General features: G+C 34.1%; 12 protein-coding genes and 1 long non-coding RNA gene across 14 annotated transcripts in view; 5 read left to right on the plus strand and 8 right to left on the minus strand.

Annotated features, from left to right (window-relative positions):
* The first annotated feature begins 5,097 nt into the window (after positions 1-5,097).
* Positions 5,098-103,890, plus strand: LOC129004174 (ras-specific guanine nucleotide-releasing factor 2-like). The gene is made up of 29 exons (XM_054432631.1): positions 5,098-5,162; positions 14,786-14,973; positions 22,721-22,852; positions 69,625-69,731; positions 70,623-70,770; positions 73,761-74,017; positions 75,405-75,634; positions 77,285-77,478; positions 78,402-78,527; positions 79,642-79,744; positions 81,589-81,712; positions 82,830-82,936; positions 85,853-86,034; positions 87,955-88,104; positions 89,381-89,583; positions 90,344-90,438; positions 90,627-90,728; positions 91,088-91,258; positions 91,802-92,069; positions 92,288-92,447; positions 93,081-93,232; positions 96,416-96,436; positions 99,308-99,527; positions 99,713-99,892; positions 100,203-100,300; positions 100,512-100,596; positions 101,189-101,386; positions 101,854-102,051; positions 103,268-103,890. The coding sequence occupies exons 2-29, from the start codon at positions 14,815-14,817 to the stop codon at positions 103,478-103,480; spliced, it is 4,383 nt and encodes a 1,460-aa protein (XP_054288606.1). The 5' UTR covers positions 5,098-5,162; positions 14,786-14,814; the 3' UTR covers positions 103,481-103,890.
* A 6,506-nt stretch (positions 103,891-110,396) lies between these two features.
* On the minus strand, positions 110,397-126,150 carry LOC129002486 (CREB-H transcription factor homolog let-607-like). The gene is made up of 7 exons (XM_054430330.1): positions 125,660-126,150; positions 120,592-120,754; positions 119,567-119,776; positions 118,487-118,816; positions 114,085-114,256; positions 113,303-113,571; positions 110,397-112,890 (listed from the first exon to the last, which is right to left on the minus strand). The coding sequence occupies exons 1-7, from the start codon at positions 125,783-125,785 to the stop codon at positions 112,553-112,555; spliced, it is 1,608 nt and encodes a 535-aa protein (XP_054286305.1). The 5' UTR covers positions 125,786-126,150; the 3' UTR covers positions 110,397-112,552.
* Positions 126,151-127,174: 1,024 nt separating this feature from the next.
* Positions 127,175-138,650, plus strand: LOC129002485 (acetylcholine receptor subunit beta-like 2). Its single transcript, XM_054430328.1, has 12 exons — positions 127,175-127,347; positions 129,298-129,446; positions 130,449-130,493; positions 131,016-131,125; positions 131,851-132,031; positions 133,603-133,759; positions 134,140-134,267; positions 134,743-134,918; positions 135,407-135,562; positions 135,900-136,027; positions 136,371-136,483; positions 137,402-138,650. The coding sequence occupies exons 1-12, from the start codon at positions 127,281-127,283 to the stop codon at positions 137,624-137,626; spliced, it is 1,635 nt and encodes a 544-aa protein (XP_054286303.1). The 5' UTR covers positions 127,175-127,280; the 3' UTR covers positions 137,627-138,650.
* Positions 138,651-143,527: 4,877 nt separating this feature from the next.
* Positions 143,528-158,425, plus strand: LOC129002642 (MAU2 chromatid cohesion factor homolog). The gene is made up of 11 exons (XM_054430601.1): positions 143,528-143,752; positions 147,785-147,964; positions 148,681-148,803; positions 149,530-149,658; positions 149,888-149,996; positions 151,355-151,519; positions 152,404-152,651; positions 153,899-154,104; positions 154,688-154,890; positions 155,856-156,061; positions 157,140-158,425. Exons 1-10 carry the CDS (start codon positions 143,528-143,530, stop codon positions 156,050-156,052), a joined length of 1,785 nt encoding a protein of 594 aa, XP_054286576.1. The 3' UTR covers positions 156,053-156,061; positions 157,140-158,425.
* Positions 158,426-167,064: 8,639 nt separating this feature from the next.
* LOC129002497 (uncharacterized) lies at positions 167,065-187,732 on the plus strand. The gene is made up of 4 exons (XM_054430342.1): positions 167,065-167,353; positions 177,158-177,254; positions 180,327-180,500; positions 181,222-187,732. The coding sequence occupies exons 1-4, from the start codon at positions 167,342-167,344 to the stop codon at positions 182,280-182,282; spliced, it is 1,344 nt and encodes a 447-aa protein (XP_054286317.1). The 5' UTR covers positions 167,065-167,341; the 3' UTR covers positions 182,283-187,732.
* Positions 187,733-191,169: 3,437 nt separating this feature from the next.
* On the minus strand, positions 191,170-197,540 carry LOC129003493 (gastrula zinc finger protein XlCGF26.1-like). The gene is made up of 9 exons (XM_054431789.1): positions 197,525-197,540; positions 197,321-197,440; positions 196,974-197,091; positions 196,411-196,522; positions 195,720-195,830; positions 194,916-195,118; positions 193,950-194,157; positions 192,698-192,842; positions 191,170-191,873 (listed from the first exon to the last, which is right to left on the minus strand). The coding sequence occupies exons 1-9, from the start codon at positions 197,538-197,540 to the stop codon at positions 191,578-191,580; spliced, it is 1,329 nt and encodes a 442-aa protein (XP_054287764.1). The 3' UTR covers positions 191,170-191,577.
* Positions 197,541-197,739: 199 nt separating this feature from the next.
* LOC129002725 (uncharacterized) lies at positions 197,740-199,279 on the minus strand. Its single transcript, XR_008491596.1, has 2 exons — positions 199,169-199,279; positions 197,740-197,899 (listed from the first exon to the last, which is right to left on the minus strand). It is a non-coding gene; the product is annotated as an uncharacterized LOC129002725 (long non-coding RNA).
* Positions 199,280-201,368: 2,089 nt separating this feature from the next.
* Positions 201,369-214,713, plus strand: LOC129004060 (ras-related protein Ral-a). The gene is made up of 6 exons (XM_054432438.1): positions 201,369-201,440; positions 203,212-203,324; positions 208,233-208,354; positions 210,934-211,020; positions 211,379-211,553; positions 212,459-214,713. The coding sequence occupies exons 2-6, from the start codon at positions 203,220-203,222 to the stop codon at positions 212,573-212,575; spliced, it is 606 nt and encodes a 201-aa protein (XP_054288413.1). The 5' UTR covers positions 201,369-201,440; positions 203,212-203,219; the 3' UTR covers positions 212,576-214,713.
* A 455-nt stretch (positions 214,714-215,168) lies between these two features.
* LOC129001924 (uncharacterized) lies at positions 215,169-218,260 on the minus strand. The gene is made up of 2 exons (XM_054429359.1): positions 218,146-218,260; positions 215,169-215,484 (listed from the first exon to the last, which is right to left on the minus strand). Exons 1-2 carry the CDS (start codon positions 218,197-218,199, stop codon positions 215,224-215,226), a joined length of 315 nt encoding a protein of 104 aa, XP_054285334.1. The 5' UTR covers positions 218,200-218,260; the 3' UTR covers positions 215,169-215,223.
* Positions 218,261-220,077: 1,817 nt separating this feature from the next.
* On the minus strand, positions 220,078-245,900 carry LOC129004022 (uncharacterized). The gene is made up of 7 exons (XM_054432394.1): positions 245,805-245,900; positions 237,439-237,519; positions 236,516-236,694; positions 225,079-225,117; positions 223,203-223,393; positions 222,302-222,476; positions 220,078-221,586 (listed from the first exon to the last, which is right to left on the minus strand). The coding sequence occupies exons 2-7, from the start codon at positions 237,508-237,510 to the stop codon at positions 221,436-221,438; spliced, it is 807 nt and encodes a 268-aa protein (XP_054288369.1). The 5' UTR covers positions 237,511-237,519; positions 245,805-245,900; the 3' UTR covers positions 220,078-221,435.
* Positions 245,901-249,742: 3,842 nt separating this feature from the next.
* On the minus strand, positions 249,743-279,298 carry LOC129003839 (elongation of very long chain fatty acids protein AAEL008004-like). The gene is made up of 8 exons (XM_054432163.1): positions 279,209-279,298; positions 266,380-266,470; positions 263,089-263,279; positions 261,847-261,933; positions 255,200-255,256; positions 252,441-252,546; positions 251,835-251,971; positions 249,743-251,078 (listed from the first exon to the last, which is right to left on the minus strand). Exons 2-8 carry the CDS (start codon positions 266,447-266,449, stop codon positions 250,896-250,898), a joined length of 831 nt encoding a protein of 276 aa, XP_054288138.1. The 5' UTR covers positions 266,450-266,470; positions 279,209-279,298; the 3' UTR covers positions 249,743-250,895.
* A 3,929-nt stretch (positions 279,299-283,227) lies between these two features.
* On the minus strand, positions 283,228-287,125 carry LOC129004446 (uncharacterized). 2 transcript variants are annotated; one of them, XM_054433039.1, is made up of 4 exons: positions 287,020-287,125; positions 285,324-285,574; positions 284,762-284,888; positions 283,228-283,467 (listed from the first exon to the last, which is right to left on the minus strand). In XM_054433039.1, exons 2-4 carry the CDS (start codon positions 285,554-285,556, stop codon positions 283,450-283,452), a joined length of 378 nt encoding a protein of 125 aa, XP_054289014.1. In that variant the 5' UTR covers positions 285,557-285,574; positions 287,020-287,125; the 3' UTR covers positions 283,228-283,449. The 2 variants fall into 2 exon arrangements, with proteins under 2 accessions (XP_054289014.1, XP_054289015.1); XM_054433040.1 differs by lacking the exon at positions 284,762-284,888.
* Positions 287,126-287,668: 543 nt separating this feature from the next.
* LOC129003494 (uncharacterized protein C1orf112-like) overlaps positions 287,669-288,358 on the minus strand; it is a 15,599-nt gene continuing 14,909 nt past the window's right edge. The window contains exon 12 of the mRNA XM_054431790.1: positions 287,669-288,338. Coding sequence (XP_054287765.1) covers positions 287,757-288,338 — 582 coding nt within the window. The 3' untranslated portion in view covers positions 287,669-287,756. The remainder of the gene's footprint in view (positions 288,339-288,358) is intronic.

A 288,358-nucleotide genomic window follows, 5' to 3' on the forward strand; every position in this document is an offset into this window, starting at 1 on the left:
GTTTGTTTTTATACTGAGATTCTAGTTTAATTTACAATTAAATGTTTGCATCGGTTATTTCAGTTGTTGGAATTTATTTGATAGCTTTAAGTTATATTATGTGTTATTTTTTGGCTTCTTTAAGGCTAAACAATGAAAACTTTTATTTTTGTGTTTAGTTTCTTGTCATTAAATATTTTCATACAGAAATATAAACATGTCTGCGGTTTGAGTCTGATCATTATCATAAAAGTAAAAGAAATCAGTTTATTTTAGCTGCAATCTTAAATTAAGGGTGTAGTAGAAGATTGATATGCCACTCAAAAAATGTTTCTCTATAATTAAGATAAGCACTAAGAGTCTGTTATAAAAATATATAGGGCTTTGTATCTATGGACTAAGTTCAATAATACTCTTATGGATGTTCAGCAAGCTCTTAGATGTTTCCCTAGCTCTTAGCTGATAATTGATTAGGTAAGAATATAAAATTTGCATATATTTGTTTACACAGATTATGTCTCACCGATTAAAATACAGATGTACTAGTTTAACTAAAAACATTTATGTAGGCCTAATGTACAAAATTTAACAAAAAGGTCAATACACAATCTTATACCTGTGGTACTTGAAATACCTGTTCAATAAATACATGATATAAAATAGTTGTTAATAAGAACAAAAGATCCGGATCACAATTTTCCACATATCCAACTGACAAACTTTTAACCTCAACGAGGGTGTTTATGTGATTATTATTCAGAACTAAAGAGCTACAATAACTCCATATTAACTGGCCAAACATTTTATCAGCCCACCCTAACAAGAATAGTATATTTCATTACAAGTACAAGGGATATTTTCTAATGCAAATTTAAGTTTTGTGTGTGAGGCAATACCGGAATAAATCACTTTTGGTTCAAGACAATACTTATCACAACACAAAAACACATACAGAATAACAGAACTCAGTAAAAGTAAAACTATTTTATTTCTCTGGTGGAAGGTTTTCTGTCATGTCTGAATCTTTTCATAGAATTATAAGGGATGTTAGATATATTGGAGGCATTTTAAGCACACACTATGCTAAAAATACTGCAAAAATTTGCTTATGCCTGTTTAGTTTACATTTAGATGAATGAACAGTAAAACCGGCTGATTTATAATAGTAGATGGTAAAGAAACATTAATGTTTTTAGTAAATGGCAAACTGATTGAGAGCAAGAGAAAGTTAATTTGAACTTGGAAAGCAATTTGCTTTCTTTGACAACAGCTGTTTTCGAAAAAATAGTTTTTCCTGTACGAAGTGATGAAAATATTATTACCTCTTAATCGGCTATTTTAAAACAAAGTACTGCATTAACATTTAAAGTTTGTTAAATTGTAACGTTAAGACGGAAAAAAAACATTGTTTATCAGTTATTCAAATTCAAGTCACAATATATACCATTATGTTAACCAAACTTTTAATTTATCAAACATGTGAAGTTTTAATGTTAAAATCATTATCGGGCCTCAGTCTAGTTCCTGAGGTGGCCGGTTGACAAGAAACCTACTAAATTAAAATGTTTATAAATTCAGTTTTGTTTTTCAATTTAATATTGAATTTATTCTTTGATTCCAACATTGAAATAGTTTCAATTCTAGTAATTGTAGAGATAATTTGTGTGTTGATAAAATCATTGGAAATACAGTAAAATTACAACCAATTGTGATCTTAAACTAAAAATTAATTGTTTTGGATTTATTTATTGCTTGTTCATCCTAACTAATTTGATTGTATTTTGGATGTATCATAATTAGCTGATCTGAAAATTGAAAGTCAAGTTTTGTTGTGGCGGTTAATTATAAAAGGTTTAAGAATCATCTGCGTAGTTCATGTTCATGTAAATAATTGTACAAATACTCAGGTTTCCAATAAAGCTTTCATACTAATTGGTTGGGAAGTCAACATTCCAAAAATCTCCAGTGGTTAATTTCACTAGATGTTTATTTGGGCAATTCATTTACATTATAGCCGTAGTACATATATTTATCATTGTACATATCTCAAATAAACTATTGTTTATCTAGAAAGTGAACTGTTCTTTTATATCCTCGTCTTGAAATTCTTTATGTTTTAGAGAAATATTTTTGTTTTTAAGCAGTATTTAATATACAGAGTTTTAACTTTGCTAATATCTTTTAGACAAAACATTTTTATTTCTATCATTGGTATGGATAAAAGAAGATTTTTAAACCAGAAATGTCTCTATACCAACAGGTTAAAATCTTGTTTGTACCAGATATAAAATCAATAATGTTCAATCAAGATGAGGCAAATATAAAATATTTGACGGAATAATTTATATTTGGTGATACATAGTGTAAAATATAAAATATTTGACAGAATAATGTTCAGTATCTCAATATTAAAAAGTACAGTTGATACAAAAATCCATCTAAATTCTTTAGTCAGAATGGAATTCAGACCTTATGAAGCAGGCATTTGAGGTACAATTTCCTTATACTTGTATATTGTGCAACTGTCAAACATAATAGTAGTTGTCGGGACCATAATTTCCTTTCCAAAGGGAATCAGGAAAGGTCATGAAAAAGTTTTCCAGGAAATAAAGTTATCTGCAAATCCAAATGATGTTTAACAAAATACATTACATTTTCAAGTCAGTCATCTTCATTCAACATTCAAACTAAATTGGATATTCCAATTAAACTTTTTGAAAAACTTGGTTTAGATTTGTTATGTTTGTTGAAGTGCAATAATTTATTGGTAAATGATGGTTTCACACGGTCCAAGCTAATACAGGGTGAGGCAGTGAAACGGCAAGGCGTATGAAACTCGCACTGACGTCACTATGCACACACCTTCTTTCATACGCCTTGGTGAAACGGTACGTCCTTATCAGCTGGTATGGAATCGTGCAGTTTCACTGCCCCACCCTGTATAGTTTGTGGGAATGAATATTAGAACATAAGCTGGGAATCAAACCCGTCCCTCCTGCACCAAAGTCTGATACGCTAGTAGGCTAGCAACACACCTCTTCTCATATTCTCATATTTTTTCTCAGGATAGAACCGGTGACCTTTTGATTACTAGGTGAGCACTATAACCACTCAGCTACAAAGCTTGTTCTACTACGGTGGAGCTCTGGCTTGATTAAAAAAAAAAACATTTATTTATTAGTTAATCTTGTACGACTATATTTATTTCAAATTCCAATATCTACAAGGATCTGTAAAAGATTGTTCAAAAACACTTTTTCTATTTGATTATACTGTGCAATTACAATTGTAGATTGAAACATCTAAAAGTTGTGTCTAAAAAGCATAGATATTTTTTATTTTTAGGGTAGTGTAGAACAAATGCTTCTTTCTTCTTTGAATTTATTTAAACTAGGCCTAATCTATGACTTGTAGTTTTATTAATCAATATTTATTTTAGGGTAAGTTAAAAATACATTTTATTCAGGAACATGTTTTGGTTTTATCTTTTAGCTGACCTACCACTTTTCATTTTCTACCCACTCGTCAGTAAAGTATCTGTCATATCACAAAGTATTAAAATAGCAATAACAGTATTGATACTCTAAAAGTAGCCAGCGTAAAAATAGGTTGCCGTAACAATAAACCAAGCATCAAAAGGTTACAAGTTCTTTGTCATACAGCCTATCCACTCTTCAAGCGGTGGGTGGATAATTGTATGCTGGATAAGGGGGGGGGGTATGCAGTTCATAAAAGTTTAAGTATTATCGATTCTGTTTTAATTTACATTGTATATCTGTAAAGATGTAAAGACTGCAGGAGAAAATATTCTTGCTAGAGAAACGTCCAGAATTGATTCAGGAAAAATATTCCCAAAATAAAAATACCCAGAACTACTATAGGAAATATACGCATACTAGAAAATGACCAGAATGGACAGAGGAGAAAATATTACTGCTAGACAAACGTCCAGATGATACAGAAAATATTCACACTAGGCAATCTTATAGAACTGGTATAGAAAATATACCCATACGGCAAACGTCCAGAACTGTTACAGAACATTCCCCTAGGCCAAAAAACGTCCAAATGCTGGAGGAAAATTACATCTTATCAGGATAAACACGTTTAAAATTGATGAAGATGGTTCAGTATTAGCAAATTGTTACTATGGGGAAATGTCGAAATCCACTACCAAAAACTGATTCCGGTAACACCATCAGTCCCGCAACACAATTGATTTACGCAGGTCGTGCAAAGGCAACACTAGAATTATTGTTTTCGTTATAAATATTCCAATGAGACATAGGTAGGCTATGTCGCTATGTCCAGAGGACTACAACAGGAAATTCACATTTCTACAACGAATTCGACTAGAAGTGTTACAATACGGGAATATAAGCCAAATACTACAGAACTACTTCACGGGATAGCCAAACCAGTTAAGTGATCACATAATGTGATCGCTGTATAGAACAGCTTCAGGAGGATAAAATTTAAACTAAAAATATTAACAGCACTAGAAGAAAGAATAATGAATAATTTGACGAAGCTTATGTCCAGAACAGCTTCCGTTAAAGCATAGACCTGCCGGACCTGCGAGACATTACACCCAATAAGAAATATCCCTATAAAAAAGAATTTGGAATAGTTTCTAGTTTTTGTGATCAATATCCCATCCCTCTAAGATTATTTGAAGTTCAGGACTCCTTCTGATGATGAATTTCATGAAAAAATATGTGAATAACCGTCTTCAACAAAAAATATCAATAACCCAGCTAGAAATGCCCGTAACCAAAATCCCTCACATAGATGTTTAGGTCTATAACCGACCAACTACGATACAGTACGGTAGTCGATGAGACTTACCGATTCAATATTAAACTCAGTTCATGATTGTAGCTGATCTTTCAGAACTACAAAATTCTATTAACATTTTACGCTCCAAATTTGAAAACCAAGAAATATGTGGCGCTTCAAACGAAGCGTATCAAAACGACATTTTAGACAGAAACGTACTTGTTGCTCGGGATGATTTATTAAGCGTATTATTGAGTGGCGTAGGTGCGACGGCGCGCTGTCGACCAATCGGAGAGCAGGGCAGTTCTGACGTCACGGCCGCCACTACCTGTTGTGCGCCTTCGGAGGTCGGAGCTGCAACATGTGATACGGCCAACGCCGACCACGGTCGCTGCGTCCCCCTGGTCAGTAACTTGCACTTTTGTAATCAAAATAATGACACTAAAGTATTAAGGTTAATTATAACACTAGAGCCTCAAATTTGATAACTGATTGTTAATAATAGTGGAACTTCTTTCGAGAGAGTTTTTGTAGGTGTCAGTTCCTGACCCTGGTTAAATATTAATCTCACTTGCAAACTAATTTACGTACCAGAAGTAGGCATAATCATATATGTTAAATTGCGAGTGGCGAGTCTTAGGGTTGATAAAATGTTTATAATTATTTGGGTATTTGTATCTTTTGATCTTTGTAGTCTTGTGAACAATGGTTGCAAATAAATCTAGAAGTGATCATAATTTTGCTATCTAGTGTTTTAAAGGGAATAAAATGTTTGTGTTCTTGTGTTTATAGAGGCTCTGGAGGTTTTGTATTGGTAGGTGTCATTTTGTGAAACTAATCGCAAATAAGGCTTGCAAATGAATTTGAATCTAGAAGTAGTAGTAGTTTGATAAAGTCTCAAGGTAAGATATTTAGACTTACGTGAGTTCTTTTAGCACTTTTTGACCTTTTAGTAGTGTTAATTTCACCAGGCGAACCCTGGTCAGCACTTTACAAATTGATTTGTATCTATAAGTGATCGCAGTTGGTGCATTAGGGCTTGCTTGAGCTTTTGGTTTTGCTATGAGGGAGTCAAGGGCTTCAAGTTACACTATGAGGTCAGGAACCTTCTGGTTTATTTGTCTCTGCTTGTTCTGAATTAATTCAATAAGTAAACAGTAAACACCTATTGGGGTCTTATATGGTTTTTTCATCAAAAATTTTTTTAATAAAGATGAATTAACAGAGTTTGTATCCAATCACCTTTGTCAGGCTATCGATCTAGTAAAAGAAAAAAAGTCATCTCTTGGTTTTGTTAAAAAATGTTTGGGAAAGCTTGAAAGGAATTAAATTGTTTGCATATTAATATTAAAAATGTTTATGACTTTTTCTTTGAAAGTTTTTTGTGATTATTGTATCTGCCATTTCTCGACCATTTTAAATACCTTAATTGACCTCCGAAGGTAGTTTGAATTTTTAAATAACCCATTTAGGTAGGTGCCTTCATTCAACTTGAGTTCCCAAATACGATTTTAATATTGACACTTTAAATTATTTCTTAAACACGCTAAAAACAAGAAGTTCAATGCTTAAGCCGAATCAATTTAAAACCCCCAACAGGTTTTACCGTACCTTAAGGAATGTATGGTAAGTATATAAACAAGTAAAGTTTAAAAAAAGTATTACAGAAGTATTGCTCAAATATTGGGAAAGGGCGCAGGATTTGTGACTTAAGGGCTTGGGTTGGATCCCATAAATCGACAATTTTGTCGTTAACTCAATGATAATGTCATAACCCTGTGGTTCAGAACCCACGTTGAGGATCCATCTGTTAGGTGTTAAACCAGATCAGTCTTTAAGTCATGGAGAAAGCTGTCTGTATTTTGAAGATCTCTGATCACATTTCACATTTTCATTTTTTTCCTACTAGTTTTAATTTTAGTGACACTATAACGCATACTTATTCACTTTTGTGAATCATTAATTCAAGTGTAAGAGTACAACAGGGCAGGATTCAATGACGAATGAAACTGTGATAAATGGTACAAGGTACAATCTTTCATTGTAGTCTCGTTTTCCAAATGGATGTTTCTCAGGACGTTTTCGAGGATTTAAGAGATTTAAAATGGATACTTCAGCATTTGCTGGCGTAAATATGGGTGTCAGCTTGGTCAATTTGGTTAACTTTTGTTACATTTTTAACTGTAAATAAATGTTAAGTTTGTATGCTATTAGAGGGAATATTTCAACTCCTAGTCTTTTTACTATCTAACGTCGACCTAATTGTGAAATAGCATCATTAATATTGATATAGCCTATAAGCAATCTGGGTTTAGAGACGATATTTTTTCATGTACTGTACTAGAAATTAAACCAAACAGCTGTTTTTTATAATAGGATGTTTAATAAATCCTTGTAAAAATAAACAGCTGATAATAGTAAATAGAAAATCTTCACAGGTTATTTCAAACCATTCTATACTCTCCTTGTATTATTCAGCTTAAATACACTATTTCCAAGTAATAACACCACATGACGGGATTATATGTCACTAAAACACATCAAGGTAATGTTAGTTTTCCAGCACAATGTGTTGAAAGTTGAAACATAATCAGTTCAACCAAAACAAGCTAATCTATAAACTAATGTTTACAAAACATTGCTAAATCAACAATGGAATTTAATCCTAAAGTGCAGGCAGTATAATGCATTTGCTGTACCTCATTAGTACCTAATGTTATTAAATAGTAGAGAACCCATTCTTCGTAGGTATGACATTGTAATTTTTTTTATCTTTAACCATAGATAATTATATTAAAATACACATAAGCAAACCTCCAGACTTTCAAAACAATTTTAAATTTCAAATCCTTCATGAAATGAAACAATTGTATAAATCTATACAGTTTTGTCAAGTAACTATCATATGAAGATCGATTTTTGTATTTCGATCTATAGCATAACAATCTTTTTATCCTCTATAAGGATCAATAACTTTTAAAACGAAATATTGTGTTTATCGTTTGTAAATATCTGTAACCAATGAGCTTAGCATAAAAAATACCTTTAAGTAAGTTTATTTTTTAATTTGAACAAAAAATCGTTGGGCCCCCTACCCAATCCCAATTTGTCATACCGAGCTGAGAGATGAACATTAATTTAATCGTTGGTTTTCCCGTTTGATCCAAACTTTAGAGAAAACCTGGAAAATTTTCTATTGTAATCTGGTATCAAGTAGCTGTAAAATGAAACACGTCTGTTAATCAGTTTCAAATTAACGTATGTTTATTTCTGCTTTGGTGAACATTACTCTTATACCCCGTTACACCCCACTCTAAATTATATTCTACTCAGAGCACGATCTCGAGGTCCGTCATTATTTTAACAAAACAATCAGGTTACCATATTGGAAAATTTCCCTTTGTATCACATTTTGCACGACCCCCCCCCCTCCAAATCAACGATTATGCACCCCCCCCCCCCACAAAGTAGATCCATTTGACTACTAAAACTGAGCCTTTGATTTGTACAACATCTAATATAGTTATCATAATTTTACTCAGTAGAAAAATTACATGAATTCTCAATAAGAATCTTAAAATATCCTTCTCATTCGCGTTTACATGAATCCCCATATGGTCATGAGAAAGGATGGTTCAAAAATTTGATTACCCACCAGAACACCCAATTATACATAAATAATTTCAATTTTTTTCATTACAAGTAAACCTTTAATCTGTAGACTAATAAAGTTATCGACGTTTTATACAGTAGAAAAATGACACGTATTCTCCAAAGTCCCAAGTTAGTTTCGGGAGACACTTGAGAGTTTTCCTTTTTTAGAGGAACCCAACTTGATGTTACTCAACTCCAGTGTCTTATGTCGAAAGTTGATAAAAAGTGACAACTTTTAGGAGCCATCTACACCCGGTCTTACCTCACTTTGACATCGAGACAAGTTTGACGCAAACTGTAAGACAAACCTGACATCAATTTTCTAGAATTAATAAAACTTAACCGGATTAAAAGTTGTTGGAAGTTTTCCGCAAATAATTTTCTTTATAGGCTAACTTGTTTTAAAATTAATTAGCTCTACTTTTTCCAACCTGTGTTATAATTTTTTGTCATTGGTAAATTTTTAAATAATCAAACTGATTGTGTTCTTAAATTAATCTTGATACTTTCGAAAAACATTTTTTTTTATTTATGCTACATCAAGATTTATCTACAGCCGCCGGATTACTGTTAAATTCAGAAAAAAATTGCCAAATCCTTTTTCCATCCATACATTGTATTTAACTAGTATTGTCACCACAACAATGATTCCTATATTATATTTAGAAATAAGCAAATTGCAGCCAAAAGGCAGATTCAAGAAATATTCAAACGGCTGCCATTTTTGACTCGGTTTTCCGTTTAAATTCGGGTTTGTGGCAATGTGTTATATTACTCTGACGTTATACTAACTAGAACCTTTACCAAACTCGACCTATGCTGCTATTCAAGAATTTTGTCTGACTCCTCGTGGTGTTTAAAGTGATAAACAGTGACAATAGCTTAAACGAGTAGCCATTTATGGTTATTGATATACCAAGTCTCAGTACTTTATCTATAATGGCATAACAATATTTTACACTGTTCCTGAACTTTTCAATCACGCTGTATACAGTAATCTACAAGATCTAAAGAAGAATAACAAATTAGTAAATTAATTTAGTATGAATCACGAATATTATAACAGCAAAAGTATGGATCACAAACATAAACAAATGATGTCACTGGCCATCATATTAAAGTAAGCATGTTTGTATATCAAATTTAAATGAAACTGGTCAAACCATATGTTAATGTTATCAGTATATTATTTGGTCCAGTAACGCCATTTATGTTTATGATCTATATGGTAAAAATTTCTATATGGTAGAAATGTATCACAACGTTTAGGCCTATCAATCTTAGTTTCAAAAGCTTAACTTTTAAAATACTTCGATCAATTCCATTGCTTAGGAAACATCTTGTTATCTTACTAATCTATAAACAAATCTAAAAACATTAACAATTAATAAACTAAAGCTGTTAGGCAAAGACAAGTTAATTTTACTTTATGATTATGACAGGTTCTATACAAAAATCTGGATCGACGTTACAAAAATAAAATATGAAAACAAAATTGTTCTAATGAATTGGTAAAACCAAAATATTCGCACAAATGCACCCAATCAGCATCAAGTAATCCTGTGATGGAAACCTGAGCTTTTAATAACGCAATTCAGCGCTTCACGGAGCTGGTAAACATATTACATTAATTAAATTATATATATATATATATATATATATATATTTTAACACTTTTAAACCATTTCACTTTTTTGTGTTGAAGAGTTTGCGTTCAAATACTTTTGGAAGCTTCTTCATGAAGTCATCAGAGATTTAGTGCTTACAATCGATGGAAACATATCCATTTAATTGAACTAAAAAGATAAGAATATATTGTGTTTTTAAATATTTTGTCAATCAGTTATCCATTCTGATTTCAACTACAACTAATTCTGAAGGTTGTATGGATTTGAATATTTAAACACGTTCACTTACCTTCAAAGCGAAAATTAATATTAGTTTTAGATAGAACAAAATATAGTTGTTGACTGTATAACTGGACAAGAATTTTACTTCGATCGGGCTCCAGATTTTATTTATTTATTCAAACGGTAAACCAAATTTTTACAACACCATTTTCATAAATACACACAGTGTTAACAAGCTACATGCAAGTTAGAATTTGAAAAAATAAAATACCACGGTAAAAAAACTTTTCTGCTATGTTAAGAGTAAATATACACTAACATTGATTATTGATTTGTATTATATTGAAACAAGACGTACAATATTCGAAGTGATTGGTATCAGACTTGCCTTCTAAACCTAAGCTTGCCGGTTCGTCCCTGACAAAAGGCAATAGCTTTTCGATGGTTAAAAACTGGACCATCTGCCAGATTATTAGGCTTTTAAAAATAGTCTAAGCAGAAGAACCAGCTGATTTTAGTAACTAAGCTACTACCCTTCTCATTCGATAGTTATCCTTATTCATCTTTGCTTAATAAATACACATCCTGGTACGCCAGTGTCAGTAACATAATCCACCACCCTTACGGATGAGGAAAATTACACGGTGAGACAAAAGTGGAAACACTGCAGCCCCGGCCCAAGCCCCGGCCTACCAAAACAGCTGTTGCACTAATAATGTAGCGTATGTGATCGTTTATGTTAACACGTTATTGCAGTTACTATGACAACAGGCCAGTGCGACGTTTTCACACACCAACACCGCGGCCCTGTATTAAAAGTGATGCCATAACCCAGAGCACGTGAGAGCTTATACAAAGAAACAGATGAACTTGACTGACAATTTGGGATCGCACGCGATATAGCATTGCCGACGCTCCTCTAGGAATATCACCTCTAGGAAAATTCCCAAACAGCTTAACAAGTGTATTGTATATCTTATACACTAAAAAACTTATGACAGCTAGCCTGACCATACCACTGGGCAGAGTTACACACGGTTGGTACCAAATGAAAGATATTTTGTTATTTTGTATATCAATAGTGTCATTATATTACCAATCGATATTAGAATATAACTTAGTATATTTCCACCTCAAAAAGTGGAAGATGAGTGTGGAATTGAGTGCACCTTGTGTGGCTCCGTTACTGAATAAGATCAGCTGTTAGGTTTGATCAAGCACAGCTCACAGCTGTTTTGAGTTTCAATTTGAAGAAAATTTCTGACTTTCCTCAGGGTCAAGCTAATGAGATGTGTTTTGTTAGAAGAACACTTTAACCAATCAGCTATATTTGAAGTTGCATATAATCTATAAGCTTGACTTATGAATGAACTACAAACGTCTGTCTATCACATCGAATATACTGTATTGATACTTCTACTTACTCAAAAGGCAGTAATATCAATAAAAGGAATTAAATTGAAATTGATTTCAATTAGACGCTTTATTCAACGACTAGCTGTACCCGCGGGCTTTGCCCCGTTTAACTTCACAAGTGAGCTCGTTCGCATGGCTCAATTACGTCATTACTTCTATACCTAAAAGACGTTTTGAAAAAGCTTAAGCCCAACAAATCTACCAATTCTAGAGATATTTAGGTTGTTCAATTCAAAACAGCAAAGGAAGAACTGAATAAAATCTTTCGACAGATTATTATTTTTTGAAGAGGTGCAATGATGTGAAGAGGTATAATAACTCGTTTTAGAAAACATTGTTTCAATATAAATTCATGTAGACGAGGAAACTAGAATTTAATTTCAACATTAATTTATGTTCACTACTTGAAAGAAGCATAATATCTACAGTTTTATGTTCATTTTTTCCCCAAACATATAACATGTCAAAATAACACGTTTATTTCTAGATGAAGACAAAATAAATTATCAACATTAAATAAGTTAAAAATTAAAATTTTTTATGTTTTACCTCAACTTCCTAAAATAGGAATCTGAAATTATTTTAAAAGGAAAATTGGAACTCTACTTGAGACTTGTATTGTTCAAGTTTGTTTTATATAAGTGTTTTCTATTTCTATGAGATGAAGGGATGAAGACTGCATAAAATATCCAACAAGGAAACTACGTATGTAGTTCGTTTTAAAATAGAAATACTTGAAGCTATTGCTACGAATGACTAAAACAGATGATATTATCGTGCTTTTGCTATTCAACTATTGTAAAATGAGTTCCCCTTTCCAAAAAGTCTGTATGTAACTTATTGATAAACAATCATTGATTTGCATGTGTTTTACCCAACACTAAAAAGTTCAGTTGATTAAAACAATTCTCTAAGGTTATAATTTTAAATGGGGATGCATGATAATCATCGTACATAGGTTTTCACACAAATATGTTCGTTCTCTCTCTATACATAGTATTTGGAGAAAGTACTGTTTTCGTAAAAATTTCTAGTCGGAGTTTTAAGTTTAATACCTCTTTGGCCCCCAGAACTCTGTTTTAGAAGTGATGGTTTCGGGGTGTGTGTGTGTGAGTGTATATGTGTGTGCAGGTGTGCACATCGATGTATAATGGATGTGTAAGAGCTACATGTTACAACTGTGGTCCGTCTTTGGTGAAATTTGGTATGTTATCACTATATCACCAGGCATTTATTTTCCATTTTCTTCGAAATTCTCATTATTAATAGTGATTTCCCATACAATGAGTACAACCCCCAATATTTTATAAATTAAATATGGTCCAAAAGCTAAAATGCATGTTTTAGTTTTCTGATACCTTTTATTTGATAAATATTTATCAAATATTTTTATTTGATGAAAATTGCAATTTTAAATGTGTCGTTTGCTGAAATCTCTGCATTTTCACACAATTCAGTATGTTTTCCCTTTAAATACGGCCTTAATACCTAAGGTCTAGTTTTTATAAAAATCTAGCTACATTAACAATATGAATAAAGACATGTTGCAGGTCTACAACTATTAAAATAGTACCTTTTACAACAAACAAAAGCATTATTGGACGTAACAAAGAGAGAAATTCTCAAATAACGATTCCGACCGCTGAAGTTTCACTGTTTTGTTTTTGATATTTTCAACTTTTGGCGTCTAACAACTCTTGACAACTTTATTGGTTCATTCTTCTCTTTATTGTTTGAGGTATTTTATATCAGCAGTTTCCCGAAACGCAGAGCTTTCGTCAATGTTTATGCATTGTTAATGCATTGGGAATGTTTCTACACAACATAGCTCGTATAATACTATTTCTTCTAATACAGAATGAGCAGAGAGTTGGAGTGAGATTAAGTTTGTAGCTGTGTTACTAGTTGGGAAGAGGGGATCTGGACTCTCTCGATCAATCTAAACAATTCTGATTTCTCAGGATCGAACCAGTCACCTTTTGGTTGCTAGGCTACCACTATGACTTATCAACTACCCAAACAGTTGTATTAATGAACAAAGACCCTTCCTCTTATGTTAACTATATTCATTGACTTTTGAGTACTGAAGTAGACATCACATGGACGGGCGACACTAATTTTGTATAAAAAAAGAACATTGTGAGTGAGCGAGTCACAGATTGTGCTAGTGTCTATAACTCTGTTGTCTACCTTAATTACTTTTGTTACTGTGATAGTGGATGATAGTTGTTAGTAGGTGACATATAAGATGCTGTAGCTTACAATAAGTTATCCTATAAGTTTTTCTTAGTTAAAAAGACCAAATATTTAACATAAATCAGTAATTTACATCAACGCAATCTGTTGGTGACTCACTTCAACTATGTCTATTTTGACAACAACTTCAAAATGGGAATGAAATCATCACAAATTAAAGCAGACTGCTACTTCATAATATAATTAACCAGTTCTTGAAAAGGGGTTTCTACAGGATGATATGTCTTAACTATCAAATATCTGATCCTGAAACATCCTGGACACCCCACAATAGGTAAAAGAGCCAAAATTATATCAACAAAATGCAAGATTACAATACTGCAAAACGTCAAGCTTAAAACAAGAAAAAAGGACAAGGTTTCTAACCAATATAAACAATTTCCTGAAACTCTCGATGCAGATAAATAAACGAAAGAGAGAAAAAAAACAGCACTAGGTTTAAATTTTTTTAAATCTACTTACATAGGCTTATTCTAAATAGAAAAAAATGTTTTTACCTTGTACAAAGGAGCTCCTCAACCCCTTTCCGCAATTTTGGGACTGACATGTTCCGAGCTACAAAAGGTTGTTTATTAAAACACTTGTAACTAAGACCATCATTTGACATCTGAACCTTACTTAACCTAAGATTTTGTCATTTCAGATCATTTTCCTACTTATATTGTAGAAATGGATGTCACCTCTTAGCTCGAGGGAGTCCCCACTTGATTTTAAGCGAAGACTGAAAAATATAAAGGTTACAAACCGTCACTATGTTTTCAGCTACTATTGTCCTACAATAATCCGAGTAATGAGCACCGTTTTTCTCAAACTTATGTCAAATATACTAATATTACAATGACTGTTCGCAGGTCAGCCGAAGACTGGCCGACGCAGCGCCATGTTGAGCCCCAAGATGCAGCGGACGGTCCGCGTCAACGACATACAGCTGATCATGTTGTCGGAGCGCGCCAGCTACGACCATTCTGTCAAGGGTTATCTACACAAGAAGACAGCTGACAGCACCAAGTGGCAACTCCGCTACTTCGTCCTCTATCAGGTTGGTATACATCCCATTAACTTGTCGAAGTTAGGTAAGAGTGAAAATGTTTAGATGAACCATCGATAGAGTGCGCTGATTGTTGTTGAATGTTACTGACTGCACAAAGTGGCAACTGTGCTATTTCGTCCTCTATCAGGTTAGTACATAGACCATTAACATATTGAAGTATGATAAGAATGTAAATGTTGAGATGTACCATCGACAGAGTGCGCTGATAGTACAACACGACTGACTGCACAAAGTGGCAACTGTGCTATTTCGTCCTCTATGAGGTTGGTAGACCTGATTAACATGTTAAGCCGGGTAAGAATGACAATGAAAGTTAAGATTCATGATGATGGAAGTTAAGATCATCGATAAAGTGTGCTGATAGTTGTTGAATGTGGTAAGAAGATGGCTGACTGCACGAAGTGGCAACAGTGCTATTTCGTCCACCATGAGGTTGGTAGACCTGATTAACATGTTTAAGCCGGATAAGAATGAAAATGAAAGTTAAGACTCATGATGATGGAAGTTAAGATCATCTACAAAGTGTGCTGACAGTTGTTGAATGTGGTAAGAAGATGGCTGACTGCACGAAGTGGCAACAGTGCTATTTCGTCCTACACCAGGTCAGAAGGGTTAGTTTAACAAAGAACGTATTTTAATTGAGCATTCAACAAGAGTGTGCAGATTTAGACAGCCGAAGGCACCAAAATAATAATAATAATAATAATAATAATGATAATGAAGGTACTTTTATTGATAACTGTCTCCTAACAGAGGTAGGAAAATAAATCTTATGGTATACATCTACAGTTACAATCTTTGTTAATTAGTTGTTTTCATTATAAAATCTGCCTTTATAAAATCTGTTCTGTGATCTCTGAAGCCTATAAACTTGCTCAATTCACACACGGGTTCCCTCGTTTTTCAATACTATCAAGAGAGAATAAAATATAACGTAGCGTCATCTATGAACACATGAAAGACGGTCTTTCTTAAAATCTGAATACTTAAAGCTAGGTATATGAATACAATTTCGTAAAACACTTCAGATTGATTTATTGTTGACTACCTGAAGCTTTAAAGCTAAACTAAAACGCAAAGAGTAAAGAATTAGTTTTTTGAAAGTCGGCATCACTTTTAATAAGTATTAAAGTAATATCAATTCAATTCACCGATTGGATTTGATTTAAAATTGTCTATTGAAATCCCTTATAAAGGGGAACATTCAGAAATATCGGTAGCTCGGTACAGTCAGGTCCGCTGCAAAGAGACTGATTAACATCTCGGTTCTATTGTGTGGATAACAATAGGGACAGTCTGTGCACAAACACTCTAGACTCGTCGATTGCAAACTTTGCAAATAAGAATTAATAGTGTTGAAATGAGTGGACTTTTAAAGCGGTTTGATAAGTTTAGGTGGGGATTGTTTAGTCAACAATTTTTCATATACTGTAAAAACACGTCTCTAGGGCATTGGGATGCCAATACTTGAAGTATAGTACTGTATAAACCAACAGCGAGATTCACTAATACATATGAAAGTGGTAGACCACTTACAACTTTAAAAAGTATAGGGCTGGAAGAAATTTCTTTAAGATCTAAAGATGTAAAATATATTCCAGGATCTTTTATTAGATGTTCCTAATAAGTTTAAGCTATGTTTAAAGGGACGACAAATCACCATAATCACAAGAAGGTCTACTAAAAATAAAATGGCTCATTTAAATAGTTGATAACTGCGACTGAAGAATATATTAATTTGAATATATGTTTTTGGCCTCTGGGGACCTCAAAACGAAAAAGTAAATCGGTTCCGGGTCTTACCATAAGACGGTAATAACTTCTTCCCTATATGGGAAATTTGCTAAAAAACGGGGAATTGTTTTATTTTTCTTTAAAATAAAATAGATTATCGATGAAACCTCAGGTATTCAGTAATTATATTTGGGATTGGTGAAGAATGTTTAAACTGTATGGACATCACAACGTCTGAATCCTCCATGTGACATTCATACTGCAGACATCATTAACATCAACATTTAATTGCGATAATGTGCATTAGATGTCACAAATCAGCTGTTATGACAAATCAGCTGTCCACAATCAGTGAAGTGATTAAAAATAGTAAATTCTTATTAGTATTTTCTAACTAGTTTTAGCTTATTCTCAAAACGAGGTGAATAAGAATTTGCTAAGACTAGTTAGAATATACTTGGATCATTTGGCAATTCCTAGTATATTCTAACAGGTTAGAACAAACTAGGCCTAGAAAATACTAAGATGACGCAAACTTTCAAGTGTAAGATGAGGAAAACGGAACGATAAACAAAAATGAAACAGAAGAAACCAAAGATCTCTCACTTCCGGAACTTCAACGTTTGGTACTGCTACAGCAGATCAAACTGATTAAAATTCAAATTTAAAAGGAAACGTTACAGTTGGAACTTGGAACTACTTAAACACCCGAAGAACTCTATTGGAAGTGACATGATTATGGGCGACAATGGCACTGACGGCTTCTTTGGAAATAAATACATTGTTTTATAAACATTGTTAAAGTCTCCCAACTTCTATTTCCTACCCAATATCCAAGATTTGTAATAAATAAAAAAAAATATTAAAAAAAAACATAAAAAACTTAAATTTTTGTTCAAGAAGCAAGCACTGTATGGGGGACTTTACAAGTGCACATGCTTCTACTCCAGTAAATGTACACGCCTGACAGAGTACGTTTTTCTATTCCGTACATGCATAAACATAGCCACGATGACTGATAACCCTTTTTTGGCCTCCGTCACCAGAATGCTAGCCTGCCTACCCCTAGCTTAAAAATCTTTAAGAATATACTAGCCCTGGCTAGTAAAAACTACCGTTTATTCACCTACAAAGGTTAGAATATTCTAGTCATTTGATGATCTTAGAATTTACTAGGGGTAGTATATTCTGACTGCTTTTATTCACCTAAAACTTAGAATATACTTGAAATCAGCTTAGTTTAAGCAAATACTAGTTTTTATTCACACCACCCAATGTTATGTGAATCGATATTTGAAAAATATCCATATCACATGAACTAATGAACTTTGTGGAAGTGGAAAGTGATATTGACATTTGACATCGCATGATATCACATTGTAAGTTTGATGGCATGCGACGATGTTAAAAGGTTTTAAGTAATTAACAATATTTAATTGTTCTCTGTGACCTCGCTTTGCCCTGATGACTCAATGGTACTTATGTTACATTTTAATTCATGGTTAAATATTAATCATATCCAACTGTATAGTAAAATCGAAGCACTCTGACCGTTACTATTGTAAAGAATTTTTAGTTAAAATTCCATATCGACGACTATTATTGGTGTTAAAACCATAACTGTATTATACTTCATTGAATAGTGCTAAAACACAAAATATCACTTTTGGCACGTCAAAATTTGTATTTTTAAGTAATGTCTTTTTCCGTATAAGAATACTACATCTATAATGTAATTCACAACAATCATTGGAAGACCTACATATCAAAATGCACCTTATGATTCAATAATGGAAGAGATAATATAATACATTCTAGTACAAGAAAGAGGTCTTCACAGAAGAGCTATTTTTCTTCACTTATTGTTTTTTGCTCTTCCAATATATTGAGTTTTTATTTAGGTCACTATCTTAAAATTCAAATTAGCACATGAATAAACTTACTTTTATCATTTTGAAACACATTTAATTTGCAGGGAACTAATTGAGATATACTCTGATATATTTTTGATAGTGTAATAATTTAAAAAGGTTTTTTATATTAAAGTTGCATAGCGTGCAATTATGTAATATGTAAACAACGAACCTTAGGCGTTGGATATTCTATAACTCTTACAAGAAGGAATCGAGTAAAAACATCTCGGGTTAAAATTTTACATCAAAATTATTTACCAATAATAATTTTTTTATGACTACTTCCTTTATAGTAAATTACAGAAGAGATTTAATATTTCATAGTTTTGTTTGGTGAAATTTTTGGATTTATGAGGAGACAATTATTCTAATAGTTATTTTTTTTTTCAGAAAGTATCTTGTAAAAATATATTTTAATGGCTTCTAAGTACAACTTAATGTCCATTTCAGGCCTTTAACTTCCCCGACTATACATAGTGAAAGTATCGTTTTCGTCAACATTTTCGAGTTTCAAGTATTGGGTTGAATTATTCATCTTACGGTCCCTGAAACCCAAAAACTGATTTCGAAGTTATGTGTGAAGTGTGTGTGTCCTTTTAGTATGTTTTAATAATGTTTATTTATTGTAAATCTATATGTTATGGCCTTAAACTCTAAACAAAATTATAAAACTTCAAATTTTGTAAGAAAGGTTCAAAAGTCATTGCATTTTTTGTGATTTCCCCATAAAAATCAAGTTACTCCCACCACTTACCCATTATAAGGGTTGTTGACAAGCAAATTGGAGAAAGTATGTGTCAATTTGTTTATGATGTGATCACGACCGAACCTAGTTATTACTTACTTATGTACACAATTAAAATTGCGTATGAACCATCCTTTCAAATCGGTATTTTTCTAAAATTACAATTTATTTCCGCCGAAGTAAAAGATTTTCTTCAGAATCTCGTTCAATGTGAATTTTCCGAGCCAACTACCTTGAGGAGCAGCGGGCCGGAAACGTAGTTGACAAATACCTGCTTTTGTACAACCCTCTTTCTCGCACTGCTCCCCCGATGTAATAATATTTTCTATAAAATCCCTTTCATGTCCAAGTCAGCGTTTGACCAGACTAGGTGTTGACAATTGTTGGTGTTAAATCTACAGAAGTATAAAGAAAACTGCAAAAATAATATGTAGCAATAATATAATAATAATATTTATGGCTTTATGTATGTTTCTAAAAACACAAATTTTGAATAGTAGCCTACATCTTACAAGACTAAAGTTAGAATATTTTATTCACTGCTAAGAATAGAAACAAAAATTAATTAACTACTTTATGGATAAGGATAATAAAAACTTAGTACACGTGGAAGTTCTAGATGATTACAAAACAACGCAAAATTGATATTTTCGGCTTCCTGTGATTTAAAATATAAAATATTAGTTATAACTGAGTTAATTTGTTGGATATGCTTTTTTGGTAAATAAATTTAGAAGGATTGTGTTCATAAAAGTAATTGAACAATGTGTTTGATCTATTAAAATAGATAATTTGAATAAAAATAAATAAAAAAAACTACCAAATGTAAAGAAGTAAAGTAAAGAAAGAATTTAAGTAAAGTAAAGAAGCTTACCATTAGTTTGGAGTAGTGGAGAGAATAATTGTAACGAATAAGAATACCCATAGGGCTTCGCCCACTTGCGTTTCAGTTATTTCTAAGATTCGTTTAAAATTTGTATTTTAATTTAACAGCTGGTCTAAGTCGAATGTTTAGCCACAGACAGATTGTGAAAAAAATATCAAAGATGTTATGTAAATGGATTTTAAATAGGATATAAAACCTTTTTGAGTATTGTAACCTGATTGACGTAGGTCACTCTTTATAGTAGAGATATAAAGTCAATAAATCTAATTTAATATAAATTATTAGTTATTTTCACACAATAAGTATTGCCTTAATCTAACATTACCTTATTACCTTAATTAACTTAATTGTTAATGCATTGAAGGGTTTTGCATTGGGTTCGTTTTACCTCGCAGTTTAGCACTCTATTAGAATGCTCAATTTGCACATGTTCCTCTTCGTTTATAAGTCTCAATATAGGTTTGCTCATTTTCCAATATCAAACACTGACAAATCTGTGAAGTACCTCCACAAATCCACTTCATCTTTCTAAATCATTACTGTACGTTATGGAATGATTCTCATTTCATTTCTGTCAACTTCAGGCGGTTTTTTACAAAACATTTTCCTCTTGTTGCGTCAACAAGTAAACTTTTCCGCAAAGCCGACACAAATCTCATTTAAGCAATGTCTTATGCGGTGGCAAGTTTTTGCGCAAACAGCGAATGTTTTTAAAAACATGCCAATCTTCATTAAAGCAGCTTAAGACTTTAAATGTATTGCGTTATGAATGCTGAAACCTTTGCTGATATATAAATGACAATCATACACAAAGATTGAATAAACGATATACAGTAAATGAATTGAGTGCATAATTGTTTTACCAAACCGAAATAATATTAATTTGATTTAACCCTGAGAAAAATGTTGAGTAAAGATATACCGGTAAGCTTTTATTTGAATTTTTGGTATTCCTTCTTCTTCTCTTTCTACACATAGGTAGTATTTTTTAACATTTAGTTTAAGCCATCTATCCATCTTCACTTCCTGCAAGAGAATCTACTGTTTTACTACAGCATATTAAAGAAAAATATACAGCATATTTCCATGATTATTATTTCATCTCCTGTTTCTGGACCTCATATTCTTCTAGGATACAGACTGATGAACTCTTACTAGTGTAATGGATGCTTCTGTATCCTGTCCAAATACCCTGAATATTTACTAGAATAAAGATAAAATCAAATCAATTTTGATTTGGTTTAAGGCTATTTAATTATTATTAGTAAACCGCATTATGCATCAATGAAATAATTTCCACAACTTAACGATCAGCGTCAACAAAGTAATATTGTTAGTAAATCAGCTGATCGCGCAATGCAGATATAATGGAAATTACAATTTACACGTTAGAACTTGTAGCCTAGCGTGTAGTTTATTACGAAACAGATCCCTGCATTCCATGAAAATCTAATTAGTTTCAAACTATAAATTAAAACTATTATTTACCTTAGTATTATTTTGAATTTAAGATCTCGGTAGAATTAATCGATTTATTAGAATAAGAGCGAGAAGGAAACAATAAGAGAAAAATTTCTCTTTCGTGAAGCCGTATTTTATTGCGATATTTTTTTTTACCATCTCTTCCATTGTTGAATCATGAAGTGTGTTTTGGTATGTAGGTCTTCCAATGATTGTGGGAATGTATTTTCGAAGCTGTATTCTAATAAGGAAAATGGTACAGATTTTACACATACAAAATATGATACACCTTAAGAGAAAATGTATTTTAGCTCAATTTGTAAATGAATTGTTATAAAAGTATTCTTTTACCCAAATATTTGTTAACAACCCCGACCACAAATTTTACATTTTAAAAGAGTTCAATACTAGTCTCCGATGCATACCAAATACTGATACCCTTTTATCTTACAAAGATTATGCTTGTTTAAGCCAGTTATCAGGTTAACATAACTCCTAATTCACTAATCCCTAAATAAATTAAATTTGTTCATTATGATTTATACCACAATGATTGATTTACCAACCCCAATCAGGTTACAATCATCACTAAAATAGCTTCGGTCACATAGAAGCCATGGATTTATGAAAAGTCCATTCTCACCAACTTTTCGCCTCTTGTGTACTATCTGTGGTTAAGAATTTAAAATAAGTATCAGGGGGTGAAGCCCTAAATTACATCACCATTTTGGTTCAAATTCGTCACTAGATCATATGTTTAAGGGGCTGATCAGTAAGGGATGTAACAGAAAAACCCCGTATCGTATTAAGTATATATATGCTACGAAATGCCTACTACATATTCGTTTAAAAATTTGTAAAACGGAACTCCAGTTTCAAATATGTTGCTACTACTAATACAAAGAATTTTGTCATTATTATTCATCGGGTCTTGTCTCAGACCCTGTTCTAAGCAATATTGACGTAAGTAATAAGTAATTCCTCGTCTTGTTTCAGAACATTCTTTTCTACTACGATACAGAGTCCTGCAGTCGTCCTTCCGGAGTTATCCTTCTAGAAGGATGCTACTGCGAAAGACTGATCGCTTCAGGAACTGGCAGTAAGAATAAGGACCTATCTGAGAATAAGGTAAGTGACACTCTTACGCAATTACTAAACTTATTAGTCTTCGAAATGAGGAAGATACATTGATAATCTTTGTGCTATATGGGAAGTCTTGAGGAATGTCTTAAGAGGCATATTCCATGAGCTATCTTCGGGAAAGGTTACTAACGTATGAGTAGACGCCATGAGAGTTGAGGACAAATTTACCTTGAACTTAGAGGTCAATGATCTTTGACCTTGGAGGTCAATTGCCTGTGACCTTGTCATTGGAGGACACTTACATGTGACCTTGACCTTAGAGGTCATTTACCTTTTAACTTGACCTTGGAGGTCAATTACCTTTTACTTGAACTTAGAGGTCAATTACCTTTGATCTTGACCTTGGAAGTCAATTATCTTTGACCTTGACCTTGGAGGGAAAAAAAGCTATACCATGCAGTTCATGGTAGGTGATGTTTGAACTGTCCAGTGCATAGAGTCAATTTGTTTTGAAACTTTGGTTGGTTGATTATTTCGAGAATTGAAGTGATAAATCTATTCTTGACATTATTGCCGAGATTTTAATGTAAATCTGTTATATATTGATAGAACAACATCCAAAGAATTGTGTTTATGAATTAATCAGAGGCTGATAATAGATTTTGTTTATTTAGGATTACGATTAATTGTCAAGGAGTTTCAAACAATACATAAATCATTGATTAGGAAAAGTGTCTCAGAGCTTTTAATATGAATTCGTGTGTCGTATTCCATGGCGTTTATATAATATAGCCCTTGCACCAAACTAAGTAAAAGTCATATTTTTTTTCTAATTTATCGTTACATTCAAATTTATGTAAAACACGAAACAAAATATACTCAAAAAATTACACAATTGCGTTTCTGAATAAGCTTAATTCAATTACTTTAATTAAAAACAATTAACATTATAACAATTCGTTAACCGTTAGTTTCTGTAATATTTTTATAACACACATAGATACATAGATTAACGCAGATTTGCTCATTGTATTCTTTGGTAGAATTTTGGAAGAATCAATAAACCTCCTAAAAAGAGTTTAACAAACACAACCTGAGAGTTGTACTCTCTAAAGAGTTATCAAAGTATTTTAATTATGTTGCGCAAAGTTAATGTATTACTTCGGAGAAAACCAAGACCTCAGTGAATTCAAGGCGAGTGGATAACTTTAAACGAGTTAGAAGTTTTGATTGGTTTTCTCGATATATTGTTTATTTCTGCCGCGATATTCGAGTTATATCGAAAATAAACTGTCGATTCCTCGCGGATTCTCAGTACTCTTCTCTTTGAACCGAATACTCAGTATTCTTCTTTAAGTTAGGATTTAATTCAAAAATAGAGATTTTGTCTATTTTTAAAGTCAGTCAATATCTGAGAAATAAAACATGCTTGACTATATTTGAAACTAGCTGTAATCCGCGGGCTTTGCCCCGTTTAACTTCTTAATTTTCAAGATTATCTCGTTCGCATGGCTCAATCACGTCCTGGTTGAAGTTTGTTCGCTACGCTCACTCACCTTTAGGTTGGAGCTCGTTCGCTACGCTCACTCACCTTTAGGTTGGAGCTCGTTCGCTGCGCTCACTTGCCTTCAGGTTAGCTCGTTCGCTACGCTAACTCGCCTCCAGGTTGAAGTTCGTTCGCTACGCTCACTCACCTTTTGGTTGCAAATTAGCTGTTGTCATAAATGTAAAAGAAATAATAGTGCTGCACCCTGTTGGTAATCCTTGTAACTTTAATGCTATTGAACATCATAGAACGGAACCAACTTGTTTAATTGAAACAGCTGTTAAGATTCAATAATTCCATTTCTCATAAGGATAACATGGGAAACTCCAGAGCCACTGGGGCGGAGCCCGAAAGGATTTTTGAAATAAGAATATGCCTATATGTTAATCGGGAATGTGAGCTATCATCATGCCAAATTTCAGCCCAATCCGACCAGTATTTTTCGAGTTTACTTTTCCCATACACACATACACACATACAGCAACCACCTCTTTTTTATAATAAGATAAGCTTAATTTTATGTGTGTTCCTGTTTGGAACGTAAGTGCGCTTATGTCGAGAATTTGTTATATTATTTTATGGTGAATCTCACAATTTGTTCTTTACTTAATGTCCGAAATAAAAAAGGCAATGCATTGGTATGCAAACAAATACATTATTTTATTACACTAATTATTTAAAAATCTTATCAAGAAATAAAAGGCATCAACACAAAGATCATCAAACATAAACAAACCGAAATTGTCTTGATCTAATCCATGATAATGACAAAACCAAAAGGGAGTACTTTTCAATGTTTTTTCAGTATTGATACATTCATAATATTAAAATAAACCAGACTAGACTATTTAAATCAAATTACTCAATGAAGTTTAATTCACCTGATTTGTATTTGTTATAGAAAACATTGCAACTAAATGAATTGCACTGTTCTGCTTTTGGTTTCAATCACACAAATAATTATTACCAAGCTCAATGTGTTAAGTATTTCAACATCACTGGATCAATTATAAAAATCTATGTTTAAACATTGAGAGAGTTCCTAAACTTTTGTTTATGATATGAAAATATTTTGTAACAAGCATTAGTTATTGATCTTTGAAGCCTAATAGGTTAAAATATGTTTTAAGTCTTTACACATTTTTAATAGAAATCCTCTAGGAAACATAAATGTAAATACATTAAATAAAAAGCATGACTATCTCTAGAACTCAGGTTTGAATTGTATTAATTTTCTATCATGATTACAATGATTATTTTTATACAAGTATCGATTTGAATAATATATAAATTGAGCATATTGAATTTACTGTATATCCCGCAAAATTCATATAAAACGCAAAAACAGGGAAATAGGTATTGTGCTGATTTTTGTGTTGATTTCATTTCCAGGAAGTAATATAGTTCTTCTTTGAAATTTGTTATTGTCAAAGGATTTTAGCTTTTGATTAATTCCATGTATTGTAGCGGTATGTTTCTTTCAACCTATGAATAAGTTAACACGTATCGTATAATAACTATTAATTAAACGTTTGTATTAATGAATGAAAGGCTACAAATAACTGAAAAATGTACAACTGCTTTTATAAACTTAATGGTCTCCTAAAATTCGAATAATATTTTTAAACAGACAGAATGCAGGTTATTTTAGACTTTGCCTAACATTTTATTCAACTTATGGAAAGCAATCTCAGAACAAATATATAATATATTTTGTTGTCAAGTAGTTAATGTTAAATTGTATCTCAAACAACTTAAAGATTGCAAAGGTCAATTCTTTTTAAAGAATAAACTATATGTTTGGTTCTAGTTAAGGGGATTTTGAAAGACTTTTTATTAGATTTGTTTACTAACAAAACACAAATGAACGTAAAATTGAAAAAGGTGATGAAAAGTAATGGTATGTTTCGTTCTACCCATTGTATTTGTGAACATGAAGATTTGTTTCTTGGTGACATTTGGTTAATTAGTTAGACTTTTGCATATATTTTAAATGCAATACACTATATAAAATGCTGCTTCATAAAAAAAACATGAAAATGCGTGACGTAAGAACCTTAATAGTTAATTTTCATGATAATTGTATCTGTTTTCAATAAACTAATAAACAAGAAAATTAGTATATTCCACGTTGTATAAGAAACTAAGTGTTTGAGTACCTGTTAACAGATGTACCTGGTAAGTTTATGATTGCTACATGGTAGATATGACTGTAAAAGTTATGTTGACAACAAGGGTGTTGTTAAGGGTGAGTGGGGGAGAGGGAGGAGGGGCAAACACCATAAAACACCCTCTCTCTCTAGATCAACTGCAACAGTTTCACCCCCGTGGAAAGGTTAACAATTTCCTATATTTTGATACAGGTCATTTTATTTTTGAAATGTTAGTTGCATCTTTGATTATTGATAAAACTAGATATTCCATCTCCAATATCGCCGTTTATTTCTAAACTAATTGATTTAGTTTAAGTTATCTTAGAAGTCTTATAAAAATACGACGATTTCTCGGATTAAGAAGGGAGATTTCTAGAGATTATTACAGCCAAGTTATTCGTTAGGTCTAACTATGTAAAACCTAACGATGCTGTGTTGTCTCTGATGAGTTTATACATTTTTACAACAATATTACTTACTTCACTGGCCTTCTCATTTTTTTAGGATTTTGCAACTAAAAGATTATGAAGTACCAAATTTTATTTTAAGGATTTAATCCGTTTATCAGCGGTGCTGTTATTTTAATTTGTTCAAATGAGGGTGAAAACTGTTATAAAACACTATTGTTGCAAGTTAATTTAAAAGAATAAAATTAAAATAATACTATACTTGAAAAAATTTTCATGATGTAATAAAATGGTCAAACCTATTTACAGATAATCATAAAACAACAGAAAAACATATGTAAAACAAAAACATGTGAATTCTCATAAGGAATTCAAAGAGCACTAAATATAATACACATAGTCTAATAGTTATTACAGTATATGCAACAAAACGATCTGTTTACCCTCACTCGAGCAAATTGGACTATATGAAAAGAAAAGCAATATTTTCCATGATACACGTACGTTTAATAAAATTTCATCATCAGACGAGTTGTGCCTTTTTACGAAAAAAATAAACTTGTATGGAACCTAGTCAAAATTGTATTATTTTATTTCTCTTTATATACTTTGAAACTGAGATAAAAAGCTCATTACAGTACAATACAATCTGCATACTTTGGGTTTGAAAAACAAATAATAAATTTTATCAACCAGCTTTTACTACCACTTCAGGATTAAAGGAAATAACAATGTGTAAGAAGAAGAAAATGTGATTTCCTTAACAAATCATTGATCCAGGTATTTATTAATAACTATATTTTTTCTGTAATTTCAAAACTGAACCAATACAATGTACTAACAAAACCTAATTGCTTTACCAATGCATATGTTTTAACTTATATTTGAGTCCTCATAGCAGCAAATGCTACAAAATATTTTACTCAACTTGTTTCAAATAAACAAATTAATCATATCAGTGGAAGTTATGAACTATAAAACGGTAGGAATTGTTTCACCGCTCGCAGCAGTGGCAGGGGAGGTTTTATGGTGTTTGGTCTCTGACCCCCCCCCTAACACCCCCCCCAACTCCCCCCCCCTTGACATAACCACCCGTGTAGTCGACATAACACGTTTACACATTATGTCAAGCATTAACCTATGTACAGCTGACCTGTGGAGGAATATCTCAACTACAGGACTTGGTACACTGCAGAGTTCAAAGTTCAAATTGTAATTTTGAACACTAGCAAATTTGACGCAGTGACAGTCACTTTTAGGTTTTCTTGATAAAATGAGTTTTATTACTTTTGTACTACCATATGGTAAATTTATAGCATTGTAGGTATTATCATAGATAAAACATAATTCCTTAGTAGATTTCCCATCCTCATGGAACAGCTGAAGCCAATTTTATTGCTAGTTCTGTCCGGTTTTCTGTAGATGTCGTGTTTTGTTTACAATTTGTTTCTATTATTTTAGGGTTAGTTTCTCATTATTTGTGTCTCACTGTTTGGTTATATAGCTAGTGGACAAGTTATTGTTTATAATTAGATAGTTTTATTAGGTTAAACGAGGTTTTAATTTACCACAATACGAAACAAATTGTAAACAAAACACGACCTCTACAGTGCACCGGACGAAACTAACAATAAAATTGGCTTCAGCTGTTCCATAAGGATGATAAATCTACTAGGGAGTATGTTTTATCTGCGGTTTAATTCGCAAGCTTTAATAGAACTTACAAAACGCCAAGTTGATACTTGTTTCACAATAAACTCCCAGTAACACTAAAACTCCTAGATAACTATGCAACAATGCATATCAGCTGATTGACAATGAAATAATGCAGGGATACCAAAATGTGAGCTTAAAATTACGATAAAATGTATTCATTTGCGTATCTTGGTAGCGTATTAGTTCAATCACAGACAAAAAGAATTATGGTGCAATGAATATCCGTTAGAAAATATCGCTGTAAGTTTCTAGAGCTCAAAAGCTTCAAGAGATCTAAATAAAATAAATATTATAGGATAAAAGATATATCTCTTTGAGTGAAAAACGCCAAAACGAAAGCCGAGACTGACACATACTGTATCGAACGTGGAGTCGCGTGTTGGTAGTAGACGTTTAAGATATACTTTTGGATTGGAAGTATTAAATAGTCTATTATATTTCTGATTACTACATGTACAGTGAATTTTCAAAATAATTTAGGGAACATAATATACAGGTAAGTAATCATATAATTTGAAGACAAGCTAAGCGTCGGCTTAGGTTTTATCACATGACGGGATTATTTTAACTCCCAACTCCTCAAAAAATAAATTCTTCATGAACAAATTTCTTACTGTGAATTTTTCAGAAATAATTTCCACTATAGTTAACATAACACTAGATTCAATTTGAGATGAAAGCTTTGTTACTAAGATCAGTTTGCTCAACCGGCAGAACCATCTGTTAAAATCTCAAAGAACAATTTCAGCTGGGACTGGACCATTAAAAAACTAGTGATTGTTCATAATCGAACTAGCAACCCTTCGATCCCAAGGTGTGAACTTTCTCCACCCAGCTACTCAGCTAATTGAACCAATTTAAAACAATCGTTACATAACACAAATTTCAATTCCTAATTTGTATCTAATCATCGATTAAATGCACGAACTTCCTATTCGTTTCCTTGGTTACTATAAAAACCTTTTGTTAAATTTACCATCATATTTTCTAATACATTCTATCTATTGATCAATAAAGCTTGATAAAATGTTGCCAAGGATATGAAACACTTTGGAAAATTATACAACTGTTGACCAACTTAAAACTCCCCCCTTCCCCGAATGATTTTTATTTTTTAGGTTGCACTCAAAAAAACCAGGATGTCATAAGGAAGTTTATAATAAGGTTTGCAGATAATTTAAGATTTCTCCTATCAGAGACTTTTTAAGATGATAGCGGTCACTTAACCTTGCATTTTCCGGTGAAAATAGACATTTGGCCTGGGCCTCCATCAATCAAAGCAAAGGGTGAGCCGGGACATCACAAGAATTAAGCTAGATAAATCTAAAAGCTACGTAGGAATAAATACGTCGATGCAATATACTTCTACTCGTACTACCAAATGAGCTTCCGACCCTTTAAAAAAGTAATTCCCTACCATTTCAGATAGTAATTGTAATTTTCCTCATTTACATGTAACATACTTACCGTGCTCAACACGAGAAATTGCTCAAAGGGAAACTCAGCAAGCTTGTGTGTAATTGAATCCCTTATGTTTAAGCTTCAAGATGTTAAGCGGCTTTCGCTTTTCAATTTAGGACGAAATATCCTGTTAAAGCATGCTTCTCAGGGCGCAATTCGTGTTAAGAATCAAATAACAATAATTTAAATACTAAATCAGTAAAAAATGTATAATGTATCTATGGAAACGGTTCTTTTTCCTTTTAAATAATCTAACCAATTACTTTTTTCAGGAATTACGCAATGATACTACGTTAGTGATACTGGTAGTAGTTAAAAAAATATAATTTGTGGTGTTAGACACAAATATTGTTTCATAAATACATATCAAAGGGTGTTAAAACTATCTTACTTGCCTACATGCAATCATTTTTGTTTATCATTGTATTCCCATTGCTTCGATTTAGTAGGGTGGTTTGGTTTCATAATGAGAGGCTGTTTTAGCGAATTTCCCATATAGGGAATAAGCTATTACCGTAGGTCTCATGGTAAGACCTAGACCCGGGACCGATTTACTTTTTCGTTTTGAGGTCTCCAGAGACCAAAAACACCATCCGTTCAAATTCATATATATATATATATTTATATATATATATATATATTTATATATGTGTCCGTTAGCACGATAACTTGAGCAAAAATGATCCGATTTTGATTAAATTTGGTATAAACGTGTAAACCTACGTTTATTTGAACGAGTTCGCGAACCAGCATAATCGGACCATGGGAACAGTGTTTTATGGGGGGTTTTATGTGGTAAAAATGGGTTTTCCCCATTTTTTACCCTAAAAACAAAAAATTTTGCAATTTCTTTCTCAACCATTTTGTAGAGCTTAAAAAAAGAAATAATTTAGTATATTGAAGCGCTGTTGTATGCCTAACGGTCACGGAGAAAATAAAAAAAGTGTAATTTAAAATTCCCATGTTATTCTTATGGAGAAAATGAAAATGTTGTAGTTTACTTGTTTATGGATATATATTGATAAAATTTGGCAAATTTATTTATTTCATCCTATACTATTGACATATGGTCAAAAAACACTTTTTACCTTCCCCGTAGCAGCACACCTAAGCACTTGTTAATTTTAATGTTATTTAAATTGGGAATAAATATGTCTTATTTATGTAAATATTTTAGTAAAAATGTAATCAGACAAGTTGAAATTCGCTTAGTCTGCAGGTTTGCTGCGGCGGGGGTATTTTTTATTCCAATGAAAAATCATCTAGCTTTATGATGGTTCAAAACTCGATCTTAGTAAATTGAGTTTAAATAAATTATTCTGGGTCAAAACATCAGGCCTCAACAATAAAACAGCTGATTTTCGTAAGACATATAACAATATTTATTCAGGAACAGTTTGGTAAAGGAATATGCTTTGAACTTTCAGAATAATAGTAGCTAAATCCCGCGAATGAAGATTCAAAATGAGTTATATCAAAACAAAACTTTGGACTTCGGGCAAGCCGCGAAGTTTGACAGCCCCCGAGGCGAAGAATCCTACAAGTTTTATTACAAAAGATGTATTTCTTGATTAAAGAAATACAAAATAAATGGCGCCTAGGGACTCGAGTATGAAACTCATTCAAGTTTTCAAGTATATCATTGGTATCTTTAATATAGAGTTGCTTACTTAGTTGTTCCGGTGTTTTATGGAAATGTTTTGTAGCCCAGGTTCATGTTTCAGGAAAATAGTTTGGAATTTATTTGTAATAACGTATCGAAATAATAGTAACGAATAAATTTACATGTTATATAAACTATTCAGCATATTTTAATTCTCATTGAATAAATTTCAAGATATAGAAATGTAACAAGATGATTTTCTACTTAAAAACAATTTTAAGCAAAATGACCTAATTTAAAGTTTAAACAATATTAGATATACCTAAATATTATGGAAGAGTAAATTTAAATTGCATAAATTTGTATTAGCCTTTTTCGTGATTTTATAGCCGTCAATGGACTAATTATCAATTATTAACTACATATTTATAATACTTAAGATGATAAAACTAACTACACGGAAATAAGAGACAATTTTTCCTACAATCAAAAAATATTTACTCACTATTTCAAATTAGATTTAGGCCTAATGTATTTAATAAGTTCTGTCCTTACCAAAAGATAAAACTGCTTACACACTTAAACAAATAAATTAAATTCCAACCAAATGTTAAAACAATTGACACGCCAAACTATATTTTCTCTTCGTTATGAAAATTACTCAAGGAAAAATAAACTCTGCTGCTGAGAATTAAACAATATTGAAGCTGTGAGTGTTGCTCTCTCAGTTGTAAAAGATTCAGACATTTCACTGTGCATTCTCTGTTTTCCTCAGGGAGAAAGGATTCAATCTGAAAAAGGCCACATTCTTCCCTCAGTTATGTCTCAATCTTATCCAATTTCATGGCTGTTTGGGTATAAGATGTCACTTTTATTTTGCTATTGATTTGAGTCCTTTGTTTTCGATGTATTTCTATTGCTTGACTCCAGGTATTGTAGAGAGCAAGAGTAATAATAGTGAAGACCAAAGAGTAAAATGTTGTTGTAAAGTAACCTCAAAACGTTTTATCTCCTAGAGGCCCAGACATACCAGACATGAAACACGTCAAAATATGCTAAAGGTTTTACAATATGACGAGAAGTGTACTTTTCCGGACCTAGAACGCTAGGTTCTTGCCCAAAACCGTTGAAACATTACTTCATGCTAGGCCTGAGGAGTTGTGGCCATTATAAATCCAATGGTGATTGGTGGAGTTTGAACCCAAGACCCTGGGGACCGAAGCCCCGAGCTCTACCACTTGAACCCACTTCCTTTACGAGAGGTGTACTTTCAGTGTATCTTTTAAATGAAGGTACGAGAACATTAAAAAAATCTTTAGAAAAGGGCATTAACAGGAACAATTACACGTTTATTTTCAAGAACGTAATATTGAAAAGTGGAAAATGAAAAGCCAAAGTTAGTTTTTTTTCCAATTTACTTTATTGCAAACATCGCAAACTATACAGCCTATTTCTAAGATTTTTTGCAGCTTTGTGATTACAATAAATATTGTTTTGACACACTTATTGATGGAGGACAAAATTATTGTGCTCTATTTAAAAATAAACTTCCAGCGTCCAGAAATATTATTTACCTTCGGGTTCTCAGAAAAGAAGTAAGACAAACTGCTTAAGAGTTGTAAAAAAATCAAGTTTTTGTCCTCAAAAGAGGTTGTTAAGCCATTTAAGAATATTAAAATATTTAAAACGAGCTATACTTTCCAACGGGTAATATAAAGAGTCTGTCTAGTAGAAGTCTAGGTTCAGTTGTACAAAGTTTAACAAAAACACCTCTAACTTAGTATTTTGTCACCACTATAAATTCGGAGGTTGCTTAGCTTTTCTGTAAATAACTTTTAAATGGTGAGGAAGTCGACCCAGAAAGAATGTGATTTTTCTGAAAGAGAATAAAATTTCCTACAAATTGATACTATTCGATTCTTGAAAATGCTCAAAAAAGGTGGTCAAAAGTAGCCTCGAAATAAAATATTTTAAAACCCCCATTTCAATGTATTACTTAAGGAAAACATTTTGTTTAGTTTTTCACCATAAATCTGACCAAAAACAAACTTTCCTAAATAATTACAAATCTACACAAATTAAGTTTTTCCAACTACCCACTAATTAATAAAATCGGTCCAGTAGAACTCTAGATTTAGTTGTACAAAGATTTTTAAGCTGAATTATATATAGATAGATAGATAGATAGATATTACAAATTCACTTTTCCTTGAAAGTCCTATAGTGTTTGTAAATAAATCACTTCGGTCAACCCCAAAGTACAGTTGTGTGGTAAGTTTATGGTGTGTTAAACTTTACTGCTGTATAAAGATGTCATGTCCGGTGCAGAAGTGGTGGGAAAGTGTCATAAAACAGTCAGTAATCCCACTTAAACCTCGCCAACAGTGTTGCCACACGAACAACATTGTTACTCATGTTGTGAATTTTGAATGGTGACATTGGTAACAATTGAGCGGGAAGAATAGACAAGTGTTTAAACTGTTCCATAACTGTGCGGGGATTGTATACTTTTAGGATTATGAGGAGAGAGTTAATAGTTTTGATGGTTTAACTGGACACGGTTTACCATCGGGGTGAAACTCAGATGTTCCTTACTTAAGAAACAGCTGATTTTAATAAGTAACAATGCTACAGCAATAATATCACTTTATTATATACTCATCTTTGTATTCATGCAGCTTCAAATTTGCTCCTAGATGTCCGGCGTTGTCTTGTAATAATTGTGATATTTAATGCCATTTTGACAAAAACGTATATAAGCTCGAGCTTAAAAAACAAAAGTTACATGTTCTGTATAGTGTTAACTGTATAAGGGGAGAAAGTAAAAATGTTATAGTTGGAGGTTATAAACCTATATTGTATAGGAAGATACCATGGCAATAAAAGTCAATTTCCCATGGGGGAATTCGTTAATAAACTTCTATTTTCGCATTCAACGTGTAATAACTTGAGTGTCAAATAGTTTTGATCGATGAGACAGCAGCCAACATATCTTCGCGTCATCGAGGATGTTATGGATTACACTTGAATAACTCTTGCATGTATTATCGGTATAAAAATAGGAGATTACTCTGCTGAATTGAATGTTAACTTTTAACAGTTGCCAATATAAATTCAATTTAACAATCAAAGTGTCAGATGAAGAGACATTAAAAATGTTTCTACCATGCAGTGAAAGATACTGTGAAATCAAGAGTAGAAAATATAAATAATGGTGATAGTAAAGTGATGAAGTGTTACTAATGATAATACATTTTAACAACACTTTTGGCTGCTACAAATTGGTAAAGTGTTCTAAAATATGAAATTTTACCTTTAATAAAGTCTTGTACATTTTAACAGTGGCTTGAATGCGAGATTACTAAGATTTTGTTACCTTACCAAGAAATGACAGTGTTTTGTAATATAGTGGTGTAAGTGGTGTAATGGTTTATAATACTTTTATGTGAAATGATTGTTTCAATGTTAGTGATAAAAAGCAAGAGATATAAACTTAGTGCGTCTTTGGGGTGAACCAGTAGCCATTTATTACTAGGGAGGTAGTGATGATAAAATTGTTTGGCTACCACCGTAAGTAGCGTTGGATGGACTGGTGTTGCAATTATTTGTATAAAACTGCTATAAAATCTTGTATGACTCCTCGCTGGGATATATTTTTCTAGATAGGACTTACAGAAATTAATTTCCGGACCGGTAACTGTTATTAAAAAGCGAATGGCCATCGGAAATTAGAGAACTACGTAAAATGAAAGTGTATGAACCTAAAGTTTTCATTTTCCAAAATAAACAAAGCTAGGCTACATAAAAATATGTTTATCACGTTTAAAACATTTAACTCACTGGGTTGTTGTGTGTCTCCTTCATATTTTTAAGACACTAAATGTGACATAATGAAAAAATTGGCCTTTACATAGACCTATAACCTATTATGTATCATTTTGAATATTTTATTTTTATTGGTTCTATACATTATTCTGTACACTGTTGGATCATGTGTGGCATTCACCTTTACATTCGTGGTTGCGTGTTTTAATTATGCGCGCGTGCAAATCATGTTAACAGGTCTAGTGTAATCAAGACAACGGTAACCAACCAATTATCTAACAACACTCTTCCTCAATTCTTAATTTTATTTTTTATTTCTTTCAAAAATATTTTGTAATAAAATGTTTCAAGGAAAATATTACTTTATTTTTCAACGACGGATCAGTAAGTTGCAAGTTTCGATGTTAAAGAAATGAAATTGTATGATTGTTTAAAAGTAAATTCAGCTTTCTTTGAGGGTTTAAAAATGATCCTAGCTAAACAGCTGATCTTAACCATTAACGAGGCTTCATAGACCGTCCAACACTTTCTACACTCGCCATGATTTCATATTTGCATCAAATAGTGCATAAGGTCAATCTCTTAATAAGTTTAAGTTAGTTGAATGTTTGGTTAGAAAATAACGATTCCCCAGGAAGTTGTTTTTATACAATTTTCCACTGATGATAGTTATCGTCCTGGATATCGGTACGAGGGTGAAGGGTTCGATTCCCGACAGTATCCACAACTTGTGAGTTTTTACCCTTCTCCGAAAAAAGGGTTTTCCCTTAAACGTCCACGGCGTAGATACAAAATTTAAACTCATTCGTAAAAACACACAGTTTTATTACAGTGCTTTAATATCTTCGGTGAAATATTCTCCAATAAATCTAAATTTGGGACCTCAAAAGAATTCAATACAAACAAATATCAAAGACGTTTCTTTGGATCACGGAGGAACCAGGAAACAAAACGAAAAGAAACATTCCTTCAGGCAAGAGCAAATATGTGTTCTTTGATTTGACAAAAGTATCTTTTAGATGAAAATCAAAGAAACTGGTGTTTGTGATCTAAGTAACCAAAATAATGTTTAAAATTGCATAAGATTTGCGGAGTACGTTTAATATCAACATACACCTAGTGTAGTGGCATTTAGGTTGAATTTGTGTGGATGCTAAAAAAAATTATTCAAAGTGTCGTATGGAACTGGTGTTAAAATCGCTCAGCTTTAATAATTTAGACTAATTTGCTTTTGTGATCTTATATTTCATGCTTATGAAAATGACGATTTTATCATATAAATTAACTAAAAATATCTAAATTTGCTATATACATAATTTTATTCAAAATAGTTATGATATTGAAAAGTAAATTTAACATGTGTATCGTTAATTTGGCAGCTCTGTGACTCTAATTAAACGAAACAATTTTTACATTTTCTAAATCATTGTCCATCATTAAGAGTGCAGTAAAAAATTGCATTCTCAATATATAATCACCACAAATTAAATTACAACTATTTTCCCTCTGGCACAGTTCTAGGGCATAAATAATTTAATTATACATGTAAGTTTGAAATTGTTTTAAAATCCACAAAAATCACCAACATATTATTGTTTCGTGTAACTTTACTTCGTCAAATTACGAACTGTCCCTCATAAAATGTATTTATGAAGAATTAAATCGATAATGATCAAACCATAATTAATTTTTAGTCTGTTTAGCTGTGGTCGAACAAGCAAATACAATCTGGCGTGTATTTAATTAACAATATTACCCTAATGAACCGACCGTTGGTTTTATTCCAACATCAGCTAGATTCAGTTTTCCAACTTGGTTGAAAATTGTTGTTTCTTTAGCAAGCAATTTAAAAACATTTGTTAAGTCGATTTCTATTCAGGTCTACCAAGAAATAATTTTACATGATTATTATATTTGTTGGCATTACCAATTATCTAAACAGCTGTTTTGAGTTTTTTTTCTAGTGCTAGAACCATTGTAAAATCCATGTTTAATTGTAACTAGAGGTCGTCCAGTGATCGAAAACTCGACCAAAAATATGTAATGTACAGACATCTCTGTTTTAACCCCACACTGAAAATAAAACATGTGATTGGATTTGGAATTTCATATTTTTTTCTGTTTATATTTGGCTGTTATTTCGTCATAAGCATGGCAACCCATCAGGACAAGTTAAAATTGTTAAACTTTTAATTCGTTGTTTGTGCTAATTTTTAGCCTATTTTAATTTATAAAAGGATTCTGCATATCTACAGGAAAATAAATTTCTAACAATATGCGTAGATTTTCCCTGCGATGCACATGAGCTGAGAAAAAAGGTTTTAAAAAACATGCTTTCCTATTAATAAATAGACAGTTTGTCCTTTTGGTCTGAGTCTTTAAATGTGAATAAAACAGTTGATTTATTCTTAATTATTTTTTTGCAAGGGGAAAATGTAATGTCGAGTTTTTAGCTTTTCATCTCATATAAAATTAGGTTTAACAAATTCAATTGAATAATTAGTAGGGAATGTGATTAAATATGCATTAACATCAAGAGTTATCCACTTCGAGTAGGAGCAAATTAATTTGAACTTAATTGTATGTATAATACGTATTTTGTTGCCAATTGTAACTTAAATACGTTATAAAATACAGAAATTGTGAGCCGATTGGAAAAGGAAAAAGAAATTGGAAAAGGTTATAGCTTTGCGACCCAACTATGAAATAAAAAAAAATGATATCAAGTTTTAGATTTTTAGCTTACATTTATTTTTATCTCCCAAGGTATTAAATTAGATTATTAAATGATCATAGATTAGTAATTAATCCCCTGGATTGTCTAAACTCCATTCATCGTTGTTTGAATTAAAAAATTGTCTTACACAAGAGATGTACAATTGGATTTAAGCCTACGACATCCGATATAACACGGGTTTTATGAAGTTCATTGATAAGAGAAAAAATCCGAATTTTATAAACATTTTGTTTATAGACAGATAGTCTAAAATACCTCTCACTATTTAGTATTTATCAGTATATCATGGGGCTAACTACGTTCAATTGTAGTATCTTAGTCTGCCTAACCAACAATCGCGGAATATCCAAAGAAATAAATAACTTTTTAATCTGATTCGAATCAATAAACTCCCTATTGAAAAAATTCTACGAAATTAATACGCTATACAAATTTAAATGTTTTTGGAAAAATTAATCTACAGCACAAAACTTTCAAAATGCATATATTACTCTAATGGTAATTTTCTCCAAAGAGCTACTGTATTTGATATTGTAGATATTGTAACGTGTCAACCGTATGGGAGGGACAGTTTCTTTTTAGAATGCATATTTTTTCACTACAAAATACATTTAATATTCTGTAAATAATAATGACGAATATAATGCTAAAAGTATTATGTAAAACACAACCGAAATGGTTATTACAAAAGGCTATTACGTTATAGAAATTATTATTACAATATAATTATTTAAACAATTTAAACAAAATGAATGGTGAAGAATAATTTCACGGTTTTTAAAAATTAAAATATTTTTACTTCGCAGAGCGGTACACCGTTATGTTTTGCAAAAGTTGAGAATATTCGACGTTGCTGCCGCGACACTGTCCCCTTGGGGCCTCGGCGATCCAATTTGGCGGGAAAATGTGTTGCTTTATCTCTAGCACGGTGCTTTGCAATTTTACATTACACGTTTAAATTACCCCGCTTGATATTAGCGCTTTGAGAATACTTTGTTTACATATTATCGTGTTCTAGATGTAATTATAAGGTAAAGATTTGCAGACAGTTACATAGACTAACCAACACAAGTAGACTTCTCATCTCATAGTAAATGTGTATGCTCATTTCGTAAGTTCATGTCCGGGGACACAGATCGCTAGTGTCGACAACATTTTATTTATATTATTTTAGGGTAAATTTCATTGTTTGTGCTTTACTGTTTGGTTGTATGGGGGACGAGTTATTGTTTATGATTAGATCGTTGTATTTGGTTAAACGAGGTTTTAAACGACTGAAATAACAAGAAACAAATTGTAAACAAAACACGACCTCTACAGTCTACAGTGCACCGGACAGAAACAATAAAATTGTCTTCAACTGATCTATAAAGATGATAAATCTACTAAGGGAACATGTTTAATCTATGGTTCTACCTTAAATTTATGAACGAAAGACAAAATATTTCGGTTTATTTAATTTGCCTGATAGCTAATCAATGGTATTACATTTCCCTTATTTGAAGTTGGTCTAGTTCGTTTGAAATTTTGACAAAGCAACGATTTCATGAGATAATTGTATTTAAAAGCTTTACAACGGAAAAAGATAATTGTGAGTGGTTGCCTCTTCGTCGAAAACTCGACCAAAAATATGTATTGTGCTAACTTCTATATTTTCACCCCACGCTGTAAATAAAACATGTGATTTTAATTTCTTCCACTTGTTTTGATTTTCTGTTTATATTTTGTTGTTATTTCGTCACCAGCATGGCAACCCAGACGGCTCATGTTAATTTTTTGAAAGCTTTTAATTCATTTGATGTGCTTATGTTTGAGCCCATTTTAATTTATGAAGGGATTCTGCACATCTACAGGAAAACATCCTTCTGACATTGTGCGTAGGTTTTCCCTGTGATACACACGAGCTGAGAAAAAGGTTCTCAAGAAACATGCTTGCATATTAATATATAGATATTATACGTATTCATTACTGCATTTAAATAATAATCCAATGTCGAATCATGCTTTATAAATATACTAGCTGAGTACCCGTCCTTCGTACGGGGTTGGCAAATAAGTGCAAAATGTTTATTGCAGTGTTATACTCTAACTTAGCTTTTGCAATGGGGTACGACACATTTGAACAAAACTGTTTACTATAATAAAATTTACGCTATACTATAGTATTACACATCTACCCATAATGTTCTACCACTGCACCTAAACAATAGAGAAAAATAAATAATTAAAACTTTGCAAAACATCACAAATTATTCATGCAATTAAAAACATAAACATAACAGTAAACAATCCTACTTTGACAGTTAGTTCTCATTGCCAATCACTGTTTTTTGTTGCTACTTAGTTCAAATAAGCTGTTTTCATAAATGCAAAAAAATAATAGTGCTGCACCCTGTTGGTAAATCTCATAACTTTTTAATACTTTCCATATCATAGAACCAACTTTTTTAGTTGAAACAGCTGACTAAATTCTTTAATTCCCTTTAAATATGAATACTCATAAGGTTAACATGGGGAACTACAGAGCCACTGGGGCGGAGCCCGAAAGGGTTTTTGAGATAAGAATATGCCTATATGTTAATCGGGAATATGAGGTATCATCATGCAAAATTTCAGCCCAATCCGTCCAGTAGTTAATGCGTGATTGAACTTCAAACAAACAAACAAACAAACAAACAAACACACAAACTTTCACATTTATAATATTAGTAAGATTATGATCAAATTGTCACAAATAATTAAAATTTAAACTTTTATAATGGTATTCTTGGTTTTTAAAGTAATGTAGTACAGTCGAGCGCCCGACTAGCCGAACTAGGCAACACAGATGCTGTAGTCATATTGCGTTGTTTAGAATGCAGGCGCTTAAACTGCCAGGTTGATAGGCAACTGTAAGCACGTTCAAGTGAGTTTTGAAAAGGCACGTTATACTCTGGCAATACGGTTCTATTGTCAATTATAGATTAATACTTGAAATTCCAAACTGAAGCTGAAGCAATAGAGATCTTTATTTCGATCCTGAGAAAATTGGTAGATTATTATATTTTAATCTGCCACTAAGTGATCATTGGGGCGAGCTGGTCTAGTAGTTAGAGCGCGGGATTTCGGTCCCTGAGGTTCTGGGCTCAAATACCACCAAATCACCAATGCGTTTTATTGGTTTTATCTAATTAATAATTCTGAAACCCCTAGGTCTAGCCTGAAGTAATGTGAAAAACAATCCCAGCCTCGTGCCTAGCGTCCTAGGACAAAAAAAGAAAACCAAATCTCCTCGATAATTTATTTTTTATCAACACGTTAGCCTATGAAACCATAAATATCAACCATGACTAATAAGCTAGGTTAAGAGAAACAGAAATTGACTAAGCTACACAGGTAACTAAGCTACTGGGACGGTGGCGGCGTCCTGTAATCTAGCTACTAGGAGGTCACAAATTGTGGATATTTATAGTCATGCACTGTGGTTGTGATACTCGCTGGTGTGGATTAACGTCCACACTAGTGAGTTCTACGACTATCCGCAGTACTATCCTGATAATTATACCAATTCGTTAATACCAAGGCAAAAATGTGGTTCCGATTCCACTAGGCCTATAAACTGTAGGCCCCTTAGTTGCCATTAGCTGTATAGGCTATTAATTAACAGCTGTGTCTAAGGAATATGTCGGCCTTAGTAACAAGACTACAAGATCGCACCACTCATCCTACACTCATCTCCATTCATACTTGGCTTAAAATACCTACTTAGTATGGTCGCCATTTCATTGAAAAGTATGAAAAATACTATCATTCATATCTAACTTCAAATACGCACCTGTGTACACCATTTAATGACAATGACGTAATGTAGTTGATCCAAGAAGGAAGATAAACTACTCTCGCAGGTAAAGTGTATAATATTTCACCCATTATCGTCCACCAACACAAGCGCCGTCAGCAAAGGTGAAAGAAGATTATTTAAATTAATTGCTGAAGGTTCGCCTTGTCGTGCGAGTCGTTACGTGGGTGAAATAGAGAAGACAATTACTCTTTTTAGACTCCATCGCCAGGGTGAGAAAAAGTTTTACCTTTTTATATAAATTATCGCAACTTCACAGCGATGCGTTGTTGGAAATTCCAAAGTTCTTTGTATTGTCTATGATGTACTTTTGCATGATTCGATTTTCATTAATATTTTCCTAGAAATATCAATTTGTTTCGTTATTTCAATGTTGGGTTTCATAAATACTGAGGTCTGCTACAGGTAACCTAATAAAGATCATTTTTAGTGAAATGTTAATAGTATGAAACAAATAAATTTGATACATTTCACCAAAATATATCCATTAACAAGTAAATTAAATTTTTTCCTTTTCTCCACAAGAATAATATTGGAATTTTAATGTACTGTTTTTTCATGTAGCCTATGATCGCACAACAATGCTTTAATAAACAAACTTGTTTTGTTTTTCAAGCTCTACACGTTCAAAGAGAATTTAGTATATCCATGACATAAAGATTTTCAAACATTTTTTGAAATTTCTATAACCATATAACACTCCGTAGTTTGTTTCTATATTTTGGTCTTACTGGTTTGTGACCCTATTTTATCCAGAAACATTCGTGTCGAGTTTCATCAAAATCTGAACCAAAATTACTCGAGTTCTCGTGTTACTAGTCACACATTTTATAATTGCGGACTCTGGGGCACCAAAATGAAATGATAAATAGGTCCCAGGTCTAACCCCCCCCCCCCTCCCCGTGCAACATACGGCAATAGCTTATAGGGAATTTCGCTAAGAATTAAATGAGGTTGAGTCATGTAATGAATTAGTGGTCTACGTGTCGAAGATTTTATTGATAATTCGGTTGGAACCCATACGCCGGTGAGTATGAAATAAGCAAATAAACTTACTCTATGGATTTATCAAACTCTAAAACAGTCAAAGGTCTAATATATATTCCCGTTCAGTGTGGAAAGCGTATATCAACCCCTACGTTACACCTGTTTGAAAAAATATTATCGTTTATCACATACAGATTTCACCAATGTATTTATTTATAGCACATGCCAAATCTAACAATTAATTAACTAGTAGTACAGCGGGGAGCGAGCTGGCGTAGTGGTAAGAACGCGGGACTTCAGTCCCTGAGGTCCCGGGTTCGATCCCCACCAAGTCACCAATGGATTTTATCTAAGTGATAATGCCGCAACCCCTAGGTCTAGCCTGAAGTAATGTGAAAAACAATCCCTGGCTCGTGCCTAGCGTCCTAGAACATAAAAAAGTACAGCTAAAAATTATAAAAAGTGAAAAGGTAACAGCTGAAGTATGTTAATGCGAAAAGTTACACATGTAATAAACAGCTCGTGGTTTGAGGGATAGAATAAGTGTGGACAAGTATAAGTACAACAGGTACACACGTTGTGGAAACCCCCTTTATACCCCTCATATCCCTTCTATACCCCTCCCTACCCCTCATACCCCTTCCATACCCTCTCCCCAACCCTCCCGGGTGGTGGTTTGCTGCTTACCCTCACACTCCTGAAATCATCCGAATACCGATTATATTTATCGATCTTTGCTTCACCAATTAATTTTAAAGACTGGTTGTTAATTGGATTGGATATTTTATGCACATTACGTTGGTATCGCATTTGTGTGGAAGTTATTATCTGTTTAAAAATGATCGTAGCTGAATCAAACCAACAATAGAAAGTGTTGATAGAAAATAACCGGTTTCAATCGCGAAAATTCAACTTTGGACCAAGTAAAAGTACATTTTTTTATATAGCATCTTTTGTAACACATCAGTTACTCTGTGCAAGTATCGAGGACTAGAGAAATGGTGTTTAGAATCTCGTTATTTGATAGAAGATTATTTGACTAAGTTCAGTTTTGAATAAAAAGTAAATTTACAAGTCATTGGATGTTATAGTTAGCCTACCATCATAAAAGAGTAAATTCTAGGCCTGGATAGAGTCGAAATTTGTCATTTTTTTTTTTTTATCACGTTATGTTATCGTCATTTTATTTTCATACCTAGAATATTTTTCTATATTTTTATTTCTACACTATAAATGTATTCTAGCAGTCTAAAATGCCTAGTTCTGTCTATATTGAGGTTTTGCAACATTGACCTGTAATCCGTGTAGTAATTTTAGACTAGATAGTTTATAAGTAAAAAAATAAAAATTTTACAGCATTAAACACATCATAGGACCTAAACCTAAATTTGTAATAGTAAATACAGGGTGTTCATTTGAAAACTTTCCATATCTGTTGTGTGCAAAGGTAAGGCTTTTAACTCTTGTTTGTCTCAATTCCAATTGTTGTTGGACATGCCAAATCCAATAAAATTATTTTCAATTTTGAAAAATGCCCCAAAAGGGCCCAATTTGGGGGGTAGGGGTGCTTTTTGAGAAATTTTCAAATGTAAACATGGGTTGTGTGATACATCAATTTAAAGCTCTAATCACCCCGATCATTTTGGTGCAAAAAAAGTTTAATTATCTTTAACCGTATTTACAGGGTGGGTCAAAACGTTTTAAAAAAGGACTTTGAAGTTAAGTACCGTATTACCCTAACTACTGAACGGAACAGCGCCAAATTTCTTTCCAAACTTATTCTTGAGCTACCCTTTAAGATAACTTGTAGTAAGGGCATTTTCCAAGTTATTATCTAATTTAAAAAAAATCTCAAATTTTAAGAATAAAAGAAAGCTGAAAACTAAAAATTCTTAAATAGCAAGGTATAACAAATTTCATACCACGTGAAAGGTCCTTTTTTAACAAACATTTTACGTATTTAAGTTTTCTTTCTATCTCTTACCGTTTAAAAATTGCAGTGGAAAAACATAATTTTCTATGGTAAAATTATAACTAGTTTTCTAATAAAACACAATGCACTTTGTACAACGATGTAGTAGGATTCATAACAAATTGATCGACTACGGTACTTTTACGTGTGTCAGAATTCATCCTGTTCTTTTCTCATTGGTAACTGAGCCAGTTTCAGAAAACTTCCTAACTAAATCATTTACAGCCTTATGACTCAATGTTATACCTGGATATTTATTGTTAAACACTTTGCAGTTATTCTGGAACACTTTTGTTGTGACCAATAAGTAAAAATAAAGTCTATTTTTTTAAGTTTACACCATATTTGATTAGGTACTACAGGAAATGGTACTTTTGAAATTAGTACTACCATTGTCTAGTCAATGGTACTACAGAAAGCGGCCCACGCTTGGGTTTTTCTCATCAGCTATAAAACTTGTTTTTCACAAAGTAAAACGTAATGACTTGTTTGCCTATCTGCCTAAAAATAATTATGAATTGTTTCCTTCAGTTATTGCACCACTTAATGTGTCTAGAGACGAATTTTGGCTGTTTTATTAGAAAACTTGTTACAATTTTACCATAGAAAATTATGTTTTTCTACTGCAATTTTTAAACGGTAAGAGATAGAAAGAAAACTTAAATACGTAAAATGTTTGTTAAAAAAGGACCTTTCACGTGGTATGGAATTTGTCATACCTTGCTGTTTAAGAATTTTTAGTTTTCAGCTTTCTTTTATTCTTAAAATTTGAGATTTTTTTAAAATTAGAAAATAACATGGAAAATGCCCTTACTACAAGTTATCTTAAAGAGTAGCTCAAGAATAAGCTTGGAAAGAAATTTGGCGCTGTTCCGTTCAGTAGTTAGGGTAATACGGTACTTAACTTCAAAGTCCTTTTTTAAAACGTTTTGACCCACCCTGTAAATACGGTTAAAGATAATTAAACTTTTTTTGCACCAAAATGATCGGGGTGATTAGAGCTTTAAATTGATGTATCACACAACCCATGTTTACATTTGAAAATTTCTCAAAAAGCACCCCTACCCCCCAAATTAGGCCCTTTTGGGGCATTTTTCAAAATTGAAAATAATTTTATTGGATTTGGCATGTCCAAATTAGGGGGAAATGAGAACAAACAAGTGTTAAAAGCCTTACCTTTGCACACAACAGATATGGAAAGTTTTCAAATGAACACCCTGTATATACTATGAGAGCCCATTTCAGAGGCAAATAAAATACATGGCATCAGCAAAATGACATACATTCTCCCATTACTTATCAACAATGCTTATAATGGCTAGGTGGTGGGAGTAACTATGATATTTTGTCGAGAAATCACGTAAATTTTATACCTTTTCAACCGCAATTTTTACATTATGTTGTACCATTTTGTGTTAAAAGAACTATAATATAAAATTTTGATCAAACTGTTACGAAGGTTTTTGTGAAAATCTGATATTTCCATTACTTTATGGATTTGATGGTAAAATAACCATTCAAAATCAAAATGTCATGTACCCATACACCGAATTTCACCAAAAACGTATAAAAGTTTGTAGATTTTAGCTCTGTACACATCCACATAGGTAGTCATACAAGCATCACTTCGAAAACTACGTTTAGTGTTCAGCTTTTTTGAGGAACTATACCCAAAACCTACATTTCCACCCAAAACTCAAAACTCGAAAACGGAAACAATACTTTCTCCATACCATGTAGGGGGGGGGGGGGGAGTCAAATGTCATACATTGGATTTAAGAACATTTTATCCTAAGCAAAGCTGTACCATGTACTTTAACTGTACATACCGTTAAAGTACATAACTAAACTACATAAACTGTACATACAGTTAACTGTACATAAAGTGCAATATGTAAAACATGTAGAGAAGCCATGTTTAGTTTTCATTGCTGTCGCAGGGTTGGTTTTGTCATTTGTTAGTTCCTTGCTCGTGTGCGAACTGACATTGTAATCTGCATACAAACTCTCTCTCTATCTCTCTCTCACACACTCTCTCTCCACACCTACCCTCATCATTCCTCACCACCAAATACTAACAGATAATTATACACACACATACGCACGCGTGCGAAACTAATCGTTTTTCAGGACTAACCTATAGTATGGGGCTCAAGTGGCACTGGTAGGCGATATAAATACTGTTACTTTATGATTTAATTTAAATCCATGATTTAATTTCATAATATAAACTAACCGCAAAATGGCGGACATTTAAATCTATCGTCAGGTTGAGATAACCCAAGTAAACTATATGTATTTTCTAAGAATTTTCACCTGGCCACCAAATCGTAATGGGTTGAGATAATTAGCTCTGGTTTTCACTGATAATACATTTTTTACAAATGCCTTTAAAATTATGTATAACTCGATGGGGTTTTGCGTTTGAAAAATATTCAGCTGCCCCCCCTAAATAACCCCTTTTGTGACTATATAAATATCCCCGGCAAAACTTTAATGCTAACCAAAAAGTGCACTTATATACCATAAAGGTGTGCAAACTTCAATTATCCTGACCCATTGCTAGGAAGATGTGTCCATACTTTTGCCAACACAAGACTAAACTTCATACAATCTTATATATTTAAAAAAAAAATTGTTTTTCTTTTCCGAGTTCGTTTGGCTCTTCTACCCAACCGATTTTCATGGTTGAGGTCTCAAACTGAAGGTATGCGCCCACGGATTTGCCATCAAGCATCGGCATATATTTATATATAATCCCACTCGGCATCTACGTAAACGAAATTTGATCCCCATGTATTTCTCATTGGAGTTAAATTTATTTTTCTTTTCCAAGTTCGTTTGGCTCTTCTGCACGACTAATTTACGTAATTGAGGTCTCAAATTGAAGGTATGCACGCACAGATTTGCCATCAAGCATCGGCATATATTTACCTACTGTATTTATCAACCAAAAAACATAATTTGGTTCATTTTCGAATTCTTACATCAATTTAAGTTGTATTTCACCAGTTATATAATTATATAATCCCATATATTTTGGTCTATGAACCTTCAGAGAAATGCCGGCTTTTATTTAAGCTAGCCTATTAGTTTTTTTTCGAATTGGACGAGTTTCAAGCAAACGCAAGATGAACAACAAACATCAAAATTAATTTTTAATAAGGTATTTCCGTATTTCTATGATTAACAATCAAAAGATCCAGTATTGTTTAGGGTTTTTATACATTTTAGACTCAAAATAATCAGTAAATTATAGGCTTTTATTTGAGCTATTGATCGTTTGAATCAGTTAAGCTCAAGATATTGTTTTACTCAATCAAAAATCATGAATTTGAGTATTTCTCGGATATTATATCTATTTTATCGCTGGGGAGCAGCATATACTCTAGTATTTCAATTAAATTACAGCACTTATTTTACGAGTTCTGATCTTGCATTTTACAAAAATAATAGGTAAATTAGTTAAATTATAAAATACAATTTCCCGTCTAACCATGTAATGGTGTGTACAGCGATGGTGTGCTATATAAAACTCTACATCTCGACCCCCGGGAATACAAACAATCCAATTTGGTCCGGTTGTATTCCAGACTTTGTTTCTCTGGAATAAAAATTAAGGATCCGTCTCACGAATACTGATGAAATTCTTTATTTAAAAAAAACTCTTTCCTCGTTTGGAAGGCAAATTATTTGGGAGTATGTTTAGATTAGTCAGAATTTGTGTTGTTTATGTAAAACAAAATATGTACTATTCCATTTTAAAGTTTAAATCGAGAATGTTTTATCTTTAATGTTAAATTTTGTTAATTTCTAATTTTTGAAAGTATAGATATGTGTTTATAATTTTGTTTCACCATGTGATTATATTAGATACCTCTATCGGTTCTAAGATACTTTTTAGAGCGATGTGGGTTTATCTATAGTCAATTGTTCAACCTTATTTTTGATCTTCAATAAATACACAACTCAACAAAAATATACATGCTCATTTAAACATTTTGTTTTCCAAAAGTTCTTAGTGCAACAACAAAAATGATTCAGGGTAAGCTGTATATTTATACTGTTTTCAGAACAGAAAATTATAAAATACAGCCTGACCTCTTGGTATATTAGAGTAAGTGCTGGGAAAAAACTTTCTGTACATGTTATATACAACGCTTATCATTATGATATAATAAAATATGTCCATTTCTGTTAACATTCATATAAAACACGACTGTAGATAGTCAAAGCTGCATAATCAACTCAAAAAATATATAGTATCGCACACAGAGGATAAATGGAAAATTAATTTGGAACAAGAGAAAGTAAATTAAAAGGAAGTGGAAACTAGCCGATCGTGTTTAAAGGCTTGGAATGTAATCACAACGATAAATTAAATTGGTACCGAGGTTTTGCCATGAAACCTATCCTTACAGTTTTTTTTTTTCGATAAGGATAATTTGTTTAAAAAACTTATCAAAAGAAATTCAATTTAAAATGTCTTTAATGAAAAATAGTAATCTTTAAACTAGAATTTTTCCAGAACTCAATATACTTCTTTTTGGTGAAATATATCCTGGCAAAGCCTCAAAGTGAGATCAGGATAGAATATATTACAGAGATATTTCAGCCAGGACCTCTTCTAAGGATATAGATATGATGAGTTGCTTGGCCAGTCGCCAGGAGCGCTAGTGATGCTAGTACCTGCTTAACCATTCATGAGGTTGTCTTGACCTGTGCTCACTACTTGGCCCACCTTACATCCTACTGATAGATAGGGCGATAGAATATCTTCTATATTATTAATACGCTATATGAAACTTTGTGAACAATAAGTCTTTTCTGTTTTTAGATTTAACCCCACATATATAGCAAAATGTTCGTCTAGGTGTGTAGATTTGCAAAATGACCTTACATTTTTGAAAAAGTCCCTTGGGCTCTGCCAGAGTGGCTTTTAAAGTTACCATGTTATCCTTATGAAAAAAATATTTGTTTACTTTATGATCAGCTGAATAATTTAATTGCTTATTTATTTTATGTTTTTGAAATTTTTGAGTGTCCTCCAAAAACTGGGGATTTTTGGGGCAACTAGAAATTTTCAAAATCCTAAAATGAAACTTCCTGCTAATATTGCACAACCACCAAACGGATATCTCTGTATATTTACTTAGAAAAACATTAGATGGGTCTTGACTTTTTATTTACCCTGTAGGATAGCTGAGTACGTAAGAAAACACCCAAACACATAAGTAGGTTCCATAATCGTCTATGTTGTTATCTGTAACAACTATGTTTTAGTCTTTGTTAAAGGCCATGTTGATCGCTGATGTTAAGAACGCCGACGTGATCAAGGTAGCAGTGGTGTATTGTCAGAGTAACAAACTGTATTTGACATCGCATGCCAACCAGCAGTCTTCATTAGCTTACACTTCCCAGTAATTGTTTTGGAAACATTGCATTATGGGATTACTCGCCAAACATTAAACTCTATTGCTAGGGTTGTCAGCTAAATGCTACGTTTTTCCTGCTAAAAGAGTCTGAATATAGTTCATCGATCATTGCACGAGGTGGAAATTGGTGTTTCCCATTTTTTTACCCCAAAATGTTTCAAATTATTTCCAAACTATTATATAGAGCTTAAAGCAAGTAATTTAGTATATTGAAACGTTGTTATGCGCTTAATAGTTAAGGATAAAGTTTAAAAAAGTGTATATTAAATTTGCCCAAATTATTTTATGGAGAATTAGTAAACTGTTGTAGTTTGCTTGTTTGTAAACATATTGTAATGCCATTTGGAAAATGTATTTATTTGAATTTAAACTAATAATTTTATACAAAAAAATTTTTATTGCCTTTCCTGTAGCATCAAACTTAAGTTCTTGTTTAATTTATGTTAAGGAAATAAACATTACATTTTAAAGTAGAAATTTATTTTAGTAAAATTCCAATCAGGCAAATTGGAAATCCACATAGTCTGCAGGATTGCTGCGCCGGGGTTGATACAAGTGTAGATTTTACAATTTACCTTGTTTTATTTATTGAAGGTTTTATTTTATTGTAAATGAACAAAATATATTTTATAATAAATGTGAAATAATAAAATTATTGTATATTTGGTTTACGTGCAAGTAATTGAACCAAAATATTACTTATCAAGGAGATTTGCTTGAATTGTCTGAACTTAAAATTTGTTGGAAGGTATTTTTTAGGGATACTTATGGATCAAAAGTTTAATTTCCGAAATCGGAAAACAATTTTTGAAAAAAAAATCACAATTTAAAACTCTCTCGTCTCGGAAATTGAAAAAATCTTATAATTATTATTCTTTTTACGGAGTAAAGATGGTAAACAAAAATTATTATTAGCGTTTTATTTACATTTGTTTGCGATTTCATTCAACACAAATATTTGTGTTGTTATTCAGTGAAATTATTTATTTATTTTAGTTTCATTAATTGTCTGTTTGTGAGAAATAATTTGTTCTCCTTTCTAAGAGATCATTTATATTTTTTTTTTTTTTAAGTTTGAAAATGCCAATTTTTTGATAGGAGACAGTACAAGAAAACTTAGGTATATCTAGGAGAAAGTATGCTTTAAAATATTGTTTGGAATTGTCTGCACAATATAGACTTCAGCAAAAAAGGGATTAAAACATTAAATAATGAATGATCTTTTATTTAATAAGAGTTTTTAAAATACAAGGAAGTTTTTATATTTCAGTGATATTCTGACTATCAGAAACAAAATATTTTACTTATTTCTTTAAGTATGTCAAGGACCAAGATGTCTTCAAGGGGCAGTAAAATAATAAATAATAAGTTTATTTATAAAACAATAAGGACAAGTAGGAACTAAACTGAAGCCAATTCAATAAGATATAGATATTGCAGTAATTGATCGAGTTTTACTGTTTCTCATTTCAATTATTTTTATTTATTAAAACCAATGCAGTTCTGAAAAATAGCATGTACTGAGAACCACTTCATGAAAAGGCATTTTTATTTATTTATTTATTTCTTATTTTTACTATACAGTACCCTTACATTACAACCAAGGATATTTAACCTATCATCAAAAGACTTATACAAAATCTATATAAAACTTTCTATGTATGTAATCACTAACATTTTCTAGCTAAACAACTAAAATTGGATAATACATCAACTAAACTGTTAAACTAGGTTAATTGGTTAAAAAATAACCTAAACAAATCAATAAACTAAACTTACTACAGAATCAACTAAAGCTAGAGAACGTGTGCTTGTCACTTTGGAAAGGTAAGTACACATTTTCACGTTAATATTGCATGAACCAATCTCGACCACTGCGAGAATTGTAAACATAAGGCAGAACAGCTGTGGCGGTTCGGACACATTTTCTATGAGGATGTTGATGGAAAATCAAAACGTTTAACAAAAATCTACCTTACATCGTTGGGCATACACATTGTGGTTTAAATAAGTATAAATTATTTCACAATGAATTATAAATTATGATAAATTGTGATGGAATGGTGTTTGGGGTTATTGCGAACATTTCCCATTAACATTAGCAAAACTAGTTTTTAAAACGTTTCGAGATTTGGAATCTGACCCCGTCCTCAGGTAAGAAAGTAAATTAAACATAATATATTAGCGAAACTCCTACCAGGCAGATGGAAAATCGCTTAGACTGAAGGTTCGCTGTGGTGGGGTATTTCACTTGCTTTCAATTATTTGGTAATTGGGTAAATTTCTTTACTGGTACTAAGTATTACCTAAAGTGTATTTTTGAAGCTGTGTCAAACACAATGTCAAATTCAATATAAGATGGCGAACTTTGTAAAATAAAGCAGGTACCTACCGAAAATAATTTAATACAGCTTGTCCAAGGTAAAGCCAACACGATTTTATTTTACTTTACATTTTTGCGACACAATTCAACTTGTGAAAGGTGCAATTCGACACGACGGTGGTGCAATGATTTTTGGTCATGGTGGAATTTCAAACTTTTTAATAATGTAAGTTGTCAATATAAGGTTTTGAAGCAAACAAATATTTTTTTGGAAATTTTTTTATGGCTACTTTTTTGTTAACAGGTCTTTGAAATAGGCGATTTGGCACTCACTCTTTTGACTTTATCTCAAAAACGGTTTGAGTTAAGAATGTGAAATTTGGGGTATTAATCAATGATATTGTAGTACAGGGTCTAAAAGTATTTATGTGTAAAAAAAATGAAAATCAATTTTACGTGCTGCTTTATTTGTAAAATAAAAAATATAAATTATGAGATAATTGAAAAGAAAAATATTTTAGACCAGGAAGTTAAATCTAAGGAATGTATAGGAATTTAATTTATTTTTAAATATTAATATTTGTAGGCTGTAAAGTCAAAAGATATTTCCGCTGTAACGCCCGCACTGCTCAGCCTGCAACCCAGAGCGCTCCGTGCCCCCACCCCTCCTCACTTTCTCCTCCGCTGATGACTCAGCCACGGCGCCGCACCGACCGCACGCTCTCGGCTCGTTGGCGTGTACCCACAGGTTGTGATTGATTGTGTGTGACCCACAGTGTGACACAGGTTATTGTTTGAAATAGTGTAGTGTTGTGTGGTGATAATGTAGCGGTGCTTAGTAGTGCGCTTATGGTAAAGTATACTCAATTCCTCGTTTACTTGTCAGTATAGAGGCATTACGGATGTTTACCCAAATCATTTCCAGTATTTAAAGCAAATTTCCAATTAATTATTAATAATTCATTCATTAATTTATTATTAATAATTATTAATTATTAATAATTGTTTAAATTAGCAATTTTTTATACAAAATGTACAAATTCCATACCCCCCAAACCCCCCGGTCTATCCCATCATTCAAAACTATATCCCCCCCGAAATTAAATCCTGGGTACGCCACTGCCTAAGCCGTCAAATTTTTCACGGCTTAGGGAAATTCTGTACTGAAAAGTAAAAGTGGAATAGAGTATATTGTTGTGCAGTGACATAAAACAATACCTTTATAATTAATTGTTTAAAATTATTAATTAAATTTTAAAAATTGAGTGGGCTTATTTGTTTAATCCTTATAATTATAGAGAACTGATACCAGTTTCATTTAATAAAAATGCCTTACAAAGGAAGAATTTATCGAAAACGTGGCAAGCGTTCTAGATCTATGAAACTTTTCATAGCAAGACAAAGGGAAAAAACGTCAAATGCTCCTGATGAAACAAGTGAAGACATTTTTAATAGACTTCTAGAACAAACCAGGTAGGTCTGACAACTTCTGCTCTCATGCATTATAATATACTAGATAATTAACATAATTTTGACCATAGGTGTCATAACCAGTTATAAATTGTTGTTCAACATATTATAATGATATAATGATAATGTGAACAGACGACGCTTAAGTTTTGTAGCAAACCAAGTGCAGCTGAAAAAAAAACCAACAGCTGATATATTGGTGATTGACATTTAAACTCTTTGCTTTATTTATGTTTACAAATAATAACACATTAGGCTATGCTTCAAAAATTTGTAATGCAGCCTACATGTGAGTCCCAACATTACTAAAACAGCTGGTTCCTTCAATATAAAATACCGTACAGATAAAAGAACAGCTGTCCAGCAAAAAATGATACTTGCCATGATATGACAAGGAGGGCCGTAAATGTGCCGTGTGTGTTATAAGGAGGGCCGTGTGTGTTATAAATGTGTTATAATATCACTGAATTATTTGTTTGTGACTTTACTCAAAACTACGGGTGGAAAAATATTTTGGGCTTATGGAAAACCCGTTTGATTTGGCCCTGCTTTAACATTACTGTATAATAGCAATAACATCAAATATTTGGGTACAAACAAATTACTAAAGAAAATATCTTCTCTTTTTTTAGGCATGAAACGCTTGCGGCTCAAGAAACAAATACACAAAGCTCAATGCTCAATGATTCAAATTCAATTTTAGAGCTTGCGGAACTTGAGACGAATGCAATCCCCAACCATAGTCGTAGTTGTCTAAAAGTCAGTAATTCAGATCCGAATTCACCTTTCAAGCTCAATGATGATCTTCAGATGACAGTTGAAGACAGAGATGAAGATGAAATGGTCGTTGACGACCCAGATTATTTCCCCCCTCTAACAGTGGAGAGATCATTTGACACGGAAAAGGTTTTATTAAAGGGAAGAAGAATTGTGGATATTGACCATTTTTCCTCACAAATGGAAATTATTGCATCCCATCCTAATAAATGCACTATGGGGAAATACAAATTAAAGAAAGAAATCTGTAATGGTCTGTACTCAACACTGGTGTACTACTGTGATAATTGCGAAAAAGAGTTTTCCGTAACAACTTCTCCAGCAAGTGATAAGGAAGACATAAACGATGCGTTGGCCTGGGCTGCAATGTCAGTTGGAATAGGATATTCTCAAGTTGAAGAACTCTTTAGTATCCTTGATTTAAAAATAATGGGACAACAAAAGTACCATAAACATGAACAAGCAGTTGGAAAAGTAAGTCTTTGTAAAATTAACACTTATCCTAAAGTTAATCCTACGGTTAATTAACTTGGTCCATTGTGTGGTTAAATTTCATGCAACTTTTTTATAACTTGGTTTGTTAAATTTCATACAAGATACGTATTTATATGAATTTGAAATGAATTGCCCTTTTACATTGTTTCAATTATCAACTTCAGACCACCCCGAACGTTTTTTGAAGTGAACTCTTCATTTTGACATGGTGTACATTTCATGGTGTTGTGACCCATTAGTTCAAACTACATGTTGAATCCTATTACGATCACGAAAACTGTTTTGAAAATCTCCTTCCAATCTCAAGTTATGGCTAAACGATAAATTATTTTTCACTGTCCCTAAAGCAGCCGTTTTGGTGATTTTTTCGGTGAAATTACCATTTTTATTTTAAATTTCAAAAAGGTGATATCTCAGAAACGAAACAATATAATACAAAAACAATTGCGACGTTGACTTTAGCCTTGAAAAACAGTCTTAAATCACTCAAGTATATTCAAGTAGGCTACGCATAAGTATCTTTTATCGTTGGCTAATTCGTATTTTGTAATTTTTTAGGGGTGGGAAGATTGTTTATTACGAAAAATGCAAGAAAACGCAGAGGAAGAAAGGCGAATAGCTATCGAGAAAGGGGATTATCTGAACGGAATTCCCTTCATCACTGTGATTGGAGATGGAGGATGGGCCAAGAGATCTTATGGGCATGGGATGAATTCTTTAAGTGGAGTGGTAAGTACACTTTAATTGTTATGTTTATGTCGCACTTAAAGATTGCATATTTTTTGGGACAGATGGAGGGGTAAATTTCTAAATCCTACGCGCCAAGCACCGTGGTCTGACCGTGTACCTTGACTCCCCTGACTCCCGCCGACCATGCGGATCGATGGTATAAGGGTCGCCAAATGTGCGACTCGAATCGCTCGTGAAACCCGGATGTTGCGGGCGCTCTGCAGGGCCGCTGCGACCTCGCTGCGTGGTCGCGCGACAGGAGTGACAGGAGTCGCTCGTGTCGAGTCAATAAAGGTTTTATGTCGGAACAAATTAGAGAGAGGAATTAGAGAAATTAGAGTCGGAACAATTAATTAAAAAATTGTGTAAAAGCTACGTTTTAAAACTTTTTAAGAGATGGCTATGCTTTGCCTCACTCTAAAAAGCTTCCATATTGATTTTATCAAGTAAAAACTGCCGAGTGCAATATTGCATCACAGACCTTCATGGTGTAAACTGGTTTTAAAAAGAAAACACGCTTTTTACAGTTCAAAATAAACATTCTCTTCAGCTGATTTTCAGCAGACAGTTTTAGAAGCTTACAATTTTCGCCGCCCGCCTTTTTATTTGGCCGCTACTCTAAGAAATTCAATACTAATGATTTAATAACTCATATAATTTTATTGCAGGGAGTGATTGTTGGCGCAGAAACTCAAAAACTGCTGTATCTGGGCGTCCGGAACAAATTTTGTTTTGCCTGCGCAAATCCCAAGAAAAAGAAAGTGGATCATCTTTGCTTTAAGAACTATAACGGTCCTTCAACGGGGATGGAAACAAGTGTCATAGTAGAGGGGTTCAGAAGAAGCGAGGAAGACTATGGACTAATCTATCGTAACTATATTGGAGACGGTGATTCAAGTGTATTTGCCCGTATTCAGGAAGGGTGTTATTACGGCAGGTATGTGAAAAAAGTGGAATGCGCAAATCATGTTACTCGGGCACTCAACGACAACCTTCACAAATTGTCCGAAGACACTAAATATCCATTGGAAACTCGCAAGCTCCTTAGTAAGCCAGCGCCAAATGAAAGCATATCAAGGCTGGAACGCATGGTAAAAGGTGTCCGGACAGCGATAAAGGAAGCTGGCGTGACAAAAAGTTCGGAAGCGGTAAAAAATTTGCGCCACGATTTGCACAACGCTCCAGATCACGTTTTCGGCAAACATGACAAATGCCGCTCATTTTGCACACGAAAAACAATTGGCGAGGAAAATGTACTGCCCCAGATGGATGTAGAATTTTTGTGCAAAATAAGAGCACTTATTGGAAACCTAGAAAGTAAATGTGACAGCCTGGTTTTTGACCAAACGACAAACGTCGCTGAAAGGTACATGGGCTGCGTGGCAAAGTTTACAGGTGGCAAAAGAATAAACTTTTCAACAGGTGGATCTTTTCGTCAACGATGTTTTGGCGCTGGTCTCGCCCACAGTGCAGGACCAAGCTGGCACTTGAGTCCCTGGAAAAAACTGAAAAACCGCAGTCCAGGGCAGGTATTTAGAAAAAAAATCCTCTCACGGGAAAAAAGAAAAATTAAACGAAAAATGTTATTTTCAGGAAAGAAAAGTATGAAGAGAAAGAGGAATGGGAAAGACGGTTCCTACGACAAAGAATACGGCCCCCTAGCAGTAAAGGCAGATATAGAGGAGGTCGAAATGGTTGCCAAATCTAAAGCATTTCTGCAAAACTTGAGAAATGATATTAAAAATGGAAATGAAGAATGGGAAAGGAAAACTGTTGGGCAACGTAACAATGAGTTATGGTTCGAAAAAAGAATGAACAGACTAACTGCTTCAAAGTTCGGATTTGTGATTAAACGCCTACCGCATACACCTTGCCATAATCTTGTAAAATCCATCCTCTACTCAAGATCATTAACCTCAGAGGCCATAACTTTCGGAAGAGATCACGAAGACATAGCTATCAAACTTTATGAAAACTCAACAAACAACAGCGTAGAGCCTTGTGGATTGTTTATCGACGTGTCCAATCCTTTTCTTGGCGCCAGTCCGGATGGAATAGTTGGTGAAGAAGGCATCGTTGAAGTGAAGTGCTTAGCTTCCGTAAAGGAAGAAACTTTGTCAGAAGCGGTAAAAGCTAAGAAAAACATGTGTCTAGAGTTGTCAAAAGAAGGGGAAATCAAACTAAAGAAGAATCACAATTACTTTTACCAGATTCAAGGCCAGCTCGCAATTACAAGCCGCAACTGGTGCGACTTTATTGTCTACACAAAAAAGGGGGAGATTTTTGTGGAACGAATACAAAAGGACACAACATTTTGGACCAAAAATATGTTGCCGAAGTTGACCAGATTTTACCAGGACTGTTTGCTCCCAGAAATTTTGGATAGCAGAATTGTTAGAGAAATGAAATGTAGAGATCCAGTTTACATCCTAGAAGCACAAAAAAAACTCAAAAATGCAAAACAAGAAAAAGCTAAAAAATCATAGTTTTTAAAATCCGTGGTATCTAATTCAAAATTGGCCCATAAAATGTTCTCAAATTATTAAGAAACACATCAAAAAATGCTAACCAATAACTCTTTTAATTAACTCAATGATAAACATTAACAATTTTCAAACTTAATTAAAGTCTTGTATTTTTGATCATAATTTTTTCAGCTTAGTTTTTACAAAATTTCGCAAATTGGTCCATTTTCGCAAAGGTCGCCACTAATAAATCTTTGTAGTAGCTTAGCTCAATGGAGGGTGATAATAATCTTCAGAGTTGAATAAACTCTCTTATTTATTTAGAAACATCATTGTATAATAAAATGTTATTTCCTGAAATATTTCTTATTTCATTTTATTTATATTGACCTTACCTGTAAAGATTGCGTGCAATTATTTTTTTAAGCAGCGTTTACTCTACAAACCAGAAACAATACTTTGTCTGAATATTAATAATTAGAATCCAGATTCACATTTACAGTATCTGCGTTTTATGATAAAACGCAAAAGAATGAAGCTGCATTCCAGAAACTCACACAATTTTATCCTATTTTTATTTCAATATAAATTTGAATGTAATATCATATAATCAAATAAAGCATATTACTGGAATTTTAATTTGTTGAGTGAAATAATGCGATGTTTGACAAAAGCAAGATAAGTAGGTCAGTCCGGTAAATGACCATTGAACTATTATGGTTTGTTACAAATTTTTGGTCGTTGATAAAGTAGAGAGTGCAACGAATGAATTATGTCTTAAAGCCATTTATATTACAATCACTCAGTTCTAAAATAGACCTCTTCCTTTGATTTCGATTAACCGTAGGATATTTAACAATGTAACTTTACCAATGGTAAAAAAATATTGTTAATTATTATTAATATATGAAAAATCCAGTTGTTTCTTTACAAATTACGATCTTACTGTTCTGTACAAAGATCACGATAAAGGTTATCTGGTAAGTGGACATGGCCAGACTCTACCGATGACCACAGCGCAGGTCAGGGGCCAGGACATTGGGATGTACGGCGAACCTAACAGCCACCAGCCGCCGAAACAGAGCAAGCTCGGACGACAGTCGGACAGTCGAGGGTTGGGGCGGTAAGGGGGAGGCAGAGAACCGGGGGAGGGGAAGCGGCCAAATGCGCCCCTCCACTTTGCTGTCGTACGCATCGCTCCGAACGCCGACGGTGCTGCTGCCTGGGCGGATTTTGTTTACTACAGAGCTCACTGCACCACCTTAACCTCCTGCGCAGTTTCAATTAATAAGATTCTTGAATTATTCTGCTAGTGACCTGCACGATTCGACATCACATCTTTAAAAATCTGACTAAAACTGTTACATACAGTTTGTATTTTTAGTATCCAAGAGGCTGGTCTAGTAGAGCGCGGGACATCGGTCCCTGAGGTCCCAGGATCAAATCTTGCCAACCGCCAGTGGATTTTATCCAGTGATAATTCTGCGACCCTCGTCGGGATTGAAGTAATATTTAAAACTATTCCAGGCTAGAGCCGGCTAATGATGTGAAGGGACAACCAACGTTATCCAAAGTCAATGAAGTAAGAGAGAACAGCTGTTCGAGACACATAAGTGTTGCGTGTTGTAAGGTTGTTTACCGGATTGTCTAAACCGCGCTCTTCAACCCCCGATGTACATCATGTTTACATGGACTTCCCACCAAATCCACTTAACTGCCACAGCCTTAACACTTGTAACTTTTATCTCCATTGATCAATTCCCATCGTTTAGTAGATAAATTTGCTCGAAATTCCAACGGTGAGTACAAAGATCAAAATCGAATTGGTTTTTTTTCATTTTTGGATATCAAATAAATAAAATTATTTCAATGTTTTTTTTTTTTTTTTTTTTTTTTTTTTTTTTGTATACAGCCCTTGTAAAACCTGAACTATATAAATTTGACTACAAGAAGAATGTAATTTTATTTTAAACAACATAACGTCCGCTATATATACCCGATCAAATCGTACATTTAAAGTGTGTTCAGCTAAATAGATAAACCTAAAACGTAAAATATGCTACAATTACAATTTTCTCAATATTCTATTGTAGACAAGGATATAACCGTGACCATGACAAAGTACAGGGGTTGCGGCAGGGTAGGGCAACTCTTACAACCACGGTAGTAGGGGGAGGGGGGAGTTCAAGGCCCTACAGGTTGAATTCGATCCACCCCCCTTCCCCCACTTGCTGCAGCCGAACTGCAGGCGTCAGGGCCTGTGCTAGGGATCCGTTAAAATTAACTATGTACACGAGCTAATAATTAAAATGTATTCGTTTATGGTATACAAATTGCATAGGGATAACTAGTTGGAATTGTCTGTGCTTCACCAAGGGGGGATGTACTGAAGGGAATAGTGTGAATGTTTATACAGACTAGCCATTGATTTTTGAAAAAAATCAAATTTACAGTTTAATTTAGTAAACAACATATTAGGCCTACCTTTGACTATTGTTAAAACCAGATAATTCACCACCATTAGAGTGTTTGCCCGTTTTAGGAAAAAATTACCGTATAGTTAAAATTGAGCCCCTAACATCTAATATTACTGATTTCTGTAAAATAAGGTAATTTTTTATCCAAGCTGAACACATAAATATACAATTTGTTTGAATATAGCTTAAAAACATTATTTTTGTAAATATAATTTATTGAAATGTTTACTGCTTTTGACTGTGTTCATGTTTTGTTAAATTATTGATGTAAACTGCTGGTACAGAAACAAAATTGCTTATCTCTTAAATTCTTAAACGACACATAAGTTATTGCTCAAGTATCTTATTACCAAGTATTTTATATGAAATCTGAATTTAAAAAATCCTGAAGAAAGCGAATTCGCTTTTATTTACTTCAGCTCTTTGACGTCGAATTAATAATACACTATCAAGCACGTGTTCGCATTTTTAATGCAAACAAAAAATTAAAATGTAAATATACTCGTGAACTTTTGTTGCTGTTTAAGCTTTTCCTTGTGAACTTCATCAGCTGTTTACAGAAAGGGAAATTAGTGGTTATTTGTGAATGTTGCTAGTCTAGTGAACGTCTCGAACTCTGATGCGGTATGTACTCGACTCACGTCACATCAATTTTAAAGTTTTACTTTTGAATCTTGAAACTCGTTTATAAAAAAATTCCACATATGTACGTTAACACTGTCAAATAAGCCTTTAAATCTCAAGTAAACCAACACTGGAAAATACACGATAACCAATAGAGCATCAACTTGCTATAGTTACAATCTTGGCCATCATAAAAACACAATAAAACACTTTGAAAGTATAAACTGCACGAGGTATTTTTAGACGGAACGGAGACTGGACAGTTCTCGGATACAATTAAGTAATGAGAACCAGGTTGATAGATTGGTAAGCCTGTTGGGTTTAATCTTAGGAACCATTACAACTTTGTCAGCAGAAGTTGCCCCAGGGATATCTTCTCTTAGCCCCCCCCCCATTAGTTCCCCCTCCATTACACCCCCCTCCACAACCACCGCGGCCACAGAACTACCAAGCATCTATCTTGGCAAGCAACTCACTCAAGTGTATCACTAATGGCAAATTGTTTCTGATTGTTTCTTAGATTTTTTTAAGAAATTAAGTAGTTTGACTCTCAATGTATTTCTGGGTGGCTGTGTGGATCAAATGTAAACTAGGACTAAATATCCTTGACCTAGAGTTCCAATGAATGACACTTCTAAGAGAAAAAAATCATAATGAACTGTTCTCGCTGTTCTTAATCAGTAAAAATCCACACAGTTCACTTTAATAAATTCTACTTTCCTCAATAATTCATATTTGGGTTAAAATACACCCAGTAGCTACTCTATGTTAATTTGTAATAATTATAAATGATAAGAATTTTACCAACTGTAAAATATGGCAGCAAGTATTTACAAGATAAATGTTTGTTCTGTGTGAGATTAATTGTTATACGTGGTTTATCAGGTTTTTTTATTGTAAGGTATATTTACAAGATTTATTTAGTGAAGAACCTAAGTTCATTCTATCTTTCCATTTTTTTTTTTATTCATTCATCGAATTATGGTGCGGTAAATTCAGATCCTAAATGTATTGTGAGTTAATATTGGACTAACTTATAAGTTTGAAATAGTGAAATGTATAATTAAATTTACAAGTTCAACAAGGCCAATATATAATAATTTTATTTATTATTATTAATATTATTATTATTTATAAATAATCTTTTGGCCTAGTTGAACTTGTAAATTTAATTATACATTTCATTATTAATTGCCAATATCTCCAATATAAGTTAACTATAAGTTGATTAAAGTTGACAGATAGGTTATTTTGAGGGAAAAGTTAAACATAGACTTGTTGAACCAAAGTAATCGGGATCTACATTACTTCCTAGTTTATAAGAGTGTTTAGTACTGTAAAAATCCTAAGCCGTTATTTAATAACGAATTGTTTTCTATAATTGAATAAAATAGTAACACTGTAAAATGTGTGCTTCATTGTTCAACGAATTTAAAATATATCTAAATCCTTGTTAAAGCGGTTATTTTAATAGAAACAGATAATTTGAAAATATGTTGTACTTAGTATAGAAAATGTATATGTTTTGATGCTGTAGACCAATTTAAAATTATAGATAATCTACTGATTGAGATTATGGTTGCTAAGCAACGATAACAATGATCATGATATTCATGATTCGTGGTTGAAACCTAATGAATTAGTTTTGAGTCAACAATGAATTCCGTAAACAGCTGATTTTCTAGGGATTAAAGCAACCATTAGGTACCGTCTCCGGCCAACAAACGGCTGTTTGTCCATGAAATTACGTTCCAAAAACAGCTGATAAAAGCTACTGTATTTTCGTTATAAAAAAACACGTTTGTTGTATTATATTTTTGTAATTTATTATTTTGTAATTTAAAATTGAATAAGAGGAGCATTGTGAATTTTCATAGAATAATATATTAGTATATATTATGTTGTTGAAACATTATTTAGCAAGTAGATTGTAATATAATTCATGTATTAAATATGTCTAACTAAGAGGAACTGTTTCCAATATGCAATCAATAAGTTATTTTAGAATGTAATCAGTATTTCAGAAAATTTTTGAATAATGGTTATGAAACGATTAATTTAGGTTTTGGTGAAAGGTTTATTTTAGTTCGAACTAATATGTGTTAAGCCTCAGTAAATAAAGTATTTTCATAGAAATTGTATGAATATTTATAGGAATTCAACTAACCTAATGTATAAAAACCAAGATACCAAGAAATCGTCCAACATTCAAACCTATGCGGAAGTAACCTTTTTGTGCAGTATCTCTTTTGAAGTAACTTAAACATGCCCTGAATTGATGAAACCACAAAAATACATCTCAATTTCTATTTTATAATAAGTGTATTATTGTTTAAAAGTTTTAGGAATTTTTCAACGTTTCCTAGAAATTATACCAGCCAATTTTATAACAGTAAATAGAAGGTTTTCCCCGACAAAGCTTGCTCCCTGTACTGTATTTTGCAAAACTCATCAAACTAATGATTAACAACGCAAAAAACCCTGAACATATGTTTCCTATACCAACATTAATTTATTAAAGAAACTCAATCACGCCTACAACAAATTAAACCTTTTAAAATAAATCTATTGCTATTTCCCCAAGAGTTGTCTTCACGTGATCATTAAAGAAAGGTTATAGATACTTATAAGCCATTACCCTGACTAATATGAGATATCATTATAGATTTATTGAATGTGTATCCGTTGGATTAAGATTGTGCCAAATAAATTCAACCAATTTACCAAAACAATTTTGATATGTGCAAAAGACTTTAAATTCACTTATTTAGGATACAAAAGTATATTTAATGTCATTCAGGATTGGTTCCCATATACAGTACTAAAATTGCACTAAATAGGCTAAGTTGATTTTTTCATTAATAATGTGAACATTAATTAAGTATACAAAATTGGATTGAACGCCATTCCCATTAGCCTTGGTTCTCAAACCAAATAAATCGAAAGAAATATTATTAATCAAACAAAAACTCTGTATGTATCAATTTAAGTCATTAAATAATGTAATTTATTTCCTCTGTCAAAGTCCGATTCTAAAGATAAAATGACTGTACTGATATCGTAAAAAAATTTATACAAAAAAAATTGAACCACGCCAAAAAAAACCAAAGTATTAATTCAGGATATAACAATAGATATTAATTTCCAATCATGAAATCCCAAATATTGAGATTTTATCAATACTGTAAATCAAACGATTAATTTACTAAAATAATTTTAACTGCACAAAAACTCTTAATAATATCAATTTAGGGTGTAACAATAGGTAGAATATATTGGCACTGTGTCCTCTGCAAGGCCTGGTTCCCAATAAGATCGTACCAGAAGATCGAACAATTTAACAATAACTACACAAATACTCCAAAAACATTGAGGTGCATTATCTTTGGTATAGTGTCATCTCATCTGGAATAGCTGATGAGTCAAATCGATCCAGAGAGAAAGACAGATAACGGGGGAGGGGTAAGGGGAGTTGTTCTACAGGTTTGCTGGTTTGCAACAGGTCTCTCTGGTAACCATGGCAACCATGACGTAACGTATGCCTCCCCCCTTTTGCTCCCGGATTTAATATTTTACCCTTAAATGACCCCCCTCCCGTGTCAAAGCCGCTTACATATTTTTCTTTACAAATTACTTTTCTTGTTTGGTATGGTTAGTTTTGACCTTGCTCCTTTCCAGGATATTATTCCCGTAGGGTGTAAGATGTGTATATTGTGGTGTATGGATGTTATACGTATTTCAATAATCGATTTAATCACATTTGGAGTGTTAACAATAAGGACTATTAGAAACAGAGGTGAAGAACAGAAGTTAACTGTAAGAAAGGGCCATGAGGTCCTAAGTCCATGAGGTCCTTCCTCAATGAAGAAGGATTTTAATTCCATTTCATTAACAGTTTATGCAAGACTGTATATGTGGGTGCTACAATGGTGGTTGATTTCGACCAGTCAAAGGTCATCATCAGGCCAAACGAAGACACAAAAACGCTTTTGAGAAAACAGCGATTAAGTGTTTTCAAACGTACCCAAAAGAAATACTTTACAGTCACAGTACGATGGACATTCCCCCTTTTTACCCTGTATGTTTATAATAAAAATCGTTATATCTTTGGATATTACACTTTATCTCCCAGGTCAGTTTACAGAACATATACAGCTTCTCAGAGCATATAAACCCGTCACTATCTAAAAAAAATATTTTGGACATTCTCCCTTCTTTCCTCTCTGGTTTCTTTAAATGAGATTATTGGTCGTAATCAAGCGCTATTGTATCAAAAATGTTATATACTTACCTTATTGTAAGGTTTTTATTTTTTTATAATTCATCGAAAATATGCATTATATCATACTTACATATACGCTTAAAATGCTAATAAATACGTTATTTGTTGTGTATCTAACTATACAAGTTTCAGTTCCCAAGCTGGTCTAGTTGTAGAGCGCAGAATTTCGGTCCACGGGTTCTCGGGTTCAAATCCGGTCTATCACCGATGGCTAAGTTGTTAGTCCGCTCTAAGCTGCAGGTCCTCATTATCTAGAAGATAAAAATTGTATGGTTCTAAGCGTGATGAGAACTTACTCTGAATTGGAAAACTATCTCCACCAGGTCGTACAGAAACTTAATTTTTACTTTGGACCCCATATATATATATATATATATATATATATATATATATATATATATGGATAAGATTGCTTTTGTCAACATTTCTGAGTTTGTGTTCTGTGTGAGTCCCTTTTGGGACCCCCTGAGCTCAAGTTGTTTTCGATGGTTTGTATGTCAGTGTTTGTAGAAGTGTACAGAGCTAGCCCACTCCTGTGGTCCGATTTTAATGACAGTTGGTATGTGGGTACTAATCCATGGTATCTCCAAAAGGGCTCACACCTTTTGGAAATTTTGATTTTTAATGGTCATCTATCCATAAGAACCCCTAAAATGACGGGGAAATCTGATTTTACAAAACTGGCTCAGACGATTTCGATTTAAATTTTGTATATGGTCTTTTAAAACCCCCAAAAAATCGTAAAACTCCCAAAGCTGTAAAAGAATTGTGTGAAATTAGTTGCATTTTTTGTGATTTTACCCATAGTTACCCATTTTACCCGTGTGATTGTACACCTATCTGTTAAGGGTCATTCGCAAGCTAATGGGAGAAAGTATGTGTCAGTTGCTGATACAATTTATTTACAAATCTTTATACTGGATCGCTTAGCCATGAAGGATTTATTTGAATAACCATATATTCTTACACAGCTTATATTTTGTGTTTGCGTTGATCCTAAATTAATTAAACGTCGTCATTTTCAGCCTTCCATCATGTTCAAACTCCCTCTGGGAAATTATCCAAAACAACACTCTTGAAATAAACAATTTCGAAACAACCTAAATTCACTGTTTTTTCCTAACCATTTTTATCAAGTAAATATTATTGCATTCATTGTCTTAGTCTTTCAAACAATGAATCATAAAAATTCAGTAACAAGTATAATAAATTCAAATATATGATTTAGTGATTGAATAAATAAACTACCATTGATCAAATGTGTGGTTAAAAGCACATAAATCTTAGAGGTTGAAAGTTAACACCTCCAAGTCTAAGAGAACGTTAACGGGTTGGTGAGGACCGTGCTGGGGTGATTTACAACAAAGGTTAATGGGTGTAAAACAAACGCCAGTTGGTACAACATAATGTAGACAACACTAAAACACTTCCTCCCTAACTACACTTGCAGCAAACTACTTAGAGGTAATATACAACATTGTTTCATCTGAACAATTTGTTAAGGTAAAATTATTTCACTTTGTTTTTGGCGGATTTGCCATTTAGGGAATAAACTATTGCCGTAGGTCTGATTCTTATGGGAAGACATAGACCCTGGACAGCTTTACTTTTTCGTAGAGGCCAAATACGCCATCCGTTCAAATCTTATGCATCCGTTAGCACGATAACTCAAGTAAAATCATCCAATTTAAATTAATTTGGTAACAACCAAATTCGTATTTAAACGTACGTTTATTCGAACGAGTTCACGTACCAGTGTGTTTTTTGGACATTAGGAATTCGGCTTTTTGGGGGGTTTATCATGGGGTTAAGGTGAGGGTTCACCCATTTTTGATTTCCAATACATAGGTTGGTCTCTTTTCAAACCATTTTCTAGAGCTAAAAATATTGTTTTTTTGAAGCGTTGCTGTACACCCAATAGTTAAGGATGACATTCCATAAAACTGTACATTTTTTAATTAACATGTTCTTTTATAAATACCGTAACAAGTAAACCGTCGTAGATCTGTTGTCTATACGATGTATTTTTATCAAATTTGGCAAATTTAATTATTTCATACTAAGCCACTACATCTTTCTAAAAACATACCAATTATTTTATACCCTTCCTTGTAGCAGCACACATAAGTACTCATTAAATCTAAAGTTATTTTATGGGAAATAAATATTGAAATTTTTAAGGAAATATTCAATTAATGAACAGCTTTTTAAAATAAAGATTAAAAGACTAGAATTTGTATCAGAGATAGAAAACCAAAGTTAATCCACACATCGATTCTATGTTCGATAAATTAGGCCAGCTGAAACTAGGTTTGTAATTTAGGAATCGTTCCTCTTGTGAGAATGGGGTTCAATCAATTCTACCCTTAGTTTGTAACAGATGTGGCTAATCCACGCCGATGAGTGGTTTTATCTGTATAACTTTCTCGTACAGTAAAAATAACTATGAAGTGTTATTTGTTTGATTTCATTCCGATTTGTTTATATTTATTCTAGTTGTAGTAACAGTTCTTATATTCTGATGGTTGAATGGCATTGGCATGTTTTTCAGGATTTTTTGAATTGTTGAAACTTTGGTAATTTTACTACACAACAATATAGGTTTACAACCAAACATTATAATAATGAAAATGCCAAAATAACATAAGAAACACTAACTATACAGCTCAAAGAAACGATGATGGGTATACTTTATTAAAATCATGTTAAATGGCATGTCAATACGGAGTGATTAATTGGTAATTGATAATTCATTTGTAAATTTAAAATAGTAGGCTACATCAATTGTATTGAATAAAGTAGCTAGAGCTATACTCAAAATTTTTGCTTGTCAGCTGTCAAAAAATTAGGTGAAAAGACACCTCTAAATCGAAACTGAAACCAGCTGATTTTGATCATGTGTTTTGAACGAATGATCCTCACTGCTGATCGTAGTCAGCTACACCGGTCATCTCATACACTTGTGCAATCATATTCAGTTTCATAGCTACGAACCGAACCAATGACAAAGCGATCTTATATCTGTACTTAATAAAAAATGTGGTAAGCATAAAATAATAAACTCAAAAGTGTCAAGGAAAAGTCAGTTTTCTAAAGCTGCTTATTTCAAGAGTGGCTTTGATTGATTTTAACCCTTGGCCTTGATATTTTTCTATTCCGTCCACAAATAGATGATGCAGTATTTTAAACTTATTTATCAGAGTATTTTTATGCTTTTCATTCTACTCTTCATCTGATTATAAAAACACATAAGTTATTGAGCCATTATTTTATTAATTTCGAATGTATAAAGAGGGAAAGCCATCAAGAATTTTCGCTGGCCATTTCTCCAGTCTTTTGGTGGTTTTCTTTCCATTCACAGTTTCAGGGAATCTGGTACCTATTGCCTTCTGAAATAGTCGTGTATTCCTCTGTACTAGTTTCTTCTTTCGTAATGATTTGGTGGGTACTCACACTTTAACTGCTCCATGGGTTTCATGTGTACTTTTGTTTCAGTACTGCTTTGCCATCTCGTATCGTAGAGAAAACCAGCGACAGTATGAGCTGCGGGCGGCTACAGAGAGCGACTGTAAGATGTGGATAGAGGCTATACGAGAGGCTAGGTGAGATGTTACAATCTTTGCCTTGTAATTAATGTTGTTAAAGTTATATAATACCAAACTGTTTCATATTAGTCGGCCAGTGCATGTCCTATATAGAGCCAACTCACAGTAAATCATAATCTAGCCAGTTTGAAAGAATGTAAATGGGAACGATGCAATTTTGGATACTGAGACAATTAAAGATCATAAGCCGTTACGAAAACCATTTAACTTAATATCAAAACTGCAGCTTGCTTATGGAAAATATGGGATTAGGAGCTGTGATACCTAACAAACTGTGTATATATATAGTACGGCAAACAACCTAATTCCCCTATATGCTACTGGCCTTAAATTAAAGCAGAATAACAAAATTATTCTTACGATTGGTAGACCTGTTTAGCAAACAGGGGTTCAAGGGTTCAAGTCAGCTTGAGCTTAGTGGCCTGACTCCCAGCTGTTTGATTGTTATGATTTTGAGTTATCAATTCAGGTTATTGAGTTTATTCAAACAAATCTTTTTACCTTTTTAAATACACTTTTCTTTCGTAGTCTGTGTGGTCAGAGATGTTTAGTTAATTATTGTAGTAAAACGGTAGGTAGTTGCATTTAGTTTGTATTTAACAATAAATACGTTATGGTATCCCTTTTTTATCAAACCCAAGCTATTAGCATAGCCTAGATTAAAGGAGTAGACAAATCTTTGGACCCAAAAATAGCTTTTTACCTAAATTTAACATTGTGTGAGGTATGATCCCTCAGGTATCTAGGTCTAGATTAGCCTACTCCTTTAACCTACTTGCTCTTAGTAGTTTAAACAAAACATACATTATTTCTTAGTTCATATTTTAAACACTGTACACATAATCTAGTAGGCCTAGTTTCACTTCCAAATATTTTCATTTGTTCCAGCTTCAACAAACTGTTGCTCCAAAAAGAAGAACTGGAGCAAAAACATCTTCACTTGCTGCAGATTGTGGAAAGCGAAAAGACAGCAAAGTGGCAGTACACTCAGCAGTGCGAAGAGCTGGCCTCTGAGATTAAGAAACTTAGAGCTGAGGTAAGTTTAAGTATTCTTAAGTTAGTCTTTAGCTTTATTTGGACATTCTAGGCCTAAACTTATTTAATTGTTTTTGTATGCCATTATCATTTTTTACCATAAAACAATCCAAACTTGGTTTTTATTACTACGTTTACCTTTTGTTAGACTGCATCCCCGATGACTTTTAATGCTTTTATCTAATATCCACACCCCATAGATAACCTTCAGATTTTAAGGCGATCACTATCACCACTCGGCCACCTAGACATTTTTTTGTTTAGGCCTAAGTTACTATAGGAACTGTAAGTTAGACCTTAGTTAACTCCCGATGGGAAAAAATAATAATTAATTGTGTTCGAGCTAACCTTGTTTTAAATCAGAATGTTGCCGGTTTGATCTCATAACAATTTATTCTATTTAACTTAACAACTTTTTAAGAGTCCTCGGAGGCTAGAAACCATCTTGGATTATTTCAAACAACTGTTGAAGAGTTATTTAATATCATAGAAAAATTTTTTTTTCTCCAAGGACTCTCAACTGTTAACCCACCCCCCTTGATCATTGGATATTAATGAACGGTCTAGACTTTAAAGGTAGTTTATTGTAGTTGATAACAAGATATATATCTTTTTTATTTTATGAAGACTCATACGGTAAAATACTTCACTTACCTTTTCCTCAAATTTTACACCCAGATGTCCGCCAGAATATGAATTTGGAGAAGGTGTAACTTATTATTTGGTATTGGTGGAGAGTGGTAGGATTTAATCTGAACATCCCTCAATGCAAAATTCTGTCGGCTTCAAATGTGATTCAATCTTTTACCTATGCTCTATACAAAAGAAAAAACAAGATTAAAATAAAACATTAATTGCTTATTTTTGTGGTTTCCTACACTTGTAGGAAACTTCATAAACTAACCCTGTCAAGCAAATAGTCTGTCTAAATTTGAAAGATGAAGATTTCAGAAGCATAGCTGGACATCCAGTAATCCCTTCGACCTCTTTAATTAATCTAGAACTTTTTAATGAATAAATTATGGTCTAAATTAATTACATGGTTAAGCTTATTTATGATTTATATAATATACATTACTTTGGAGGAGTTGAGAATTAAGGACCTACAACCCATACCTTCGTGTTTCTGAGACCAACAAAGTTGTAAAGGGAGAAAGAAAATTATAAAAGATAAGTAATTAATCTTTTCAAGGGAAGGAAAGAAGCACTTCCTGATAAATTAGTTTATCAAGGAGTTCTTCCTTCTTGAATTAAGTAGCAGTAATTTAAATTAACAACTGAGTCTATTTAAGATTGACTTCACAATTTTCAGTTTGCTGTTTTTTTAATGTATTTTTACCTACTAACCAAAACAAATTGATCACATTGTTTTGGTTTCAAGTCGTAAATAGTCATTCATAAGGAAGAAATAACTATCTTTTGTGGTTATATTTCTGCTAAAGAGTGAATGCAATTGGTAGGCTTATATAAATAAGACCCAAATCTCAGAAAATGGGTGAATAACTTTTAAAACAAAAATCCAACAGTTGCTGACATTATTTTGGCATACACATGTAAGTTTTATGTTATTATTATGAAGTATCCAGTTATTATTTGTAATAAAATTGTTTTAGCACATTTCATTTAAGTTGCCGTATCTTAGTTTATTTGTAATAAAATTGTAAAAATATCATAAATACAGAGGAGGTGGTGAAAACGATGGCTTTGCTGTAATTTTAAAATAAGTAAAATAGCCTAATAAGCTATTTTTAGATATTCCTAACTTTCACTATTCATTAAAATAATCTGACATGAAATAGCCTAATAATTCTTCTTTCTTAAGAAATACATATTTTTAACTTAAAATAAACATTGTTCAACCTACCACCTTAATCCCACCATCAAACTCCTCTATTTACACAAAGTACAACGTGATACTAAAAAAAAGTACGAGAGCAAGGTCACGTTTCAAAATGACGCAGTTAAATGCTTTAGAAGTCAGTCGAGGTTTTAAAGAATCTTAATTACTGTGAAAAGGTCGTTCCTTCAAAGTCCAAAAGCCAATTTGTTTTGTTTAAGTAATTAATTAGTTTGTAAAAAGTGAACTGGAGCTCTTTGAACGGTGCCCGCCCTATGTGAACTGAAACTCGTTTTTAGACGGTACAGATAAGTTGAAGCGACTCTAAAGCGTCTCGTCTTTCAAAAGCTACTCTTCCTGTATCTCGTAGTGGGTATTTAACATTTTAAGAGAACTCTGGTATAGAGTTTTATAAACTATTAGAAGGAAAGGTGGTAAATACAGTATTAATTTGATACTTTAACTAATTATTGAGAGTCATCATAGTTTCATTTGATTAATGTATTTCAATAAGTTTTGCAAAAAGTGCCATTTTATCAGTTTTAAACAAAGGGTTACAAAATTAAAATTGAAAAATAACAGTTTAAATTTTTTTTCTTTGCACAAATAAGATGTAACAGCCCACACTATATATTAAAAGTAAATTTGTGACAGTAATATATACAATACCTTTTAACACTTATACAAATTGAATAATTTTTTTAGTTAGTCATAGTTTTATTTTTGAATCTAAACAGGTTCCAGTTGTTGCAGTTAGTTCTCAAAACAAGGTCTGTTTTATTCGAGGGACGGTTGCAGATAATTTTCACAACATTTGGTATTTGGAATCTGAATCCATGAAAAGGTAGTTCTGATTTCTAAAACTTAACATAGGCCTAACAATTTCCTGCTTCGGCAGAGTTTTTATAGTACTAATCTTTTTTTTACTATCTTACCCCTGAGGATGGGATCAGATTCCAGGTTCAATAACGAAAGTCGAAAACTGCTTATTTAAGAGAAGAAATAATGAAATTTGACTTCATTAAGAGAAGCAATCTTAAAAAATAACTTTTTAAGAGGAGCAAATCATCCGTGGTATAGCTTTTCTCGAACAAGTTAGTTTTCGTATTGCTTCCCTGAAACAGGTCAGTTTAAATAATCTTTGTTGTTGACAGTTGTGCGCCCTCAAGAAGGAGTGGAGGCCGGTACCGTCGTCCTACAGCAGTAGCAGCAATGTGGCTGCGGCGACTGCTAGTGGCGCCAGCGGGGCGGCACCCATCTCTGCGGCTACGGCACAAGAGACACTGGAGCTACGCAAGATCAAGAAGGTCCAGAGCTTCTTTCGAGGCTGGCTGTGCCGACGTCGGTGGAAGCAGATCGTAGAGCAGTACATCAAGAGTCCCCACGCGGAGAGTATGCGCAAACGAAACAGGTGAGGCTGTTGGTTGTACTTATTACGTCAAGCGGAACTGTGCTATTTATATAATATTCAACTTTGTTCTTATCATTCTAGTTAGCTGGTTTATTCAGCTAAATTGATAATGCACACTGCAATAGTCATGTAAGGCCCCAGCTCCAGATTCAAATCTATAGTAAGAGGGAACTTTCTAATAGTCCCTATGTGTATTTTTGTTTTCAACATTTGTATGAATGAAATGATTTTTTTGCATTGTATCAGGATTTATAAGTTCTTTGTCAATCAGGCTAAATATCTTTGTAATTTTTTTTTATCTTGTTTGTTGTTTTTTTAGTTTTTAAATAAATTTCTGGAAGTAAACCTAATCTTACTATTTTAATTAGTTTTTCCTTCACAAACGTGTAACTTGTTTAGATTCATTTTGACTGGCAGATAAGCCGGACTGCCATGAAAGCTCACATCAATACACGTACTCTCGACTAAGGGATGAAAACATGAAGCATTCAAGAGCCTTCCTTTACGCTTTCATCATTTAAGAGCTCTACAAACTGTTTTGTATGATTGATATCGAGTTCATTTAAATTAATTGTAAACTGTTTTAATCTTTGTATTCTGTTATTGAGTTAGTTTTAAAGTATTATAGCCTATATTGCTCTAAAATTTTAGATCGATTAAATAAATACTAACACTGTTTTATTATTGTTGTGAGTAATATTTGGTTGGTTTAAATTTTTTGGATTTTCTGTTATTTGACTATACTAGGTTTTTTTACTGTATTACGCCTTTAGGTACAGTGGAAACAAAATTGTTATTTTAGTTAAAACTAATAGATTAATTTTTTTCAACTTTTATCTCTCCGTCAGCCATAAAAAATTGTATTGGGTTATTCTACAGAAAGTGAGAGACCACAGATTTTTTTCAAAATGTGATGCCCCGTAAAAAATAAAATATAATAAGAAAAAAAGTTTATAAATACATTGTAACAATAAAAACAACTAATAAAGGTATTACCTCCCAATACTTATCAATTATACTACATAAGAGGTTAAATACATGACATGCCCGCGGTGTACATGTGACGTGCTATTATGGGTCCTGAGAGATGAATTTTCCCCCTTCCTAGCACGGAATTTTTTGCTTCCTTGCACCCAACCCTTAAAACCTCTTGCAGCCATGATACCTGATTGCCAAAGTAATCCATGGTCGTCTGAACAGCATCGTTTGAAGACTTTCTGATGATCTAGGATTTATAACATCATGGTTTAAGGCTTGTCAGTGAACCGAGTATAACTCTGATAACAAGATATTTCACCTCTTGTATAGTATGTATGTATGTATGTATGTATTGTATAGTAAGCAGATCTTTATTTACTAAATGTTTTCTACCATTTGCATTTCACAGCTTGGTGTTCCGCATGGTGGAAGCAGAAGAAGAGTATATGGAGCAGATGGAGGTGTTAGTCTCGTGTTTCCTGCGTCCATTCAAGATGGCCGCCTCCAGTAAAAAGCCTCCGTGTTCTCATGAGGACGTGAACTCCATCTTCCTCAACAGCGAGACTGTTTTGTTCCTACACCAGATATTCCTCAAGGGTCTCACGTCGAGAATGGAGAGCTGGCCTACTCTTGTACTCGGTAGGGATCGTCTTAGAGCGAACTTTGAAAATTATGTGTTTACAACTAGGTATGAAAAGGTGTTTAAGTTATGTACTGAAAATTTTCTGAGTATTTGCTTTAGTCATTGGATGTAGATACTACAATTTCATGTTAAAGTTGCTGCTTTTTACAATAAGAAATTTACTTTGTCTGAGCCACCGACAGAGTGTGCTAGTATCAAATACAGTTGAGTCCCACAAACTCGGCGTAATGTGGACTGGAAGGGTGCCAAGTTTGTGAAATGCCGGGTTATCGGGAACTAGGGTTAAAAATAAGAACAATAAAAATTTTCAATCTTTTACCTGCCTTCTTTAGTTATATTTATAATACAAGTCAGTATTAAGTCATCAGATATAGTACAACAAATCCTTTTTACGAGTTGCGAACGATTTGACTTGAGCTGGCTTGAGTCCATGTTGAATTCGGACTCAACAAATCACTAATTTTCTGAGCCAGGTAATAGCCGAGTTATCCAGACTGCCGGGTTATCGAGTGCCGAGTTTGCGGGACTCTACTGTACTTATTTCTGGCATATACTTTACAAGCCAGAAGGACGTTATTGTAAGCTGTAGCGTCTTTTATGTCAAATCAACTATTACAGTAAAGGGTTGGATAGAACTGTAGTCAGGAGCACATTTTGTGAGTGGTTTATTCAATTATGTTCTTTCTTAATACCAAGTCCTCTTAAGCTATTCCTTTTTTATGGGAAGCCAAAACCAGTCCTGCTAATCCAAACAATATGTTTGGGAAAGAGATTATACAGTATCTAAATTTAAAACAAAGTTACAAACAAGAACCCTGGACCAGGGTTCATAGCCTACCACAAACCTGGGAAACCACGAATTGTGAATTTTGATGACAGGGAAAAGTCTGCGGATTGTTCACGAGTTTTTATGGAACCGAGAAATTTGCAATAGTTGCCAAGCCCCTATTACTGAGCAACCTTTCAGTCCTGGTGTTCTAGTGATTCTCTTTTTAAGGTTGTGTAAAAAGAATACGATCACGGGAGATGATTAAGGTGTTGTCTTGATTGTGGGATCATTACAGTTGGGCAATGCAATGGTTAGCGTCTTCAGTGTGGTAGGGCCGGGTTCGATTCCTGGAATATCAATAAAACATAAGGGTCTGGACCACTTTCCCTAAAAGCCTTAAAGTACTTCCTCTTGTGTTTCCTCATGTAAAAATGCCATTGGTGTGGATATCAAGGAAAAAATACATGGCTATAGTAGTAATATATTATTTTGTTTTATTTGCAAATTTACTGCATTTCCAGTTAATCTGCAACAGGATATAGTCCCAAATAGGTTGGATGGATCGATAAATGGACCTCTGGCGTGCTTCAGTAAAAGTCAATGGCAGTAACGAGCCCAGAATTTAGACTGTTCCCTTACCCTCCACGGTGCTTAAATGTCAATAGTGTAAAATACACAAAGACTTGGAACCCAAATTTGTATGGATAAGAGTTTTTTATTGGCCACATCTGGTCCATAAATATTTATATTTCAGTATGCAAATGGCTGCAATAAGAACAGGTTTTGGACAAACAATGTCAAAGGCATAGAAACACGTAACGACTTAATGCTCAAATTATTCTGGATTGATGAGGATTATATGTATTTTTTTGTTAAGGTGACCTGTTTGACATGCTGCTGCCAATGCTGAGCATCTACCAGGAGTATGTACGCAATCACCACTATAGTCTGCAGGTGCTTACGGAATGTAAACAGTCGCCACAGTTTGCAGCATTGCTGGCCAGACTGGAGAATAAACCTGCCTGTCAGGGAAGATCTCTGGAGACCTTCCTCACCTACCCGATGCATCAGGTGAGAATATCATCAAGAAAAACTATTTTGTATACAGTTATCTTAAAGAGTGGCATTTTGTTCATTTAGTGTGCAAAACAGCTGATTTTTAAAGATTTGTATTTCCCATTCGCCTTCTACTTTGCTCACTATGAATGTCGAGTTAACAAAACAAATATTACTGGTTGATGTTGAATATGCTAATTCAAACTGATTTGACGAATAAATAGCATCTTTTACATCAGCTATCTAAAAAACAAAAACTAAAAGGGGAAAAGTAAGGAATTCGTTGAAAAGGAATAGAATTTAATTTAGCTAACTTACCTGAGAAAATTATATTCAAAAGCTAATAGATAAACGCAATAAACACAATAAAAGAACACTAAAGAACACACTGATTTTTAGTCCTGATGTAGGACTTCTTCATATTTCAACCTTATCATTTAAGTTTCTCTTCAACTTACCACCCAAAGAATTCCTACAACAGAAAGAAATGTTAGTGTTATATGTTTTGTTATTTTATTGTGTATCCATTAGATCCTGGACTTATATTTCCTCATGTGAGCTAGCTGAACTTTATTCCTTTAAAAAAAAAACTTGTTAGGTCTATTCAATTGCCTTTTTTTCAAAATATCTGGGGAAAATAGAATTTTAGGCAGTAACACTGTAAATGACTCGATGTTCTTTTTGAATGAAATATAGGCTACAGATGGTCCAAGGAACTCTTTAGAATCCAACAACCAATGATTGTAGTTAACGGCTATTTTGTTGCTTTAAATAATAATAATATGTTTATTGTCGTAAAACAGTTAGCACTGACAAAGTCATACAGTACAGTCTGAGACAGACATAGTCTAGTCAATATATGATTATATTAGCAATGAATTGTTAAAATGTGTCATTTACACGGATCTGTATAACTAACTAATTAACGTCTTTTTCAGGTGCCCAGATACATAATCACGTTGCACGAACTGCTCGCTCACACTCCTCACGATCATGTTGAACGGAAGAGTTTGCAAAACGCTCGTCAGCAACTTGAGGACCTTTCTCGTCAAATGCATGACGAGGTACGCATCCTTAGTTTGTCTGAACACTATTATACATGACATTATCTAATTTCTCATTATTGAAATCCTTACCTCTTCCGTTGCTATTTAAATTTCACCTTTTGTCATTAATTTGTCTTCCGTTATCTTCGTATGTTTTCCACTTCCTATTCCTTATCCTCTACCTCCATGTAATCATCTTTGTCTTGTCTTGTGAATTTGTTTGTACTCAAATAATACATCTTTTGTATTTTCTCTTTAGGTATCAGTTTTCATAACCAAACCATGGCAATTTTATTCTTTTGCAGCTTTGCATATTTTGTTCCCAGTTATATTCTTTGCCTCTCTTTTTATATTCTGTCCTGCTCAGAAGCGAGTTGGGAAAAAATTCTTGGTACCAAAAGTGTTGTTATTTATATATTTATATTGCAGTGTATTGGATTACATTTTTGGTTGTGTGATACATCACATTAATTGTCTAAAGCTCACCTTTTTTATTATTTTTATTCGTTTGAAATTTCATTTTTGAGAAATTATTTATGTCAAATAGTTAACAATACCTCAATGGCATAGCACTTAAGAATATAGAGTCTTCTTTTTGTTCATTTTGGATTTTGTTTAAGTCATTTTAAGTTTTTTTTTAAGGACAATGAAAGTATCTTTACTGAATTATTTATACCTTCAAAGAACTTTGGAACTATGAAGGAGCCACATGGTATTAGAACTTCTTAGTAAACAAAAATAAAGTTGTAACTCTGTTAGATTTAAGAGAAAAGGGTAAATATAAAACTGATCCAAACCTGTTCAATATAGACCGGTGCATCAATTTTAAATCAAAATAGGGGTGTAAAGGTTTTCCGATAGCTATAAATTGTGCTAAAACCATTTCAGGTTTTACTTACTTAAATCTTAGGCTCATATTTGATTATTTATTGGCAATGATTAAATCATTTAACACAATTTACACTACATTGTTGTATCTTCAGAATTCCTTGCTAGGCAGCAAGTATCAATTTGGGACACGTAGTAAATGCAGAGTCGAATCATCTTTCATGCGAAGGCTTGACACTTTAACATAAACTCCTCATCGTTCACTCGCAATACAGTATAATCGTGACATTGTACATCTTTACAGGTTAGTGAAACGGAAAACTTGAGAAAAAACTTGGCTGTAGAAAGAATGATCGTAGAAGGCTGTGACATCCTGCTAGATGTCAACCAAGTTTTTGTCCGCCAAGGTACGATCGGCATCTATGTTTGTTGTCTCATCACTTCTCCATAAACTCATTTTACTTTGGCTTCTCACAAAATTCTTTATCTTTGAGGTTTCGCAGTATGATCTTCCATCACTTCCGCTAAAGTCTTCATTCCATTTCCACTTGTAGTGCATGTATAGTGTTTTTTTCTAGATCGGTTCGGTATTTAGATTCAGCTAAGACTGTTTTGGGTTAGTTTTGAGTTTATAACCATTTCGTATGCATGAGCATTGTTCTAGTTTTAAATGCTGTTCTGTGTTGGGGGATATTATCCAAGGATTTCATTCTTCTCGATGTTTTATGTGTGTAAATGTGAATTATATAAATAGATGTGGAAGGTGTGTTGTGAAAAAAGTTAAAAAATTATGTACCATATTCAAATTACATCAATTGGCTTAGGAGTATTGTACACTTGTCTTCATTTGATCAATTATATTTACTAGAATCAATATTACATATACCCTGGCTAGGTTTTTCTAAAGATATTTGATAAATGGTCATCTAAAACTCCTCGAAATTTAAGGCTGTCAAGTTGAAGATCTTGACAAATTTACCAATTGGAAAATATTCTTTGAGGATCCTATTGTATGTCTTCTGCTAATTTTGTCCAATCGGCAGCATAGTACCTAAAAGCCACTCCAAGTATTCATTTACCATACGTCAGGGCGTCACACCAACATAAACATGAAATTGTTACATATACAAATTCGTAACAAGTCATACCAACAAATTCAGTAAAATCAACTTATGTTTATGGGATCTTTAGCTCAGGGGCCATTAGTGTTTTAGCTAGATGTATTATTCTCATTCTTGGGTGTTTTTAAGAATTGGCTGTTAAGGTGATGACAGTACGTTGAAACTCTTACTTAGGTGTAAGAATAGAGCTATGTTTGCTATTCTCTTTGTTTGATATATATAGGCCTACATATTTTATTTGTTTTTATGTTGAATGTTTTATGCATGCCACTTTTAAGGGTCCATAGAAGAGTGGTATAAAAAGTTTAATGTTGGTATGGTAAACACAATGTTTCTTAGTTTCCAAAATTTTCCAAATATTGTATATTTTAGTTTGGAAGTAGTAAGAAATAATTTGTCATTATTTGGAAAAATGTTTACTGTACCAATAACGATAAAAGAAACTGAGATGACTGTACAGTGTACAACAATGATTATTGAACCATACGGATGGCTGTATATTTGCATTACTTTACTATACATAGATTATGGCACTGTTTGGATGATAAACCGTATGATGACTATGCAGGGAGAACAATTGCATACTATGATGGTATTGTACACTGTAGTGTACACATACCTTACATACAGGTGACTGTACAGTACAAATTTTGGTACTGTACTAATAACAGCCTACAGAAAAGGTACAGAGGAAACATTCAATGGTACACTATCGCTGGTGTCTAGGGTGAAGTCCAATATGGCCCCCTCGCACTCCTGTACTACAATGCTCATGGTGGAGGAAGACCCTGTGCCCTGTTTTATAGGAATTTCTGCACAATGCTCGCCTCTCGGGCTCTTCCTTGTTAGTCACAAGTATATTTCCTGCACAGTGTACTAGATCTGAAAGCGCACAGTCGCCCAATAAGCTTGTTTTCTCTGTACCTTACGTCTCTGTGAAAGTGCCGAGTCTATACCTTGTGACTGTACCGTTACAAATTGTGGTTCTGTACTCGTAACAGTGTACTAATGACTGTACCATAAAACTAATGACAATTGTATTGTACAGTTATTGTAATACACCGATGACACTGCTATAGGAGGAAACCACCATACTGTAATAAGTGGCTTATAAATCTCTTACTTTCCAGGAAGCCTGATACAGATCCCCACCGACAAATGTAAATCCCAGCGAAGCCGCTTCGGAATTAAGTCTGAGAAAGAAGCTCTTCGCCAATGTTTTTTGTTCTCCAATCACCTTATTATTGCTACAAGGTGGGTGATTTTGCAAACTTAAGTTGGCTAAAGCCTGTAATTTTTTACAGTTTGAGGAATATTGTACTACTTCACTTGGTAGTTGGTGCAAGTAACAAGTACCTAAAAAGTGATAAGTTCTTTAAAAGTCATTGAGTAAAAAACACAAACATAGGTTAAATACTTAAATTTAGTTGTTTTTCAATAATCCCAACACCACCCTGGTTCCACTAGTGTCGGATTATGAAGAGTCAATTGTAGTATTAACGAGAAGCAGTATTCCATTATTTTTAGCATGAAAAGCAAGTTAAGCGTACCTTCACTCAAATAGTAGGTTTACTACAAATCATAATGATTCAACTAAATACTACACAGATGAGTAATTGACTATAGATTCCTAATTAGACTTGGTAAGTAGAGATGGTGGGTCATCAGCTCAGATGATTGCCACCAACTCTGTGAAAGCAAAGATCATTTCTGGTGTGCTTGATTTTCTACTCTTGACTTTAGTTAGATACTTAACTGATAATTGTAGATTACGTTCCCTAGTTGAACGTTTAGCATTCATTTGTCTTTATGTACTGAGTTAGACATAGTAGCTATAGACCAGCTGTTGCTAGTTTATTCAAAAGGAAAGTAGTTGAATGACCCCTCGTAGAGTGTGCTTCTATTAAAGTGCTGTAGTCTCTTTAGTTTCTCATATTGTTACGATAGTTGATGGGACATAGCACACTTTATATTATAAATGGCTCAATTTTAACATGCGTAATGGAATGTCTATCTCACAAGAGTATCCAACGAGTTTTGTGTTCACCCGAGCTTTGAGTTGACCTGACTTTTTGTACGGATCCAAGTTTTGTGTTGACCTGAATTTTTTTGTTAACTTAGTTTTATGTTGACCAAGTTTTTTGTTGCCCCGACTGTTTGTGTTGCTCTAACTTTTTGTGTTCATCCAAGTTTTGTGTTGACTAGAGATTTGTGTTTTACCAGGAGTCTGAGTTTTCTGTTCACCCGAGTTTTTTGTTGATTTGAGTTTTTGTGTTGACACGAGTCTTGTGTTGATCCAAACTTTGTGTTCACCCTATTTTTGTGTTAGACCAGAGTTTGAGTTTTTTATTGACTCGGATTTTGTCCACAGGACCTCCGGGGGCAGGCTGCACCTGGTCACAGACGTAGGCAAGATCCCGCTCGCAGACGCCATCCTCATCGAAGATCCTAACGATCATGGTGTGAACGATGATGATGGTAACATTAATTACGTTTATTCCGGTGGCCTACAACTGTGCCGCTAGACGCTTCGGGTGACACCCACCTATCTCGCACTCGGCTCTGCTTTCTTCTTCTTCTTCTATTTCTGCAATATTTGTTTGAGGTCGAACAAGAACAGGACGGCCGAGTTGGATGCTTAAAGTTTTTAATTCATGATTTTTTTGTTTTATCATCTGATTTTTAAAGGAAAATTTTTTATTTACATGCTCTGCTAAAAACATTTTTAACACTCCAATAGTTGTGGAAATAACAAAAAGGTCACAAAAAAACTAATACAATCAAAGATCGAGGCTTTTAAAGAGTTCAGAATGTTGGGTTTTTACAGTGCCATTGAAAACAAGTTTTATTATTTTTCAATGGTAACGCCTAAAGCTTTCCTTGTTTGCTTAGATAATAATATGTTTTTATAACAACAAAAAAACCTGGCGTTGTCCATTGTCAAATGTAGTTTTGTGTTATTCCCCATATTAAATTATATCATAATTAAATATTCCCAACTTATTTTTAAAATAACAATACTCTGACCTCGGTGTTTTGTTTTTATCAACTAACCCATCAAATTATAATTCTGTACTTTTATTTTAAAGCCCTTTTAACTTTAACGATCAATCTTTACAATTAAAACATCAAATGTATAAGGAGCGCTTAACATTCGCAAGTAGTGCTTAATCTTGTCAAAACACTTAATGTAAAATTAATGTTCCAATCTTTTTTTTTTACTTTTAACAACCATACAGTAACTTGATTTTACAGTCAACTAAAATAATTTTGTCTATAAGGCAAGGTTTTACTTACAATGAAAAATACAGTAAAAATGGGCAATAATAGATAAACAAATTTCCTAAAGTTTAGTTTGTTATATTGAGGCTGTTTAAGCACAAGGGAAATCTTGTGATGAGCACAGTAGTCGCAAATGCCACCACTGTTGCTGTTACCATGGTGATTAGAGTAGTGTGGGCCATCTTAATCGCCCACAGAAGGCGGTTTTTCGATGTAAGGTACGAACCTACCTGTCAAAAGAAACCACATGTTAACTCAAAGCAAATTGCATCAAGTAAATTATTGTCATTATCGCAAAATTATACATTTTTAATTAACTAAAATTGTGTCTACGTATTTTTAACTCAATTTTAAAGTGAACTTTATTTTAGTTTTTTAACCGCAAGGTAAAATTTCAATAATTTTCTGTTGCATTATTTGTAAGTTTTAGGTAGAGCCCCTGAATTTGCACCAAATTTGACAAAATGGCCACTTTCAAGCCCCAAAAGTCCTACATTATTCGTCAGAATCATTTAACAATCTTACGTGTCAATTTCTATTTTAATATATACCTAATCCAATCAAATAAAATTGTTTAAATTAATTTGTTCACCAAACGCACACTATTTTTATTTGTTTAAAAAATTAAACCATAGGCCTATAGACTCTATTTTTTCACTACTACCTAACCTTAAATAAATTATTGCGGATGCCATCAGTCTATTACATATTTTGTATTATAATATCTATCCATATGATTTCATCAACATAGCATGGATTTCATATTTTCTTCGTCATAAGTAAGCATGTTCTATACATTGTTCAATGGCATGGTGATAGGTTGACATCGTTAGACGACATGTAACACTCTTGAGCATGGTTATCATTACGTAAAACTTTACATTACGTAAAGCTTACTTTTCACATTTCTTCATGTAAAGCTTTGTTACATTACTCTGTTTTGTGTAAATTACACTTTACAATTTCTATTTTCATACTTTGTAGTAAAAAGATTAATTACTAAGGGAATTTTTGTTTAATCCGGTAAACAAAAACATATAAGTTGACGTTTGATAATGTTCTGGTTGATCATATTTTTACTAGTGATTAAGAAGAAGTACACATTACAACTCTAAAAATTACCAACCAGTTACGGTATTTGAAGGAACAGTCTACTGTTTTGGTTTTAATAAAAAATCAAACACATTAATTGGGTAGTGCAGTGGTAAAAAGGGCTTAACTCAAATTTCAAGTTTGCTGGTTGAATCTTACAAAGGATTAATACTGGACCTAACCATTCTTACAATTTTCATTTGAAAAAATTATGATGCTTAGCATTACCATAATGGTGTGGTTATGGTGCTCACCTGCAGGGTTGCCACCTTAATGTTAGGGAAAAATCGGGACATTTTCCCCCTCCCCCCGAATTAACATAGGCTTCTATAAGGGCATAAGGAACCAAAATTGGGACTGTTCCGGCAGAATCGGGACGAGTGGCAACCCTGCCTTTAAGTAAAATGTTAATGTTGTTTATTTGATGTCAAGTGTGGTCGATTCAGGACCCGGATGTCATTCGTCATTGAGCTATCCTTTAATAACCTTTGCAACAATAAAAGGCCAATGATAGATTGTAACAAGACTAAAGTTTGGACCGTTCCCTAAAAAATAACAAAAATATTTCCAATATAGAACTTGAATAAAAACATAGAATAAAGTATTACGACCAGGTTTTATTCTGTTCCCTTACAAACATATTTTTTAATACCTTACCATTTATTTGAAAACACAGTACAGGGAGGGTAGATAAATACTTTTAAAGTAAATTTCTAAAATAAAGCTATCTTGACAAAAAATAAAAAATAACGTAACTTAAACATTTACTTAACATCTGTCAATGAAATTTACCATGGGGTGTTTTGCTATGCTAGTAGTTAGCGTCTCGTTCTTCAATAAGAAAAAGACAAATTTAACCCCTGGCATCTACAAATATTTGATAGTTTCTGACCACTTTACCAATAGTGTTTGTGACTCCATTGAAAATTCCACTTGCATTAAAACTAACCAAAATTGTTTTCTTAAGTACTTAGTAGTACGTAGCTATGAACATAAGTTAACTCTATAATTTGTTTTCAGACTGCTCAATGTCCAGCCATTCCAGTAGCCATAGTGAAACCTCCAGCACAGGATGCAATTTTCAAAATAGAGACTTCAAAATTATTTTAGACATAAAAAGTGGTAACCAGTCGCAAGTGTCTGTTCATTTGGTGGCGCATACCCTGCAGGAGAAGGCTGCATGGGTCAGTGACATTAGCCAGGTGAGTTATGTCAAAAAAATATCTGTTTAAATAAAATAGTAAATGTAATAGATTTGTTATGCAAACCCTTACTCTGGTAGGCTGTGTTTAATGGTAAAACTTCGCAGATTCCAGAACATAATGTTTTGTATTCATTTTAATTCCTTCAGATATCTTCAGGGCTGCTTTAATAAAGTACAATTTTCTTGCCCTCAGGGGCGCAAGAGGGTTTAGAGGGTTGGGGACGCAAGGAAGAAAAAAGTTTCCCCACAAAGTAGGTGGAGAGAGGCAGGCGGGGCAGACTGGGCATATGCCCAGGGGCGCCGGTGGTTGGGGGGCGCCCGAGGGGCGCCCTGAACCACCGCCCGCACTAGGAAAAATAGGGTTTTATCAGCCGGGATTTCAAAAATAAAATGGGTGATTTCAACTTGTAGTTAAGTGATTTTCCCTTATTGCAAAAGTAAATAAATACAACAAAATTGAAAATACTCGACCTTCAGATTATACCTCGTGTAGTCAGGGAAAGGCAGGCAGCAGTGTGAACCGGGCGCACTCACTATACTATCAGAGGCAGGGAGGCCTGCATGGTGGAAGGAAAATACATAGGTATGCTATTCCCATCATATGCTGACGTCACTCAGATTGCAAACACCATTTTACCATTGAGAAAAATTATAAAAACAATAACAATCAAATCAAAACAAATATATACTTATATGGCAATACATCAGCTGATTTTTTAGGTGACGTATGCAAATTACGGGAATAGCATGTAGGCCAGCTGTAGTCTACAGGCCTACGTTCACGTGAGCCCCCTCTCCATCCCAGTCCCGACCCCATCCCCACAAGTCACAATCACAACTAGGTACCAACTACCGCGCGGCGCCAGTCCAGTACAGTACTCCACCCTCAGTAGTCAGTAGGTTGTGTTCGTGTTGTGCCTGCTGCACAGTCTTCAAATCAGTCACAACACAACCTAAAGTCAGTGTTGACACTCACACTACAGTTAGTGAACCAGTAATAAATAAATAGAGAAGGTGTTGATACAAGTAAGTAGGCCTATAAACAGTGAAAAATGCATAAAAAACCTAGTGGAGCCGAGAGCCGCAAGCGGTTGGCTCAAAGAAAACAAACTCAAGGAGCAGTTTTAAAGAACGTGAGTGAAGAACGTTTTAATGACTGGCTTATTAACCAGTATTTCCATTGATACGGAATTGAAAACTCCCTCCCGAAACAAAACTGGTAAAAAACACGCTAATGTATAAATATATATATGCATAGGCCTACAGTAGAACCATGGAAAAAACATACTCCTTAGTAGAATCTCGTGTGTAATGCAATGAACTGTACTGTACTGAACAGTGAACAGTAATCCAATCACTGCGTAGTGCATTAAGATTGGTGCAGGGCAAGAGGCATTCACATATAGCAACTTGTCAAGTTCATTGCACTCACCCCAACCTACCTGCAGTGAATTTCGGCGAACTGATGAGTCAACCCCCCTTCCCTCCTCCCCACCCTACACTGCTGTGGTCAAAACCTTTATAGTTATAATATATATATAAGGGGGGCGCTGCTTTTGGGTTTGCCCAGGGCGCCACTGACCCTTAACGCGGCCCTGGAGAGAGGTGTAATCACCTCTCAGGCCTATAGTGCATCACATGCAAACCTCAGGCCTGGATATCTTTGATAAAATATACATTGTGATATAACTTTCAGAGATTTTTCACATTTGTAAAATTTCAATTTGTAGTTTTAGTAAAATGAATAAAATTTATAAAATAAATAACATTTAAGGATAGACACCTAACTATGCCACATACTACTGTGCAGTATTAAATGAGGAAATATAGATTGTATGAAGTTATGTAGCCGCAAAAACGAGCTTGTATGTTCAGTTAAAAATAGCTTTCCACATTGTAATGTTGAACTTGTCCACAGTGCATGGACAATGTACACTTCAACGACCTTCTCCACAGTAGTATGTCCGATACCTCCTCCGTAACAATGCCTCAATCGATCAAGAATGACCCGAAACTATTCAAAGACGATGTCGACATTCGATTCAGCAGAACTCTAAACTCCTGTAAAGTGAGTATCTGCTTTTTCTTGTTTATTCCAAGATAGCTGTAATTTTAAATATTCAAACATGTACAAGATTTTGTATTGTGATTCGATGTTTAGTCTTTTTTGAAGTAAAGATGTGTCAATTTTCTAAACATTCGCATACTGCACAATTTAAAACTGGGTAGTTATGGTAAATAAATGTCAGTTGTTTGTGTAATAAAAATTAAACAATTCATGTAAGCGCTTTTGCCATACTGATCTAGTGATACCAGTCATATTTGCTGGAAACATGTAAAAAGTGTAAAGAATCCTAATTAGTGTATTATTGTTGACTTTTGGATATAAGAATGTTTTTTTTTTTTTTGTGTTTTTTTATCCTAGGACACTAGGCACGAGCCTGGGATTGTTTTTTACATTACTTCAGGCTAGACCTAGGTGTTGCGGCATTATCACATAAATAAAATCCATTGGCGATTTGGTAGGATTTGAATCCGGGACCTCTTAGACCGAAGTCCCGCGCTCTAACCACTAGCCCAGCTCGCTCCCCCTGGATATAAGAGTAGACATTGCACGTTTATGAACCAGCTGTGGTCATGAGTTCATTTGAATAGAATATAGTTTGATGAGCTGCTTACAAAGTGCTACTGTCAAAGCATTTTACTTCTCTTCATTTCCAATTCTTTGATTATCGAGGCTATCTGATTGGCTTGATTGGAAAGTCAACGTAAATGTTAGGAATCATTAACAGCAATACACTATGTCAGTGGCTCAGTTTGACTATTTTCGTTTTTATTCTAAACCTGACTACAATGTTGGTGTAAGGTGTATTCTACGCTTTGTTATCGAAGATGTTATTCAATGGCTGTTTTTATCCCTACAAATATACCATTAGTCACCGTAACCACAGAGAAATAAGTTACAGAGTAAACTTGCTTATGGGATGAACATGTGTTTTCAGTTGTAGTATTTTATTCCAGAAATATACTTGTGCTGAGCAAGGAAGAGCCCAAAGCAGTGAGCACTGTGCAGAAATTCCTATCTCAGAGGGCATAAGGTCTTCCTCCACTGTGAGCCTTGTAGTACATCTTGTAGGAGGGTGGTGTTGGCATTTTCCCTAGACACCAGCGATAGTACAAGACACCACTAAAGTGTACCATTGAATGTTTCCTCTGTACCTTACTTCTCTATGCAGTAACACAATAATATGGCAAAGAATCTATTAATACCTTAATAAGGAATAATGATGCTAGGGTATTCAAAAACCAAAATTCAACATCTAAAGACTAAATCGCTGTTCCAGGTTCCACAGATAAGATACGCCACCCCAGATAGACTTCTCGAGCGCTTGACAGACTTGCGTTTTTTATCCATCGATTTCCTAAACACGTTCCTGCTCACTTACCGAGTGTTCACGGACAGTGTGAAGGTCCTGGAGGCTCTCAAGAAGGTGTTTTACAACTCAGACCCTCCTGAAGCTCAGACATATCCTCCAGGATCATTCATGTGAGTTCAGTCTGAAATGTTCTTGAAAATTCATTCAAGTTTTTAATTGATATTTTCTACTGAGAAAGGATTTTGATTTAGATGTTGTAAGACATAGAATAAATCTTATCTTATCTATCACACTTCTACACCTATACTCTGCGTTCACATTCTGCGTTCACCATGCAGTACCGGCCTTATGGGAGATAGCCGTGTGTCATTACTGGAAACACCATACCTTCATTGTCATGAAGGTTGCATCAACTGCCCTCGTAAAAGCATTTTAGCATTTATTTGACTTATTTCTCTACCTCTATCCTTTGTACAGAGATGGATTGGTATACTTACCCAATGATTTGAATTTTTACTTTGGTATATCCACAATTGGTTGTATACAGTTTGAGAATAAATTTAGAGGTTTTTTTAGATGGCTATTGTTGAAACTCATACCACTGCACGGTGAGCGTGGAATGGAGTATATTTTGTAAACCTAATAATAATCGCCAAGAAAATGTTGGCAGGCGCCAATTTATGCTTGATTCAATTGCACATACAGTAGCTTAAACGGTTAAATTCAACCTTTTGTTATAGTCTAAATTTCTTTAGTTAGTAGATTGGTAAGTAATGTGATAATTTCAAACCTAATTTTACTCTAGAATCTAGATGCATGAAAACTAATAACATTGATCAAATGTTTTAGCAAAAACTGTTTCTACAATTCTACTTGAGTGCTACATCATTTGTGGTAAAATTAACACTAGGATGTGGGTATTTTTTCCAGGGATGAGCTGACATCATCGCTACAGCTTTACGACCCAGAGCGGCGTCGGAGCAGCTTCTCCCCTCGTCGCTTTAGCGGAGCAAGCTCTGTCTCCGGTAATAGCAATCACTTACAGAAGCTTAAATAGCCTAAAAATAAGATTTAAAAAATCATTGTAATTGATTCAATATTTGTAAGTTATTTTGTCTCAGCACCATTCTGTTTTCTGTGTACGTGTAAAGTTACGTTTAAAGTGTACGTTTTTTCAAACTATTTCGTAAGTCTTACAACGAGTTGTCCACAGGTTACGGATCCGAGATGTCCGACAGTCGAGATCGAAGTCACAGCTACGACTCCCAGGCTATGTTCCCACCCAAGTCACAACGACGATGCAGCTTTAGAAACAGTAAGTAATCCGTAACAAGTTAAAAAAACTTAAGAAATCAATAAAAACTTGGCTTTGACATAAATTTAAAATTGGGTATTGATTTGAAAATTTATATTGAGATTGTTTTTTATTCAGGGCGGAAATAGAGAAAATATGCTAAATCATTTTTACGGTACAAGCTTTGCAATGTAACATTAAAGTTCAATTCCTTTAATTTTTCATTTTGTTAACCAGCTGATTAGAAACAGATTCTGGGCTAATTATTTTTTCCTGGTCCTTACAGTGTGACGTATTGATTAGTTTAAAATGCAAACAATACAACTCTGTTGCCTATCATCAGTGGTTAAAAATTTAATCTTATTTCACTATTCCCTCAGTTGAGGAGGAGCAGCTCACAATGCCGAAGATTGTGAAAGACCCGGCAGCCTCGCTTAGTCCTCGACGCAAAGTCAGCATCCGAGTAGAGGAAGTTGACACCAACACTAATACTTCTCTGCTCACCATCCCTTCTACCATTGCTGGCAGCTCCAGCTCCGAGACACTCACTGGTATGTGGAACTGGTCATCCTGATATTCAACCCTTCCAAAATTAAATACCCCCGCAGCAAACCTATAGACTAAGCGAATTCCCATTTGGTTAATTGGATTTTCAAGGGTGTTTTTGGCACCTGGGAACATCAAAACAAAAATGTAAATTGGTCCCGGGTTTTAAGACAAGTTTCTGCAAAGCGCAGAAAAAGAGCACCAAAAGATCATGAGCCAGTTAGTTACAGTGCAAATACTAACTAGTCTGTCTACAGAATAGGGGGAAAAATCTGCTTCCTGTCATCCACATTGATGATCTTTATGCGGATATATATCTGTCATCTATCCTGGAAGGGTTAAGTCATTGATCACTAACCTATAATATGCTATAATGATAAAAGCATGTTAGGTGTATTTGCTAAAAGTATATGACTTATATAAGGTATACACTGAACAATTTGTTATGGATACAACACTGTAAATTTATCGACAATGTCACCTGTGTCTAAATGTATGTGACAATAAAGATATTTATTTCATTATCAGCATGCTATACTTTGTTACAGACCAGACGGTGATTAGTGCTCCATCATCTCCCAGCAACCAATCGACAGCCACTCTCGTACCTTCCTCAGGCTCTGACTCCAGCCAGGACCACGCCAAGGACCAGCAGCTCCCTTCGTCACCTCCCACCACCGACCCCTCGGACCTGCCCTCTAGTCCCAGGGTGACTTCCCCTAAGTCTACGTCACCATCAAGGACATCACCCTCCAGAGTCACTTCCCCGTCCAAGACACCTCCGGGGCCTGACGGAGTACCCAAGGAAGCAGAAAGGTACAGTTAGTCAATTATCTAACGGATTATTGAATCCAGGAATGTTTGGGCACTACAAAATGTAGTCAAAACTTTGTTATTAATCGTGATGGAAAATGTCCACATTTATTTCTTAAACAACATAAACTCAAACTCACGATTACCAAAAATGAAATTTAAACAGGTAACTTATTTACACAATCAGAAATACATATGACATAGCTGTACCTGTGTTGTAGCCGACATGGCCGTAAGAGGTCCAGTTTTGAGAGCAGCCATCGCAAAAGCAGCACTGTAGGGTTGTCTGAGGACCGAGCTGATTGGCCAGATGACGGAGAGATTCACGGACCTCTACCGTACAGTACAACCTCATCTCGCTCAGCGTCCATCGTGATGCAGGTTTGTACACTGACGGCCTTTAGATTGATTTATAGCACTGGGACAGACAGTAGAAGAATTTTATAACTTGTATAGCAGTTAGTTCTCTATCACATTATTGTGTTCTTACTCCTCAGGACAATGATAGGCTTGCAGCGAAGAAAATCTGTCAGGAATAAGAAAATAATTGGACAAGCCCAACACACGTTTGGTTTGGATACACTTTCTTGTTCACCTCTTCTTCACTTGGTTGTTTCTTCTAAGTTTTTGTAATATTTATTTCTCTCTTAAAATTTTCTCCCTAGTAAAAAACCCTTGATAATCTTGGATAAATAGTTTTCTACTTTGTTATTACAACTTTTGAACTTTGTACATGTTTATTATAAAGAGAGACTTAAATCAGAGTAAGTCAAACGTTGAATGGATAATAAACTGAGAGTCCACAGAAAGGCTGTGTTTCAATGAGATCACAATTTAGAGATGAATTTGCCAGCTTGTCAACCTAACATACAAACATTTTCCACAACTGTTAAAAAAACTAAAGTTTAAGTTTTTACAACATTTAAAGCTTTTTTAAAGTTAAATCAGACGAGACAACTAATAATTTAAACTTACTTAATTTACCACCTAAGTTTTTCTGTATTTCTCACACAGAACTACTACAGCGCCCGGCGATCTCTCGTGTCAAACGCAGACGGAGAAGGCATCGGAAGTGTTTCACAACGAACGAGTTTTCAGCACGACTCTCCACAACATTCCAGCAAAGCAGGGGTCGTCATCACGTCTTTCCGTCAATCCCAGCGCAGGTAAATAGAAGCTGTTAACTGTCTAACTAAGTGTATTACAGCTTATGTTGTAACTGAAATAGATAAATTAGTGAAACCGCGGTGTCCTGTGTGAAAATTAGTACAAACCAGAAATCAGAGGCTTCAAAATTAAGTTTGTGGTGATGCTTTGCTAAGCATCAAAAATCAGAAACTAAAGTTCTGTATGTGAAGGTTCTAAATTCTGTTCATATTAAAGCCTTAAAAACATCAACATACAAATTAATTTTAAGACTGTTTTGAAGATTTTTTCAAAGAAGCCGTTGAAAGAACATTTTCGCCTTTTTGAATTACACTACAATCCTTAGAGAAGATTTCTGGAAGTTGATCTTGCTAAAATAACTTTACTCAGACCTTTTTCCACAATCTGTTAATTTTCCTGTAACCCACCACCGCAAGTGATCTCTTTAAATCGTGATGCATGCAGCCTAAAGCTGTGTTTACACGAAGCCAGTTAGGCAGGCAGGTTATCTGCCTCAGATAACTTGAGAGGCAGGTAACCTGCCTACCGGTCTCTTATAAACACAGCTTAACTCTTTTATGTTTTCTGTGGCTGTGCCATTTAATTGTGGTCTCCATTTATTAAGTTTATTTTGAATTACTTGTTTTTCAGTGGACAACTTAATTTGGTTTATCGTATTTTTTTATTTAATTTACTCTCTTTCTTGTTTAATTATTTCCTTATATTTTACCGTATAATATTTAGAAATTAATCAAGAAAGAACATGAATTACTTTTCTTGGTTGCATTTCTTATTGTTTTGAGTATGAAAATAAAATAATCCATTTAGTAAAAATAAGACTTTTATAAACCCCCTACTTTCAACAGTTTGTTAAAAGAAACTTGACATAAAGATAGAAAAACTTAAACTTCCAAAGGAGTTACTCGGCATATAAAAATCTCTCAAATCATTGTATGCCTAAAGTTTTATTTTACTTTTTATAATTATCTGAAAAGAAAGTATGTTTAATCTATGAATTTGTTCTACTAATGCATGTTTTCTATTTTACATTTCTATCTTCTGCTTTCTTCTATCTTTATATCTTCAACATCTATTCTTACATGCATCCTACTATATGTACGAATGAGAAAGTCAGCTTTTTTGTACTGTGTTTCAAGTTTTATGTATGTTTGTAATTCTTGGATAACTATATATCTTTGATTCTTATAAGTTTACCTATCATGATCATAACAACCCTGAATTGTGTTTTTTTTTTCCTTATTGTCTTGCTTAATAACTTTTCAGTTTTCATTATTCATTGACATTGACTTTTTTTAATTTTTTTACTTTTATTTTTAAAGTATATAAAGTGTAGTGTAAGTGTATGCCCTGTAGTAGTACCTATTCACACTATTTTTTCTGTTTTATCTTCTGAACATATTTTTTTTTTAATGTGTTTTAAAATATGTCAATAAGCCTAATTATTTATAATATTTTAGAATTTGTTATTACAATAATGTACTGTAATTTCTTTTATAGAATTTGTTTAATCCATCAATGTCAAATGTAATTAATAAACAAAACAAGTGGATGCTGTTTTCAGTTTAGGTATTATGGCTAAATGTCAGATTGTTTTCTTAAAACATGCAAAGTTCATAATTAAACAAAAGTTTTGCTTTTTTACAGTAATGTTAGTTTGTAGTTAATTTACTATTGTTTTTCCAAGTACTGTTCATATCATTAGTATTGTAGTGTTCATTTTTAAAACGTTTTTATTAGCTCGCTTTCTTGTCCGGTACAAATTTAACCCTAAAAAGTAATAAAATAAAACTTTGTTTTAAACTAACAAAAAAACATTACTGCTCTCTAAAATAGTCAAATAACGTATCTCCTTTCTTTTTCCGAGAAATATGGTCCAGAATTTAATAGTTTATTTTATTATTTTTAAGATTATTTCAGTTTAGTATTTTAAAGTCTATTTTATTATGTTTCATTTTTTATTTTCGGTTTCTCTTTGTAGTTTTCTACCACTTGATTTTTTTATTGACTCAAACTTGAAAATATTCTTATTCTGGTTTTCAAGTAGGGTTTCGGTGGAAAGATATGGAATATTACCTTTACTGTCTATGTGTTGTGTATTTGTTATTTGTTCCTTAACCATAAAAATGCAGAAGGATACTTCAACACTTTCTAAATTTAGATATTTTATAAATATTATTTCCATGTCGATTTTACCATCATTAACGTCCTTTTTCATTGCTTGAAGCTTTGATTGTTTCTTATTGAAGTCACTGATATCAACCTTGAGATGGACTTGAAGGTTTTTAAAATCCAAGATAACTTTTAGATTGACAATTTGTTTGAAATATGGTTAAGGCTTGCTAGTGTGGAAATATCAATCGTTCACATAAGTTTCAACTTTCAACAACATTTAAAAACATCCAATTAAATTGATTTACCGGTAAGAACACTCAACTAGGTCCCTTTGTTAGAATTCATTAGTAGATTTTACTGTATAATGTTTTTCAAAGTTTAATGAAATGTTAAATTCACAAAAGTTAAGTTTTTAAATGTTAAAATAAAGTTCAGATTTAATGAACTGTGGTAAAATAAATCCAACCTTTTTTTAAGGATAAGCATAATTTTAAATTATTGGGTAACCCAGAAGTTAGTGCCTTAATTAAATTAGGAGATTCTAAAAGGAATAGTGTAAAAACCTGGTTATGGACATTTTTTTACAAAATAGCATCTAGTACATCCTTGCGCTGTACATTGGGATTCACTATCATGGTCGTCTTCTACAGAAGATCATCTTCAGGGTTTATTTACTGCACTATCAGCAGCTTAATTTTTTAGTTACTGTGAAAATTATGTCACTAAAAACACATCAATACTGTCACAATTTATTTAAGAATAACAATAAACTGTATAGTCTTATCACTTGGGGAGAGAGCTAGTCTAGTGGTTGAGCTTTGGTCTGAATGCCCCAGGTTTAAATCCATCAAATCACCAATGACTTTGTCAATACGATAATGCCGCGACCTTCTGAGCCCAGCCTGAAGTAATGTATAAAACGGTAATACTAGAGCCTAGATTCCTATATTACGAAGGTGGGACAGCAAAATTTTAAAGTATTTTTTATCTAAACTGTCTGGAGGATATTTCCGCACTAGCGTTGGCAGTGTTTGCTGTTCAATGTTGTATTGAATGTTTGTTGTGTCAAGCTTCAGACATGAGCCGTTGTGGTGAGTAATATCTCTTTCTCTCTCTCACTTATGGTGAGTAATGTGTCACACTCAGCTAGCTTTGTGGTGAGTAAGACCCCTGTACCTGCAGCTTTGCTTTGAAGCACCATCATCGTCTTACGCGATTGCGGCAAAATTGTGAAAATCTCTCCCCATCTTGTTGAAATCTATAACATCTCCGGTGTGTTAGATCTCAGACGATGGGGAGCATTTCACACTGGAAGATTAACGACAACTAGTGATGGTCGAACCAGAAATTTCAAATCACAAAACCTAAACTGAAACCTTAAAAATCAAATTTCAGTTTTACTCATCTGGTAAATGTAAGACAAATATACGTTTGATAGGTTAATACAACTTTTTTCATTATGCAATAAAAATAAATCACTGTTTCACCCATTTCATAAAATAAAGCCAGTTATTCAATATAACTATTATTGCTATGTGTCGCAGTCCTTTCAAGTTTCAAGCCGTGAAACGTCAACCGAATATTAGACTTTTTACAAGTGAGATCCCTGCCTTCACTGAAACAAAATTTCATGATATTGAAACTACAGGCCAGTGTTGGAAATGTTCTGCCACTTAACAGATATTTACGAGTTACACAATTTTAGCGGTCACATTGGCCATTCTTTGTTCTCAAAAGTTGATAAAAAAAAAACTAAATTCCAAAAACATTGTAACCTCAATTTCAATTTCCCAAAAGAAAATTTGCAACATAGTATAGGGGTCTACTACATCTTTTTCATTCACTTCCTCTTCTACTTATGGTAAGTATTCTCTCTCTCTATCTCTCTCTGTTTACCCGTGTCCCAATCCTCTTCTCATTTGTATCTGTAGCTTGAAATCTCTTGCATATCTACTTTTGTGTTTTACAGAGTTAAATTTGCAATTTGTTTGTTGAGTTGTTGTTCGCTTCAGATTTTGTAGTATTTTTATGAGCACTTAATCTCATGAATACATCATGAAAGTTAATTTTGTATATTCTAGAAAGTTTGCATAAAAGTGTTATTTTTCTGAGTAACCATGTAGGGTGTTTGTGTTATGGTCTTGTAGTTTTGCTTTATATTTTAATTTCAAACATGTTCTAAAATTATATAATTGATTTGATAATAAAGGTCTAATAACATTCGTCGAATAAACTCTTGGAGAATTCTTGATTGGATCAGTTAGTTTTGACAAAAATGTGAATAATATTTAATGTGGTAATTTGTAGAGACATACTATCTTGGTTGATAACATAACTACTTATTTAGTTCGCTGTGATTGCCTTATGTTAAAATTTGTAACATGATAATTTTAATTGATTAAAAAACCACGCACAACTATGTGCAGAAATTAAGACACAGAAAGTGTATTATTTAGTCGTTTATTCTTTTTAGGTAATTAAACTTAATACTTGTGAAATATTTACATTTCTTAAATATTTATTATTATATTTTTTTTTTGTAAAAGCATCTAATTTACAGTCTTAAAGAAAACTTGTCGTTTTGTTTTTACTGAATGGAAAACATAAATTACAAACATCCTTAACAAATATCCTTAAAAGCCTATACAGTGTTTACAAACTGTTTTTATAATAGAAACATTTCTTGATTACTACTAACTAACTAACTAACTAACTAACTAACTAACCATACAATAATTGTACAGTAATTACAGTATATACGTATAATTAATAATAAATAATCAATTGATCAAAATAATTATTACGCTGCACACCCTGTATTAGTTATATATAGTAGTTAGTTTTAGTTGCACCGAAGTAGAGATTTTATATCTTATGGCAATGGTTGTTTGAATTTTAGTATGACAGTGTTCTTAAGTGCACAAACGCATTGCTAAATTTATCTACGTATTTGATTAGCTTTTATTTTTTATATATACTTGTCAAATATTTGTATATTTGTCAAATATAATATGATTCTGTATTATTTTTATGTAAGAATAACTAAGTTTTGTGAAATTTAAATGTAGCCTATATATTTTCTTACTAGGTTTTAAAAAAATTTATGGAGTTTATCGATATTTCTTTCAAATATTAAAGCATTTATAATGAATTATCGTGAGGAAAATGTAAAATATACACCTTATATTAAACATACACCCTGGTAGATTTTTCTTTGTTATATCATTGCTTTTTCCAGTAGCTTTTATATGTCTACCTACTATTACAAACAATGTTGTGTACATTTTGATTATAGTTTACACAATTAATTATGACTATTTTATCTTTGAAATGAAATTAAAGTATAAACCTTATCACTTGAAAAACATTATTTAGGATCATTGTGTAGGATTTAATGTTATTGGGAAAAGTTAACTTCTGTAGTTTTTATTGTTATTGTTATCAAATTTCTATTGTGATTAGAACTTGAGGATTTAAATTATTTTTGTCAGAATTAATTTTACTAAAAAAATGTGTTATATTACGATTCTTACTCCATTTATCAAACCAAATATTAAGTGCTATAACAAATTTTTAAAACTAATTTGCTATTTTGATTAAAGCTTTTGAATTTAGGACTATTTTATTTTTATATGTTGTAATTCATTTTACTCATGACATGCTATAATTGTAATAGCATGTCATGTGTATTGTATATGAAGAATTATTCTTCGTATATATCAATTTTCGTGTGTTGCTAGCCTAGTGGTTAGCGTCTCGGACTTAGGTACGGGAGGGACGTGTTCAATTCCTGGCACATTTAAAGGGTTTGGACCGCTTTCCCTTAAAAACGTTAAATCTAACGTAGTCTTAAATTGAAATACCTCTGGCATAGAAAAAAACACCATAGATTTACGATTTTAACAAAATTGATGGTTTAAACCTTTTTTGCAAGCAACAAACGTAACTTGTTGATTTTTCAGGAGCAGCACGTCAACAGCGGCTACAGCGTTTGCGATTGCGACCTGCGGCAGCAGCAACCCTCGCGACCTATCACCTGTGACCAAGGCCCGAGACACGGGACAACGAGGCGGCAGTTGTCGCGACCGTGAACGCAACCGCCGCAAGGAGAGTGTAATGAGCACCGCTGCGACCATGCGAGTCCTCAACGTATTGAGACATTGGGTTTCCAAACACTCCCAGGTAGTTCAGCCATTACGTACGTTACAGTACAAATAGGCTAGGTTATTAACAGACTAACAAAAGTAGAGACGATATGTTAGTCCGCTTTTCACAGCGATTCTAGAACTATCCGTCTTTCTCTCGTAGACACGAAATAAAGATAAAGATCAACAAACTTATGAGATAATGTTTGGTTTGTTGTTCAGGACTTTGAGCAAGACAGCCGATTGAAGAACCTGACGATCGAGTTTCTAGACGACATCATGTACAGTCCCAACCTGTTGCCAGCGGAACACAAGGCAGCATCTCAGCTGTTACGACTCATTACCAAGGACGATCCCGAGAGCTCCAAGGTCGACCTGGACTTGCTGCTGGCTCCTCCGGTGGTAAGTGGGGAACCAAGGAAACTGGGAAAAGGGTTTGGATGTTTTGTTGTGATCCCCAGTACTTGCCTAGCCTAATCAGGAAGTTAGGGAACCTAGTCGGTCTTGTGGTAGTGGTTACATTAGTGTGGTGTACTTCTATGTTATTAAAAATTGTATGTTATACTTGATTATAGGGTTAATAGTGAAACTAGATGGCTCATAAAAATACTCTAAATTATATGAAAAAGGGTTAAAATGTATAAAAGACCAACACCTTTGGGTTCCAGAGTCAAGGTCTTGTATGAAATCTAATGGGTTTTATCTGTTTCAGACACCAAGTAAGGAAAGCATTGAAACTCTCTCTGCGTTGGAAATAGCTGAACAAATGACGTATTTGGATCATCAGATATTTGTGGCTATTAGAAGCGAGTAAGTATTCGTAAATTTTCCAATTTCAACGCGGTTTTCTTTACTGAGTTTTTGAACATTCATGCTTAGCTGATTAAGACACAATCAGAATTGTAAAACAAATTATGAAAGTGTCACTAGTAATTGGTGGAAAATAATTCTAATTAATGTGTGTTAGTTTGTGTTTAGTGTTTGTACTATATTTTATTTTAATTAAAACTTGTTTCATCAGAGAGTTCCTCGGCCAAGCTTGGATGAAGACTGACAAAGCCACCAAAGCTCCACATATCATTCTGATGACCAGACGCTTCAATGAGGTAATATAGCACTGTTAATCAGCTGCTTTTAAACCGATCAGCTGTTTGTAATAACCCCATGAGTTGTTTGTCACACTGATTAACTGTTTAAGTCTTTATTGCTGTTCTGTCTCTTGCGCTGTCTTCATTGACTTTTATCCTGGCCATATCTTTATTCACCTCATCCTTCCATCTTTTCTTCGGTCTACCTAGAGGTCTTCTCCCCATTGGATCACAATTCCACACTTGATATATTGTGTTTGTTTCATTTCTTCTAATGATGTGGCCCGTCCATCAAAGCTTCTTGGTTTTAGCCTCTGTAATTACATTTGGGCTCCTTGAAAAGGTCGCTTAGTTCTCGACTATGTTTAATGCTCCATGTAATTTATTTATTTATTCCATGAAAAGATTTTGTCATTACTGACCACAAACACCAATATCAATTCACTAAATGATAATGCCATAATGCAGTGATTGGGAGCTGACCTTAAGTTGGTAATCCGCATAACTAGGAAACAGAAAACAAAATAACTTCGACGAGGTGAACTCTTTCTTACTGTACTAGTTGTTATCTTCCTCAAAGCTACTTAGTTTATTTGTATTCTATGTACAGGTATCCCAGCTGGTGGTGTCTGAGATTGTCCGAAGATCCAACATCAACGCTCGTATCAACGCTATTGAGAAGTGGGCCGCAGTCGCGGATATATCACGGTGCCTCCACAACTTTAACGGAGTGTTGCAGATCTGCGCAGCCTTCACCAACAGTTCTGTGTTCCGGCTGAAGAAGACTTGGGAGAAAGTCTCTAAAACTGTAAGCTATTTGATTTCAGAACAGTTATTGTTGTTATGATGGATTAAGTGTTAGTATTATGGCTGGTTAGGTGGATAACCAACTATAAGGCTGATAAAGCTGTAAAGCAGAGGTTTTGATTTTGAAAGTCAGAGCTTAAATTCAATTGTTTTTTTTACCATTCTCCATTTCCCATTTGGAGAGGCACAAAAGTTATAAGGTTTGATGTATTAAATGAATATAATGTCTATTAAAATTGTGTTTCGTAAAACAGCATTACATTGCAATAGTATGTCACTCACGATGTTGTAATATTCCCAAATAATAAACAGCCTTTCTTACATTCAAATTCAAGTAAACATTTCAAGATTTTTTTTACTCAAATTCAATTAATTTACAACTAAATTTACTGCCAAGAGCTTTTGTTCCTACATAAAACCATCACTTGTGTATAGTTTCAACTGTTATGTGTGACTTTTTCATTTTAGACCAAACAGACGATTGAGAAGTTGCAGAACATAGTTTCCTCCGACGGGCGTTTCCGCAACCTTCGCGATGCTCTTCATCGTTGCGATCCTCCCTCCATACCCTACCTGGGCATGTACCTCACTGACCTCTCCTTCATTGAGGAGGGAACCCCCAACTTCACTGAAGATGGTCTACTCAACTTCTCTAAGATGAGAATGGTGAGTAAATCATTTCAGTTGTAGGACTTCTCTTACAAGATTTTTTATTAATATATAACTACTAGCTGTAACCCGCGGGCTTTGCCCCATTTAACTTCTTAATTTTCAAGATTATCTCGTTCGCATGGCTCAATCACGTCCTGGTTGAAGTTTGTTCGCTACGCTCACTCACCTTTAGGTTGGAGCTCGTTCGCTGCGCTCACTTGCCTTCAGGTTAGCTCGTTCGCTACGCTAACTTGCCTCCAGGTTGAAGTTCGTTCGCTACGCTCACTCACCTTTTAGTTGCAAATTAGCTGTTGTCATAAATGTAAAAGAAATAATAGTGCTGCACCCTGTTGGTAATCCTTGTAACTTTAATGCTATTGAACATCATAGAACAGAACCAACTTGTTTAATTGAAACAGCTGTTAAGATTCAATAATTCCATTTCTCATAAGGTTAACATGGGAAACTCCAGAGCCACTGGGGTGGAGCCCGAAAGGATTTTTGAAATAAGAATATGCCTATATGTTAATCGGGAATGTGAGCTATCATCATGCCAAATTTCAGCCCAATCCGACCAGTATTTTTTGCGTTCACTTGTCACAAACATACATCCATACATCCATCCATACATCCAAACTTTCTCATTTATAATATTAGTAGGAAGTAGGATGTGTGGAACGTTTTAAATTTGTTGTGAGCTTAACTTTTCAGCAGAGTGTGCCATTAATAATTAACTTTATCTTTGAAAATAAAACCAAAATTAACCAGATCATTTATTCCCAACTAACTACTATAATATTCCTTCACACATACTAAAGGTGAACATCTCTGGTGTAACAATTAACAGTCAATTTGGACAAATATTAAACACTATAGGACATGGTTTGGACTGCATAGTTTCATTAAATTTATAACAGCAAGTTATAAGATTAGATTATATCGAGTTATGAATGCAATCTATCGATTTAATTAATATTAATGTGGAAAATCACTTCCAAATTGGTAAATCTAGGCAACAATAACTTAGAAAATACCACCAAAGAATTCTTAGGTAGTATTATCTCTATCTATAATATACGTAATTATTGGAATGGTGTTTTGTCAAATACAAATATTTAATGGTATCAGTATATCGGAAAAGTCCAAAAATTGGTTAAAAATTGGCTCATCGAAATAGATGTCTACTTCAGTATCGTTAAGTCAATTCTATAATCCCAACTGATTGTTACAGATCGCACACGTTATCAGAGAGATAAAACACTACCAACAGACTCCGTACAAGATAGAGCTGATCACCAAAGTCACAAACTACCTGCTCGACCCTTCGCTACTGCTGGACGATGACGAGCTGTACAGAATGTCGCTGGAGATCGAACCACGAACGTCACGACTCAGCGTAGCCAACATCGCTACTACGATGCCTACACCGCCCCCCAGGCCTTGAGACAACGCCTCCTTTAAAAGGTTCAAGTTCAAAGTGTAAAGCTAAGCTTCAGGAAGAGATGTTGTTGTTGGAGTTGTCAAATGTTTATTTGTTTAGAACGGTTTAGTATATTTTTATAGCGTAGAAAAAGAGCTGTTGTATAATCTCTTCTGAAGCGGCAAATTTAGTCTATTCAACATAGTAAGCTAGTTTCACAGGTTATTGCAAATTGTAAATTGGAGCACAATCAATTGTTAGATCTCCTAGGAGCAGTAGAGTAGCTGTATTATACGGTAGCTGTTAAACAATCATTGAAATTGTTCAAGTTTTTGCGAGTAAAGTTCACACACAGATATTGTTAGTGTTGAGAAAATCAATTGCGCAAAGACGTAGTTTATATTGTTAGCAAATTTGTTCGTACACAAAACAATAATTTTACCTGTGTAAAAAAGATTATTTAAAAAATTTTTTTGATGGTAATATTATTGACAATATTTATAACCAAATGTAACCTTGAGTCAAAAAGTTAAATAAACCGTATTTCCTCTTGTTTCAAACAATCTGTTCAGTACAACACACTTCTAATCTGAAATCACTTAGAAAAGTTGTTTAAACTGCTGATACCATAAAAACTTCTTTAATTTCAATTGAATGAAACTATTTCTTTTAGACTTTTTATGATAGTCTTCTCAGTTTAGTAGATCCAGTGCTTGAATTGCAGGGGAACGCGGTGAAACGGGGTTTCAGTTCTTTTGGAAATATAAAATTATTGTCATAAATAGGTACTAATCACTTTAAATAGGTTCCAGTTCCGGCAAATCACAGCAAATCAAGCACTTAGTAGATCTCAAATAAACTAAGTGATGTGAATATTTTTGAATTATTTATACACAATATCTAAATGAATATTCCCAACTGACTGAAACTGCATATTTCCATCCATACCATTTAACATAAAAAGCATCCTTAATAAATCTGGATTATTTTCAATTTTAGCAAATTTCCTTAAGTGTTTACCGAAGGTGTTGTAAGAAGACAATTTCTTTGAATTGTAACTGTGTTGCTTTTCTTCCATAAACAATGTAGGTATAAGTTTAAAAATCGATAAAAACTCACAAAACTATATTCTTTAGCTTTATTTTCAACTCAACAGTGTTTTAAAATATTTTCACTTCAAAAATGATTTTAACAAAATAAATCATACTTTCTTAATGCCTTGATTTAGTTCATACTGTAATTTCAGAAGTAATTATAGTTTTTGAAAACTTTATTTTATTGTATAGGTTTCAATCTGGAAAGTAGCAATGTCACTTTCGTCTAATAACAACTACGGTAAAAACTTCTTCCCTGGGGAAATTTACTAAAATACACAATATTCCTCTAATTAAGCAAACAAAGTTGCTATCTTCAAATCTCAATATTGCTGTGATGTCTGTGTGTTTATCTTTACTCAATATTTAGAATTATAATGGACTTTCTCAGAAATCTCATCTAAGTAGTGAGTAGTAACTTTAGACATTAAAAAATAATCTGAAAATAAATACAGTATCCCTGGTATAAGCTTTTGACTGCCATTTTAAAATATTGTCTAAGCTTATATTCTAGATCACATATCTATAGACTTTATTTTCAAGCAATTTAAGACATATAATTTCGACTGTGATAATGAAATCTGATTGATCTCTTTAGTTTTTACGAATGAGTTACTTTAGTTGTGTATCAAGTAATTTAAACTGTGTTTGTACCTACCTAAAAAAAACCTCATTTAGTACTCTTAGTTATTTGTTTTGTGGAAAATGTTTTAAGTCACAATGATAATAATTGTGATTTTCTAAAATTAGTTTTTATTCATACTTTAAGATTGTTTTCTTTATTTTCCTTTGTACAGCGATCCGTTTATACAGACATTTAAAAAAGAAGATTTGTTAAGTCTGTTGCATACCGATTATATTTTTCATCTTAAGTATTGGTATTTATAATATTTTTTCTTTGAAATACTAATTTGTCTCTTATCACTATCAGCAATACACTCGTTCTGACCTTTTAAATCAGTTTAATCTTACAAGACTGTCCACTTATTGTACTGCCTGATATGTAAAAGCTTTAATGATTATTCAACATAATTTCCTATCGGGCTAAGATTGTTTTCACTTTAAGTGTCAAAACACACTCAGGTAATTAACTTGTTGTTCAAATCAGTTAAAAGTATACAAATAATTATTCCAACTGGTTTAGGCATTATCTACTTTTATTTTAGTTTTGAAACTGTGGTTTTAATTGTTACTTATTATTATAGGTGATGAGGATGTTTTTACCCGAATAAACCTATGGCACACTTGGTAGTATTTACACCGTTAAATTGCAGAAGTTTTGCTAGGTGGTGAGTTAGCGGGGGATGTTCTTTGAAAAAAATACATAAAATCTAGCTTCATATTTAATAAGGGAGAATATAACAATCCAACAGCATTTATCTGATTGGAACTTAATTTTGTATCAAATATAGAAAGAAAGCAAATATGAATAGAATAAATACCTATTTCCAAAATACTAATCATTTCTTTTGTGATGAATCAGTATTCCAACTAGTTCTTTTAATGTTATCAATATTTTCATTTTACTATTATTTTTTACGACCTGACGGTCATAAATTTTTACTTTCAACAATAAATTACATAGTGTAGAAATGTATACAGGTTTCAATCAAGCCTATCAAACCGAACATGTTTTCCTTTTCAAAATTAAAATCCCTTTCAAATGTCTTAACAACCTCAACAAAACTGTGCTCTTGAACCTTTTAGAGGAGTAAAAAGATTTAAAGATCGATGAAATAAGTTTAATTCAGCTTTTCATTCGACTTTTTCCTGTAAAAACTGTATTTTTCTCTGTGGTAAATTTGTATGTACAATACTTACAAAGTCAAGTCTATATTTTTATAATTGCGATCGTTTTCGCTCTGGTTTTCGGAGTGTACAAGAATGGAAATACGTATTTGTGCTTTTAAACCAGATATATATGTGTCAACCCGTCTGTTAGTAATTAAATACACTATTCAGGTATTGTATATAAACTATATTTTATTAGGATTACGTTATTTCGGTTTCCGATGCGTTATATCGTTGAGATTGTAAATTAATATGGACATATCAACCCGGTGTATTACTTCTGGAGGTTGCTCAAACTTGAGGTTCATATCACTGTAGATAAGCTATAGTCAATGTTCTCCTTGAAATGTACATACTTCATATGAGATACAGAGTGTTACTATTTGTTGTGGTCCTAGGTTTGGTTCAGTTTTAAATTACAAACTAACTGTATTCCACACTGTGAAAAGCAATAACTTGTGTTTTCATGTTGAATATCGAGCCCCAAATCCGCTTTATGATTTCAAAAACCGAATTCATAATCTTGTAAAATGTATGTGTTTCATGATTTTTAACTACCAGTTAAATACGGACTGTATAAAACATATGTTGTAGAATTTTGTTCAAGCACGAATTCCAATTTTGTTACCGGACTGACGCAAAATACTATTTCGTTCATTAAAAGAGTTATTTTGTAAATGTAAATCAGTTTCTACAAAGTAATGTCATTTTGAACTAAATTTAGTCTTGGTAAAAAAAATATTAACTTATAATCGACAACTTTAAGACTACTAAATATTAAAAATAAATAAGTATTTACTGTTTGGTTTAATCAGCACTTCCTGTTTAGTTACAAATAACTTTAGATACAAATCAGTGAATCACAATCGAATAGCCAAAACATGTTAGTAAAAAATAGTTTATGTAAATCATTATTTTTACTATGTGTAGATTCTAATTTCAACTGTTAAATCGTTACAATCAATTTACAGGGTATTGTTGTGTGAGTTATCTACATACTTTGTAACTGTCAAATTAATTATCTGTAGAAAGTTAATGTTTTAATCAAGTCGGCACATAGTATTATTTAGTGATATCAACCTACAGCATTGTTGACTGGGTAAACTTTGTGCAACGTTGATAGTATTTAGTCTATTTCCCGGGTTTTTCTGCAAACTTTGCTGTCTTGCACATGCCTACATTGCGTAACTCTACTAAGCATTTTCATCGAGGTCACAGTAAAACAGATTACCAATCCTAGAATAAGAGTTTTAACATAAAACGGACTTGTTATTGAAAGAAATAACTTAAGTTCATACACATGGGAGAATTATTTGTTGTATAATTGATAAATGACAATTATTAGTGATTGTTATGTATAACATAAGGATTATTTAGTTCTATGTTGACATGTTAATGATTGTCTTGGGTGTTTGTACTTATTGTAATTTTTATTTACAATATCACCATAAATTCTTGGTTAGTGGTGAACTAATATGAATTGCGTTGTAAAATATCAAACTAAAGAAGTTTTTGATTTTTGAAATAAGTATTTAATAGATAAGAATAATCCAATATTTTCAACCTAAAATGTTTCAATTATATTTTTTACTTTGAGGGCAATCTTCTCCAGCTTAATCTTTCTGGAATCAAATACTCAGGCAGTTTCAATGTGTAATGTCGTAATTTTTAGTTAAAAAAATTGAGATGGAAATTAATTAAGGCATGGTTAAAAAAGTTTTAACATATGTTTTTATTTAAGTACCAAGTGTATAAAACTAAAATGGAGGTTAGAAAATAAATCTACAAATACACAGTTGTAGGGAAGGTTCATTAAAAAAGTACAAAAAGACCAAGTGTACCTGATAAAGTCTTTGGTACTCACATTTTTTTAACTTTAAAAATTTGATTGTAAGACAATCTGTAAAACGCTAATCATCAGTATCTTCTACAATTCTTAAAAAACTTATTTTTTTCATGCAAATTTTACATTATAATTTTTTGCAAAAATTTTCCCAAACGGTTACATAAATTATGAACTCAACTTCTTTATTGGTCACAAAACATTTCTTTTGGTTCAAACTAAGTTGGTGAAATAGGTGGTAAGACTAACTTGGGTAAATAACAATGTTCGAGGATCTTATCACATAATGCCTGACTATTTTTTTCGCATTAGAAGCTTGACGATTTTGTTGGGGTAGTTGGGGAGCGGCTGGTCTAGTGGTAGAGCTCGGTGCTTTGGAGCCCATAGTCCCGGGTTCAAATCCCGCCAATCACCAATGGATTTTATCTATGTGATAATGATGCAACCCTCTATGACTAGCCTGAAGTAATGTGTAAAACAGTTCCGGGCTAGAACCTAGCGTTCTAGGATATGTTGGTGGAACTTAACTAAAATATTGTCGCTGGAGTAGATTGCTTTCGTGGAGTTAAATGAGAACTTATTGAAGATCTCTTCACCACCGCAACTGCCATTCCCTAATCATCTACATATTAGGTATACTGTACTGTTGTTTCTTAGAATGTTGGCTATTTCGGACTCATTTTATTAAATACCACAGATAAGTAAGGAACAGAGGAAACACGCTTGTGACGAGTCAGGTAGATCCCGAGTGGCGAAGGCGAGCACTGTGTGGAAATTCCTATCGCACAAGGCACAAGGTCTTCCTCCATACGGTGGCAAGGGGTTGGTGTTGGAGTTTGCCCTAGACACCAGCTGCCAGTGCTAGACACCACTAAGGTGTACCATTAAACGTTTCCTCTGTACCTTACGTCTCTGTGTAAATACTAAGGTGATTAAAATATTTCTGGTGAAATGAGCTTTTTTCTGTAGCCGATATTAACGATATTAACAATTCTTTTGACAAACAGCAGTTAGATCTTAATCAATATATCATAAAAAGTATTCCCAATGAATATTCTCTTCCCTGTACAAAATATATCTTCTAAACGTAAATTATTTAAATTTTAATTGATTGCAAATCTAAGGATTAAACTAAATGTGTTAAAGAATTTAAAACTTTAAGAAATCTATGTTAGATGATCTTCTGATTTACGGAATGAATATTACTAAGTCAGTTCTCTATAATCTTATCTACTGAAAATATGTGAATAAAGATGTGAATTATTATTTTGTATAAGTTTTTACTGGGTGTTTGGTGTGCGTGAGGGTAACTCTGAATTACTCGGTGTCGATTGTGTATATTTGCAATAATTGTTTAAAATAGGCCTTGGACAAAATCGAAAACAAGGCATATTAAAAAAATTCTGGAATCCTTCGTACTGCTAAGTTCCTAAATGTGTAGTAAAATTAAAATTATTTTAGGTATTGAATATTTCCAATGGTTTATATTTTGAACTGTGTGAAATTGAGTGTATATGTAAACTACTCACATATTTATTTGTAAATCTGTTAAGGTTACCAGTAGAAACTTATCATTCTTGTAGTTTTAAAGAGTTTTAGGTATAAAACCATGATTAAGCATCATCGGGCTGTACAACTGTAGAAACAAGAGTTTTTTATTGCACTATGTACAAAGTGAGATTTTCTAGTTTTTTAGTGATCGCAACTTATTTTCGAATCTCTAGGCTAAGAGCAACAGGCCCCGCCTAGTTAGTCGGGCGTTCCTATGTGTTATCGTCATACGCTTACGTTTCTCTCGGAGACATATTCTTCTCGAACGACAAATGTGACAATCTTAAATAGAATAACGGTTAGATTCTATTAGCATTGATTCGATAGTTGATGCCTTGATATGATGTCACATTTGAACAGGGATTTCCTTCTCATGTTGTACATATCGGGTTCTTCTGAGAATCCTGTACCATAGAGCTTTAACGAGATTGAAGTTTGAATTTTGTATTTCCCTCTATATAAATATATATGTGATATATCTCTTTCAAATATACTTTATTCTTCTGTAAATTGTGGTTTATTATTCAAAGGCGTTTAATAACCTTGGTTAACCTCCTTCCCTTAATGTATTAATCCCAATACATATGCACTACTATGATAAAAAATGTGTTTGTTAGTAAATGAAAGTATATTACAATCTTGGACAGAAAATAAATCACGATTCAATCCTCCATGCTGCTGTTTATTCAACAAATTTACAAAAGCGCAACATAGACAAACGCTTGATTGAACACAAAAGCCTTCATGTGGTCTCCAAGAACTAAGTAAATATGTCCTTCAAAGACCCCTGTTCTAATTTAATTTAAAACAGTGCAGTATAGAACTTAATTAAACTCAATTCTACTTCAAACTCCACAACATTTTCAAACAAAAGCAAATCTCTTAAATCTTAAACCTAAATATATTTTTTATATATATTACTATTTCCAAAAGTAGCACAATAAATATCTAAAATCATTAACCTGTAACGTATAAGTTACATAAACAACAAGATAATCAACAAAACATTCCGTAGAAAGTAGACAAAACATTTCTTAAATTCTACATATAATACACAGATTGCATTGCTAATTTAAACTAACCTATAAAATACTTAAAATAAGATCATAAAACTAGTGGAATGAAGAGATTGAAATACAGTGAATTAAAACTTGTTTATACTCTTTTGAGTCCAATTAAAATAATCAAAAAATAAAATCGGTGAGTGGCATTTGATGCTTCTTTGGATAGATTAAAAAGTGTAAATAAATGTATGGACAATACTAAAATCATGCATGGTAAGTTAATTAATTATTTAAAAAAAACTTATATTTCCATTACAGAAGGTATGATATTATTTATTCAATCAGAACATATTTACCAATCCTAATGCAATTAAAACTAACAAATGCATTTGTAAGAATATCATTTCAATGATTACAATAACAGATAATCTGAACATAATAAAAATATTAAAAATATACAGTAGGCCTAAAACAATATATTACATCATATCATGATTCTACAAAAACAGAGTAAATCACAGAAAAAAAGTTGCAAAATATTTATTTCTTCACGCTGAAAATTTGTTATGAACATTAAAAAAAATTGTTAATGATCTATGCGCAAATTGCATATTTCAATAGAGTTTTGCAATGCAAAACAAAAGTACAATATCCTTTTTCAGACAGTTAGCGAACTATAGAAATAAACCAAATGCTAGGGGGACAAAGATCTAAAGGACCTTTTAAGTTACCATTCTTGATATAGTCACTCCACTAGATCAAGTTTTGCAATGACACCTCAATTGAAAAAAACAGTTTGTTAAAAAAAGGATGTTACAAAAAAAAACTCTTATTGTACTGTGTATAGACTAATCTGTTCTTAAATATTCTTGGCTATTCAAAGTTTAAGTTACATCTATGACTATTTTATTGGGCCTGTTAAACAGATTCATTTTCTAATACATAATAATTTTAACAACTTGTCATCAAATTTTTATTTTGTACAAAATAACAAATAATGTTTAACAATAAACAAATTTTACTCTGTTGATTTTAAATTATCATAATATTCACAGATCACTTTTCAAAAGTTTGAATACGATGATTATTGTTTTAATGATATATAGAGCCTATATGAATAATTTATTTTCATTCTTGCTTCAAATCTGAAAACAAATTATCGAAAGGTCAACTTTAATCTCATATAACAAGTAATTGTCAAGAAAGTACAGTTTTGTAAAACTGATAACCGGCGTTACATTAATATAAAAAATTCATCATCAATTTTTTTTTACTTTCCACATTTGAGTTGTATTTTTTCTCGTTTTGTTAAAAAAAAAACACCTTGGTTCTCAATCAAACAGGGAACTATACAATGTTTCTTGTTCATAGATGATGATCATTTTAAGAAGCTCCAGCACATGTGTCTTTAGGCTGTCATTTTTTACTTTTTACCAAATTTCTTGCATCGTCTTTGAAGCAGTTCTCGCTCTGAAGCTGTGTAATTTGTCAACTGTTGCTTTCAAACAACAGCCACTGTGGGTTTATTCCAACTTGCGCTGCTGGCTCCATCCATGCCTCCCATCAAACATGTTACAAATAATCTGCAATTTCTCATTGTACCTCGCGTTCTTCACCGTGGATAAAGACCCAGGTTGGCAAACGATCGAGGATGTCTTAACTTAATCGCAATATACATATAAAAATATAAAAAATATATATCTGTAACATAAAATAAAGCTCGATGATTTCCCGAAGATTTGGAAGGTGACAACTAACCCGAACAAGCTAACCGGACCCAAAAAAACCAACAGCAGCAAAGAAGAGAAGAGAATCACTCAGGGAGTTCCACGATGAATTTCCGCTCCTCCGGAGGGTTTCGAGTCTTGTTATGCGATGCGATGATAGGTTGAGTCGCTGCTTCCTGACGCGGGATCTTTGGAGGGGGCCACGTGTCGTCGATGTCCGGTACGATGTAGGATTTGGTGCGTTTCCTGCCGACAGTGTAAGCCTGAGAGTAATCGTGGTCGTCTTGTTGCGGTTTGTTGAACTGCAAAAGCTCCTCCAAGTCAGCCAGTAATTTCTTATTGTCAACTTCTTCCCCTCCAGACGGACCCTGATCCACAGGCGTCTGATCTGCCGGTTTTGAAAACAGCAACGTTCTTGAACGACCTGAAAGAAGTTGGTTCATTACATTTCTAAGGTAATATTAGAGTTTTTGACTAATTTTAAAAACGTGGTATTTGTTCAAACTCTTTTGGACAGAATATTTCACATCATCAACAGTCTCTCGACCATCTGTTGTTCATAGTGTTGAGGATTGGACATATCCTCCATTATTATTATTGAAAGTGCAAACTTCATGGCTCATTCACATAAGGAATGAGGTTTTCATGATTAGGACTAGCATATGTTAATGTTTTGAACTTGGGACAAGTTACAGTGTTTAATCCCTGTCATAGTGGTGTCACAAAAGTTATAAATTCCAGCTGCTTTCCCATAGACATATTTCAACGTAAATCACCTGTTTGCATCATAGATGATAATAAAAGTACTAATACATAATACTATTACACCAACCCACCTGCTAGTGGAGTGTGAGTATTGGATGGCAAGTCAAGGTCGTTATCAGTCGCAGGTCTGGACTGAGAGTTGCGTAGGTTTGGAGCCATGACCAGGGCCAGACTCAGCACCAACACCATAAGACAAGTGGCTGGCTGCGTCGTCTGCGCAGAGCCGCGCACCACAGCAGCTTGTAGTCTGCGCAGCTGCGTGCACAGCGACTGGTTCTGCGTTTGCAACACCTTCAGTCTGCGCAGCAGCGACAGGTTCTCCTCAGTGCACTGCTTTACCCTGTACAACAGACAACATTTTTAATATTTTGTTGACCAAATGTTGTTAAATGTTCAGTGTACGTAAATGTTTTTTAGGCTAAGTTTTTTTTTTACTTGATTTATGATGATGACAAAGTGTTGTACAACAAGGGTTTGTTAACAAGGCGACCTAATTATTGACACTAATTGTCATCAAAGGAACTGTAAGGATTGGCAACAGTAAACAGTAATTAAGTCTACTTTTGTTTTGTAAAGCTCACAAATTACCAAAGAATTTAAGATGCACTAGACGATTCCAACATAAAACAGCGCTGACCTAAGGAATAGCTTGAGGAGTCAAACCTATAAAGTCCTTAAAGTAGTAAATTATTATTTTTTTTAATCAGTCAAGAGTCATCTTAAAAGTTGTGAACGTTAAAGCTCTTGTAGAGGCAGAAATTATTGAAAAGCTTAGCGTTACTAAACAATGGCTATTGAATAATGATTTACTTAGTCAACTTTTATGACAAACTGTCAAAGAGCTTTGCCTCACCTCTCTTCCAGCCCGTCCACATACTCCTTCTTCCTCTTCCTCGAGTCTTGGGCAGAGATCTTGTTGCGGATTTTCCTCCTGATCCTCTTCAACTCTCGTTCCTCGTGCTTAGTCAGAGGATAATGTGTTGGAAGAGTAATGCCTTCCTTGACCATCAGTCGTTTTTCTTCCGCTGCAAGAAAATTTGTTACCATTTGTTTACTTTTAGTAACTCTTGGAATGTATCTTTTGACGAATTTACATCCGCTGTGAGGTTTCTGAGAAATAAGATTTGTTGGTGCGGTTTCAGCTAGTCTGATTTCTGGCGAAGTTGTCTAAGACTTAGGTCTCGTCATCTAGGAGACAACATCCTAGAAGAGAGTTCTAATCCCGAGACGTAGGAATTGGCTAACTCAGGAACTCGCTAACTCGGTCGTATGGCGGAACTGGCTAACTCTGGAACTGGCTAACCGTCTCAGTCAGGAATTGGCTAACTCCGGAACCCGCTAACTCGATTTTGTCTCGCGGCGGAATTCGCTAACTCTGGAAGTCGCTAACCCGGCCGCGCCCACTGCTCGGAGTGTTGCCAACCTTGTACGACAAAATAATCGTACACTGCCGTATTTCAAAATGTCAGTGTCTATAAAGATACAGTAAATGTTATTGTTTTTTGTTATCAATTCCACTTTTAACAGATAACTAGCCCAAAGTAATTAAAAGACAATTAAAAAAGTGTTTTTTATTAAACTGTACAATGGCCAGTTAAATGTTTATGATTTCGATCTTAAATATAAATGCCATCAGTATAAAAGAAAATAATAGAATATGAAAAATATTCAAAATTTAGTTTAATTGGTAATAAATAATTAAACCTCTACGAAATTGAGCTAAAATACACGCAAGTTCTTAAACACGGAAAACAGATTTAATTGTAATGTCGTAATAAACCAAAACCATTAATTAATACGGTCATGAACCATCGTAACTTTCATAACTAATTCATAGATTTTAAATTAAATGTTCGTCGTTGAACCGTCCAACTTATGATGACATAAACTAAGTTTTTATCTAGGCCTAATAGTTTGAACCAAAGCGTTGTAGGCCTACTAGTAAATAGTTGCCTAATTCTAAAATGTGTTGAATTTTTTAGCAATAATGTTACATGTTTTAAAACCGTTTTTAGATGGTACACCTAAGCACCACTAGTAAAAAATAGGAGAAGATATAATATTCATATAATAAAACGTGACAGGGTTATTTTAATTCACGATTTTTAATAAACTAATTGACGGATTTTCCTGATTTTAGTGTTGGGTTTCCTTTACAGTATATTGCTTTCACAATCGATATAAACTATACCAAGCCATTGCTCGGTTCACCGTTCCCCAGTACTGAGCTACACAATAGACAATAGCTTTGTTTTTTGATAAGATAGAACCAGCCTGGAAAAAAACTCCAGACTTTTAAAAAGTAAGCCTACTGAAAGGCGTAAAATTAATATTAATTCAACAAAATTAAGAGGATGACCCGGGTTCTAAATTAATAGCATAGATAAAACATACTGGTTAGTCTATGCTAATAGCCTACGATAAAAGAAATTTACAAGTTGTATTTATGCATAAACTAACTTTTAATGCAATCCATGAATACATTAGGCCTACCACTTTATAATGTATTGATAAATATTTATTTAAATTCAATAGCTCTATTTAAAAATACATAACCACTACAATGTAATTCTGTAATGACGTTTAACGTGTACATTTTATTATGATTTAAGGTTACTACAAGCCCAGTATATAAAATACGAACTCAATAATTTTATTTGCAGAAGTTCACAAAATGGTATTTATTCGAATAAAAGAAACAAATGGCGGACTACGAAAATAGATATTTCATAACATGTAATAGATCCAAATTAAATGTGCCTTTTATCTTTTTCATACCAATAAGCTACTATTTAAGTAAGAAACCCACATATAAAACATACTCCCTTATATTAGTACATTTCTCATCCTTATGGATCATCTGAAGACAGTTGTATTGTTAGTTCTGTCCGGTGCACTGTCTTTAGAGGTCGTGTTTTGTTTACAATTGTTTCTTGTTTTCAGTAATTTAAAACCTCGTTTAACCAAATAAAACGTTCTAATCACAACTAATAACACGTCCCCTAGTTATATAACCAAACAGTAAGGAACAAATCATGAAGTTAACTATAAAATAATAGAAACACAATTTTGTCGACACTAGCGATCAGTGTCACCGGACATGAACTAGACACGAAAAACGAGCTTCAAAGTTAACAATGGGATGTAAAGTTTACTTGTGTTGGTTAGTCTATGGTAAGACTATAATGCATTTTCCACCCTAATAATCATAAGAACTTCTCTGTGGTTAAACATACTTCTAAATATATTTATTTTATCGACTACGTTGCTCTTACTCCTAATTAATCGTAGGATACGACATTATGGTGCCGATACGATATAGGTACTACACTTTCGGCAACACTGGCCAAAAATATTCGTGCTTGGCTCCCATTGGACGGCCCGCGAGGCTTCTGATTGGGAGTTAGCGAGTTCCGCCGAGGGACCGAGTTAGCGACTTTTGTACGAGGACGGAATTCGCTAACCCGGCTCTAGAGCGGGTTAGCGGGTTCCGGAGTTAGCCAATTCCGAAACCGAACAAGTTAGCGAGTTCCTCTCATCGACCAAATTTGAAGATAGGTCATTTAACATGGGGTTAGCGAGTTCCAGAGTTAGCCAATTCCGCGGACCCCTAATCCCATCTAAGTCCCATCTGATTTGCGACTCATGTGTCCACCGGTCTGTAGTAGACCTTAGTCGGAGTGGCCTAACATGATAATGGTGGTGATGTTGATGGTTGACAAGATGAGTGAATTTTTCATGAGTTGAACCTCAAATCAGGATTTGTGATATTTTTCTTATCAAACTGTGTGTGTCCACCAAAAAACTTGTAAAATAATTTGGATGTCTGTATTTATTAAGACGAGGAAAATCATTTAAAAAAGGTATTTGCTCCTTTATTATTGATTAAATGGGCACAATCTTGTTTTAATGTGGTTGTTATCATGTTAGGTTTTTTTGCAAGCAGTTTAATACTCACAATTAAGTGCTAGAAAAGGAAATGCTATCTTGAAATATGCCAGATTTAAGTAGAGACCTTTCAGGGGTCTAACAAAAATATAACCTCAATATTTTTATCTTGTCATTTTTACATATTTTAACACTTTCATTTCACTATGCAAACTCTAAAGCCTAAAAGAAAACATAAATAATCTTACTATCCCATACTACGAAGTTCTTTAATCTTTTTGCTGCCCCAGACGGACTATTTGAAGGTCAAAAAAGTCTATTAGTTTTTTAAACTCTATTGAGATAACTCATCTCAAACGTGAAGAAAAAGAAGAGATTTCTGTTTCAAAAGAGCAGAAAAAGCTAAGTCAACAAACCAGTTATCAAACAAGTCAAGGTCAAACTACAGCTGTGTCACTATCTAATCACTGATGATTAGTGAGCTGTTTCTCCAAACACCTGACTAAGCTCATTAAAGCTTACAACTTTTTAGTTCAAACATTGATCAAGCATTCCATATTATCAGTAGTAATTTAAAAATAACTTAATAAATTCATTCCCATTCAACTTGTAGTGAACAATTTTTGATTCTTGGAAAATAACTGATGACTTTGAGGAACAGATTCAACCACTAATATTTTTAAACGAGAGTTATGTCAAAACAATGTTTGCTTAAAACGCAGTCACACATGAAAATATATCACGTAAAAATACACTTTCACAGGATTTACAATTTGTATGCTAACATATATCTTGTTTATAAGTAGGGCTAGTAAGAAAATGTTTATAAGATATTAGCAGCTGAGTATTAAGTGATCTTTGGCCATAAAAAACTCTACTTGTAGTAGGTGGTTTAGGGGTAGATTACAGAAAAGTAAAGAAAGTAGTAATTTTTTTGATGGTTCAAAACTGGACCAAGCTGTTCTTCATTGTTGAGCTTTCTATTGATTTTGGTTAAAGAAACATCTGATTTTAATCACTAACAACACCACTATCTCATTCAATCAATACTCAACTTCGCCTTAAAACTCACAGAATGTTTTGTGTCAATCAATGTGTCATAATAATTTAGTCGTAAGCCACTGTATAGAATAGCCTCTACAATTTGTTTTTTTAATTTTAACGAATAGCCTACATAATTTATGTAGTTTTAAAACCTATCACTTTTCCATAGTTTGTTTCTGATTTTGAAGGGAAAAAACTGTGCCCTAAAAAAACTCATTACTTAGAATGCCTTTAACGAGTGTCTGCAAATGAGTAGACATCTTGTGACTTTTCAAGCTTTTAAATGTTCATTGCCTACAAACCACTAAACGTTAAACCCTCACCAGACAGCTGCAGCCTGGGGTAGACGGTTTCCCTCTCGTCATCGCCAGCCTCGGAAACAGTTTCCTTCTCGTCACTGATGGATGTGATGACTGCGGAGTTGTTGAGCAGTTGCTTGGCCCGAGCGTTCAGGCTGGCTTGAGTTTTGGAGCCTGCGTTGATGATCTTGATGGTCCGGACACCAGCCACGCCGTTTACTGGTATGAGGATGGAGCGTGGGTTGTTGGACTGTAGAGGTGTCACTCGGATCACCCTGCGAGGTGCTGGGGCAGCCACAGGCTTCACACGGACCATAGGAGGCGGGTTGACTACTGATTGCATTTTGGGTACATCTAAAAATCAGACAAAACTTATTCTTTCTGAAAATCAGGTAGAGTAATGTACTTCAAATTCAAAAAATCAAGTATTGGTGGGGCACATCAATAATATGACACGAACTACTCCAAAGACCACAATTGTGTAGGTAAGTGTGACTGTGGGCACAGAAAACGTACTATTATAACCCAGAATGCCAACCGCATGGTAAAAAGCATTAAGCGTTTTGAGAGAGTTTTGCCTGTCAATCCGTAGGCAGCGCCACCAGCGTTGCTATGCTGAGTGCATGGCAACGCTGGTGGCGCTGCCTACGAATTGACAGGCAAAGCTCTCTCAAAACGCTTAATGCTTCTTACCGTGCGGTTGGCATTCTGGGTTATAGTAGTACGTTTTCTGTGCTGTGGGAGACTATGGAAATTAATTTATGTAATTTCAACACTCTTCAGAAAGAGCAACATTTTAGTGCCTTGCACAAAACTGTCGTTATTGTTTTTCTATTGAGCAAAAAGAAGCCACTTGTTATCTAGAACCAACAAATTTTAATATTCCGGTGATATAATTTTTAAGTACAGGCTAATAGTTATTTTTCAACTGTATTCAAATTGTTGTAGAAAGTTTTCTAGGGTCAACACAATGTTATTAAAAGTTTAGACTCGTGGAGGTGAGGTGTACAAACATTAGGTAAATTCTCATGTTTTTCATTTGGAAAGATTTCTTCTAGGTTGAATTACTAACAAACAAATCTAAATGATAAAACATAGGCCTACTCAGTGTGATGACATGTTGGTCTTCCTCTTGCTTTACATCATCTACAGTCTCCATCGGCATCTCCAGGTTGGAGTCATCGTCTATCTCCACCACTTCCTCCTTGATCACGGGATCAGTGTAGACTTCCTCCTCAATCACTACTTCCTCCACTTCCTCAACATCGTCCATATCCTGCACCCTGGGAGACATCTGCTGGTCACATGACACACCTGCAACCGATCAAACCTAGATCAAGGGCCGCCTGGGTTTTAATTGTGAGGATAGTAGGCTCAACTTGCCACATTGAATTCAGTTTGAATGAGATGGGAGTCCAATTTGGGACAAGAAACACAAAAATTACAATATTTCAATGTCACAGACAATATTTTTAACCGAGGAAGTATTGAGAGTTAGTTATTTAACTGGTTAGGTTGCAATTATTTTCACAGCCAGCAAGGATAAATTTCACACCGATTGCCCTGCCACTCAGAATACTAGCAATTCTGACCAAAAGCCAGGGGTTTAACACGCAAAACCCTGTGATGACTAAGTTAGGGAGGTACTATCTAGCTATTTATTATTTCTTCTCAGGAAAGATCCCGCCTAATAGCTACCAGTACTGAGTTATAAGCAACATAGGGCAATATTCTTAAGCGGAACTAACTGCCAAGCTGATACACAGAGAAAAGTGCTACTTTCCACACTACAACAGATGATGTAACAGTTTTGGTATGTTTTATTCAATGACATAGGCAATAAAACTACGAGATTGAGCCTTCTGGAGCATAGATTTTAAATTATATAGGCCTAAGCTATCTCATTATAATAGCATTGGCTGTTAAGATGCATAGATTAGGCTTAGCCTAACTTACTGGTAAATGGTTACCTACTAACTAGGCCTACTACAAAAATAGTACCGTAGGCCTAAGATGCAAGATGGAAACCCCTTACAATATTTAGCCTACAAGTCAAATTATTTGTTACTATGTAGGCCCTACACTGTAAGTTACAGTAGCCTAATCTAATAAGTTATTTAGCTTCTTACCACTGTCGGAGCAAGAGCTGCTCTCAACCACCGATCCTGCTGGTGTCACAAGGCTATCAGATTCTGACGAACTCTTATCCTGGACATGGTCAAAAGACTGGCTAACATCTTCCATTTCCAGGAGCGAGTCCAAAAAATCAACATCATTCGACCAGTCGTCATTCTAAAATTTTAAATGGAATTTCAGGTGACTTAGCTGTATTATTATTTAAATTAAATTCATCTTATAATTTTCAAATTTGAGAGTTTAACTTTAGATAGACTAACTTAGCATCCAGCCGCATAGTCTACACTCCATTTAAGTTATGCTATTTTTTTTACTAGTCTTCCTTTTGGTCAAAAGTTCTTGATACTAATATTAACAATCTTTATCTCAAGATAAAATGTCTTAGTAGAATTTTTGTTTCCAATTGTTTGAAAACCAGTGAAATACCTACCCTACCTACAAAGTTTGCTGTATCACTTAAAAGTTAAATGACAATTGCTTCCAGGACGCAACATTTTATTTCTTTTCTTATGAACAAGAGAAGTTGTTTGCATCAGTTTACGCATCAGTTTAGTTATATAGCCGTGTTAATTATTTAAAGAGTTAAATTTGAGGCTGCAGCCTAGTCTATTTTCCTCTAAACGGCCAGGAAAATAAAATTAGACAATGAAAGCATAGGCATAAGCTACCGGAAGTTAAAATTATGTTTTCTACCATGTAAATTAATTGGACAGCCTAACCTCATTTATTTATTTTATCAATGGCTCATTACAAGTTATTATCGTTATTATCAATTAATTAACTTAGCCTAGCCTAACTTATTTGCGATTTTGTACGTACACTTTTGCAGAGAACCCACGATATATTATGGGTGTAACGATATAAGCCTAGCCTACATAGAAATAAGTAAGCCCTAGCCTATCTATACCAATTTTTATCCGGTTCGATAATAATATTGAATGATTTTTTAAATTAGGTTTAATTGTACCTAAACTTAGGTACCATGTGATACTGTCTGCCAGAAGATATTTATAGGCCTATCTTTCTGAACGCTCTTTGTTAATGTAAAATTTATAATTAACGGAACCTTAATTACAGGCTTTGCCTATTGAGGCCCTATTTATTTTCTCTACGTTAAAATTTGTAGGTCACGCTTATTGTACATAGCAGATCTTTTCATGTTTAAGATGATTTATTTTTGTTTTCTGAATTTGTCATATCAGCCTGGTGAGAGCAACGGACTGAAAATAGCATAATTATTCAAAACCTTTATAGTTGTAATCAACTTCATTTGTTTTGTATCTTTTTAGCGAATTTCCCATATAGGGAATAAGATATTACCGTAGTACTCATGGTAAGACCTGGACGCGGGACCGATTTTGTTTTTTCATTTTGAGGTCCCTAGAGGCCAAAAACACCATCCGTTCAAATTCATATATATATATATATATATTTATATATTTATATATATATATATATATGTCCGTTAGCACGATAACTTGTGCAAAAATGATCCGATTTTGATGAAATTTGGTACAAACGTGTAAACCTACGTTTATTCGAACGAGTTCGCGATCCAGCATGATCAGACCATGGGAACGGGGGTTTTATGGGGTAAAAATAGGTTTTTCCCATTTTTGACCCAAAAAACATAAAATTTAGCAATATTTCTTTCCAAACCATTTTGTAGAGCTTAAAAAAACAAATAATTTAGTATATCGAAGCGTTGTTATGCGCCTAATGGTTACGGAGAAAATTCCAAAAAATTGTAAATTTAAAATTTCCATGTTATTCTTATGGAGAATAAGTAAATTGTTGTAGTTTGCTTGTTTATGAACATATTTTGATCAAATTTGGAAAGTGTTTTTATTTCTTACTAACTATTAACGTTTTACAAAAAAAAAACAGTTTTACCCTCCCTGATGCAGCAAACCTAGGCCTAAGTACTAGTTAAACTAATTCTATTTAAATAGAGAATAAATGTTATATTTTTAAGTAGACATTTCAGTGTAAATCCAATCAGTCAAATGGAAATTCGCTTAGTCTGCAGGTTTGCTGCGGCGGGGGTATTATTAATGTGAATTTATTATGCAATAATTGTGACCTGTGTTGAAAGAGAAAATAAACAAACATTCTATTCTAAGTTATTCTATTCTAGTTTATAGGCCTTTAAATAAAAACAACAATAACATTGATGAATCTGGTTATTCATTTTATCCCTTGTTTCCACTTAAATATTTAAGTTATTGTTAAAAATGAAAGAAATTGTGAATTTTAGCGAATTTCCCATATAGGGTCAACCGGGGCTAATATGAACACACCAAAATATTGGGGCTAATATGAACAATGACTTAAAAAGTAATTTATCTGGGATTTTTAATCATGAAAAAAATATAATTAGAAAGGAAATTTATTGTATTTTTTGTGTCCATAATGAGAAAACTTCAAATTTGACTTTTAGGTACTTTAAAAAAATACTTTGTTAAAACACTTTTTTTCCGCCCAAAAAACTTTTCCGCGCAAAGTGAAAACTTTTGTTATAACAATTTTTACATTGGTTGTAGGAATAATCTTAAGCCTGAATTTTGTTAAATAAGAATTGGGGATTATTTTTCTTTTCCCAAAGTTAAAATATATTAATAACAGCCAAAGTTATAAGCTTTCAAAGTTGGGGGGCTAATGTGAACAGTGAATGGGGGCTATTATGAACAACAATATATACAGTATATATTGTACTATATATACAAGCTCAGGCTGACGGGGAGATCGAAGTGATGGGATTTAAATCCTGTGATGAGGAAAAAAAATCATTCCTGAAAAAAGAAGATGATATATTTATTGTTTCTACCACTGACATTTTGGGGAAACTTCCAGCCCCTAATGTATGTGGAACCAGTGATAGACATAAGTATGTCTTCGACAAAATTGTCGAAGTTTTTGAGGCGTAAGTTCCTCAATAAACTTCTTTGAAGGCCTTACAGTGATAAAACAGTTTTAATTTTACAAAGACAACAGTTAAGGTGTTGAACAGGCCTAGCCCACATTTTTATATTTACCTAATAGGCCTAAAAGTGCAATAAACTGTCATTTGCCTAAACGAACAATTTGCATTGTCTTAAATTATTGTTTTTTTAAGTGCTTTAAACAATTTGTATGTGGAAGAAATTTTTAATAAATAGGTACTCAGGTATGTTGACAGATAATTTTTTTCTTGTTTATTTCTTATTATTAGCCCTGTATAATATTTATAAATGGTTTTAAAAAAAGGGTTACCGTAGGGCGACCCGCAGCTCTCCAAAGATACCTTCATATCTCAAAAACTATTTAAGATAAAATATTGAGACTTATTGCAACTGGTAGACTAGACCCTAGGCTTGTTCACAACAGCCCCCACATATGCCTAGTGTTGTAAATAACAGAGTTATTAAGAGTGTTCACATTAGCCCCATGGGCTGTTCACATTAGCCCCTTTTAGCGGGGCTAATGTGAACAGTGGTTTTTAATTTTTTTTTTAATAATGGTTACATTTATGGTTTTTGTTAGTAAATAAATAGATTCAGCTAAAAGAGCTGTATACACTACTATTTTTTCTTTTCTTCTGTCATTTACCATTTTTGAGTTAACGTCAAAAGTTTACTTTTTTTGTTCATATTAGCCCCGGTTGACCCTAGGGAATAAGCTATTACCGTAGTACTCATGGTAAGACCTGGACGCGGGACCGATTTTTTTTTTCGTTTTGAGGTCCCTAGAGGCCAAAAACACCATCCGTTCAAATTCATATATGTGTCCGTTAGCACGATAGCCTAACTCGAGCAAAAATGATCCGATTTTGATGAAATTTGGTATAAGCGTGTAAACCTACGTTTATTCAAACGAGTTCGCGATCCAGCATGATCGGACCATGGGAGCGGGGGTTTACGGGGGGTTTTATAGGGTAAAAATAGGTTTTTCCCATTTTTGACCCAAAAAACATAAAATTTAGCAATTTCTTTCCAAACCATTTTGTAGAGCTTAAAAAAACAAATAGGTAATTTAGTATATTGAAGCGTTATTATGCGCCTAATGGTTACGGAGAAAATTCCAAAAAATTGTAAATTTAAAATTATCATGCTATTCTTATGGAGAATAAGTAAACTGTTGTAGTTTGCTTGTTTATGAACATATTTTGATCAAATTTGTGTTTTTATTTCTTACTAACATTATTAACATCTTATTAACATTTCACATAAAAAACAGTTTTACCCTCCCTGATGCAGCAAACCTAAGTACTTGTTTAACTAATTCTATTTAAATCGGGAATAAATGTTATATTTGTAAGTAGACATTTCAGTGTAAATCAAATCAGTCAAATGGAAATTCGCTTAGTCTGCAGGTTTGCTGCGGCGGGGGTATTTGATTTAACTTATTGATGTTCTTACCTCATCAACACTGGTATTGAAAATTGTGTAGATTTTCTTACGTTTTGGTTGTTATTGTTTTTTTTTTAAGTTATTGGCCTATTTTAAGGTGATAAGTTTTTTTTTTATTTAAGTTTAGGTATTAGTTATTTATGCCTAAAAACGTAAACAAACTAATTTTGTAATCAATGTTTACAATAGGAAAAAAATTATATAGGCCTAAGTAATAGATGTATCGAACCCAACAAGTTTCCATACACGGTAGGGTTATCTAATTCATCCGATAAAATATTCCTATCGTAGGTTCTCTGCGGAAGTGTACCGTAACCGAGATTTTGAAATTAAAGTTTAAAGTTAAGTTTAGGCCTAAGTAGGACCTCTACAAATATTAACTAGGTAGATTAAACTTTAGTTGAATTTGAGAAAATAAGTTAAGTTAATGGAAAGGCGCAAAGCCAAAGGAGTTCATAGAGTGAACGGGATAAGGGATCTGCTGACTCAAAACTTTTGGTCCCTAACTTAATATTTGAGTACCGGTATTATGCTATGCGCTTTGGCATATTGTTCATATGTTCATAATGTGATGTAACCATTCAGCCATTGTGTAAATTACATCAGCTAATGTAGGCCTGTAGTCCCATATTGTCACCAAGTTAGGTATAAAGTAAGATTTTAACCCACTTACATTTATATTTTTGTGATCTAGACTGAATTTCATGCCATCATCAATCAGATCCTTTTCAAAGTTTAACAGATTATCCTCCTTATCAAGGAGTAAATCCATGAAACTCATGTCAGTGGGTAAAGTCATAGTTCCATAAGAAGTTAACTTATGTTTTAGCTCCTAGGTCTGGTAATATGGGTAGGGTAAGTCTTGGGCTAAAATTGAATTCGGCTTCTGTTTTAAAATGTACCGTTAGTTTGACCTCAATGTACACAACGCTGGGAGGTGGGCCTCGCCTTCTGAGGCTAGACCTAGCTCTAACCGGACACTGTCACACTTATGATTTAAACACTCACAAACACAACCAATACATCCGCACTAAAATAACACGATACGGTAATTTCTACAATTTAAAAAACACCACTTTCAAATATTTGATCATTTTAAATCAATAAAAACAAAAACAATTTGAACTGCAGACTTCCAACGTGTAAGTTTTGACGTCACACGTCATCAAAAGAGCGAGACAGAAAATAAAATAGAAAAACATGTTTTCAACAGAAGTCAGATGTTTTTAAACCATACACTTGCGTCATTTCCATTGGCCAGAAATGCCATAGAGGTTTTCGAGCATGATTGGATATAAAAGAATGTACACTATATAAAACAATATACTAAATGTAGAACATGTAGTGTTCCAGGGTTCCAGGGGTATTGTGCAGTATGGTATAAGAATAATGGCTGATCCGGCTGATGAATTCAAACATTAACTCATTACTTTGTATACAACACCAGCCTATAAAAAGAGGAAAATGTGATGAACGGGTGAACCTGGCAAACTTTGCTTTCTCACAAAATTGCAAAATAGGGACAATTTTAAGCCATAATTTAGCTATTTGTATGTAATTCAACACTGTAATATTCAGTATTCAGATTGGTAATAATATATAAGATAACTATTGGTAATATACACAATGAATGTGTCCTCTGAAACTATACTAAGGTAAAGTCACATCCAGCAAAATATTCGAAGTCCAATGAGCAAGAATGAAGTAAAATTAAAGTACGGTAAATCCGAGCAGCCATACAGTCTGGAGAACATATTTGAGACTGAGTAAATTCGGGAGGTTTTTAAAAAAGGGGGTGGGAAGAGGGTTGAACATTTGCCGATTTTGTCGCCAGACAGCTCTGCTCGCTATCGATCTGGTCCATGGGTGGATTCTGCCTCTTTAAGCATTTATCCTGGTGGGATTTTATCCCTAAAGTGTAATATTTTTTATACTAGGGATAAAGTGGCATTGTAGGTTAATATTTCATTTTATGGGACTCAGTACAACGTTATAGTTTAAGTTATTTTCTCCATAAGAGTGTATAAATGCATTAATAGATAAATTGTATACATTTTTAATTTGAGACGTTTAAATGGTGCTATAATTGCAAGGACTGTAAGGGATACAAAGGTGTTTAAAACTAACAAAAGCGGGATAAATGGTATTATTACTGGACAAACTGGGAAACTTGTGTTTTGGGTGGGAACCTAAGCTACAGCAGACAGCATCTAGGTCTCTCAATGTTTGTCAGCGATTTTATTAGGGTCTTAATGTTATCAATTTAATTTCCCATCTAAATTTCAATTAAAAATATGAACATGATTTACCGACTGTTCTTTTTTCTGTGCTACTTATATTTTCTCACGTCTTCAGCAAATGGTAAGTTTATTGTTTTTATTTGTGTATGTACATGAAAATTGAGCTATAGCATGCTTCCTCTTATTATATTTTGAAACCCGTAAATAAGAAATTAAAGTGTTATCTGAGGTATATAAATGTTTTAAGTTATTACTTTTTATTATTGGAAATTATCACTTTTGGTGGTTTATTTCTGTCTTGGGATAGTGATTTCGTTTAGTAACTATAACTCCTGCGATATTCGTTGACGATTTATAATAATTATATATAAGGATTTATTCTATTATTCCTCGTTGTTCGGAAATTATATTTTTATTTGATAACGTTTTATCAACACATTTTAATTTAATACTAACTTAAATTAATATTTTAAACTATTTTTACGTTAGATGGTAACGATAATAATTTACAACTAAGAAAGTCAACTTTATTTTTTTATAAAATATCTCAGCGAAAAAATACTTTTAATGTTTCCTCTAATTTCAATAATTAAAAAAATACGAAACGTATAAGCATAACAAGTTTTTAAAATGTAAGGAGAAAATAAACCCAGCATTAAAACTACGTTTTCAAGCATTCTAGACACACGATCAAACTTTTTCCACGCCTATGGTATTTTACACAGGGGCAACGTGAGAATAAAGGTTTTTTTTACCTGGACATTACGCAAATTTATGATTTCACATTGCGATTTTATATTTTTATCAAAATGATTTACTATCAAAAATACTTATTATTAAATTCCTAGCTCAGCATGTACACCATTCATTGAGATTAAATCGATGTGTGTAGGTTTTCTGCTATCTCGTATCTTGTAACTTTAGTGGTTTAGTGCATAGATTACTTATTAAATGGATTAAGATATAAACAAAGCCAAATGTAGTATAACGTATAATGGTGGTAATTTCTGTCCGTGATTGTTTTTATTCGTTTGTTTTTGTTTGTCGTTTGTTGTTGTGGAGGTAAAAACTATTAGACAGACTCTGAAATGTTATCCAAATGTAGATACAGACATGCGCGATAAATTGTATCAAAATTGAACATATTTTTTACGAGATTATTGTGTCTACGATAGCCTATACATATAATATTTGAGTGAACTGTGTTTTTGCTTTCACTCTTTTGGTGTTCCGAGAACTAGAAAGACCATTTTTCTACGAGAAGATACGATAAAACGAATAAATTAGTCCGTTTGAGCATTTGGATTTGGGTTACTAAACGAAATAAAAATATACGTAAAATGGAAAACGTTAGTTTAGTGGTAGAGCACTTTACGTGATAAAACACATAAAAGAATTCAATTTACTTCTGCATACTTCAAGCAAGAGGCGTTAACAAATTCTACAAGAGCGTTGTTATCTTCTGCCCTTAGGCAAGAGCCTTTGTCCCAAGAATTCTCTAAAGTCCTTTTGCATTGCAAGTACTAGAACTTGAACTTTGGATTTAACCTGAATTAAAACCACAAGAACACACTGAAAATATGTATCCAGTTTCATTGGTGAAAAGTCAGCCATCAAATTAGGCCGTTAAAATATACTCCAAACTGCAAAATGTTTTGATTTGATTTAATTAGGTTAGTCTCCATACTTTTAGGAATATCTAAAAAATCCTAGGTATTTCCTAAAACTGCTTTTGAAAAAAATATTCAAAGCATCCATCACTATTGCTTTTTTAAAAGTATAACAGATTCAGAGTCAGTCCAGGAGAATGGATCATTCTGAACTCGCTGTCTCTTTCTCTTCTAATCAATGTGGTGTGTACTATTCTTACCGTTTGACTAAACCAAAACGGCAATCTAATATTAATTACAGTATCAAACACAGTTTTTTGGGGAACAACACGGCATCGTTTTTCAAAATGTAGCCTTGATTACGATTCAATTTCTGATAATTAAATATATTTCATTTAATGTGTGTGTGTTTGTCAAGAAAAATTAAAACGTCGTGTAAAGTGCTCGATGATTATCAACAGGTATGAAGCAGATAGAAGCTATTCCTGACGCTAAACGACTTTATGACGATCTGCTGAGCAACTACAACCGTCTGATACGACCTGTCATCAACAACACTGAATCCGTCACTGTCTGGCTAGGACTCAAACTGACTCAATTGATCGAAATGGTAAGTGTTGTGTTGGTGCACATATCAGCTGTGAATTGCTTTTGTTTTCTCTAAAAAAAAAAAATTCTTTTGTTTCATTTTTATCTTTTATCTTCCACCCTCCATCAATCTCCTTCCCCTCCGTTGGTCAGGTAACTCTTTGCCAAGTTCTCTTCTTTCCTCCCCTTTTCCACCATACCTACTTCCTTATTCATATTCTCCTCCTCATCAGCCCTTCTTTATTTTCTTCTTCCTCCCTTCCATCTCATTCGCTCCTCTCTTCTTCTTCTTTGTTAGCCTATCAGTCTGACCCCTAGATGGACACCATCTATTATCTAAACAGATCTTTGCTAGGCCTAGTGGTGGAGTTTCAGGCTTTTGTTCCCTGAGGTCACGGGTTCAAGTCCAGCCAATCACCAATGTATTTTGTATATTTAAAACGGCTAGAGCCTAGTGTCATTTGAAGCCTAGTGGTCAGGCAAATAACACTTTATATTGTACCTGTTTAAAACATAAAATTTAACACACTAAATTTAACACATATTTCTTTGTTATGAAGAAGTGTGTGTTAACTTTACTGAAGAGCTTTCTATTCTAAAGCGAGTTTATGTGTATTCTTCTTCTTTTTCTATATCCTTACGCCTAGTCCTTCTCTATAATTATTATTGATAAAAATAAACTAAATTGTAAGGTTAACTTTGATTTGGCACATATATTGTGTTGGTGTATGATCCAGTATGGACCCCATTCAGTTTTTGTTTTTGCAGTGTGCGGCAAGCATTTTTACCAAATTAACATTTTTATCATTTGATCAGCCACAACTCACAAGAAAGAACTAAGAAAGACTATCAATGGGCTAACTTATTTTTAGTTCAGTTCTAGATTCCAATTAAGAACTAATCAATGTAAACAAAGCAATAATGATATATTAAATTGTTTACTGACCAAAATAAACGTTATTGGATAAGGTGGCAAACAAAATTCCTACAGTATAATTGTTTGAATATATTCTTTCTTTTTCAGAATTTAAAGAACCAAGTTCTAACTACAAATGTATGGGTGGAACAGGTGAGTGACTTTTTAACTAACTCGATAATCATACTATTGTTCACTAACTAACTAACTAACTAAAAAGTTAAATACATAACTCCATTCTTCTTGTCATGTTATTGCTGTATGTTATTGTTACAGTGTATTACTTTACTTAATAATTGTTGAAAATTTTGATTAATTGTTGAGATTTTTTAAATCACTGAAAACAGTTAAATTAAGTATTTTTATATGAGGCTAACAGCGAATCTTTTAGCTTTAAGTTAATCCATCCACATGTACCTCAGGAATGTGCATGAAAGTTTCTTGTAAAACAAAGGTCGATAAAATTCAAGAATTAATCCACTGTTAAATTTTAAGTAGGATAAATCTCGATATTGCTCCCTTGATTTAACACTTGGTGCATTACCAACTGAGCCACTGACTCACCAAATTTATTAATTAATTTACAAGATAACCTAAAGAAACATAAATACATTTTTCAGTCAATAACTGGCTCATTATTTCTTTCTTATTGACTTTTGTTCTTTTCTGGGTCAGAAATGGGTTGACTACAAGTTGCGCTGGGACCCAGAGGAGTATGGAGGAGTTGAGATGTTGTACGTTCCTTCTGAACACATTTGGCTTCCAGACATTGTGCTCTATAACAAGTAAGTCTTTCGGTATTTGCTTTTCCATGCTTCGATTAGAAAGAGGCAAACCATCAAGATTATTGTCTTGTTGAACTTCTTACCTTATTGGGCTATTTACTCCTACCAGTACAGTTTGGAATTTTAGCCAGATGCATCTAGAAGAACAAATAATTCTACTGTTTTAATCCACTATTAGCACATTTACTCTGAACTGTTTATGAGGCAGAAAATGTTTTTAAATAAATACATGGGCAGGTGAGCAAGAGGAAGGACATTGATGTAGCCTACTTAACACCATAAATGTTACAAATTAAAGCCTACATCAGACCATGTTACTTATAGGTATCAACCTAGGAAAATAAAGATTGCAAAATTGTCTGTTTTTAAAGCTAACAGTTAATTAACTAGTTGAGTATTTGCTATGAAATAGATCGGTAAGTCACACGCTATTATGTGATAGTTATTTGTTTTTTGAAAATTTACGTTTTGACATTTTATTAACTGCCTTCATAGATGACACAGTTTAAGTTTGCATAAACCTATTTTCTATTTTTTGTCTTCATTGCCTTTTTTATCTTCACTCTCCTACTGTTTTCCTCCATGAAATGAAATGAAAATGATTTATTTAAACAGGCAAAGTTAGGGCCACATGGCCCTCTCTTACACTTAAATACTCCATGTTGTACAACCAAAGTCTTTTAATAAATAGACCGAAGTCGTTGACCAAATTTCTGTAATTGCAGTGCAGATGGCAACTACGAAGTTACTCTGATGACCAAAGCCACACTCAAGTACACTGGTGAAGTGATCTGGAAGCCACCGGCAATTTACAAGTCTTCTTGCGAGATAAACGTGTTGTATTTCCCTTTCGACCAACAAAGTTGCATCATGAAGTTTGGATCCTGGACCTACAATGGGTATCAGGTGCAGTACCCCATCTAACTGCTTTTAGCTCTAGTTACGAAACTGACTGTGAGAAATCAATGTCTTTTAGTGATATCCAGTGCTCGATTTGTGGGGGAGCGCAGCAAAACGGAGTCCCGGAACCTCACTTTCGGAAAGATAAAAATACTGGCATATGTAGGTACAAATCACATTAAATGTTACAGTTTCGGCACCTCATTTTTACAAATCGAGCACTGGTTATATCTATAAGACTATTCAATGTTTAATGAATGAAATTAAAAAGACCCAGGAAAGCTGATTTGACACTGCTTCATATTAGAGAATTAGAGCCACAGAGTATAGCCTACTAACGTCAGGTAAGAAAAGCAATGATAAATTATTTTAATGCAAGTTTATGTATGAAAAAATTACCACACTTCACAAAGCAAATTCCAAAATAAGCCATAAAACCCATGTAGCACAGATGGTTGGGCCAACTGTGGGACAGTTGGTCGATGGTTGGTTGGAGCTTCCACAACCAACCAACCGTTGTCCAACTGTATATCTCGTAGTTGGGCCAACCAATATTTACAACTGTGGACCAAAACATCGGTTCATTGTTAATGAAATACATTAATATGCATTATTGTTGGGTATCATACATCAAGCCAACCGTTGTCCAACCGTTTTTCACTCTGTTGGACCAACAAAAGATACTTTTGTTGGACCAACGATGGTCCATAGTTGAGTTTACACGACTTTCATTCTCTGGGTCTAGCTTTCACAACATAATTATAATAAAATATCTGGTTTTACAATACCTTTATCAGTTCCAAAAGTTTCCAAAAGTTTTTGGAACTGATAAAGGTATTGTAAAACCAGATATTTTATATATTACAGTTCCGGGGCTACAACAATGAATTTTAATAATTATAATAATGCAAATATTTTTTAAATTAATATTCTTTAACTTATTTGCAACAATTTAAGGGGAAAGAGTAATTAATCATATAACAGTCAATTATAATAGCATTAATAATCTAACGGTAATTAATTAATCTATATTCAAATACCAGTATCCTCTCTAACTCCAAAAAAAAAAAAAAAAAACTACTTATGATGCCTTAACAGATTAACAGAATCATATTATACTGTGTAGTATCAAAAATGTTTGAAGTATTGCGACCATTGCAACTGTCGGCTACTCTTTCACCACTTGAAAACTCTCTGTATCAACAATCACAGATATAGCTCAGTGGTAAGGTAAGAGGCTCATAAGTCGAAGGACCCGGGTTCGAGACCCGTCTGGGCCAAAAAATTTTGTTCCAGCTTTTTTTCAAAATTTGTTTTTATGAACTATTTAATCAATTTACTCAACTAATAATTATGCTTTTCGTACTAAATCTTTATTATTTTGTGTGAAATAATTTTGGTTGGGCCATTGTTGGACAAAGGTTGGCTGGAAAACAGTTTAAAGAGGTGACATTTCTACCGTTGGCCAACTGTGTGGCTCCACAATTTACCAACGTTGGCCCAACCATCTGTGCTACATGGGAACTGCCTCACATGTTATATAGTCTGTTAATACAGATGTATTCATGTTGTGACAGGTTGATTTGAGGCACATGCAGCAACAAACAGGATCTAACCTGGTGCCTGTTGGTATTGATCTCAGCGAGTTCTACCTCTCCGTGGAATGGGATATTCTCGAGGTTCCGGCTAGCAGAAACGAGGAGTACTACCCTTGTTGTCAAGAACCGTACTCTGGTAAATCTTCACTTAAAGTCCTCAGATATGCATGCTCTCTATTGAGAAATCTATAAGATGACTATGCTAAGGTTTTGGATGTGTTACTACTTTGATAGCTTAGTGTTGTTGTTTTGGACTCTGGTGCAAGAAGAATTGGTTGATGGGTTTGATCTACAAAACTCAACAATTCGGACAGCACAAAAGTTTCAGGGGTTTGGACTAAGCAAAGGTAATCTAATAATCAAGTTCTTAAACCTATAACAAGGATCCACAGACTTTTAATGGGTTCGGTGTGATGTCCCTTTAAAGCGTTTGAACCAACTATTGAATTTCAATAAAAAAATGCCACTGGCGTGTGAACACAAGCAAAAAAAAGTATTTTTGTTTATGTGTTTCAGACATAACTTTCAACCTCACAATGCGGCGGAAGACTCTCTTTTACACTGTCAACCTCATCATTCCATGTGTAGGAATCACATTCCTTACTGTCTTGGTCTTCTACTTGCCTTCAGATTCAGGGGAAAAGGTAACATTCAAGTTTATTTTCATCATGAGGTAATTCCTTTCCTGGTTAAAGTACAGTGACGGTTCAATTTTGTTATTCAGAAATATTAATGAAATGCAACAGATAAAACTGTATTCTTTGCTAAAAATTTTATTTTGGGTGATGGTGAGTTTTAATGTTATGAGATTATTGCAGACGTTGTTTGCAGACAGATTTATTTTTCTGATAGTACCTCTCGAAGGTTAATCTCAATGAATCTTCACGTGGGAGATTCAAATGATTAGTCCTTAACCTCTTAATAGATTATATACATTGAGAATTTTAGGCTAAGTTTAGCGATTGTGATGTTTACATTATCCAAAAGAATATTATGGACATTTTCCATCACATAAAAGTATGCAGGAAATGTGAATCGGTTTTTAACAGGATGGTAGGAATTTTCAAAATTCCCCAGGTGAAATACTTCATGAGGTTATTAATGTTTTCTTTCCTGCAGGTGACATTGTGCAGTTCAATCCTCGTGTCCCTGACTGTGTTTTTCTTGCTGCTTGCCGAGATCATCCCCCCTACGTCACTCGCCGTGCCTCTACTCGGCAAATACTTGCTGTTCACCATGATCTTGGTCACTCTCTCTATCTGCGTCACTGTATGCGTCTTGAACGTACACTTCAGGTATCGTTCTGTATCATGAATGCTGTCCAATGTTAGTAAAGAGTTGGTAAATATTATTTGAAAGGGTAATTAATAATTAAATTATCTTGAGCGCTACCGAAAGGTTATTTTAGTAGTAGTAGTACTGGTGACTGAATCAGTGGAATTGATAAGTGAATGAAAAAATAAATTGATGAATAGATACATTGATTGATGGGTGAATAAACAAACTTAATACATGATTTATGTAAACAGTTTAAATATTTGCTTTCATAGTTTACTGTTTAGATTTTGTTTTTAAGAAAAAATTTCCATCTTGTGGCTCTTGAATCATTAAATTGTTTGAAGTTATGTATAGGCATTCAGTGTTATAGCAAATCAAACTTTTCATTTAACAAGTTTACGAAATATCTAAGCTGCAAGCTATAGGGCTATACAACAATTCTCATTGTCATATACAGTTAATGAAGACTTTGTGTTAAAATTACATTCTGGTTTTTTCATCATAGGTCTCCATCTACACACAAGATGTCTCCTTGGGTTAAGAAAGTATTCTTGCACATAATGCCAAGGATTCTCATGATGAGACGACCTCCGTACTCTCTACGAGACTCTTACGATGAATCTTTCTCTGATGGGGGATACATCAATGACGGCGACTTCAGGTATTTATTTATTTTTATCCGAGAAATATGTGTTTGCAGATAACATGGAACATAAATGAAAACTACTCAGTTTATTTGGTGACTTTTAAATCTACTAAACATCATTACAAAATACAAACTTTTGTTTTTGTTTTGATCTTCATTAAGCAAGATCAATACCTTGATCCCATAAAATTAGCTGGAATTATTTACCCATTAATACTGATAACCCCAATTTTCTGACAATAGTGTGTTAAACCAGAAACAGTATAAGAATTGACACTTTTTCTGAGAGTGTATAGCAACAACCATACGACACTATATATTCGGTTTTTCAAAGAAGTCAATGTTATTTCAGAGACAGTATCAGTGATCCTTACCCAGGAGACTCCAAGGATCCTCATGAACCACGAGGTTTTGAGTCCGTCGCCACCGCTTACCGCTCAGCACTGAATGACGACAGTCGACATCAACCGCATTCCTCAAGTGAGTTATGGCTACTTACTTGCATTCATAATTAAAAACTTTACTACAGATTTGTTCTACATTTAAGGTTTTTTCCCCTAGGAATTTTGTGGCACATATTTTTCTACAACATTTTATTTTGGTTGTTTTAGCATTCCCCATTATGATAGAGGCATGTTCTTGTCTCAAAAGTCCTTTTGGAATCTGCTCCAGTGTTTCCCATGTATACCTTATGGGCATTCAAAAATAATCAAAGAATTTTTACTTCTGTTTCAACTTAACAAATAAGTCGGATTCTTGTCAACTCAGTTCATAAAACTGTTAACAACACAAAATAGTCAAACTAATAGTGACGATTTTATAGTGACTGAGTCTGAGAACACGCTGCCTCGGCAAATGTCACCTGATGTGTTGTCAGCTTTACAAGGAGTCCGGTTTATTGCTCAGCATATCAAAGACGCTGATAAAGATAATGAGGTGAGATTTATATAAGTTATCTTTTTTATCAAAATATATATTGACATTATTTTTTGTTTGTGAATATCAATACCTAATGTATAGTCTATAGCTTTAATTTTTTTTTTTTTTTTGGCAAATATTCTATTTCTAACTAAAGTTTACCTTGGATACTGACACTCGTCCTTAGACTCTCGTCCTACATTTAAATCTAACCTTATTTTGGCGTGTTTCATGTCCATTGTCCATACTAATATATTTTTTTTCATCCCAGGTTCAATGTGTATGTTAATAATTGTTTTATTGTCAGTTCACTTAATTTAAAACTATTTACAAAATAAAACCATCTATTGGTCCTCAGGTATCACAACAAAAAAGCTCAGACTTTATCCTTGCATTATTCAATCGATATCAACAAACTCATCAAGTAGGTACATATTACAGCACATTTCAGCACCTTGTGGGTAATTTTCATAGGAGGTCACCTTTAAGATATCTTCTCATCACATACACTATATTATAGTCTATTTATTTACAAAAATATTTACACTGACTGGTATTGCTGTTGGGTCGAACAAACCCACTAACACTATACTGTAGTCTATTATTTTGTAAATATAAAGACTATAGTGTTAGTGATAAGAAGATGCCCCTATAAAAAAAATAAAAATGCCACGCAAGCTGGAAAAATTCATAGAGTAACCCAAAAACTATACTCAATAACACAGGCAACAGCAACTAAGACTATCTATAATAAAAATTGTATTAACACCTACTTATGGCATAACAAACATTGTTTGGCATTGACAAAATGTGTAAAGACTTTTAGTGTTTTACAAAATATCACACTTTGATGTAGCTTTTATACATAGTTTTCATACATAATGGATAAACATAATTTTGATTTAATTTAAATATAATCCTATTTCTACATTACAGATTGTGGAAGACTGGAAGTACATTTCGATGGTGCTCGATCGGTTTTTCTTGTGGGTTTTCACTCTAGCTTGCATCGGCGGAACTTGTGGCATCATCTTCCAGGCTCCGTCACTCTATGATACTCGATTACCAATAGATCAGCAACTCTCGGAGATTCCGTTCCGCAAAAACAATCTTCATCTACCGGACGAGTTTGTGCAGATTCATTACACTGGTGTATTCTAAGGAGGCATGATGGCCATTTGATTTATAAGAGAAAAGTAATTTACCTCTGTATTGAGGTTACGGTACATCTTATTCTTAGTAAGAATAATGTACCGTAACCTCAAAAGCAACACTTTCAGAATAACAGAATTCAACATTCGATAAGGTATATTAGAGAGTTGTTGATATCTAGAACCCCCAGCAATTTATCGCTTGAATGGGGTTTCAGAAATGCTATTATAAGGAGTCCTTGCTTTCGAGGTTTGTCAGTATTCACCAACCTTGAAGTTTAATAGCTTCAAAGATCAATATACCCTTTAGAAAGTAGTGTTTTTTCTTAGATTTTTTAGGATATTATATCATTGTAAGAAACTTGCAAACAGTTGAATACACTAAACAATACATTAACACACAGATTGTATACAGTAGGATATATAGTATGAATTGCTATATCCAGCAATGTTTTTGTTGTTTAAAAATTGTGTTAACACTCATTTAACTGTGATTTAATAGTTGATACTTAACTTTGTTAAATATGTATGCCAAAGTTAATAAGTTTGTCAATTTAATAGTTATTTAAATGTCTTCCAAATACAGTATATTTAAAGCTCAAATACAATGATTTCTATTGATTTGAAGAATATAAGTGACATAGGTAAAAAGGGTTTACTAATAAAGCGAAACAAAGTTTTCCATTTCCTATAAACAAGTATTATTTTATTAATATTCAAGTTAATATAGGTAAATTTTAAGTTTATTGCCGCAGATGGTGTATGATATAGCGTACATTTAAGTTACCTAAGTGAGAATATGAAATAGTTATACTTTAGAAGTTATAGGTTACTTAGATGCTTAAAGTATCGTAAGATTGTTAAATAAAGTGTAAAGGTTGTGAATTATTTTTACTGTTTCTACTGTGATTCTTAAAAACTATGTTGTTCTAATGTTTATTGATAAGGTATTTAATTTTAAGTCACAAAACAAAAAGTGGACATTTTGTTATTTAGATGGATGTGTTATATAAAGAAAATGATATATTACCTTACCATTGTGTTATTCAATACAGTTTCCTGTCCATTAAAACTTTTTCTATATAGATAGAAACTTTAAAGTTGACTACAGTCAACTTAGTCAGTATCAAGACTACAAGATCATCCTACACTCATCTCCATTCATACTTGGCTTAAAATACCTACCTTCGTATGGTCAAAATTACAGTGAAAAGTATTAAAATTCGCCGTACTAATCTAACAGTCAATTCTACATTTTATTCATTGACTCTGCTCTATGTAATAAGTCTGACCCAACAAAAATTGATAAACATATTTTTATTATTTGGAACACACATATAAGAAATTAACAAAATACTTGACATCCTTATGATTTACTAGATGACGACCAATGCTGCTCCGCTTATCCGAGAAATAATCAAATTTATGATTTTTGATAGAGTAATACAGTATCTTGAACTTAACTGATTCAAACTATCAATATTTCAAATTATAGTCTATGATTTACTGATTAATATGCATGAGTCTAAAACATATAAAAAACATGAACATTTTGCATACTTACTTACTTGCATACTTGAAGGTATCCCACTTGTAGCATTTCAGCCGTGGTCGTCATTATTTGGTTTATATAGAGTAGTAGGCCTATATAATATCTTCATCACTCAGGTATTCATCAATAGAGTAATAGGCCTTTTCCATTAAATAATTCTTCAATTTTTTCTTGAATTCGGTTGGTACAGAGCAACTTCTTAATTCAACCGGTAACCTATTAAAAACTTTACTGGCCAGTCCTTGAACACCTGATTGGATCAAAGTTGTTCTATGGCTTTTAAGGTGCACGTTGAGTTTGCCTCTTGTGTTGTAACTATGAACTTCTTCGTTCCTCTTAAATATTTCAGGAAATTTCAAAACCAGCAAGGAAGATTCCAGAATTACGACAGATGAAAGAGTCAATATTTTTAGATCTTGGAATAAAGGCTTACAATGCTCCAGGTAATGAACCTTGCATATAATTCTTATAATTCTTTTTTGTAACAGAAAAACTCTGTTGGCCTCACTACATCCTCCCCAAAATGCAACTCCATAACTTAAAATGCTATGGAAACACCCATAGTAAATCTTCATCAGAACATCTAATTCGACCACATTTCTCAGTCTACGAGCCAGGCAGCAGACCACGGTCAGTCTCTCTATTACATTGTCAATATGGTCATTCCATCTCAGATTATCGCAAATGTTAATGCCGAGATATTTAAAACTATTTTGAGGTTTGATATTAACTTGGTCCATTTTAATCAAAGGGCTGTAGTCTGGTTTTTTCCTGTTATAAAAATGTAGAAATCCAGTTTTTCCTTGATTTAATACCAACTTATTATTATGGCACCAATTAGCCACGCTATTTACACCGGACTGAGACTTCTTAATTGATTCATATGTATTTGAGTCGGACACCATATGACAGACGTCATCAGCATAAAGCCATACCTCACCCTGCTGCACAACTTCTGGTAGATCATTAACAAATAGTAAGAAAATAACAGGACCCAAGTTAGAACCCTGCGGAACGCCGGTATTCACATCATGTTGTATCTCTGACTTGTATCCTCTTATTACATGATCCTCACCAAGGTGTTTGACTACTACCACTTGTGACCTGTCCCTTAGAAATGACATGATCCAATCTAATGGTTGGTTCTTAATACCAAACTTTGACAATTTATTTTTTAGTAGGCTATGATTAATGCAATCAAATGCTTTAGTCATGTCGTAAAACAAAGCATACACATCTTCCATGCCATCAATCCTGTCATGAACTGAGGTCAATAATGAGAATATAGCATCTGTAGTTGATTTCTTTTTCCGGAATCCAAATTGATTTTGCAATAAGATTTTGTTTTGTTCAAGGTAAGGCAGTAGTCTATTTAGAAAGGCCACTTCAAATATTTTTGAAAAGACTGACTGAACCGCAACTGGTCTATAATTACTAATTACATTTTTCCCGTTCTTTTTGTGAATCGGTATTATTTTGGAAGTTTTGATTCTGTCTGGGAATTTCCCTTCCTTGAAAGATTTATTTATTATTGTCATGAGGGGTTTAGCCACCAAGTGAGCACAAGACTTCACAATGGTACATGGAATGTCATCTATACCAGAACTAGGTTTACTACATGTTGATTCAATAATCTTCAAGATTTCTTTCTCATCGGTAGGCCAAAGACTCATCAAGTTGAAATTTGTCTCCTCCACCATAACATCTTCCTGTGAAACATCAACGTTATGGCCACCACCCACAACATTAATAACCTCCTCATAAAAGAATTTATTAAAAGTATTGGCAATCTTCACTGGATCATCAAGGGACTTATCATTTACTTTTAAGCAGATATTTTCATTGACAAAAGTATCTTTAGTAAGGCTATGTACAACTCTCCATGATTCCTTACTAACATTCTTGGATTTAGTAATTTTATTGCCAAAATAATTCTTCTTACAAGAGCTAACCAATTGAGCATGATGTTTCTTTGCTTCGATGTATCTCGCCTTTACCTCCGTGCTATCCGAGCGTCTAGTCATCCAGTAAAGATCAGTCAGTTTCGCACGAGATCCTCTCACCTCTTCGTTTTTCCAGTTTACATCACAAAATTACTATTTATTTTAATCAAAGATTTAGGGAAACATACAGCAAAATAATAGGTAAAAGTATCATAAAAACATCAAATAAATTATCAGTGCCTCTACTATCATCGTCTAAAGGCCAACACTCGTGACTCAAATAATATTGAAATTCCTCCATTCCAGTTTTTAAAATTCTTGGTTTCTCAATCTTATATCTAACATTACAGATCATCTCCCACACTAAATCAATGTGCAACCAGCTATGATCAGACATTGGCGTGACCATATTTATACAATTTATGTATTGAATATCATCGCTAACAAATATATAGTCAATTAAGGTAGCTGTGTTCTGTGTAACCCTAGTATTCTTCTTGACTGTATTAACTAATTTATGGGACCTAATAACATCCATAAAGCATCTCCTATGCAAGGTATCTTCGTTGTTGTTGATGTTGAAATCTCCGCAAATAATGATGGGAAGATTAAGATCCTTTATTTGATTTAGAATGTCCTCAAAAATCTCAATAAACTGATAGAAGTTAAGATCATATGGAGGTCTGTATGTAACAAGCAAAATAAACTTAAACTTATCGGAAGTAGTAATCACACAAGCACTACTTTCACATACATCTTCAACCATGATATTTGTAATATTTTCATTTAGTGAGTAGGATTTTACATTAGTATTCTCTTTTTTCAATATGGACACCCCCTCCGCCATTTCCATCCGATCTAAATACACTGACTACTTTATTGTAACCATTTATTCTAAAAGATTGATTTTTTACATCATTTAACCAAGTCTCCGCAAAACATAAGATATCCGGAGAGCTATCCTCTATTTCTACTTCAATCTCCTCAACCTTGTTGAAAATTGACCTTATATTTAAAAAACTAATTCTTAATGATGGACTATTCACATTATGTACAAAAGACTCCATCTCCATTTCTTGATGGATGTCTAAACCAAGTTTTTTTTAGACAAGCCTATGTCTGTTTGACTAGGCAAAGGCCTAGGCCTAACAGTACCCCTCTTCTGTATGATCAATTCTAGCACCAGACCGGTTTCCATTATTTAGCCTAGATGGTACATAACGACATAGCAAAATTCCTTCAGGCCATGCATCTTCATTAAGTATTACTGGAGCTATTGATTTTTAAACATAGGAAAGCCTTAAATAAAAAATAATTTTTATGTTGGTTGTTCACCTTGCGTTTGCTTGAAACTCGTCCGATTTGAATAATTAATAACTTAAATGAAAGCCGGTATTTCACTGAAGATTCTTAGACCAAAATATATAGGATTTATATATTTATGACTGGTGAAATACGAGGGGGTGTTCAATAAAGACTGATAGTACTCTTTCAAGACCTTTCACATAAAAGATTGGATTTTAACACTGCTTTCTTCTTCTAAGTACCGGTAGTTGCCATTCAATGCCACACACTTGTTCCAGCGCCTCTGCCACTCCTGGCTGACGTGTTCAAAGCCCTCCTTAGACGGGGTGGTGGATTTTTATCCCCCTGGAATTTTACCCCCTGGGTGAACGTGACGTCACAAACCAGGGTGTAAAATTCCGGCCGCAAACTTTTAAGTTTCGTGACATCAGTTTGATGGATTGAACGGGGATTTAAACGTATATTTTCACGGTTGTGAATTTAATAAGAACACATCAAATTATAAAAACCTATAAGTGTACGGGACGGAATTTTACCCCAGGACTTTTACCCCCTTCATGAGGTCAGATCAAAATGTACGGCCCGGATTTTTACCCCCGGAATTTTATCCTCCGGATTTTACCCCGGATTTTTACCCCCTGGCCAGGTATATTAGTGAGAATGGTTAATTATCTTCATTCAGTTTTAATTTATTAGTAAACATTTTATTAAAAGTAGCCCATCTTAATTTATCTGTAACATCAACTAATCGAAAAGGTTTTTAATTTTAATTTTGAGATTTGAGTGTCAAGATTCAATCTTTGAAGCCACTATTGGTTAGTATCAAGGCGTATATTTCATATGACGTATAAACAAACATCAGAATGGTAATTTATTCGAAAATTTCTTTAACGATTTAAGAAATTAATCCATGGTGGAACTTCCAAGATTAAATCAACCCATGACTTAGGTAAATTAAATTGCTTAAATTTAATAATCCATTTCTTACTGTACCGAATGAGATCAAAATTTATTTTTCATTTTGATTTAAATTCTTTGTTGGCGGTACTGCCTGTTGTGTTTCAAAGTTTTTTGGAATGTTGGCAGTTCTTCTTGTTAGTAAACTCTGAAAATGGCTTCCTCGCAGGATGCTTGGTATTTATCATTATTAGGGTTAGCCGAAAATTTTAGAACTTCAAGTCCTCCGAACATCAAATTGTGCATTCAGTGTTTACAAGCAGTATTTCATTTTAAACCTCCACCTAGAGTTGAAGCTAGAACACATTTACAACTTGGAAATATACTTTTAACCCATACCAAAAATGTTGATTTGGCAAGGAGCCATTTAGAACAAGCTGTAAGTTTTTATATAATATATTTAATTCAATTTACTACTATAACGTTGTAAAAATAATTGTTTCTTGTTCTTCGATAAGTAATTATTTAATAATTTCTCAACGTAATATTATAAAAAGAAATTTGACCCTAAACTTGAGCTTTAGACTTCTGGTTATCTTACTACTTCTGTTCTGCTACTTCTGTTAGTCATTGAAGGCAATAGGCAATCAGACATCGTAATTAATTAGTCAAGTATGTGAAATGTAATATACATAGTCGAACATCTTTTTGATCAAGAGTGATTTATTTTTATGCATTTAATATCCGTTTAGCCAGGGTTAACTTGCTTTATAGTCTTAACCTTAAAATAATTTGAAGTCTCAATCTTCCCACCAAAATAAAATTTTAGCCCTGTGTAACTTTCTGAGTAGTTCCACTTGGTATCGACTTAGGGCGGGTTTCTGATTCAGGTATTAGCGCTAGTCTTAGACTTAAAGCTCATTTTAGTACTGGACTAAGAAAAATATCTTTCTGATTCGAGTACTTATAAGTCAGCGACTAATTTTAGTCAAGAACTAGTTTTTAAGGCAGAACTAAAGAAATTATGCTTTAGTCCACGGATTAAAACATGATAGATTTTAATCCTGCATAGGGGTAGGATTAATTTTAGTCGTCCACTTTTAACCTAAGTCATTTTTGTGTGTTAAAGTTGAAGGTGATTATGGATTACATTGATTATCATGATTTTTACCGTTTTCGTGGGCCGCGAATTCGTCGTGAGCGGGAAAACAATCCATTTGATGACTTAAGTGAGGATAAATTCAAGGATAGGTATAGGTTTAAAAAAAAAAAAAAAAACTCTGTAAGATAATAAAATAGAAAAGAATAAAATAAAATAAAATACTAAATAGAGTTTTAAATAGTTTGTAAATATATTTGTAAATAGTTTAGGGTTTTATCTTGTGCAGACCTCATCCAGAGACTTTTTTCTCCAAAAAGTTGTAATATTTCATTTCATACATTCATCATTTAGTATTAATTAAGTCTCTTAAAATATGTTAATTTTGTTCATACACCACTTTATAATTTCCTTGTCTTAAATCACTCATCAGAAAGTCATCCAGATCTATATAATATAAATAGGATTAAACACCAATCCTAACTTTAAAATTTTACGATACAACTAGTTTATAATAATAATAAAATATATTACAATGATAAATGAATTGAAACAGAAATAACCTCAAAACCAAGGTTTGACTGAGATCGTTGTTTGTTGTTTTGTTTACTATTTCAGCAGATTTCAGAGCAGTGGGCACATCAAACTGACAGTGTTGCCAGTACGGCGGCACAAATTACCCTACATTTCCCTTGAAAATCATGAGCTCTTTTAATCTCTGACTAAACTAAGTACCCGCGTTAAATTAGTCCGTGTGTCCTTAATCCGTGACTCAGAAAGTGAATTTTTAGTACATGACTAATTTTAATCCATGACTAGCCTAGTTCTGGACTTATAAATCCCTGACTCAGAAACCCGCCCTTAATATCATTTAGGCTATGTTAAATTACATATGAAAATGACTACAATAGCCTATGTGGCCTCCTATTTTAAGCGTGGGTGGTAGCCTAGTCTTCCAATCATGGGTAGAGGCCTAACTTGTGCCCTAAACTTAAGTTCTCAAATTAATTGACAAGCTTGTTCCAAATTTGTAACTAAAGCTTATATAATTGAACTTTTTGAAAGTGATTCAAGTTTAACTTTTATGTTTTAGGCCTATTTATTTATTCCTATGGTTTCTCCACTAACTTAAAGGATAGATACAATTTCGTCTAAAACTGTATTCAGGCTTCAAGCTGACTGAGACTGAAAGTTGTAAATGTAATTCTTCTAACTATGAACTATTACTAATAAATAAGTTCATTTTAAATGATAAAAGGAATCTTGCAATAATAAATCTGACAATAACTTAAATAGGATGAATGAAACCTAAGAACTAACTTAACTTACAATGTAGGCCTATACATGTAAGTTGTTTAGCAATTAAACTTACCTTGATAAATTTAGGCCTAGTAAAGATAAGATCTCGTAGGACAATTAAGAACTTTTTTTAATAGGCCTAATAATACTTTTATTTTTAAAGTGTTGAGTTGTTGAAGCATGTCACAGCAGCGATAAATTAGTACAAATACAAATCTTTTATTGTCGTAATACTCTAACAGTAGGCCAAAGTGCATTGACTGTCTTATATTGGTAAAAATCAAAGTGTAAAGTCAGAGTAAGAAGATTTATTAGTATGACTGATACACGGACTAGGCCTACCGATCTACTAAACTTAGATCCCTCTTGCCACAACTCCTTATGACTGTGATGGAATTCGGGAAATCCTGGTTTTTTGTTGAATCCAGTTTTGACTGGCACCTGCCACACCAAGTTAGGCTAGTTTAGATTAGGATTTAGGCCTTTTTTAATTCAATTCAAAACATCTTTATTCATTGTTCAATTATTGTATACCTAGGCCTATATAAGAATGGTGTCAAATTCAGCATAACATAAATATAAACACAAATACCTACTTAAAAGACAAATAACTTAAAAACAAAACATCAAAATAATACAGTCATCTCTCAGGTATAAAACAAAAATATAACTTAGGTAGGTACCGGTACTTCAGTGAAAACAAAAATACACTTCAGTGAAACAGCAATTAGGCCTAAAAACATTTCAAGTCAATGCTGTTATTGCTTAGCCCAGAAATCTTTGTATTTATAAAGAGCATTTAGTGTCAAATGTAATTTTAGAGCGTTTTAAAATCTGTTGTCATCTGCTTCATTTTGGATTTTTATTGGTTGATTCTTGGCACCTAATTGATTAAAAAATTGTAGCCTATTCCAATGTATGATGATTTTTGTTTAAATATCTCTTTTTTTATGCTTAATAATTTTGAAATTATATCCTATTTGCTACAGCATGCTTCTTAAAAAGCATTTAAGTTATATAACTTAATATATCCTAGGTCTTCCAAATTGATTTAATTATTACCGTAGCTAATTTTTTTGGGGTAGCGGAATTTTATCCCCCTGGAATTTTACCCCCTGAGCAAAACTGACGTCCCAGCCTAGTGGGTAAAATTACGGCCGCAAACTTTTGAGTTGACGAACAGCCTGAGTTGAAGAAATTAATGTTGAAATTTAAGGTAGGCTATCTTGTCACGGTTGTGAATTTAATCAGAACAAATTCAATTATAAAACCTAGAGTGTTCAGGCCGGGTTTTTACTCCCATAATTTTACCCTCTGTCCATATATAGAATTTGGTGATAAATAATTAATTTTTCTACAGTTACCTGACAAAGTGGGCTTCCTTGTAATACGTGTATGCTTGAAAAGTTGGCTACACTTAAAGATGCAATGACTACAATCAGCGGTGTTTCCCATTTTAACTTTTGGATTTAACCTAACCTAAAAACGTCTTGTAGGGCCTAGGCTATAGTGTTTGAAAGACTAATTATTTATATGCTTTATAGTAACTGTAGGAAAAATAATGTACATAACGTGAGTGCAAAGTGGCTTTGCTGCACTCGAGAAACTTTCCACACTCGCCTGCGGCTCGTCCGTAAACATTTCCCTCATGTACAGCAAAGTGCCACTTCGCACACTATTTACACTAATAATGGTTTTACGTAATAGGTTTTTTTAGAAAGACATTTAATCAGCAAAAAAATGTATCTTCAATTGCCTAAACCCTAGTTATATAGGGGGTAAAAGTCTGGCTTTTATTGGTAATCTAATTCATCATGCTCTGTATATTTTCAATAGACTCCCAAATCACGAAGGTAAAATTCCCCCCGTAAACAAACTTGAGAGCACACTGATGACTACGTCTTAGTTCGACGTCAGCTCTGCTCAAGGGGTAAAATTCCAGGGGGATAAAATCCTGGTGACCCATTTTATTTAGTAAATGAAGTTAGTAGGCCTAGGTTAAGTGAAGTGGAGTAATTTATAACAATGTATTGATCTAATTTACATTTGGTATGTTCAATTTTTCTGTTTCAGTGGCTTCTCTCGCAGATTATAAATGCCTTTGACGATGTTAAATTTGAAGCAGCGAGTGTTTTAGCAGAACTGTACGAGCAACAGAACCAATCAAACCTATCGAAACCAATATTGAGGAAAGCCATCGAACTGTCGCAACATAGTATATACTGGCATTGTCGATTAATATTTCAACTAGCTGTAAGTTCAATCTACTTAGTGTTCATAATTATTTACAAATAACATTCATTCAATATTCTATATGTCCTAGCCTATTTTATGAAATGTATTAGCTCTTTTTGTTCCTAGTAAATTAGTGTGTGGACACAAAGTGTTGTGCGGTATATTTTATATCTACATAGACATAGTAGTTGAATATTAGAGTATTAGAGTTTATAGTTATATTAGAGCAATTATACCTCAAAAAATTGAAAATGAAAAAAGAAATAGTTTTATCAATGTTTAAAAGTGACTCAATTTACATACTTTTTCTTGGATATCATGTATGAGGGAACAAACATTAATCTGTAAGGGAAAAAAAGTGTTAACATTATATCTTTACACATTCCATCCGGAATGAGGGGACGTCCAAGGCATGTTTTTATTGTTTTTGTAGGGGTAAAGAAGACTCCTAAGTTTGTCTGAAATATTAAGAACCACATATTTGTGTTTTGTCCACTTTAAAGTCAATCCGATTCATTGACAAATTCAGACAGCATTGCTGCTAACAATGAGACAAGTTGGTGACGCTTTCGGCACAACCTACAGATTGATGACACACACACACTCCTACCAGTCGCCATCGGAACATGACAGGGTTTTGCCTTTCAGATAATCAACCTACTAAGCTATTAATGGAAGAAATGATGTGTACACTTCAGAGTTACAGTATTGAGTTATATATAAAAATTTTTCAGCAAATTCACGCTACTGAGAAGGACTATGAGCTGGCGAGCAGTCTATTGGGTGTTGGCGTCGACTACGCTCACATCTCTCAGGCCCATTATACCAGAGTTTTGTTCCTACTCAGCAGGTGTATGGTGAGTGTGCAAATGGAATTTTTCTTATTTTATTGATTTTGAACTAGATCCCGCCACAGTGAGCAAGGTGAATTTGTGTAGAATGACGTAAAAGCTTTGTTACAATCCAACTTTTAGCTGTCCTCCCTATTGACAGTTAAGTATCGTTAGGTGTGCTATTTCTATGTGCCATAGCATTACACTAAAGTCTCTGCGTCAAGTAAACCGCTTTTATCGACTCTGACTGTACACACGAAAAGATAAAAAGTGTACTGCCCTTTTTATATTTTAATTTATGTTATATCTACCGGTACACAGTTTGTCAACTGCTTATACCTCAATCCCTCCTAGCAAAAACTTCCCTTAGAAAATAATAGTCCATGGAATAACTGATACAGGTAGGCCTATAAAAAAAAATTCTGGATATTTTGAAATTTTGTCTGATTAATTTTGGTGCTGTGCATTTCTTTACTGTTATTTTGTGCCAAGCTCAACATTGTCTCTATGTCGGAGAGAATTAGTGTTTTTGTTTTACTTATTTGTGTACCGTACCTATTAGATCCTAATTTTATCAAGTAAGCTACCTGAACTCTACCCCCTTTACAAAATCAGGCACTTGGCTTTCCCTTAGCACATAACTTAAGTACCGGCATACGAGTAGGCCTAGATGTTATGTAATTGCTATTAACGGATAATAAAATGTCTATCCTCACTGATAGTCTTGTAATATGTTTCAATGTTTAACAGCTGATGTTGATTGACAAGAAATTTCTCGAAGTTTTGCCATTGCTGAACCAAGCCGGACACTTGGTTGACAACTGGACTGGCAACCAGCATCAGAAGGAATACCTCAAAGTTTACTTCCTTGTTCTGCAGGTAAGATGAGAAAGAATACCTTGTACATCAGTGGTTACAATCTCTGCCACGCTCCATTCCATTCTGGTAAATTTTTATATGGTGGAAATTGTTTGTCTTGTCATTAGTTTGCAGGGCTTTATTCTACTTATATTATATGGAATTGTATTGAAGAGTTTGATACCATTCTAATAACTAAGATGTGCTAATAACTGCTTTGCTTTGTGATTAAAAAGTTGTCTAATTGCAGGTATGCCACTACTTGATGGCAGGTCAGGTCAAGAGTGTAAAGCCATGTCTAAAGCAGCTACAGCAGAGCATCCAGACTATCATGATGCCTTCCTGGCCCACGGACGATGGTAAGTAGCAAAGTAACCAATTGGCTAGAACAAGTGAAAGTCTTAGGTTGTTTATGGTGTTATTTAGTGATGGGTCGGAACTTAACGTCACCGGTTCTTTGGAAAAGTATCGGGACCGAGAATCGATGGTGAAATGTCGGTACCGAGTTAATTGGTTATATTTTTATTTACTCGTTTTAAAAATTGTCAACCATGATGATTATTTTTCACTTAAGGCTATTTGAAAGGGCACGTATATCATGAAATATTATCAATAGTATGCTCTAGGACAAATGACAAATGACAATTCTTTATTGCACATAACATCTGTTAGAGTTATTACAAATGTAATACACAGACAGGTACATTGTCAAGGTTTCTAATAAATAAGTAAATCTAAATAGGTATATAAAAAACCTAGGATTTAGCCAGTTTAGAATTTAGGATGATTATTTCAGTGTTGGTTGGTGCGAACATCGATACCAACGGCTCCACCGTCTTCAAGCAGAAGGCAGAACCAGAAGGCAAGCTTAATAAAGACTGGATCAATTCAATGATTTATTTGAACAAAATTATTACACTAGGCCTACCTACCTTAAAACCTTGAACGATCCTTCCTTTATCTGAAGTTGATTATTAATAACATTAATAATAGTTACAAGTTACAAGATTATTTAATTTAATTCATACAGTTCTTTATTCAACTTTGTTTTGTACGAACTATGGAAATACAGAAGCAACATAATTAGCGCTGAGCTGAATGTACAACTCGAACCTCAAACTCAGCAGCAAAACCGACCCATCACTAGTGTTATTGTAGGTATTTTACATCGCGATTAAAAAAAATACACAACCAGGGTGTCTAGTAGTCGGGAAAAACGGGAAAGTTGGGAATCAGTTTATTGAATTTCAAAATACTATTGGAAAGTTGAGATTTAGCCTTTATTGTCATAATTGGGATTATTATTGGCCATGTAAAATCTAATCAAAATGTCCATTAATTGATGCCTGAAACATAATTTAAGTAGGGATGTGTAAATATCAATATCAATCTCGATATTGATACCAAAATTTGGACATAGCTGCGAAGATCGATCGGACGATAATTACCGCTTTTCCCAGGTCCGCAGGCGATGACGGTAACATTTCAGTGACCGTGGAAGACAATCAGAATTTTGACGCCACAGGAGAGATTTGTTATTGTGTCTAAAATTCTATTTACTACCCTTCTATTGCTGATCTAGTTGATGGGTCATAACATTTGCTAGCTCACCATACATTGTTCTATCAGTTTGACTTGCTAAAAAAGTAGATTGTACCGTAGTTTTCCATCCTAGTTTCTTTGTAAGTTTGTCTGAGGTAATGTGGTGTGTTTACAGTTGTGAGTGGGGCCAACCCAGGGGACATGTTTATATGGATGCCCAAGGAACACCTGTATGTGCTCGTCTACTTGGTGACAGTGATGCACAGCATGCAGGCTGGCTACATGGACAAGGCGCAGAAGTACACGGAAAAGGCACTCATGCAGATTGAGAAACTCAAGAGTAAGTAGTGTGTCTGTTTTATTTGTGAAGTTTAATAATCTGCATAAAGTAATTCATTGTCGCTTCTGTGACAACTAATTTCAATTTGGTTAATTCACCTAGACGTTTATAAGGAGTAAAAAATCATGTAAATTACACCTCAACGAACTTGATACCACAATATAGTTTTGGCTCCTAACACCAAAATATTGGGAATCTTCTTCCTAATCATGACTAAACGTATTATAAATATTTATGTAAAATGCTATCTTGATACATGTTAATGTTATTCAAACTACAATAGCCATTTATTTTACATTTACAGTACTAATTATTTTGTAGAAAAAAGGACAGCAGCCGACTTACCTTTGAAGAAGTAAAAGTAGGCTATAGAAGGTTCCCGACCACAGCAAAATCGTGATTGTTCGCATTGATCGTGGTCTTTTCACTACAAGACGACCATAAAAGGGAATCAACGAAATGCTGCAAATGAGTGGATGTCCTGCCATTTATGATAAGAATTAATTGAAAATTTCCTGGTTCTATACAAAAGTTGTGTTTTTGCTTGGTCTAAAGACACCCGTCGATAGAAAGCTATTTCAGAACGCATAGCTTTGTTTTAGTTTAGTTACCTTAATTTTTCACACTAACCACTAACAGGTGGTCAAGATTAGCAGTACTCTGATGTGATTTTTTTCCTAGGACGCTAGGCTCTATCCCGTGATCGTTTTTTACATTATTTCAGGTTAGGCCTAGGGGTTAAGACATTACTCACTTAGAAAAAGACAATTGGTGATTTGGTGGGATTTGAACCCGTGTCCTCAAGGACCAAAGTCCTGCGTTCTACCACTAGACCAGCTCGCTCCCCTGTTGTGTATGTAGTACTAACAGTAGCCATGTTGTAGTTGTGGACAACAAGCCGATCCTCTCCGTGTTCCAACTGATGCTGCTGGAGCATATAGTGATGTGTCGACTGGTGATGGGCAACAAGACGCTGGCGCTCCAGGAGATGGCGCAGGCGTGCTCACTGTGCGAGTCACAACCCAAACTGCTCCAGAGTCATCGGCCGCAGCTGCACACTCTGCTGGGACTGTACGCCATGAGCATGAACTGTATGGAGGCAGCCGAGGGACAGTTCATGGCCGCACTCAGGGTAAGTGTGACATGTTGCTGGAGATACTGGTTTTACCAGGGGTAGTACAAATTGTTTATTTCACTAGGTCACAAAGGTCGCTGGTTTTCTAAGAGGTCATGCAAGTCATTAATTTTACAAGGGGCTAAAAAAAGTCACTAAATCATTACAGTATTGATTTGACTTGTCCACAAATATCACTAAAATGTTACTTATTTGACTAGGGATCACGAAAGTCACTAATTTTACATTGAGGTTGCAAAACTATCATTGATTTTGTTAGGGGGTCAGGAAAGTTATTTAAAGTGACACCAGTTTTCCGTTGAGGTCTCTAATATCACAGAAAATTCACTTCTTGGGGATTCTCAAATAAATATTTAACATTACTAAAAACTGCATCTTTAAAAAAATCTAAAACTGCATACCACAGGGAGAAATACTCTTAACTTTATTTATCAACTATTTCCTGGCAGACATACAAACACCCACTGGCACATTTAAATTGGCGTTCTAAGCTTATAAAGCCATTAAAAAAAATATCAGATAAAACTTTTAAAGAGGCAGTTTAGTAAACTATCAGTTTTGAATAATATGACCACTTTGACCACTAACATTTACTCAGAATAGTCTAGCAACAAACACTGCAAAATGTCCATATGGTAGTCTGAAATAATTGCCAAACCAAGAAATAACTAAAATAAACCAAACTAAATTCTTAGACCTGACAATATGCCAAAACTTTAATTGGAACTCCGATGCTAAAGAATAACTTTCTAAAACATCTTCATTTTTGTGTTTTTATGCCGTAGTCAACTTGTATTAGGCCTTGCTAATAGGCCTTGTAAATAGGCCTAATACAAATTGACTACCATATGGACATTTCACAGTGTTTTTAAGCTAAGGCCTAAGCTTGCTTGTTTAGACAATAATAGGTTTTTACATACCTCAGTCTAATAGTCCAAAAATGACATTGCTCAACAGCTGTTGAGCAATGTCATTTTTGGACTATTTGACTGAGGTATGTAAAAACCTATTATTGTCTTAACAATATAGTCCAGGGGCCGAAAACATGAATTTTGATTGCTTGTTTAAGTGTGTAAGCTTGCAAATCCCTGTGATTTTTCAACAGATACTGAAAATGGGTTAAAGACTGATATTCTTTATTGTAGAAAATCACAACGTGGTTGTTCTGATATCTTATGAATCAGAAACACTATCAAATAAAGACATTTTGATTCACCCATTAATTTAAACTTTTCTTCCGACAGTTATCACAAGAGCGAGATCTGTGGACGTTTGCCAACCTCAACTTGGGCATTGTGTATCTCCGAGGCAAGCGTGAGATGGAGTTTTCCAACCTGCTAGAGAGGATAAACCCAGAAACGTTGCCTTCTCACTCACACAGTTTGCGAGCAGCCGCATACTACGTGCAGGGTCTACAGTCGTTCTTTCTGGCCAGATACAACGAGGCCAAGTGAGTAGCGGTTAGAGAATACCATTTGAACAAGAACAAAGTGCTTTCAACTGTAGATTATTGGAAATGTAGCAGGTTTTTATGTTAATTCTACAACAGTTGTACCACACAGATGTAGCAAGCCAGTATCTTGGTTCTCAATCATCCTCAGATACGTTTGTTCAGTTGAAGATTGTGTAATGGAGACTCTTATAGTGGAATCATTCAAGAAAACATTTGTATTGGGTTGAAAACCACTACTTTTACACTGAATGTTTATTAATGTAAAGTAAGAAGAAAACTCTAAATCATGTTGTCCTGAAAGTTTATGTATTACTTTTAATATGTTATTTTTGCATTATTTCACGTATTAGTTTTACAATTCTTTAATTTTCATTGTGTATGTCTGTGGCATTTTTCAAGGAGGTACACAAACGCTTTTCAGGAAAGCGGTTCAAACCCATATGATTTGTGGGTGTATCAGGAATACCTTTTAAATCTGTGTATCTACGTAAAAGATTCAGTTTACGTTTACATATTTCACAAAGTATTTAAAACTGTTACGAAAAGACAGAACTTGTTGATAACACATACCTTTTTGCAGGAGGTACTTGAGAGAAACGTTGAAGATGGCGAATGCTGAGGACTCGAATCGCCTAACCTCGTGTACTCTGGTGTTGCTGGGACACATATTCTTATCATTGGGCAACAGTCAGGAGAGTATGAACATGGTGACTCCAGCCATGCAGTTGGCCAGCAAGATACCCGACGTGCATGTGCAGCTATGGGCGTCAGCAATATTGAAAGGTGCGTTAGTACTGTCGACATAAGGATTAACGTCTCAGTCTTTGATGTTAAGCAACAATGCAAGGGTTATGGAATGTCAGCCGGAGTTCATGAGGTGAATATTTTTTCCCCTTGTAAGTGTTGACATAATCTCAGTGTCAACTCAGAAAACTCAAATCAAAAATATTGTCCCAATTTGTATGTAACTGTTTCAAACGTTTACCTGAAGACATGGTAGGTTTTAAGTTTGTGAGTAATGTCTGTGTTGTGGCGTAGTAGCAAAAGGAAAATGTAAAATTTAAAGTTAAAAATTTGATTTTAAAAAGAGAAAATTCTATGCGTGCACCAACCTTGAAATACTAGACTGAAGTGAAAGAAAAAGATGGCGGCTTCATCTTCTTGGAGCAAGCTTCGTCTTGAGCAGTGGGGAGTAGGCGAGAAATTTGAATGTGTATTAACTTAAAATATATTCTTCTTTTGTAATGTGTTATATTAAAAAAAAAAAAAAAAAAAATTAAACTTTTCTTCAAGGGGTTAAAAATAAATAAATCAATTACTTCTAACAGTACGAAAGGTATAAAGTAATTTGACCGGTTTTGCAAATTTTGAATTTTGAACCTAAAAAATCTGACTTTGAATTTTAATTCAGACACCGAGAATTCATTTTATCGGCTTGAAATTAAACCCAGCTTAAAGCCAGTATGTGGGCTTTTAATTAATTATCTTGTTTTAAAAAACAGCTGTGAGTAACAATGCTGTCATCTTATTTATTCAACTCTCTTTGTTCACTCATCTTCACCTTAAAAGACACCTCGATATGGTGTTGCCATAAAAAAAACTGAGCCCCATTAATTTTATTTTATAGAATAGGCCAAAGCCTATTAAAATACCTGTTTACTAGGGTGAAAAGTGGATTGACTAAAAGTAGTAAACTGTTTATATTTAGGAAACTAAATGCTGTGAACGTCTATTTATATTTCCTGCAGACTTGTACCGAATGTGTGGAGACCCAGTGAGAGAGAACGAGGCCTACCAGATGCATTGCAACTTCTCCCAGATGCTGTTGAAGGACCACTTCCAGTCGTCACAGATGGCCGAACACAACCTCATCTTCTGGCTGGAGGGTAGCTTCCCTCTCCTGGCCACCAATCCTCCCTCCACCTCCACGCAGCTCGGTATATGAGCTCGCTAGGTGAGTCCATTTAAAGACAAACTAGAAATTTTTTTAATGAATACAAACCTGAAAAATCAAAATGCCTATGTGGAATAGACAGACTGGATTTTGCCGCCAAAATGAGTTTTGCGCAGCCGCCACTAGGTAAGCGTTAGCCTCTCTCTCTCCCTCTCCCTCCTTCTCTCTCTATCTCACTCACACTGCTGTGGGGTCCCAATAGCAGCGGCTATCTTACCGAGCAGTGCCGCGGGAACTTGCCAAAATTAAAAAATGTCAGGCTGAATTTTTAACACGGGCATTTCGTTTCTTATAAGGTTTGTATTCATTGATTTAAATTCCATTTTATCAAAATTGATCAAAACACCTGGGTTTGTGTGGATCGAATATTGCTTTTTTAAATTGTGTATATCTACAATGTGACATTTTTTGCGTTTTTTGTAAGGGAACAGTCCAAAATCTGGTTTTGCTACTTTCTAACATAAATTTATTGGATCGCAACTAGTTTAAACTCATCAAACAGTCATCAGGCATTGAAGAATGTCATAATCGCTTCATCAGCAATTAGTGGATTCAGATGCAGTACATTTGGCATTTTACAGTAAACAATATCGAAGAATGAAACCCCTAATATTAATCAACGCCCAAAAATTACTTCTTGATAAGTACAGTAAGCAACAAAATTAGAAATATTACTAAATATTAATTTTTCTTTAACTTCTGTTGTTCCCATTTGCTGCCAAGTTGCAATGTGTTTTGTCAATACCCTGGCATCTTCAGGCATCCATTATAGCTTTGTCATAAATATCAACATAAAACAGTCATTATACAAGATCTATAAAAAAAAAAAAAACAAAGACTTTTAACATCCAGTATTGTTGTCGCAGAGGCCACATCTTATGTCGCACACAATTGATTCTGGTGTGTCGATAAATTGGGGTGTTAAAACTTCTCTGATTATAATTTTAAAAATTATTTCTAAATTATTTTCCTGGCCTAACTTTTGTCCTATCTTGTCACAAGCTTTTGGAAATGTTGCAGACTCCTAGGTCCGATGTTATTATTCTATTATTTTTTCAAACAATTACTTTTGTTTCAGACTAGAGAAGTCACCGCACTAGTCCTCGTCGATTGCAGTTTTAAATAGTTGTATATTCTATATAGAGAATTTGTATATAACCCTGTGTGACAGGCGTGTAATATGATTTAGTTTTATCTGTTGGACTGATTAGAATGTCAGGCTTTAAACCATCTCTTGGACGAATCGTTTTCTCAATTACTGACAAAGCATGACCAAGCTTTTTAATCCCTGCACCCGTTTTGACTATTTTTAAAATCAAAGTTTTGTGAAATTCAAGCGCTTTGTGTTAGGATGATTTCTGTTTGTGTGTGTTCGATCAAACAAACAAGTCACATATTTTTTTTTAAGCTCTGTTGACTTTACAATTAAATAACTTCTTGATCAGCATTGTACGTGTTGTTAAATTTACAGAAAGTAAATAAAAGGAACGTCTTATAACACTTGAAACATATATTTACGTTTATACTGTTACTCACAAGACGGTAAATATACAAAAGATGGTAAGTGGTGATTGATTTTGATTGGACACTCCAATCATCTTGAATGGCGTCCCTACGCCATTGTGTTATCCTATGGGCTACCGGAAGCACCGGCCAATACAGTCCATCTGGTAGCCAATAGGATATATGTAGGGACGCCATTCAAGATTCTTGTCATTCGCCTATTGGGTCTGAGGATGACTGGAGTGTCCAATCGAAATCGATCACCACTTACCATCTTTTATGTATATTTACGGAAAGTACACGTCTTGTGAGAAACAGTATAAGCGTAAATATATGTTTTAAGTGTTATAAGACGTTTCTTTTATTTATTTTCCGTGTCTTAACAATTGAAAACTACACCTGTAAAAATCGTTTGAAATGGCTTTTGTAGTTCTAATGTTACCGTAGTGAGGATTCCTTTTGATTATTTAATATAAGGCAGACAGAAAGATGTTTTTGTTGCTTAATCATTGTGTTATAGAGTTTAAATGTTTACATTTATCATGTTTATATTTATATTTATATGTAAATTGAGTTATTTGTAAAATTGTGTATATAATGAATTTACTGTAATCTTGAAAACTGTTGCATTATATAAAGTTTTGTAAATAGTAGATTTATATTACCAAATTGTATAGGTTAAGTGGAATACCATTTTAGGTTGTAGAGTGAACATTACTTTTGCAAAAAGTGTTATAAAAATTAAAAGCCATAGACTGTTTCAGTCAAATTTAATACTGAATTAAAAGTTTGAATTACACTAAAGTATAAGTAAAGTTAAACCCAATAATTCAATTTTATGATTATACTTGTCAAATTTGGTTGTTCAACTGCTTGATAAAATAATACATTTTTACTATATTTCTATAAATATTTACATTATTACTACTTTTAATCTAATACTTCTTACTATACTAGATAGGATATATTTAATTTCAAACAATAATTAAATACTATATATTTCCTCACTAAAAAACTAAAATGACTCTTTTCAATCTGAGCTCATTTGCCTGTGTGCTGAACTATATTTTTCATCATATTGCACCATTATTTAAACAAACTAAGTGTCAAAACTAAAATAGTTATCATTTAAGGATAACCTCCCAAAAGGATTTCTAATTAGTTTTCAATTTAATTTGCTAATGGAAACAAGCAGCTATTTAGTAAGTGATTCAATTGTTTTGTCTATTATGATTGTGTTATTGTACGTTATACTATTGATATGTCGAACTATTTACAATAAGGCAACAATAAGCTATTAAACAATCGATGCATGCAATTGCTTAGAATCAAAATTTACAACTAATTTGAGAACATCTTATTTTTATTCCCTAGGGACTAAAAACGCTTTTTACTTCCTAGGGAGTAGAATTGCTACTTAGATCCGCAACGCATGTATTTATAACGACTGTTTTTGCTGCAGTATGACGAAAACTACATTTTATTACAGAGCAAACATATAGACACTTAAATTGAAAATGAGTTTTAAAACCAATAGTAAATTTAAATTTGACATATTAGGTCTTTGAATTGACACATGGATAATTTTGGGGTATGGAGGTAATATTAGGCATGGTTTTGTAATGAGTGTGGCAATTTTATTTTAAAATAAGAGTGTAAATTTAATATCTATATGTGAATATAAAATAATAACAGCTAACAAAATGGCTTAAGGTTAAATCAAACAGTTTGTAAACTGTAACTTATTTTAGTTTATATTAAAATAATATCCACAGTCAAGCTAAATATTTTAACTAACCTAAAACAATTTGTATTAACAACTATCTAAAACTTGCCATAATGTGTTATGTAAGATTTGTGCCTTGCTTTAGTAAATTGATGTTCTTATTTACATGAAAATTATACTAAAAATTAATCCATAGGGTATATAGGTCACTCTGTGTTGTATTTCTTTGTACTTAGTTGTTCGTTCACGCCATGAGTTGTTCGTTAACACCATCAGTTGTTCGTTCACATCATGAGCTGAAAGCCCTTAATCTGTAAGGAGTAAGATATTGACAAATTGTTACTGCCTAATCGTAAGTAGTACAATAACCTTATAAATAAATGCAATAACATCTCGGTACTCTTGAGCGAGACCGAACCACAAAGTGTTGTATTTATGTATAGAATATACCATCGTGATATAGAATGTATATTTTATTATATTGTAAATAAATTGATGTTAATAAATTTTTAAATGTTGTTTTTATTTTACCATTTAAATTGGTATGTGTTTGTGTATTTTATGGTTTTTGGGCAGATTTGAATACAGCTGAAACAATTTTCTTCATTGAAAGTCTGTACCTTTTGTGAGAGAGCCAGGATTGTCAAACTTTTTGAATCCATGATTCATTGATCAAATCATTTCAATTTACAAAATAAGCCTATTTGTATGGGTTTTTCATCAATCCAATTAAGCCCATTTGTATGGATTAGTCATTGATCAAATCATGCCTATTTGTATGGATTATTCATTGATCAAATCATGCCTATTTGTATGGACTATTCATTGATCAAATCATGCCTATTTGTATGGATTATTCATTGATCAAATTGTGTATTTCTATGGACTGTTCATTGATCGAACCATGCCTATTTGTATGGATTAGTCATTGATCAAATCATGCCTATTTGTATGGATTATTCATTGATCAAATCATGCCTATTTGTATGGATTATTCATTGATCAAATCATGCCTATTTGTATGGATTATTCATTGATCAAATCATGACTATTTGTATGGATTATTCATTGATCAAATCATGCCTATTTGTATGGATTATTCATTGATCAAATCATGTCTATTTGTATGGATTATTCATTGATCAAATTGTGTATTTGTATGGACTGTTCATTGATCGAACCATGACTATTTGTATGAATTATTGATTGATCAAATCATGTTTTTTATACCCCTTATATTAAGTAAACAAATATATTTTCAAATCATGTTTTTACTGGACACACCCACAGTAAGAATAAGTCAAGCACCAAATGCCTGATAAGATGTGTCATTTTCAAGGAATTTACCCATCCCATCAACTTCCATCTGTGCCACCACAGTATATTTTATTTGGCCCTCTCCCACCTAGGTGTCTACTACTTTAATACTTAAATCTACAAACTGGTGGCCTCATCATGAGCTTCCCACCAGACCTAAGACAGGATTTGAACACTCAATCTATGGTGTCTTCTGATGATGAGCCTTACACAATCATGTCAAGTTTCATCAAAATCGAACCAAAATTATCTGACTTGTTTAGATACATATATATATTTGTACAAATAGTGTGTTTAGCCTCTGGGGACATCAAAATGATCAAGAAATTGGTCCCGGGTCTAGGTCTTATCATGCCACCTACGGTAATAGCTTCTTTTCTATTGAGAAATTCGCTCAGAAACCATTCTTCATAAGAAGAATCAACACAATAATGTAATCAATAGAGGAGAACATAAAAGTGGTGTTTGTGACGAAATCAAAATAGGATAAAAATCTTTTCAATAAAGAGTTATAAAGTGTGCTATATATTCAACACATTGGCCATAAGCAAAGTACCACGATTGTTGATTATTCCTATAACATTCTGTGTTCTTTATAGGCTACTGGGCAACATTTTATTTGTTAAAGGCGTGATTTTAGAAGTGTCAAGATCTTAAAAAATAATACAAAAGTTACAAATTAAAATATTTGCTTAAACTAGCTGATCAATGTACAACAAAAGTGGTATAAATTTGAAACAACTAATTCTATAAATCACAATCCAGATTACACCATATTTTCACAAAAATACACATTTAGACCCACACTATCCTACTATTAAATATTATTAATGTGAAAGTATTTTGAAATTTAGATTTTTAATGGTAATTTTACAATATAATAACGGAAAAATCAGATTTTCTCAAAAATGGCCCGAACGATTTTGATAAAAGTTTAGTATTATAGTCCTTTGAATTCCAAACAAATCGGTACAAATCCCATTTCCGTACAAATTACGGTTTAAAAGTTATTGTAACTACTTATGTTATTTTCCCATTTAAAAAAACCATAAAATAACAAAAAATCTGATTTTAGGAAAAAAGCCTGTTTTGATTAAAGTTAATGTGTTATGGTCGTTATAATTCCAAACAAAATAGTGCAACCCTCCGTTGCTGGAACAATTACCGTTCAGAAGTTATTGCAACTTTTGTGATTTTTCCTATAAAATATCATAGTTAATCCCACCACACCCATGGTAAAGGGTGTTGACAAGCTAATGGGAGAAAGTATGTGTCAGACCGCTTCCTCCCCATTACAAACGCAGAGCACGAGTTACTGCAATAAGAATTTTATACTTATACCCCAACCCCGTATATATATTGATAACATGCGGTTGTATATTAATATGGATACATAATTCCAGATGTTTTATTTAAAAGCACCATAAAATATTATATACACAAACTATTTACTAATTAATCCATCAAAAATGTTATGTTGGGGGTAATTAATTCCAGTCTTTTTACAATGAAATGTATTTTGACTTGCATATTTTCTCTTTTAAATATTCACTAGTGTACATGTTGCTCGGATTCGAGCAATTGCAAAGTATTACAGGAGTTATTTCAAAACTTATAACAGCCATATTTACAATTAATTTAAAGTTGAGATTGTCCAGGGTCAGGTGCTGACTGTGATGAGTTAAGGCCTATTAAGCGCCACTGTTTTGTAGCTGCGGTCGTTATCACGATTACGCCTCCTTTCTATGTTTCGTTGTCGTCGCGTCGGAGGCATTTAAAAGAAAAAAAACAAATAAACGAATTATAGCTACACAAAACAACGATAAATGCACAAATTTAAGTTACAATCGTACTAACACGATCCGTCATAGCAACACAAAACAACCATAAATACACAAATTTAAGATACAACCATAGTAACACGATCCGTCTTGGGGTTTATGTTTACACAAACTCAAATATGTACTCAATGCGTTTCATTGAATTGAATAATAAATAACAGCAATTTTCAATTATTCACGCTCTTTTCAATGAGACGTCAACGGATAAAATCGGTTAAGAAATGGCGGAGGAGTTCAACCGACAAACTTTCATGTAGCGTATTAATTATATAGATTCTTGTTTTATAATGAATTAGTGTTATTATAGTTTATTATTTAGCGCTATAGTAAAAATATTGACCAATCATCGCCCTAAACCGGTAAAAAATCGTTACAAATTCTTTAATTTAATTTAATTCATACATAACCGTAAAAACTATACCAGCCACCAAACACAACGCCTGCAAAGCCTCTGACGTGATATAGATACAGGCCGTGCCGCCTGCAATAACTATGCAGCAATACAGCCAGCACTCATGACTAGACAATACTGTATTTAGTATTACAATACAGTAAATACTGCAATACAGAAAACTGTGTTTGTTCCTCGTTTAATTGTTGAATGGTTACATATTTTGAATGTGTGTTGGTTAAATCTATTGTTTTTCTCTACTCAAAATGTGTTACGTAAAGACATAAAAACCATTGTTATAAATGTTGCTATAAATAAAGACATCATAAAATTTAATTCTTTTTCTGATTTTTCGATGCTTCAGACATACATTTAATGTATAATGCCTACAACATTAGCATAAAGATTATGTTTGCACCGATAGTTTTCTTTGACAAAATATCGGGGAAGACTATTTAATACAATTTGTATAATTTGTAAGAGTTGTTGATTTGTGTTTTAGGTAGTTTACCTTAACGGAAGTGAGTAACCACTAATTGTGGTTTTAGACTTCCCCGATTTACAATTTTAAACTCTGGTAAAATCATCATATTTTGATTAAACGCTTAACACACTTTCCATTTGAGTCCGCAAACCAGCACTATATGATCATGAGCAGTGAGATTTGGTGCCTCGAAAATCAGGGTTTTAGTTTTTCAACCAAAAATATTGTTCACTATTCATTTTACCTTGCTATAGTTAATGATTATTTTACCAGCAAGTGCATAAAGAGACACGAAAGCAAATAATAGTTAAATATGAACTTTGTTAGACACTAAAACCACTCATTTAACCCTATACTTAAGATCCTCAGGAATATGCTGAACACAAAAAATTGAACATTGATTCTGTACGGTATATGTTTGTTTTGACCAAATATTTCTTTACTTTTTATTCCTTCTAACTTGGCGAAATCTAACGACCTATTTGTAAACCACCGCTCGTCTAGTTAATTTCTCACTGTAACAAGTTACTTCCAAAAAAATACTCTTTCCAAAAACACCCAAAAAAGTCTCAAGTATTGATTCGAAATCGGAATTTTACACTCTCCCAGAATCAAATACACTTTTTATACTTGACTCTGATTTGGTAAATAGATTTTATACAGAATATTTACCCAAAATCCCTTAACTTGACCGTGACGAAACGGTGCGTCTGTCATAGTAGGACCGCACTGACTACGGGTAGGACATGAATCAACTTACGCTGCCTCCACAATAGTGTATAAACGGAGTGGCGAACACGATATAGTCACCAGTGGAGGACTGTGTGCGTGTGCGTGTGTGTGTGTTTGAGAGTGGTAGTGATGCGATATATCGCATCGGGCTATCGTGATAGGATGTTTCGATATCGATAAGATAACTATCATAGTCCAAATTTTGACGAATTGCGCTTAAGAGGCTAGTAATGTTTTGAAATTTAATTAAAATCAATATGGAACAATTTTAGTTATTTAATCTTTCTTCCTAATGAGTAATAATAAATTACAGGTTGGTGTATAAATTTAAAAAAGTTAGTAGGGTTTACAATAATGTAAGAATATTCTTGAACTCAAAACTAAAACTTGTTAAATTCTTTTGTTAAGTTTTTAAAGTATTTGATTGTAATTGTATTTTTTAACAGCCAATGTAAATAGCCACGGAATCTGTTTGTATTTTGGATTAATGATTTCATCAATGGACGATGTTTTCAAACTGCAAGACTTGTAACTAGCAGTGGACTGAAATCATTGACGCAGAAAATAAAAAATGGATTCACATGTGATAAATAAATCTGTACCGGCGATCTCTTTCAAAATCCCATACAAAACCTTTGTACCAGCTCAACGGCTGCGTAGGATTGAATTCTTCACTGTCATCTTTATTATACGTAATTAATAGTACGCGTGTGCCTAAACTGATCTAAATTCCATTCACAAACTTAAGCCAGTTTAAGGGAAAATTTTCCTGGGCTCCATCATCACATTTTTCAGCCTAATCATCTGTCGGACGTTGTTTTAAAGTTAGGGTAAGGTGAAGGGGAATGAATCGCTCCCCATCAAACCGCCTACATTTTGGGAACGGGGTATAGTACGTAATACAAAATACCCCCGCCGCAGCAAACCTGCAGACTAAGCGAATTTCCATTAACCTGATTGGATTTACACTAAAATTCCTCCATAAAAATAGCACATTTATTTCCTATTTAAATAGAATAAGTTTAACGAGTACTTAGGTTTGCTGCAACAGGGAGGATAGAAAAGATTTTTTTTAATAAATTGATAATAGTTTAGTAAGAAATAAAAGTATTTTCCAAAATCGATCAAAATATGTTCATAGTAAGTAAACTACAACAGTTGACTTATTCTCCATAAGAATAACATGGGAATTTCAAAATTACAATTTTTTTGAATTTTCTCCGTAACAAATAGGCGCATAATAACACTTCAATATACTAAGTTATTTGTTTTTTTAAGCTCTACAAAATGGTTTAAAAAGAAATTGTGAAATTTCGTGTTTTTAGGGTAAAAAATGGGAAAACCCTAATTTTACCCCATAAAACCCCCCATAAACCCCCGTTCCCATAGTCCGATCATGCTGGTTCGCGAACTCATTCAAGTTTATCCCGCCTTACACCTTCAAACCAAATTTTATCAAAATCGAACAAAAATTACTCAAGTTATCGTGCGGATGGACACATATATCTATCTAATATATAAAATTCTCGTGTCACAGTGTTTGTCTGCAAACTCCTCCGGAACGACTTCACCGATCGTTATGAAATTTGGTGTGTAAATTCTGTAGGTATGCGAATCGGACGTAAACTATTTCCCGTTTCGAAATTCTTAAAAGGGCTCCGCCCCAGTGGCTCTGGAGTTTCCCATGTTAACCTTATGAGAAATGGAATTAATGAATCTTAACAGCTGTTTCAATTAAACAAGTTGGTTCTGTTCTATGATGTTCAATAGCATTAAAGTTACAAGGATTACCAACAGGGTGCAGCACTATTATTTCTTTTACATTTATGACAACAGCTAATTTGCAACCAAAAGGTGAGTGAGCGTAGCGAACGAACTTCAACCTGGAGGCGAGTTAGCGTAGCGAACGAGCTAACCTGAAGGCAAGTGAGCGCAGCGAACGAGCTCCAAACTAAGGGTGAGTGAGCGTAGCGAACGAGCTCCAACCCAAAGGTGAGTGAGCGTAGCGAACGAACTTCAACCTGGAGGCGAGTTAGCGTAGCGAACGAGCTAACCTGAAGGCAAGTGAGCGCAGCGAACGAGCTCCAACCTAAAGGTGAGTGAGCGTTGCGAACGAGCTTCAACCTAAAGGTGAGTGAGCGTAGCGAACGAGCTCCAACCCAAAGGTGAGTGAGCGTAGCGAACGAACTTCAACCAGGACGTGATTGAGCGATGCGAACGAGATCATCTTGAAAATTAAACGTAACGGTACTTTCTTTCCATCGGTATGTCTTAGGGGAAACCTATAACTTAGGCGATACGAAGTTCGCCGGGTCAGCTAGTATATATATATATATATATATATATATATATATATATATATAGATATATAAAAATTTGAACAAATGGTGTTTTTGGCCTCTGGGGACATCAAAATGAAAAAGTAAATCGGTCCCGGGCTTAGGTCTTACCATGAGACCTACGGTAATAGCTACTTCCCTATAGAGGGAAATTCGCTAAAAACCGTACAAAGCACGAAGTATCTCAGTCATCCATTTCATTGTTCAGTTAAGAGTAATATTACTAACGGTTTTCTCTGTCACCACACATCCTAGGACACTAGGCTATAGTTCGAAACTGTTTTCGTAGAGGGTCAAGACATTGTCACTTAGATACAATCCATTGGGGATTTTCGGGATTTGAGCCCTGGACCTATGCGGCCGAAGTCCCGCACTCTACTAGCTCGCTCTGCTCAATGTACCTTCCCACACTGACACTGTGTAATGTTCATTAACTGGAAACTTATGTACAATCACCACTCCAAAAAAATAATTAGGACGCTAGTGTTTTAAAAACAACAGGTGAGTATATGTTGTGTTACAAATAACCGCACGTCTTCACTTTTCACCCACCCCTTCGCAATCGATACCCCACACCTCCGACCTCGCGACCCGATGCGATACGATGCGATACGATACACCGTATTAGCGCGTGTGGGCGGAGGGGCGGTTGTGGCGATCGATCCACGACAGTGGCGCGCGCCGTAGCCGTTCTACACCCAGCTCCGAGCAAATCTCTGGATTTTCACGGATAACCGCGGGGGCGAGGCCCGGGGTGTCACGTCGAGGCTCGGGGGAGGTGACCAAGGATGGCGACGAGGAAGCGGACCACCGCGGAGTCCGGGGCCCGAGGTGGGGCGGACCTATGAGTGTTCTGGATATGTCTTCTGTCGCGAGTGTCAGTCCGGGGCTTTGCCTCATTCAGTGTCTCTAGCGCAGTCTAGGATGGATCCCAAGATTATGGAGTGATGGCAAGAGAGGTAGGTGAACCCGTGAACCTGTGGAACCGCAGTGTTGTGTATCCTGCACCCCACATCCTCCTGGTCTGATACCCTTATTTACGGGGTTCCTTACAAAAACGTGTATACAATTTATAATGTATTTCACCACAATACGGGGTTTAAAGGGCTTAACACCCCGTAAACGTATAACGTGTTTAAACCATTAGAATGGTAATCGATTTAAAAAAATATTTAAATTATTATATTTTTTATTTATAATTTGAATTAGCTACTTTTTTTTAAATCATACCAAATTTACACTCCTTTAATTTTCAATTTATTTAACACTGTAAATTACTGCATAAACGTACACACATGGAAACGTAAGCAATTTTAATTTCACTACAATTTAACACGTCGATACGATACTACAAATAAATATCGATATAGGAGTGGATCTATTCAAGAATGTGCCATAAAAATAAGCGAATGGACGAGCCCGCTGTGCCATTAGGCTGACCTACTTCCGTACAAAACAGGTCAAATATTTACCACAGCCAGATAAATATTGAATGAGACTCTGTGTGGACCAGGTGTTCTAGGGTACTTGGGCTTCGCCCCATTGGCTTCCCAGCGGTTTTGTTTCGACCGGAAAATCTTTCCAGTCAAAAGCGAAAGGAAGATAATTTCCTGCCAAAAGGGAGTCGCAGCGCCGCCATATTTGTAACCTCACAGCTCAGACTGCTTTCATATTCGTCTATTTTACTTCTTCGGTTTTTCCAGACAGTGTTCGTTAGTATTGGTAATTCGTTTTTACTTCGCTAAGGAAATGTCGATAGGTTGCGGTGTTATATTTGAATGCGAGAATTTTTTACGTATTGAATTTTACGAAATGTTTAGGTTTGCTAGGAGTACATTGAAAATTAAACTCAAAAACATTTGATTGTTGGAAAGCGGAAATTTTTAAATGAGTTTTTATTGTGTAAGTTTTCGGATATAATACAGGATTCATACTTTCCTTGTATGCACTTGGCGAGTTTTTCTTCCGGCCTTGATAAAAATCTGTTCGATCGGTTTTATTGTGGTTGTAATGTTTTCTTGGACAGTTTTAATTTTGGATCGAAACTTCCAAGTTGCAATGAACTTCAGTTGGGTATTGAAGACGTATCATTACCGTATTGAAAACACTACTATTTTTATAACAATCCAAGTTGACAGTTTTTGTAAGGTTTTCCTGTATAAAATGTGATAGATGGTTGCACTGACCCAGCCGAAATTTTTAGGGAGGGATCAACTTCCTTTTTCAAATCCTTAAAGCGTGTATGTACGTGTTTTATGGAAACTCATTTCAATTCAAACCCCCTAAACGCTGTCTTTCGTAATAAACGTTTTTCTTATTTCCGCTCCAAACATAGGCCTAATGTTGTAGGCCTATAGCTTTTATGGGAAAATTAAATATTTCAAAATAGATATGTCCGTAGATATGTATTTTTTTAAATATGTATAACCTAAATCATTTGCTAACTAAAATTATTTGTCCTTAACTCGTGTTTTGAAACATCCTGATTTTGTTTTAGATATTCAATTACATAAAACAACAAGATCGCACAGAACGCAATTTAAGACCGATAATATCACTATATTCACTTAACTCAAAATATGTTTTTCTTTTTTAAATCTCTATGCGATTTGATCCTGAAATGATATCACAGTAGTTGATATCTGCAAAGATGCTTAAAAGAGGTTAAGAAAAGTTATCTGAAATGTCAGGCCTATCTGTGTACCTTTAGTTCATGCTTAAACGGCTGTTGCGTATCTCTGCAACTTGCAGACTGCAAGGATCCTTAAAATTAAAAAAAATATTACTACTTTCGTCTCTAAGATACATTAGGTACTGAATTTAAAGTCGTTGTAGCCCTGAAGACATATTTAAATTACACGATTAGTTGTGTACGGTACCTCCGAAGCTATCATTAATTCTTAAATGATATCCGTATACACTCGCAATGCTAGCTGTACACATTTAGTTGGTCCTTAAATGACAGCTTTGTAAAGGTCCTTAAATAATGGCTTCAAACTACTGGCACGCCCATTAATTGGCTAATAGAAATTAATAGATCTGTAACGTTCCTTAAATTCCAGTCTAGATCCGTAACGTTCCTTAAATTGCAGTTAAGATCAATAATATTTCTTAAAGTGTAGTCTAGATTATTAAGGTAACACAGTACTCAAATAAAAAAAAAATTTTCCATTATTTAGTTTTGTAGAACAGACTTTTCTTAACACGTAGATAATAAAAATTAAGGAAGAAAAAAATTATTTTTAAAATTTTTAGCTACTTTTATAAACTATTGCAGCCTAATTTAGCATGTCCAAGGTCCTACTACTAATCAAGACGCAGAGGGTACGCCGTCAAATATTAAATTTTTTTTTAACATTTGTTATTATTTAGTTTTGTAGAACACACTTTCCTAAACACGTACATACCAAATATTATGGAAGAAAAAATTATTTTAAGCTATACAGCGACTTTTATACACTCTTACTTTAGCATGCCCAAGGGTCCTACTACTACCCGTGACAGGGGGTACTTTTGTCGTTTTGAAAGTGAAGTGGTTTTTAGTCAGGTACACTTTTCTTCCTCAATTATAATCCAATTTCAATAAAAATTGGTGTGTGTGTTCCTCATATGGTAAAGGAACAATAATAAGAATCAGTTTCCATGACAACCAAAAACCTTTGAAATAAAAAAATATTTTATGTTAAAAAATTACAAAATATTTTATAAAATTTTTAAAATCATACTTATAATTTAATTTTGCTCAAACACTTTTTTTGCTTCATACTATTGTTGGTAATAATGTATTAAACTTAGTACAAAAATCTCAAGTTGATAGGTTAATATTTGTAAAAGTTATGTGTACCTAAAAACTGTCATTTTAACATGGGCGGGATAGGGAGTACTGTGTCACCTTAACGTTTTTGAATTGCTGTCTAGATCCGTAACGTTCCTTAAATTCCAGTCTATATCTGTAACGTTCCTTAAAGTGCAGTCTAGATAATATGTAACGTTCGTTAAATTGCAGTCTAATTATGTGACGTTCCTTAAATTGCAGTCTAGATCTGTAACGTTCCTTAAAGTGCAGTCTAGATATGTAACGTTCCTTAAACTGCAGTCTAGATATCTAAAGTTCCTTAAATTGCAGTCTATATATATATAACGTTCCTTAAATCGCAGTTTAGATATGTAGCGGTCCTTAAATTACAGTCTAGATATGTAACGTTCCTTAAATTACAGTCTAGATATGTAACGTTCCTTAAATTGCAGTCTAGATATGTAACGTTCCTTAAATTGCAGTCTATAAATGTAACGTTCCTTAAATTGCAGTCTAGAAATGTAATGTTCCTTAAATTGCAGTCTAGATATGTAACGTCCCTTAAATTGCTGTCTAGAAATGTAACGTTCCAATAATTGCAGTCTAGAAATGTAACGTTCCTTAAATTGCAGTCTAGTTATGTACATAATGTCCCTTAAATTGCAGTCTAGAAATGTAACGTTCCTTAAATTACAGTCTAGAAATGTAACGTTCCTTAAATTGCAGTCTAGATATGTAACGTCCCTTAAATTGCTGTCTAGAAATGTAACGTTCCAATAATTGCAGTCTAGAAATGTAACGTTCCTTAAATTGCAGTCTAGATATGTCACGTTCCTTAAATTGCAGTCTAGAAATGTACCGTTCCTTAAATTGCAGTCTACATCGGTAACGTTCCTTAAATCGCAGTCTAGGAATATAACCTGTAAGTGAAAATTAAATTTAAATCGGAGACGAGCTTCTAACCCTATCACAATAATAAATTTAACGTTTAAGAAATCAGTTCTTATTAAAAGATTTATATCTCGGGTTGGTAATACATCACAAAGTTCTTCTGGTCTCAAATTACTTATTAAATGTTTGGCTTTAATTTTATTAAGCACTAAATAAAATATGACAAATTTAAAATGAGTCATGGACCTTCATTTAACATTATTTTTTTATTTGTCTTTGGTTAAAAACATATATCCGAAAAATTTGCGATTAGGTATAGTTAGTTTTTTAATCAAAAATAGGCGAAACCCATCGAAATTGACGGTTAAATTCAAGGTTTACGATAATTCATCCCACTCAGTTAAGTAGAGTGTTTACCATGGATAATACATGCTTCCTTAGTATATTTCTCATCCTTATGGATCAGCCGACGACAATTTTATTGTTAGTTCCGTTCGGTGTACAGTAGAGGTCGTGTTTTGTTTACAATTCGTTTCTTGTTATTTCAGTCATTTAAAACCTCGTTAATAACTAGTTATATAGCTAAAGAGTAAAGCACAAATCATGAAATTACCGCTGAAATAATATAAACAAAATTTCGTTGTCACTAGCGATTAGTGTCACCAACATGAATTAGACACGAAAAAGACCTTCAAATTTTACAATGGGATGTTAATATTACCTGAATAAATTGTTACATCTCCTTTTGAAACCCCCTTCGGTTTTATTTGAATCGCGACAGTGGATCGCCATCTTTTTTAGTAAACACAACCTCAATTTGTAAATATAAGTTTGTAAATTGTAAAATTTACAATTCACATACTATTTTTATGGAATAAGTAAATTGTTGTAGTTTGCTTGTTTATTGATTTATTTTGATCAAACTTGGAATATTAGTTTATTTTATATTAAAATATCAATAGCTTGGTATTATAATAAGCTATTGATATTTTTAAGGGAATATTATAGTGAAAATTCAATCAGGCTAACGGCTATTCGCTTAGTCTGCAGGTTTGCTGCATCGGGGGGATTGTTTTAATGAAGTGGTAGCTAAATGAATGGTTTCACTAAACATAACTTTAGAACGTTTCAAGAACAAATAGTAAACATATACCTAAATAAGAGAAAAGCGCAGAAATTAATTTTTCTTACCTTTTAACCTGAATTGTATTGTCAACGAATCGAAGATACATACTTTACAACGCCTAATGTAAAGCCATAAGTCTATTTTTTTTCTTTTGGACAACACTCTGAAAATTAATCTCTAGAATGGTTGGGTCCAGTTAAATCGGTACTCCTTCATTTTATCATTTAAGGACCAACTAGAATGTTATGTGATAATCGTTGCATGAAATTTTCAACATTTTTCGTGCATGTTTTCACAATTTTGTTTTGTTAATTAAGCATATCCTATTCCTATTATACTAATATGAGCAATGTTTGCTTGTATTCTTGCTTGCACAAAGATCTCGAAAACGGCTAAGACGATTTTCTTCAAATGTTGTAAATAGTTTATTTCTGGCCTAAAAACGTGTTTACTGCAGTTAGAACTGCCAACAAAAATCTAATTACGTAGAAAAATGAGAACTAAAGTCTAAATTTTTTAACATTGGCCTTACGGGTTGCTATGTTGGTTGAACAAAATAACAAGGAAAAGGTAAACAAAAGACATGTAACATGTGTAGTATAATAAGCCATCCACAGTAAAATAGTAAATTACAAAATACATTACAAAGGGAAAACATCAGTTGTATCTATTAAGCAAAGATTACACTGAAGATTACTGTATACATTGTAGTAAAGGCTAGCAGTGCAGAGTGTGGGAAGCGTCTGTGGCAGTTAGATTAATGTATCTGTACCATGGGAGGGGAGAGGAAGAGGTCCAAAACGTAGGAAGTGGTGTAGGAAGTAGTAAAGGCTAGGATTGCAGAGTGTGGGAACCGTATATGGCAGATAGATTAATGTATCTGCAATACTTAAATGCTCGTGGGAAATCGCTAGTTTTCTCTGAGAGCAGTCTCTGGAGGAAGGAAACAGGTCCAAGGCGTAGGAAATTATGAAGGAAGTAGTATAGGCTAGCAGTGCGGATTGTGGGAACCGTCTGTGGCAGTTATATTAATGTGTCTCTGCAATCATAAAATGCTATGAGAAGGGAAAGAAACAGGTCCACGGCGTAGGAAATGATGAAGGAAGTTGTAAAGGCGAGCAGTGTGGTGTGTGGGAATGGATTAATGTATCTGCAGTACTAAGACTGACCTCAGAGTAAACTAATGATTTTCCCCGAGCAAAGCTCGGTCCCCAGGTACTTAAATCGTTTAAGACATTATTGTAAACGGTTGTTACCAATAAATAAATTAAATAAACAATGAATTATTATTCAAGACAAGGACGTGACCATGGCCTTCTCTAATACAAGGCCGCGGTGAGACAAAAGTGGCAACGCCGCCGCCCCGGCCTGAACAAACAGCTGTTGCTCTAGTGGAGCGTGCGCAATGTTGACGTTTACATGGTGAGACAAAAGTGGCAACACCGCCGCCCCGGCTTGAACAAACAGCTGTTGCTCTAGTGGAGCATGCGCATGTTGACGTTTACACGTTTTTTATTACTTCCATTACCATGGCAATAGGCCGGTGCGACGTTGCCACACACCACCGTGGCCTTGTTGTGGTGTTCGTTCGCATTAAACATGGTTTAGACAGTTCCAAAAACAATATTAAATAATGATTAGGCCTACTTGTGGGCCAGTAACATCATAGGTTAATAGTCTCGTGTCTGTTCTAGTATTCGTGGATACACGTAAATATAAATAAATTATATTCGAATCTTAACTGTAACAGCAATATAAATTTAAAATGGTTTAGGTTACCTTTTGCGTCGAACGATCCTTGTGTAGTAATTGATAACTACAGCTGTTTCATGCCGCTGGGGCACATCTTCAGGTTGTAGAGCGTCAAGATAAAATAGCTGTCATCCGTGGATGATTTTGTCGAAATAAATATTACACAGAAAACACAAATAATGAAACATTTAAATACACGAATTTAACAAACTTGGCCAAGTGACAAACTGACAAACACGCAAGACAGGCGCCGGTGAATGTTGCGTCATGACTGCGGGCGTGTGTCCAAGCATCAGCTGTTACCCCCTCCCCCCTACTCCTTTATCAGGTATTTGTGGGTGTTTATCCTTACTCAAATGCAACGATTGCCCGAGCTTCTACATCGGCCAAACTGCTCGCTCGTTCGCTACTAGATTTAAAGAACATCTACCCAAAAAGAACTCCAAATCAGCATTTGCCAACCACATTATTAACTCAAACCACAACTACACAGATATACATAATAATTTGGAAATTATGCATTTATGCAATAAAGGCAGATATATGGACACAATAGAGGAATTCGAAATTTACAAGGCATCCAAAGAACACCCTGACCATCTATTAAATGAACAAACTTCATTCAGATCAAACATTATTTACAATACTGCCATTCAACTAGACCAAAACAAAACAGGTCCTGATAAAGGAGTAGGGGGGAGGGGGTAACAGCTGATGCTTGGACACACGCCCGCAGTCATGACGCAACATTCACCGGCGCTTGTCTTGCGTGTTTGTCAGTTGGTCACTTGGCCAAGTTTGTTAAATTCGTGTATTTAAATGTTTCATTATTTGTGTTTTCTGTGTAATATTTATTTCGACAAAATCATCCACGGATGACAGCTATTTTATCTTGACGCTCTACAACCTGAAGATGTGCCCCAGCGGCATGAAACAGCTGTAGTTATCAATTACTACACAAGGATCGTTCGACGCAAAAGGTAACCTAAACCATTTTATATTGCAATTTTCGATCCAGAGGCTAACCCATCATGAAATATAAATTTGTTCGAGGAATTAAGTTTACACGAGTAGATTTAAATTTTAATGACCTAATCTCTATAAATATCATTTAAATAATTTGATTGAAAGCCCAATGACCAAAGACAGCAAATAACAGTTTAAACGTCTTGCTTCACGAGGAGCACTTTACCCATATACCCAGCGCATCCTCAGAATTTCAGAAACCTTCAAGTATTCACGATTTGAACCGTTCGAGCGATACTCTTAACCTTTATGACAAGTTAAAGGCCATTCAAAAATCACATTTAAGCCCACTGGTCCAGCCAATTAAAATGCTTTGACGGCTACCTACACTTATATGACCTCTATAAATCACGACTATTCGAATATCCGTGTTTGAGTGGGGGAGAGAGTGGGCAAAAGAGGGGGAGGGGATGTAGGTGGGAGGTCAAAGTTCACAGCGTGGGACCACAGATATTGTGGGAATTTTAGCCCAATTTGGGATTTTTTGGTGGCAGCGAGATAAGTTTGGGATATGAAATAAAATGTTGAAAAATCCAGTTTTAGCAGCTTGTGTAAAGTAGAAAAATAGTTATGACATAAAGGTGGTTTTTTGGAAGGTTTGGGATGAATTGGGATTTCAAAAGGCACGGTGTGGGATAAAGAGGGATTTTCACGACAGTACGTGGGATATTTTGCCCTTTTGAAGGGTAGCACGGCAGATATACAAACTCAGTAGTCAGTGTCAGTATAAAGCGGTATGCTAGCGGTGCTGGTTCATTTGCAAGCGTCTCTCTTTCCCTCTTCGATTTGCGTTCTTCAGGTATGGTATGAACAGGATTGAAAATGTGTTACTTATTATTTATTGAACATCCTATAATGTGTGATGTGGACACATTTTTATATCACTAAGTAGTCGATTTATTTTTTTTTAAATTGTGTACTGTTTTGGCACACAATGTGCATAAAAGTCGTATTGTTAATTACATTTTTTATGTTTTCGTTTGACAGATAAGGGGTTACAAGAATGAAACAATATTTATCTCAATGAAACATTATTACACATTTCATCTTATGTTTTTGAATCTTTGCAAGAGTAGATGTTCAAAAAATCGTACCTGACCACTACATTAAAAAATAACTGATGCAAAAACATGTATTGCAATTATTTATCCTACATTGGTAAAACTGATATTTGACCAAGTTAAAAATTCTCGTCCTAAAACGTAGGCTTACAATGTATATGCATACTCTTTGAGCTTGTGGAAACACCATGTCAAGTCTTACAAGAAACTCCCTGTGGCACTGAACCGTGCATTAAATAAAGCAACAATGCATCAGCTGATCGGCAATGAAGTAAAGGATACAGGGCTGCCAACTCAGCTTCGTTTGACTTAAACAATAATTCTTGATAGGTACTTGTAATTTGGGTTGTTAAAAAAAACATGTCGATAGAATGGATTAGGTCAAGCTAACTTATCTTAGCCTACTAGAATGGCCCAGGTTTTGAGGTTGTGGGGTTGGTGTTATGATGTGATGAAATTGGTCGGAATTGGGGACTGAAACATCCAGGGGGCTTCCAGTGCTCGGATATAAAAAACCCCCATCAATTATTAGAGCTCTTAAAGACGAACAGTTTATGTATAAAATAGGTAATCGCATTTGCGAACATTCTAAAAACTAATCCAAACAATTACATGTTCAAAGTTATAGGTTAGTTGTTTATATTTTTCTAATGTTAGGCTCATATTATGTTGAAGTTCATGTACATCAGGATGCCATTCAGGCCCCGTTTTGTAAATATTGGAAGTAAGGTAACATATACATTGCTTGGTTTGTATGTTAATTTAACGAATTCAAGCAAACAGTGCAACAAAAAACTGTGGGCCTACAGTATCATTGTGTGTTAATCATCTTTAAGTTTCACATTTAAAACAGTTTTATTTATAAAATAGATGCTAAAACCCATATTTTTTACTTTTTACCTTTAATCTAGCTCTAGCTGGTTTAAAGAATTTTCTATATATAGGGAGTAAGCTAGACTGTAGGTCTCACGGTTAGAACTGGACTGGGGACCGATTTTCTTTATGTCCCCAGAGGCCAAAAACATGATTCGTTCAAATTCATAATAGTGTATATATAGCAAGTAAGCCCATGGTTAACGATTTTGCTAAATGTACATTTTTCTTATTTCAGGATCCTAGAGGAAAGAGGCCCTTCAAGATATGGGACAGTTGGAGAAACATAAGGAAAAGTTTGGTAGTCAACAGTCTTAAAGATCTTGAATTTCGAGGTAACTTTCCTTCATTATCTCTACTTTATATTTACTAATTGGGGCATAAATCATTATGAGAGGTGTAGCTAAGCCTGGACATTCTTCATGTGACAATGCAAACAGATTCTCAATGCAACAATGCAAACAGCTGATGTAATCGAGATTGATAACAGCTAATATTTATGGATGGCAGATGTCAAAATAAAATTAATTCATACTGGACCAACAGTTTTAAAAGTTAACATAAGTTAAAACAGAGAATGAACTTATACTAGGGTTGCTTTCAGAGAGGTGAAAGCCAGTTGAGCGGAACACACGTGATTTGATATTTGTATAAGTAACTAAATGTAAAAAGGTCAATAGATTTATTTACTAATGCTGGTTTTAAAGATTAAAATTATAATAACTCAAATTTACCTCTTCGAGAAGTGCATTATGGTAGTTTTGACCAGGAAAATATTACAGTAGTTGGAATCTGATATTAACATCCAAAAAGTAAAGTATAAAAATGAGAAAGGTAATTTAACATTCAAATGCAACGGCTACATTTTTCACCCTTACAATCGGTTAAAGTATTTAAGTATAAAAAAAACAGTAACTATAAAAAAACGAGTATTAAAGTATAACAACAGGAGGGGAAATTTGACATTTAAATTCAACCGTGCAACATAAAATGGCTGGAATGTAGGCCTAGTAGACTAAACTTATGTTTAATTAAAATGGAATTTAATTAAACATAAGTTATAAGTAAAATCGCATTCAGCTGATTTAAGTGAAAACAGAATAATATAATAAGTAGGGAAGACATGCCTTAAATATACAATGTAGATAATATAATTAGAAATTAGTAGCCTACTTCTGGACAGGCCTAGACAATTATCCATACCGTGGTTAAAAGTGTACTTCTATAAGCCCAGGTTTACTTATCAACGGTTGTAACTGGACGTATGTATAGTCCGTGGCTTGGCAATCAAATAACAGTATTTGTATAGGATGGGCTACTGTTATCAACATTTGAAATAACTGAATTGTTACCAAATTACTGTTTCACAAAATGCAGATTCCATTTTCAGCCGAGCCATTAAAATGAGGATTTGCCGAACAATTATTAATATTACAGAATAGTATATAATGATATACAACTTTTCACATTCCATAATTATATGTTAGTTTTGCTATGGTCAAAGGTACAAATCCAAATGTTCTCTTTTCTTTTTGTCAGTATGTAATAATTTGCTAGAATCATTGACTTTATATAAAGTCAAAGCTAGAATACTGTAGATGGTTTGTTAAGTTAAGACCATATGCAAGCATTTTTGAAATCGTTTCCCCGTTTAACCTTAACCAACTATTCCATTCCAAAAGTTAAAAAATTATATGGTGCAACACAAATAAACAACCCGATCGCCTACCTATAACCTACACTATACCTTCCTAATCTAACCTTACCTCAAAACACTTAATGTAGTCACGAATACTCATAAACCCCGACCTACCTCCCCACCTGCCTAAATCAGTGTTCAATCTGCGTTTTATCAATAAGTGTAATAACTTACTGTACCGTCGATGTAATTAAACATAATATAACCTATGAGGTATTATCGGATTAGATACCGATTTCGATGCGGTTCGATATATCGCTTATTAAATCCTGATTTCTAACATTGGCTGTTTCTAATCAGCTGGCAACACAAATAGGTTCCCAAGAAAGTAGTCACCGGTCCGTATCCCTCCGCTCCTTGTTTATGCTCCGCGCATTGAGAAAGTAGTTCAGTATATTTTCTCGATTTTCAGTGAATTCCGTGCCTTAAAAAAATGTTTTAACGGCATTTTCTTGTTTATTAAAATCATAGGAATGGTTTAAAATCGTTTAAAAGAAAAGTATAGAAAGTTCAGAAATACCTTATGATTCTCTTGTTTACATTTTTCTTGTAAACAAAAAAACTGTCATAGCTACTTTAGTCCCATAAGCCCAATGTTAAAAATTTTAAATTTTAAGTTCGTTTTAAATTGCATTAGCATTATCTAATTGAAATTTGTTTGTTTACAAACCATCTCATTATTAGTCTAAGTAGTCTTGTTAAGTTTGGCTGAAATGTGTTCAGCCGTTATTGAGTGATGGTGTTATATTGTTTGCATTGAAGTTGATCCCAAAGAGCTTCGCTCGCTTCGCTCGCTCCGCTCAATCAAATGAGGACACATCCCTAGTGAACAAAATTTTAATATACAGTAAAAAATGTATAGGCAGTAAAGTGTGTTATAATAATTTAAAATTTTCCAAAAATATTTCCGTCTCAATTTAAAAGATCCTGTTTTTTATGTATTTTTTATTAACTGAGAAAATAAACCTATCACAAACATTAACTGTTTCCAATTTTTCTTCAAGTTATGGTTGTACTAGAACAGCTGAAAATAAGAAGGTTGTACTGGAACAGCTGAAAATAAGAAGGTTGTACTGGAACAGCTAACAAATAAGAATAAGGTTGTACTAGAACAGCTGACAAATAAGAAACACCACTTAAGCAACAAAGAGGATAAAAATAATTAAAGCCACAATCATTGACTTTTGGATATTAAAGTAGGTATTACTTCTATATTGTGGACCAGCTAAATAACCAAATTAGAAAAAAAGCTCATAGTTAAATTAACTATGGAGTGCTGCAGCCTAGAATGATATTTCCCTTGAACTTTGATGCTGTGATAGTGAATGTGAAATCTTCTCCACCGCTATTTTCATATCCATCATCAATTACTGAGATGGGTACGCCACCTAGGTGCGTATTGAACAAATGGGTGAAGGATGAGTGTAGAATGGTGTTTGGTGATCTGTGTAGCTTACTGACTAAGATTAGCTGCATCATCAGTCCGGATCATTTATTTAAAGCCCAATGATCAGGCACATAGGCCGTGGCCGCGGTGTTGCCGCTTTTGAATCGCCACAGCATATTAGAGCTACAGGAGCATCTATGGAACTCCAATTTTGGGGGTAGCGTAAGTGACTAATCATCTTTGGTTCAAAGGTTAACTTTAAGAGAATTTCAATTCCAACCAAATAATGAGTCTTCCTTATAACAATGGAATGTTTGACAGGTAAAGAGAAGCTGAACGTTCCTCCCAATGAGCCAGTGAGACTAGTGCTAGAGTCGGACGGGACGCAGGTTGAGGATGGGGAGTATTTCCGCACTCTCCCCAACAACACTGTGATTCTGCTGTTGCGGCAAGGCGAGCGCTGGTATCCGACTGGTGTGGACGTCATACGTACAGGTACGTGTAATTGTGTCAATAGAGTTGCAAGAGGGATACGCATGCACACAAGAACCCTTCTCCCTCCACCGTCGCTTTTGTTATTTTGTACTTCTCAGCAATTAATTGCTGTCGGATTAATTTAATTACTAGCATCTAGTGTCGTGACTCTCCATTTTGTTGGGAAAGTTTCCCTCATCCCTTCATGCCATTATAAGTGACACAATCTTTACACAAATAAGTAATGATCGATTTTAATTAGCGCCAATCAACACCAATCACCACATCCTACCATCTTTCATGTATACCGTCTAATTAAAACAGTATGATTCTAAATATTTTTTTCACTATTTTTTTACTAGACATATTTTTATTTACTTTTGGTTATATAACATGCACTATGTTCTAAATAAGAAATTATTTATCTGTTCTAATGAATGGTGTGTACAGGTGAAAGATCTTTTTGTGTGAGTCTGGATATTCACTGCGATCAGCTTAATAATTGAAATTTGATTCCTCTTGGTGTATTGAGGCTTAAAACAGTCTGGGTAGTGTACTTAATAGATTTTGATTGACCCTTCGTGCTAAAATTGTTATCTAGAGCCTATTGGATTTGATTTAATAGGATTGTAACACACTCATGTACAACAGAATCTTGAGAATATCACACTTACCAGTATTACTTTTCTAAGCTTATCTTACTTTTCAAGCACTTTTCTGACACACCTTTTTTCTGTTTTAGCAATCTCAGCGATCCCGAAGATCGTATGTGAAACAATACATGCGCTTGAACTGCAGAATGAAACTCCCTCTTGGAAGATCATGGACAACAAAGGTCGAGTCACGGTCGTCCTACATTGGGACCAGCGGCAGCAAGGCAGTAGCAGGAGCGAGCCAGGAACGGCAGCGTCGAGCGGGACAGCGACACCCAAGAAACAATCTAGTCTGGTGATACAGACGAGTGTGGACTCGAGCGGGAAGAAGGAGACGCTGATCAATGATGTGTATCCGCCTCGCTATACGGCCAGTCCGCAGATCACGGTCATCAACCACGACGACATTTCCGCGTCCAGTTCCTACCACCACCCGCGCCTCACCAAGCAAGGGTCGTCGTTCGAGAGCTCGACGATCCACGTCCACACACCGGAGTGCGCCAACCACGCTCACCAGCCCTCCGTCTCTAGGAGTGGCTCCCCTAACAACAACAACAGCGAGTGCGACTTCCATTGCTGCGCGCTGCATGAGGAGGGACGCAAGATCGCGGTGCACAAGTCGGTGGCGACCTCCCCGATTCAAGACTCGCTGTCAACGTCGCCCCAACAGCACCCGTCGTCTATGTCAGACGGCTCGCGCAGGGCTGCCGGAGTGCCTAAAGGTCATGTTCGTTTTTTAGATGTCGAGGGCGGTCACCGACATGCCCCCGTCGACCACGAGAGTTCCGAGTCCGAAACGGAAAACACTGTCGTAGAAGACGAAGCTGTCACCACCGAGAAGTTTTTACTTTTGATAGACCAGCTGTCGGTAGATCAGAAGAGACACCTGACGATTAAAGATATCGGTATAATATTGGAAAGGTTGAGTTCCAAAATCCTCGACGTGGAGAGGTTGGACAGAGAGAGTGAGAGCGACGATTGCTACAACTGGACGATCAAAGCGACGATCCGAGGGGACGTTCTTCGAGAGTTGGGCGTCATCTACAATGGTAACTACTACGCCATCTCTGAACACCCTGGATATAAGGAGGAGTCAGAAGAAACACGAGAGGATGTCGAGGAGGAGGAGGAAGAGGACGACAGACTGTAACTAGGCGGCGTGTTTAGTTTAGTTTGTTTAAATAACAAAGTTAAATTTCCAGTGGTTTAATATATTAAAACATAGGATTTTTATAGATTTTTAGTGTCTAAAGGGTGCTCATAACCCCTGTTGAAAATTTATTGTGTTACTCGGTGGTGAAACGCCCGCGTATTTCTTCCACACCCCGTTACCGTACTCCCTAAACTAGATGAACGAAGGCAATCACGTGTTTTAAACCAAAAACTCCACTGTATACTAGTTTTTTTAATTACGTGCGTCGTGTATAAAAACGTTTCGTTGTTATCGTGCGTGTACGACTCGAACCTCCGAGTGACGCGGTTATGTAAACTCAATATTTTTACGGCAGAACTACTATGGGCGTTGGTTGTGCAGTGTCCACCGTCTCCACCGCTGGGACTTTCCATTTATTCACCTTTTTCCATTTAGTGAGTCGACTGTGTTTTTACAACTCTCCTCCATTTATTACAACTTTAGATACATTTGAGCAATAGTATACTATAAATAGTTGTTTTATTATACGTTGATAATTAGTTGGTAATCAGTATTAAGGTTGTGCTCTACTGGGGTGGAGAGTTCTTCTGAATAGCTTGGTCAAGGCCTATGGCTGTGAGGCGTGTGCCAAACCATTACTAGTGTTTTCTATAGAATTTTGTACTTTTATTTGCTGTTAGAATTTACAATTATTTCAACAGGTACTTAAAACATCATAAGAAGTAATTTGATAAAAGATATCCACCATTTTAACTAATACATTGATTCTATCACAGAAAAAAAAATTATTTTAAAATATTGTATAAATATCCAATTAGATTTTGTATGATAGAAGAAAAGTTGTTTTAATATCATAGACACTACTTAGAAAAAATTGTAAAATTCAAAAAGTTTATCTTATCTTTAACTACATATAACAATTTAAATTGACACAATAATTTAAGCAAACTAGTGGGCAAAATATTGAAAATAGTGCAAAAATATTCAGCTTCACAATTGTGCAAAATACCCACCTGAAATGAGACACTGAAAGATAAAAATGTAAAACCAAAAAGATTTAATGCAATTAGTATAACTAATAAATATAGTTTTTTATTTCAATAATACTGTGGATGGGTTGGTTGAAGAGTGATATGTTTTATCTTTAACGTTATCAGGTAAAACAGGTCACAGTCTAAATAATCCATACATATCAAAAAATGTGTTTGCATTTCTAAAAAGTTACCATAAAAACAACTACAAATACCAATGATATTTCCACTCAACAATTCAACAAAAATGTTATCTGCATGACAACATTTTTTTAGTTCACTTAAAAATATTTTCAAAATATATTCTCTGCAATCAAAGTTTACAGATTTTGTTGTATTTAAAAATAACCAGACCTACATTTCAGTTATTTTAACTTTGAATTATGTTTGACATTTGTGTTGGAACAAGAGTAGTATTCACCAAATAACCAATTAAAAATGCTAGCTAACTTGACAAACTGTTGAGAAAGATTTATTTTCCTAAAAAATTTTTTTTTCTTAACAGTTTTCGCTTATCCTGTATATCATCGCCCCTATAAAATACAGTAAATCACTCTAAAGTAAGTCGACCCATATCAAATCCAAACCTAGTAAATCACCCCATAATTCAAAATACTTCTAACAAGTCAGCTGATTTTCATATCCACTTGAGATTATTTTTTCCGACTCATCGTCTCAATTTTGTATTTTATTGACCTTGTAATGCCAAAGTCATATCACAAGAAGAGGTCTCCTTCCCACAAACTTACGAGCATTGAAGGCGAATCATTCTAAAACAAGTAAGTAGGCTCAAACATTTAACACTGCCGTATATTGCAGTTGTGAGCAATTTTTAGTTTTTGTAACATTTTTTTACTCGTATCATTTATCATCCCAAGTAACCCTGTTCTTTGTAAACTTTATCTTGTAAAATTTTCATCGTCATAAAATTACATCCATTACTGTACTACGAACAATACACAAATTATATTGAAATCTGTGTAAGCTACAGTATTAAAATTTTTTATTGGTTCTATAAGGCCGCAATGTACAAAATTGTTTTCAGCAAACTAAATGTAGCCATGTATGTAGTCAAAAGGTTTTGAGTTGTATAAGACCCCAAGGTTGCTTATGAAATTTTCCCTATCAAATTAAGCAACTAATGTTGAATTGTAATTTAAAGAATCGACGAACTAAGCTAATAAAACTTAAAAATATGAATTGATAAAAAACTAAATTAGTTATACTGTACATTGTTATAAAACTGATTCCTACATACATCTCTTGTGAAATAAGGTAACTCAAATAATGATTACATAAAAATGTTCTGTTTGTAAACTTTCAGGTGGTGCTAAAACAAAATGTGTGATTTAAAATAGTAAAATCATTGTTTACTTAAAGTCTATCACTGAAATAATTTTAAAGCTGCGATAATAGTACTTTTTAAAAGCATCACTCAGACGAATCATTTGAATTATTTATAAGCATCGTTTACTGGATTACATGGCAGATACTTGGTTGTGATCAATTTCAAATGATTTCCACCATTACCTTTCCAACAAGTCATGGAATAGCATAGAACAAGTCTTAAAGCACAAAAATTGAGTGTTAACGTGAATTTGTTTGATAGTGCTCTAAAATAATAACCTAGTTAGCGTACGGAAGGACTCAATTTATAAATGTTGATATCGTCTTGTGTAGTGAAGGATTGAAGTGTCACCAGCTTCATTTAATTTCGTGTGAGTGACTGGATGTTATAGCTCAATCATTTTCCTACTTTACGCTATTCGTGCCAAATTACTTTTGTGCCAAGACTATGCAACTTCGATGTATTAATAGTTTTATTAAAATATAAATATGTATAGTATTTGGTACAGTGTTAAGCAAAAGTGATTTTAAAACGTTTTATATGTTAATGTTCTGTTTGTCCACATTGACTGCAATGGTAAAATGTTATCTGAAGAGTTAATAAGTACAAATGTATCGAATAGGGTTTCTGTTAAAGTGTAAATAAGAAGTTTCAAAATCAAGCTTAAGGTGTGGGAAAGCAAAACGTAATCATATGTATTATATATCACAGATTCAGTAAGTCAGCCTGTAAAATAATTCAGTAAAAGGTTGATTTTATCATAATTAGAGCAGATTTTGTAAACTAGTATAATAGACATTGTAAAACTTATTAAAGCGTATTAACACTTTGAAAGAGGTTTGGCAGCAAAAAAGAAGGATTTTGAGACTTTATGACATGCGATTGTTAATATTCAGTTCCTTTCACAAACAATATTTTGATAAATAAACTAGAAAAAGTGTCAAAACTATTTTTACAGAAATAAGTGTATTCAAACTATTGCACACCAATGAGTTTTACTTTGTGTTAATCTATTTGTGCAACAAACAAGATGTTTTCCAAAATTTAAAAACAGACAAAAGATATAAGTACACTCTTAAAATTAAAGAATCCAATGATTAACAACTTGTTCAATTTGTGAACAAAAGCAAATTAAAATTATATATTCAACTGAATTTTAATTTGCCAGCTCTATAGAATTATAGAGCAATGGCAAGCCGAAACAGTAACTAATTTAGCTACTTTCAGAGTATTCGAGATAACCTTTGCTATACTAGTCGATTCAAAATCACCCAATAAATGCAATAGACCAAATTAATATTCAAACATGAAGAAAGATGCGAAAAACGGTAAATTTTCAAACATTCTTAGCTGTCTATCCTACTATTGCAAGTGTGAGCGCAGGCGCTTCACACATGACCCGACATTCATTTTACCGATTACCTCAAACATCTTATAAAAGTAGAACCAACAGCCTTTAGCTTCCGCTGAATTTCATTGTGAAAGTTAGCTCTTGGAAATTACGGGTTTATAATGAGATCCCCTAAAGAATTACAATACTCCGGTTATAATTTCCGTATGGCGTGAATGCATGTATGAATGCGGGCTTTTACGACGTTTCGTTCAGTGATCTATGGAGTTTCCGTTGATTCGACAGCATCAATAAACAGATTGTGATGGCATTGAGCCACGTTTCGATTTGTTAAGTTTTACCTAAAGTACTTTTATCAAATAAAGGTTTACACTTGGTTTACAGATGGTGTTATTTTACATTAAGGCCTGTAAATTGTTAAGCTCAAAACAGTGTAATAAGTCTCATAATCTGACAATCGCTCAGATCTTGGGCACCTTTATTGAAATGTTCTGTAAATATTTATAGAAGTCGTAAGTTTATTTGTGTGGACGGCCGCTACGGCCATCTGTTAATGTTGTCTGTACAGCAGACTGAGGGAAAACATCTTGGAAATTCAACTTTATCGTTTTATTTCAGCTGTGTGAAGTTTTTTATATTCTAAAGCTAAATATTTGTTTTCTATGCAGTAAATTAACAATTATATGATTAATTTGTATTTACTATATTGAATTAAAGATAGAAGAGATTTTGTGTTAGTGCAAGTTAAAATGAATATAGAGTACCAGAATAATGTCCACAAATAAATATTCCAATGATTTTGCAATTAAATAATGTTTTTACTGTTATTTTTCAGCTTTACCTGGCAACTATTTAATACTTAAATAGTTAAATTAAATGATTAAAACTAAATTTAAAGTTTATAAATCATTCTTGATTTTAGTTCTATAAAAATAAAAATGTACACTAAAAAACACGACTAAAAATTAAGATGTTTTCCCGTGAAAGATGTGTAGAAATTATTGTAAATTATTAGAAAATGCGTAATACATTTTGTTGAATTAATTATGTTATCCTAAAGTACTCTATTTACCTGTTGTTAAGTTCTCTTGCTCATGATGAGTTTTGAACCACATGTAAAATAGTTTTGTTACAGTGTGTCGGACCGAATGTGAAGCTCAACCGTGTTTTTTCGTTGTGGTTGACAAGTGTTTTAGTTGTTACTCGACTCGGCCCGCGCTGGGCTCATGTAATATATTATTCTCTTTCTAAATTTGTATTCAGACGTACCAGAACAGTGGACCGCATAGTCATCGGCGATAATTTTTTAATATTCTAAAGATCGGAAAAAATTTTCCAATGAACTAGTTTTTGAACCACGTTCAAAGCGTACAACAATAAGTTCTATATCCCTCGACTACGGCGATATTGGCGGGTGACTGCGGGTTCACGGGTCTGGTGCGGGACAGCTTGGCGGACGAACGGACTTCGTACGAGGTAGCGACGCCCATGCTAATCTCCACTGCCAGTACCAACAGCGATCGGATCGTTCAACCGTTTGTTCGTTCTGTAAGTGTGAGAATGTTTTTATTGGCCAGAGGGGCAAGTCATACTTGATTAATATTAATACAAATAGGTAGATTTTAAGTAAAGTTAATCCAATGCGAACATGCATTGTGGTTTAACACTATGACGACTAATTATATTTGTTCGTTATTATAAAGCAAATTATATTTCATTTTCAAAAAAATTTAAAAACAGATGTGTCGTTTGATTTTCCACCTATCCAGTTTCAGATTGCAGTAGTGTGGAAGTTGTGAAGATGAAGATATGCTTTGTAAAGCGTAATGTTGGTGGAGTAAAATGATGGAGTACTAAAAAAACATTTTAGTTAGATTAGAGACACCTACACCTCAATGGAAGCGTATACATACAAGTTTATTTGTGTACTATTTGACAATTGTTTCCAAATTATTAAGTTAAACTGAGAAAATTCATATGATAATCGATTGCTAAGATTAGATTAGCTATTGGAGGTATTCCATAGCCTCCTCTAGTTGATGAGTGGCAAAGTCATGTTGGCTGCCATGGTAATAAAAGTAATAACAAACGTCTAAACATGATCATTGCGCTGACGCTCCATTATGAATTAGTACAACAGCTGTTTTAGTAGGCTGAGACAGCGGCGTTGTCACTTTTGTCTCACCGCAGCCTCGTAGTAGAGGAGGCAATTGCTATTGCTACACATTAAATGTCACAATCACTCAATTTTTTTACTTCTTCAGAGGGTACAAGGGGGATAAAATCATAAACACTTGTAATTTATTATTTCATGCCTACCTCCTCCAATAAGCGTAGGGAAAATCAAGAGGAATATCTCTCCACAGGCATTTGTCAAGTATGTATCGTATTGCAGACCCTTTAATGTTCATTATCAATCAATTATCAATTATTTAAGATGGGGACGCCACTATGTGCGTATTTTAACCCAAATATGAGTGAAGGATGAGTGTAGGATGAGTGGCGCGATCTTGTAGTCTTGTTAGTGACTAAGGCCGACATGTTCCTTAGACACAGCTGTTAATTAATAGCCCATACGGCTAATGGCAACTAAGGGACCTACAGTTTATAGTGGAATCCGAACCACATTTTTCCTTGTAATTTACAAATTGGTCTAATTATCAGGATAGTACTGCGGATAGTCGTAGTACTCACTAGTGCGGACGTTAATCCACACCAGTGAGCATCGCATCCACAGTGCATACCTATAAATATCCACAATTATATTGTAATAATTAGTTTACACTGAATTCAAGTAATATAAGAAGTCAAAAATACAATTAAACCAGAATTGTAATCAACAGAAAAGATAAATTCAGTTTGCAAAGAACTGAATGCCAAATGTGACTTGGCTGAAAGAAATTAAATTACAACATGATGTTTTCTTGGTAATGATCTTTCGTTTTGTATCAGTTTTTAGCTAAATGCATTGTAATTAATTTTATTAAGGAATTATGTAGGATGAAACAATACACTTAGAATCATTATGGTACATAAGTGTTTATTATAAAAATACAAATTCAAATTTACACATTCAAACTTAACTAGAGGACCCATGCTGCTCCGCAGCGTTAAAATAAATATATAAATATAATATCCGAGAAATAATCAAATTTATGATTATTGATTGAGTAATACAGTATCTTGAGCTTAACTGATTAAAACTATCAATAGCTCAAATTATTTGAATCTATAATTTACTGATAATTTTGAGTTTAAAACATATAAAAAACCATTAACTTATAGTGGAGCTATTGATTTTTAATCATAGTTTTATGTTGGTTGTTCACCTTGCGTTTGCTTGAAAATCGTCCGATTTGAATAACTAATTTTCACTGAATTAGAACAAAACATAGGATTATATAATTATAACTGGTAAAATACATTTTGAATTTAATTAAGAATTCGAAAATGAATCAAATTATCTTTTTAGGTCGAGTAATACAGAAGGTAAATATATGCCGATGCTTGATGTGAAATGATTGTGTGCATACCTTCAATTTTGGACCTCAATCATGAAAATCGGTCGGGTAGAAGAGCCAAACGAACTTGGAAAAGAAAAACCAAATTTAACTCCCATAAGAAATGCATGGGGGGCAAATTTCATTTACATATAAGCCGAAAGGGGTTATAGATAAATACATGCCGATGCTTGATGGCAAATCTGTGCTTGCATACCTTCAATTTGAGACTTTAATCATAAAAATTGGTCGAGTAGAAGAGCCAAACGTACTCGGGGAAAAGAAACCAAATTTAACTTCCATAAGAAATACATGGGGTGCAAATTTAGTTTACGTAAAAGCCGAGTGGGATTATAGACAAATATATGCCGATGCTTGATGGCAAGTCTGAGCGTGAATACCTTCAATTTGAGACGTCAATCATGAAAATCGGTCTGGTAGAAGAGCCAAACGAACTCGGAAAAGAAATCCCAAATTTGTTTATTATATAAGATTCTTTATTGCAGAACTTATTCATAAATATTTAAAAATGTAATAATGTTTAGAACGGTAAAAACATGAAAATTTTAAATACTAAAAAGGTACATACAAAATTTTACTATACCAGTCTCAAAATTAGACCATGAAGTTCAGTATAGTCTCGACTATACAACCTTCTGTGCTATATGACCCTCCCTACGAACGATCTAGTACTGTTAAATTGTGTTATATTTCATTGTGATAAGACTATACACCATAGTGGATACATTGAGACAATCTTTGTTGCCGCAACTGGCACCTGTCAGTAGGCCTACTCATATATATAAGCTTGACTTCAGACTTTTGCACTTGACTGTACTTTCAAATTATTTTTCACATTACCAGTTCGTCAACCCTCATACCTGCATCTCTTTGCGACCCCAAGCATTTGCAAAACGCAAACTTGCAGTTGAGTATCGTTTTATCTACAGAGAAGTAAAGTACAGAAGGAAACATTCAATGGTACACTTGAGAGCTGTCTAGCACTAGTCTCTGGTGTCTAGGGCACAGTCCAATACCCCCTCATGTACAACAACGCTCAAGATGGAGGAAGACCCTGTGCCCTGTGTAAAAGGAATTTCTACACAATGCTTGCTGCTCGGACTCCTCTTTGCTCATCACAAGTATATTGCCAGTACAACATACCAGACCTGTAACCAAGGTCGTCCTATAAGCAACTTTTCTTTGTACTTTACTTCTCTGTGTAGTGTGTGTTATATTATAATTTGCCTTGAATAGATTGTACGACAGGAAACCCGAATTAACTTAATGATTTTTAACATGTTTACAATTGGTCTAATTAAACAAAAATATTTTTTTGAAATTGAACCTTTCTGCTTAAATATGCTGTGAGGCCAGTTTAAGTCTGATAATTGAGAATCTACCGTTAAATTCCTCCTTACAATATTTATCTTAAAGGATTGGTTAAGTTAGGTAATTGAAGGTTACAGGTTGTAGTGTTATAAATAAAGATATTTCATACATGTTCCCTTATTAACTTGAGTTTAAAATTTATAAGCGCAGGTACTCTGGCAAGTAGGCCTAATTATATAAATTACTTATAAAAAGTAACATTTCATAGTAACAAAAATCTTAAAACCTGTTCTTTAAAAAATTTTGTTTTTAAAGGCAGCTAGATTTTTATTGGTTGAAATGCCAATGGCTTAGACAACTCAAAATTAGCTTACCAAATTAACATGGAAAGTAGCGATGTGTCAAAACCAAATCTCAAAACTACCACAATTTTGAAAAAAGTTTCGGTTTTGTTTCAAGATTCAATTGGCAAGTTTCGAGATTAAAAACCCAGAACAGAAACTGCAGATATTTTTTTCACTCATTATTTAAAAGAAAAAATTCCGAAAGCCTCCTTTTTAATCTTAAATGGTGACATAGATACAAAAACTATTCATTTCCTTTCTCCTTTCCGCTCTCAAAATATTGTGCAATATCCAATAATGTTAAGTTTTGGTTTCAGTTTTGAGATTTAAAATTTCTGATTAAATAGCTCAACAAAACACATGGAATATACTGTACTCACCAAGGACTATATCGTAACCACTGTCTCAAAACTAGTAATGACCATATTCTGTGGCACACTAACAGGAAACAGCTGTAGTGACGGTACCAGCTGTTGAGTGTACACGTCCGTCGTCTGCTTGTGTTCCCCATGCAGCTTGCGTATGTGTGCTCGTAGGTCCGGCTTGTTAGCGTATTGTTTGCCACAAACTGAACATTTGTGCCTTTTCTCCCCGTTGTGTCGCTGTATGTGCTCCACAAGTTTGGACTTGGAAATGAAAGATTTGCTACAAGCGCTTCTGTCGCAGACGTAAGGCTTTTCACCTACAAGTGAAATTAACGTTGCATAAATAAATTGACTTTAAGTGGCATAAATAGATTTTTCATCGAAAAATCTGAATGTTTTTACGAGTGTTTTATTTTGGTGACAACTAAGTGCACTGGTGGTGTCAATGTTTTTTCTCATATTTTCAGGTAGGGTTAACAATTTGATCCTTGACTCTTTTATTAACACTATAGGATTAGCAATAGTGTACACATAGAGTACTAATAAGTTAAAATAGTTTAAATGTTAGTTAAATTATAAGAAACAAAGCACTCTATAAATAAACTGAATAGAACTACCCTTAAATTTCTAAAGTTGATCCTTAAGGATGATATGGAAACCAATAAGGGAGTTTGTTTAATCTATGGTAAATTCAAATTGTATTTTTTTTCCAATGATACCGGTCCAATGTACTTGAATACTTAGGAATTTTAGCTCAAACCAGAATCCCTGCTAGACTGTGTCACTAATTAGAATAGCTAAAGTTTACATTATCTAAAGTTTTAAACTAAAATATGGGAAGTTAGAAAAGTAGCAAAATATATTTTGAACCCTCTAGTTTTTCAAACTATGTTCCTCGCCACATAATACTCGTTCAATAATGTTTTATCCATGAAAATGAATCCTCAGAATCTCATCTTTCTAATGGTATAAGATTCAATGTGATTTAAAACGTTTTCATATTTTAATAATAGAAAACGCTGACCCATATCGTCTTGATCGATAATCGACCAACGCCACTGAGGACTTGCGTTTTAGTGGTCGATAATCGACCCTTGCCAGATCAAGGGTTAAGATAGGCCTACATAAAGGAAATACATACCTGTATGAGTGCGGACGTGGAGTGTGAGTTTTTCCTTGGTGTTGAAAAGTTTCGCGCAATATTGGCACTCGAATCTTCTCTTGTTTGAGTGGCACTCGAGGTGGCTTGAAAGACTGTCTTGGGTCATGAATTTGTTACCACAAACCTGTAATGTATTTGTAATCAACAATTGAGCATCTATAAAATTTCATAATTAATTAATAATTGTATTCATAATTAATTTTTATAGCTCCGATGAGTGATTTGACGAATAATGAGTAAAATGCACATTTCTACATGTAGTCTTGATGCTTAGTCAACGATTGTCTGACAAAGTACGTTAAAGCACATAAAGGCTCTAGTCCGAAACTATTTTACACATTGCTTCAAACTAGGGCTAGAGGATTGCAGCACTTTTTAAATCCATTGGTGAACGGTGGGATTTGAACCTGGGACCTCAAGGACCAAAGTCCGCTCTACCACTAAACTAGCTAGCTTCAGTCAAAATATTTTACTACTCAAAGATATGTGTATATTAGCATGAAAACATAGGGTATGGGTTTCCACTCGCATTTAGACCTCTACCACGAAGTTGACTAGGACTGTGAATATGTAAACTTCAGTTTGCTGAATTTGTTGTTTGTTGGTCAGGAATATCCAAAACATCAATAGGTTGAGATACGGTAGAATTCTCTATGCAAAATAAATTAGTTACATTACCTTTACCATCATCAATCTGTACAGTAGTTCCCCGATTACTTTAGTTCCAAGGCTTAAGATGCCTTATCAAATCATTTGCCTCTCATATAACCTCTTATAACCTTTGGTTTTGTCATAAATAAAATTATCAAGCACATATAACCACATCAAGCACATATATTTCACACCCTCTTTGGTTGAAAATGCTGTCAGTGACAGTGAAATAATCTGACATTTTTTTTATAGTAATAAGTATTTTGTGTTTTTTTGTGTCTACTATCCTAACCAAAATCCTTAAAACCTACAAGAGAGTTCTGTTATTGTTAACTCATGGTTTTCTCTGACTTTTTCGCCAACTCTTTCAACAAAGTTTGCAGCCACTATGCTCTTTATCATGAACATTTGTACAGCCATTTCGACAACTTGATGGCCGCTACCGCTACCCGCTCCTTTCTTTTACAGACAAAACAATAATTTACTTTCTGGATATGTCCATGCCTTAACATTAAACATGTAAATTAATTATCAACTGTTTTACTTGTACCTTACAGTATGAATCTTATTCGTCTCTTACCTGGCATAAAAACTTGCGCTGTGCGCCGTGAACTTCTATCCTATGATTGGTCAGTTGCACCTTCTTACTGAACACGAGTCCGCAGCCGTCTGCGTCGCAGGGGAAGTGATCTTGCACACTCTCGTGTCTATTTACCAGATGTTTCTGTAGTGAAGTGCGCAACTTGAAGCCCAGTCCGCACTCTGTGCAGAAGAAACTCTCCACGCCCCTGGAGAGAAAAATTAGAGTTAATTTTATTTACTTTTGATACTATGAGTTTAATATGTCTTCTGGCGATCCCTCTTAGGGAAAATTGGTCTTCAAATGATAGGGGTAAAACAGAGAAAAAATATCTAGAAAGAGAAGTACATCAGTAGGTTAATTGTTGATGTTAGCTACCGAATTTCTGAATAATATTAAAGCTGTTTGAATACCTGCTATTAGGCAACCCATTCAAATTACAAAGCAAACTAGTTTCCGCTCCTATATGGAGCAATCATTAGGCAACAAAGGACAAAGTGGTTGAATTGATATTAATGTGGTTAAGTTTTGTAAGGAATTTCTTGTGAATAGACTCAACATGGTGTTTTCACAAGCTCAAAGATTGTATATTGCAGAAGAACACATTAAGATTATAACTACCTACATGAAATTAAACCAATAATACAATGATTATAGTTTCCATATACTCCCTTTAATCAATCTAAAAATATGTTACATTTTAAAAGAAACCATGTTGAATCTTATTTACAACAAATGTTAAACTACCCTAAACTGTGTAGACAACAATGCAACAATTCACATCAACTGACCAGTAATGAAGTAAAAAAATAGGGTTGTCAACTTATCAACTTTTTTTGCCCCTAAACAGTGTCTCTATACTTGCAATTCAGGCTACATAAAAAACACGCTCTACCTAGAAGACCAAGTTTGTCGTAATAATATTGTCTATCGTTTACAAAACCAGACTACAGTTAGTCTACTGACTTGTGTTGTTTCTTCTTGTGCCGGTTAAGCAGCTGCTTGGTATGTGCCATGTATGGGCACAGCTCGCAATGGTAGGGGCCTTGACTACAATGAGCGACATGGTATGAGATGCGCGCCAAGCTGCGGTAAACCTCACTACACACGCCACATGTGAACTTGCGCTGTGCCTGTAGCCTCGACACGTCCGTCAGCAACTCCACTCCCTGAGAAACACCGGAGAAAGTTCACAATTGAGATGGTTTTTGGAAAAAGTTAGCTTTGAAATATAAGCGATAAGGAATGGATAAAAAAATACCTAATAAAAAGAGTTCCTGGTGCAAAAAAAAATCACAACACTTAATAGATACGTTTTTAATGTTCAGTATAAAAAAATTAAATTTACAATAAATATTCTTCTGTCAGTGAAAAAATCTGTTGAATTTTTACCATTTTCAAATATTAAATTGAATGTAGATTGTAAAATTTGATAATCTATGATATGTCAGAGGACATGAATTAGACAAATCAAATAGAGAACAATCAATGTTAAAATACCTAAACTAGTAAACTAAAACTATCTTAGTCTTCAGTTGTATATATGTACTGCAGTGGAAAATCCAACTGATTAGTTTCTATCCTTGGTTAGAGAACTGCAGTGTTATTATTCCTTGATTTCCCAAATGTTTGCATTGTTCACCAAACATCAAAAGGAAACCTGAGGAGCCTAGTAAATGTAAAACTAACATCGAACAATTGTAAATTTAACAAACAAATGTTTTACACAATTCTACTAGGCCCTACTTTCTCTTCTCACTTCACTCTTACCAGAGATTCGTCTGTGTGTGTGTGTTGGTCGAACAGATCTTGTTGAGAGAAACTGGCAAAACAAACGGCGCAAACGAACAAATCCGTGCTTGACTCAGGTCTATGTGATATCTGAAAACAAAAATAACTAAGTTATAATAAATGGTAGTGATGCATGTCGTCTTTTTATGGGATCAGGAGGAACACCAGAGATGGGTAGGGGTCTCAAAATCTCAAGAAAAACAAGCTCAATCTTTTTTCTCTGTCTCACGTGATTGTGTAAAATATTTTGATGTTAGAAAATCAATGGCATAACTAACTGAGGTTACAAAAAGCCATGGTATTGGACAGACACTTGCCTCAGGCAGATATCACCAGCATGATGCACAGTTTGTGGATATCTGAATATTGACAGACTCTGAAGGGTGCAAAAGGGCTACAATGTGGCTAATGTACCAAGAGATAAGGTCTGCATCTACTAAATTACTTGTTAAAAGGTAGAATCCTAACACATTGATGGTAATTTTTTTTGGCTTGCCTACTATAGGATTTTTAAAGGCATCAAACAATCTTTTTTCTCCCTTTGGGGGGAAAAAGACATCTAAGATTCATAGAGGAAGGAGACATATTTCATTCCTCGAATCTAGTTTCGAGAAACGTTAATAAATGCTCTAAGCATCAATGGGAATTGAAAATTACAAAACCAACATACCTGTGGTAAGTCTGAAGGTTCTGAATCGTCTTCCAACTCATCGTCCTGACAATCAAGCACAGGCGCAGACTTGCATACGTGTCTCAACAGTTTCTCATTTGTCCTGTACTTCCTGTTGAAGAAACAAAAGACGAAAGTTACAGTTTTTAACTGTCTATACGTAGCTATGCTCACCTTTGATTTGAGACATTTTAAGCAGTACCGTATAGATTCTGCTCAAGATGTAATTTGTCATTGATACAGAATACTTTTTGACATTTTTTTACGATTTTCATGAGGGAACACCCAAACCCTGGTACTATCTAACGTCAAACTTTTGTTAGACTGCAAATATATAAGTTACAAATACATTTTACAAAATACATTTTTATTTAGAATCAATACAGCTTTTAACTTAATAATAGCCCAACTTTTTCCGATCTAAATTAACTAAAAATTACTTACAAAAATATCACATCATTCTTATTCAATATCTACAATAGTTTACATGTAGGCATAACTTTTAGTAACCTATTTGTCTGTTCTTGCAAAAACTAAGACAAAATAAACTTTTAAAAATTTACCTGTTGCAAAATTCACAAGTGTGGACCTTTTGTTTTTCATGGTCTACGACAATGGGTAGCGGTTCTTCCACTGCAGCTTCAATCTCTTTTGGGACAAAGCCTTCTTCTGCGTTTGGCTCTGAAAAGTTTGTTACAAATTCACGTAAAAGAAATCGTCAATTCTGAAAAGAGCTACTTACAAAAAAAAAGGTTTCAATGTTAAAAATTGCAAAGATATGTTTGGATATGCTTGTATAAAAAAACTGTCTGTGGTTTTCAAATGAGTTTAAAATTAACCAACGCTCTTTCAAAGTAGCCTACATGTGTTTGAAAAATGTATATAATGGTTTTAAAAACGTAAAACTTACCCAGGTCAGTAGTAGTTGTGGTAGTGAAGGTGACAAACTCAGCGGGTGCTATATCAGTATTATTGGGCAAGTCACAGAAGGTTGTCTCCGAAGGATTGATGACATCTTGCTTGTCAGTCACTTCAACGACACAATCTCGTAGACTCAACTGGAAGTTTTGCAATAAATATTAGCAACAACGGATGTTTCAATTCTCTAACTTACCATTGAAGAAACTCATCATAAGAGATTTTATAAATATTTTACAAAAATATAAATAAATACATAGCAACTGATTACGCTACTTCCATTTCAACCTCAAATAGTTTAGTTAAATTCTACCCACCTTATTACGTAGGTTTGAAATTAAACATACAAACATGAGAGCTTTAAGACCTTTTTAGGGAGACCTATCTCTGATTCAAATAATTTGTTCTTAAAGTAAATAAATCTCAATCATATATAGGTGAAATAATTTACCTGTAACTCGTTGCATAAATCAATGACAAAACCAACAAACTGTGGTGAACATTGTTCTACTGAATTTATTTTTATCTTATAGTTAAATATTAATGCTTCAAATATGTTCAATGTTGTTGCCTGAAACAAAGAAAAAATTTAGTTTAAAAATAATAATGTTATAATAAAGTAAAACATATTTAAATTGCCTGCACCTGATTAGTTACTTAAATCATTGCCTACAAGAAGTCCATGTCCAGGATATCTTTAACAGTTTGAAACAAATCTGCACTTTCCATAACAGAATATCTCCTTATGAAGAAAAGGCAGTTTCAAGTGCCACATACATTAGCCTAGATACACATGTTTTAATTGGATAAGAAAAAAATCTGATATTTTCTCTTAACTAAGTGTGGGGCAGACTTTCATAAGCGGCATCCCAAACAACCGAATGAAAATATCAAAATTAAATATATCGATACATCAATCACTTTCAGTTTGTCATTATTTTATATCGTAGGTTATAATTATAAAGAAACTAACTTAACACGAAAAAACTTGAATTTATTTACATTTGATGTTATTACATTCACATTCCTGGATAACTTACAACACCTTTGTTGCATAACGAAATGCATGAAAGTTCCTTTAATTAAGTTATCACTTTCAAAGCATCTAAGCAAATATCGCAATTAGATGGTTTGGGAATCAATTCCAGTTCTTGGAGGTGCCGGTATTTTACACAAATAAGATCGTCTTTAAAGGTAATTTCATTTAATTTCCAAAAGTTTCACTTAGGCTAGCGCCATTTAGGAACAATTGTTAATTTTATAAATATTCATCTATAGGTATGAATACTACATCTATCTATAGGTAGCTAACATGCCCATGTGTTATTATTAGGTATCGATCATTAGGCCTTTACAGAAATAACGATTGATATTTAAGTTTGATATAATCCATGTAAGTTATATTTAAGTTTGATATTTTAATTCAAGCTTGTTTGGAATACCGCTTATAAAAGTCTAAGCTACCTCTAAGTGTGTTTAGTGCAAAAATTCCCAATATTTCTCTTTACAGGGCCAACCCCACTCCTTTAAATCTCCCAACTTTTCTCTGGATTCGGCCGTACTTGGCAGCTGGAACTTGTATAGCTTTTCTATAGCTTCCTGTATCACTTGAATGGTAGCCTAATTAGACCTTGTGTAGCTCTGCTATTAATAAACCCCAAATTCAATAATTTGTTGGCCCATCTGTGCAGGGTCATTGAATCCTACAGCAGCTAGAAACTACGCTAACTTAAAATAGCAGCTAATTAGTAATGTAGATGGACAACATATTTTGACATTGATAAATTAAAATACACATCCCTCCCGCCCCGGCAAATAATAATAATAAATTATTACTTACCTTCTGTAAAAATGTTTCCAATGAAAGAAAGACTTTGCTTAGGAAAACATCCATTTTCACGGTTTAGCAGGATTATAATAATGTAACAGTCATTATTTCTTTCCAGTGTTGGTGGCTTAGCCAACAGTGTTGGTTATCCAAAATGATTTCTCCTTTGAAAATAGGCCTAAACAACAAATTAAATAAATTAATGCAGTGCCCAATCCAACTTGTTTGTTTGTAGGTTAGTTAGGTATTTTTATTGTTGTTATGTTTGGGAATGTTTTTTTTTTTTATTATAATGTGTCTACATACATAAGCTTTACGGCCTAAATAAAATTTATCCATGTAGCTGCTACACAATATCTTGTGGCTTATAAGGAGGTTAATAACATAGAATAAAATGTATTACTCCCGTCTATGGTAGTTTCCCTTATATGTTTCTATGTTTGCATGGTAATAACTTGGAATGGAAATCACATAACTTAACTTTTGAATTATTTCATAACTGCGAATATTACTACGTTGTTGGACGTTGTTACTAACTGGTTTAAAATATACCCTACTAGCTGTAACCCGCGGGCTTTGCCCCGTTTAACTTCTTAATTTTCAAGATTATCTCGTTCGCATGGCTCAATCACGTCCTGGTTGAAGTTTGTTCGCTACGCTCACTCACCTTTAGGTTGGAGCTCGTTCGCTACGCTCACTCACCTTTAGGTTGGAGCTCGTTCGCTGCGCTCACTTGCCTTCAGATTAGCTCGTTCGCTACGCTTACTCGCCTCCAGGTTGAAGTTCGTTCGCTACGCTCACTCACCTTTTGGTTGCAAATTACCTGTTAGTTGTCATAAATGTAAAAGAAATAATAGTGCTGCACCCTGTTGGTAATCCTTGTAACTTTAATGCTATTGAACATCATAGAACAGAACCAACTTGTTTAATTGAAACAGCTGTTAATCCTACTAATATTATAAATGAGAAAGTTTGGATGTATGGATGTATAGATGTATGGATGTATGTTTGTGACAAGTGAACGCGAAAAATACTGGTCGGATTGGGCTGAAATTTGGCATGATGATAGCTCACATTCCCGATTAACATATAGGCATATTCTTATTTCAAAAATCCTTTCGGGCTCCGCCCCAGTGGCTCTGGAGTTTCCCATGTTAACCTTATGAGAAATGGAATTAATGAATCTTAACAGCTGTTTTAACTAAACAAGTTGGTTCTGTTCTATGATGTTCAATAGCATTAAAGTTACAAGGATTACCAACAGGGTGCAGCACTATTATTTCTTTTACATTTATGACAACAGCTAATTTGCAACCAAAAGGTGAGTGAGCGTAGCGAACGAACTTCAACCTGGGGGCGAGTTAGCGTAGCGAACGAGCTAACCTGAAGGCAAGTGAGCACAGCGAACGAGCTCCAACCTAAAAATGAGTGAGCGTAGCGAACAAACTTCAACCAGGACGTGATTGAGCCATGCGAACGAGATAATCTTGAAAATTAAGATGTTAAACGGGGCAAAGCCCGCGGGTTACAGCTAGTATTCAATAATTCCATTTCTCCAGCATGGAAAACTCCATAACATGGGAAACTCCAGAGCCACTGGGGCGGAGCCCGAAAGGATTTTTGAAATAAGAATATGCCTATATGTTAATCGGGAATGTGAGCTATCATCATGCCAAATTTCAGCCCAATCCGACCAGTATTTTTCACGTTCACTTGTCACAAACATACATCCATACATCCATACATCCAAACTTTCTCATTTATAATATTAGTAGGATGTCACTATTTATTTTAAAACTAAAGTAAAGAAAGATTAAAACAAATTGAGAATTTGGTGTATTTCTGTAGTGTCTAAATATTGTAAATCTAAGCGAAATGCATTTTTGTCAATGTGTATCGCCGTTTATAAAATAAATAAATCAAAAGGATAATTATTTACATTAAATGATTAAATAAGTGAAAGCAAAACATCGAGTTTGCAAACACCAGAATTTGGTTCTCATCCGATATGGCTCCGATAATGGGAAATCCTGGGAAGATTTTATTACAATAAATCTAACTCTATGTGCGAATAATTATTTTAAGCTTAAACTATAACCATAGCGTTGAAACATACGTATCTACTCAATGCTTATAAGGCCGATTTTCTTATAACTTTGCGGAGTGAGTGGCCACCCTGTTTATTAGTGACAAATTTTGTTTATTGGTTGGCCAGTTGTTCTGTTCTGGCGTTCTGCTAGTTGAAAAGTGTTTGTAGCTTGTATTTTGAGATATTTTACATAAGGTATGTATGATATTTATCTCATCAAAGTTTGATTCACCCTTATTTAAAATATAAAAAATTGGTGGTTAGCTTGGATCTATTTCGTTTTTGTTTAGGGAGTGGCTCTTGCAGTCATAAGTGGCAACGCCTCTTTTGCCTTGCCACCAGTTCAATGGGCACCTAACCAGAATGCTACTGCATTAATACTAATATATAGATCCTAAGAGCGGTAACTGATGTAATAAAACCTAAAGATAAACAGAAACGTGCATATAAATAACAATAATGTAATCCTAATAACTTATTCTCAGAAAATTTCACTGGCCTGATGTTCCATTGATACCCCTACCAAGTTAACTCTAGGCTTGAGTTTAGATCTTAATCTGTAAAATATCCAGTTAATTTGAAACCAGCCCAGTAGGCTATCAGTAACTAACTTAGTATTTCTTTCTTTCTTTCTTCCTTATTAAATGGCGACCATACAAAGTACCTAGGTATTTTAAGCCGAGTTATGAATGGAGATGAGTGACTCGATCTTGTAGTCTTATTAGTGACTAAGGCCGACATTCCTTAGACACAGCTATTAATTAATAGCCCATACAGCTAATGGCAACTAAGGGACCTACAGTTAATAGTGGAATCCGAACCACATTTTTGCCTTGGTATATACAAATTGGTCTATATCGATATTTTCTTATTGGTTTGTAGAACTTACAATCCAGTTGTTAGTTTATCTATCCAAATGTGAAATAACCTCCCCTTTAGTCCCTTTTTTCACCCTTTTGGAGCTGGTAGGTTTTTGTCTTCTAGTACCTTCACTACGTACAACATTGTCTCTTGAACAATTTAACCAGATGTAAGTAGTTTAACTAGAAATGCCCCGTGGGCCGTGAGCACACTCGTTCGTTGTCTTGAATCCAATAGAAAGCTACAAGTTTTTCATTATTCCTTGTGTGGCTGAGAGTAAAGCATTTAAACTCATTAGGCTATTCAAATAATCTTTCTACCAAGATATAGGTAGAAATTTCCCTTAAGTTTTCTCATGTTATCGTTAAACAGTTTAATGATTAAATCTGCAGTTGTAACCCCATCAGCTTTATTATATATAGGTACTTACGTATTATATGGAGGCCGCTCTTATACAGCACGCTGCGGAGGTTATGTTAGGTTGGGTTATCATAAACATGTTTGTAGAACTTTCCTCGTTTCGTGAATCGAAACGATACCAGATGAGATAAGTCATTCTTTTGCCCGCCAAATCCTTTCCGAGTAGGCCAAGGACAGGTTGTTGAATGGAGCGCACCCATCACCCATCACCGCCTGTAGGCCTATATCTGCGTCAGTGTCCTGAGTCATGACTCATCTGGTTTTGTTCGATTCATAACGAAACGAGGAAAGTCCTACAAACATATTTATTATAACACAACCTAACATAACTGCCGCAGCGCACTGTATACCTACTTGCCGGAGTACATGTGGCAGCTATAGTTGCGGCGACGCATTCAACTCAATCCTTGCCGACATCGCTGCCTTCTGGGAGGAAGAACCCAAAGGCCGCTAATCGCAATCATGTCAAATTCAGACAGTAAGTCAATTAAAGGATGTTCTTTCCAATTATGTTGACCTAGTTAATATTGGTCTCCGGTAAACAAATCCCTCTAAGTGGCCTTTGTATAATACGAAAGTACCAATTTACCACGTGCGTCTACTGCAAATTGGTTCTAGAATTTTAGTAGGTACCTAAGCTAATTGACATTAAAAAAAGTTTAATTTATTACTTTATCGATTGCAGGTTCAAAGATGTCAAAGAAGCCAAGCACACAACCAGCCCTTCACAAGGTGATCATGGTGGGAAGTGGAGGTGTAGGGAAATCTGCACTTACTCTACAATTCATGTACGATGAGGTTAGTTGGTTATATTTGATATTCTTGCTCTTTAATTGAAAGTTAAACTGATGAATTGAGACGCATAATTTCTAGACACAACATGTTTTGTTTCAACTTAATGTGTGTGCGTAGGCCTAGTACAGAAGCACCAAATCCTTGCCCTCGTCTCCCAGTAAATTTTAGACACAATAAACTTACAGCCTGTAAACACAACCCCCTCAAATAAGACAAGAATGCCTTCTATACAAGATTAGATCAGGGCATTACTTAAACATTTAGCAACATGGGCGCATACCCAACTTAATGAATCTTTTGAAGAACGGAATATGGTTACCCGAATTTATAAATTCTCACTACACTTCACACTTACAAATACTACCCCCCATAATAGAATTTGATGATTCGCGGGTCTCTACGATTGTGCTGAAGAGGATCTATGTAAGTCCCTAACTTAGCCTACAAATACATCATTTAACTTACCTAACCTAATACCAACCTAAGATAAGTTTACCCCTATCGTAGCATACCTGCAGTATAACTAAACAATTTTACTTGTTTATTGAGGTTTTGATCAGTTTTAGGCTACTATAGGAAGTAAGAAGTACTAAGTGAGTTTGGTAACTTATTTCCCTCGCCATGTCATCAGTTCAAAAATGTAGATATTCGGATAAAATATTTGGCCTAGAATGGCAATTTCAGTCGTTTGAAGGTTAAACAGTTTCCATTTTAACACTTATTTGTTTGTATTCTGTTTTGTTTATTTCAGCCTAACTTGACCAATCCATAGTTTTTTTATTAATACTTATGTAGTAAAATGGGGTGACACACTAGGGTAACAGCTATTAGCTATTAGGACTAAGTTGATTTCTGTAAAAATGAAATTAGAGACAATTTACTATCATTAGCATTTTGACTATCCAGTTCCTTAAAAATAATCTGTCATCAGCAAAATAGTTTCCTAATTATTAAGGTATCTAATTGTAAAGTAGCTATGCAGTCTTCTTGGTTTAAACACCTAAGTTCAGTACGATTTCAAAGGCATCATATTAAAAATTTTTAAACGACAGAACTAATAGTTTAGAAATAGTCTATTACTAGCTATCACCCTCGTTTAGGTTTGTTTTGACAATTTATCTTCTTTTCTATCCACAAACTATTTCCTATCTTTTTCTACTAGCTTGATTTATGCTTAAATAACTAATAACATCATTAGTTAAGTTAATGTCAGTATTTTAAAACCACCATCAGCATCTCTAGATGTTTTTTTAGTCTTGTAAATTCTTTATTGGTCTACAGGATACAATTTTTCACTGTTGAATTGAGCTTAGTGATACAAAACAAAAACACAAATTTTTATTACTGACATCTTAAATAAACACAATTTTATTTTAAAATTAAGTGCCCTTGATGAACATTTTTTCAACAATAGAGCTGTTACCTATTAATAAATTAACTACAACACTTTTTTATATTCCACAATATAATACGATTAAGCTTCTTTTACAAGACAATATACAATTTCCTTTATTTGTAATTCCATCAAGAAATACAATGGCGTCACAAGCTTAAGTAACTTAAAATAAACGGAAACAGAAAACCTGGGAATAGGTCTACCTTAAATTGCTTTCATTTAAAAAAATATGGTTTGCTAGCACAAGATTGTTAGTTTTAACATCATGAAGTGTAATTTTAACCTACTTTATCGACCAACCAAAAACGATTTTTGATTACCAAAGTCAGCTGGGTGTGTTGAATACCCAAGGCTAGAAGACAATGGTGAATAGCTTCACTGAAGTGTGTGACTCTTTCTGTCGCTCATTTGAATAAGTGCGATAGAATCTGTCCTGTGTTGTAAATGAATTGAAATCACAGTAACGTGTTCAAAACTATTGAATCTTTTTAAAGATACTTTGATCAATTTTTTTAAATGGTTATATCCTATATGGTGTCCCTGACCTATCTAATGTCCTTTAAATGATCATTCCTGAACCAAAGATATACCGTGGACAATATCACGCTACAAATTTCCAAAACTCAAAAGTTTGCACAGCCGCCATTTTAATTTTTTCACAAAAATATTTTTTCTTGTTTGCGACTTATTGTGAGGTTCGGTAAGTTACATGGACTAATAACGCAAAGACCAAATAAATTTAATGTGCATTCAAATAATCTTGAGCTACACCCACCCCTTTCAGTGTGTAATAAACTCTTCCCTATTAACTTCTGTCCTAATTTTTAAATTAATTACTAATTACTAATAAATAAAATGCATAATATGATAATGCATAATATGGGTTATTGATGTAAAAAAACAGGGGCCTGTTTCATAAACTTATATAAGCTTGTAATATAAGTATTTACCTGATAATATTAAATTATAATACTAGTATTGTGTTTCATAAAAATATAAGCTTGTAAAACAAGTTATAAGTTTACCACCCCAAAATACCAGTTATAATACTAGTGTTTACACAAATCTTGTTTCAAATACAATAAAAACTTATATTATAACCCAAAAATTTAGAGTAATATATTATAAGCCTTATTTGACCCATAGAATTTTTACTTGTGACATGTATCTTCTAGTAAGATGTTGTAAAGTAAAAATATATTAACAATTTGATCAAAATAGAGATGCAATCAAGCGGATCAAGTGATAAAATAGACATAGTGATGGTTGGAAGACCAAGGAAATTTACACAAACGATTTCTTACATTCAAATTCAATAGACTTGTGAGTTTAATGAAAGGTATAGGTTAAGTTATGAATTATATTCATTAAAGTTATGAAAATTTCAATATTATTTCAAATACAATCAAGCCTGTGTTACAGCACCCAACAAATAGGAACCATTCATTAACACCCAAAGAACAATTACAAATTGCACTCATTGGTTTGGTAGTGGTGTACAATACCATTGCATAGCAGATAGGCACGCGCCGTGTCAAAAGGGACAGTTTACCGCGTCATAAAAAATAAAATAAAACTAAATTAAGCTGGGTTTTCCTAGACGCGGAGTCGGTCAGCGGAGAGCGGACAACGGAGAGCGGACTCAGCTGGTCTTAGGCAATTTAATGTTACTGTTTTCCTAGCAGCGGAGCGGAATGCCATGTTAATTTCAATTCCGCTCTCCGTTGTCCGCTCTCCGCTGGCCGACTCCGCGTCTAGGAAAACCCAGCTTTAAATGCAATTATCAATGAAAACTTATTGAATGACACTGTTTGCTGGCCAGAAGATGTAGGAGAAACAAACAATGCATTCAGTAATATCGCTGGCATGCCTCTTACTTGTTCAAAAAGAAGTTTTTAAATTCTTCATTTCAGGTTTGCTTGATATTTTGATCAAGTTTAAGTTTAAATATTGCAGTAAAAATTAACCTTAAAAATCAAACAGTTTATAAAATAAACAAGTAAAATAATGCAACAGCTGTCTTATAACTTATATTATCAGTGTCATATTTTATAAGTTTGTACATTTTTTTATGAAACAGAAAATTACCAACTTATAAAATAAAAATTTATAAGCTTATATTACTAGCTTATAATATAAGTACTTTTATGAAACAGGCCCCGTGTCATATGTTTACCTGTTGATGTGTCACAATTATTATGTAAATTCTGTGCATGGCAAATAACCATTTCATTTCATTTCAATGAAGTCATAGGATACAAAAAAAAAAAAAAACAAGTAGGCTATTACAACCTATTCTTTGTTGGACTCTTCACTCCAATCGTTTTAACTATAGTATAAAGCTTTTCATGGCTTACATGTTATTTGCCTGCTTCATTTTACAAATGTTATACTGCAATACAATGTTGAACAAGTACTTTTCATTTTTAAGCTTAAGTGCAAAGTAAAAAAAAATATAAATTAAGATACCCAATGGTGCAAGGAAAACTGATAAATGTACTAAAATTAAAGTAGTAACATTTTCACTGTTGTGTCAAAATAAAATACAATACTTGACTGGTTAAATACATTAAATTGGAAAGTCTCAATTTCAAGTTCCTAGTATTAGAAGGAAGGCAGGCTAGGTATTAGAAGGAATATGTTGTCAACAACTCTTCCAGCCTTGAAATAATCTTGTGAAGAATGTTTTCCTGTGATTGTGACGGCTTTCTAGATTCATTCTGTTGGTTTTAAGGTGGTAAATTCTTGCCTAAATATAAACTAACAGAATATAATGTATATTATGTCAAAGTTTATTCTTTCCCAAATCATAAAAAAAATTCTAGTGTTGACATAAAAATCAAGGATGTAAACAAACCAACTTGTAGGTTGAGATTTGATGGTAAACCTATCCACAAGCGAATGAGTCATTTTAACTCATTCTCTGTCAGCTGATAACATTTGTCATTGGTGAATCAACGTCACTCGTTGTAGTCCAATTATGACTCAACTTAAGACGAGGCTTAACACCATGCAAAAAAAAACTCTTTGAATCTTGTTCATGTTAAAAAGCAGAAAAATTATGTATTTTAGTAGGGTTTCTTTATTTTGTATCTCTGTTTATATTAATTGTTCGAAAATGTTTATTTAAACCAGAAAATTTTTATGTGGTTTTATTCTGCATAAACTTAGGCTGGACAGAATACACTTTAAGCCTAGTATTATACGTATTAATAACCTCTAGTATTATGTTTTTAGTAATAATAGAGGTAAGTCTTTTAAACAAATAATTATATTCAGCATTTATATGCTGAAATGTGAGTTTTAAAAGTTGCTAGCTAAAATTGAAAAGTTTGTTTTTGAGATATTTCTTTTAAAGATGTTACATTTTACTAAGAATCTTGCTCAAATATATATTTTTTCCAGTTTAATCAATCTCACATTGAGTTTTGTAAATTTTGACATACAGTACAAACATAACTGTCTTCCTGATGAATTAGTAGACAATTTGTGTTAGATTAACTGCTTGTTTTCAGTTTGTTGAGGATTACGAGCCGACCAAAGCTGACTCGTACAGAAAAAAAGTAGTTCTGGACGGAGAAGAGGTGCAGATTGACATTCTAGATACTGCCGGCCAGGAGGACTACGCGGCCATCAGGTAATGCCGGGATGAAACTAATTGTTAAACCGAAAAACCAATGGTGTATTGTAGTCATTAGAAAACTCAGTTAGATTAATGGTTCAATCAAAAGATTTTAAGGGCCTTAAACAAGGAAAAAAGATTTTTTTACTGGAAGTAAAAGGATTCTTATTCTTAAAACTATGAATATCACCACCTATTTGTTCTTGATTGCTGGTGGTGATATTAATAGTTTTAAGAATAAGAATCCTTGTTACATCCAGTTGTGCAATAGACATTGTCAAAGCTATAAAATAAATAATTAAACGGTATTAGCAATCTGACACATACTTTCTCCTATTAGCTTGTCAACAACCTTTATCATGGGTAAGCGATTAGAGTAACTATGATATTCAATTAGGTAAAATCACAAAAGTTTCATTAACTTTTGAACAGTAATTTTAACAGGAATAAGGGATGCACTATTTGTTTAGAATTATAAGAAGAATTTCAATCAGAATCGGTGTTTTTTTTATTCAAAAAATCAATTTTTCTGTTTTTTAAATGGGGTTTTATGCGAAAAAGACAGTTACAATAACTTTTTAACCATAGTTTTTACAGCAATTGGGGGTTGCACTATTTTGTTTGGAATTATAAGGATTATCACATAGGCCTACTAATTTCATTCAAAACCGGTTTCTTTCAAAAATATGATTTTCTCTTATTTTATGGGAAAACAACATAATTTACAATAACTTTTGAAATGTGATTTTTACATAAATGGGAGTTCTACCATTTCATTCAGAATTTAAAAGGCTACAACATAGGCTACCGTACTACATTTTTACTTGAAAAAAATTAACTCAAATACAGCTGGTTTGTCCTAGGAATTGACCAAAAGGTTAATGTAATTATTTAAAATGTAGTTTGAGAGCTCCTATTTATTTCCTTTTTCTATCCTATTAGCCTATTGGATTTCCCACTTGGCTGAAAATACAAAAATCATTTAAATTATATAGGTACATTAAAAGAAAATAAAACTTGACTATTACTGTATTTGATTTTATTAAACAGTTTTTAGCTAAGAAAACGGTTAAAGCAAACCATTTGTATAAGACGGAAGCATTTGGTTTGAATGCGGCCGTTAAGATTGTCTAAACCAAGAAGAAACAATGTAGGCTAATCTGTTACAATGTTAAATGTGAATTGGATAGTTGAGTCTTTGGCATTCAGCCAATAAATAGAGATCTGGCCCAAATAGCAAGTATTATCGTTGAGTGTAGCCTGCTGTTTTTAAATTGGCTAAATAGCCCTACTTATGGGTTATAAACCATTGGAAACTTTTAAAAAGTTTTTAATATTTTTAAGAGGATATAGTAAAAAGGTACCTTACAATTTTTTTGTTAAAAGAATAAAAGTTAGCAGTATTTTATGCTTTAGGTATCTTAGCTTTTTCGCAAGAGAGTAGTTTGTAATTTATTCCAGCTAATAAGAACAGTTGTTAGACTGCATCTAACTGATAGTTCAATGATTACCCAACAAACCATGAAAACTGATTGTTAAACGTACTTTCGCATTAGATAACAAGCTCTCTAATCGCTAGGATACCCAGTTAAGCATCTCTGCCCAATGTCAAAGTCATTGAATATGATTAATATTTTTTGTTTGTTTTTCGTCTAATTTGAGGAGGAAGTTAAAATGAATTATGTTAAATATTGTGGTTTTTCTTAAATTATTGTTTTTAAACACCAATGATCAGTGGTCGATAAATTATTTACTATAGACCTTTGCACCTTGGTGATTGTCTCTTAATTTTTGCTTATTTTGTCAATATGTAAATTATCCTAAATTTTCAGATTTAACCATGTCTCATTTTTTAGCGAATTTACATCGCATATGTCCAACATTTAGGTGGTTTTCATAAACATCCAATGTAGAAAAATACCCTTCAATATGCTATTTAAACTCTCATTCAAATTTTAAAATGTAGTGACGTAGAAGTTTGTTTAGATAATACCATGATTCAAACGGTAAGTTTTAAGTTGTCAAATAAGTCCATGGTAATCAGATACTAAACCTGTTTCTGAGAAGTTGACAAGTAAGTCAGAGCTGTAATATTTCTTTGTATTGCCTAATTTCAAATGCCAATAATTTTTGATTAGGTATAAATAATCTCAATGATTATCATAATCGAATATTTAAACACTCCCTTTAAAACTGAACATCTTCAGCTGTGTTTCCAAAAGTACAATGTTTAATGTTGGTATGAATGAGTTTCAAACAAACATCTGGTAGTATCAACAGTACAATTTGTTTGCCAATAACGAACAAGAAACAGATGCCTTTGTTTGTGCTGTTCAAGGTTAATGCCTCAACCAATTGTTCGTTACTTTTGTTTTAAAAGAGCTGAAGGTTTTTTTATGAACGGTAATTTAGACATTTGTAAAAATAAATCTATATGAATAGATTTTAGTTGATAGAATAACACAAACATGTTTGTAGATTAGTTGGAAACTCTTGATAACTGAATATAAACAGTGCTTTAGAGTGGGCATCCCAAAACCTAACATGAAGCTCTAACATTAGGCTTTTGATTCAATGTAATATATTTGTTTCAGAGATAACTATTTCAGAAGTGGGGAAGGATTTTTGTGTGTGTTCTCAATCACAGAAGATGAGAGCTTCCAAGCTACACAAGAATTCAGGTAAAGCATTATCAAATTTAGTTTACAGCTGATTTTCAGCTTATCTTTCAGTTACAAAACGTTAACAGCTGATTTTCAGCTGGTCTCTCAAAACGTTAGTTTCAAAAAGTTCCAAAACGTCATCAAATCTTGGCCTGAAGTTAGCTGGAAACGTTTTAGTTAGGCCTACATCAAACTACCAATAATGATTGTGGGTTTCTCTTAAACTGATTATATATGATCCTAAATTGTTATTCTCAAATTCTAGTCTTTAACTTACGCTTTCTTGTATTATGATGGGGAGAAAACCAGGTCATTAATTAGAAATTTTTCATCTTTTCTAATTACTGTAATTCTAACCTTAACATAAATATTTCAGAGAGCAGATTCTCCGTGTAAAGAACGATGAGAATATTCCATTCCTGTTGGTTGGCAACAAGGGGGATTTGGACGAGAAGAGGAAAGTTTCGCTGCAGGACGCACTAGGCAGAGCGCAGGAGTGGGGGGTGCCTTATGTGGAAACCTCGGCCAAGACTAGAGACAACGTGGACAAGGTAGCACTGTTATAGCAGTAAAACTTGCTAATTCATAACCTTGTTTCAGTGTATATTGTTTTAACAGGAGCCACAGGAATGTCTTAAATTTTACTGCAGAATAACAGAAATCACTAAAAATTAGTTGATTGTACTAAGGGTCGCAAAAGGTAACTGGTTTTGATACAGAGTCACTGAAATACTCATTTTTTTTCAGAAATATTAGAAGCGAAAACGGGGATGTGGTATAATGTAATGCATAAATTATGGCATTAGTCATAACAAAAATAAATTACCCAGTGTATTTGAACCCTTATTCTAATCTTAGGCCTATAAGGTATTTTTTTTTCTTGAGTTCAAGGGCCTATTGCAACGCGAAAACTACAGACCACATATAGGCAGAACCCTTTATGAATTAAAAATTTGTTCACTGATTTTGCTGATGAAAAAAATTGTCAACAAACAAAAACATCCCTGTAGGCCTATGTTTTTTTTACCAGTCATGTTACCTCTTATTTATTTACATAAGGATAAATTAGGAAATAAAAATATTTCAAAAATTTTAATGATTAATCACTATATTATGTGTTGGTGGATTAATACATACATAGTGCATCAAAATAACAATATTAGTGTTCATATTCAACAGAAAAACTACACATAGAAACTTTAAGAGCGTTGTTCATAAAGGTAAGCAATGTAAAATATTTTTTGTTTAATGAATTTATTAGCTCTTCACTTGGGCAAAAATTACTTTTTGGCTCGCTCATTTCCCAGCCTAGATTACACCTCGTTCATTTAACTAAAGGTTGTTTCAAAAACTTAAGCTCCTACTGATGATATAGTGACTACATGACATGTTTGATTTCTACTTAGTTGTTGTACTGGTTGTGTCTTTTAATACAACCACTGGTAACTTGTTCTAGGTGTTTTTCGATCTGATGAGGGAAATCAGATCGAGAAAAATGGAAGACAACAAATTGAGCAACGGCAAAGGCAAGGACAAGAGCAAGCGGAAGAAATTAAAATGCACGATTTTGTAAAGACACGTGAGTGGATTGTGTTCTGCCGAGTTGGGACTCGAGTTTGGTGGACAGTAACGTCACACAAACGTGCCTGTTTCTTTTTTTACTCTTGTTTGTTGCCGGGGCTTCGGCCCAAAGTACATTGAATATGCAAGGCAGAAGAATTTGTCGTTAACTTGTAGTATTTTGCAAACTTAAATTGTTTGTTGTATGTCTATTTTAGTTCTAACTCATATAAGATTCAAAGTTTTTCCAACAAGAAACCAGATTGACCATTGAGAAATGGGATTCAGGCATTTGTTAGGACACAAAAAGTTCACTACAGTTTGTACATAATATTTACCTCAGGGAGTTTATAGAGAAGTCAGTAATGGACTAAAATATTGGAAGGCTTCATACTTTATGAGGCTTCTGGTAAATTCCAACATATCAAGTTTAGTATTGTGATTGTTTTATGAGCTACCTCTGGTTGAAACTATTTTTAGGGTGTGACATACATCTACTTCTTTCTTAATGTTTTCCTCTTTAATGTAAGCTCAGTGCTCTTTCCTCCTAAGAAACTAGTGTTTATTACTTACATTTTTACCTAAGCCATTGTTAATTTTAAAACAATAGACATTGTTTGATTTTCTGTACAGTTATTTATTCCTACAATGGCCTCTGAATTTACTGAATCAAGTAATATATTCTACACATTATTAAGTTACAATAAAATTCTTCTGCCTTGTATTTTTCAAATACGTTATCAAACATGTACAATCACATGTATAACCTATAGTTACGTATTTAGTATTATTTATTATTACTTTGTAGCATTTTCAAGCTGTCGCTTGCATCTTGTCATCCTAGCGTTTTATAGTTACTTTGTAATTTTTTAAATCTCTCGGTCGTTTAAGCTTTTATCCAGCAGTATGGAATATTTTTACCTTACTCTATATACTTACCTTGCACGTTCCGATTTGAACAAATATTTCCAATCTGGTTTTGAGCTTCGGTTTCTTACGATTGTATAAGAACTCGTATATCTTAAGTATAGTGAATAACATGTGTTCAAGTATTTAGTCTCAAAATAGAATATGATGTTTTGTTCGGCCTTGTTTTGTTTGCAGTTTAAAAATTGTTTATTTTTGGTTAAACTGTGTCGGTAGTGTCAGTTTGAATTAAGGGCATTATCTGCTGCACCCATTACTTTGGTGTTCACACTAATATGGTAAAGAAGGTAATGTGTCAGTTGTGAACGGACCAATATTAAAGCTTTTATGAACTAAAATACCAATTTAAATTTATTACTCATCGTTGTGGGTTGAATTGTATTTACGCGGTTGACAAAACACTGGTTGGAATTTTTAACACAAAGTGTTAAACAGGGAAAAGTAGAATACTGACTTATTTTTATTCTAACAAAACCATAAACAAGCCTAAGCCACAAATAATTTGTTTTGTCACTTGATATTATGATTCTAAACACAAAATTTACCGATGCTTGTAAATTTACATACAAAATTCTGTCTCTTTTATCCTTTATATTAAAGTTGTTACTCAAGTTATAATAAAATTACACATGCAGCAGATAACGCTTGTTAATTGTAATTCAATTTGTTTTATTTCAATTGAATCTATGTTAAAGGTTTTTGTCTGACTAGTAGACTATCCAAATAAAACTAGGATGTTCACAGTTCAAAGTGTTCAAGATACTTAAAAACCCAATTTACTGGAAAATTCAATTCTGTAAAATTTGAGAAAATAGTTAATTTTTCCTTAAAACGGTAATTTCTTACTATATTTTTTTTATATTCAAAAATGTCAATTAATGTAGACATGCAGTTTATTTCTACTAATCTTAGTGAAATTAAGTATCTTCAACACAAAGAATACTCAACAAAATCTGGCTGTGACAGACATTTATTAATCAAAACCAAATTTTTATTGCTTTAAGTTATTTATAAGGATTGCATTTTCTCTAGACTCAAGTTGGCTTTACAGTGCTCTAAAGAGTGTATGAAGTGAATGTGTAGCATAGACATTTTTGTAAAGAACGAATAGTTTAGGGGGTCCAAGGTAAGAGTTATTTATTATATCCTTAGGCTTTATTATGACAATGTATGGATGCGTTAATTCATGTTTTTATAATAAAAATGTGTAAATATTTACAAGTATATGGTGTTTATTGTTTCTTCCAGTTGCATAAGAACATGTAATAGTTGGTTGGGTTGTTTAATGTATTGAGTTATTTGAGAAAGTATAAAATTTCATCGACTTGATAGCAGACTACAATTTGAAATATTTTTCTTCAGACCAAAATGCAACACATGTAACTCCAATCCTTCTGATTTTTTTAAGGCTAAAAAACGGTTCTCAATTTGAAATGAATTGGCTAAAATACCATTGGTATCCTGATAATTACATACATTGGTATCCCAGACATACATTATAGAGCATAATCTAGAAAAAAAATTAAAAATAGTCTACGTTTAGTGTTAACAATTATTTGTAATTATGTACAGAATCATGAACTTTTATCTAATCTTTAATTTAGTTTTTCTTAAACCTTTTGATGAGCTTGCGTAGTCAAACTTAAACAACATATAGGATATAAATATAACAAAAAATATGTACTTAAAATATATATTTAGCATAAATACTCGTATAAACATACCAAGCTTGTCTTAAAAACAGCATCCATCCCAAATGTTAAGGCCGCATGTAAAACATTTGAGGCATTTGTCGACATCAATGTCGATCAAGCCTAGCGTCCTGAGCAGCAGTAGTACCAACCCGATCACCAGGTTCAATACCAGAGCTAACACTCCGGATAGTATCCTAGACAGTACTGGTCCGTTCCCTAACTGGATCAACCGGAACGCTGGATCTGGGTCGGGGTCCGGTAGAGCATCGGGGTCAGCTGTGGATTCTGACAAGTGTATTTGCTGTAATGAAAAATAATTTACAAACAATATTCTATAATTAATTATACTTAAAACAAAAAGGGTTTTCTCTGTTACATCCCTTTTCTAGCTGTCCTACTAAACCGATCTTCATTAATTGAGGTGTCATTTTAATACAAGGTGAATTTGGTACAAATGTTGGGTGTACCTTCCTTTTGAACATACTAAAAGTCCCCTAAAATTGAAGCTGTGCTACGGCCGCCATATTGGAAAATGGCGGCATATTTCTGTATTTTTGGCTATAGTGACTTTATTATTAGAGATACAGGAAAAAGCTAAATATACAAAATGTAGTCCATCTTAAATTACACATTTTTACATTTTTTTTTTGTTGAGCCGTAGAGTGCTATGCCAAAAAAGATATGTGAATGCACATGTGCAAAATATATTTTTTTCAAGTTTTCAAATCACAAGACATACTTAATAAATCATGAATTCCGGAATTAATTTTACTTAACATTTTGTAAACATGTTTATCCCAATTCAAGTGCTGGTCTAATGTTATACCCCAAAAATTGGTACTAATTTCTTCATCAATATTTTGTAAGTTATAGCTTATTGTTGTTGGCTCCTTCTGTCCATTTTGTTTTAAAATTTATAAATTTTGTTTTTTGTAAATTCATCAAGTTTGGGTTATTAACACTAATACCGAAACCCCGGTCTGACAGGCCCATGGGAATTTTCAAAAACGCACGTTGGCAACACTGTTTACTTGGGAGATTCCATTCCCCCAATACCTTCCCCCCTTTTCCTCCCCTACCTATTGATATATTGTTTGTTCATTTTGCATGGGTGCCGTGACCTTGACAGGTTGTCTGTTCATAACATGCCTGTCCAGGGTGTCCACAGAAAATTTGTCATTAATTTCCATGACTTTCCATGACTATCCATGACCATTTACCATCGATTTCCATGACTCACGAACTTTACTCAAATTATAATATAACAAACACACACAAATAAAACTGCCTAGATTTTGCAGAAACTACTGAAATATGTATTAACAGACAACAATGGAGTACAATGGTACAACAATGAACTAATACAAACTCAAAAATCATAGAATAATACAACTGTAATAAATTGAATTGTCGAAAATTGTTGAAAAATCCAGAAAAATGCTACAGTAGTCGGAGTTACGGCGGACTAGAGCATTGAATAGTTCCCTCAAATCATCCATCATGGGGAATTTCCATGACTTTCCATGACCTTTTGCCTATTTCCATGACTTTCAATGACCAGAATTGTTTTCCATGACTTTCCATGACTATCCCTGACTTTCCAGAATGTGGACACCCTGCTGTCTCAGAAGCCCATAGTGTATTTTAAAGCGGGGTCTCACAGGCCGAGGGTTTCGGTTTGTGTGTGTCTAAGCAGGGTCCATTATTTTTCAAATGGGGTCTCACAGACCAGGGGTTTCGGTTAACGTCAGCCTAGGTAGGGTTTCGGTATTAGTTTTAAGATAATTCCCAATACTTTCAAATTCTACATAAGCGAACATTTCTGTTTGCTCAATTGAGTTGGAATGATATGACCAAATTCGATTTATCAGCATACAGAGAGTGTTGAATTTTAATTATATATTAAAGAATCTTTCATTCCACATAGATAGCACAAAAAAGCAGGGGCCCTAATGTTGAGCCTTGTGGCACTCCAAAAACTATTGGTTTATATGTTGAGCATGATTTAATAATTCTATTGTAATTCGTCAAGTGAGTGATTCCTAGGTATTGAGATCTTTCAGTGAGATATGACGTAAACCAATTAAGATCGTTTTGCTACTCCTAGTCTTTGAAGTTTTTCTAGTAGAGTAGAATGCCTTGAAAAGGTAAATGAAATGGACATGGGCACTTGATTCAGTTTGGACCATATTAAACTGCTCAATAGCGCACAGGTCCCCTAGTTGTTATTTATGAATTTTGAACAATATCCAGCTGCACAATTTGCACACAGGTCCACTTTAAGAAATCGATGATAATATTTACAATACATGACATGCTGTATTTGGTCGTTATAAGTGTTAGCATCAACGTGTTATAATTATTCAGCAGAAATTAAGTTAATTCTGTATGTTTTTATCTTTATCCAAATATAAGAAACGTTTAAAATTATGCGTAGCTTTACTGATAGACGGGAGGATGCGTAGCATTAAATTTTTGCCAAGGTGTCTTGAACTAATTCTAAAATGTAGAAAATATATTTACAGTTCGGTAAATTTACAGGTAAGGTCATGCCTGAAATAATTAAAGAAGATTTGGTGTCAGAAAAAAAAAGAAAATGGTGGAGTCGGATGTTTTGGGTAATGTATATGTCACTATTTCAGCACCCAATTCCCAAATATTCTTCTTTCTTTTAACCAAAACCTTTCTTTTAAAACAAAAACATTTCCTGATTGATGTGTTCTTCAACAGAAATCGCCCACAACTAAAGCAAAAAAACGCTAGCTGTAAAAAATCCTAATTCTTTGATGGACATTTTAATTTAGAAACATTTTCCTCAAAGATTAGATTACAGAAATACTAATTTTACCACTTATCGGAAGTCCTGTCAATCCTTTAAAAAACCCTCCGCCAAAATTAAAGCAGTCCACTAATCTATGATTTAAAAAATCACCCAACTAAATCACCTATTACGAAGGCTTACCAGTAAAACTATCGATAAGAAAGCATATATCATTATCACAGCACGTTTAATCATGATAAAGTTTTAAACTAATCAGAACCACATAGTTATTGGGACAGAACTTGGCCGACTAGCCTGGTATTTGATTTCCGCAGATAATTGCAATAGTGTGATTTACAACTGATAGCGATGTGTATATATAAGAGCCTTGATAACTGGCTGCCCTTACACTCACGGTAAGGTGAAACACTTTTGCTGCTCAATGTGTAAAAAGTTGAGTAACGATTAGACAAGGAAATAAAAGTATCAATTGTCTATGATGGAAACTGCTTCTTTTTAAGAGGCCATTTGACTAAAACATATTTAATGGCAGATGTTATGATTATTATGCATTTATTTTATTCATTGACTCTTGGATATTGAATTATACATCCAAGCTGTCAGTGTTTTTTTTTTTTTTTTTTTTATTTGGTGAGCCGGTCACAGATTGCACTAGAGTTAAAAATTCACTAATACATTATTTTTTGTTAATACTTGGCCCAACATAAAGGATTCTATAATTTTAACCCAATAAGTAGTCATCTTATCATTTCAACTATGATAAAAAAATCAGCAATTTTCAATAGCGTTGTTGGAAATTCATTTGTTTATATAGTACTAATTCAAGATTTATCAACATCAGATATCATAATTTGTTGGTTTTTGTTTTTTATTAAAAGGTGTTTTATATTTTTAATTTATTTAAAACAATGAGAAGAGCGAGTAGTAGTAAGGATTTTAAGTTAGAAGGAACACAACAATTTTCCAAAAGAGAAATGTTTAAATATTTCTTAACTAATCAGAATTAAATTTTTTAGTTTATATAATTTCATAAAAGTTCTTATAATCTCACACAAGTTCTAACAAGCGCAATCCATCACCAAATCATCGTCAGCTCACTGCACTTTACGTCCATTTAGATCAACTGGTGACAACTTTAACATGGGGATGGAATGTCTAGTTTCATCAAAAGGCCTAGTTTCAGATGTATTATCAAACTAGAAATTGAAATTAGTAAAAAAATAATGGCCAAATTTAAAGATCACTAAGTTTTAGGCCGGCGCCACACTATCCCGTTTCGCCGGTCCGGTTAAACGGGACCCGTTTGGCGGGATGATTCAAACGCATGGGTTTTAGGGAGCGGTCACATTGTTGCAGTTGTAGTGTGTCGACGGGATCCACTGCATGCTGCTCAAAGTATTTTGCTACCGCAGGATAGAGCAGGATGGTATGACAGGGTAAAGTCAATGGGGTAAAAACACATCCCGCACTATACGGGATAGTGTGGCGCTAGCCTTAGACAGTAAAATGCAGTATATTGTCCCCAGGGTACTCAGTTGTTTTTAAATGTGAAATGTTTTACTATCAATGTGGGTGTTCGTGTGTTTTTTATGTACTTTTATTATCAATGACGACTTTCATATACAGAGTTAAATAACCTGAACGACACCTTGTAGGGCCTGAAGATGGTTCCTAGCTGAACCGAAACTAGTTGCCACAAGCAGCAGTTTGGATTACTGAATGCAGGTACTTTAACCATTATAAAAAAAAAAATTGCTAATCAAATTGACTTTGTGATATTTATTTTGTGTTTAAGGTTTGTTTACAAATTGAGATGAGGGGATGGAAGCGCAACTGAGCGTGTTAAACCTAAACACGATTGAAGGGTGGGTGTAGAATGAAGTGAAATGTTTTTATGCAGCTTTGTATACCAACTGTGTTGTGTCACCCATTTCTGTTTAGATGAAACTGATAACCGTCCTCCAACTAATGAAATGAATATTCTGTGTCCTCTAACTCATTAGTTAGTGAGGTGAATATTATAATTTTTTTTACTTGGTAATCAAATTTTGAACCAACAAAAAATTAAAAGGAGGGAAACATTGAAACACAGAGTAAATAAACGTAGAAAATTTTATATTTAACAGAGACAAGTATAACACTGTTCTAGTACTGTTATAAAACACACATCAGCACCCGTAGCTTATATCATCCTTAGATAATGTTTTTTTTTCTTAAACGGCAAAAAACAATTTAATCCCTTTTTACTAATATTTAAAGACAATGTAAGAGATAAAAAGAGGAATAAAGATTCACTGATTCTATTTAACTATTCCAAAACTGCACCTGTAACTTAAATCAATTGTTTCTTTCATCGCTAAAACAGTTTAATATCTAAATGACAATATGAAATGGAAGAGATACAAGAAGTAATTTTACTTAAAGAGTGTTTGCTAACATTTACGTTTAACAGAGTTTAGTCAAATAAATCAAATATACCTTACTTTTATAGAGGTAGAAACCTAAAAATACTGCAATAAGGGCTAATATTACTCAGTTCTTAAAAATAACACTAAATTTTCTTACAATAAGTAATAACAAACAACGAGAGAACACTTGTACAATCATTGAAGTAGGTAAGTTGTAAAAGCAGAATACCTACTAGTGATGTGTCAAAACCGAATCTCAAATCTCAAAACCATCAAAACTTTGGAAAAGTTTCAGTTTCGAGATTCGATCAAAAGTTTTCAAATTGAGGATTTTGGCAGTTTTATTTCTGAAACTGCTCATATTTTTGTCCCATTATTATTGTTATTAACACTATTTTCACACAAGATGGTAGCAATAGAGCAAACAGATCACCATTGACAGTAATGAAACAAGTTAATTATATTCTGAACTTCAAAAAGCATTTTAAATACTATAACTGGAATAACATACAATTCAGTTTCATAACAATATTAACTTAACAGAAACACAAAGAAAATATTGATCACTAAATGTTTTAATTGATTTAATTTGCATGTTTATGTTGGTGTCAGGATTTTAATTTATTTGTATGTTGGTTGTTTTTTTAAAAATATGATGTTTTGGGTTTCAAGTTTACCAGTCACATTTATATGTTATTATGTCAGGGTAAGGAGTCAATCTCTTTCAGTTTTGATTGCATAATTAAATTTTAATTATTACCGGTAAATTTAATGATTACCTGTATTTTTTGTAACTTTGGCTTTTGTAAAAGCTAAGTAAACAAGTTTTGCGTTTACGTTTTGAGATTCGAGATTTCTGGTTTTCGACCATCACTATACCTACATATTTTTGCAAAGGAATCTGATTTTAACGAATGCATTTTCAAATCAAGGTTTATATTCTACTTTAAAACATCATACTTTGAAACAATCACTTTGTTTGATTAGGAACCCTGTTTGGTATTTACGAAAACCGAAAACCGAAAACTGAGAAAACACCATCAGTTTTTTTGTACTTATGACTTAATTACTTCGTTTTAACAATTTTCCTTCTTCCAACAACTCGTCTGCTGATCCCACAATCAGCGTATAACCATTCAGTTGTAAGCCTTTTAGTGAGCTGACTATGTTATCGACCTCTTCTTGGTTCCTTACGTACACCACAGCGAAATGCCTGCAACAAATGTTTGCAATGCACTCATGACAAATAAAATTATATTTGGTTATATATTTAGATATTTATTTATATTTAGAGATTTGTGCCCCCTTTCGCTTACTTGTGAGGGATTTTCATCTTCCTTGCACTCTTAACAAATCTAAAACCTTTGGCCCATTTACTAATGAGGCTCCCATGAGGGACTTGTTATTGAGGTTATCCTTAAATATATAATACGTGAAGGTGATTTCTATGAAACACTACTCCTCCATTAATATTGGACGGATCTTTAAAAACAATGAGTCAAAATTAAGTATTTTTTGTGTAGACGCCCCCTTTCACCAATTCCTGTAATAAAAGTCCTCGGGCTTTGCCCCACAGGTCACCAAAATCTTAATGTATTTTTTATGAAACAAAAACAGCTGTTCATAGTAAACACATGATAAACACAAGAGTGTTCGTTTTCATTTTTGATAACTGGAGTCTGATTGATACATTATCTTTGAGTTGTCTCTTTTAAGTCATCGGAAATTATGACCGTTATTCGTATTGAAATAATGCTGTATGCCTAATACATTGCAGTTGCTCGAAATAGAGCAACAGGTGCACTAGTACTGTATAAAAACCAGCCATGTTCTAATGTACGCTGAAAAATTTAAATTTTAACCAGTTATAAGATGCAGTACAAACTGAAATATTCTCAATCATAATTTGTTTAGCGACTTATACTCACAGCTTCGGGTACGGTGGCCTATCATAGTTTTTCATGGCTACATGTAGCGGGTTAACTTTCGCCAACTTGCAAAGATCATAGATGTTGTTCTGACCGAACTTAGGGTGATGGTTCCCGATTACTGCTACCTTTGCTGATGTGGGAGGAGCATTTTCAGCAGGCTGTGGTGCTGGGACTGAAACACATTCGTATTTTTATACTTTTCAATGAAATTGTGACCATACAAAGTAGGTATTTCAAGCCAAGGATGAATGGAGATGAGTATAGGATGAGTGGCACAATTTTGTAGCCTTGTTAGTGACTAAGGCCAACTTATTCCTTAGACACAGCTGTTAATTAATAGCCCATTTTTACCTTGATATTAACAAATAGGTCTAATTATCAGGATAGTACTGCGGATAGTAGTACTCACTAGTGCAAACTTTAATCCACACCAGGGAGTATTTAAAACAGAACTAGAATTTTACAAAATATATTAATTGTTTATTTATCGGTAGCAGATAATGATTTCTAATATCTAATATCAGTACCGCCATAGATAAAAGATAAAACATACTCCCTTAGTAGATTTCTCATCCTTATGGAACAGCTGAAGCCAATTTTATTGTTAGTTCTGTACGGTGCACTGTAGAGGTTGAGTTTTGTTTACAATTTGTTGTTATTTCAGTCATTAAATCTAATCATAAAAAATAATTTGTCCCCTAGTTATATCACCAAACATTAAAGCTCGATCATGAAATCAACCTTAAAATACTAGAAGCAGAATTTCGTCGACACTAGCGCCCAATGTCACCAATTAGACACAAAAAACAAGCTTCAAAATTTACAATGGGATCAGAAGTCTACTTGTGTTTGTTAGTCTACTACTGTATGGTACCATACACAAAAATGATGTCCTTACATGGTACCAGTTTAGGAGGTCTTCTAGCTGAAGGCCTACTCGCACCAGCAAAACCTCCGTCTCCGCCGCCATCATTTCTGCGGTCTGGTCTCTGCTGGTTGAAGTTGTTGGGTCTCCTGCCAAACCCGCTCCCGCTGTCGTTCCTGTTCATCTCTCCAAACCTTGATTTAGGTGCGTCAGTATCCTGGTCTCTAAATAACAAAAATTATTGACAGCTACTTATAGGCACCGTACTAGAATTACTTAACTAAATGTTTTTACAAAGTTAAACACATAAAATCCAGTTTCAATAAAAATGTTCAATTTTGGTAGAAGAACCAACAAGAAAAAAAACAAAAACTGTTTGGTGGGGTAGAGAAGTTTTGGGGCGGGGGTGATTAGCTAATAAAATGTGCTCCAGTTGTAAATAAACAAGGTTGGAGCGGGTGAGATGGTTAAAACATAAATCAAGCCATACCGTATGACAACTTATAGGTAATAATATATAACAATAATAGTGGAACCAAAGACAACACATGTAGCCTACATGGAGCACAACTGTAAAACTTACTTACTCGTAAAACTTTAGGTAGTTCTTGTTTGCAGTAATTTGAGTGTTTACATTTTTTCTGCACCAGCATTACACTTAGGCCTACGCAATGTCAAAAAGGAACTAAGAGTAGGTCAGTCCTGCTTGATTTTGATATTTAATATTTTGTGAAGTTAACTTAGGTTGGATCTGGTTTATTCAGAAATCATTTGACTCTATCCAACTAAAATTGGTTGCAAGAATTATTTATAATAAAATGAATAGTTAGGGGGCCTAATCCACAATACAAGATGTACAGTTAAAATAAAACCTATGGTATGTGGGGGTGAATATGCAAAAATGGACTTCCAAGGGGTGTTCCGTCTTGAAGCAATGAGCGGATGGTCTTGTAGTGCCACCTTCAGGGTGTTGGGTCTACTTACTCTTGCCTGTATCTCCTGAAAGTAGTTAAGTTTTCCAAACTTAAATGCAGCCTCAACCCATGCCAGGACAACACTCATACCCGACAAGGGGCAGAGAACTGTACAGGTTGGCTCAAAAGAAATCCCGAGCAGCCTTGAGTAACCTAAGCCAGACTAAGGGGCAGATGATTAGGCCTACGGACGCCAAAGTGCTAAATACAGCCCTGCCAACAAAATTTACATTGTGGGCGAGTTCCTTAATACCAGTGAACAGGAAGCGTGTTTGGCTGCTCTGGGATTCTGGATCCATTTAATCATCGATTTTATGATAATTATTAGTCATTCATGTCATGGGTATTAGTTTTGTTATGAAATGTATTTTTAGTGAGGTAATTTGTGACAGATACCATGCAACGTGTGAAATTGCTTTTCTTACAATAAAGTATTTATTATTACAAAGCTGCATCACTAGATAAACTAACCAAGCGTGTGACAGTGGTGCTTTTGTGTACGATAGGAAAATAACTAGCTATTAACAGACTATACAACAGCCATTAAAGCAAAACAGTAATAACTTAGGGCATTAATAATAAATTTAAAAAAAATGGTGCTGTGTAGAAATAAAAAGCTCTGAACACTCACAGAACAGAACACTCCCAATTAACCGAGGTTGTTGGGACAGAGACTACCTCATTTACCAAGATCTCTGATAACACCGAGATTGTTTAGATTGGAATCTACCATAATAAAGTAATTAATTATCGTTTCCGACTAAAAATTAAAAATATATAACTTATTTAGGTCTATAACGACCTCAGATAACCAGAGTGCCCTATGACAAGGCATAAGAACCTCAGGGGATTATAACCGAGGCTCGAATAATCGGGAGTGAACTGTACAAGCAAAAGTTACAACACTTTTTACGCATGAATTATTTTGAACATACCCATTAGAGTATTGCTGATATGAGCCTCGTTGCCCATGTCTGAGAGAACACAACAATAATTAGAATACTGTAAAATTAATAGGCCAAACATAAGTTAGGCTAATCAGATAAAATACCAGTTAAGACAGCCTTTTACAAACGCAGAATAACTTCTAACAAGACATCAACTTTTATGCTGGCGTCCTGACCAGTCCAGGTCTGATTATGACTAGGTGAACCCTGTGAAATTAGGCTAAATCCCAAATTTTTTGTCAGCAGCCAACCTCTCACATGAATCTTTGTGACATCAAAGCATTTAAAAGCTTTGTCCATAAACGTAGATTTTCCTTGTATATACTGTAGCCTATATGGATTTGAACGGTTGATATTTATGGCCAATTATCAATTATTGAGATGGGGACGCCACCTAGGTGCGTATTTTAACCCAAATATGAGTGAAGGATGAGTGTAGAATGGTGTGTGATGACCCGTGTAGCTATGTTACTGACTAAGATGAGCGGTTTCATTAGTCAGGATCATTTATTTATAAAGCCCAATGATCAGGAACAGCTGGGTCCAGTTTCGAGCCATCAAAAAGCTACTGACTTTTCTCAGGATCGAACCGGCGACCTGGATAGGCCTACATCAAAACCAAAAAGTTAATCGGTCCCGGGTATTGGTCTTACCATGAGACCTAAAATAGGGGCGGGCCCTATCAAAAACTAGCTACCCCCCTATGGGAATTTAGCTAAAACTGAAAAACATAGTTAGCTGTGGGCTTTGGTATTTATTAAATGCCAAAATCTCGTAAGATAATCTGTAAGTACCTATTTACCATAGGCCTAAAATACAAGAAAATCCGTTGTGACCTTGCATGAAGGTTACACAAGTCTGCTGTGGACGTAACAAGATATTGTACTCTGCGAGAGCAGCAGAAATTTAATAGGCAGCAATATGATCATACAAAAAGGCAGGCTAATACCAAACGAATCCAACAGGCTCCAAACAAATGTAAGGCAGCTTGGGACATTGTAATTAGGACTAGTAAGGCCCGCGCAATTATGAAGTGACCAGTGAGTCCAGTCCAGATGTCTTCAAGCAGTTCATTTTCGGAGAAGTGGATCGGATTGTTAATTCTACACCATTAGTTGATAGTAATTACTATCTGAACTTTGGGGAAGCATTTAATGCAAACAACAATCGGTTCACCAAATGGAGACATGTTATCTCATCTAATGACGGTCATCAAATCTTTTAAGAACTCACTTAGCCCAGATGTCTATGGTATTAAATGTAATTGTGCTCAATAAATTGCAGATGTGATAGCCTTGCCTACCCCCTTTAATACTTTTCAATGAAATGGCAATCATACAAAGTAGGCATTTTAAGCCAAGTATGAATGGAGATAGAGTGTGGGATAATTGGCGCGATCTTGTCGTAAATTCTTAGTGACTAAGTAAGACCTTTTTGGTAGTAGTTAAGTTAATGTCTTTCATCGTGCCCTCAAAGCTGATCGACCTCAAGATGTTCAATAGGCTGCCAGCTGGAATAAAATGCCTGGATAACAACAGTCTCAAGGCCAAAATTCATTCCTGGCTCATTGGTAGAACCTATTGCTCATTGAAGGGAGTACTTAGATCAAACTAGCTTAGGCTGCAAAAAAAAAATACTAGCCTAACTTGTTAAAATAGCCCTTAGTCTAAAGTCCAAATTAATGCAAAACATTCAGTGGTCTTGGTTAGGCCTACATGAAGGGCCTAAGCTAGAATCTGGGCTGCTTTTGTTCAGGCATACAGTTTTACTTTACCAGAGTTTGTTCCGGTTGAACCCTTACAATTTTTATAATGTTAGAAGCCCAATAGGCCTATACTTAGCATGTAGGCTAGCCTAACTTTAAGTTAAGTCTAACAGAATCCGGTACCGTAGCTGTTTGGCTCCGGGGGGTGGGCATTTTTGACAGGGACTGTCTCCCTAATTCTGGTTATTTCCTATTTCCTACTTACTATTTTTGGGGTAAAACATTCCAAACCTCGTACACCCCCTATTTTTGGGGCCAATTTTACATTCCTAATTTTATTAAGTTGGGGGGGCATTTCCTCCCCCCCTTAAAACCAAAATAAGGGGGACTATAGAGGAACGGTGATGGTTCAATTGAATTCCTCGCCCCAAAAATAGAGGGTGTAAGTTACAAGGTCTGGCATGTCTAAGGCCTACCCTAAAAATAGGTGAAATGCAAAGATTAGGGAGAAAAGTCCTGTCAAAAATTCCCACTCTCCAGAGCCAACTTACACCTAACGTACCCAGAGAAATGTAACTTATGTAGGCTACTAACTTAAGTATGTTTAAAAATAAGTTAGGCCTAGCCAAGTTATATATATGACGTAACTACACGGTGCTTCCAGCGATGTGCGCCATTGTAACCGCAGCACAGCTGACGGTAACTTTAAAAATTTAATGGGGTAGGCCTAAAGTCAGCTAACTTAGTATCTAACTTAACCCTTTGAGTGCCAACGCCCGGGGAACCGGACGTTTTTAAAACGAGCCAAAAGTGCCGACGTCCGGCCGACCGGTTGTTTTTAGAACGAGCCAAAAGTGCCAACGTCCGGCTGACCGGACGTTTCGTAATGATCGAACAGTTGTCATAACAACCGAATGGATACTCGGATTCTTTTAACCCATAATATTAACATTGAGTCGAAAGTTACTAGATGTGATACATCGATTTTCGTTGGTCGAAATATCGAAAATTCGATTTTTACGAAATTTTAACCTAAAAATCGCCAGATCGCGCTCGGCATTTTTAACGCGACCTTCGGGAAAAATCATCGGCATTTTTTGAGCGTTACTTTTATTTCTCGCCTGGCACTCTAAGGGTTAACTTAGTTCTTACGATTATGATGAAGCCTAATTTCCAATTAAAAAAAGTCTGTTAGCCTTTAACTTAACTAATGTTACATATGACCAACCTACCGTAGCCTATTATTTTACTTTAAAATGAGCTAATGTTCAGGTGTAAATAAGTAGTTGACTTAGTCTTAGTCTTAGGCCTACCATAAGGTGTCCAAGTCTAATTGTAATCATAAAATTTGAATGGTGAGATTCTTTTTACATCCTGGGTATGCCGTCTAAATCTAACTTAAATGTTTGTCCCTTATCACTTCTGAAGAATTGCACAACAGCATCATGTTGCTGCATGTAATCAGTCTGATTTAATTAGGCTTAATTAAATTATTATTGTTACCTTACAATATCTGTATAGTGTTGGTAGATAAACAACACTAAACACTTGGTAGATACTTAGTTGTTTATCTACCAACACTAAACGGATATTGTAAGGTAACAATAATAATTTAATTAATATAAAGCAATATCCAGAAGTAGGACAATGAATTCTAATTAGGCTTATCGCCTTGAACCCTATCTGTTGTGATAAAACCTAAAATGTGATGTTCCAAAAACACGGTTAGACCTAGTTTGTAACAAGTAAGAAATAATATTACCTGCAAGTTTATCAATGAATTGCTTTCAGCAATCGTGTAGCGGTTATTATATTATTATATATAATAGGCCTAATTGGAAATAAAAATCAAACACTCCAAAAAGATACACAAACTAAGAGGGAGGTTAATGCAAATGCAATAACACCAACACGCTTTATGCTTTATCAAAAATATCAATCTTTAATTTATTGTAGTCCAGAGTTCAGTCAGACAACAAACGAACTGAAACTGAACTGACTGAACATAAATGATTAGAAACCGGAACCGGAAGTGAGAGCAAAAAAGTAAAGCTACGCGGAACGCCAGAACTGATGATTTTTTTTTGTTTAGTATTTTTGTTTATCACTCACACTCGATTCACCGCGGTCCTAACTCCTGAACCCAATCCGATTACTTTAAACTTGGTTTGGTTGTAAACTGAGATTTGAAAGGAAAGTTAATTGAACTTTATCTGATCGACTAAACGCCTAGACGTTAAACTATATATATATAGGCTATTTGTCTATTTGATTATTTAAATAAAAAAAAAAACGTACTGTTTGTTCCAATGTCAAACAAAACTCGTCAAAATATTATGTGATAGATAGGGTGGGGGGCAGAACATGGTGGAAGGAAAAAACATAGGTGTGCTATTCCCACATATTCTGACGTCACTCGGATTGCAAACAAAAGATCATCTGATTGTAACTGTCAAATTTAGTATGTATTTGTTTTTATTTGATTGTTATTGTTTTTATAATAATAAAAACAATAACAACCAAATCAAAACAAATACATATACTGATTTGACAGTTATAATCAGATGATCTTTTGTTTGCAATCCGAGTGACGTCAGAATATGTGGGAATAGCACACCTATGTTTTTTCCTTCCACCATGGGGGCAGAAGTCGCAGAGAGTAAAAAGTAAAGTGTATGTTAGTTTGTTTGGATGTGTTTGCGTATACAACACTCCACCGGCTCTGGCTTCCCCAAAACCACATGACAACGGCGCTGTCGAGATTGCCGTCTGACGCCACGGCCGCCTTTAACTCCAGTGGTCGTGGCCTACGAACTGGCAACGTCGCAAGTGGTGTTGTAACAGCTGTTTTGTTTGGAAGCAGCTAATGGTATTTGTGTATTTACGAAAGATTTGATACTGGACTATGATAATATTGTCTCCGCTTAAAATGTACAGATTTTTAATTCGTATTGTTTCGGTTTTCAATTCTGTATGTTTTATTTTCAATATTTTGATAAATTTATGTTTATAAATTTAAATTTAAATCAATTAAGTGAGAATTAATGGGCTGATGTCACCTGTCTGCCATGCTATCGTATGGGACGTCTGACACGGAACAACACCACTTGCGACGTTGCCAATTCTACCAGGCCGCGGCCTGCTGACACCCACGAATACTAAAAGTCTGACGCCCTGCGCCTGTGCACTCGCATCTTGTTTACCCGCAACGTTAGTCAATCAATCAATTATTATTTAAGATGAGGACTATTCATGGATTATTCAAGTTTACATTTGTTTGCATAAAAACAGTTGTCCATACACAGGATGTCCACCGACCGGGAAAACGGGAATTATGTGTGATTTTTTTGAACCGGGAAAAACCGGGAATTATGTGTGAATTTCGTATTTTACCGGAAATTTTCAATTTGCTGCGATCGCGCATGCCGATGGCGTTTCCGTGACTGCGGGAGACGATGATAACGTTTCCGTGACCGCGGGAGACGACGATAACGTTTCCGTAACCGCAGATGACGACGATGACGTTTCCTTAACCACGGGTGACGACGATGACGTTTCCGTGACCGCGGGTGACGACGATGACGTTTCCGTGACCGCGGGTGACGACGATGACGTTTCCGTGACCGCGGGTGACGACGATGACGTTTCCGTGACCGCGGGAGACGATGATGATGTCCAAACTCCAAATGGCCGTGGGATTTTTTTATTTTGCCGCAATCGCGCATGACGATGTTATTGTTTCCGTGACCACGGGTGACGTCGATGACGTTTCCGTGACCTCGGGAAACGATGATGATTATGTCCAAAAAATATAGCTTGACGATGATGACCCAAGGAAATTTTTTAATTAAGCTACGATCGAGGAATATGATAACTTTACTGTGATCGTGGGAGAGGATTACAGAGTTAGGCAAAAGTCTGAAGTAGGAAAACCAAACTCGGCACATATTTACAACATAAGAAATTGCACTTTTTCATCAAAGTTACAACTTTGCCCCAGCCCCCTAAATGGGGTATTTTCCAGACTTTCCAGAAGTGGGGGTGTCCAGACTTTATCTTGCTTACTCATCTTATATTAAAATGGCTGCCATTTTGATTAGGGTTGCGATAAGGACCGCTGGTTTGCGCCATTCAATTTTTCTTGATAAACACTTTAAAATGAGGGGTCACATGAGGGGTGTTTACATTTGAAAATTTGGGGCTGCCCCCAAAATACCCCGTTTCGGGGGCTGGGGCAAAGTTGTAACTTTGATGAAAAATTTAAATTTCTTGTGTTGTAAATGTGTGCTGAGTTTGGTTTTCCTACTGCAAAGCATTAAAAAGTTAACTGGGGGGTTCCAGACTTTTGCCTAACCCTGTATAACGATTCTGTTACCGCTGAACAATATCAGGATTTTGTCACAACCACGGAAGACAGTGGTGATGTTTCTGTTACTGAGGGATATTCAGGATTTTTCAGTTATTACACAAAATGATGATGGTGTCTCTACGACAGTGTTAGATGATAACGATATAACCTCGAGTTTGGCTTGACCAAAAATTTCATAATGGCACACTTCTAGAAAGTTTTATTTTTATATTTTTTGTAATATCTTCATTTACCTTTAACGTGGCATTTATTTAATGTATTTAGAAGGGCTTAAAACTTAAATTGGCTACATGAAATTTTTTAAATTATTGAAATTTCTGCAGGTCACTTGAAAAACAACCCATAGCTCTAAAATTACGTACTATATGAAAGTACACAAAGACAGGGGTTGGTGTAGTAATCCTTACAGAAAATTTGGTAAAATTGAAATTATCTCTATTAAGAATCTATTTTTCAGGTGTCTGTACAGAGATTCGACAAATTTTGTTATCGACATATCACTATTTTTAAGATGTTATTGATAAATTGCAGGTTTAAGGATTAGTTTTTAATTTTTGGATTATTTAATCAGTAATATATAAAAATTTAATAATTGTGTCAGGCAATATTACAGTAATCATAAATTTTGTTTCTTTAACTGAGAATGCTCTTTCCGATAACCGAAATAGCGAGCTGTGTTAGCGCTAAAACAGCATTGCGGGAGTTGGCGCAAAACACGTTGGAAATTTTAGTATAAAAAGTACAAACTGAACAACCTGGATTTTTTTTACTCATAATTTTTTTCTGGTTGGCCTGGTGGACACCCTCATAATACAATTTTGTTCACAACCGTACGAAAATGGGGTTATCTGTAAGTAGTTGGTGATGTTTCGATGAATTTAAGTAAAATATTGTAATGCTATTTGTATCAAATGTAAAGAAGAAAATGACTTAAATAGGATTTTGTGTTTTCATAGTATGTTTTATTGATGTTTTAGGGAATTTATTTAATATTTTAACGTTATTCATTTAAAATTGTAAACTCAAACTGAAATATCTTTATTTTTTACTGTTGTTACAAACTGCATAATTAGCGTTGACAAAAATCATCTTAAACAAATCAAAACGATATTTTCTTATAGATACAATTTAAAAACTTAAGGTCATTGTTCTCTTAAAAAGTCTTCAACAATCAACACTGTAACAACAGCGTGACAAACAAAAGAAGACTCTTCACCCCTTTGCCAAATTTGTCCACACTATTTTCCATCTTCAGGGGAGTGGACAGTGCATTGAAGAGTTTAATGCCATTGTAAAATAAATGATTTTCAAAAAAAGCGGTTTTGTGTTTTGCTATGTCTAAATCAGACCGGCTTCTCAAACCATAGGAGATAGGGTGAGACAGATTTTGTAAAAAGGTCAATATTTTTCTTAACAAAAACAAGACAGTTTTGTTTAAGATACAGATGGACGGAAAAGTAAGAATTTTATTGTTAACAAAAAGTGTTTTACAGGAAAATGTATTGTTATTGTTAAGATTATTTAGCCAAACGAGGTTCAAAATAAGTGAAATACCGTAACCGAATGAAACAAATACACGATCAAGGGGGCATCGGACAGAACTAACAATAAAATTGTCTTCAGCTGACCCATAAGGATGACAAATCTACTAAGGGAGTATGTTTTATCCATGTTTATGTATCAATCACCTAGATAGAGATACTTTTTGTACAAAATTTAAAGCAAATGCTCAAGAATACATATTTTGTCCAACAACTTAATGTTCATATCATTTTCTTAAACTCTAAACATGCTCAAGCAAAACAAAAATAACATTTGCCTAGTGAAGAAACCCATTCTGTGGATTGCTATGGAAGGAACTGTTAGAAACAATACAGTAAATACTGATCCTGTATTCACAAAAAAACACACACACTGCTGTTGACTTTAGACAAACCAGTATTCATATATTGGAAATTGGGAAGTCCTCCTTTACCTCCCAACTCTTCAAAAACTAATTCCAGAAGAGTTGATAATAGTTTAGCCAAACACAACCTATTTAACCAATGTTCTTGCAAGAAACAGCTGCAATAATCACTTCTGTGTAACAGGTGATTAAACATTTCCATTGGCAGTGCAGGCTAGTGGTGAAGGAGATTACTACATATTACACTTATTTTCCTTCACTTTGTCTCTCACGACATTTTGTCTGAGTGGAACCGAGACAAACAGGAATGGAGTTCTTCATCAGGAAATTAACAAATTATAAACGTAAAATCTAATTCTATACTCTTAATATGAGCAATGTTTGCCCGTATGTAAGCTTCCTTGCACGAAGATGTCGAAAACTGTTTCAACCATTTCCTTCAAATGATGTAAAAAAATCAATTATTTCTAGCCTTAAAACATGTTTCATGCAGTTAAAACTGCCAAAAAAAATCTAATTACGTAAAAAAGTTTAAATTGAAAGTCATTGATTTTTAACAGTGAGCCTTGTGAAATACTACTTTGGCAACAAAATAACAATGAAAATCGTAAACAAGAAAAGAAAAGAAATAAGCATAACAGCTGATTACAAACACACCTCCAAAGAGGTTTATGATTTATGACTAGAGGACAATGAGATGTCATCCTTATAACTAACTGGAGTTAGCACGTAATTGTAAACCGGTGGCACCATTCATTTTTTGTCTGTTAATGCCCAAGGCACAATCCACACGATGTGGAACTCCGATTAATCTAGATTTTACGAGAGAATTCACAAAGGGAACTGCCTAGAATGCATGATGGCTATCATAGCCATGAGAATAATTTGCAACCTTACGAGTAACCTGACACCATTCAACAAAACTTTACTGCCCGGAGAGCTTCGGAAAGCCTGGAAGCACTACAATGTGGAATTAACTCATCAAACTTATGGGAAAATTGCTGTTGCAACTAGTGAGAAAAGTGGCAATTTTTGAAAGAGAGAAAAATGTAGGATGCCCAAGGTTTGCATAGTGTTTCGATTTATTGAGTAAAAAAAAACAACACTTTGCACACAAATTTCACATTGTGTTTTGTACATTATGTTTTGCTAAATTCACACGTTTAGCGAATTTCCCATATAGGGAATACTATCAGTGATGGATTTACCACTAAGCAGGAGGGGGCAGAGGATTGAGAAAAACATTTTTTTGAAAAACAAATTTATTTTAAACCACTAGTTTGCCGCGATCACATATGACCATAATGATGTCTCCACAGACCAAGGGAGATGCTCACGATATTGTTGCGGCCGCGGGTGCTGGTGATGATGTCCCTGTGATTGCGGCCCGCGGTAGATGTTCATGATTCACCGGGGCCACGAGTGTTGATGATGATATCCCTGTGATTGCGACTCATGGGAGATGTTAACGATTTCACTGCGGCCGTGGGTGACAATGATGAAGTCCTCATGATCGCTATCCACGGGAGATGTTTTTAACACGACTTTTCCGCCATCACAAGTGTCAATGATGATGTCCTCGTGATTGCTGCATCGCGGGAGATATTTACGATTCTGCCACGGTCGCGAGTCTTGATGATGATATCCCCGTTATTGCGGCTCACGGGAGATGTTAACAATTTTGCCACGGCTAAAGGTGCCATGAGGATTTCCCATGATGGCTTCCCGAGGGGACGTTTCCGATTTCGGCACGGCTGTTGGAGACAATGATGATGTCCTCATGATCGCAGTCCACGGTAGAAGTTTTTAACACGACGTTGCCACGATCGCAAGTGTTGATGATGATGTCCCCGTGATTGTGGCCCACGGGAGATGTTCACGATTTTACTGCGGTCGCGGGTGATGGTGATGATGTCCTCAAGGTCATAGCTCACAGGATATGATCATAATTTCGCCGCAGTCACGAGTGTCAAGGATGATGTCCCTTTTTTGCAGCCCGCGGAGGATGTTTACGATTTTGCCGTAGTCACGGATACCTATGATGGCTTTGACTTGGTTTAGGAGAGATGTCCACGATTTCATCCATGATCACCGGTATTGATGATGATGTCCCCTTGATTCACAGGAGATATTCACTATTACTACCGGGATCGCAAGGAACTTCCACCACAGGGGGGGCCGCGCAAGTAATTTGGCCTAGGGCCGCAAGTACCCTAAATCCGGCACTGAATATTAGTGAATTTTCCATACAGTTGAACCTCTATAAGACGAATTTCAAGGGGTACGGGAAAAATTCGTACTATAGAGGTATTCTTAATAAAGAGGGTCTTTTTATCGAGGTTTAATGCTGCTGTTATTCTTCTTATAGAGGTTTCTCCTCGCTCTAACGTTTTTCCAAAAAAATGACTGAGGAAGGAGGAGGGATGGGTGGGGATTTCATGTTGAGACAAGCTTCTGTTTGTTTTGAAAACTACGTACTATGGAGGTTAAGATTATGATAAATTCGTCTTATAGAGGCCACGTTCGTCTTGTAGAGGTTTTGTGCTAAGAATATTCGTTGTATAGAGGTTAATCAGTCCTAGCCCATGTCACAAACAAATTCGTCTTATGGAGGTTTTTAACTTAATTACTACGTTCTATAGAGGTGTTTTTAGCATTGACCTATATGAAAGTGTCAAGGGGATTAAAAACAATTCGTCTTATCGAGGAATTCGTTTTATCGAGGTTCGTACAAACGAGGTTCAACTGTATAGGGAATATTAGCTAATTTTGCACATAGGGAATATTTGCGAATTTCCCATATAGGGAATAAGCTATTACCGTAGGTCTCATGGTAAGACCTGGACCCGAGGTTTAGACTTGTTAAACTAATTAGGCTATATTTAAATAGGTAGGGAATAAATCTGATATTTTTAAGGAGACATTTTAGTGTAAATCCAATCAGGCAAATGGAAATTCGCTTAGTCTGCAGGTTAAATAGGTATTTTTTAATCCTAGCGTCAAATTACAGAAAACACATAGCCATATAATGTACAGTAGACTGTCTCTTAAATCCGGACTCCTCGGGACCGAGGTCAGTCCGGATAACGGTTTTTCCGGTTAAATCGACTTCCCCAAAAACTCGTTAAAACGGACCATTTAAATGCATACTGTGTAAGCCAATAATGGTTAAATTATGTAAGATATTGTATTTAAACATGTCATCACTGGTCTCGAATCTTACCCACGAGAACAGTCGTTTCAGTACCACCCACTTCCTGCCGATCTATTGCGGATAAACTGATGTGCTGATAAAAATTGCCGGTTAAAGAGATGTCACTTCCTCCGAGCGTAGTACGGTTAAAAAGTGTCCAGATAAGAGGGAGTCTACTGTATGGCATATTAAAATGGCATGTATGGAAATGTTTATGCTCATTTGAGGAAAATTTTCAATGGCTAATCCTACCTTCCATAATTTCCATCGTTCCTCTTCTTTTTCCCATAGTTTACTCTGAACCGTTGCTGGTTTCTCATTGACTCTACACAGTTATTAGCTTCATCAGCAGTAGAGTAGCGCACAAAGACTAAGGCGTTTACTCTATGGAGTCTCGCAACACAACCAAACTCCTCGAATATTTCATGGAGCTGAAAATAATTTGTTTCATTATAGTTAAATATTATATCAATTCAAATTTATTTTCAAAATTGACACCTTACTACACATTGTAGTCTGCTGTAGAACAAAGCAACACACCCCAACAATATAGCAATGGAACAATATATGACACCAATCTTTATTGATTTGATTTGATTGTTGTCCACAGTCATGTCTGTTGTGCCTATTATTTGGATTGAATTTTTTTCAACTTAGTCTATGTTAGGGCCACAGAGTTTCTATGGAGTTTGAGCTTGGTACCGCTACAATGTGCATTAGTTTCGTTTCCTTCCACTAGCTCTTAGAGTTTGGGATGAAGAATTATTTACATATTAAAATCAAACCAGTAAACACATTTAAAAGCCAAGTTATAAGGGGATGTAACAAATCTAATGTGATTCTAAGAAATATTGGATGTGCAGAGCTGTAAATAAAAAATTGCCCACATATTTATCACAAAAATTATGCATACGAGATTTTTAGTTTGCTTTGATAAAACCAAAAAGTTAATCTTAACCAAATTAGGGTCTGTTTATTATTTTAGTTTACTTTGATAAAACCAAAAAGTTAATCTTAACCAAATTAGGGTCTGTCTATTATTTTAGGTGTCTACTAATATTTAAAAAATATATATAGGTATTTTATTGCAACATTGGTTAGTTTAAATCTAGACTTTAATTAATTTAATCTAGCCTATCAAGAAATATATTTTTTTCCATTATTCCTAAGCTTACCTCATCATCCGAACAGTCTTCAGCATTTTGAACACACACACTGTATAATCCGTCTGGTCCTGGTTCTGCCATTATTAGCGTCTAAAACAAAAAAAAAAAAACTTTCCTCAGTTATTGTCTACTTCAATAATCACCTCGAAGAGTCTGCTACCAACCCCGCGCCACGTCGGACTAAATCAGTATCATGATAGCGCTATCTAAATGTTTATTGTGTATTCGTACCATTTTAATGTTTTTTGTGTTCGTGTCGTCCGTGTTTTAAATGCGTTTTTGATGAGTTGCAAGCTTTGAAAATGTTATCTTTGCTCAAAACATGTAAGCTGTTGCATGTGTGTTGTGTAACATCATTGAAAAAAATATATAGTCAATGGTACTATGTAAACATGTTTTAGCAATATTAATCGTTGGACTATTTGATGGAGGTATGTAAAAAACCTATTATTGTCGTAACAATATAGTCCAGGGGCCAGAAACATGAGTTTTGCTTAAAATATGGATGTAATAGTTGCACAAACAACATAATGAATTACAAGCCAACATATCTCTATATATAAAATCCAATGTATGTTTGTTTGTATGTATGTTTGTTTGTTTGTCCTTTATGGACTCCGAAACCGCTCGACATATTGTAATGAAACTTTCAGGCTTTATTGAGCATTATTCAAGGATGGTTTGTGTGAAGTTTGGTGCAGATCCATCTAAAGGGCTCCGCCCCAGTGGCTCTGGAGTTTCCCATGTTAACCTTAAGAATACTCATATTTAAATGGAATTAAAGAATCTTAACAGCTGGTTCAACTAATCAATTTGATTCTGTGATGCTCAATACTTTAAAAAGTTAATAGGTTTACCAACAGGGTGCAGCACTATATTTTTTTTATTTATGACAACAGCTAATTTCCAACCAAAAGGTGAGTGAGCGTAGGGAACAACATTCAACCTGGAGGCGAGTTAGCGTAGCGACGAGCTAAGCTGAAGGCAAGTGAGCGCAGCGAACGAGCTCCCTCCTAAAGGTGAGTGAGCGTAGCGAACTAACTTCAACCAGGACAAGATTGAGCCATGCGAAGGAGCTCATCTTGAAAATGAACGAGCTTTTGACATTATACCACATTAGTGTTATACCGATTTTTGAGTGTGTTAAGCTGTCCTAAAATAAACTTTGTTGAATTAACCTGTGTTTGTGATCTTCTAATTAGATCAAAGAAAAAAAGAAGACAATGTAAATATTGGGGTTCATCCAATAGTAAGTCAGAGACTTTTAAATGGACAGTTTTATAAACTGTGACATGACACAAAGTTTATCATTGCACAACGTTTCCTTCAAATTTCTGTCACTATATTCTTTCAAATTTTTATTATTCAGCTGGGGCCTTTTTTCTATTTCAGTTATAAACAGTTCTGTATCAAAATCTGTCACTGCCATGGTACTGTAAAATACCCCCGCCGCAGCAAACCTGCCGACTAAGCGAATTTCCATTTGTCTGAATTGATTTTCAGTTAAATATATTTTAATAACATTAGGTTTAACGAGTACCTAGGTTTGCTGCTACAAGGAAACTAATAAAGTGTGTTTTTGAGTAAAATATTGATAGCTTAGTACAAAATAAATAAATTTGCCAAGTTTGATCAAAATATATCCATAAACAAGCAAACTACAACATTTGACAATATTCTCCATAAGAATAACATGGGAATTTTAAATGTACAATTTTTTTTTAATTTTCTCAGTAGTAACTAATTGAATAATTAGTAAAAATAATTGAACAAAAATACTTTTATATACTAAATTATTTGTTTTTTTAAGCTCTTTAAAAAGGTCTAAAGAGAAATCGGGAAATTTTGTGATTTGAGGGTCAAAAGTGAGAAAAACCAATTTTTACCCCATAAAACCCCCCGTAAAGCCCCGTTCCCATGGTCCGATCGTGCTGGTTCGCGAACCCATTCAAGTTTATCCCGCTTTACACCTTTAAACCAAATTTCATCAAAATCGGACAAAAATTACTCAAGTTATCGCGTTCACGGACGTATATATATATATAAGTCTATATATATATATATATATATATAATATACATATATAAAAATTTGAACGAATGGTGTTTTTGGCCTCTGGGGACATCAAAATGAAAAAGTAAATCGGTCCCGGGTCTAGGTCTTACCGTGCCACCTACGGTAATAGCTACTTCCCTATAGGGAAATTCGCTAAAACAAGAAAAAATAGCAAAGAATACGATACACAGACACACATGACGACAGATAACTCACACTGAAGTTCACTGACTCCTGTAAAGAACAACAAGTGACTGGCCAATTTTTTATTTGACAGTGTGCGAGGACAGGTAACAACCTGTACGTTACGGTACAGATTTCCGGCCGACAATCGTCTCGCCTACAAATCTGCAGCACAATTTTTGATCTCCTGTGTGCACGCTTCCACTTTATACATAATGCACAGACTGGCCAGTAAAATAATCGCCACAAAACAATCGCTTGTGTGCGCCTATCCTAAGGAAAACTATTTGGTGTAGGATGGAGAAGAAACTATTTCAATCGGAAGAAAATACATGGCTGAACCCTTGAGCTCCAAGGCTGAAATATACAGTTGAGAAACTTTTGTCGCATCTATATGCCTGTACAAGAATCAGGAATCAATGTTTTATTCCATTAGACACTTACAGTACATGCATATGGACATGTCAAAAAGTGGACATGTTGCAAAAACACCAAGCAGAGTTGCAACTGTACCAACTCGGCTTAAAACTAGAGTACGTTCCACAGAGTACGATATATTATCGGATGAAACATCAGTTCCAAAAACTAGGCCTATTGCATGTGCTGCAACTTGATACCCTTGAAATTTAGAACCACCGTTACCGGTACATGACCAACTTTGAGTTGACCAATGACACTAACTTAATGCTTTACGCAATTGGATCTGATAAATAAGGTTAAGATGTTTTCTGCCCAGCCAGGAGATATATCAAGAGTTTGAATACTGTCTCGGTCACAGTGTGCAACCCCAACAATGTGGCAACTTTGCACTCGCCATGATAATAACAGTGTTTAACATTAGTACTGTGCAAATGCTCCATATAAATTAGTGCTATAGCTGTCCCTCTGTATGGCCGGGATTGCGGTGTTGCCACAATTCTTTTGCCGTGGCTTCGCTTTAGAAAAGACAACTCATGAGAAGTTCACAAATAGGCTAAGTTATCTGGAAAGGTTGGTGGTAGAGGCCTGCTTAAAAAGAAACAGAGGCTTTATGTGGAAGTTGACTTGAACAATGAAAAATAAGTTATGTGGGGCTAGAAGGGTTTACCTTAGAAACTTTTCTACATAAATTTGTATCGAGGCCTGGCCTAACTTATTTTTACAACTACAAAATGCTCAGAGGTACAGTTTCTTAACACGTTCGCGGCGGCACGTCAAATGGCGGGCGTATCCCCAGTGCGGCGCAGCCCTCAGCGCCGAACAAACCCGATTGCCGCGTGTGATTGGCTTTCCAATTTCGATCTGACGAATAGCAAATAACGTGCGAGGATATCCTGCTTTACAACAAGAGTCGACGTAGTTCGCTAAACATCCACAGATAGCAGCTCTGCGTGGAACGTAGCCGGTCCCATTGGAGTTGTATTGCCAAATGGAGGGAAAAAGACGGTACAAAAAGTAGATTTTAAAATTGCCAAACGGGGATTTTACGGGGAAATTTACTACCAACCTACACCACAACAAAATACAGTATACTATTGAGCAGTGCTGTGTGAGGTTTCAAGTTTCTAGCTCTAATCCTGGCTTAAAAATAAAATCATTTCGTACCGCATTGCAGCTTGGGAGCGATCGCACCCATCAGGATGGCATTAAGGTTCCGTATGGGAGCGATCGCTCCCATGCCGCAGCGAACGTGTTAACTGGGCTATGCTAATATCGATTGAAACTATCGAATTGAAAATATTGATTAATAATCAATAAGTTATTTTTAAATATATCTATTGTAAAATTAAACTATCATAACCTAACCTAACCAACCAAACTTGCTGATGGTGAAAAAATCGCATTAAGGTTTACTTATTGTGGTGATATTCCAAGTACTGTACAAAATGTCAGCTGACATTCTTAATGTTTTAGTCAGATTTGTTTATTTATTCTGTTTAATTCTTGTATTCAGTTTTGCTTAATAAAACCTAAGTTTTATTCTCTAAAGGTTTATTACAATTTATTAAGCAAATATTATCATAATTAGTCTGAGAATCAGTATCTATAGGCTTCCTATAAACCATTCTATTCAATCACTTAATACTAGAGAAAGAAATGGATAAACTGTTAAGACCAGAAAGATTTGAATGTCTACCTGATACAACCAAAGCAGCATTTGAATTTAAACATTGGTTGAGGACTTTTGAAAATTTTGTATCCTCTGTTGATAAAGTAAGTGACGAAGAAAAGTTAAAACTACTCATAAATTACATTAGTCACAACGTATATGAATTTATTTCAGAAGCAAAGACCTATGAAGATGCTGTGAAGGTTTTACAGACCCTCTATGTGAAACCTCAAAATGAAGTTTTTTCAAGGCATATATTAGCTATTTCCAAGCAACAACCTGGGGAGTCTGTAGATCAATTCTTACAAAAACTGAAACTTTTGAGTAAAGATTGTAATTTTCGTAATGTTAATGCAGAAGAAAGTAAAAACGATTACATTAGAGACTCATTCATCACTGGGCTATTATCTCCTCAAATACGTCAAAGACTACTAGAGAACAATACTCTGAAATTAGAGGATGCCGTTGCTCAAGCAAGAGCTCTAGAATCAGCTCAGAAACACTCAGAAATCTACCAACAAACTCATCAAAATCAATTCTTGAACAGTACTTTAAATCAAGAGATGAATCAAGAAGAATGTTATAAGGAATCATCACTGGCTGCCTCAGGGACAATAAAATGCTTCTTCTGTGGGAAAGCCAAACATCCTCGAAATGTCTGTCCAGCCAGGGATGCTGATTGTCGAAACTGTGGGATAAAAGGTCATTTCTCAATTGTTTGTCGTCGTAAAAAATCAGGTAAATCTTCTAATCTTTCAGCCATGGAGAAAAGTCATGAGTCGGGACTGCTGGCTGCCGCTCCTCGATGTTTATCAAAGTCTGTAGTTACAGTTAAGATTAACAATGTTGTCGCTGATGCTCTAATAGATACTGGTAGCTCTGAAACATTCATAAATAAAACATTCGTTGACAAAACAAAGTTTTTAGTTGTTCCTGGAGGAGGCCAGATTTCTATGGCATCTGTAGACTTACAATCCCGTATCTGTGGGCACTGCTTTGTTGATATTGAGCTTTTAGGGCATCAACATATAAAAACTAAGGTTTCAGTTTTGCCTAATCTCTGTGCAGACATGATAATTGGGCATGATATTCTCTCTAAGTATACAAATCTATGCATATCATTTGGCGGTTCTAAGCCAGCACTAACTTTGGGCCCTTGCAGTTTGCCTACAGCTATTGTTGAACCTCCTGAACTATTTGCTAATCTTTCACCAGATTGTCACCCAATAAAAATAAAATCTCGAAGGTTCTCCCTTGATGAAACAAGATTTATAGAAAATGAAATAGGTAAATTGTTGTCTGAAGGAATAATTGAAGAGAGCAATTCTCCTTGGAGGGCTCAAGTCCTGGTTACCAAAAATGAGAATCACAAAAGACGGTTAGTCATTGATTACTCTCAAACTATTAACCGTTTCACTAACCTTGATGCTTATCCTTTACCAAATATTGAAGATCTTGTTTCAAAAATTTCTAAGTATGAGGTATTTAGTACAGTTGACCTCCGAAGCGCTTACCATCAAATCCCTATTTGTGAAAATGAGAAAAAATACACTGGCTTCGAAGCAGGTGGAAAACTATATCATTTCAACAGAATACCTTTTGGAGTTACCAATGGAGTTGCTTGTTTCCAGCGTGTAATTAATGGTATAATCAGTAAAGAGAAGTTAGAAGGGGTTTTTGCTTATCTAGATGATTTGACGGTTTGTGGTAAAGATCAAGAAGATCATGATAGAAATCTTGCAAATTTCTTGGCAGCAGCCAATAAGTACGGGCTAACTCTGAATCAAGACAAATGTTCATACTCCCAAAGATCAATCAGACTTCTGGGATACCTAATTGAAAATAACACTATTAAACCGGATCCTGAAAGACTTGAACCCCTTCTGAACTTACCTGTTCCTAGTAATTTTGATTTATTAAGGCGTGCAGTTGGAATGCTAGCTCACTATTCAAGATGGATCCCTCAATTTTCTGAAAAAGTACACAGATTAGTTAAATGCAAAACATTCCCAATTCCTCCAGAAGTTGTTTCTGACTATGAAAAACTGAAACAAGAGATAGCTCAGTCTGCTATTAATACTATTGATGAATCTATCCCATTCGTAGTAGAAACTGATGCATCACAGAATGCACTTGCAGCGACTCTTAGTCAAATGGGTCGTCCAGTTGCTTTTTTTTCACGATCGTTATCAGACAGTGAAAAGAGACACTCGATAATAGAAAAGGAAGCAGCAGCTATTGTCGAGGCAGTCAGGAAATGGAGACATTTCTTAGTTGGACGGCATTTCAAGATTGTGACAGATCAAAGGTCGGTGTCATTTATTTTTGATCAAAAACACAGTAGCAAAATAAAGAATGAGAAACTTCAACGATGGAGGCTAGAACTGTCTTGTTTTAGTTTTGACACTGTCTACAGACCTGGTATTCAAAATACAGTCGCTGATGCCTTCACTCGACTCTGCAGTTCGATGCCAAATCAAAGTTTAATTGACTTACATAAGTCACTATGTCATCCAGGCGTTACTCGAATGGTGCACTGGGTCCGAACCCACAATCTTCCTTACTCAGTCGAAGATGTGCGAAAAATGACTGCAGGCTGTCCACTATGTGCAGAGATCAAACCAAAATTCCTGAAAACTTCTAGTGGACATCTCATCAAAGCTATGGCCCCATTTGAGAGGCTTAATATGGATTTTAAAGGGCCAATCCCTTCAGTAACAAATAACACCTATATTCTAACTATAGTTGACGAATATTCACGTTATCCTTTTGCACTCCCCTGTCCTGATATGAGCTCAAGAACTATTATCAAACAACTTCACAAAGTCTTCAGTATTTTTGGTACACCATCATATATACACACAGACCAGGGTAGCGGTTTTATGTCGGTAGAACTAAAATCATTTTTACATAATTTGGGAATAGCAACAAGTCGTGCAAGTCCATATAACCCACGTGGAAATGGGCAAGTTGAACGATTCAACGGAGTAATATGGAATACTGTTCAGCTAGCATTGAAATCGAGAGGGATGAAAATAACTCAGTGGGAAAGTGTTTTAGATGAAGCCCTTCATTGCATCAGATCCCTCTTATGCACAGCTACGAATTGTACACCGCACGAAAGAATGTTTAAACATCAAAGAAGATCTAGCAATGGAGAAACTATCCCTACTTGGCTGACTATTCCAGGAAAAGTTCTTATGAAGAAGCACATAAGAGGCAGTAAGTTTGACCCACTGGTCGAAGAGGTTGAAGTAATTGAGACAAACCCAAAATATTCTTTAGTCCGCAATAAAGAAGGAAGAGAATCAATTGTGTCCTTAAGATATTTAGCACCAAGAGGAAATGTAATGCAAAATCCAACAAATCTTACTTATGAAAACGAAGACGGTGATGAACAGTTGGAACAGAACACTACCTCGTCAAAATCGCTCCTTCTGGAACAGAACACTACTTCGTCACAACCGCTCCTTCAAAACTATACAGATTTATGTTTACCACCAGCAACGTCAGATGGTGTTCCTGAAAATGATGAACATCAAACCAGCAGCGCTCCTTGCAATCAACCTCATCCACCACGTCGGTCAACCAGACCAAAGGTGTTACCTAAGAAATTCGATGTGTATAAAATTTACTAGAGCGGAAGAATGTGGTGATATTCCAAGTACTGTACAAAATGTCAGCTGACATTCTTAATGTTTTAGTCAGATTTGTTTATTTATTCTGTTTAATTCTTGTATTCAGTTTTGCTTAATAAAACCTAAGTTTTATTCTCTAAAGGTTTATTACACTTATCGAATCGTTAGTTTCAATCAATATTAGCATAGCCCAGTTAAGAAACTGTACCCATGCCCAGCATTATTTAGGTAAAGACACAGAATTTTTAACTTGTTATAAAATATGTAACCATATGTAGGTAGCCTATAACGTTTAGGTTAGGCCTATTATTCTTGTTATTAGACACTACCTCACCACAAAAATCAAATTTATGTTAAGTTGTTTTGTTAAAACTAAAATAATAACATACAATTATTTAAGTATAATTTACCTTTTTGCTTACTTCAGACCGGTTTCGAGCCTTTTTGTTTGACAAGACAATGCAATAGCTTGTGCATGTGATGATGTGAGTTGTGATGTTTGTTGGTTTCTCTGTACCTACTACCTGTGTATCTCTTCTCTTTTTTTTCTAGTTTCTTTCTAATTCCAGGTATCGAGGTATCTTTATTGTATTGTTTTTGTTTGTAAGGTTGGGTTAGGGTTGGTTAGTTCGAATGGCGGTATGAATTTTTTTAGGTTCTACTGCTTTGTTATGACTTTGGCATTTAACTAGCCAACAGCCAACTTTATTTAGTCTATGATTTTTCTTTCGTGAACACTTTTTCCTAGCACCAAGGCACTGGTTATACTTCTCCCTAATGCCATCGACTATATAACACTATAGTTATATAATCTCAAGGTGTCTCAAGTCTCACTAGTGAATTGAAGTCAATGCTAATGCCCAAGTGAATAATTTGTTTTTTTTGCACAGACTTAGAAAAACAATTTAAAGGTTGCTCAGATGTTGCTTGCTCTTAAAATAATTAGGTCACCCGGTCACCGTGACACCACGACAACCCGCCCCCTTCATGTTTATTTATTTATTTATTCCCCGGCAATGCCATTTACAATACGACATACAGTTAATATAATCAATGTTAATTGTATAATCTTTAGTATTATTAAGTTAATACTTCTAGATACACTTAATTGATGACTGGTTTCTATAACAATGTAAATGTACAACATTTCTCCTGCAAAAGGAATGTTTCGATTGATGTTTCGGTCTGATGTGACAAAAGACAACCCACAACCAAAAAATACAACCCACCACCTGCCATTCCGACAACTTGCAACACGACCACGACAACCCGCCACCAGGGGCCTATTTCATAATAATCTACAAACTAATATTATTAGTAAAATCAGCTGATTGCCCAATGCAAATCTAATGGAAATTACAAATTACAAGTTACAGCTTAGTTTATTATGAAACAGGCCCCAGGATGTTATCAGAAGTGGTGGGTTCAGCAGGCGGCCGTGGTTCAGCTCCATGTGCACAGAAAACATACTACTATCAGATCTACTATGTATGTTTTCTGTGCCCATGTGGTACGCTGTCGTCTACACGCCACAATAACGCACGCCAGCGACAAGGTGTCACCCCGGCAACCCTTCGCTAATTTTTAAAATTAGCCTATTATATGGCCTCTGCCACAGTGAGCTACGGTGTCATCGTCTGGGGACACGCTTCGGAGACAAAGAATATTCTGAAAACTCAAGAGGCTGCTATTAGGGCCATAACGTCTAGCGCAAGGCATGAACATTGTAGACCACTGTTCCGTGACTTGGGAGTGATGACTGTTTACAGTAGCCTAAATTCATTTCCAACTGTCTAGTACATGTTAAGGAAAACATAGACAACCTCAGCTGTAGAAACCAACTTCACAATCACAATACAAGAAGAGGAGAAATTGTTAACACTTCTTTTCTGCAGACTGAAAAAAATACTGCTATCCAGTCCCTGGCATTAGGCTCTAAAACCATCTTGACAAGGACAAAAAGTCACTCCCTCTCAAGGCCGTAGCCAGGGGGGGTTAGGCGGTCAACCCCCCCCCCCCCCCATCACCCGAAATCCCAAAATTTAGTAGTAAAAATTAACACTGGGTTTAAAAAGTGCAAGTTAAATTATAAAATAGAAACCCACCCAACGGAGGATTATATTTGGTGTTTTATTATGTTTTGCAGTAACCATTCATATTTTATATAATAATTCTATTAATAAATCTGATCTATTTAAGAGGTAATAAAACTATACAGGTTCAACAAAAATACTTTTCTCAAACAAAACAGATTTATCATCCTGTAATATTTTACATATGCAGCTATATCAACATTTTAGAAATAAGAATGGGAATTGGGGTTTCAATGAAAGTTCTTAAATCTGTTAGAAACAGTTCAGTCATGACCTGACCCAGTGGTGGTTCCAAGGGGAGGGGGGCTACAAGGGGCTGAAGAAAGTACCAAATGGTGTTTAGGAGGATATGGCCGACGGCCGTAGTTATAAATTTATGAAGGCAATTGTCATAGTTTAAATTTGTAAATGTCTACCTGCTTATGACAAACAACAGGTTAAATGGGAGTTTTTTTTAGAATTGGAGACAGTTTTAGGCGTTAAAAATTGCTTTAGAAAGTCACTAAACTACTTAAAAATATAAAAAATTTTCTGGGGGAGGACCCTAAGAGATACTAAATAAATGTCCTGTTAAAGATTTTTTAAACTCAAAAATTATCCTAAAGCCATAATTTATTTTACAAAACTTATACTTAATACTTTTCATTGAAATAGTGACCATACAAAAGTTAAGCGATTTTAAACCTAGTATGAATGGAGATGATAGTGTAGATAGGATGAGTAGCGCAATGTAGCCTTGTTAGTGACTAATTTCTTAAACACAGCTTTTAATTAATAACCCATAGAGCTATGGCAACTAAGGGACCTAGAGTTAGTGGAATCTGAACTACATTTTTGCCTTGGTATTAACCACGAATACTAGAAAAATATTTTTCTAGTATTCGTGGTATTATAACTTAATTATCAGGATAGTACTGCTGATAGTCGTAGTACTCACTATAGTGCTGACGTTAATCTACACCAGGGAGTATCGCATCGATCCACAGTGCAATGAGTGCATGCCTATAAATATCCACAATTCGTAAAGTAGTTGGATTACCGTACAGGACGACGCCACGGTCCTAGTCTTATTTTTTGCTGTTTTATTTGATAACGGCTTTTTGTTGTCATTTGAAATTAAGTGCATGAATATTCTAAATGCACCTATAGACCTATGATAAGATTTATATTGGGAATTTTTTTTTCATTTTGTTGTTTTGAAAAGCGTCCATCAAACATATTTAAACTGAAATAAAATAAAAATTATGTAGGTAAACAAAGCTACTGTGGCATAATATCATAGATGAAGTAAACTTAGGTAACATAATATTTCATTTTGGACAATTTTCTTACAATATAAATTCTAACGATACGAAATAATAAAATCAGTTCATAAATAAGGGGATATTACTCTTTTTTAAGATACTGTGTACACCATACTGTAATCATTGGGTAATCAGCATATAGACAATTAGAAAACCCAATTTGTTCCTTATAAATCTTTCTGATTCACAATGAAATTGTACCTCAATTGCTCAAATCATCAATATAAATTAAAATTTTAATGAAAAATCCATCCTTGGGTCTATGTCTTACCATACCAATGGCAATAGTTTCTTTTAATAGAAGAAATTATGTAAAAGTTCAAGGTATATTAATGGAGTTGTTGTACCAAACAATATCTTAATGCCAAACATTTTGTCAACTTCTCCAACACTTATTTAAAAGAAAAATGTCTAAAGAGTCACTTCACTGATCAAAGTGGCATTGAACGCTATTTTCAGTTCTCATCATCAACTTTAGCACTGCTTTATCTTGTGAATACAATCACAGATTATAGACCAATTATTGGTAGTTGTAAGGGACAATATGTCCTCAATATTAGGATCAATGAGTTTTTATGCCAATTTCGTCACTTAAAAGTTCTCATGACACATTTTGTCAATTGTCACTATATATGGTAGTCAAAAACTGTGTTCATTTTTTTTAGGGGTTCATGTGACTGGGACTGATGAAAAATGATCCACTTTCTTCTTTTATATATAAATCAAACAGTATCAGCAATTTGGCACATCATCTGTTTATTTTAAGGCCGAAATGAGAGAGAATGACGTTCGAAAAAAACAAACAGAAATTCTATAGTTCAAACAACCAGAGTTCAAGCTTTAGACTTTTAAAGAACAAAAATTACAAAAGGGAATTAGACATTAATTACAATAAATAATGTTTTATTATAACTAAAGTAATACATATAATATAATACATAAAACAAAAAGACAGTTAAGAGGCATATACAACCCTAAGATATAAATATTCTAATCACAGTATAAAACTAAGTTAACAACTTTTCAGCTTATTTTTATCAATAAATATACATTATAGACCACTTAGGGATGTGGCACACAACGATGAACAGGAAATTACGGCAAGCAATTTTGACAGAATAAGGGGTTTTACATCACAATTTGCTTAACACATTTAAAAGGAGCTTTCACAGTACCACAAACACAACAAAAACCATATGAGAATGTTTTTTATGGAGGTACGTAATATAATATCCTTGACTATTAGATACTGAAGTTGCGGTGGGGCACACGGAAGATTTCTCAGGTGCCGTTTGACACCACTAACTGCTGACGTCACTAACTGCTGCGTCTGAAGAAACAGACAATTTTATAATTTTTCTATTATTAAATTAAACTGTCATAACCTAACCAAACTAACCAAACGTGCTGACAATGGAAACATCGAATAAAGGTTTACTAATCTAAAAAATAGTTTTGTTCATCAAATAAAATTATAAATGCCTAAAATTCAATTTTATAATTTTTTAATTATAAAATTAAACTGTCATAACCTAACCAAACCAACCAAACTTGCTTATATGAAAAAATTGTTGATAAAAAATTAGTGCTGCCGGCGGGATTCGAACCCGGTACATTCGGATTATCAGCCCGCCACGCTTTCCACTACACCATCGAGGCCGATGGCTCACACCGTATCGTTGCGGTATTGGTGTTCCCTCAAAGTGACGTCAGCAGTTAGTGACGTCAAACGGCACCTGAGAAATCTTCCGTGTGCTGTTTCGCTGAAGTTGTACCAAATCAACAAAAGTTAGTCAAAGATAATATTTAGTACCATGACTAGCTCTAGCAGCAATCTGAAATACCCCCGCTGCAGCAAACCTGTAGACTAAGCAAATTTCAATCTGTCCTATTGAATTTTTACTAAAATAAACAAAAAATATTTTACTCCCCAATTTAAGTACCATTAGATTTAACGAGTGCTTTGGTTTGCTGCTTACACCCCCCCCTTTGACGTGCAATCGACGAACTGAAAAAACAACACATCTTTACATTTTTACAAGAGTATTTTGTCACACTCCTTTCTCGAGTCCTTTACAAAGTTAAAGCCTTTTGGTAACGACCTTCATTGCTTCTTGTTCTTCACCGTCGTCCGTGGCCTGCTGATATAGGTCTTGATGTAGAAGTTGATGAAGAGAGCGAGGAACACTAGGATCTGTGAGGCCCAGATGTATGTGAAGAGTCTGGGAAGATCGCATCTCATCAGGATTAGCGTGGAGAGATACAACACGCCGATGATAAATTGGCCCTGGAGACCAAAAGAATGTTAAAAATCGTGGTCAACACTAAATAGTAGGGAATACTGCTGAATATTGGCTATAAAATGTATTTTTAAATCATCAGTGGAAGAAATTCTAAGAAGTTCCAATCCAAATGATTGTGGATGCTACATGCAGAGATTTCCCGCATAGAAGCCAGAGACGCCACAGAGAAGTAAGGTACAGCGGAAACATTCAATGGTACACTTCAGTGGTGTCTAGCTCAAGTAGCTGGTGTCAGGGAAATGTCCAACACCTTCTCATGTACTACAGCGCTCAAGGTGGAGGAAGACCCTGTGCCCTATGTGATAGGAATTTCCGCTCAGTGTTTGACACTCGGACTCTTCCTTTGTCGTCACAAGTATATTTCCGACACAACAAAGTCCTGAGTCGTCCCATAAGCGAATTTCCTCCCTACCTTTACTTCTCTGTGGAGCCACTAACTGACTATACGCTATAATTACTAGTCTACTTTGAAAAAATCAATTAAGATCTAAATGAACTAACATACAATGTCTCAGAGCTACAATCTTTTTTTTTTTTTTTTTTGGAACTCTGGCTTATATCTTGCTTTATTTAAACATTTTATACTCAATTTTCATTTGACCAAGGTTAGGGATTTCCCAGAGAAGAAATTATTTTATGTGAATCATAGTTCAGCTTTTAAAGCTTTTAGGAAATCAATTTTTCAACAGCCTGTGATTTTTTCAACATTCTGAAAACATTTGAACAGACGTTATACTTACGATCTGCATGGTGGTGAGATAGCGTTTCCACCACAGGTATCTGCGTACTCTCTCTCCGAGAGCAGCTAGGAAGTAGTAAGTATACATGACAACATGAACCAAAGCATTCATGAAGCCTAGCAGAACTGCTTGCTCTCCTACGAAAATATATTAGATTAGTTTCTCACATGCCTAGTACCTATCAAAAGATATGAGTAAAGTTTTCATTAATTTTCTATTTTCAGACCTTATATTTTAACACAACATTTAACAATATCTCTAAACTCTTTTCACAAATTTTAAAATAAAATAAAGATTAATTCAGATCAATTTGGCACAACTGTGGTGCAGTTGAAGCCAACTTTTTTTTTTGGGGGGGGGGGGGGAATTCAGCAGTCAAATAGTCAAAACCTTTTGTTTTAGAACCTGCCAAATTGCGCCTCTGAAATTTAAGTCTAAGATGCTAACCACTTCCAAACCCAATCCTTGGCCAATCTTCAACACTATAAACATATCTACTTCCTGCATTGCATTTGCAATGCTAGAACATAAGAGTCTGGTCATAAATGAGTTCAGTAAAACTTCTTGAGATCTTTGTTATATGATAAAGAACATTTCTTCTGTTACCTCGGAGATATTTGAGAGTTGCCCAGGAGAACAGCGCCATCGCTGAGTGGTGGTAAACATGCAGGAACGTTACATGATCCTGCTTTTTCCTCAGCACAAAGAATACCTGGAGGAGAAGAAATGACAATGTTAAGCACACAACAAAGACTACTACAGAGTGTGGAAAGTTTGGGAATTGATTTATAAAGTCCAACATTCACATTTTATGACGCAGAAGATTAGTCTGGAACTTACTCTTTGAGGCAGATCAATGGTGTCTGACATCATAAAATGTTTGCAAAAGCCTTTTGTAATCAGTGGCGGATCCAGAGGGGGGGCGAAGGGGGCGACCGCCCCCCCCTCGGGCATACATATACATATATTTTTTTACTGCATATAATACAGTAGTGCATACAAATTGCGTAAAATAATTTGTTACACTAACTTTGGACAAAGAAATGGTATAAAACCGCCATTTTGGAGACTTAGTTTACACTAATTTTTCGGGGGGTACCGCCAAACCCCCCAGACCCCCTGGTTCGCCCCCCCCCTTGTGGCTGTTCTAGATCCGCCACTGTTTTGTAATTGGCTAGATTTAATCATAGAGATACGTTGAGGGTACAAGAGTGGTCTGTGCTTAACTTAGGGCATCAAATTTTCATTTTTAATAGTTTAGTTACTAAAAAAATTACATTGGAGTGATCAAAATAAGTCTTCATAAAAATCGCTCCATCAAACAGTCCCTTTTTGAAAAATGAAAAGTGTTTCTACGAAACTGACCAGTTCTTAGCTGTTGTAACTTGACGTAATGTTTAAAACCCCAACACGTCAAGGGTGCAGTGAAGAGAAAGGGCTGGGAGTCGGAAATGATACTATTGTTTTTGCTATGATTCTGATATTTAAGTTTTAAAATTTCTGTTTTTATCTGATTGTAAGCATAGTTTTGCAAATTGACACTTCTTAACAGTACACATTGGTAGAAAAAGGTGTAACAAATTACCATAAATAAAGGGAACATTATAGAAAGCAAACAACCGAAAAGATCAAACAACGTTAGAATTTAACAATCTGTACTGTTGGTTGGAATATAATATTATCTACATGGATCTATAACCTTGACTAAAAAAGTTGTAATTTTTGCTGCCATTAAAATCAGTGAGAGATTGAATCTTGTTACTCATGTGCATGTGCTATGATTCTCTATAGTCTTATTCTAAAAGTATAATCATGAAAAACGTAAATTTAAAATTTTACTCTATTTAGAAAATTTGTTCAATTTCCTCCAGTCAAACAATTAATAATGTTAACATTGTAAAAGAACTTCATGGATTTTTATTTAGATTATCATATTAGTATGCATTTTAATTGAGTGAACACATTTATTTATAAATACCCCCGCCGCAGCAAACCTGCAGACTAAGCGAATTTCCATTAGCCTGATAGGATTTCACATTAAAATGCCTCCTTAAAAATATCATATTTATTCCCTATTTAAATAGAATTAGTTTAACGAGTACTTAGGTTTGCTGCAACAGGGAGGGTAAAAAGGTGGTTTTTTTATGGTAATAGTTTAGTAAGAAATGAATGTATTTTCCAAATTTGATCAAAATATGTTCATAAACAAGTAATCTACAACAGTGGTTTATTCTCCATAAGAATAACATGGGGATTTTAAATTTACAATTTTTTGGAATTTTCTCCGTAACCATTAGGCGCACAATAATGCTTCAATATACTAAATTATTTGTTTTTTAAGCTCTACAAAATGGTTTGGAAATAAATTGTAAAAATTTGTGTTTTAGGGTCAAAAATGGGAAAACCCTATTTTTACCCCATAAAACCCCCCATAAACCCCCGTTCCCATAGTCCGATCATGCTGGTTCGCGAACTCGTTCGAATAAATATAGGTTTACACGTTTGTACCAAATTTCATCAAAATCGGACCATTTTTGCTCAAGTTATCGTGCTAACGGACACATATATATATATTCACTTAAATATTTAATATATATATAAATCTAATATATAAAATTCTCGTGTCACAGTGTTTGTCTGCAAACTCCTCCGGAACGACTTCACCGATCGTTATGAAATTTGGTGTGTAAATTCTTTAGGTATGCGAATCGGACGTAAACTATTTCCCGTTTCGAAATTCTTAAAAGGGCTCCGCCCCAGTGGCTCTGGAGTTTCCCATGTTAACCTTATGAGAAATGGAATTAATGAATCTTAACAGCTGTTTCAATTAAACAAGTTGGTTCTGTTCTATGATGTTAAATAGCATTAAAGTTACAAGTATTACCAACAGGGTGCAGCACTATTATTTCTTTTACATTTATGACAACAGCTAATTTGCAACCAAAAGGTGAGTGAGCGTAGCGAACGAACTTCAACCTGGAGGCGAGTTAGCGTAGCGAACGAGCTAACCTGAAGGCAAGTGAGCGTAGCGAACGAGCTCCAACCCAAAGGTGAGTGAGCGTAGCGAACGAACTTCAACCAGGACGTGATTGAGCGATGCGAACGAGATCATCTTTAAAATTAAACGTAACGGTACTTTCTTTCCATCGGTCTGTCTTAGGGGAAACCTATAACTTAGGCGATACGAAGTTCGCCGGGTCAGCTAGTATATATATATATATGAATTTGAACGGATGGTGTTTTTGGCCTCTAGGGACCTCAAAACGAAAAAAGAAATCGGTCCTGGGTCCAGGTCTTACCATGAGTACCACGGCAATAGCTTATTCCCTTTATGGGAAATTCGCTAAAAACAATTTGATACTCACAGTGTCCGCAAGATCCATGATTTTCAACACCGTGTAGTGCCACATTGCGTTGCATAGCTGAAACAAAAGAAAATTTGTTACATATGACTAAATAATGTAAGTAAAGTCATTGACTTTAGATACTGCAGCCGACATCTCTTCATATTGTAAAATTGGAAACTGTTTTGATGTGACATCGGTTGAGCTCTTGAGTGGGTCGTAAGTTTTGTAACAGTTTACAAACTTATAAGCAAAAACCACCTATGACCACCATATTTCTAATTTAAAACAGAAAAGTCCTCAAAAGGAGTTAGGTTCAAGGACAATCCCTGGTCCTTCCTTCGAAGTTACCCACGTAAACGGAAATACAAACAATACAATCATAGACAAATACACACGCAAATGTATGCGGTACGGTTGTTACGTATTTGAATTGCATCCATAATGCATCAAGCTTGGATCAAGCTGTGGGTGTGGAGCGTTTAGCAAGTAATTGTGTACGAAAATGTAAGGTCAAATGCAGAACAAATCTTGTGACATTATGGTATGATTGAGGCAGTATAACAGCTAGTGACCAAAAAGGTTGCACAGTTTGTAGACTTTTGAAATTAAGGCTACACAAAATCGTAATGAAGCTTTTACTTTACAAAATATTAAGCCTGGCACAGCCCAAAAACATAATATAAAATGTTCAAATGCATCCAGTTTACTTATAAATGAAATCTATATATAGGTACTTATTTAATACACAAGCAGGTTTTTTGTGACAATTACTCCTCCGAAACTACTGAACCGATTGGCCTGTATTTGGTGTCATTGGAAAGAGCGTAACGTGAAGCTGTGCAGGAAACTTTCTTTTTAGGGAAATAATTAGAGAGTGAGCCCCTGGGGCCCTTTAAAGTTTTGTATTTATCTATGAGCTTAACATGGGAAACAAACATTGTTATGAAACTCCAGCTGTTGTCAGAAATTAAAAGTGAGAAGAAGAACATATGTTAATTGTAAACAGTCAATAAGTTTGCTAATTTAACAGTTTGCTACATTTACTGACTTGGTTGAAATGAAATATTTACTATTTGAAAATTTGGATTTGCGTAAGTATTACAATGGAAAAAAAGCGAGAGAGCCTGGACGATTTTATATACCAAAGAAAACTGAATTAACACTGTGCTGCATTTCTTAGATTATTCTTACACGAATTAAGCTTTCCAACGACCCATTTTTTAATAAAATCGGTCCAGTAGAACTCTAGATTTAGTTGTACAAAGATTTTTAAAACTGAATTATATATAAGTAGATAGATATTTTCAATACATTGATCGTCTGTATGATGGAAATGATTGTTAATTAAATTATGAATGAAGTGGGGACGTCTACTGAAGGATAATTGGGTTTAGAGGTATTAAACTTTGCAAAATTGAAAATGGAGATGATTTACATTAAAAAATAAGGTACCTATATGTTTTTATAGGTTGGTTATAGTTAAAAAATTAATAGTTTTATACCAACATGATTTTTATCCATACATATTTTTATTGTGTTTCAGTTTAAAACTAACCTCTTCACACTCTTAATTGTATAAATCTAGACTCAGGATCATATATAACACTGCCATTGGCTATGTAATTTTTGACTCGCAAATCCCTTAATTCAGCCTTTGAAACTTTATTTACGGCAAAACACATCTTTGAGTATTCTGGGTCTTTATTTGAAGTTTTTACTAACTATTTTTCAATTTTTAGGTTACCGGTAACACTTTTACTTATCTCTAAGAGTAGATTCATCAGTGGAATTAATTATTTTTGAATAAAGCTAACATTTTCTTAGGCCTAGCACACAATTGTGTCTGAAATCATATATCATACATTAACTGAGTAGGTTTTGGTTGTATTTGGTCAAAATAGTTGGAAAAACGGATAAATAAAAAAAAACATTACTTATATTTATTAATATCAAAATAAAAGTGTGTGTTTAGATTCAAACATAGTAATACTGTTTTAAGTCAATTGCTTTATCTATCGTAAGAGCTAAACACTCTACTTGTTATTTTAAACTGCCCGCTTATTCCTACTGTTCTGTAACTGCACTTTGTTCAGCAACGCGACCTAGCGGATTTCGTTAGAACTACGTGTCGGTAGCGTAGATTGAATATTTAGGTGCGTTTAAGAATAAAGAATATGAAATAAACGTCTACCATTCTAAATAGTCCTACAAAGGTTAAGAAAATATGATTAATAATTGGAATTTAACAAGTCAAACAATGTAGGAAACGTATGTTTTCATTAACTCGACGAGAAACAATTAGGTTCTCGCTATGAAAATGAGTTCCACCGACTCAATATAAGCCCAAGTGTTGGGTGCGTCTAATACCTATTGACGGCCGGGGGATCTTGGATGTGCCTAATGAGCTATAACTCAGAGGGGATGCCTGGGTGAAACCGGTCTTTTGCTTTGCGGTGCCCCCTGTAAGCTGTATTACTGTAATTTTGAGAAATTAAAATGATTTATCACTTTTAATTTTTATTTTCTTGTCGTGTTTTAAAACAAGTGTATCATGTTATTTGAAATTCGTATCTTTAGATTTTTTCCAGAATTTGTTGTCGATTCTGTTATAATCTTTGTACATTCTTACAAATACTATTTCTAGATGAAGTACAACATAATTTGTAAATTAATGTTGTACTTGGATTAAATTTGTAAATTTAATCCAATTAATATTATTAAAGACACGTTATTGTTATAGCGGTATGGATCATAAACATAATCAAATTACGTCACTGGCCCAAATGTCTATATATAGCAGTAAAAGCTGGTTTGGACATCTTGTGGATATTTATAGGAATACACTGTGGATGCGATACTCCCTGGTGTGGATTAACGTCCGCACGAGTGAGTACTACGGCTATCCGCAGTACTATTCTGATAATTAGACCAATTCGTATATACCAAGGGAAAATGTGGTTCGGATTCCACTATAAACTGTAGGTGCCTTAGTTGCCATTAGCTGTATGGGCTATTAATTAACAGCTGTGTCTAAGGAATTACGGCCTTAGTCACTAACAAGACTACAAGATCGCGCCACTCATCCCACACTCATCTCCATTCATACTTGGCTTAAAATACCTACTTTGTATGGTCGCCATTTCATTGAACAGTAACAGTATTGACAGCTCTATTTAAACATTAGTAAAATCATGTTTACTTTCGGGCCAGTGACACCATTACTTATGTTTAAGATCCATTAGGTACAGTTTCTGTTTGTATATTCGTAAGTATAACCCAGGAAAGAACATAAACATAATTTATATTTTATTTGTTTCATACACTGTAATTTCTGACATTATTTTAACTATTTCACCGTCAGTAAAAATATTTACACAGCAGTAAAAAACATTTTACAACTTATCTTATCCCCAAAAACCGTACTACGATATTTTAAAAACACTTTTAAACCCTTCGATTATTTCAGCAATAAGCATCACTTGTGTTGTGGCGTAGTAAGGATGATTGTGAGATTTCGTAGGCGGGTCACTATTCACAATTTCTAAACCGATCGTTTATTAAGTACCTTCTAGAACGTACGGGCCACGCCCCCCTCAGCTCCTAGCTACAACAGTTAACTTCCTTTTGCGTCTCAAATAGAATCTCGGCATTTCTCTAGCAATGCTGATTTTGATTCGAATAGACGTTTTAATACAGAAATTGATCTAGAAGTAGCCTAGTAATTTTCTAGTATTGGCGTAACTCAATGATTTGAACATTATTGCCACCAGGACTTTTTATTCCGTCTCCAGTCCTTAATATAGTCAAGGGTGACTAGTTGGTCGGAAAATAGGTAATTTCTGAATAACTCTATGATGAGGTTCGTAGAGCACTTTCTTTCTGGTCATTGAAAATTTGAAAATTAATTAAGGTTACTTCCTAATAACTGTACATGAGATAATTATCAATTTATATAGGGAAATTAATTTGTGGATCATTTAAGATGGGAACTGTTATATACTCTTATAGTTATTATAATTTATTATGATAATTATATTATTGTTTATAATTATTGTTATCAATTCAAAGTGTATGGTTATTTGCAAGGTTTATGGTTTATTAGATTACAAACAGTTTTACGATATTAATAAAAGGCATCGTTACAATTGTAATTGTACAATTGTAATTTTGTTATTGTTTTACCGTCGATATAAAAATTATTTTGAAAAAATTATTAAATAATTCAAATGATAACTTCCTGGAATGCTAGAACCGATTCATTTCATTTGTAATGAAATTAATAAGTAGCTCGATTTTAAGTCATTGATTTAGTCAAATAGCTAAGACTATAAATATCAAAATCAAATCAAATCAAATATTCCTTTATTGCCAGTTAACATAATATATACATGCATGGCTTGCGTCACAATTTTGAAATAAAATACATAATAAACAATGACATAGCTACACTATTACACATTTACAGAAACACATCATGCCTAAAAGAAATAACATATTTATGATGAGTTGTAGTTAACATAATCTTTTACGCTGTAAAAACTATTTTCTAAAAGAAATAGTTTGAGTTTACGATTGAAATCCCTAATATCACTAACTGACTTAAGATTGTCATGCAGTGAGTTGTATAGCATGAAGGCATTATAAAAAGCATGTTTTTTTAAAAAGGAGGTTTTGTGGTATGGAATGTTCAATTTGGATTTTTTTCTAATGTTGTATTATCTATTGGGGAATCAAAGGTTCAAAAAAACTATTTTAATCAAACCAAATTAACCATGCAAAAATCTACATTTCAATTGTCTTTAACATGTGGACACGTGAAAATATTGCTAGGGTGGACGTAGCAAACGTTGTGGAAAGTTTGTTTCAGATACCGTACTATCGGATTTTCAAAATCAAATAGGCCTGAACAGAAAATGAGACCAATTATGTAAAATGTCATTTTAGTCAAAACTAAGGGCATTTATCGTGCTAAAACTTTCCAAATGAAGCAGTTTTAGACTAAATATAACGTTAGCGCACGCTAACGATACAGTAGTTTCGTAGGCTAATTAGATTAGAGCGTTAGAGCGCCTAGGTTTAAAGTCGTATGAACTGTTTTAAGACGTCAGAACTTACGAGGGAAAATATTTGACAGCTCTTCAAATTATAGTTCATTTGAAGTGAAAATGTATATTTTTTAAGTAGGTCTATACCATTACTCAGTTTTACGTGCTTTAATCTAGATTGTGGAATTGCTAAACTGTGCTTTTAACTTAAGTTTAAAAAATAAATAACACTAAAGACATTTTAGCAGGATGCAAATAAGTACATACATTTTTGGTAAGTATGTAAAGTGTTGTGATTCGTCTAAAACCTTTACTGATTTCTGCCGATTACACGATGGTTTTTACCAAGTCAAACTGATGGAATGACTTATTATGAGTTATAGCAACTGTTATGACCCAGTAACTATGTCAGTAACAAAAAATAAGGTACAAAATAGAGTTTTAGACACTAGAGCAATCTGTGACTGGCTCACACAACTACAATAGTTTTTAGTAAAAAATTGGCGACAGCTGATCCATATAGATGGGATGTCTTCTTCTGTACCCAATAGTCAATGCTAAAACTTACAAAACACATGGGATAAGTTCTAGAGTTATTTCAACTTGTTTTAAAGTAATTTCAGCTACTCCACGCTATTTTTGCACTTCCATGAACGATATTTTCTAATGTGCACAGTACGATACTAGTCAACAATAATACTCGAAACATTTTGATCAAAACTTTTTTTATTATTTAGCTCATTAAACATCTTGATCAGATCATTTATATTACTATTAGAAGAGTTAAGAGTTATATAAAAACAATAATTATACTTTTTGAAGTTGTCATCAATTACAAACTCTTAAGTCCTTAATCGAGCTGAACTTGATGATGATGAGATGAGGCTTCATTGATTGAGCGCGAAAATTGACCGAGATTCCAGTTTCCAGTTCGGGAGGTCGTTGTTCTTGTCTTCTAGAACTTTTACGTCAAGGTCACAGAGGATGGAAATCCTGACTGGATTGCTTCATCAAAGGAGTAACTGCTACAAGTCGCAGCGTCTAAGAAATACCTGTTACTTTCCAATACTAGGTCCACGCGTTTTGAGTGCAATTGTATCTTTGATTGGTCTGAGTGAAGGATAAGTTTTTATTTTAAAGTAAATGTCCAAACCATCTTCTAGTTTTGAAAATCAATTGTTAGGTAGCACTATTAATTAAATAGAACAATGAAAAATGGAAAATTTGGGTCCATAATGGACGTTGCTTAGGATCTAACCAGCAAACTTCAGACTTGAAGGCAAGGACTAAATCCACCCGGCTATCTAGACAAGTACAACTCTCCGGTGTTTAAATGTATGCAAACAAACAATGCAACAATAGAAACAAAACAGCTGATTGATTATTGATAAATGTAATGTGGACGACAAACACACAGCATCTATTTATTTTTACCTCATTTACGACTTTAAAGTGATTATTTCATAAAAAAATTAAACTTAACCAAAACCATAATGTTTGAACCTCAAGACCTTGTTTCAACTGCTTGGTAAAAACTACGTGATTCTAGAGGAGGGGGAGAGACTGTTTACAGGGGTTGCTAGAGTTCGAATTGTTGAAAATACAACATAATTAACTCACCACAAGTCTAAGAGGGTTAAGCCGCATATCCAGGGGTTGACAATAATGTTTCAATAGGTAGGACAGAGCACCGTCAGTTGTAAAGAGCTGAAACAAAAAATATTTTTATAAAAGACAGCAAAAATATATGTTTATAATGTCCAATTACAATGCTAGGGGTACAGTACAGGGAAATTTTTGAAGCTTAAATCAAAAATATATATACAATAACTCTCAAATCTCATAAATATTGTATGAGTATCTTGGAAATAAATTCATTATTGAATGGACAGAATGCAAATTATCATCATAATATTTTACAGAGTTCATTGGGAAGAGATTCGTATTTAATTCTTGCCAAAAACATAAATTACAGTTTGACCTTGGGCTACGAGGCCTTCGATTGTCGAGGGATACGATACGGCTTACACACACTAAACTAAATTTTTAAGAACTGCAACTTTAATTTTAAAAAGTTGCGCTATAAGGATTCTTCAAGAGAATGTTTAACTTTTCGCATTTTCTTTGAAATATAAATCGAAGACGGTTTGTTCTTATTTGTAGTAGTTGCCTTGAGTATTTGTATATAGAAATTTTATAATGTAAATTTAGAATATAATGAAGTTGGGAACTCTGAATTTGAACTTTATTCCTAGCATGTCTATCGTAAATATTTTGGAAAATTTATTAACTATCCAAAATCAATACAAATTTCCAATAGCCGTTTCTGTGTCACATTTTACTCATTATGACATCATAATACGTATAAAATTGTCATAGAGTTTAACTATACTATGGAGGGAAATTTAGGAAATGTTTTCACAGAGGGAAATGTTCAATAACAACCAACCTTTCTAGAGTAGGCTAATATACCTATGTTTAAAGATAGTTGGCCCAACAGAATAATTTTAAGCTCGGAGTAAAGTACGGTGTACTTTATCCCCTAGTTCTAATGGCGGCCAACGTCTCACAATTCTCTCATCCAGTGCTACCACCAGTTGTATCTCTAGCTCAGTGATAGCATATACAAAAATAATAAAATATTGACTGTCAGCTGTGCTGCGGTTACCATGGTTACTAAAGGTTCTGGCGCACACCACTGGGAGCGCCGTGTAGTTACGTAGCGCGAACGCCGTAACTACATGGCACTCCCAGCAGTGTGCGCCAGAACCTACGGTAACCACAGCACCGCTGACGGTCTATATTTAATTTTTTTGTCTATAGTGATAGTCAGTAGTCACATATGTAATAAATTTTACTCACCATAGCGACTAGGTAGAAGTTCCACACGACCTGAATGAGGTTATACGGCATCATGGCTATTTTGAGGTCGTAAGGTTTCCTGGTCTCCATCATTTTGGGGCCGAGGTAGAGGACGAAACCGAGGTAGGCGGCCACAAGACCGACTATGGACACTGGGCTGGACATCAGCATCCAAGAGTCTACCATAGCATCTACACAGGATAAGTATACATCAGACAGTGCATAATACATAGAGTAACGATTACGTGAACTAAGTAGAAACATATACCGTAACTCAACTTGTAGCTGAGTGGTGCACTCGCCTGGTAGTCAAAAGGTCACCGGTTCGATCCTGTGTAAAGAAACTGTTTGATGGTTCGAAACTGGGCCCAGTTGTCCTTCATCATTGAGCTTTAAGTAAATGGTTCTGGTCAAGAAAAAAGTTGGTCCTACGATAACAAACAAAGCTACACAGATCATCTCACTCCATTTCACACTCACCAAATTCGCATTCAGCTGTATAAAAAGTGTGCTGAAAAAAGTCTCAAAGAATTAAATTACTGCACAAATTCGCATTTAATTTCCCTTTTTGCAGTCTATAACATGTCAAAAATTCTTCCAATCTTTAAAAGTACCGACTCTGATGATACTACAGTATTTGTTATGTCTCGTAGACACCCTTTAAACAAATATTTTCATAGAAATTAAATCTCCCAATATTTAGTTCCCTACCTGAGAAACTTATTTTTCTGATTTTCCAGACATATAAGGCCCCGAACCATAGGATTAAAGCATTGTCACATAGCAGAAATGCTTTGTTAATTGGCGGGATTTGAACGCCGACGTCAAGCTTGAAGTCCCGGGCTCTATTCATTAGCACTGTACTACGAAATTGTTATGTAATGATAATCACGATTCAGTCAAACCCCCCTTTACATAGAGTTTTAATGGAATTGAACATCACTTTTTAAACACAATCGTCCCAACGATTATTTAAAAACTCAGATAACTAATAGCTGGCCCGGGGAGAGAGATAGGCTAATACAATACTCACTACTTCAAATCGTAGCGTACGTAACACCTCCTAATAGCATGCCCTGAAGCACTTCCATGACGTAACCGAGTGCATTATTATATCCACAAAATGTGAGCTTGTTGTCTGCATGAAGAAATGTTTAACATGTGTTAGGTAAATTACGTCATCAACACCATGGTGTGTTTGTACTCGTGTTGTTTAATTAAGATGAAAATTAGCGAAAGAAGTGTGCAACTTACCAAATGTCCTTATTTCCTAACCAACTGATTCCAATTTGTTAGGTAAGTGCAACAAACGCTCACCTATCCAATACATTCACTATTTATGATTATTATTTTGAGGTGACGAATCAAAATAATAACCTAGGTGTATTTTACTGTAAAAATGAAAGCAATTTGGTGTAGAATAGGGTGAGGTTATCCGTAGGTTTGTTACTGACTACGATGATATATCCAGGACTATTTATTGAAAGCCCAAACATCAAGGACAGCTGGGCCTAATTGAGCTATAAAAAAAAACTGACTTTTTTCAAAATGGAAACAGAAACCTCATGTTACACGAGTACTGTAACTATTACTGTATATCTTTAGCAATGAAAGTGTCTCTGAACTATGTATTTTGCCTGACATTCAGGGGGACTTCATTTTGTTAAGGGTGTAAATTAATCATATAACCTCTTCAGTGAGATTGCAACGTACTTTGAGTACACTTGATCAAATGCAAAATTATAAAATAAAGAAATACAACCTAAAAACAAATGCAAGTGAAAAGGGTGTTGTAGAATGAGGAGAATGATTTTAAAAGCTTCGAAACTGCCTAAGTGCAGAGTTTTAAAGCCAAATGTTGCAAGACACATGTAAGCCAAACAGTGATATCAATGTAATAGATATTTTCACACTACAAAGTTGGCTAAATGGCTTTACACTGTAAAGTACCACGACTTCGCACCAGCCAAGGCTACGTCAAGGATACTCTGTGACACGAATGACACGATGTAGCGTACTTTTCCCAGACTGGGATTTAGTGTGGTTTAGTTGAGCCATTTGAGCATTTTTAATGAGTTTTCGCGGTCTGTTGATTGTTGTGTGTCAGTGACAGTTTTATCACGACGTGTCATAACAGCTGGTGTGTTGACATCCTGCATTTTGAAATATTACGTAATCGACCGAGAGTATTTGCTGAAATTGTGTATATCTTTATCTATCACGATTAAAAACGTTTCGGGACCTGCAATCTCAAATCTGATCCCGTACTCAGATGAGAGATTTAAAAGGCAACCAGACAAAGCTGGAAATAATTGTACATAAACTGCATAAGATGAATTAATAATTGTGGTTATTAATTGTGTTTTACCCTATTTCTGTTTGGTTTATGTACTATTTTCGCTGTGTTTTAAGTAATGAGGGCGTGTTTACTAATGTGTGTATATACAGAACACTACAGTGTAGTCAAAAAGAATAATAATATGGGAAATTTGCTTTAAAAGAAATCGCCTTTAAACATTGACTTCTTGGTCTGTGTTTGTGTGGTTTTGAATTGTTTTTCCAGCTTCTGCTGAGTTTGTGAACTATTCTTGTTATGTTGTCTCATCTGAGGACGACATCCCAAATCTCAAAACGTCACGAAAACTTTGGTTTTTACTGTTGCAATAGTCTCTTAGAAAAACGTCAACTCGCTAAAAAAGTTATCTTTAAACACAGAAAAGTAAATATTGTGTCATTGTATTCATAATACAGTAAATAATCTGGACAGTTTTATAGTAGTTTTCCATTTATTGTATATTACTGACTCTATAGTTAACTTACAACACATTAGGGCAAAAGTTAGTTTAAAATATGTACTTTATTTATTAATTTTTAAAATATATTCTTACTTAAGCCAGCAAAATAAAAAGATCTAGAGATAGAAAAAGTTGTAAAAGGAAAGTGAACGTTGTGATTTTTGTCACGAATTTCTACAATTCGGAAAGTAACAATGGTTTTAACAATAATTTGTACTCATTTGTTTTAATAATAATGTGGGGGTCGCCCAAAACACAAAACCGTTTACAGAGTTTATATTTGAAAATACAAGTGGGATAGCGTTCGTGAAAACTTCAAACACGATCTTTCACCTCCTATAGGAACTTTTGTTTTACCATGGTACTCTTAAAACTTAAAACATTTTTACTGGTGAGAATAAAGATGAATTACTTTCAAACTCTTAGCTAGTAGGTAGTTAATACATATTAGAATAATTAAAATAGTAGAATTATAATAGCTTATTGAAATAGTTACCTTCATAGATGAGTGCCTTCAAATGAGGAAAAGTTTCGTTGAAAGTGACGTTTTCCGTCATCATGTCCATTTTGCAGCTTCGTATTTCAATCTGCAACATATTTTCCAGATATAAAAATCTGCAACATCAACTACAAATGAATATTAATTAGAACAAGTTCTGTTTACATGAGCAACATTTTCACCAGTTCCAACTGAAAGATTTAGTTAATACTAGCTGTGTACCCGTTCTACGCACGGGGATCTTATAGTAATCAGTTGAAACCTTCTTATTGGATAATAAGAACAGATAATAAGAACAGCAGTTGGTTTGCATATTTTCAGATATGCTGGCCAAACTATTTATCATACATAACTTCATTTCATGTCGTTTGTTGTTGTTCCGGATCGGTATGACAATCAATAAAAGGCTAAATTACCTGTGTCCGCTGGTCGATCCTAATGTATCCTATTACAGGAGATGCATTTCGGCGAAATTAAATCGCCATCATCAGTCCTAAAGGTCTTGAGCTTCCCCATTAGGTGCGTCTTGGAGTTTTTGAAACACATACACGAACTGTACACTTATACACATGACGAATAAAACATAAATACACAGTAGGCCTACTTTTATTTGTACTATAGACAAGTAGACGCGCGTCGGTCGTGTGCCGAGTCTCGACTGAAAACGCTCATTTAAAAAATGTAAGTATCCCAGCAATATACAACACTGATTCAAGGTCTATTTCCCGGTTATCAAAACTCAAGAACAATTTTATACACTAAGAATATCTATTTTCATTTACCCTACATATTATTGCACTTGCGATTAATTAAATCCGTTATGTAAGGAAAAAGGTTTTAATCTTAATTGGTTTGGATTTGCTTTCAAAACGTGATCGGAAATGGTTGTGGTATTTGTAAACAACATTCAATGTAAACATATCAGTGACAGCTACAAGAAATAATCTTGATTTGAACAGCTGTTCGTTATTTCATAGAAGAATATGTGCTAAACATTGGGAGAAAACTTTACAAAAATCGCACAAAATTGGGTTTTTAAACGTCCGTTGTTTTATTTACAAAGTGGTGACGCCATATTTTAATGGCTAAAGACAATTTCGCCAATCCAGTGAATACATTAAAATGATTTGGAACTTGCTAGGTACTCTCGTTTTTCAGGAGTAGGCCGCGTAAAATGGCTCTTGGGTCGTAACAGACATGAAGACAGACAGAAATTTAGATGAGACTTGTTTCGGTTTCTCTGATGTATAAAACGTAAAAATAACCTAAAAGTTTATGATTCTGAGCAATGTACAGACAAAACTCTAATTTTATTTATATAGATGGAAACAGTGTATCAATAACTTTTCACTGTTTAAACACGGTTAAAAAACTGTGAAAACAATATGAAAATAGAAGTTAAAGCAAAGATAGCTAAAGATATCTCATATATTTAAGACATGAGTAGAACATTAAAGGTACGAGCCATGGCGAGTGCCTTAAAAACTTCTACAAGTGTCTTATATTTCTAACAATCACTTCTCATAACTTAAAGAGAGGTTATGTTTTCGTGTTTAACCTCTTATTGCCACTGATTTTGATGCAACGACTCATTGTCCCAACCACTCACTCATGGAATAATCAATTAAATTGACCTTAACAGCTGATAAGTTAACATTCTGATAATTTGTAACAGCTGATAAGCAGCAACAGTTGACGTTTGACTCATTACAATTTTACTTATTTTCTCTCAATCCTTGAACCTCATTGGTCCATACTTGTACCGTAAACATAACAATGCTGTAGAGTAAGTAAACAATAATGTTAAGAGAATCTTTTAAGAGATGAAACTGAAAAGGCTAGTTAAAAAAACGGTCGTAGGTGAAGGTAATAAAAAACTCAGTGATAATTGGTATTGTATAAAATAACATCACAATAATATAAGAGAAAAATAATATAAGAGGACAAAATTTTAGTCTCTGAAAACTTATATTATTCTTGTTTTACAGCCCTGACTTTTAAAACAAAACGTTAAACTTGTAGAAGAAAATTATCGTCCATCTACAGATTACGTTAGATGATTAAGTTATTTGTGTAATTCTTGTATCATTCAAATACAATCAACATTCTTTCCTTATGCAACGTCGCCTACTGTTAGTATACAGTATTACCATAACAGGTTAGCAACGCATTTTCAATTGCATTATAACATTTCATACATTCCAAAGATGCAGCCCGGAAGAAAAACATGATGACCTTCAGAATATATTTTTATACTTTCTTCCCTTGATTACGCTACCATAAAACATGAGTATAAGTGGTAAAACAGTAAATAAGTGTTAGGTTGGTTAAATGGATTTAAAGTACTCAATAAAGGATTAAATTAAACCATTGATAAAATGTTAAACTAATATAATAATTCGCAACTAAATTGTTTAATGCATAATACGGTATTTTTCAACCGACAGGTTTACCGTAAAAAATATTAAGCAGAGTGTTTATATACAAACTATATCAATAGCAATTAATTGTAGTAAATAAATAGACAAGCCGACACGATCATTGGTAACTATTGGGCAATTAATTATTGATTTATTATTGACCGCCAAAATACCTAGTGAATATTTCTCCCCTGCTTATCATTCTGGCTTTTGTGGTAAATACTTTAATTCTTTTATTGAAATGGCGACCATACAAGTGTAAGTATTTAAGCCATGAATGGAGGTGAGTGTAGGATGAAACCAATTTCAAGGGAAAAAAGCTATAGAAAACAAAAAGAAAAAACAAGACACGAGAAAAATAAACCGACAAAATTACAAAATGTGTCAATTATTACATATCTATGATGTTCAAAGGAAGCAATTTAAATCACTAGGGAATATTGCCAAAACAGATATTTGAACTGCAGGATTTAGTTTAGTATAAAAACCCTAAACAAAAAGCTAATACTTTCTCAAGGACTTTTGACTTTGTCTTTTACGTAAATACGCAACTTGCTGATTTGAAGTGGTTGACCTTGGGCTAAGTGTTAACGAAGGACAATGGTAACATGGTTTAACCATTGTAAGAAAATGTTCTAAGCTTGCAAGATCGAACACTTTGTTGTTAAACGAATATTCAAGAATGTAAGTAAATTTATAATAAAAATACACCTTAAAACAATGGTGGTTAAGCTCATCAAACATGAGATAAATATTAACGTTTCCAAATTACAATCAATCAAAATCAGGAGGCCGCCAAATCTGATATTATAGAAACACACCCGTTTACAAAAACACATTTACATGTTTTTATTTTTTTTTTATTTGCACTACTCTTTTGTGTGTGCATATTTAACACTCAGAGCAGCTGGTCTAAAGGTAGAACGCAAGACTTCGGTTCCCGAGGTCTCAGGTTCAAATCCCGCCAATCACCAATAAATGTTATCTAAGTCATAGCACCGCAACATCTAGACCTAATCTGAAGCAATGTGAAAAAGCCCAGGTTAGAGTCTAATAGTTAAAAAATCAACTAACAACAAACAGAGGTCCCAACTCAAAGCTCTAAAAATGAAAATAAAGTTGAAGATGACACTCTAAGTCACTTGTTGAAATAAAGTATAAAAACCATAAAACCCTTTTTGTAAAAATGGATACTCTGGATAGATTGAGGTAGGAAATATAACGTCAAAGTTATTCTAATCTGGTATCTGGACCATCGGAAGTTCAGATTGAAGGACAGAGGATTAAGATTTAAGAGTCAAGGTCATCTGTGTTTTGGTTGTTGATGGAAAACTGGTTCCTCGCCCCAGCTTCTAGCTTGTCGATTTGTTTAATGATTTACTTGATTGTTTGTTTCTTTTGCTATTGTCTGCAAATAATAGGTTTGCGATTAAATTAGGTCAATCATAGAAGATTCAGTAGTAATTTTGTGAATTTATCATGAAACTGAATTACTATAACGCAAATTTTAACCTGTTATAAAACCAATTATGATTCAGCACAGATGTTTCGTTCTTATGTTTAAAAAATAATAGAGATGGTTTCAAGAAGCAAACCTAACGGATTGATAATAAAATACGGTACCTAAATGTTTTATTTCGAAAATATTTCCTAATGGTTCCCAAACCTGTAGGAAAATATATCTATTTTGTTAATTCATGGCTTTATAAGTATAAGTAGGCCTACATAAGTATCTTTTTTTCTTTTTCAGTGTCTACGCTATTGGCATCTCAAAGGCTTTTAAGGAAAAATCATCCAAACCATTTAAATGTTTTTAGATATCACAGAAACGAACTCTCTCGCATCGAAGTCCTATATACTAACTGCTAAGATACAACACAATACATTTTAGCTAGTGTAAGGATAAGTAAGCCTACACGTTTTGGCTTAGCAATATTAATTTCATCATTTTTCTAATCTGTTACTTTTAAGATTTATTTTATGTTATAAATTAATTTGTTTAAATTATGTTTTAGGGGTTAAGGAGATGACTTACAAGTCCTAGCTTCGCCCCTTAGATATAGTTATTTTTAATTTTTAACCCTTCAAAACTGTTTACATGAACAAAAACCCCAATGTTATGGATATAGATCAATAACGTAACTTTGAACTATCTTGCAAAAATAAACATCTTGATTTTCATCAGGCAATTTTGAAGACTACCGTGCAGATATTCTTTTTGAATATAGTCCTGAGTGTGTTATAATATCGTTCTTTCTTCTAAGACTAACAATAGGCCTAGGTAGGCTAGCAATACGTGTCTTTATTGAATGAAAACATAAACAATTAATGCAGAAGAATTCAATATAATTGGAGTTTCAGATTTTTACTTCTGTTTACTTGCTGCATTTATTCGTATCGCAGCCACTTCCTAGGAAGCGAGTGATGTAATTTCAAGTAGCATTCTCCGCGCTCGCACGAACTTTTGATTTTGAAACTGTCGTGGTCTTCATGGCAACGCTGAAGCAAGGTTATCTGGTTTTACCTCATTCTGTGGAAAACTATTGAGGTCTTGAAAGGCTCTGTGTTTGTGACTGGTCTGAATAAATTTCAAAATAAGCTCTAGAACTTGAACTCTCTTGATCGTATATAAATTTGAATCTCCAAAAGGATCAGTGTCTAATGATTTGTGTAACTATTTGTTGGACCTAGTTGTTTCTTCATTGGTTATTTTGCTTAAGCCGGGTAGCTGAATGGATACAATGCTTGCCTGCAGTAATCAATAGGTCGCCGGTTCGATCCTAAGAAAGGCCAGTTAGTTTTTGATTGCACGAAACTTGACTTAGCTCTCCTTGATCATAGTACGTTTAGTAGGTACTGTCTATAATAATTAATTGACCAACCAATTTCTCAATGGCAGTAGTTTTATGTAGGGAATCTTCCAAACTTTGGTATTTTACCATCTGACATAGATTTTTTTGTTAGGCAGTATTAGGCAGTATTGGCAACCTGATGACAAATTGTCTTAGTTACCCAACTGTCATCACACTCATACTCACTATTCACTTTGTCGAATAAATTGAATTCCATCTAACATACCACAAAGGTACTTGTGTATGACTTATTGCTGAAGGTTTTCCATAGTTAACTCATATACCAGAGGGTGTGACTTGTAGAATTAAATATAAGAAATACAACTCCAACTGTGGGTTTAAGCCTATCTCAAGGAGGTTCCTCTATTTGTTGGCACTATGTCAAACCTTACACTGGATGTATTTTTTGGTCTATAAGAACTGAATCTGGAGGTCGCTGGTGTAACAGGTTTACTTTTTTGCAGAGTAAACAGTTCCTGACTTGTTAGTATCCATCCGCTCTGATTTACATGGCACTATTTCTTTTGTTGCCAGAAACCTCAAGGTTTGATTCACTTTTTATCCGTCAACCTTATTTATCGTATCGACATGGTGGCGGTTCTATGTTTGGTGTTGTGAAAAAAAATTAAAACAGCTGAAGATAAATGTAATGTTTTAATGAAGTTGGTAATTTAATCTGCTTTTTTAACTATTTTTTTGTGGAATACATTGTTGTTCAATATAATAACACTCGTTAGTAGACTTTTACCGTATAAGCTTAGGTACCTAAATCAAGGTTATCGGCTTTTATAGTACCAACATCAAAATTAAGTGCTAAATTCTTAGTGAATCGTAAAAGTTAAAACTTTTAATTATTGCTTAATACCTTAATTAATCTAAAAACACATTTATTCTCTATGGTCTCACCCACAAACCCAAAACCACAATCGGCCAAATCGCTTCACATCCCAACAATTCACAAAACACTGCGGTACGATTCCCCTCAAAGACATAACTGTTCCAATGTTTACTGTGTTACGGTATTTAAAGGACATCAGAAACCCTTGATTGTAGCGACGTGATCGGGTCTGTTACGTGTAAAACGTGATTCCACCATCACATCACGTCTAGGACCATAACGTTGATGATCACTGGACCAGTATCAAGAGGAGACAATGCAATACATGGTTTTCGATAAGAATAACGAAATCAGTGGGTGACATAAAGAAAGGTTGACAGATCGATTATGAATATAGTCACTAGCTTTTTGGTCGTTTGAAACTAGACACAGCTGTCTTCAATCATTGGGCAAATGAATCCTAGCTAATGAAAACAGCAGATTTTAGTCAGTAAAGCTATACCATCGATCTCTATTATTGTTGTAATAATAGAGATCGATGCGCTACACAGATCATTTCATCCATTTCATTATTTCACAAAACCCTTTGGCCTAGAATGTGATTTTTATGTAAGTTATTTTTTATTATTATTGTTACCCTATTATTGACCTGTCTAATTCCTGCCTCTGGTCTCCGGACGCAAACTACAAGTATGCAAGTAAGTAAGTATGATCAGCTGGTGTCGTCCTTTCCAAGTGTCAGCTGCTTACTACTAAATGTCCCTGACAGAGTGTTTGCAAACAGAACATATTTTCAATTGCACAACGCACTTCATGAGTAATTGACTACCTTTACTTAGGAAACAGCTGTTTTCTGAACGACTTGCAAATGATTCAATTGTTTTCCTTTCGTTTGTAACAATGTGTATCGTTCGTTGTGAATCGTTCAAGATTTCATTTTCAAAAACGCAATGCATGATTTACGGAAACCTCAACAGAAGTCGAACGCAAAGACTTCTCAGAAATGTGTAAACATGATTGAACCTTCTGCACTACTTAGTTTAGCAATTAACGAAACGCAACCAATTCGTTCAGGAATGTTCAAATGTGTTCAAGGACAGGACCAGTTGTTTATTGAACTTGAACTTGACCGGAAACCAGTTGCGCAGGTAAGTAGCAAATGGACTAATGTTGTCGATTTTGGTACATCCGGTGTTCGCATTTGACCATTGACTTTTACTTTAAACTAATATTTCCTGATTATTTTTTTTTTGACAATGAGCTTGAAATAAATTTACTACGATTAAATTTCTACAGTATTTATTTTATTCAACATTATTTTGTCTGAACTAAATAATTAGTATCTAAACTAACATAACTACAACGTTTATCGAGTTTACAAATTGCATGTTGCTTATTTTTAAAAATATACGTGTTTATTTATTCACCTAATTCAAATTGTTAAAATTATAGCGAAAGTAAATGCATTTGTAATGCATTTATACGAATCGCAGCATGTTTTGCCATACAAGAAAATTTCAAGACTATTTATATAGAATTAAAATAGTAAAAACTATTGTGTAAGCAAATTATAGAGGATTACGTCTTGTGTTTAGAGTAAAAAAAAATAATAATATAAATAAACTTAAGCCAGTTATAGCTTAATGTAAACAAAAACAATTCAAACTGAACCAAGACTTAAAGGACAAACATGATTTCCATTAATTTCGCCTTGTAATCGACTGATTTACAGTCAAAGGTTTTACCGACAATCGTACCAACCCTAAAGATATTTCCCACATCTAAATCCATCAAATTTATAACTTAATTGATGTACGTAATTTGGGATGTTCAAATTCACGTAAACTACAATTTGTTGACATGTTGTCGACAACAAACCCAACTAATAGTTATGTTTACTCTTTCCAAACTAAACTGTTTTGCGCACGTTTGTGATGTCCCAGATCAAGTAAAATAAAAAGATAAGCGTTTAGGTTTCCCTGAGTGTCAAAATACATTGCTGAACAACAATGTAATTTCAGGTGACGTAAAGGTTTTGGGGAAAGGCTTGATTATTTTTGTTTTTAACTGATAAATTTAGGAAACTGCCTATTCATTCATGGCACACTTAAAACGGTTGCGATTAGCAAACGGTCTGATTTGACGTACGGTATCTTCAAACACTTAACCCTATGAACAACAAACTATCTGGATAGTTAATTTTCGAAAACAAATAATTAAAATTCCTGTTGAATTTGGGGAGTCTTAGGTCTTTCCAAATTAATTTAAATACTTTAAAAGGGAAGGGACATTTTGAAGGAAATTACATATTATCTTTCGGTGGCATTTTAAGAAGTTGAAAACGTAAATTATGATATTTTAAGCATGGATACCATGAGGTATTTTGTTACTAAGACCATAGACTAACCAAAACAAGTAGATTTCCCATTGTAAATTTTGAAGTTCGTTTTCGTGTCTAGTTCATTTTCGGTGACACTGATCGCTGGTGTTGACAAAATTTTGTTTGTATTATTTCAGGGTTAATTTCATGATTTTGTGATTTACTGTTTGGTTATATAACTAGGGGACAAGTTATTGTTTATGATAAGATTATTTTATTTAGCCAAACGAGGTTTAAAATTACTAAAATGACAAGAAACAAATTGTAAACAAAAACGATCTCAACAGTGCGACGTACATATTAACAATACAATTGGTTTCAGCTGTTCCATAAGTATTAAACCACATTTAAAATATTCAATGTGCGCCAGCTGTAACATTTGTGATTATGTAGGATTGTTAGTTCACTTTCTTGAGTTAAACTTTTTTACCATTGAAAAGATTTTTACCGTTAAAGATTTTTATCATTGATTTTCTATTTTTTACGAATACACATTTATTTATTAGATTTGGTTCTGCCACTCAGTTTATCGCAAATACACAATGTATTTTCATGAAACAAACAATAATTACGATTGAGATTCACCTCTATAATACATGGTAAGTGTATAACTGTTTTACAGTTTATTTTAAGACCTACATTATTATCTTCTGCACTTTCACCATAACAGGAATTAGATTGTGTAAACTCTCTGTATTTTTGATCTTATGACTTTTAGTGGTGTCATTTCTCCAATGAAAACAAATTATAGCTTGGAAGAACTATCTTCTTTGTTTTCTAGAACCTAGAGTCCAGGGAGTATTCATTGACTAATTACTCATTACTAAATTAGTAACTTACTAATTTAGTTAGTAAAATCAACTCATTATATGTAGCATGATTTAAAACAAAAAAATCTGGACAAAAGCCATGCTAGTCAATTTAAGGATGAAAAATAAACTACTGAGTTTATTATGTTCAACACCCTAAGATAAATATAGCTTGCATACTGAAAATAACTGAGAAATTATCTTAAAAGAACATTAAATTTCAGTCCCCGAAGATAACCCCTTTCGAAATTGAATTTGGCATGCAAGATTGCAAAAATAAACCGATTCCTTAAGCTTAAACATGCTACGGTAAGGGACAAATTAATGTTTTGTCCTCATCGTTGGAGCTTTGAAGTATAAACCGATATTTTATTTGACACCCTTGCAGGTCTAACTTATAAATTAGTTTTATAAAATTTACAAACGATCATCTGTAAAACCCCCTATGTAAGATTATTGTCGTTGTTAACTAAAGCTATTATTTTCTATTGAAGACAATTAATCTACTTTAGCTCTGAAATCGGGAAATAATTTTAAATACATTGTATTTACGTTTGTAGCGTTTAAAAAAGTTAAGTACACAAAAAGTCGAAATTCACTCATACCATAAAGACATAGAATTCCGTTGGAAAAGCCAACGAAAGGAGATAAAGAGACAACTTAGAATAAAATAAATACACGGCTACGATAAATAGAAAAATCTACTAACCTACCAAAATCCTATACATTAATAGGCATGTTTCTTGAAAACCTTTTTTCCCAGCTCGTGTGCATCCCAGAAAAAATTGACGCATACTGTTAGAAATATATTTTCCTGTAGATGTGCAGAATACCTTTAAACATTAAATTAGGCTCAAAATAAGCACAACCAATTAATTTAAAACAAAAAAAATAAATAACATGGGTCTTATGGGTTGCCATGTTGGTGACGAAACAACGAAATATATACTGAAAATCAAAACAAATGGAAGAAATTTCAATCACATGTCTATAGCGTGGAGTTAAAATAAAAAAGTCAAATTTTTTGCTGAGTTTTCGACCACTGAGTGTTTTTAAATGCATAACCAACTTTGGTAAATCAAATTAAATCAATACCTCAAGTTTATGGACGAATCCCTCTGACTGTTGACTCACGCAGTTGACAGTGGTTGAGAATCAAAGTTGACAGGAATAGTTGACACTTGACAGGCCAAGTTGACGTTGACACTATGTTTGCCCCCGACTGTACCGCCTCAAACGTCCCCCACATTAATGTCCAACACCCAACGACTATAAACACATGGTCCTAGTGCGATAATGAGTTGTTTGTCCAATCTTTCGGAAATTATCCTCCCGAAGCAAATACATCTAAATAGGGTTTCCTGGATTAGGACGAAATGCGGAAGTTCCAGTCTGCAGGTCCAAAAGTGGAAAAAAGGTTGATGATTTCCACTATTAGAAATTACGGTTTTATTTTGTCACTTGAAGAAAATACTCTTTTAACGAATTTCCCAGAGAATAAGGTATTTGTAGGTATAATTGTAAAACCTGGAACCGAGACCGATTTACTTTTTCGTTTTGATGACTCCAGAGGCCGAAAATGCAATCCGTTCAAATATTTGATCGGACTGTGGAAACGAGGGTTTGTGGGGTGAAAATTGCTTTATCCCCATTTTGATCCACAAAACATAAAATTTTCCAATTTCTCTCTAAACCAACTTTTAGAGCCTAAAAACAAATAATTTAATATAGCCTATTGGAGGATTCCAAAAAAAGGAAATTTAAATTTCCCATGTTATTATGGAAACAAATAACACAATTTGCATTGCACTATAAGTTGTTAAAGGTCGTGTCGGGGTATACGCCGTTTTAGGAATTTATTTTATTCTAAAGAACCTTTTATTCTTTCCCAGCACGAGATTGAAACTGCGTTCACGTTTTTGGATTGAAGAAAAACCTTGATCACCTTCCGATCACCCTAAGCTGACTACTTTTTCCGTCTGAATCTGATTGAAAAAGTACGAAAATATATGCAAAAATCGACCTTGGTCGAGAAAAGTTGACTCGAATTGAATATCTACTCCCTTTTCCAAATAATGGAATCAATCTGAAGTCGGGACTTTCAAATTCTGTGATTTTATCACTACTTGGCTCTAACCTTACCTAATCAAGGATCAGTTAAAAAATAACGCATAAAATTATTCCGAAAGATTATTTTATTATGTTTGTCACACAGAGTAGTATGTTACACGTACTTAAAACACCCTCTTTTAACCATTGTTGCTCATGAGGAGCTATGAAAATTAAAAAAATTGTTACTGAAGCAATTAATTTTAACCTGCGAAGATGAGGTTTCGTGTTTTTGAAGACCAGATGAAGGGCTCATATAATCCCACTCCCGAAATGTATGCATACTATTTGTACTAAAAACAGGGATTGATTGGGCCAAATTTATGTAACCTTGATTACTTTTATAATTCAGCAATTCTGGAGGCTACAAAATGAGTAAAAAAAAAAATACAAATTAAATTCCTGCCAAGAGTTAACACTATACATAATATTCTAAATAGTCAAACCTATAAGCACAGCAGTCAGAAAAGTCAAACAATCTTCTAAAGAACTTCGTGTTTAGGGAGTTTAAACTTTTTGTGGACTTTTCGTTCCCCTTTCAAGACTTATACCCACTGATAGTTATTTATCTTGCTATTTAATTAAGAGCGTCATTTTGTTTATGAATTCAGTACAGTATATCCACTCAATACACGTTGTACAGTGGTTTAATTTTATAAAAACGTAACCAAAATTACTAGTAGACATGCGCACTGTTAAGGTGCAAAACAAGCTAATAATTTGGCAGCCCTGTTTCTTTTTATTACCGATCAGCTGATATACATTGTTGTCTACATGGTTGACAACAACATGGTTTACTACAGCTGTTTGTGGAAGTGGAACAGCTTAAAGTTCTGAAGTAAATCCAATACAGTATAATGTAGGATTTCTATGTATCTATGTACTTGTATGTGTTCTATGTATGTTTTAAATAGTAAAACACTAAACTAGAAATACCGGTATTTATGTTTTTACGTGCTTTAAATTTTAAAAAAACCATATCAAAAAAATTGAATAATTATATTACAAATTTTAACTATCGCACTGTTTACAAATATAAGATATTTTAACTCAAAATAATTAATCAAGTCTCTCCTTACCAAATCCTGTTCTACTACCGTAAAAAAATATTACATTAATAATAATTAGCGAAAATCGTTCATGTTTCTTAGATAGCAATATTTTTATTGTTCGAATTGCTATTACCCATCAGGATTTTTTACTTGTAGAAAATTTATAAGTTTATTACATTTTTAAACTATTTAAGTCTTCGTTTTTTAAAAGAATGTTTAATGTAGTCGAAATAAAAATACAGTACAAATTATATAGCCTCAAAAGAACTGTGCCTAATTAAAATATATATTTTACCTGTATGCGATAGCCAAATTATCGATGCAAATTAATAAAAATATATATATATTTAAAATAACTAAACTCACGTGTTAGTGACAGGTGTAAGGGAGAGAGGTATATTCTTCTTCTCTTCCTCGCTTCGCACCGACCAGAAGCTGACTGAGTGAAGACAAGCGCTGAAACTGATAGTTTTTTACCCCACCACAAGCCTTGAGATCCTTTAACTACATCTGTGTTTATACCAGCTTCCTCTTCCTAATTTCTGTATCACATTGGCCCATTAGGATGCAGTAGTTCCGTTTATTTGGCCACTTTAGGATTTTAGGACTTTTTTCCAGAGTTGCTTTAATTGGTGTTGCTTGTATTGTAGGTTTGCCTGTAGAAGCAAAATATACCGACGCAAATCTGTAGACTGAGTGAATGGTTGGATCTTCACTACAATATTCCCTTAATTGCCAGATTTATTTTCCATTAAAAGCCATTATTAATTGTAACTAGCTGTTACCCACGGGCTTCACCCCGTTTGACTTCATAAGGTATTGATAAAACTATTGATTGGTTAAGTTAAGATGAAATAAACAAAACAGAATACAGAAATACAAACGAATAATCACACGATTTCAATAAGGTAATACATGGAAAGAATAACAAAAAATAAGTACAGCTGAGGTATTTTTAGCCTTAGGTATATGGAAAGGAATTACGAACTTAAGGGCAATTTATGAAATAATGGATAGTTTTGCGCAAGGTTTGTCGTCATGACGAACATTTTAAGTATGTGATTTCCGGGTTTATGGGGGTGTGACTTGTAGTTTTCTCAAAAGTTCATGGGTACTTTGGGATTTATATATGGACTAGCTGTGTCGTTCTACGGACGGGATCATGTAGTCAGTTGAAACCTTCTTATAATTAGAACAGCAGTTGGTTTGCATATTTAGAGTGCATTTTTTCAGATATGCATGAAAAGCTCCGTATACAGCAATGTTTCAGGGTCTTTTTTCCCGGTTATCAAAACTCAAGTACAATTTGACACACACACACACAGAGAATCTCCGGTTAACGACCTGAATGATGGCTAGAAATGCTATTTAATTTACAGTTACACATTATTGCCCTTAATTAAATCCGTTATGTATGGCACAACGTTTTTAATCTCACTTGGTTTTGGATTTTCTTACAAAATGTGGTCGCAAATGTTTGCAGTATTTGTAAACAACATTTAATTGTAAACATATCCAGTGACAGCTAGAAAAAATAATCTTTATCCCAACAGCTGTTCGTTATTTCATAGATGTTGTATTCTCCAAACAGATTATTAGTATTTCATAAACAATGACGTATGTGGTAAGCATTGGGAGAACAACAGGTCGATGGATAGTATAAAGACCAGGATTTGGACCGTTTTCTTACAAAAAGTTAATAAAGATTTAATAAACACCACTTGCATAAATATACACAATAAAACACCCTCTCAGTTTGCTTATGTGAAGTATTTGGTGAAACATCAAATATTGGCCCCAAGGTCAACATCTTCCTTTTTATTGGATGCAAAAACTTACTGGGTTACACCAATATGGCGGAAGTTTTCGAACCTGAAGTTTGTCTAGAGTGTCCATGACAATGACACCTAAAGAAGTAATCCAATAGCCATATAGTCTGTATGATAGAACCAGTCCCCTGACCTGGGGTTGGATAAAGGGTTAAGGCCCGGGCCAGTCCCAGGTAGACGGAGGGTCCGGAGACAGGTTCCTTCATACAGACTATAGCTGCAATGTCTTCGTCAACTTTGTTTATTTTAACTAGTTATCATGTACGGTCCACTATGCACATTTTAGCTATTTGTATAACTAGTGTGCAAACTGACACTGTACTGCATTTTAATAGTTTAGTTAGTAGTATTTTGTTGATTTGAGTAATAATGATGCTTTTGCCCACGAAATGTGCAATGGATTTGTCCTATACTTACCGTACCTTAAAAATGGAAGTACCGGTACACTATCGGAATAATAGGCCTAAATTTAATTGCAGTTGTATTACCGAAAGTGGCATTTTCTGGTGCGCGCTCTTGTGTGAGGCAAAGCCGAACAAAACACCAAATTTCACGTGCGAGGCGAACCCGAGGAAAATCAGTTTTCTTAAACATTAATACCTCAGCTCGTGTGCATCGTAGGGAAAATCTACGCATACTGGTAGAAAGATATTTTCCTGTAGATGTGCAGAATCCCTTTCTTTAGGGTGTAGTTGTGTTGACTGGTACCTACTGTGCATTATGAATAGTGGTGATAGGGTATAGTGTGGCGAAAAATAGCGTTCGTACCACGGACCGAAATGGTTTTGCAGCTCTTGATCGTTTTAAGTACTCGACTTCGACGACTTCCTCTCGAACTTAAAAACTATCTCGAGCCAGCAAACTCTCATTTTCGGCCCTAGGTACGAAATATACTATTGTTCTCGATTGATTGATGACCGACCGTTGTTGTAAAATCTAAAATATTATCTATACTTATTTACCATATTATAAATGTTTACAATGTTCCCTACAGCGTTTAAAGTACAATTTTAGGTATTCAAAAGTACTAGAAGGCGAATTTTATTAGCCTATATTCGTTAAAATAGGTTACATTACAAGTCAAATTAATATTTTACATTATCAGTTACATTGTTGTTTTTAAAACACCCGGCAACAATGAACGCGAACAGTGCAACAGCTGATCTATTAATAATTTTAAGTCAGTGTTGCAGACTTGATTTCACAAGAACGTACTACCTAAGGCATTTCAGTGTTTACTTTTGTGTTGTTTGGTTGAATTCTGAAGTGTAGCAGAGTACTACCATGGTATGGGCAAAAAAACGAATGTGCATTTTATAGAGTGCAAGAACCAACTGCTGAGTGTTGATCAGTTCAAATATATCTGATTAAGTTCAGTATTACAGTACTGTATCCCCATTCCCTTTCTGTAGGTCACTATTAGTAGGCCCAGCCATTAATCTAATTGTTGTGTTTAAGTACTTAGTGTACATAGACACATCTATCTAAGATCTGTTTGCATGTTAAAGTCAATCAGTTATGTGGTGAACCATTTGTGGCAAATGCATAATGTATTATTGGCTTTGAATAACAACAATCAATATAATGTTCCTAATAAGTAAACAGGTAATGTGGATGGATTAAGGTCTTTAAATTTTTAAATGGCTTGGCTTTAAGTGGGGAAACCACTTCAAGTATGATGCAGTTTCCATATTTTTGATACTCATACCATAGCTAAAACAGTTGAAACCAGCTCTTATAGATTTACTAATCTTTAATACCAGATGAAGATAACCAATTCTTATGTTTTTTTACTTCAACCCTCTATAAGAAAATTCATGGTACATGGACAAAGTATTCTTTCCATCAAAACTTTTGAGTTTGCGTTTTGGGTGGAACTATTTGTTTTGGATCCCCCCTGAATTAAAAAATTGTTTTCAAAGTGATGCCTGTGTGTGTATGTATGTGTGGATATGTACAGAGCTACAGACTACTCCTATTGGTATGTGGGTACAAATCTATAATATCTCCAGGAAAATTAGATTTTTTATGGTGATTTGCCCATAAAACTCATAAAATAACAAAAAATTATATGTTAGGGTTCTTTTAGATCCAACTAATTGGTACAACGCTGTAAAAAGTTTGCTGTTTCAAATTTTTGTTTTCACCTTTGGTGATTTCCCCAGAAAATATAGTTACTCTTACCCTTGCCCAAGATAAGGATTGTTGATAAGCTATTGTGAAATGTATTGATGATGATGATACCTTATAAGCAGGACTACAGCAGATTTAGGTTTTCATTTTTCTCTGAAAAGTAAACTACTGTTGAAATATTTTAAAGTAGGCTAAGACTTTACAATGTTTACTTAGAAATCTTTTTTCTAAAATATTTATATGTGTGATCAGTTGTTTAAAAATAATTTGTTACAAAGTAGTTAAATTCCTAGGCTAAAAACGTGTCTATTATTAATAAATGTATCTTTATATCACAGTAATTCTAATGAAGTAAAACTTTTATGAATAGAAGACGCAAGTAGATTAACATGAACTAGGTAGATAATAACTACAAAGATGCAAAGCTGGTACAACGACAAAGATACACATTTTATTAATGATTGATAAAATAGTATATATACAAACAAAACAAATATACACATAACATTATTAATAATTTGTACATTTTATTATTAGATTAACAAATTACACATAAGCTAAGTATACTTCAATTACATAGTTGTGTTCTGTACAGGTAGAGCAATGTTATTTCCGTTGATAGTTTTGCAGCACACATCAATTCCTTCACACTTTTCTGTTGTCCTGAAAATAATAGTATAATTACCTTACATTGCTAATAGTAATATATATGAGGACGCCACCTAGGTGCGTATTTAACCCAAATGTGAGTGAACAGTGTTGCGTATGATTCTGAAAATTTATTTTTTGTAATTTTCCGGTCAATTTTTGCTGGTATATAATCCCTTTCAAAAAAACCTAATTCCGCCCAAAAAAATCATGCCTCCTCTTCTGGGCACCCCTTAGTGAAGGATGATGTGAGATGCCTTTTGTAGCTTTGTTACTGACTAGGATCAGCTGTTTCATTGTTTAGAATCATTTATTAAATTATCAAGGACAGCTGGGTCCAGTTTCGAACCATCAAAAAGCTACTAACTTTTCTCAGAATTGAACCGACGACCTTTTGATTGTAAGGCGGGCACTGTAATCACTCAGCTACCCAGCTATATGTCTTATTAGTTGTAAGTACAAATGCATGAGTTTATCTTCATTAAAAGACACCATATTGTCCTTTATATTTGAAGTTTAGCTCTTTAAGACACAAAGGCAAATTCAAATCAGACGTCATAAGTAAAATATCAAGCATTGCTTTGATAACCTATCAAATATTAACGACAACTTTACCTGACACCTGCTGCAATCTGGAATACTACACTGCAATTGTAAAACTACCCAATACGGTTTTCTGTTTATCAATGATGATAGTGCTGTTGGATTGACCACTGGCTAAACGGTATAAGTTTAGTATAGTCTCCTCAGACATGAGATGCTCATCGATTGAGCGTTAAATTAGATTTAATAGATTTATACCACGAGAGGTGACTACGTGAAGACAATGTTAAAATGTTGCCGCGATTGTAGGAGATGTCTGTATAGGGCCACGAACACAGATTGTTGTCATGACGACATTATGACCATTGAGATAGATGACTAAAATCATTTAGTTGTCCCCTTAATTCAGTATGTATTGGGAAACGGATGTTCCTACAATTAGTATTATCAGTAAGCTGTTTTTTACGGCTAAAGTAAATTGTTGAAATTTTTTTGGTGTGGGAAGGTTTGGCTAAGTTATGGGGAGGAGTGATAAAAGGATCAGAGAATTAAATGGAGATTAGCACTCCCAACCTTAAGGAATGGGCACCTCTGCAACACCATTGCAGACTTTGTACCTGACTTGAGTTGTTTTGAAAAGCAGTGTATTTTTGTACTGAAAACCGCTTCAAATAAAAGACGTTTCTATTCTATTCTCTAAAATAGGGTAGTACTTGACACACTAAACTTAGCTTTCATATGGACTTAAATAACGTGTTGTTTTTACCTCACTGCTATTATTATTGGAACTGTTTTTCGCAGGAGTTGAGATATTGAGAAGATTGTTTACTGGTTTCATTACCTCTAGTTCGCAACAAATCTCGTATTCATTTTCACACTGGTCGTTTGGAAACCTAGAATAAGTAACATATTTTTAGCAATTTTCAACTTCTTTTGCAAAATTAGGAGGGTTATCATAGTAGTTTCATAAGTGATGAAGTACATATTTTTAATTATAACTACCGGTAATTGTATTGAGTTTTCTGCTTGAAAACTACAGTTGATGTTTTTACCTTTCAAGAAAATGTATGGTCTCAAACAATATAGGGCCTAAAAAAAGGTCCTGAGGTCCCGGATTCAAATCCCACCAATTACAAATGGACTTGAATTCCCCTTTTGGCCGCCCCTGTCTAATAGAAACAGGGCTGGGGTGCGCAAAAGGGGTATTCTGGGACCACTACGGCATGCGATTTCTAGTAATCTATCGTCCGAAATGAGGATTGGATAATATGGAGGCTCGGATAGGCAAAGGTTGATTTATCCAGACTCAACTGGTTTACATGACTTACTTAATGTCTCCAGTTCCTTCTCGTATCTCAGCTTCTTTGATCTGTTCATTGCTGCAAAGATAGTACGGAACACAGTTACAGTCTTCATCAACTTGACTGCCTGAGTAAGGTGTCGTAGATGGATTGTCGGTTTCAAGTTGTGAAACACTTCCAGGTTGATAAGTTACGGGCCGAACTTCATAACAGAGACCTGCTGCCACGAAGCTTAGCACTACAAAGTTGATTGAGTACATCGTGCAAAGGATGTTGATCTGTAAAAAATTATTGTATACCTAATGTATAAATATTCTAAGAATGGTTCTAGAAGTTGATGAGGATGATTTGAACCTGGGCTCAGTTGTGCTTGGCCTTTAGTGAATTGTCTAGACTAAAATAATTGCTGATCTTAGTTTCTGAAAAAACTACACAAGGCATGTTGATGTCACTCCATTATACATTTGACAATTTTATAGACATACCCTTGCTAGAGTTGTATCCAGTTTTACAATGAAATGGAAGTACAGTTGCTGAATTTACCTACCAACAGATAGAGCAGATGCAAATAACTGATTGATGTTGAATTTGCTAACTTTCTATTTTCTAAATTATCGAACCATTTATTAAAAGTCCAATTTTCAAAGACAGCTGATCTACTTTCAAACCATCAATACTACTGACCAAAATCGTACAGGCAAACTTCAAATAATTATTTGGCTAGTATTAATCATTTTCAATGTTGACCTTGTTTGTTGTTTCAGTGCCTTTTATTTGTGAAGATGCTACTACAAAATATTTAAATGCTAGCACTAACAAAAGGACAAATTTATGGCACATGCCCTTTTAAATCTGTATAATTTTTAATGATCCTGAATATTTTCCAATTATCAACGCTTTTTACTTGTAAAGTTACCAAAGATGATTTTAGAATATTAACCGCTATAAGATGCTAAATTTGTAATATTTTGTGTCTAAGGCTTCTCGTAAGAGCCTACATTTGGTTCACTTTCACTAACTAATTATATGTGTGGTAGGAGAGGGAGTATGTAATATATTATATAGTTTTAGGTCTCTGATTCTTATTCTAATATGGTAAAAAAAACATTTTAAACCTTGCCATACACATATCCTGTACATCCATACCTTTTAATGACAACTATTCAAAATACTGTATTACTTAATAAGACATGGCTGTGCTTTTGATTCTAGGTTAAAATGTCTTCTAACCTTGACCTTGTAAATTAATTAATGATTAATTTTAATCAGTGATAAACAAACTGATATAGCATAAGAAAAACAACGTGGAATGGGCGTTTTAAACTATGTATAAACAGTAATTGGTGAAGCCTAAAGTTATCAATGCTGAGAACAGGTCCACATTGGTATTTGTCTACTCCTTATTTTACTAACTTACAATATTAAAGAAACACAATTTTGAACTAATGGTGAAACTTGGAGACATTGAATCTGATTGTAGTGTTATTGTCTTATGACCTTTCCACTGATAGGGGAATACACTGTAATTATAAGCATTTAAAAAGTAAGCATTGCACTATCCAAAATAAATTTTGTTATGTTTTAATAACTAAAATATATATGAAACATAATTTTCCGGGAGAATTTAACAATTTCACCAAAGTACTTAATAAATTTCAAGTCATAACCAATAATACGAGTATTACCAGGGTAGAAAAGTTACTTAAAAAGCAAGAGTACAAACCTTTCTTTGAGAGTTGTTACGCTGTGCCAATTCACTCACTTTCTGACTAGAACATGTGTGTTGATGCTACAAAACAAACTTTGACTTCTTGTTACGCTAATCAGAGCTGTGAGGAAAGTCCAAATTTGTAGCTATTTCCTTATCTGCAAATTCATCAGTTGTCTGTTTTCCTTATAATCTAGTTGTTTTACTGAATTATGAATTTGTCAATACGTAAATGAAATAACCTTTCAGAGATTTGATTTTGCTTACAAAAATTAAGTTTTCGGTGATAATTATCATCACATATCCACATTTACAAGCATTTCATACACAATGGAACTTTGCTAACAGCTTAATTTCTGCTCTACACAATTTTAAACTGAATCATCATAGTCATAATTTAAAATCAAATTGCAACTCTAAAATTTAAATGACTACTGGAATGCTTAAAACTACCAGCGATGATTAAAGTGTTCTTCTTAAAAAGATTTTTATAAAATATTTTGTTTTATTTATTTGTTTTTTTTGTTACACATTATTATGGTAGCTCAGTCAAAATTTAATCTCTCATACTGCCTAAGACCAATTTCAGTAAGTATACATGATTCTCAATCAAATGTGAGAAGTTTAAAAAGACAATCAAAGTCAGGAAGAAAAACAACACGAGCTCTTTTACATTTTGTATTAAAACAATTGAACAGTGTTGGTCTTAAAATGTAATATATACAACTATAAATCTAAAACATTAAAAACATTTACACCATCTCGTCCAACCTTTTAGCAATACAACCTAAAACTAACCTACGTGTTTCCTCTGAGCACTTTTTGAACTCTTCGATTGCACTTAAATCTTTTTCAATCTTCTCCAACGTCTTGGAAACTAATACATTCTCAGAACTTTTGAACTTTTTACTCGGATTGAGTTCTACACTATCTTTCTCAATATCGGAATTATTAATTCTACACTTATGAACAAAAGGAAATTTTATACTATTAAGAAACTTGAGAAGATCAGTATCAGACTTTACGATCGGAATACCCTCTAAATACTGGGCAATGATGTTTTGCAGCTTTACGTCTTTGGCCACAGTCAAAGCGACTATTTCTTCATGTTTGGTTACATGGGCGAAATAGGAAAATGTTTCTAAAGTTAATTGTTTCACTAACGGGTTACCGTCCAACAACAACTTGACAAATAGAGATGATATTTCGTTGTAAACGAGATTCTCGTTGGAATCACTGGGGAGGAGTTTGCTGGCGAGGCTTCTCAAAAATGTGCAGGAACCACACTTGTAAATGGTGGATGACGAACAAAGGTCGTCCAAAACATTGAGGATCTGGAAAAAATAAAAGTTAG

The sequence above is a fragment of the Macrosteles quadrilineatus genome, unplaced genomic scaffold, assembly GCF_028750875.1.
Source record: "Macrosteles quadrilineatus isolate MER2022 unplaced genomic scaffold, UCM_ALF_1.0 Scaffold_9__3_contigs__length_116548681, whole genome shotgun sequence".
Classification (NCBI taxonomy): domain Eukaryota; kingdom Metazoa; phylum Arthropoda; class Insecta; order Hemiptera; family Cicadellidae; genus Macrosteles; species Macrosteles quadrilineatus.

Bases quoted from the DNA above. Each gene is read 5' to 3' on its own strand.
- LOC129004174 (XM_054432631.1), top strand. From the start codon at position 14,815: ATGTTGAGCCCCAAGATGCAGCGGACGGTCCGCGTCAACGACATACAG. The intron at 22,853-69,624 runs GTAAGTGACACT...CTTTTGTTTCAG, and splicing joins AGGACCTATCTGAGAATAAG to TACTGCTTTGCCATCTCGTA. The intron at 81,713-82,829 runs GTGGGTGATTTT...TTTTGTCCACAG, and splicing joins CACCTTATTATTGCTACAAG to GACCTCCGGGGGCAGGCTGC.
- LOC129002486 (XM_054430330.1), bottom strand. From the start codon at position 125,785: ATGACTTTACCCACTGACATGAGTTTCATGGATTTACTCCTTGATAAG. The intron at 120,755-125,659 runs GTAAGTGGGTTA...TTAAAATTTTAG, and splicing joins TAGATCACAAAAATATAAAT to AATGACGACTGGTCGAATGA. The intron at 114,257-118,486 runs GTGAGGGTTTAA...ATTTTCTTGCAG, and splicing joins CCCCAGGCTGCAGCTGTCTG to CGGAAGAAAAACGACTGATG.
- LOC129002485 (XM_054430328.1), top strand. From the start codon at position 127,281: ATGAACATGATTTACCGACTGTTCTTTTTTCTGTGCTACTTATATTTT. The intron at 131,126-131,850 runs GTAAGTCTTTCG...CTGTAATTGCAG, and splicing joins GACATTGTGCTCTATAACAA to TGCAGATGGCAACTACGAAG. The intron at 135,563-135,899 runs GTATTTATTTAT...ATGTTATTTCAG, and splicing joins ATCAATGACGGCGACTTCAG to AGACAGTATCAGTGATCCTT.
- LOC129002642 (XM_054430601.1), top strand. From the start codon at position 143,528: ATGGCTTCCTCGCAGGATGCTTGGTATTTATCATTATTAGGGTTAGCC. The intron at 147,965-148,680 runs GTAAGTTCAATC...AAAATTTTTCAG, and splicing joins GATTAATATTTCAACTAGCT to CAAATTCACGCTACTGAGAA. The intron at 151,520-152,403 runs GTAAGTAGTGTG...GCCATGTTGTAG, and splicing joins GCAGATTGAGAAACTCAAGA to TTGTGGACAACAAGCCGATC.
- LOC129002497 (XM_054430342.1), top strand. The intron at 177,255-180,326 runs GTAACTTTCCTT...AATGTTTGACAG, and splicing joins TAAAGATCTTGAATTTCGAG to GTAAAGAGAAGCTGAACGTT. The intron at 180,501-181,221 runs GTACGTGTAATT...TTTCTGTTTTAG, and splicing joins TGTGGACGTCATACGTACAG to CAATCTCAGCGATCCCGAAG.
- LOC129003493 (XM_054431789.1), bottom strand. The intron at 194,158-194,915 runs GTCAGTAGACTA...TTTTCTCTCCAG, and splicing joins CACAAGAAGAAACAACACAA to GGGCGTGGAGAGTTTCTTCT. The intron at 191,874-192,697 runs GTATGTATTTCC...TTTCACTTGTAG, and splicing joins CCACGTCCGCACTCATACAG to GTGAAAAGCCTTACGTCTGC.
- LOC129004060 (XM_054432438.1), top strand. From the start codon at position 203,220: ATGTCAAAGAAGCCAAGCACACAACCAGCCCTTCACAAGGTGATCATG. The intron at 203,325-208,232 runs GTTAGTTGGTTA...GCTTGTTTTCAG, and splicing joins TACAATTCATGTACGATGAG to TTTGTTGAGGATTACGAGCC. The intron at 211,554-212,458 runs GTAGCACTGTTA...AACTTGTTCTAG, and splicing joins CTAGAGACAACGTGGACAAG to GTGTTTTTCGATCTGATGAG.
- LOC129001924 (XM_054429359.1), bottom strand. From the start codon at position 218,199: ATGATTAAACGTGCTGTGATAATGATATATGCTTTCTTATCGATAGTT. The intron at 215,485-218,145 runs GTAAGCCTTCGT...TTTTCATTACAG, and splicing joins TCTTATCGATAGTTTTACTG to CAAATACACTTGTCAGAATC.
- LOC129004022 (XM_054432394.1), bottom strand. From the start codon at position 237,510: ATGGCAGAACCAGGACCAGACGGATTATACAGTGTGTGTGTTCAAAAT. The intron at 225,118-236,515 runs GTAGGATTAGCC...GTGTTCTCTCAG, and splicing joins AACGATGGAAATTATGGAAG to ACATGGGCAACGAGGCTCAT. The intron at 222,477-223,202 runs GTAAGGACATCA...AATGTGTTTCAG, and splicing joins ACCTCCTAAACTGGTACCAT to TCCCAGCACCACAGCCTGCT.
- LOC129003839 (XM_054432163.1), bottom strand. From the start codon at position 266,449: ATGGACATGATGACGGAAAACGTCACTTTCAACGAAACTTTTCCTCAT. The intron at 252,547-255,199 runs GTGAGTATCAAA...CTTCTCCTCCAG, and splicing joins TCATGGATCTTGCGGACACT to GTATTCTTTGTGCTGAGGAA. The intron at 251,079-251,834 runs GTAAGTATAACG...TTTGGTCTCCAG, and splicing joins ATCTCACCACCATGCAGATC to GGCCAATTTATCATCGGCGT.
- LOC129004446 (XM_054433039.1), bottom strand. From the start codon at position 285,556: ATGTACTCAATCAACTTTGTAGTGCTAAGCTTCGTGGCAGCAGGTCTC. The intron at 284,889-285,323 runs GTAAGTCATGTA...TACTTATTCTAG, and splicing joins GAAGGAACTGGAGACATTAA to GTTTCCAAACGACCAGTGTG.